Consider the following 288,358-nt stretch of genomic DNA (forward strand, 5'->3'; position numbering starts at 1 on the left):
TGTTTTTCTGAAATGAAAATAATTGTCTAGATTTTTAAGAAATAGACTTAATACAAGAAAAGTTTTTTTTTCCCACCAAGACAGGGGATATTAAACATTTCTAGTTGGCCTCTAACTGGTAGGCCATAGTCCTGGATTGCTCAGCTGCAAGACCGTCCCAGTGCCAGCTGGAGATCTCCACCGGATGAAACAAACAGGACCACAGCTTCTGCAAAGAGCCAAGATGTGTTTCTAGGCCAAACAAACTGGAAACCCTCCAGCTCCGGGTTGTGCCAAGAAATTCTGTATGTAAAGGTTATGAACAGAATTGGTGACAAAGACAGAGACTTCAAACTTGCACCACCCACAGAATACTATAGGGAACACGACTCTAAGCCTTCTCCAACACCACAACACAGATTGGGACAGTTGGGCAAACTCCTGATCAACTTCCAACATTCTTGCAAAGGTAAAGAGCTGGTCCAGCGCTCTTCAACTAATATGGATTTTTTGTTCTTTGTACTGAATTCTGCTTTTGCAGGGTCCTCACCCCTCAATCTAATTTCAACCAATCAATGCGTGGTATCATATCTGGAGCCTAATGGCTGTCAGGTGCTAAAATACTACCCCAAATCCTTTACTCCACGGGAGCATAGACAAAACCATGCAAAACAAGCCTGTCCATTTAAGTAAGAATTAAAACTTGTTTTGTTGTCTCTGCCACTGAGAATGAGACTTTTACTCTGCCACATCTCACTGACTAATTTCTTGACTCTGAAAACTGACAGAAATGTACCCTCCTCTCCTCGCTTCTGTACGATTGCTGGCTTTCTTCACACTGCCTGGGTCTCTGCAGCTCTGTGTCCCAGCTTTCATGTTTTTCTTCTGATTTTTTCAACCCTCTGCCCTTCCTTGGTCTGAAGGAGACAAGACAAAATATTGGTAAAAGAGAACAAAGAGAAGATAGAGAAAGATTAGTTTAAAACACTGGTTTAAAACCCCAAAATATAAACATACATATGTATTTATCACTTCTATTATATAAACCTCAGCAATGTAGGTTTACTCTTAGCCATTCGGATAAAAGTCAAGGGATTTTTCAAAAGTTAAATATTATAAACAAAGAATTAATAAAGCTCAACAATATATATATATATAATTATTAATGGAAAACCCAATTTTGTTTCATAAACCTTAAAAAAAAAAACTGTTCTAAAATTATAGTAATGACAGAATCTGTGAGGTTTACTAAATGGCACAGTTACTGACTAGTCTGCAGAGTCTGTATAAATCAAACAGAGAGAAAAACCACCTCCTTCTGCGTGCAGGGCTGGTACTGCTGCTGGCAGCTGGACTGCCCGAGGGCCACCGGCTGGATTCAGTTGATACGATCTGGCAGTGCACGGTACCCAGCAGCAGCATGAGACACATGGGCACAAACACCTCACTGGCACTTGCCCTCGGGACCTCCAGGTACAGCGCCACTGCTGCCACTGAAGGGAGCAAAACATTTGGCAACAGCAAACAAATCAGTCTCTTAGGGGAGACATTACAACTGAATTTGTGTGTGCTAATGAGGTCTCTTCTGTGCTGTTCAGCTGTGAGGGGAAACAGGTTTACTGTTGCGCATAAACAAATTTAAACTGTGATAAATAGACTCAGTGAATTTAAACTTGAGGACTGCATTAAAATTTAGTCTGACTGAAAAACATTAACAGCATGTCTCCTTCTGTAGATATACAGACTGAGTGTAATTACACCACAGTTTATATATCTAAATGATTAATATTTAAATTAGCATCAGTCTTCTAAGCACCCTTTTGTTTTAGTATGAATAAAGTCAAGTTTAGAAATGAATACTCACCTTGCATGAAATACAGAATAAGGATACATGAGGAAATGGACTTGGAGGTCACCTGGATCCACCACTGGAAGAAAAAAGGAAACAGGAGCACTCTAACCAGACCCTTTCGGGTCAGAGCTGTCCATGGACTTTCTGGTTTGGCTTTACTAAAAGTTGATCCTGCAATGATGAAAGAGTCAAACATTTTACAGTGAAGATAAATGAATCTAAATGGAATTTAATAGAAGAAAACAGTACAAGAAAATGAGACGTCTGCAAGTAATGCACATGGGCACACTGTATGTTTATAGGCTGTATGTATGAATTTATGTAAGACAAGTTTCTTTGTTTCTGAATTATGAATGTAAATAGTTAACAATACAGGTTATATAAACACAAAAATAGGTCAAAACTTTCATCAATCGTCTGTCCTGCTCACCTCTTACTAAATCAACATCAATGAGGTCTGGTTTGATGTAACCCGTCTTCTTTGGTTTGCTTTCCAGACCCTGCACGAATGTCAAAGGTGAACTTCACTTTAGAGGAAATTTGCAACATTAAAACCAAACGTTTATTCCTTGATACATAAAAATTAATAAACAAACAAATAACTAAATCACAAGTATCTTACAGCTATCTCTGCTTTCTCCAGTGATTTCTCCCAGATTTGTTGATCATAGGCTCCAATCTGCAACCCAAATTAGTCCATTACTAAATAAAACTTTCTTTAAAATCCACAAAAATGTTTGGGGTCTCATCTGTGATAAAATGAAATATTACTGTTCCTCTGTCCAGGAAAGCACCATAGATCAATATGTTTATATTTGTCTGTTTCTTTGTCAACGTCTCTGCATAATTAACCAAAAACTACTGAAAAAACTTAGTCATATCTGACAGAAGGGGAAGGAAGAAGCTGTTAAAGTATGTTGTTGATCCTCATCACTTTCATAAAAATTAGCCATGGCAGAGATCTATGTTTATGCCTTTTATTAGTTACTTATTTCAGATCACAATATCTGTTCTGAGCTCATGTGGTGAAATGGAAAATTACAACAGCCTAATCCTAGTTCACATGTTGATTATTTTTGCCTTTCTTTTTTAGTTCTAATTTTTATAGGTTGTTCAAATCTAAAGCAACAAAAAAGGTAACAAAAACTGAAAAAGGTTGGCTAAATGGTCTATAATGATGTGCCTTCGCTGCACTGTAAATACGTTGATTACATGATCATGGTGTAATGTTTTAAGAGTGCATGTTAACATTTTGACAGGGAAAACAGATGCAAGTTTTGTTTTCTAAGGCTTAGAACATGAATAGAAGCATTGCCAAAGAAAGAAAAGGAAAAGCTTGGACAGATTCATGCCAGAATTTCTTATATTAACTGGATTTAAAGGATGTTAAACTTGCCATTTTAAATAATTATTATTAAAAAAAGGCAAATAAAACCGTTACCGTTATTGATTCGTTATTTGTTATAGTTTCTAAATTTCAGTCCCACATACCTTTTTAAAAAAAGATTAATCACCACTACCTAAAATTTTTACACACATCATAAAACCCACACTTGACAGAGGGTAAAAATGGAGAATATTTTTGGTTAAGTAACCTTACCTTCTCTTGATACCAGGCTATTCTGGCCATTGTTGTTATCAGAAACTGGAAATAGTGAACTCGGACCAGGTCATGTCACAGAAGCGAAAGGAAGACTGGGCAAAAATCCAGATCAGTTCCCTGAACAGTCAGAATGAAACTGATGGGAAATTCTAACAACATTTAAAAAGACAGAAATAGAGAAACTAAGAAAACGAAAAATAAGATTAGCCATACATGGGCTGGCAGTTTCGTTGAGCACCGAACACCTGTTAATACCAAACACTAAACAGCTAAACGTTAGCTAAAGGTCGTTGCTCATCACAAAGTAAAGAAAACTGCTTACCTGGAATTAAACATTACGATGGGTTTGGCGCAAACTGGAACAAAACTTTAGTGATCATCACAAAAAATCTTTATACATTTTCTTGTTGTCAGTTTGTGGGGCGTTGTGTTTTTCTTGTTGTGAAACTGAACTCACTAAGAGCTATGTGAACTGCGTTCTTCACCTCTTCGTTCTGACCCGAATAATAATTTTTTGGAAATGTTTTTATTTCAAGAAATGATCGTTTCTTTCGCATTTGGCTTATCCATTTCAGTTGTTTGGCACTTTTTCCTCTAATTCTTCCACTTCCCTTTCCGGGATTTATTTTGCTGGATGTCCAACACAATTTTTCCCCGTACATAGTCTTCCAGGAGTAGCAACTTCCTTTCTCTGGGACACCTAAAGTCTTCCCACACTCCCGTGGCTTTCAGAGAAGGGTGAAATATATATATATTTATATTTTTTGACGAAATTAATTAGTTTTTCGCTGTTATCTGTAAGCATAACACATTTTTCGAACCAGTTTTGCACAGCGGTAGAAGTAAAATACTGCCCGAGTAGTCAAACTGAGGAGTGCTAACAGTTACAACGCCGTCATATAATTTTAACCAATCAGAGCACAGCAAAATACATCGCTAGCCTGGGCCTTTTTGTCACTTTATAAATGGATTCTAAATTGTTAAATTCTGAATTATCTAGAAAGTATTTATGCTTTTCAGGAAACCAAATGAAATTCAGGTTGAATTGAAAAGATGGACCGACATTAAAACCTCAGAAAATATGGTATACTTCACGTTCAATTGCTTTTATTAGGCCAACGGACCGAAATCTTAAGATTTTAAAGCAGAAATTCATCTCAGTTGAGTTGAGAGCCTGAAATGAAAATTACATTTAATCATAATTAACTGACACCTTGACACAAACAACATTGCAGGTACATAAAGTAATGTGTTTACAGTTTTAATTTGGTCAATATTTTGAAGAAAATAATCATTGCAAAACTACCTGTTAAGGTCAGTACATTCTTAAGTGCACTATTTTACAATACTCTAAATTAGTAAGGTGTGAGGGGGAAATAAAACAACTGCTGCATCGACAGGCTGTCAAGATAGAGACAGAGTCATTTGTCATTGGACTCTTGAGTGTCCACTGATGGTTGGTCATGCTCAGCTGCACACACAATCTTCCCCTTGACCTTCTTGTTGGAGGACATAATAAAGTAAGGGCTGAGAGAGGCATAGCAGGATGAGAAGAACACCCTCATATCAGCCACCACTGGTGACACCTTTGGCACCGTCAGCATGTAGATCCAGATTACATTATCAATGCCAAAGAAGACCACATAGAGAATCACCAGGGTCAGCACTGTTTTTGCCGCCCTGGTCTCTGCCTTGCCACCCTGAGAGCGACGGATCCCTCTCACCTGATGGCTGTGGCGGTGGAGAAGCAGGAGGATATAACCGCTAGAGCCTACCATCAGGGCAACAAATACAAAATCCCTCCCAGAGACAGCCACTCCATTAATAACATAGGACAGGCTGTCTCTGAAGTCCACATGACAGAAGCCGAGGTTGAGCGTAAAAGCGGGAACAGTGCCATTACGTGGAGCCATAGAGAAGAAAGGGGCTGCAATGCAAATGGCCATGTTGAGGAACCACAGCCCAGCAAATGTGGGGAGGACCAGGGAGGGAAGTGCAGGCTTCAGCCTGGACAGGCGAGGCCCAGCAGGAGCGATGATTACTGCCTGAAAAACGCTGAGCATACAGGTAATGCAGACAGACAAAGCCCGGCCAATGCGGTAGGCGTAGATCACCACTTTACAGCCGGGATCATTCAGAAGGTCCCTCAGCCCAAACACAGTCATGGTCTGGGGGACGCAGCGAGTCAGGAGCAGCATCAGGTTGGCAAAAGCTAGGTGGCACAAGATCATGTCTACAGGAAGAAGCTTGGGCTCTGTGCAAATGATGTGGGCATAAGCCAAAAGCACCACAACATTCCCCAAGATTCCCATACCTGTTTGCAAGAGGAAGGAAACCCCTTTGATGGTCACACACAGATCCATGACACCACAGCCTGGACAAGTCAGAAATTCAAAGCAGAAAGAGAATTAAGTTTGCTTTAAATACACTACATATAACATAAATCTACCACAGTGGTTCAATCAAGTGACACCATTAGAAAAATGTCTCAACTCTACTGAAAATGATTCCCACCTGTTGCAGCTGAATGCAAAAAGCCTGTTGTGAATTAACTGTTGAATAGCCCTTCTAACTATAATTTATAATCCTAGATACCCTTTGAGTCGATTGGCTAAGATTACTGGGTTCAGCCCACAGTTTACCAATTTAAGTCAACAAACCTTTCATTTGTATAGTCTCAGAGGAGTAGCACCACAATGGAAAATGATAACAATATCTTAAAATAAAAGTGGTCCTCATGGATGTTAAAAAAGTGGCTGGTCGCAGAACCATCCCTCCTGTTCACACAGGCTGCTTTGAGAGCTTTAATTTACATATTTCCAATGAGGGTACGTTGAACAAAATCCCTAGTTTGCGCAATATCAGTGATAGATCTCAGCCTGAGCTCATACAAATAATAGCAGCAGTAATATTAGTACACCTCTGAGTTATGTTTCCTTCCTAATGCTTTATAAGGCAGTGCAGACCATATAGGGCAAAACTATAAAGATTTTGCACAGAACAAACAGAATAGGCTTTGTCACATCATCAGCCTTGAAAGGAAGGATCTTGTAATGTCCAAAATCAACAAAAGGAATCCAAACAAGGAAATACCATAAAAATGTTAAAATTCAAATGCTGGTTTGTTTTTAAGAAAGACTTTCCTAATTTGTTAATATTAGCAGAAACCATACTTTTACTACAGTGAAGCTTTGCTCAGAAAATACTGTTAAGTTGATGTTTATCATCTAACAGGTCACTTATCTACTTTTGGTGACAGAAATAACTTGCAAATAATGGAAAAAATCTTAACTCAAGTGGTATGTTCCTACACTAAATAAATCTAATTTTCCAGTATCTTTAAAGGTTTAATTTCTGAAATATTACCATGCTATTTCCCTGTTGAGTTAGAAAATACAGTTAACTAATCCCCTTGGTGAGAACAGTGTGTAGTTATTGTTGAAGTCAAACATGCCATTGAGGGACTTTTACATGCACAGCTGGCGCTAAAGTGTGTACCCTTTTCCTCCTTCATGTCCAGGGATCATGTTTAAAGACACAGAGAAGCAAGACAATTAGCTCTGTAACAATGCATGCATGCACTAATTGGATTCATGGGGATAACCAGCCAGTATTAATTTATGTTGTAAGTTCAAGCATCAACATATTGTTACCACATATGTTTGAGATGTGCTCCAACATTTTCAGTCATTGCACACTGTAAATAGCAAATTTGCCATGAAGCACATCCTAAAAGGTCGCTTTTGCAATAGTTACTAACTTACCGTCACCATTCATACTTAAGTCAGAGTTTAAGAGGCTTGTTTTGTTCTTGGGAATAAACTTTGGAATAAATCATCATTAGATGTGCTCTTTCCCTGTGTGTTTTTACCATGTTTACAGGTTCAGAGAGCTAATTAAAATGGCAAGTTCAAGCATGTTCTTCTCAGGGGATTGCATTTATTGTTTGCTGCTGTGCAGACTTAATGATACAAAATTTTTCCCCCTGATGCATGATTTGATCTTTAATTTCTTTTTTATTTAATGGCTAATGCATTTTTTAAACCACTGTTTACATTTATGTTTCACAGTCCTGTTCATTGCATAACTCTCAAGGTGTCTGAATTGTAGTTGTTTAATTAATTAGTTGTTTTTAACAACACGCTTTTCTTTTAGAGGAAAGTTGCTTTATAACTTTTTCTTTCTGTTAGACTAATGAGTACAGCAGTCTAGATTAGATCTTCAAAGCTGTCCACAGTAAAGATGTTGTTTTAGGAGCTTTTGGCTCAGCTGTCTCTCATTCTACAGATGGAATTATTGCATAAAAAGGAACAATAAACAAGCGACCTTCCATGATTTTATATTAAGTTGTAGTTTAAAATAAGGTCCCCTAAACCTCTCGGACAGCTTTTGGTGTAACACCAATACATGCAAACAAATTATTTATGCATTTTGATTATTATAAATAAAAGAGAACTTTAATTAATTTTTTTTTCACAAACACAGTTTTATCAGTTTTGTTAATCTCCTGCAGTTTTCTTTACATTTTTTAAATACTCAAAAAGACAAAACAAGTAGCCAAAAAATAAATTTTCTTAATCTGTAGCTAAATGTTTATCCAAGGGTTCCAGAGAAAGCTCAATTCGAGCAGCACAACATGCTTTTTCTTAACTAAATGTCATAATGATGTGGTAAAAATACTGCAGGGACAGACAGAATAACAATGACAGATTAATAACATGAAGCTTTTCATGCATTTGGATGAACAGTTTAAATCAGAGAAGATGATAGGTTCTCATTTATATAATATGAATGTTTTGATTCATTCTAATGTTCACAATTAGGTCTGTGTGTAATTTTGCAAGCCTTCCTTATGGAACAAAATTTAGCTGAATAAGAAAAAGTTAAATTCAATCAAAAATTTCTAAGATGGAAACAATCAAAATGTGGTTGATGAACAGATTTCATTATCAGAGCAATGTTTTACTTTATTTTATCGTCAGGATGTATGTTTAATTATGTAATGGCAAATATGAGTAATTTCATTAACAGTTATGTCATAAGATTTTAAGGGAAATCTTATGAATTTTGTATAGTGGACATGTCTTTTTTTATGATAAATTACCTGAAGAATCATTAGCAATTCCCTGCTGAGAGACCTGTAGTTAATTCATGTTGCCTACTCCCACTCATTTTTAGAACTTTTTAACACATTGGATGAATTGCACAATCATAAACTGAATGCTGTCCTCTCTAAATAAAAATGTCAGCAATGCATCATGTAGACTGAGGGGAACATTATCTGGCTTTAACTTTGTTCCATCTTTCTCCACTGGGGGACACTGTGGTGTTGGTATCTGTAAAGCAAACACAAGAATGGTCTCTGTAATAGTGTCTTTTGACACTGATGGCAGAAATTAAAAATACAAAAGTGGTGCAAAGAATTTAGCATGGAAATCTATATATCAGCACCAGTAATTAGAAAATGAATAAAATAGTTTCAAGTTGACAAAACACCAAATTTCGAGAAATTATTAGAATCTTTTTTCTGATAAAGCATGATAAAAAGCATGGGGTTGATAGGCATTTTCCTGTCATCAACCATGTTCTTTTCTGATTGACTCTACACATCCTGTAAATGAGTACAAGCTCAGCCTCATCTCTGTTAGCTTGTCTGAGCCCACAGAGGAGACAGAAGCAGTCATCTGAATTGATCTCAAGTAATTGGAGGTCGAGGGAAGACAAGTCAATGAAGCATGCAAATCGGATCCAACAGCCGTTACCTGTTTGCAAGTATAAGGAAACAAACAAGCTGACTATTTCAGGAAGGGATCATACCATGTCTGGCACAAGGTCTACTTCAGACGTCTGAGCTTTGACTACTCACAAGTAGGGGTTTAACTTTCTACAAAGATGCATCTAATATCATTTGAAGCATTAGGTACTGCTTGATGTGTCTCATGACTTACTGATCTCCTGTACACTTTCTTTCCTCTCTGCAGGAATGTCATCTGAGGAGTTTGTTCGTGGGATGTTCTACCTGTCGCTCACAGTTGTGGGAGTTCCTAGCAACATTGCTGTAGTTGTGGCATTTCTCCTGTTGATCTACAGAGAGAACCGGCTTCTGGCAGCCGATGCAATCATCCTGCACCTGGCTTGTACCAATCTGCTAGTGGTAGTTGTACGCTGTCTGATGGAGACCCTGGCCTCCTTCTATTTGGCCAATGTCTTTGGAGACACCGGCTGTAGAATTGTGATCTTCATCTACAGAACCTCCCGTGCCCTCTCAATCTGGCTCACCTTCCTCCTGAGTGCTTATCAGTGCTTGAGCATTGCCCCTCCTGGATCACGGTGGGCAACTGCTCGTGCCATTTTAGCCCAATATTTGGTCTTTATATTCGTTTTCCTCTGGGTTCTCAATACTACTATGAGCCAAGCAGCCATATTGTTCACATTCAGTACCAAAAATAACTTTAGCCTTACAAACAATGCTGTTAATGTGCAATATTGCCATGTAAACTTTCCTTCAAAACTATCAAAAGAGATCAATGGGGCACTGCAAGTGGGTAGAGATGTGGTGCCCATGGCTCTCATGACTCTAGCCAGCCTGATAATTGTAGCCCTCCTTTACAAACATAGTCAGCAAGTGAAAGTACTTCGCAGTGGCAGCAGGGGAAGTGGTGGGGCCGAACAGCGAACTGCCAAAGCTGTAGTGGTCCTTGTGACCATGTATGTGATTCTTTATGGGGTAGATAATGGGCTTTGGGTGTACACCCTCACTGTGAAGACAACAATGAGTTCCTCACTGATCTCTGACCTGCGTGTGTTTTTTGCCTCACTGTATTCAGCCCTAAGCCCTCTGGTTATCATTGCATCAAACAGGAAGGTGAATAGCAATCTGAGGTGTGCAGCACAGGAGAAACCTGACCTGGAGAAAAGTACATATCAGTCTAAGTGAGCACTGTGCTGGGATGGTTGACCGCTCATAAGGCTGCAGGGGAAGCTGAAGTTGGACTGATACAGATTTTTTTTTTCTAAATGTCTGGGTCATGCTTGGGTCACTGTCTGTGAAATATACTGGGTAAATAACCTTTTGTGGTAGGAATAGCCCAGGCTCTTCTTTCCTTTGTGGAAGGACTGGTAGGCTGTGAACTGAAAATCACGAGTCTTTTCAGATATGTTCTGTTGTATTGTTGTACCTGATTAAAGTTAATGGACATGTATCACTGCCTAAATAGAAGAAAACAGTCTCTCAGACACAACCTATCTCTGCTGATCTGGCACTACATAGTTTTATTTATTATGCTCCCTCAGTCTTAATTGGTTGGAAAAATTATAGTCTCATAATTAAGTTTGGTGTAGGTGTCAAAGGACTTCTAGTTTCCTATTTAGCTATCATTAAGGCTTTAAACAGAATCTGGGAAATGTCTCATGCTAATGAGGCAGCTTATTGTCCTACAGAGAACTAAAAAAAATCTGACAAGGAAACTAAATTCTTTAGAGATGAAAAAGATGTTCATTACTCAGTATAATGCTGACAATGTCTATGTGACTTCTGTGCGTGCTTGTAAGTTAAGTAGATACAAAAGTACATTTTGGCAGAAGCTCTGAAGAGTTTGCTGTGGATGGGGCAATGTAGGAATTTAAGAGTCATTATGTAATTGCTATGACTTAGAGAATCAAGGGCAGAGAAATGGGGCGAGGACATAACAACCTCTGTGAGTGACAGTCCAAAAGACATAAAGCGAGGCTGCCAGCACTCTGTGATCCTGCAATAACTCTTAAGTGCAACCAGTGCAGTCCTGTTCAGCCACTGTCGTACTGCAGGTGAACAGTAGGAGGAGGAATAAAAGTTCTCTTTCAGTGTTTGTGCAGAACTGTTGCATTTACCACCAACTTGACACCAAAGAACATGAAAGGTCACATTTCACAGAGCATCATTTATCTTTAATATAAAAGCTGAAGCCATTAAAACCATCACCCTTTCTTTAAAATAGAGCTCTCCAGATGAGAAATTCCATGTGTCTTACTCTTCAAACCACTGAAATCTGACTGACACTTTATACAGACTCCGGTGGAATGAAGGATAGGATACATGGATAGTTTTAAAAGCGCAGCAATTGCTCTGTCGCCTCTGGTGAGGAATTGACAGGAACACAGACTCCGACGTCTCCCTTCTACGCTTTCAGCGATGCCGCTTTTTCTTTTTCTGTCAGGAGGGAAGTGGCAGATTTGTTAAAAGAAACAAACACACAAAAGAAAAGTTACCATTGACTGTATGCTCAAGTGTTTCTTTGTGTGAGTGTGTGTGTAAAGGGTGTGCCAGGCAGGCCTCTCCCTGCACAAGACAGGACCTGTTTTCTATCCTTCTGGAGCCTTTTGAGCCAAATGAATGCAGGGTGCTGTTAAAAATGTAGAGACTAAACCCATACAGAATTAAGCATCTATTTCTGCCTCACTCCCTTCAGCTCATATCCTGCCAATCAGGACTTAATTTTTGCTTATAAATGTACAATGTTCATCCACCAGTCTTAAATAATCTGCAAGAAACCTGGAGAAATACAAAAGAAAGCATCCAGAAAATATATATATATATATTTTTTTACCAAAGCAATTAACCTACAAATGCTAACTCATTTGTCTTTGTGTAGCAAGGTAAGACATACAATACAAACCTGTTTGAAAGAAATAATCTGAAAATGTCTTGAGCTGTCCAGAGCGGTTGGTTAAATAAAACTGCTAAATCCTATCGGATGATCCTGTCAGACTTTTGCTGTGCCTGATGTAAGTCTGTTTACCTGTTCCAGGTACAGGCATTTTTGTCCTGCTGTCCACCAATGGAAAAGCAGCAGTAAAGTTAAGCCTCCCCCTTTTCTGCCTTGGAGCAATCCCACACCCATCTGCAATTGAATGCTTAACCAAAACCATCTCCTCCCCCACAGAAATCCAGAGTTTGAATCACTGAAATCACAACATACAACTGACAAGTGTAGACATAACGAGTGGCAACAAGCACTTTAATATGTTATAATGGCAAATTAAACCACTGATCTATTTCTTTTTACATATTTCAGCCTGTGGTTTTGTTTAGAGGACAACACAATCACTTCTCTGATGGTTTTTTTCTCAGTTTTTTTACCAGTTAGGAAAAATTTGAGAAAAAAAAAGAGCTGCTGCAAACTTATTTCTGTGGTTTAATTTATCTGTACAAGCATATCCTAAAGTAATTACAAATTTTATGTATTCTGTATAGGAATTCTGAGATAAAACCTGTTTAGATTTATTGATACTGTCTCTGCTAAACCATCTGAAGGGTGCTTCTTTTTTATGTAAATCAACACAAACGGAATATTTGCAGGTGCAGAGCTGATACTGTAGTTAATTTAGAAAAATAAATCACTGAAGTAAAGAAGATGTAACTATTAAGTTACAGAGTTGGATATGTGTGATCCTTTTTCTTGCATCCACCCAGTTCAACTGCTTTCTTTAGACAGACAAGACACACAGTCGTGTTTCAACTTGTCTGGAATGCTGAACTGCACCTAAGCAAGGAGGTCTGTAGTCAAGATAGCAGGAAAAATATTTACACTATAGAATATGTGCTTCTTGTTTTATACTGATCAACTACCATCATAAACAAAAGAAGTTTAAAATGGAGGGTTTAGGTTTTAGTTGCTGACTTTGTAGCACTGACAGCCAGATTTTAACCCGTTAAGGCCCGACCCATGAAAAAATGGTAAGAAAAGTCAAAGTTTTAAATATGAGGTCATTATTTGGCCCTTTAACAAAATGTAACAAATAAATTAACATTATTTTGGGGGGAATAGCTACCACTTATTACCATGTGATAGTTTAAAAATATTGTAATATAGTTTTCTGCTTCTGGGTATCTATTAGGGGACAGAAGACGAGTATCACATTGTGTTCAACAGGATTTTGAACAAAGTTTATACCATAAGTTGAAGCAAAATGTCTCAGAAACTGTGTGTGACAAATATGTCATGTTGAGCTCTCATGGGTTAAATTCAGACTCAGCATGGGTTTTCCCCCAAAAATATCCAAATTCTAAAGGTTCAAGGTTCAAGGTTCAAGGAATTATTATCCCGTGAGGGTAATTTGTTGTACAGCCAGCAGTAAAAACAATCAGTCACAAACACACAAATAACACAAAATATTTAAAAGGATTACAATAAAAATAAGCTCATCAGAGCTCATCAGCTCTAAATAAAATTGATCAAAATGTTAGACTTTGTGAATCAGAATATAAAATTTAGCTAGCATGAGAAGTGAAGTGAAACTGGCATGATTATTTACAGGGTTCCTGTAAAGCAGATCACATCTGTTTCCAGTGAAGTGGCAGGGACACAGACTAAACAGAAGACTGAGTGGGGGTGGGGAGGTGGTGGCTCACGGATCTATGTGGGAGCAGATTGATGCAACTCAACCATTCTCAGGTAAGATATGCACTGCTGTACTGAGACTTGATAAGCATTAAAGATATACAGCTACCTATTCATTGGTTTATCTCACTGTAAAGACATGAAGATGAGAATAAGAAGGGATGAAAAAATGTCAGATTGCTGAGATAAAAAACAAAACAAAAAACTGTACTGTAAACAAATGCAGAAATGTTGTCACATGAATTTCTCAGGAACAACTGAATGCTAACAGTGTTTCATTAGAGAGATGAGAAAGACGGCTTCGATTGGCAGAAATGAAAGCTGAAACGTGCCCTGACATGAACCGATGCATCAGAGGGTGCAATGTCAGGGTTCTCTCAAAACATGGCTAGTAGTTCATTTCTTGGGGGTAAATTCGTTTGGTTTTATCTTTATACAGGTAGTCTCTCTGAGATCAAGAATTCCTTTTAAAGTGAAAGAGAAATAAGCTCAAATCAGGCCGGAAAAGGCCTTGCCGATGTGTCAGTTGGAAGAGATCAAAACTGATGAACTAATCCAGATTTCCTGGGGGGACACTGAATCATGCTGAACGCTGTGTGAAAGCATAAATTCAGCGCACAGATTTTAATCTGGTTAAATTACTGTAGTTAAAAGGCAACAGACACAGCGGGGGCTCAAACTGAGTTTTAAAGTTGATATAAAGTCTAAGAGTAAAAATTAAACTTTAGCTGCATTTCTTTAAATTAACTGAACCAAAAACAGTCCTACTTCATACACATACACAAGCACACACAGCCTGTGACTTGCGGGGTCTTTCTCAATACTAATAATGAAAGTCCATGTTTCTACAGCTAATACTTGCCCCCAGGTGCACATGGATTAAAAACTAGGTTTTTAATCTTATAGCACTCTGTAAGCAGTCTTAGGGTTGAGTAAAAATGTTTGCAGCCCAAATGTTGTTATGTCTTTCCCTGAATGTTTTGATGAAATAATGAAGAATTATTATGCAAATTAAAGCTAAGACTGGAAATATACTTGCTTTTAATTACATATACATTTGTTGGGAGTGTCAGTTGTTCACATCTTCAGAAATTTATGCGACACTTCTGTAGAGGTGACCAGTACAGGCAGTGTAATACTTAAACATGAAAAGTATTTCTCTCATGCCTCTTGTAGGGGCGGCACCTTAAAGGATGCCACAATGAGTCATATTTAAGGGCAAAAACAAATCACAAGATGAGACTATTTCAGCTGGTGGACTTGTTTCTTAAATAGAAGTACTGGCTTTCTGGAGCCTTTTGAAATGTCATAAAAAAGTCACAGCTGACATGTTAGTCTTTTTCAGATGGTATAAATGAGCTCTAGTGTGATAATTAGTGGTCGTTAGTGGTGATGATATAATATAACCAGCTTTTTAACTCTTTAAAGTTTATCTAAAATAAAGCTACTTACTTCATATTCTCTGAACCAACATGATGAATGTTGCTCGTCTCCTCTCATGCAAATATAGGTAAGAAACTGAAGAAGTATGTTTTTAAACAAATAAAGTGATGTAGTTTAAACTGCAATTTTTATTTTCACAGTTTATTGACTCATAGGTTATAAATTGACATGCAGAACATACAAGACCTTTAATCAAAAAGAAACATAACCTTTTTAATTTTAAATTTATTCTGTAAAAGGAAGGATCTTGCCCTTTATCTCACTCATCTTGCCCCCTAAATGCCAGAAAGGTGGAATTTTCCATGAGCTGCTTCCCTGAGGTGCTGTGGAATTCAGACAAGATTCAGCAAGCCTGCAGAGCACAACATATCAGCAAGTAACAGTATGTTGAGGTGCACTTAGCTTGTGCACATTATGCCCACCATCTTAATTCTATCTTCAGGGGGTTTGTTAAGCTATTACTCAATTGCATCTATGTTTTGTAGAGTGGGTAGTTCCCATTGTATCTGCTGTATTGTTGTGAGGATCCTGCAGTCTGATGTTTTAGAACCAGCCTAAGCTGTCTGCAGAGTTTGCCTTGCGAACCAATTTATAAAGGCAGAATGTTGCTAACATTTAATTAATGAAAGTAGGCCGATGCAGTGAGTAAGCTCAATGGGGCATTCAGTCTGTTTGTCCATCTAAGTAACTCACAAAAACCATTAAAAGCAGCAGGACGTTTCAGTGCAGCTCTAAATTCAAAGCTGTTGAAGACATTTACGACTGCTCTATTAAACTGCCGTAGATTGCAATCTGTGCCTCAGAGTAACAGACCTTGTAAAGTTATACACTATGGGGCATGTGCTAACATAACTGCTGCACATATCTCATCTTGCCACTAACACCCTACACACAAGGAAGTGCAGAATAATATGTAAGGAAAATGGTCTCTTTGAAGCCACAGCTACTTTAAAAGGGACAACAGGGGGAAGTTTAAGTCAAAACACTTTTCACAATTCAGTAATATACTGTGCATGTATTTACAGAGCACTTACATGAATCACACACACCCACAGAATCAATGGGGTGAATATGGGATGACAAATTGCTCGGAGAGGGGAGATGTTGTCATAAGGAGAGTTACTGCAACGCACTATGAAATACTGAATCTCCATGTGCTTTTATTCAGAAGAATCAGTGTCACTCCTTCTACTTAAAGGTGAATAATTGATCTGATGCATCCTCTGTGTATCATACAGCTGGTGTCAAAGTAATTACAAATGGCATGAGTGGAACATTCACATAGCTGTGTCAGAGTTTATACCAGTATCAGTCTAGCTCAGAGGCTAAGTAAAAGTACTCCCATTGGTTGTAGTGTAGCTGCAACAATGAGCTCCAGAAAGTCCAACAAAATAAATCTTCACTTTGAGCTAATGTTAAAAGTATTAGACATCAGCTCAGAAAACTGTTTGGGTGTTTGGAGAGCTGTGTTGGTGCTGTTACAAAATCAGGCAGCAGACTTTGGGACATTTAAAGATGGGGAAGGTGTGCCACCTATTGATTTTTTCAGGCAACTTGAATACTGACGGCACACCAACAGTAATAGTTGGGCAAACAATGGCTTAAATTATTATTACACAAATACATGTTTTACATGTGCTGAAAACAAAAAACAAGCAGCTAAACCATTCTGTAAAACTCAGTCCTCGGGACATTTTATACACAAAAAGTACTGCTACCAAGTTTACACCTTACAGTGTTTATTACCCAGTGCTTTTAAATGCCAGTGGAGGCACTCCTGCCACTCACCTTTTTAAATTGCATTGGTGTTGTTTGAGTATGAATTTCATGAGGGGTTTAAATGACTTTATTTTTAAAATCTAAAACATGTTCAAAGACTTTTTATTGTCAGCAGAATGATAACAGACTTCAGTTTATTAAAACAACAACGTATGGTCAAAAATACACGGGGCAATGAGCCAGATAAGGCAGTCAGCACTAGACTGCTGCATGGATGAACACAACTTGATAAAGGAATATTCTCCATGTGAACAGCTCATAATCCAAAAAGGTTATAGAAACTAACAGTAGTGCAAGACTCTGATGATATTTTTCAGTTGTGCAAATCCCCAAAGAAATTTGCAAGTTTAAGATTATGTGAAGACGAATAACCCACTGAGAACTTAAGATGTTTAACCCTTTGAGCTTCATGCCCATTTTTTGGCCTCTGGTAGAAAATTGTATACACGTAATAAAATGAAAACATTTTGAAATGAACAACATTTGCACTCTGCACTGAGGCGGTGTCGACCCGTCAATCCAGCTCATCAGAGTGACAGGTTGACATCGCCTAAGCTGACGTACGCATCAGCTGATTCAATAAATATCAGCTGATTTGTACACGTCACACACTATCCAGTGACACCTCTGATGAAGATGGAAGACTACTGTCAAAACATGACAAAAACTAAATGTCTGATAACATAAGAAATAAATCAGCTATAGAAAAATTATAGACACTATGGCCTTTATTGAATCCTGTTGTAATGATGCAGCTGTAGCTCTAAACCTTTATTATATCACAATGATTTTTTATAAACATTATCTGTGTAAAATCCAACCTTGATAAAACGAAAGAGAACAAAATTAGAGATGTTGTATTACAGACACTTCAGGTGAGGTCTCCAAAATAGCTATTTTGGCACAGTTTGGCTTTAAAAGATAAAAAGACAATTGACTGTTGTTCACTTTGTCCAGCTTTGCAAAAACAAAACATTTGGTCTAATTTGATATTTAACACCCATATTTTAACACATGTATCAATATAAGTATTTGTATTGTGGCCCAGTCTAAGGAGTTTGATGCTTTAAAAGATATTTGACAATTTTTTGTGTTAGAACAATTTTTGTGTGTCAGAAATCAACAGCTCTAGCCTAGAGAATTGCTCCTAATTGTTCCAGCTCACTAAACAAAGGCTATAGAACTTGCAATCAAGCCAGTCGTGCCACGGTCACATTTCAGTAACAGCTGGGTAATAAGACTGTCAAGAAAAAAAGACCAAAGAACCTCATGTGAAGCTCATCTTATACATCTGCTCCAGTAAAATACTGTGGAATCTGTCAGCTAATGATTTGCACAAGTTTATGTCTTTGTATGATATCAATAAATGAATCCTATCACCTTCTTTTTAACAGAAAGAGCTGCAGTTATGCAACAGAAAACATGCTCATATATCTGTAAATCTGATGTATTCATTAAAAGCAAAACAAATCATATAAAAGACAATTAAGGTGAACATTTACACAATCTATGATAAGATATTTTAGGTCAGCAGGCAGCAAAGGCAAATTTGTTTAGTGTCACAGGTTTTGTCTGCATCTCAGTACATTGGGTTATGTATTGACCCATTTGTCTGGAGGAGCACCACAGTAAGTCAAATGATCAATTTCACAGCAGCAGTGCCAGATTAACTTTTAAAGATTTTCAAGTTTTTTTCCCCCTTCTCTGATTACAATCTTGTTTTTCCTCCCATTAAAAGCAAAACATACTGATGTGAAGTTGGTGGACAGGCAGGTGCTGGTCAGCAATGGTGTCAGATATAAATGGGAAATATATCTGAACTTAACATAGCGTTTTTTTTTCTGCAGAGCTGAATAAAAAAAACTGTTCCATGTAAATCAAATTGAACAGTAATCAGGATTAAAAGGTCCTGCTTCTGGCAAATGTATAATAGCAACAAAATCAAAACTGACTCCTCATCTACTTCATATCCCTTCCTCCACCACAAACCTCTCCTCAACCTTCAACATATGCACAGAAACACATCTGGCCATCTGACATCTGGCCAATTTGGGTGGACCATGTGTGACCCTTTCACCTAAATCTCTCCGCCTTCTCTCGTCCCCCCTGTAGTTCTTAAAGATAACCTCATTAACAGCAGAGGGCATTGGACATAGGACCTCATCACTTCCCTACAGGACTGAGACCCTCCACCTAACCTTGGAAAATGTCCAAGCTGGCAGCACATCAGCCCTCAGGAGGGGAGAGAGGTTCAGGATCCATGAAGAAGGTCAATGTACTGAAGCGCTGTTGCATGCTGAACAGCTATGCAACTTTATCTTTAAAGCTGAGACTTCATGGTTTCTCTGTTTCACTAAAAGAAAAACCCTTTTGCTCAGAGTGTTCAGCTTAAGTTATGATTCACATTCATAACTGATGACTTGTTAAAGAAATACCATCTTATCTGTTTGCGACCTTGTGTTGTTGTGTTTCCCTTTTGATGCTTTCAAATATGAAAACCCTTACAGCTGGCTGCATCTTTGATCCTCCATCTGGCAGCTAAAGTTGACACCTGACCAACATTTAAGACATACAACAAGACCACCGCTAGGAGACACTTTTATCTGAAAAAAACAACTCCGCTTTCTCAAGACAGAGCAGGAGACAGGAACAGAAAAGTCCATTAAAAAGAAGATGGAATCTAATGCAGCATCAACCGGTATGTCTTTTAATGTTTACCTGCCTTTCATTGATCAAGTCCTCTAACACAGAATGCTCAGAGGGGACGAGCTAACCTCTCAACGAAAGATGTTTATTCACTGAAAAAACAAAACAAACCAAAAAAAAAAAAAAAAAAGAAGAACCCAAAAAGATCCAATTCATGATTTTTTGGCTAGTTCTATAAGTTCTTAGATAAAATTAGATACATTTTAATGCACCTACAAATACAATTACAATACTGCAAAATATGAGAAAAAAAGAGAAAAAAAATCCCCAAATGTGTCTTTTTAAATGAATCAAACCAAACTCAAATTGTTCATTAGGACAAAGTGCTGAATAAACACAAGCATGTTTCCCTGGAGATACCATACACCTAATAATTACAACAACAACAACAAAACTACAGTCCCAAAAGCTTTTTTCCCTTTAGATCACCATGTTAAAAGAAAAATGAAATAAAACAGACTTGATTAATCATGCATTGGGGAAATTACAGGTACAGTACAGTTAATTAAATAAGATATGGGAAAAGAAAAAATATAAACATCAAATAAACACTAAGCTCACAAACTATGTACTTTAGGCACGTTTTCACTAAGAGTCTGATTACAAGAAACATTTGAAGTGTGAATATATGTCATTAAGTAAAAAGTGATATATAGATGCAAGAAATGTCCCAATACAGGTCAGGCTGTTGCATGTTATATATGAAATTGTGTACTGCATAGAAAACATACAGATAAAACAATTATACAGAATAATGGGTGATTCAATATGGGATGTTAGAAAAGGAGTCAAAATCTATACATATTGATGTGCATCTTTCAGTGCATATGATTCTGTTTGTTACAGAAAGTGTGATGTGATTTTTATGCACAAAAACACATGAAATTGTTTCAGTGATGCTGACAGCGGGTGAGATGAAGGACCTGCAGCTTCTAGCATTGTGGATGCAACAATCTGCTGAGGTGTTGTCCATTATGCATATTAGCTTTGATAACATCCTTCATTCACTTACATCCTCTGTCAAGTCCAAAGGGAACTGGCCCTCCTGATCAGTCCTGTTGAGTCTCCTTTCCAAAGCCCAAGCAGATGACCTCATTGACAAATGCAGAGGTAGGGCTGGGCGATTAATCGATAAAATCGATAAATCGAATTTTTCATTTCTGGAGATTAATTTTTTTGAAAATCGGGATTTTTTTCCATAGTTAGTTAGCAGCAGACTTAGCCTTCCCTCCACACCAGAACGGTGTTTGTCTGACAGATTTTCAGTAAAGTGACCCTTCACTCACGCCTGGGATTTAGCTGTGCGTATAACTGCAGTGAGAAATGCTGCAAACCCTAGTTAAGAGACAACCTTCATCAGGGGAATTATTCCTGCAGTGGATCCTGTATGATAAGGATCCAGATGGAAAGAGATCACGGATGTATTGTGTCGCATATTTCTATGTGAGAAATGAAGGCGTTTATATGGTGGAAGAGCTATGACATTATATGCTTTATTTTTGCTAGCATTCATCTATATAAACAAATGAATGTTTTAATAAGTTTATTTATGTTTTGTAAAAGAAAAGGAAAAAAAATCGATTAAAATCGGAAATCGGATTTGGTTATAAAAAATCGGAGATTTTATTTTTAGGCCATATCGCCCAGCCCTATGCAGAGGCCACCAGTGTTATAGTAACTAAGTAAGTAACAGGGTCCTGCACACTCAAAAGGACCTTAGTATTTTCATCTGTAAAACATTCTGTTGAATAGTTCCAACTTTACTCTTTCTATTGTGGTTTATTTGTCTTATAATTGTTTCTTATAACTTAAAAAAAGGGTATTTCAGCTAGAATTTAAATCAAGCACCCTACTGCTATTTTTGAGTCTGGTATTTGGTTCCTTTTAATCCATCCAGGATTTAACACCAGCATATTAGTGAGTATATTAGCATGTAGTTATACAGCCATATAGTACAGAGCTAGTTTAGCTGCAGAGAACAGAACAGTCACACTCAAATTATTGGATTTCATAACAAAGAAATGCTCTTTTGTACATATATTTTAAATGAGGACACCACAATTTCATGTACTGAAAGTGTGAATAAAAGTTGAGGTGTGTACTGGTAATTACGTGAACCTGCAACTAAAATAAAACTGTGAACATAGTTGAAAATTTTGGGGTCCAAGAAGAGGAGTGAGCAGTTTTATCCTGCACTTATATCCTGAAGAAAGTACACTGGTGCAACAAAAGCGGTCCACACATGAGTGAGAGCAGAGTGATGCCCTGGGAAGAGTGGAGTAGTTTTGCATAGTTCAAATGCAACATGTGTATATATGTTTCTGCTTGCCACAGTTTGAGATGCTTTCTCAGACTAACTTGGTAGGACAAGATAAATTTAAAGTTATGGCAAGTTGTGCTTCAAACACGTTAACTGTTAAGACGCAGAACCTTGCAGTTCATTGTATTATTCTTAAGAATAATGCTGTAACAAACACCAACTGTAAGTAGGTAATTTCACTTGCTGAATTTCATCCTCCTCAGGCTCTTATTTTTCTCTCATTGTCCTCTTTGTGATTTGTAGAAAATTTGCTTTACAAGAATATACAGAAATAGAGATGCAAATTCAAATCCCCCTTCAAATGGTCACAAACCATCTAAATATTCAATGCTGGCATGCGGGAATAAATTAGCAGCTAGTGGTTTTTCTATGTCTGTGTTTTGTGGTAGAATAAATAGATAAGTCTGATTGGAATAGTGTGATTTCTCCTTTTCTAAACACAACCTGGAATGCCCCTGTTGTGCAAATAGCACAGGACCTTAAGAAAGAAACATTGACTTCAATATTGGCTTTAATCATAGTAGTGTTAGTGATTATTTGAGCTGTGTTCAGTGATGTCTGGAAGACATTTGAAAACCTATTTGAGGCCCTGGCAGCCAAATCTGGTCTGTTTATCACCGTTTATCACAGCTGTAAGTCACACCATGACTCAGGGATCGGAACGGATATACAGGGAGTTTTTTTTTTTTTTTTTTTTTTTTTAAGTGAAAGTAGTCACTAATTCCCACTAGTTTTCAGCAAAAAAAAAAAAAAAAAAAGTATTTATTGATAATGTAGGCACTCCCTGTTTTACAAATAAAACTCTTGCTAGCCCCATTTAGCATGATTTTGTGGTTTAGCATGATTAGCGGTTAGCATGGTGTTAACTTCTGTTGTTATTGGGTTAGCTCTGAAAATGGAAAGAGCTGTTTGTTCTCTAGCTGTTATCATCAGTAAAAAAGAAAAGTCTTATTAGTCAAAAAGTTTGACTTTAAAGCCAAAGGCTCAACTATCCCAGATCTACCCAAATCTCCCAGACTATGTCACGCCTCTCCATGCATCTTGTCTCACAGGTTTGTCCTCTGTTCGTCACAATCTAATAATTGGAATAACTGTTTTTCTTCTATCTTTAAAACGTCTCCACAAACGTAAATATGTGATCCCACATCGCCATATTCGGCCTACCTATACTATAAGAAATTCTCCTGAGATCAGCTAGATGTTATAACTTTCTCTTCTCTGTTATGTCGTTACCGCCTTCTTTTACATTGGAAATCAAACAAACCTCCAGGGAGCTCACAGTGGCTCTCGGACACCATGACCTTATTAAAATTAGAAAAAATTAAATGTAAGAAGTAACTGGAAAATTTCTTACTAAGTGGCAACCATTGCTTACATTTCTAAATTCTCTAAAATCAGTTTCTCAAGACTTTTTTCTTTTTCCATTTTCATCTTTAATTTTTTTTGTATTTATTATAATTATTACTGTTTATTTTTTTTTAGTGCCTTTTCCTTATTTTTGGGGGGGAAATAACTGAAAAAATATTGTACACTGTCTTGTGTTTGACTATTCATGTATATCAGTAAAAACATATATTTAACAAAACAGCTATGACGGGCTGCTCAGTGGTTAGATGTCTCACAGAAAAAAAGTTTCTGGCTAAAGCCTTTATATTTGGACTCCTGCACAAAAGTAGTCCTCCCACTGTTCTCAAAGAATGTATGTTTTACTGATGATACTATGTTAGACTCTAAAATGAATGAGTGACCCCAAATAGGATAAAGCAAATATAGAAAATGGTAAGATGAAGAGACCTGTAAGTTATCTAATAGGAAGTGGAATTCGTTAAGAGGCTGTTGTAGTCAAACAGTTAGCATTTATATCATTGTATCCAGAAGCAGGAGCACGTCCCACATAGTCTTGCGTCTAAAATAACATTACAGTAACTGGAGATCATTACGATAACTGCTCTTCAACGTCGCTTTTAACTCATTGTCGTCATGATTTCAGCTTTGCATTTGCAAGTGTTCTCTATGTTCAGAGATGGCATTCTCCATACCTTGGTTGTTACCAGTGCAAACTAAGGGACCCTCTCTCCTCTTACATGAACAATGCAATTTGGTCCAGACATCAGCAGATATTTCCGCTTTGCCAGAGCATGTAAATCTTAGAGATGGTTGTGTTAAAAATCCCAGTAGATCAGAAGTTTCTGAAATACTCAGACCAGTTCATCTGGTACCAACTAATGCATTTTCTTCCCCATTCTGATACTCAGTTTAACCCTCATCAAGTTGTCTCAACCATGTCTACATGACTAAATGCACTGAGCTGCTGCCATGTGATTGGCTGATTAGCTATTTGTGTTAACAAGCAATTGAACAGGTGAAATAAAGTGACAGGTGTATGTATCTATGGCTATCTATGTGTCATCCATATAAATTGGTTTGTTAACCATTCCATATTAATGTAACAAATCAGACCACTAAGATAATATGAATGTCTAAAAAAACATACTCGCTTGCAAAATAAATCTTTATTGTAATTTATGTGTAGCTGCTTTCAGAGAACTGCGTCACAACTAAATTCAATAAGGATTATTGAAAAAGCCCAGCTTAATCTGCTGTCTTGTTTTTCAGATGGCTGCTGGGAGAAACAGATTTTTTTCACTTAATAGTTATTGCACAGAGTCAAAAATGCAGCATTAAGTCCATACTGACGACAATATGGAAAGGAATTTAAAGATATATTTGTTTCCATGAATACAAAGCTAAGAACTGATGTCATAGTTCTTCCATTTTTTCCTGTTTCCAGATCCCACACAATAAAACAGAAAAAGGTTAAAATCTGCTAAGAAAGCATAATAGATTGCAGAGCTGCACAAAAGTGACACCTGACATTTTTCAGTGTATATTCTCTACAATACTGTCTACAATCTGTCACATTTGCAATACATTACATCGTCCAGCATCGGCCCTCCTTGAGAAAAAAACATGCTGTTCCTTGCTACAGTGCATTATTAAAGGTTGCAAATGGGCTAATTTGCAGCTTTGACAGCACCAGCCTCAGCAAAAGCAGGTAGTAATAGGTTTCGAGGTGCCGCTTCAGCGACTGCTGTGATAGGAACAACATGGCTGAAAGCAGGGATAGGTCAGGCTTCTCTGGAAACTCTGACAAATTAAAAACAGCAAACCTTTGACATTTATCATGCTAGGAGTCTGCAAAGGTCATCGCCTGTTCTTGCTGCTTTCATTTTCCTTCCCCTTTCCCTCTGGACATGTTTTTTGCAGTGATTGCTTATAGTCTGCTGCAGCAGGAAGAATCAGAAGCTGTCATTTTAGTGAAAAACTCTCATGGTGACAACATTTTCTCATACAACAAAAAGCAGAAATATGAGGCAAACAGAAATGAAAAGAAAGCTTTTCATATGCTCCCTTCTTTCCTCTTCCTTATTTATTACAGCTTACCATTTGTTAATGGGCCTATCATAGTGATTAGGGATCACATCAGTTTCATCAGAATGCTATTTAGAACAAAACTGCTGCTGTGTAAAGAACAACCAACAGCATGTAATAACACATTAAATTTCATTTCTGATTTCTTTGCAATACATCATTCCCACCATAAACACTCAAAACTTGTAATCCCACTGGACCATGACTGTCTCATTTAAATGTTAATATGATTCCCATCATTCTTAATTTAATGTGCTCCCTGGCATTTTCCGTTCATCTCCATAATGCTATCTTACCTGACAAGCCAATTTACAGCTGGAGTTTACCAAATTGCTTTAACATTGTAATGCTAACTCCATAATAAATCCTTGACATACTGTTCCTCCTCAGGTGATAAAAGAAAATAATAGAAAGTTGCACTCATTCACCATGAAATCAGATCCATTTCCCCCATGATACTGACACGAGATTTTGCTTTGTAGTTGGATAAAATGCAACTGGAGAAACACTACATCTGAGCAATGTGGAGACTTTGCCCTTTCTGCCCTCCTCTTGTCAGTGGTGGTGTTAGTGGGTTTAAAAACAGTGTGATGACCAAAGCAGTGGTAGAGAGACAAATATGACAGATTATAATTTTGATTAGAGCAGAAAGAGCAGGGTCAGCCTTAATGATGTTAGAGGTTATTCTTTCTGGGAATTCTGTGCATGAGCCAGTCTAGGATTTCTGGCGCCATTTCCACTGCATCCTCTGTCTCTTCTCAGGCAGGCATCATGAATTAACTCAGCCTACGGATACACAACTACCTTGCAACTCAGATGATTGTAGACAATAACTTTGATAAACCCTCAATTTTCTTTAGCTCCCTCAGATGACTTCCACTGAAAATTGAATTGTACTCGCTCCCTATGCGTCTGCGATATAGCATAATAACACGTCTGCATGACTTCACGGAGAAAACCAGGGATTAGGACTTGTGGAAGTTATTGTGGGTGAAAGGCAGAATCGCAAGTGGAGAAATATAAATGTGGATTCTCCCAACAAAAACGCAATTGAAGGGTAAAATCCAGCAATTAACACATCTAGTCCTATGTTGATTATGGAACAGCTGCACATGTTTGAATGCTGATAACACATGACAACATATCTTCTATTTTAAATAGTATTTAGTAAAGCATTGTAGTATATTGTAATATATAGTAACAGTACTGGATATCAAATTTATTTCAAAGGATAAATTATTATTATTGTGGTATGATTAATTTGTTTTGTTCTCATTCTAATAATTCCTGCGAAAAGTTTAAAACCTTAACTGTATCCAAATGTTTTTTTCAACATTTAATTAAAGACTCATTGAAACTATACATAATGGTACCTACTGGGGAATTATCCTAAAACCACGTTCACTGTTGTAGCTAAAACCACTGTCACACTGCAAGAAAACAAACAAAAACAGAGGAACTTAATGAAAAACATAGCAAAATTCCATGTTTAGTTGGATGTTCTTAAACCAACTTCTAAAACAGCTTGGGGTAATAACTGCTTTTCCTGTGTTTTGCAGGAAACGTGGTCTAGTTGCTCTCTGGTCCTCTGTGTCTGCAGCGCAGTGTTTCTCCTCTCCGTCTGCTGTTGTTCTGTGAATCATGATGATCAGTCGCAAGAACCGTCTTTCTTGTTGAGCTTGTTTAATATTCAGCTGAGAAGGAAGAAAGTAGTGGTTCTTGGTTCTGGCATGCATTTAACCCAAAATATTGTTTTTGGCAGGATCCTTCTTAAACACAGTAGATATGGTAGAAAGGATTTATATTTCAGTTATGCAAGGGCGGGTCCAGTAAAGTCATTGGAGGCCAGGCAAAGGCACTGGCAAGGGAAAAGGGGGGCACAAATGAGGCTGGTTTTTTTTAGGTCGATATTTTAAGAAATATTGAACTGAAAAAAAGTAAAAAAAAAAAAAAAAAAGTCAAGAAAAACTTGTAAGACAAACAGCCAAAAATCTACATTTATCAACAATTTTTTACTTTAGGGGAAGCTATGTTGTAGGAATTTTATCGCTGCTGTACAGACTTACACATAACTGGTAAAACTAAAGTTGTGTTTTTAGTCAGATTTTATCAGAGTTTCTTCATCAATATTGGCTGTTATCACGTTATTGTTGGCAGCCTTTGTTTCATGTTCCCATAATAAAACATATCACGCTATAACGTGATATGTTTCATGTATTTACAGTTAAACTATCATGTTCCGCCAGTTATGTAAACACTTCATTATCAATAAATCATCAACAGACCGGCTTTCAGGTGATCCACTGATGTATAAATTTCTGTTGGAAGCCTTGGGTTCAGAATTTTGCTGTTGTCATTTTGGCCTCTATAGAGGGGGGAAAAAATATCATATTTGGACAAGAATATGTAGCTGGTGTGTTATCTATTATTTCTTTGGACAAAAAGTATGTTTCATATAAGATGAATACCTTTGAAATTCAATATTATTTACAGAAAGACCGCCAGGATGCAAATCATCAATCAAGCTAATGTCCTAATGATTCATGGAAAAATGTATTCACTTAGTATTTCATGAGCAAAGTTGATCTTTTTTGAATAGATGCCTGTTAGACTGAGAAAAGGTTTGGATGTAGAGGGAGTTCCAAGTGGATATCAGTAGTGTGCCCTTTAACCCTCCTGTTATGTTCATTTGTCAGGAACAGCAATGATGTTTCCGGGTCAGTTTGACCTGGTGTTTAATTATCCAAAAGATATCCAAAACCAAAAAAATCCTAATAAGCATTGTTAATATTTCGTTACTAACCCCATTACTAACTATTCTATCAATATTTAGTGCAATGGTGTTCCTTACCTCTCACAGGTAATGGTTCAATTAGGATAATTCACTTGTTTTTCATAAAAAAAAAAAACCAAACAAACAAAGAAAAAAACATGTTCAAACCAAATGTGTTTTGTCCAACTCCTTCCACTTCTTCCCAAAAACATGCCTCCCTTCTAGATTAGTCATTTCCAGAATGATTTTCTGTATTGAATTAGACATGACCAGCTCAAAAGCTGACTTGATGTCTGTCACACGAGTCACTGCCATCCTAGCGGGGCCTAGCACTGTCTTTATTATGTTTTCTGCACACTTTTGCCTGACGCATATTTGGGGATGATCCATAGATCCAAATATTTCACCATTTTTGACATGAATGTCTTCTTTGGAGGAATAGGAATAACAATTCCTTCATCTAGTTCAAAATCAGAATCATTAGAATCATAATTTAGCTCAAGATAGTCTTCATTTTCAGACACATCCTCCTCTTTTTTACTGTCATGGTAATAAATGGTCATCTTTTTGCTTCTGTTGCTCATTTTGTAAAGGTCTGTCTGACAAACACCTGCTTTACACTGGGTGCATGTGCATCATGTTACGGCTGCGCCGCGGCCTCCGCTGCTATTCACAGCAGTTTTAGTCAATGGTTTGGTTTCCACTGGGTGCGCTGCAGCACGTATCAGAAGAGTCCCAGAAGTGTAATGTCGTGGAACTCTGCTAAATTTACGCGCCAAGTCTATTTTTGACACTTCACGCACCCAAAATGCGTCAATTCCTCAGTTCAGATAGGTGCAGACAGGAAATCAGACACAGGAGCAGTCACCGTAGACAACAAGATGTTTATCATGGAAGTGGAGAATCATAAGATTCTGATTGTGATTTTGTGATCTTACAGAGTGGTAAAAATTGCTGCACTATGGAGGTCAGAACAAAACCGTGGTGCAGCCGTAACGTGTTGCACGCGCACCCAGTGTAAAGGAGGGTCTAATGTTGGCAGGACTCCCATGCAGAGTCCTTTATGTTTTGCCCCTGCCCTGTTGAGTGTCCACTGAATGTGGGTGGAGTTTTCCCACGAGAACATAAATGGTTCAAAACACCTGCACCTGTGTGTGTGCATGATTGGGGTGAAATATGTCTCACAGTTGCAAAGAAAGAAATAGTCTGACATTTCTGACACCTTTTTACCTCCAGTTTGACTGGGTCAAACTGACCCGAACAGTATCTATGTGATATAAATATGCAGGGGGTGGTTGCAAATATGTGAGATGAACCATTTTCAATTTATATGTTGATTACACTAATTAAGGCAAGCAAAAGAGGTTTCATACTGAAAAAATACTTTTAAAGTTTGACGATCTAGGAAAAATAGTTAAAATGGGTCAATTTGACCCATAACATAACAGGAGGGTTAAGGTCCTCCTCAAGTCTGTCATCTTATGATTATGAGGACTTTAACATGTTGCATCTGGTTTCTTAAATTCCTCCAAAATATGCAAGGTTTGATTGAACTGTACACCCAGCCTTAAGCTAACCAGCTATTCAGAATGCAAACACAGGTTCAGCTGGAGGCCATTGTCACAGGCAGACATAAAATCATTCAGTTTACAAAGAAAAGGGGAGCAATTACTTCAAGGGTGCTGTTGAAATAAGTTCATTGAACATTAAGACAGAGAGAAAGGCACAGAGGGACAGACAGTGAGGAAATAAAGTTTAATAGTTAAACTGCCATTAAATTTTAAATAAAGTCTGGAGGCTTGTCTTATTTAAAAAAATCTTTAAAGGCATGCAACATAAATCCATTTTTCTTTCCTCAATATCCTACTCCTTGAGGAGGATTTTCATGTATTCTTGACAGCACTGTGTCATGCTTTCCCCTCCCTTCATACCCCTTTCTGTGTTTGATGTGTTCCACAATCCAGCCTTTGGATACAATGTGTTTTCAGAGACAGATGAGAGGAAATGATTCATTCATCAGAATAGACTGGGATACAAATCCCAGCTGACCCGATGATCACATGGTTGATATTGCAGATCTTCCTCGAGGCAGGTGCCAGGCTACGCTTATTAGGGCTTTCAGTAGAGCATGGTGCATTGGTCATCATCTCTCTTGTAGTGACTCTGTGTGACAGCAAACACAAGCTGGCCTCAGCACTGACAATGTGCACACTGCATCACCTTATTCAAACGTCAAACCAGATAAGGAGCTGCAGGGATGATAGCGTGATATGAGAGCTGGACAGATCTGTCAAAGAGTAATTATTTTTCACCAAAAGGAAATATGGACTTGGCCTCAGGAGTGTGCTTTCTTATATCTGTGGACACTTGGTTGGTAAATGTGTCATATCAGAACTCTATGGAGGCAGAGATATGCTCATCAAAATGTTTGTTTTGCTGAAGATATACATATCACAAACTCCTTGGTGGGATGATGGTTGAGTGTAGCTGTCCATGGTGCCAAAAATGAGATGTAAAGACTGCTGTATTTGCTCTGCTTACCTATAGGTTTAACTATGAAAACATTACATCACATAAAATGCAAACAATGGATTAGATTTATATAGAAATTTTCAAGGCACCCAAAACGCTTTACATTGAATGCATCATTCATTCACTCCTCATTCATACTTGGTGGTGGTAAGCTACATGTGTAGCCACAGCTGTCTGGGGCAGACTGACAAAAACGTGGCAGCCAATCTGCACCAACCGCCTGTCCGGCCACCACCGAACATTCATCCACATTTATACACCAGTGTTGCTGACACTAGACAAGGAAACCAAGGTGGACAACACACTCTACCACCTTAGCCATATTGCACTTATTGTGGGCTAGTTGTTTTTTTCCCAAGTGAAGTGTATGCATGTCAAAGTGCCCAGTAAATAGATTAACAGATATAAAGCAGGGATCAGAATTCCACAAGTATTTTAGTTCAAAAAACATATTTTTTTTCATTTTAGATTCATTGGCATTTACATGAGATAAATTTGTTTTTCCTCTTCTGTTTTATTTCAGTAATAACCAGGAATGTCATCATTTGTTGGTCATATTACTCAGCTGTACTTGTGCAGATCATGGGAGATATTTTCTCTACTAATTAAAAACTATTTCCGAGTTTGACTGCTTTCTTACGGCAAAGTCTTTTGTTGATACAATGATTAATTGGTAGTGAAGGGATGAAGGGGTTCAAAATCATTGAATGTAAATTAATTTCAAGTCTCTCAAAGCTGTTTTTATATCCATTGATGTACTACAATATTTTCTCAAGCATGTACTTAAATTATCAAAAGGAAACAGTTTTATTATGAATAAAAAAATGTCAACTTTCACTATATAAAATTATTCAGTTTTATTATTAACAGATGATACCATGCTGATATTCTGATCCTGAAGGTTAGAAATATAGGAGGTACTGGGTGGGCTGTTGGGTCTTTTTTTCTCGTTTTTCTCAGCAACCCTATGGTTGGTGGTGGTCTGTTATACAGTGTAGAAAAAAAAAAGAAAGATAATTCTTTTAATATTACTTTATCATTACAGTGGATCATTCAAGAAAGGTAATTTCACTCAGTTTAGAAGCATTCCAAGTCCCCAAAATATCATTTTAATGCATCATTATTTGAGAGTTATTTTTATATTGGTCCTAAATCATTAAAAGTAGAATCAGTTCCCATATGTGCTTTGAAGAAAGGAACATGTGTCAGGGGTCACAATGCAAGAATCAACCACTTTCAGCAGTGGATGATTCCAGCAATGTGACAAGACCTAGCAAGATAGTAACCATAGCAATCACAGGTGCATGTCTCCCATCTGCTCCTCATACACTGGAGCATCACCTACAGCTGGATTAAACTCAGTCCAACTTAATTACTAAGTGTAGTAATCACAATTACATGTTTAATGTCCGATTTTTGTCTGTTGCAGATGTTTCCTGATGTTCTACAGAGTTGAAGTTGCACAAAATGAAACAGTTTGGTTGAGCTCTAGTTGCCTTTCTCTAAGACGAACTTGTGCAGGTTTGTAGCTTACTCAGTGTTCCACCACAGTTCCTCTTTGGCCGGGATGTGGAAGTTTGTTGAGTGGGTAGAGCATGATGAAAACATCTGCAGTGTGCTGAGCGTTTATGTTGTTTTGTGTAAAATTTTATCCATATAGGTCAGAATGTTTCTCACTGTTCAGGTTTTTTGATTAACTGATCTCGACCTCAGATAGTCTGTCATTTAAGTCTAAAGTTCATAAATTCAATTTCCTAATTTATGCTGGATCCAATTTTAAGTGTTGGCAAAAGTTTTTTTTTCTTTCAATAGTAGAGGGGAAAAAATTGTCTTCTGTTGTATTCTATACATAATCTGCTTTGACATGAGTCAAATATTAAATTATTAATATAGGAGGAAACAAAATAGCAGAAAATTAGCTTTTTAAAGTAACCTTTTTAGAAAGATCTCACAACTAATTAGGCTGATTGGCATACATTCCTAAATGTGGCATGAAATTGCCAGGTCATGTTTGTAAATGAGAATAGGTTCTTTAACATTTTACCTGAAAAAAAAAAAAAAAGATAATGGTCAAATAAAAAATAAAATAATAATAATAATAAAAACAAAAATCAAAAGGAAAATCTTTAAAAAAAAGAAAAAATGAAAATAGGCAATTTGTTTTGTTTACAAGTCAGTAACAGCTATTTTATTTATCTTTTACACTGTATCAAAACTTTCTTTAAACAGTGTCTGGTATAAATTAAATCTGGTTAAAGATGGTAGAGACATGTCCCAACCAAAATCCAGTGACTCCTGAGATGTCCCTAACATTTTCCGTCACACAAAACAGCTGCAAGATCCTACTCTCTGTCTGTCTGCTGTAAGTACAGCTTTCTAAACAATGTAAATGGTTCTGTTTTGCTCTGCTCTTTCTTTTCTTGCAAACATGGCTGGCTTTCACCGCTGCCACTCATCATGTATTTAAAGCCAGCATTAGCTAGCTCCAAAGAGCTAACAATGGTTGTGTCTTCAGTTGCAACTTCAAGAGCAAAGAAAAGGAATGTGGGCATCACGAGTTACTTTAGAGTGAGACAATGTAATTTCAAGTCACATGAAAATCACAAAGAATGATTTCCCCACTGCCATTGCGTCATTAATGGTGAACTTAATAATTGTCACTGAGCCAAAATCTTCTTCTTTAGCATGCATCAGTGTGTTATTTTGTCAAGGGACAAAATCAAAGCTGCCAGGCAGTTCAGAGAGAGGAGGAGATGCTAAGGAAGGAGGGAGAGGTACGTGAGCTTTAGTACTGTGGCTTGGGCTACAATTAAAATTTAATCAAAGTCATAATACGGCATACTAAAGTGTTTACCTGACCTTCAAATAAGACTGACAGACTTCATGGATCAAGGATTCTTTTTTGTCATTTTCATTGTGCGTACATAAAAGAACAAAATTCCGTTTCTCATCAGTGACCGCAGGGCAATAGCAAAATACATCACATAGTAAACACAATAATAAAATCATAATAGACTAATAAATATAAATAAAATAAGATAAAATCAGATAAAAACAAATAAAAACTATCTATTATCTCCCATGCAGTCAGTCTCTTAACTTGACAGGTGGCTAGCTGTCAAGGGTGATGTGAGTGGGGATGGGGGGCAGGCCATCAATAAGTCTTACAGCCTGGGGATAAAAGCTATTCAGCTTCCGTCTAGTCTTGCAGCTGATGCTGCTGTATCTCCCTCCTGAAGGCAAAAGAGAGAAGATGTGGTGGGAGGTGTGGAGCGGGTCCTTGATGATGGCAGTGGCTCTACTGATGCAGCGCTGCTGGTATAGCTCCAACAGGCAGGGGAATGAGGCATCATTGACTGTCTTGACCAGTCTGTTAAGCTGCTTTTTGTCCTTGGCACTGCATCACCCGAACCAAACCATGGGTCAGGTTGCTTTTGATGATGTCCCTGTAGAAGGTGGTGAGGTGTGTGGTGGAGAGGCCAGTTTTCATGAGCGTGCAGAGGTAGTGGAGTCTCTACTGAGCTTTTTTGAGGACTGCTGAGGTGTTGGTGGATGAAGTTAGGTCATCATTGTGAACCCCCACATACTTCACACTGCTGACCTTCTTCACAGCAGTCCTGTTCATCAAATTGCATGCTGGTAGTTGAACACTGAGTTCTTACAATTGTAAATCTGAATCCAAAGGAGTAACTGCTTCACCAGCCATGAACCTCACCACACGTCACTGATTGTAACAATAGTTTATTATTGTTTTTGTACTTCTGTTGATAGTTACATATTCTTTCAAGATTTTCTTAAGCTGATGAATTTAAGTTATGGATTTCTTGTGCTGTGTGATTAAAGTACATTTCTGTTGATGATCAGTTTTAGCTAAAAAAAACAAAGAAAAGAAAAGATATTTTGCATTATAAACTTCTGCTTGTTCAGATGTTCTGTCCACTCAGTTATATGATACAGCAAATAAACATATATCATTGGTGCAACAAAACACTTGTCTTCCAGGGACCTCTGTGCGAAACTTTTATGTTGCTACCAGCATTAAATTCAAACCTACGCCGTTGGGGTATGTAATTTAGAATGAGTTAATTTGAATGAAAAGTTCAAGGCCAACACTTAAGGGTACAGCCATCTAAAATGTTGATTTCAAGCTTGAACATCTTGACAACTGAAGTCAACTGAAATATCCAGAACAATTAAAGCTCATTTAAAGGTTTGATCTGAAACTTTGTCCTACTTTGATTTAGAGAGAGGATGGATCCTGATCAAGTACCGACTTGCTTTCTCTTATTTGCTCAGCCACTGTGCAATGATTTCCTTTTCCAAGGTAGGCACAGCAGATTACACTCTATTCTGAGCCCAGGCTTCATACACCCAGTATATTTTGAAAGAATCCAGTAATAAGGCTGAGAGCGAAAGAAACCCTGAAGAGATCTAATCAGTGCTACACATTGCACTGTGCCAGAGACCAATGTATGCTCTAGTCAGGCTCATCAGCAGCCATTTTTTAGAAACCAATTTAAGAATTATTATCACTCAAGGTCTGTGGTGCATTTCTTCTTGTGCAAATTGAACCAAAAATCGACTGTGACATTTGTGCAAAGGTTTCTGTAACCATATGGAGGCAATTCTGAAGTCGTGCTGAGCTGGTAACTAAATGGCAGCCAGACACATTTTTCTCTCTTGTTTTCACCGTTTAGACTACACTAGATCAACACACTGCATTTTAGTTAGAACCCAATTTTACATTTGACCACACATTTCCCTCTGGGATAAATAAAGTATTTTTCATTTCATTTCATTAATTCGCAGCCTCAGGAAAGGTTTCAACCAGTTCCAGCTGAATATTTTGCCACATTTTCTTCTTATAAGAAAATATCAATTTACATGGCACACAAAATTGCTTTCATCCAATAAGCCAGATGCAAATGAATTCCAGTGAACAGGGTAAAAAAAAATATAAAAGGGTTTCTAAATAATTTTATAAAAGGAGTGTTTTGTTGGTCAAAATATGAAACTGCTCTTTAAAGAAGATGCATCCTTAGTGAAGGCTTGTAATACGTTCATAAAACCTTTCACTTGCCTGGTTGATAACAAAATGGGCTTCTTTGTATATTTCTGAAAATCTCACAGAATCACAGGGGCATAAATGTGTGCAGTGGGCAAGAAACCAGTGCAATTTGGCTTTAAAAGTGTATCCTACACTTCAGGATATGAGGGAAATGCTGAATGCGCTGATTACATTCTGTCCACCTGTTCGCAGAGGGAATGACTTCCAGGAACAGGTAGAAATCCCAGCAGGGTAAGTTTGCAGTCAAGCCAAGCATGCAGGGAATATGCCATTGAGTGATGGAGCCATTCGATTGGTATAGAAAATAAGAATGAATTTAATTCCAACATATTAAAATTGAGGTGGATTAAAAAAGACACACCAGATGAATAAAGCAGCAAGTAACTCATAAAGTGTGTTTATTGACACACCCATATTTTACCAAATGATTGCTGTTTCAAGTCCATTCAATCAAGGTTGATTTGGCTAATAATTTCTGTCTGTGAATAAAAATGGAAATAAAAGAAATTATTAAAAAATGAGTTTGATACCTCACCTAAAAGAATGACAGTCTGATTTCAGTTGTCTGCGGGATATTTGTAGGAAATGGATGACATGTATTCTGAAGCAATTCTGTCTCAGGGAGACAGGCTTTCTAATTTCTGTAAACATCATGCATAGACTTATTGCCAAATGGGCAAAATATGCCCTCATCGTTACGGTGTAGAAACTACAGAAAAAGTTTTGCCAACCCAGTGAGTGGGCAGAAGAGTAACAGTTTTCTGAAAGTTAAAGGACAATTGTTCAATTGATAAACACAGGGATTGATCACAGTGTGTATGGAGAACTTTTAGCTGGTATAGTGATAAATGGGTTTAATGAAAGTAATAAAACACAAGTTTCTGACTCTAAAACTCTGTGCCTCTGACATGTTTTGATACCACACTAACATTCAGTATACACATCCCTGGGGCTGGCATTGCCCTGAAGCATCCTGGTACTGAGAAATTGCACTTAACACCTGTTTTTCTCAGGCCAGGGCATTATGTGACAGCTGCAATTTGCTTTACGGACCACGTCACATGCCAGCAGAGTGCTATCAACACACTGGTCATTTTGGACACACTCCATGGCTGATGCAGGAAAGAAACACAAGAGAGGAGGAAGTGAGGAAAAGAAAGAGAGGAAGTTACAGGGCAAGAAATAAGACAAGAATCAACATCAGACTGACTTTTACTGGCTGGAGAGAACTTGGAGAAGAGATAAAAGCCGAATTAGCCTTCATTTTGCTAAAGTTTGAAACTCTGCCAAAGTTCAGAAGTGCTGTTTTAGAAACTGGAAAATTATCAAAGGAAACATGTTAGATTTTAGCTAACAATACTAACCATAACTCACGTACTTCAAGAACTAGCTTTTATCTGGTGTTGTGTGCATTGAATATTAAACTAATCTGATCTCACAGGTTCTATCGAGGATCTCTTACTCAGTACGAGGCTTTTGTGCTTAGATAATGTATCAAAATTGCAAAACCTACATTCTCAACTTTGGAAAATAGTTGGTCAGTCATTACAAGGAATTCTATTATATTCCTACTTTTTTTTAAATAGCCTGAAAGATGGCAGAAACAGACTTTAATTTTAACCATATTCTCTCCATTAACCTTAAAAAACTGTTGTTAGTGGTAGATTTAATGAGTCCCAGATGTTTGACACAGAGCATTGATGACTCTAGGAAAATCATAAATATATATTTTTTCTTTTTCAAATGGTATGTATTTAGCTCTTTTACAGCTGTAAAAAAACACTAATATTACAATAATATATCCTGGGTGTTTTTTTTTAATAGATGTTGAACTTTGGATTTCCAGGTTCACCTGGAGCTTGTTCATCCAGGGAAAAGCATAAATAAGCAAGTGTTCCATATTGTTGAAATTTGGCATCTGATAAAAATGCAGATTTTATCCAAATGTTATTAAAGAAAAAAAATAAAACTCTACGCCTCTAAAATGCGCTTTTTCTTAACTCAGGTCTTGCTTGAATAATGAATACATTTAAGCTGTAATCTTTACATAAAAACAATATAGGAAACTGAAAACACTCCTAAAAACTTAAATTATAATACTAAAAAAAACCATAACTCTAACTGAAAATGTTTAATGACTCAAACCAACCTAACATCATCATAAAGAATATGCTGATCTTTCTCTTTGGCTTAATTTTCCCAAGTATTTGATTTGTTAAATATCATAAGCTCTGGAATAAATTAGAAGCCACAAAATGTCAGCAAATGTCAGCTGATGAAAATGCACAACTGATGGGTAAAACGGCATGTTTTCATATCACATTCACACACGATTGACTCTTGCTGTCTGCCTCTTCCTGCAATAGGATGAGGCGAAAAAAAACCTTCAATGTCAATTATGGCAATAAACCGATGATAAACAGTGTTCCTATAAACAGATCAGAGAACTTCATTTCCACACAGCTGTAACTGAGGAAAGGCTCAATTTCCTTCTAATTTAATCAAGTAAGATAATACAATTCAGTGGGAGAAATATTTTGCTCTATTTTGAATCTGTTAAAGAACTTGTGAATGAGGTCTGTGTCATTATTTTATAATTTGCAGATTTAATTTGATCTGGGAATGTGAACAAACCACACAGCTCTTGGTAGATACTACCTGAGATGTCTCATTACTCAAGCTTGAAGTGTCCTTTCATCTTGCAGTAATTGTGGTTTTGTGTTTCTGATTTTATCAATTTGTTCCAATTTTACTAATGCAGTGATTACAAAAAGGTCCTCATCTGCAATCTACAGGGATGCAAAATTGATGCCTGGCGCCACCAATCACTGTACCAAAAGTTCCTTTCTGCAGGAAACTGCAGTGTTGTTGCTATGAAATAATAGGCGGGTCTTTGATTGGAAATTCACAAAGGAAATGAAATAGTGTAGTCTTTGAATCACCTAATCTTTTAAGAGAATGGCAAATGAAAATGAAGATTTGAGTATGCAGACACAGACATGTTAAAATGTAATTTAGGTATAATTACACAGAACATCATTTACCACAATAAATAGCATTTAAAAGAAAACAATATGAATGCAAATGTGTTAACCTCTAATTCACTGTACTTCTTCCCTTGCTGTATACACCATACTGCATTTAGAGCCCAGAATGCGTTATGGTTTATACTGTAATCTGCTGGGTGATATTTAATCCTAAAAGCACAAAAGTTGCTAAACCGGAAGGAGAGTTTAAACCACCTACCACTTTCCAATGATTGATGGCAGACATGTGAATCAGATATCAACAATCATTTCATTTGTACATACAAAATGTTGTATGCACAAATGAACTGATGCTTGTGTGCTTTCATATCACCAGGGGGTAAAAGTAGACATTTTTTCTTAATGAAAAGACTAACTAATTGCTAATCTAAACACATAAAGTCATTGTTGTTGAACAAGGAAATTAATTGCTGCATTGGGATTGCACTGAAGCATCCATACTGTCCTGAAGGACGTGAGTTATAGTTAGTATTGTTAGCCAAAAAAAAAGCAGGCTAACTCAAAGACTGATACTGAATACTGTTTGATTCGTAAAGCTACAAAATAGATGATCAAACTTAATACTGTAATTCAGAATTAATGGTGTTTTAGTAAATACTTTAATATGAATGCAGTTTCACAAATATTTACTACAATATTTGGAGAATGAGCAAAAAAACAAACAACTCTGTTTTCATGTGATTTCCCTTTTTTCCTTCTAATTTAAATATTTTTGGGGAACAAAAATAAGGAAACTTAACATACAGCTCTGTCTGTCTGTCATTTTTCTTCACATTTTATAAAAGGCTTGCCTGATTCAGAGACTCCACCACATTATTTGCATGCCCATCCACTGTAAGTATTCAAGTATCTATGTATTGATAGTTTTTTTTTTCTTCAAATATAAAACTGGTAAAATAAATAAATAAATAAAAATTCATATAAAAAAATACTATTTACCCTTCCTGTTCTTTTTTAAGCCAGTCGTATTGACATCATACCTTAACCTACTGCTGAGCCTATTTTACTGTAGCTAAGATTGTTGATCATTTTTCTTTTTAAAATACTTTTCTGAAACTCAAAGTAGATTTCTTTATGTTGTTGAAATATCTTCAAGTTTCAACAGATGTTAGACTGTTTTATTTTGAAGTCTGTAGCGGCTATCTCAAGCTTTCTCTAGTGATTCTAACTGTTGTTAACAGTAACACCGTATTTGGCAGCTATGACAACTTCCCTTGTTGCATCACATGACTCAGCAGGTTTTGTAGCTGGTACTTGTAACTCAGGTAACAACTAAATTCATCATCTTTCAGTTAAATGTCTCACAGTGCTTTAAAAAGACTTGGTACAGTCATAGTAAACAAGAGGATCTTAACCATAGAGACAACTGTCTGTTTTACTTCTACAAGAAACACTTGTATTCTGTCTGATCTTTAGTTGTTTAAGTTATCTCGATACTCTAAATGTGAGGTCAGAACTACAAATGTTTTTCAAATGCTTTGCTACTAAACTTAATGATACATTTCACAGATACCTTTTAAATCTTATCTATCCAGGTAATGTTTTAACAGATAAGGTGGGTAAAAGTTTTTTTTCCCCCCCTCAACAATTCCCATGAAAGACCAGTATCTTCACGTCCCTCAATACTTTCTTATTTTCTCAGCCTCTGTGGCTCTCAGCCTTAAGACTTGTTGTTCCTATTGATGACAGTCTGTAAAAACTGGCCACAGATAATTTTTAGAGCAGTAACATCCCACAGCAGCTGGCAGCTGTTGGTTTGGTACTCTAGGTTTGGCAGGTTTTTACTCTCAAACAAAAGGTTTGTTTTCAGATTAATTTGTTTTACATGGCAGTGTGTTGTGCAGACTCTGTGATAAGTGATTAGTGGTCATCAAAAAGTACATAGACACAGTTTTTAATGTGAGATGCTGTGGCTTACTATGCTGATGATTAGGGATAAGTCTTAAAACATATTTGAAATACATAATTCTTTTCTTAAATGTGAGGACCCATGACTTTTCAAGCCCGTGATAAACTACCTTAGCTTTATAAACAATGATGAAAAATACCAAGTGAAGAATGATTTTGGAAGGTGATTTTCTTTTGGTGTTTTTTGCATTTTCTTCTCAATATAAATCACATCTCTGTCTTTGTTCCTCCCCTTGTTCATTGCCAACACACTCTCAAGATTCATGTTTGGGTTTGTTTGTCATCTTACTATTTATTCCACAGAATAATACATTTTGTCTATCTTCCTCTAGCACTGACATGATACTTTGACATGACATTTTCTCCCAAAGAGGCTGCCTTTTTGTTTCTGTCACTGGTTAGTTTTAATTAAACCATCCTTTGTACTGGCTTTAGAAGAAGAGAAATCATAAAGCAGGTGCCCTCAGATTATGTGAGACTGAAAAATTACAGGTGTATAAGTTACTAATGGGATTTATTTTTATTTTTTTCCTTTTTTTTTTTTTTTTTTTTGATCTGGTGGTTTAGAGATACGTTTCTGATTTCACCATAAAATCTACTGTTTTTATGAATAAGCTTAACTTTTTGGGATTTCTTTTCTTTTTTCATTTCCGTTAAAGTTACAGAGAATTACTAAATATTTTTGGGAATATTGGATCTTACTGAACTTAACTGAACGGTTAAGGTAAATTACTCAATCAAGTGTAATAGTAGACGTTTACAGAACTTTTCACTGATTTAGACTAAAACAGACACACATACATGCAACTCAGCTGCATGAACCCACAAACAGACCTGAAAATTGTACCTGACAGGATTTTCTTTCTTTCTTTATTGTGTTTTTTTTTATTTTTTGGGGGGGGCTGGAAATTGTGTTTGAAGCTGTTTATATGGACAATAAGACAGACAGGAAGAACATTTCTATAAGAAACCCAAGAGAGTCAAATACAAGGGAATCGATTGTTTTTTTTTTTTTCTTTTTTTGTTTTTTTTAGCACAAGCTTCCTTTTGAAGAACGTCTCATTAAAATATAGAGATGATGGATGGGAGCTAGATAAAGCCTGGTGTGTAAATGTGAGTGTTTAGGCAAAATGAGCAATATGAGGGCCTCTCAGTCCTATTCTTCACACAGTGAGGTGCAACGTTTTTGAGTGAAAGGCTTTAATGGATTTCAGTTGTTATTATTCTCTGTGTTATGACAGCTTGATTGGGCCTGTGGTCATTTTTCACTGCTGCTCTGTTTCATGCACCTCGCTTTGCCTCCTTCCAGAGATTTGTGTTGTTATGGTAATTTTTAGGAGGTAGATTGCATCTAGCTGGCTGCTCCACTCGGGTCTCGTTTGTGAGAGAAGCCCTGAGCAACTGCATAATAATCATAATAAACACATCAGAACAATACCAGAGCTTAATATCACGTACACCAGACACACTGGAGTTGTTTGAATGACCAACGTGGTTACCAAAGTAACTAATTGCAAATGTTGATGAAGCTGTGGATTTGTTTAGCCTCAGGTGCTGTGTTTTTAATTGGAGTGTCAGGTCATACTCATCTTCATGGGTGGGCAACACATCTGCATTACTTCTGAGAAAAAAGTTTGTTCGGTTTATAATTAAGGTGAGGGTTTATTTCAGAGAAGTGCCACAGTTTTGGATCAAGGTATTTCAAAAAATTAGATGCCCTATGACCAAATTTATTTACTTTATAGTGTGATGTAGAAATCTGGTAACACATTCAGAGGTTTGCATGAAATTATGTGTAAAAATGACAATTGAAAATTTATTTGCATTGCAGAAATAGCCCTTTTTTCAGTTTTATTTGTCTTAGCATTTTTAGAGGTATAAAATCCCAGTTCCCTGACACAGTGTGATAGTATATAAGGCAAAATGATTAATCTACTTTTACCTCTGTGATGTTAGAAATATTCCTACTGTATTATATACAATACCTCAGTCTCTAACTAGCCAACCATCTTGACTATTCTACCTTTATATTAGCAATGCATCTTTTTTCTATGCAAGAATTTGTGAACTTGACTTAAAAAAAAAACTCGAGAGGATGTGGATGGATTGCATGACGAGGTGGCAATCACTCCCAACACCCATAATACTTCTGCAAACTTACCAGAGACAGCTAAGATTAATGGCCTCTGTAACAGCTTGTCATCTACTCTCTACCTATTCCACAAGTTTGTTCAAGTCACGTCAGCAGGACATACCAACCATGAGAGTGTAACTTAGCTCACAGCTGCTAGGTGACTTGAATATCAATATCTGCTAAGTGTGATTGGGATTTTACATTTAAATAGTTTGGTTATGTATAAGCTCCACTCTGTTTGTCCCATTCGTTCATTTATGCCGGTTTCTTATCTTTCAATCAGCATCCTCAGCAAACACACTCTCAGCCTTTCAGAGCAGAAAACACTGCTCATTATTAACTGTTTTATTTATATTTTGCTTGGACTTTGAGGCAAAAATTAAATGAGTGTTCAGATTTACCATTCACAGCACACATGCACTTCTGTTTCCTCTCTCTGTCAGTCTATCACAACCACTCTCTGCTTTGCTTTTCATGTTTCCTTGTTTATCCTGTTACAGGTTATTTAGTTTAATGGCCTTTGATAGAGATTTTTTATTTGAGGCAGTGAAGGAATTGACCTGTTAAAAGTGCATCATTAGAGATTGGAGAAACCTCTGCACAAAACAAGGGTTTAACAAAAATAGATTAATTTACCTCTGGCTACAAATCACAGTGCAACTCTCATTTTTTCCCCCAATATGTGTAATTTTTTTTACAGACTTTTGTTTGTACAGGAGAATCAGAAGAGCTGTCAGTATGATTTTATTAAAGCTTAGTGATTGAAAGTGTCAACCTTAGCATATCTATAAACATACACACACACTTATCATCAACAATTAACACAAATAAAATAAGGCAGCCTGTTCTGTCAGGTTAAGGAGGTGGTGTATTTTACTGACTTGGAATCTGCAAAAAGCTTTAAGAAGAACAATGAGCTTACATTACAAAAATGACAACTGCTCATATAACAATAAGGTATTTATTTTCTTATAAGCAGAAAAGGGGACAAAAAATATTTTTTTAAACATATATTTAAATGTAAACTTTAAACCTACTACAGTAGATGGATGGATGGATGGATGGATGGATGGATGGATGGATGGATGGATGGAAGGATGGATGGGATTTTTTTAAAATCCTATTTCTAATTATCAATCTTGCATTGACAGTCAAGTGCTTCGTGTTGCTGTCTCAGACCAAGAGGGTTCTGCGTCTGAAGCCTCTCTGTGTGTTTACATATTCTAGGTTTCTGCTCACATACCATATGGTTAAGTGATAATAATGATTGGTCAGTGCCAGTCTTTGTGTTACTCCTGCCTCTAACAAAATGTCAGATGATCCAGCTGCCAATGATCCTGATCTGGATACAAAATCAGAATCAGATAATTTATTAAGCCCTGAGAGAAACTGGTGCAGTATGGTTTTCCTTAAAACCGTTAAATACAGTGAAATACATTTATTTATTCATTTTCTATTCTGCTTTGCCCAATTCAGGGTCATGGAGAAGATTCACCCAGCTTATCCCAGAGCTTATCCCAGCAATTAACAGGCGAGGGGCAGCTACACCCCGGACAGGTCGCAGTCCACTGCAGGGCCACAGTAAAATAAGACAAAAGGAAATAGAAAAATAAAAGTAAAAGTATGAACTACAATAAGACACTGAATTAAATAAAATATATATGCATATATATATATATATATTTATAAAACATATATAAATAATACATTAAAGATATTAATAATTAGATTAGCTCAGTATTTACAATATTAGGGGGTTTAAGGGAATTACGGGATTTGATGACCACAGGATGGAAGGATTTTCTGTGGCATTTTGTGCTGCAGTGTGTAGAATGAGTCTGTTCCTGAACATGACCCTGAAGTTGTCCATCATGTTGTGGTGAGGGTGTGAAGGATTGTCCAGTATGGACTTTAACTTGGTGTCCCAGCACTGGCACCACAGACCAATAACATAACCTGAGCATCATCTGGCAAACGTTGAAGGAAGCTTTGGCTACTTCAGAAAATAGAGAATGTTGTTGCACTTCCTGTAGATGACATCTGTGTTTTTTGTTGATTGTCAACAAACACTGCCAGATATTTATAACTCTGCACAGTGTGTACTTTCACTCCACTGATGGAAACAAAGGGCAACTGGCGGTCTTCACCTCCTCATGTCCACAACCTGTTCTTAGGTTTTTGCCACACAGAGCTGCAGATGATTCTGTTTGCACCACATGACAAAGCTGCCCACCACCACAGCTCTGTAAAGATGACGGATTCGTTCATCTTTTCTTGGCCGTTCTTTATTATTTGAACTGTCTCAGATATGGCTGTTGACACAGAAGACTTTTTAAAGAAATCTGATAATAACACATTATCATAGTAAATATTCTTTCTTTTCCATTACCTCTTTTTCTAAAGTTTAGGTAATCAATTATTGAGTTATTATTTTGAAAATCAGAACCAATTTGGTTACTGAAGGTGCTCAACATATTCCTTAACAATAACTATAGTAATAAAATATATCCTGAACACAGTATTGACCTTTTCCAATAAAATTTAGCTACTCAAACTAAAAAAAAAAAAAAAAAAAAAAAGAAAAAAGAATGCAGTGGTATTTTGTGTTTGTGTTGATAAATGTTATAAGGTTTAAACCCTATTTTTTAGAGTGGTAACCTATGACCTTTAAAATCAAAATATTCTCATTAAATCAGATTTGCTCATTGGCATTTATCTTTGAATATAATCTATAAAATGTAACTCATAGGTTGCTTAAGTTCAAAGAATGATTTCAACCAGGATTCAGCCACTATAATAATAATTGTGCGCCTTTTAAATGTGAAACTTTGCCAGAATCCAGATTCCTGTTTCCTATAATGTTATTGGAAATTAAGATTCAACAAGCGTTTTCCAATTACAATAACATAATAAGGTTTTTCGAAGAGATTGCATTCTCTGTGTGTGCACCAGGTATCTTCAAGTGTTTTTCACATGAGCAGCTAACCTGTGGCTTTTACTCTGCGTGAATTTACTCCTGAGTTATAAGCATACAAGTGGCACTCTTGAAGGAATTATTACATGAGTTTGCATAACAGCTTGGAAATTAATTCACAATTGCAATTGGTCTTGAATTAGGCCTCTGGAGAGCAGATAACATTTTCCAGCAACTCATTTACACATTGCAGTCTATAACAAAGCAACAGAACAGTCATGCCATTCATACAAGTGTGAATCATTTTACGTTTACTGTAACACATGTGCACAATGTACAGTTCCTTTACAAATATTAGCTTGTTTTTAAATACATAAGGGGATGCATTTTAATAAAGACTTCCCTTTCTCTAAAAATTTATTCAGTACATGCCTTCAAAAGCTGTTTTCATTTGGAGAACTTCTTTCAAGTGCAGCATCCTACCAGCCCTGTATGCATCTGAATACCTGCTAGCAGCACTGCTCACATGCATACTCTGCCTCAGGTGTAAGTTTTCACATTTGTTTGTTTGTTTGTCTCCCAGCCTGCTTGTTTGTGCAGTACAGTATGTGTTTGTGTGTGCGAAAGAGGGTTCATGAACTCCAGTACCTGACGAGGGGCCAGCATGGAGTAGCTGCCATCTGGTCAACCCTGAGGGAGTCCGAACTGCTCTTCCCTAACAGGTAGCCCGTCTGACATCTCTTACTCATCTCCAACCCACCAAACAGCAAATAATGAGGGAGAGACAGCTGGCTCATGGACCCTGCATACTTGCCCCCCCCCTCCTCGTCATCCTCCAACTAGCATCAGGAGTGCCTTCTGAGTTTTTCAGCAATGTAAGCATTTCTGTGGAAGTGTTTTGTTTTAATGAGTAAATGTTGGATAGAGTGGCATCAAAAGCAGGAACATCAATGCATCATGCATCATCTCTGCTCCCTAGTCACAATCACACCTTCAAGGTTGGAAGGAAACACAACTCATAAATAAAGAAGCCAACTGTAAAACACATGATCTGTATCACAGCTTTTCACTCCCACAGATGTGCGGGTAGACCATGCCTCCTGCAGATGGCAGTATTCCAAAGCAAACTTGTGGAATCTGTAGAGTGCATGTATTTGATCTTCTGAATGAAAATAAAAAGCAGTTGATTTATTGTAGAAAATGTGAATGGTTACATGGCATTACGAAATCTTATACTAGACTGTTTGCCTCCAATTGACCAAGTATGTCTTATCTGCAGGAAAGCTGTTACAACACAATTTATCTCTCTTCAGACATCGTCTACATACACAATAAAAAAACATGAAAACCGAAATACAACCTATTTGTCCATGTTGAAGTATACGAAAAAAGACTCACAAATAAGGCGTGTTTTAGATAAATGCACATCTCAGTCCAGTGGTATTAACATAGACAAGCTTGATCGAAATCATACATATCATAATCACATATTCGTGGAATGTTTCTGAAATTCATTGTTGTGTTTTTTTTTTTTTTTTTTTTTTTTTTTACTATTGATAAATAAATGAACACTGGTTTTAATTTTTTTTCTGTCTGAAAATGTATTTAAAAAATGTGCAGCAACGCGCTTAAGTTGTACCAGAGGATGACGCCACGGAGGTTGGGTCTAAAACGCACATTGTACGTGAGGTGCAAGTGAACTGATGGGTGACTTCATGTCGCACCGGGAGCCTCGCGCACATACTCACACACACAGACGCACACGCAGCGGGTCAGTGGCAGCCTGATGGAGAAAATGATCAATCCTTGAACGAGGCAGGAGGGTCAGTTGATACCGTCTCCTTCCCAGCGGCTGACTGGAAGATGCCCGCTTCTGTCCAGATGACTTTACAAGCTGTGCGTCGCGTCAGCGCAGAATAAATTAACCGGACAGTTTATTTGACTGTGTTTGGTCTCTGCGCTCATTTATTGGCGGACTGGGCAGCGGCGGGACGTTCCTCTTAGAACCTAGCAAAATCACCGGATCTGCGCTTCTTATGAATGAGTGTCTTGCTATTTCAAGGTGAGCAATATTTCCCTCCCCATTAGTGACTGATAAGCAGCTTTGTAGTGCAGTCCGGCAGGGTGCAAAAGGTGAAAGTTGTGATGACTCCACGTACCATGGACAATGTGCAGTTACTTGTTTTTAGATGCTTTATGTGCTAATTGTCACATTTCTGCTGACCACCTGTGACAAGCATGCTCTAAAAATGCATCAGCTTCAATTAACAGACAAGCTGCAGATCAGGACTGGTTTGATGCAAAGAACCTCATTCATCAGGGAATAGATTTCATTGTAATGTTCTTTAGACAAAGACTGTCACAGCTTGCTTGTGAGGATTTATCCAGAGCTTGTGGATTAGTGCATCAGATCACTGACCATCAGGAGAAAAAAAGTGTGAAGTATTTAGCCTGGAGATATAGTCAGCCTTCCACTGCTGCCCTGCCTTCTCCTGCAGCCTTGGCAGCCGGAGCAGAGCGCAAGCCACTGGGATGCTGATAAGGCTAGACAGGAGCTGAGATGGAGCCTGAGTCCGAAAGCGCACAGAGCTGTACGCAGTGCCAGCCTCAACAATGCTTTTGACCAAGTGCATCTTTGTTCAAGCCTCCATCTGTGTTTGTGTGCGTGTGTGTGTTTGTGAGGTGGCAGAGGGGGTGAGGAAGGGTGGCAGTTGGATTTGCAGCTCTTTGACTCTCACCCCTCATGCAAACCAGATGAACCCCCTCTTCTCTCTGTGTGCTCTTTCTGGTTTGGCTTATCTGGCTGGCCAGTTGGACAAGCTTTTATTCTCCTGGCCCTTCCAGAGTGGGTAAAGCCTCTCGTGGAGAGAAAGAGAGAGACTGGCTTCTCTATTGGCGTGCTTATGCCTGTCATGTGCTTCAGCATTTTATCAGTTGCCTGCTAATTTTAGGATTTAAATGAATCTCCACATTCATTCTGACTCTTTCTCTCTACTGCATTGATAACAATAAATGAAACTGAGGTTATGTCTGGGATGATTTCTGTTCATCTAAAGTGAAGCTGAGAAACAGCTGATCAAAAAGGGTCACTTTGTCCAAACAGAAAACCAAATATATATATATATATATATATATATATATATATATATATATATATATATTATGGGAAGACTTTGAGATATGTTTCTGGAAGACTCATCCTGTGGTTAATAACAACTTTCCAGTTATTTAGGATCACACACAAGCCAGTGTTATGATCCGTCTAGATGGAAACTGGGTTAGAAGAGCACTTTCTTAGGATAACAATCATTAAAACAGTAGATTATGTAGTAAAACTGGGACATGCTGTAATTTCTAGAAAGCTCAGTTGCTAGTGAGGCTGTCAAATGTTATTTTTATTTACTGTATTTTGAATATGATTAAAGTTTCCGAGACAGATAAAAATGTGATGTTGTATTAAACAGTAATGATTTAGAGGTAATCATTTTATTTATTTCCATTTTCAATATTGCATATTATTCCACTGTAAAAAAATACTTTAAAAATTTAGGTTCTGCTAAATTGAGCATTGATATTGAGCGTTCAAATTTTTTAATCTTTAACGGTGCCTACCCTGGCAGTTTTGTAGCCTACGTAGGAGAAATGCAGGTGCAACTGCATTGTTGGGGAGTCTTTTAACCCTGGAGGCAACACTGGACCAGTGTAGGTGAAGTAATTTGGAACATCTGTCTATGTCATTTTCACCCACAAGCAAGGAGTTAAGTGTTATCTTAGACTTCTACAGAGATTAATGACCTACCGTAAGTTTAAGAGGATAGAAGGAAGGGAGAATGAGGGAGGAATCCATCACTGCTGTACTGCAAACAGAAGGAAAAAAAAACATTTTTGATTTAAATAACTAGCATTTCAATCTGTGACATTGATTTTGGAGTAATTTGAATATCAGGGGGGTGCAATGTGGGTCAGGGGCAGAGGCGACGCACACTTGCTGCAATAATAATACATCAGGCGAATTAGTGTATGTAACGCAATTACACGGTGTGTGAGTGCACAGCAGTTCACTGTTACTACCCATAGCTGGAGACCCCCTCTACCCCCGCCACCTCTAAGCCTCACCCCTTCCACTCACTGCTACCCCCTTTGCCCATGGAGACACTGATTAAACATGACTGTTCAGATGCTACAGCCTGAGGAAAAAGAAGTCAAGCCCCAAATGTGTGCTATGTGTTAGTGTTTTAATGTGTATGCCCTCACACACACATGTGGCAGTTATACATGTGTTCATGATTTGTCTTTGCATACAAGTGTAAATAAGAAAGAAGAGATAAAAGGAGAAGTGACGGAGAAGGCTATATTAAAAAAAAACTGATGTGGAACTGACACTGATGGAAAACAAAAGGAGAGAAAACAACAAAATACTGCAGATCAGCTGGCACAGCCGACATGTTGTTGTCCTCTCTTTTCTCTCTTTCATCCACCTCTTAGTGTTCACACTTCTGCTTGTGTCAATGTGTGATCCGGGCCTGGAGGGAGGCTGATGTACAGGTGGAGAAAAGGAACCTTACATGAGGAGGAAAGAGAAGAAGAAGTGAAAAATGATAAGTAGAGCGAGTGAGAAAGAGTAATACAGGTTGGAAAAGATAGAAAGGGAATATTTGACATAGATTGAAGGCGAGAAGTAAGAGGTAAAAGTGGAAAGTATGCAGCTCACCTTCCAGATGGCAGCTTTGGCAGCGCTCAGCATGCAGCGATGGCGGCCTTGCAATATGGTGCATTGCCTCCAGATTGTCACTGTTGTTGATACAAACAGTGCAATAACTTTGCTGATGTGTGAGTTTTGTACTATTTTCTTTGGCAGTGGTGTAAGCAGGAAGCATATGGTTGTAAAAAAGCTGACAGATAAGAGCTTTTTTTTCTCTGAAAAGTATTGACCTGTTACTTTTTAAGTTTGTAATCTCTTCTTACTTGATGGGTCATTTCAGAACCTTTTCACACGAATATTGTAATAAGTATAACTCACATCATGAAAACAGCTGTATAATCTCTGTGACTGTGGGGCCACAGAACAAGAAAGTTTCAGTGTTTTATCTAAGTTTGAGAGATGTCTGCATTTGCTTGACATCAAAGTTTCCACGTCAGGATGCCACAGCATTTTCAGCACTGTTTTTGTTTGTTAATTTGTTTTTAATTAGCTTTAAATTTACTCTAACAGACCTGCTGTGTTAAATTGTTGTAGTCACTTCCACTTTTAACTAGTCCTCTATGCTAGGCTTGGATGCTTTTGGAACTCCTTTTCATTTAAACAGTCTCATGAGTCTCATGATGGGAGGACTTTATAAAAATAAGAAGTATTTTAACAAGGAATGACAAAACATCAAATTAAATATAAATCAGTATCAAACATTTAACATAACAGGAGCAGAATGAGAAATCACATCATTTAGCGCCAGACATATTTGCCAATATATTTTTTTATATATTTAGTCAGTTTTATGTTTTAATTTTGCAGCTAATACAAATCAGAGGGAGAAGCACATTTAGATGTGCCCCCCCCCCCCCCCCCCCCCAAAAAAAAAAAAAAAAAATTAATACAGACAGAGAAAAGCAATAGTTCCTGTACATTTTTTTAAAGGATACCGGTATGTGGATAAGTTGGAAACAGATAAAAAAATATCATTATAAATGAGAACCTGATCGTACTGTAGAATGCCACTGTTGTGAAAGAGCTTTAAGCTTTGTGATTAACCTTAGTGCTCCTGTATCCAATGCATACACACATTGCAAAGATAGATACATCATCATGATCCAACACATACATGAAACTGAAGACAAGTCTCATTTTGGTTTTAAAAGACATGATTGATGCTAAAGAAAAAAAAAAGTTTTATCTTACCAATTGCTGAATGTGAGATTTAAACAAGAGAGACAATGAAGTAGGACTGCTGCATATCTTTTATGGGATGTTAAGTCAATGCCCCTTCATAGCCCTTTGATATTACATTTTAGAACATAAGGAGTTTTGTTTGGTTGACATTTATAACAAGTTCTAATTCACACAAAGTTCTACGGAAAGTATGAAAAATTTGGCCTAGCAGACAGATCCTAATTAAGTATAGAAATGCGACATGGCAGATCAATATATCATCAGCATAAAAACTGAATTTGGCATTCATTCATTCGTTCGTTCGTTCATTCGTTCGTTCATTTTCTATATTCATTTCTTATTCAAATTCAGGATTGTGGGGAAGCTGGAGATTATCAATCAAAACTGTCAGTATATAGAAAGGAAAGAACTTGTCCTTAGACCAAGCCTTTAGAAACACGTTGTCTACACTGAGGTTCCTAGATGATACCTTCTGAACATATACACTCTGGCCATAAATTATTTTGAAACCACCCTGCAGTAATTTTAGACAGTCCTATGGTGATAAGTCTTGCTTTAATGGCATGATCCAATGGGTTAAAAGCTTAGATCAATAAAAAAGGGGGTCTGCACAGTGTTGCTTGTTTTCTAAAGATTCATTTAATTCATGTATGACATTTAAGACTGATGTAGTTGTACTGTGCCCCTCAATGTATGGAAACTTAATTAATCTCTGCATATAAGAACTAACCTGATGAACCTGTGATATGTAGCGTGACTACACAGATGATTGTACACCAACCGTTACAGATGCCACAGGACTAAAGGAGTGATTTTATTGTCTCCAGTGCAATTTACTATCATTTCAAGGTACTTGATAAATTGTAGTGCTTGATGGATTTACCTTGTGATGTTTCAAATAAACAAGAGCCGTAACAACTGAATTTAGGGCTGTAATTTATCCTTTTTTTTGTTGAAAAAAGCTGCAAATTTAATCTTTTTACCATTTTTGTCATGATTTAATATTTGGAACCCTAAATTAAAGCTTAAAGTGATTTCTTTGGCCATCTAAATTGTCAAATATTGATTCAACAATATCCAATTTGGAGCATTTAGTTTTTTAAGTTTGCCTCCATGTTTTTTGGGGATTGTGCAAAAGAGGATTGGCTACATGTAAGATGCCTAAATTTAAGGTACCACCAAGGTATTAATGATGATGTGGCGTTTTGGGTATTTGCCCATAACTGCCAGCATTACTAAAGAAGAAGAAGAAAAAAAAGAAATTCTAAAACTCTGCATTTACAAAGGCATCATTAAATTGCCATTTTCTTCCTTTAAATAGGGGGAGATAGAGTATTTGGGGGAATGTTTTGCCTTGGATTTTCTTACAAAAAAAGCAAGCAACCAGTTCCCAGAAAAACTGGAACCAGTCTTTCTGCATTATTACAACTGAGACTGCTGCTTTGTGATCAGCCTTTGGTAGCCACAAACCAAGCGGGATTTAGCTTTATAGACTTCGAGAATTCAATTTTAATTGAAGAATCACGTTTTATTAGGAGGGAGAGGTAAAAATAAAGGTAAAAAGTCTCTGCTGTGTATGTTACTCCTGAAGGATCTTTTATTGAAAAGGCTCCAGCAAGGTTCTATTTGACTTACAGTAAATGTACCTGTCTTGTGGCCCAGGTTAAATGGACCCCTAGGGTGCTATATGTCTTCGTAGTCTATTTCTATTACAGAGGATTAAAAAAATGAAATACAATCAAGTGACTGAGTTAGAAACCAAAGCAGAGTCACTGACTTGGTTAAATTCAGAAACAGACAAGGCAGTAGTGACAACAGACGCAGACTGAGATAATCTGGGCAGATTCTTGTATTTGCACAGCCTTTGGGTGAATGCCCTCCAAAGATCTTATTTGCACTGTGGATTAAATGTTAAATGGGCTTTGGAGCTGCAGATATATAGAGGTTAAAGTTAAAGTTGTGGAGTGGCACAACATGCACCATTTCTCCTCCCTTTTCCTGTTCCCGTCTGCCTCGCATGCAGTCTATCACTGTCTCTTTCTGCTCATAGTGATTTGTCAGCAGTGGAGGTAGCAGCTGTTCCTTTTGCATTGTAATTTCTTTGATCATAATCATTCGTGCCAGCTACTCCCAACCTTGGCATCTTATACCCCATGAAGCCATATGGGCAAAGAAGGAGAAAACGAAGAAAACACACAGACTTCCCTGGCATACTTCTTTGATTTCTGTGTTCAGTGATGTGAGAATTATGGACATATGTGCTTCTCAGCTTCACATGGATGTGCTGTATCTCTGTTTTTGATTACTTTTGTTATTCATACACTTGCTGAAATCTAGTAGCTGCCAAATATAATGTATTTTCCCTATTGGGTCCCTATGATTTATGCATGCAGAAGCAATATAGCCGTACACATCTGTAAGTGAATCAGTCTAAGCAGAAGTATAACTCTGCTCTACAGAAAGTCATCTCAGGCAGGAAAAAGACAAGAGACTCATAAGGGGGTGGGGGAGTGGGAAACTAAAATTACACTATTTTCTAGAGGATGGATACCAGACTGATAGTTATTGAGCCAAATAAAACAGCTCACAGGTATTTGTCAGGGTAAAATATGTTCACATTTTACCACTCTCATTCTCTATTCCTTTCAGTTACCATGTCCACTTCTGACTGCAAACCCTGATTGGACTCGCCTGTTCCTTCCTCTCCTTGCACCTAACCAGTACTAAGAATGAGGGGTACTGGGCAGTCGATACAGCACAGCACTACGCACACATGCTGTCTAGCTCAAAAGCAAACAGCTCACCCGTCTTGTTCTGCAATCACTGAATTATAGAAGACCCTGTATTGCACTCGAACTGCCTGGGTTTTCATCACTGCGCTAGAGGTCACTCTGACTTTCCCCTCTACACTCATCACATATTAAACACATGGGTCTCAGCAGTTGAGATGAGCTAGTTTGAGGTCACCATTAACCAGGATAGACCAACAATGAGATTTATGTTGGAAGAGACAGAGATGAAGAGAGGGAAGGGAGGAGAAAGGCATGCATGGTTAAATCTAACAGTGGCAGCAGTGCCCTTCATCTGGTCCCTGCTCTTAACAGCAATTTCAGATATAGTAGTGTATCTGCATGTATAATGCATATAGCCTGAGATAATGGCGTGGATTGCAGAGCAAGCTGCACACAGTGCTGTGGGGATGTGTTGGAATGGATCCCCTATGTCACATTTGCCTCTGTCCAGGTTCCTTGCAGCATCCTGCAGTTAATACGAGCAGAGCGTGTTGCAACGACATAGTGCCATTTTATTGTTCCCCGCAGACATCCTCCGCTACTACTCTATCATCAAGATTAGTGGCTGGCTAGAGAGTACTAAAGCCTGCAATAACCGAGTTGACCAATAAACTAAAAAACAAGTGTGGAGAAAAGGCAGTCATGTTTGCTGATATATAAAGAAAAAAAAAGCTGAGGCATACAGACAGACCAAGAGAACCACTAGCAAAAGTAAATGAATTTATAGCAACTTGTTCTGGTTTCCAAAGTATCAGTATTGTTAATTTAAAAGAAAAACTTGTTGTAAGATTCCCCCCCCGACTGAGAAAAATGTTTGCTGTTTGGATTTACACAGTAGAACATAATGACGAAAATGAACCACAGGCGAACTGTCATATAATCCCTCTGTGTGGCATCAAGTTGAACATATCCTGTGAGTTTCTGCAGTGTGGGCATCCACATTACACATTATGCCCTCTGAGGCCTGAGTCTGTGTTTCTATGATGAGAACTTTGAAGGCGGAGCCCAACCGCCCTAGGCCTCCCCACCACAATGTAGCCACAGATAAAACACGGTGGGCTGATCACAAAACATTGCTTTTTCTAATAAACCCCACTGCTCCCTTGTGATTCAATATGACATTCATTTAAAAGTCATTGTTAATAAAGACGACATTTTCATGTCCTAATTCCCCAACTCATCATTGTAGGTACCAACGACAGCCCCTGGCTCTGGCTTGCTGGCTCCCTCCTCCCTCCTGTCTACCACGTTTGACCTACTTCTGTCTCCACAACATTGTAAACAGATCTACTAATTGCCTTCATTTATTCATTTGGAAGTCAAGTTCTGTTGCGCCTGGCGCCCTCCCAGCCCATTCATGTGTAATGTCTACAACACTGGAACCCCCCCCCCCCCCCCCCCCACCCCCACACGCTTACATACATTTGTTGGAAACCTCGGCTGAAAGTATCTCATGTGACTTCACAACATATAAGTGCAAACATTGTTCAGAAATACTGCTGCAACTTTTTTTTTTCTCCAAATCTAAACTGATTTCCAAGAGGAAACTTTTTCTAGAGGCACTAAAATCCCAGCGTTCTTCTGCACAGCCAGATTGTAATCATGAGGACAGACGCTGTTATGACTATTGTAGCTCCAACAGATTTCCACCCCTGTGGTCTTATACCGTTATTGCCTTTGTGCAGTCTTATAGATCTGGGCCACAAAAACAACGGCAAAAAAAAAAAAACACAACAACAAAAAACTCTGTTTTTAATCACCTCTGATGTGAGTGACAATGACTCCTATTGTTGACTAAGTGTGAGAACAGAGATTTATGCTCTGACCTTTAGAAAGAACTCCACACAGTCTGTTGTCAGTGTTCCCAATCTCACAGAAATCTATAAGACCAAAACACAAACAAGATAAAATTGTGCTTTTTATGCTAAATCTTTCATTCTTTCAAGAGATAAGGAAATCATGTATGCCATTCTACTTCTGGTGTTCAAAAATATAACATCTCTGAGAATGTTTAAAAGACACAGATAATCTTAATTTAAAAATGAAACTTCTTTGATCAGATAGGATTTAACACATTAGGTTTCTGCTTGCAAAGCTTCACACCTTAAAGTCTGTTATCTCATTTGAATTGGCTGGAATTTGCAAGAAGACAAGAAGACTCCTAACAAACGCAACATTATGCTTTTAAACCTGAGCAGGGAGAGAAACTGAAGCACACAGACAAACAAATAAATATCTGAACATTAAGGTTCATTGCTGAAGGCAGATGGGTCAAATAAAGACAAAAATAACTGACCATCTATTCTGTACAATGAATCATATCTAACAAGGCAATACAGAGGCTATGACAGCATTTCACCGTGATAAAATATAAACCTTGGGGTGGCTTTGGTTCTACTGATTATGATCCAGATCAGAGGGCTATGTTTGTGGAAAACAAGAGGCCAACTTGTCCCTCCTTTGCTTTGTGATTGGCGCCCGCTGAGAGCTTGCATCCCCAGCACCCTCTGCAAACCATGTTCCTGTGTGTGAGTGTGAATGAGTCACGTCTGGACGGGAGCGTGTCTGAGAGTGGTGAGGCGGAGAATTCAGCAGGGAGGGCTGTGCAGGGCGAAGAGCTGTCTCTATAATCCAGGGTAAACACTGAGCAGCATGACTGCACGCCTTAGACGTGACCAAAGCCGGCAGAAAAGAAATGGATGAAATGATGAGGCTGCTGCTTGCCTGCATGCCTGCCCAACTCTGCTCTTGTTTTCTCCCTTCCTCTGGAACACCTCTGAGGATTTGAGAGGGAAATTCTCAACACTGAATTAACCTCTTGGTGGCACTGCTGATGTCTGTTGTTTAAGGTCATGCCAAATCCAAACCTGGCTCTGCAAATATCATTTGAGCTGCTATTTACTGCTTAACCTCAAGAGCACAGTCTTATTTATGATCTAGTTAAGAAAAGGACAGAGCTTGTGGCCTGGATAATTTTGCATTGCAAACTTCCCCAAAGCTCGTCACCTGGAACTTTGTTCTGTGACTCCAATAAAAGAAATTCAAACCACCAGGATCCTGCTAGACAGCACAAAGCTGAGACACTTCAATCAGTAAACACAAAATCACCTTTTTTGCATCTTTTATGATGTAACAAATCCAGTTCCAGACAGATCTTTTGTGCATTGCATTTTATCATCTAAAACCTTACATTGAACATAAAAAAAGCACAAGAAGATTTTAGAAAAAAGGTTTTTAGACATGGAGACAAAAGTTTTTCATTACCACTAATCCAGGCTTTATTAAAAATCAGTGAATAAGGAATGGATTAAATGTTATTTTTACCAGAGGCCATCAAAACTGAGAAATGCCCCTGCTGCCACTAAACACATATCAACAATAGCTGAATAATTATTCACAAAGAAACTGGCCAAGCGATGGTTTGAGGATTTTTAGTAGGAATTTACTTATCAATGTTTGGCCCCAAATAGAGACCATGTAAATATTAGAACCAGCATGTTCTGCCAAATCTCAGTTTTTAGAGAATAAAATAAAAGCACACCAAGTGTTCCTGTCCAGTCAGAAAAACGTTTATTAATAGAAAAGAAAAAGCTTCTCTCATGTTACATTTAAAGTACAGGGTTTGAAGATAGTAAAAAGCAGCATGTGTTTAGATCTGAATTAATGCCATCTGATAAAACAAACACTAAACTTGAAATGCAAATGCTGCGGTACAGTGTGTGACAGATAATACTCTTTGGTGGCCAATTACTGGTAGAGCTGCTCACACTGAGCTTGCCAAATTGAGCAGGGTAGGCCGAGACACTTGAGTGACTTGTCCCTTTGTGTGAGCGTGGTGGGGACAGATGGACAGGAGATGCTGGAGTGGAGCTGGAGTTGGCCCAGCCAGCTCAGTATCAATCCATCCGCTCCTTCCCTGGCTCCAGCTCAACACAGCCGGACGTCCTGTTAGTTAGCCAATGGATAGCACCCACTGCATCATGACCCCCGCTTGACGATCTGACATGGCTGTCTTCATTTAACCTTTACTTATACCAGGAACTCTCACTGAGAAAACACCCTGTTTATGTTAGATCTAGCCAACAAGGACAGGTGGACCTGAGGAAAAGCCTTCAAGCATTTGGCAGGAAATTTTCATGTGTTTAACTGAATTAGAAAAAAAAGAAAAAGAAAAAAAGGATGCAAAGGTGCCTTTTTGTATAACAATGGAGATAACAAAAGGTGGAAAGAAACAATGTTTGAGAGGGCTAGTTTGAAGGAACGTCCGGTGGCACACGGACAGGATTTAAGGTGTTGTAGGTGCTTTAATTTATTGTGGCGCTTTTCCAGGCAGGTTTATTACTCTGTTAATGAACTTCATTAAATAAACAGCGTATGTGAAGACATTATCATGGATGCTTGTATCGACTTCACTGTTGTGTTAAGATAGAAATGAGTTTTTATTAAAAGTAGGTGTACTTTATCAAATTTACACCAGAAACACCTTCATCAGAATAAATAATACTAATGACAAGAGAAAGCAATTGTAAAAACAGTAAATCCATCAAGCATCCATGTGTGAAACTCATTCATCCTTCAGTCAGTCAGTCGTGTGTTTGATGGACATTGCTTGTCCTGTGGAAATTTCCACATAAAATATGCTAATGAAATTAAACAGGGAAGTGTGAGAGTTGATGCTGCTTAGCTCTAAATCTCTAATGACTCCTTGCCATCCCTGGAAAAAGCCAGATTAATTTAGGAATCGGCCGCAGTGGAGAGTTATTAATTCCTCCTGGATTCAACCATTTTAACAAAGAAGGTGGAGGGGAGATGGGAAGACAGGGAGCCCAAAATATGGATGCATAATGAAACATTTGGATCATCTAATTGGCCACCCAAACAGAGGGAACACCGAGTTAAATTGTGCCAGTGCTTTGTTTAAGTGGCAGGTTGTTTACTCTTCTTTTAGCAGACATAGTGAGCCTCACCTGTTAAATAAAAAGCAGTTCTCTCTCTTTTTTTCTTTTTCAGAATGATGTGAAGATTACTTTCAAAGGACAAGACCACAGCTCAGCTCATCTTTTTCAGCATAGTTCTGCTCTGTGCTGGCACACAATCCCATTTGTCTGAACTTGGTATTTTTCGAAGCCCTGTGGGGATGGGGATGTGCTCGGATAAAGGATGGACTTACGGAGGCCTCGCAAAAGGTCACTGTCCTCTAAAGGTCATGTCATGGCCCCGGGCCCTGTGGCTGATGACTTTGATCTGTGTGAATCAAAAGATGACTTATGGACAGACTATGAACACTTTCCAATCAGAGAGGAGGGAATGGTCGTTAAATCATCTGACAGTACATCAGTCCACTGGGGCGCTTTACATCGGAGCTGTCAACCGAATCTACAAGTTGTCTGCTAATCTCACCCTCCTGGTGTCTCATGACACAGGGCCAGAGTATGATAACAAAGCGTGTTATCCCCCTCTGATTGTCCAGCCCTGCTCGGAGCCTTTAGCCTCTACTGACAATGTTAACAAACTTTTGCTTATCGACTACTCTAACAACCGACTGCTGGCCTGTGGCAGTCTCTATCAGGGAGTCTGTAAGCTGATGAGACTAGATGACTTGTTCATCCTTGTGGAGCCCACGCATAAGAAAGAGCACTATCTGTCTAGTGACAACCAGACGGGGACGATGTTCGGGGTAGTTGTGCCCTCCCAGGGTCAGGATGCCACTCTGTACATTGGCACTGCTGTTGGTGGCAAACAGGATTACTTTCCAACTATCTCCAGCCGTAAGCTCCCTCGTGACCCAGAATCCTCTGCCATGCTGGACTATGAGCTTCATACTGACTTTGTTTCATCTCTCATCAAAATCCCTTCCGACACACTGGCTCTTGTTCCGCATTTTGACATCTACTACATCTATGGCTTCTCTAGCGGAAGCTTTGTCTACTTCATGACCGTCCAGCCAGAGACCCCAGAGAACGGGATGCCTGCAGGCGGCTCCCCTGGTGACCTGTTTTACACATCTCGCATCATCCGTCTCTGCAAAGGTGACAAGAAGTTCCACTCCTATGTGTCACTTCCTGTGGGGTGCGTACACAAAGGTGAGGAGTACCGTCTGTTGCAGGCAGCTTACCTGTCTAAGGCTGGCAGGGTGCTGGCTAAGTCGCTCAACATCAGCGCTCAGGAGGACATACTATTTGCAGTGTTCTCCAAGGGACAAAAGCAGTACCATGACCCTTCAGATCATTCTGCTCTCTGCATTTTCACCATCCAAGACATTAACGCACGCATTAAGGAACGACTACAATCCTGCTATCAAGGAGAAGGAAACCTGGAGTTGCACTGGTTGCTAGGAAAAGACGTTCAGTGCACCAAGGCGGTAAGTGGACTGTAGAGAGGTAAAACTATTTCACAGCACACAATACACACACATAGTTTGACCAGCTATAAATTTGCCATAGTGATCATAACATATAATCAGTTATAGATTTGCCCAAAGATGGCTGGTTGTCCTACAACTTTAATTGTATTTTTAACACCTGATAGACAGGCAGCCTGTCCTCTTCTAAAGAAACCAGTCTCAGGATCTTATTAGAGGAGAAGAGCTGGAGGAGCTTAATTTCACAATGCTAATCAGAGGAGTTTTGTATGGAGCTTTGATATCATTCATGGGTCTGGGCACGGACTCCCACCTCCTTCTCCTCCCCCTTTCTCTCCTTCTGTCTTCCCATCTTTTTACTCCCGCTCTTGTCGCTGTCAGCAGTACTTGAATCCTCTGAGACCTGTTCTTGATCTTGAGAAAAGGACTTTCTTGTAAATGTCCAAGTCTGAGCCTTTGTGCAAAATATAATTCGGCATAATGAGCAGCCCTCGTGGAAATAAGCTGAAAGCGAACCATAAAAACAATGATATCCATCAAATAAATTGCTCTAGTGATTCCCGACTTGAACTTTAATTCCACCATGCTATCAAATAAATAAGATGTAATGTTATTAATAAAAGCAAATGATGGAGAAAAGTGATACATAATAATTCAAGAATGAACTTTACTTAACAGTTAACTAAAGAGTTTTGTTTCTAAAATAGACTGCAAGATTAAAACATTTGGTTTATGACAGTAACTTCAGATCTTCTTTTCTTTGACTAACAAGTCAGTGAGAGTTTAATGGACTAGAGAAATGCAACAAGGTGGTTTTAAGGACAATACTGATGTCATAAGACTGCATTAATGCAGATAACTACTTGGAAAAAACAACCCTGAATGATTGTATGTTACTGTTGTACTGTCATATTAAAAGTTACAAATAGTTTGGTCTCACACTGATAAAATCTGGGTCTACACTAACAGATGGATGCCGCAGAAAAAACTAATGTTAGCATGCTCATGCTAACACTAAAAAACTACCTTAAATACAACTATATAACTTAAACATTGTGCATATAAAGCTGAGACTGATGTTGAATGGCATGAAAACCTGGTTAACATCTTTACCTTTGGCCAGATGATGAATATTGATAAACCACTTGTGGCTAACAATATCATAGTCTTGCTCCAGAAAATGCAATATTTATTTTAGTCTACATTGAAAAAAAGTAAAACATTCAATCAGACTACTTCACTGAAATACTTTTTGGACAATGTCTCAAAGTTTGAACAATATCTATATCTTTGTCACTCATTTCCATATTTTCTGTGGGCTAAAATCATTACATGCCAATGTCAGCCTTCTAAAATTGTTAAATTCATATGTTCTATGTAAAGTGAAACTGTCATGAATTTCTCAAAAATGATAAAATTAACAAATTTTAAGGCTCCAAAAAACGTACATGCCAGTGTTTTCCTATTTTGACTGCAGTATTCCCATATTTTGTACTACAGACAAAAGAAAAAAATCTGAAAAAAACGTACAAAGTCATTTATATCTGGATGATCTAGCTAGGTGTGTTAAACTGTGGATTGATATAGAAGAAAATTAAGCTTGTGCCCTATCCAACACTTTGTCCATAAACTAATAATTTTTACCTCTGTTGAACTTGCATCGGAGTCAATATCATGATACAGTTGTTTAAACAGAAAATAGCAAAAATTACCTTTGCCTGGTACAGAATGATTGGCAGTATCATGTATTTGTGGTAGGTCTTTTTCATTTTAAGAAAAACAAATATTATTTAGGACAAAGAGAGAATAAAAAAGAGTATTGCAGCAGAACTTAACACTTTCTAAAATGTATTCTTTCATTTTCAAGATCAGAAAGTTGAGTGAAGTGAGGTTTCAACTTTGTGTTAAGCTAACTTCACTGCTCGCATCCAGTTAAACTCAGGCACAGCATGTGATGTAAACAAACAAACAAACAAACAAAAAAAAAAAGCACCATAGTATGGACAGATGTGTGCATAAGAAGTAGAAGATGTGAAACAAGAAATTAACAGCCCTAAAGAGGTGGTTTTATATATTAAGTGACAGGCAATTAGCAAAGGTTTGAGGTGCATGTTAGTAGATCCTATTGGACTGCATTGTGTGCAACTCTCTTTGATGTTTAATCAAAACCTGACATCTCCTGTGCTGTGTGTTTGTGTGATGTCAGATCAAGCAATCGAAAAATCACAGAAACATGCACAAAATACTCAGTGTTTCTCGTGATGCCATCAGCAATTAAGTCTGCTCTATAAATTTTCCTCCTCTAAGGCTCGTTGGGAAGCCCAGCAGCCTGAACCCTTTTTGATGTAACATTTTTAACCCTGAAAACTGTGCACTTAAAGCTTGTTAGGATTACCAGAAGTCAGTGTGAATCCTCATCTTGTATCTACATGTGTCTACAGTGATCTTGGTCCCCCACTCCCCTTTCTCATTACCTCCAGTTCCCCCTTTTTATTACTCATCTTCATTCCCCACTCTTCCCCCTACTTATTTTCACCTCCACTTTGTTTTCTTCCTCTCATCCACACAAAAACACTCTTAAAAAAAAAAAAGAAAATCTGATGTTTTCTTCATCTTCACATCCTGCCTCCCTCTCTACAGCCTGTTCCCATCGATGATCACTTCTGTGGCCTGGATATAAACCAACCCCTGGGGGGCTCTCAGCTGGTGTCAGGTCAGACAGTGTACACCGAGAGCAGGGACAGGCTGACCTCTGTCACTTCCTACATCTACAACGGACACAGTGTGGTCTTCCTGGGCACCAGGAGTGGATGCCTAAAGAAGGTGAGAAGACCGATACACTTACAGTAGCCGACAAGCATGAGAGCCTTTAAATTTTTTTTTCACACAGGGACTATATATATATATATATATATATATATATATATATATATATATATATATATATATATATATATTCTCAAGAGCTGAAGCAAGATCTTTTTTCATGGTTTATTATTTACTGCCCAAAACACATGATGATTTCTCAAGCCTGCTGTCAGCGATCTGTTGGCATCTCAGCCTCCCAGGTTTAGGCTCAGAATAACAATGAAGAATGTTGCCTGGTCACAAAAATCTTGATGTGATTAAAATGGATCTGATGGTGTGCTAACAGCTTTTTTTCTTTTTTTTCTTTTTTTTTGTGGATGTCTGTGAAACATACTTTAGCAATTAGAACTTACTTTGTAAGATAAAGAACGTGAACATCATTGTCATCATCTTAGAACCAGCAAAAGAGAAACCATTAACTGGAAACAAGTGAGGACAATCCAGGGATGAGTGAAAAGTTCAAGGATAGAAACACTAACTTCTGGACCAAGGTCTTTCTAGTATAACTGTGAATAGCTCTAACCCCACCTAAAAAGGAAACATGTAACTAACTGGTCAGTCATTATGATTATATCATGTAATTAAAAATGTTTGGCATCCCAAAATGTCTAACTCTTCAAGATTATATTTTCCAATGTGAAAACAAAGAAAGAAAGAGGATTAAAAGTCTGGGCAAATGACATGATAACACTCCCAATGTCAAATTTCAGAACCCTTAAACACTGTCTTGCTATCTAACACTATTTCAAGTCTTATTTGTTTTTACCCATTCCTACTTAAATTTTGTCCCTCTCTGGGATTCCTGGGCCATTCTTTGAGCGCCACTCTATTGAAGTCTGCAGGGTTTGGATGCAAAACTAGTGATAATCACAGAACATTGATAGCCATCTTTACATGTCTTTACCAAATCTTCTGTTGACTTTTGGGCGTGCTTTAGATCATATTCTGATGTACAAACAATCCTCTTTTAATCTTTAGCACATTTTAATCCCTCTTTTATTCAGTATTCCACTGTCCTACCAAACAACCTCATACTGGTTGACGTGTAATTTTTATTCACTTTTATTTGACCTTCTTCAGTTATTTTGAAGAATCTTTCTGAAGGTTTTAAAGTCAGACAAGGGATTTGATTTGCCTTTCATACAATTCTACAAATGCTTTACTACAGACTTGCAAATTATATTTAATTTTTAAAGTCCCAGGCTTCCAAGAGATGAGTGTTTGTAAAGTAAGCATCAGCCCAAATAAGCTATTTGGGGTGCTAACAGTTATCTCTGTGGTCACATTAAGCTACTCCAGGGTGCCCATACTTTTTCATAATGCTCTTTTACTTTTTTTTAGTCTACAACTGAAACTCTGACACACTACAGCAATAGACTTAAAAAAAATCCATTTCTCAGTTCTTTTTTTTTCTTTTTTTTGAGGGACTTAAAACAAATATCTCAACACTTAAACATTAAAGGTGTGCTCCAATGTCTTAGCGTAGCTCTTTGGTAAAGTTTGGGGGATTTGCAGGAGACAGGTTATGAAACGAATTGTACAAAAATACTGAATCTTCACCTTCTGTTGTGAAGCTTGATATAATCTTTTCTTTAGACATTCCCAGTCTCATAAAGGCTCATATCTTTAGATCTCCTCAATCAGACTATAGGCTGGGAAAAAAAGGAAAAGCCTGAAGGCTGAGAGCTCAAGCAAAGATGGCATTACTGTGACAGCAGGTTTATTTCTCAAAGCTTGCTGTCACTTACAGTATCTGGGTAATCTGATCTCAAATATCTCACTTTAATCCAGATTCATGCAGGTTGCTACATGACAAATATACTATTTTAGTTATTTATTTATTTTTGTGTAAAATATAGAACATACTTTAAATGCTTTCTTTCAGCTAAATTATTTGTGCTATTACACATTAATCTGCTATCCATGAGATAAAAACCAAGACATATCAGCTGCAGTCATTTTTGTGTCTTATAACAACTGATGTCAAAGTAATTCTTAATCCATTAACACCAATTAACACAATAATCGGCTCAAAAAATGATCTAATTAGCATAACTTGGTATGGCTATATATCATGGTAATTATGTTGGGACATTATGCTGCTGAACAAAGGTACAGTAATTATGCTGCACTACATTTTGTGCTGCTGAAATTGATGCAACTCTCCATCTGTTGCTACTTGAGCTAAAAGTGATGTGCCTGTTCTTCCAATTCCTTTGTATTCCCTCAAAGTAACAGGACATTATGCACCTGCAGCGACTCTTGTTAAAATGTGTTTTGGCAGCTCGTGCTTTGAATGGCTTTTAGCATTACAAATTACTTAAAGGACCACTCCAGTGGTTTATAAGCAGTGTTTATGTGTACCTGACATGATTTTTTTCACACCTTTACAAACATAATGAATATACTGAATGTACTAAAGATGTAGCTTTATCTTACTCCTGAAGTCTCCTGATGAAAGAAAATGCAATTAATTCCAGGTCTAATTCACATTTCCGAGAGGTTTAATGCGTCTTCATTCTTACAAAGCTTAAAATAAGTTTTCAGATTTGATTAATCAAAGATGACCAAGATAAAAATCTGACAATGAACTGAATGGGCTGCAAGGTGCCTCTGGATACCTGATATTTGGACCTGGATTGTTATTGCATTTGTGGTGGGAAAGGTTTTTACCATGTCCCCTCTTTTTCCTCAATTGCTACACTGGAAGACATGTTTTTTTTTTACATCACTTATCACTGGATGAGTAGTTTACTTTGACTCATTCAAGACAGTTCTGTGCTTACTTAGATAACGGGAGTTGAATGTAGTGTGCAGAGAGACATAGATGGCCCTTTTTCACATGATGAGGCATTTTCCTGAGGACTTGATGAAATGTCTGTGACATGCTACATCAACAGAGACATGGCACATTAAGTCCTTAATTCTTTAAATAATTTATACTTCTATTCAAGTGAATTGTTTGATCGGTGTGGGGTGACCCACAACTCCACTCTACCTCTTTCTTCTTTTGGACCTGCTTCTCTTGAGATCAGTAGTATTTAATAAGCATTAAAGAATGTTATTATAGCATGACACAACATATAATAAATAGTCTGAAAGCTAGATAAATACATTTACAGGTATATTTACATTTTCTTCTGCTGCCAATGGAAGCTGAGACTTTTAATAGCATTGTCTCCACATAAACTATCTTTTTTTGTTATCTCACAATAATAAGGATAGTCTTTTCAAGATAACAGGATCATTTATATCATCATCTGGAGATAACAATTTTGTTTTCTACACTTAATCCTTTAATTATTTAAAGAAATATATTAAAACAAGAGAGGTCTTAGTATTGGAGGTTAGAATTCATAAAAGCCATCACCAATCAGAATTTAATCTTAAAGCTTTACTGTAATAGATTCTTCCAAATTACTGCAATGAAAATCAAACCTTGATGCTTAAACAAGAACTGCTTTTTTTTTCGGCTCACCTGAAATCTCTAGAAATCAAAAATTATTTCATGAATAAAAATCACAGCAGGTGTTTATCTTTAGAAAACAAATGTCATCTTTCTTAAAATTAATTATATAAATTAGCTTAATCATTAACTGCATCAAAATAAATAATAGCGGGAGTGCCTGCTCTCAGCTTCTGTATTGTGCTGAGAACTTTTGTCACAATTCCTCCCAAACCTATTAGCTCTATTATCTCTGAACTTGTGTCTTCATTCCAGTGTTTTGTTTTAGTTCTGAGTAGCAAACATTAAAAACAGTTGCTTATGTGACTGATGTTGCAGCAATTTTTGCAGCAACAGTCTTTGGAATTTTTGCAGCAACAGTCTTTGGCGCTGTACTGATTGATGCTGCATCCACGGAAAAAGTCAGGTTTTTTTGTTGAATATAAAACATACAAACTACAAATGAAGCACCCATTGCTTTTTTTGGCTTTGTTAGCTTAAATGCACAACTACTCATGAGATTTTATGTTTATAGCAAGCAAATAGCAAGAGCGTTTCAGCTTCCCACTTCTGAGGTACAGCAACTGAAACATTATTTAACGTTGAAATAATGTGAAGATAATGAAAAAAGAGGCTTGATTACCTTCACAGAATGCCACAATTTTAGATTCAGGGGGCCCAAAACAAAATGACAGGGTTATGGGTTTTTCTGCGCTTTTGAATTTTAGCAACTTCAGAGACCCAAACATTTCTCTCAAACACAGAAAAAGAGGGATTTTTCCACAAATATCTCCTTGAAGCACTTGCTTCTTTGAGATTTACTAAAAACAATACAAATCCAATTTAAAATAATTAAAAAGCCTGTTTAAAAATGGAAGCACTTACTTGTCTTTAAGGATTTTAAGTCAAATGGAACAAAAAGAGGCTGTGACGTAGTCTAAGACCAAATCCCAGTTTCTCCCCAGTGTCCTGGCTGAACGGCTTGATGACCACTACTCTCTGATCTCAAACAAAAACAGGGATTCTTTCTCCTTAAATGAGAAAGGGGCCAAATGGTAAGCCATGGATGAAAATTGAAATTGGGCATAAGAGAATGTTGGTTTCCTAATTTTTACTGGAAATGAGAAAAATGAGTTATAGAAACATCATCACCTGCGAAAGTGTGACTCTCCTTGATGAGATTGTTCCTCTGGTTAAAAAAAGCTGGATGAGTACAGCTAAAAAAACAAACATGTTTTACAAAGCGCTGTCTTGACTGAACTAACAATCACTTTCCAAAAAGTGTTTAATTGTTTGTCTCTGCACATGCCATTTTTAACGTTTATGTAACAATTATGATAAATTTGGTTGCAAATGAACATTTATTCCTATATCTTAGCAGCTAACACCGAGGTCCAGCTAATCACTGACCTACACAATCAGGGCTTGTTAGATATTTTATATATTAACACAACTCATAGGTTGTAGAACTGCAAGAATAACTTAAACATGCATTAGCTGATTTTTAAGTTCTAAACCCACTAGACCGATTTATAATTTAAGCTTTAGATTAAAAAATATATATTTGCAATCATTCAAGTTTCTTAAGAAAAACAAGTAAAACTTACTGAGGTGGTCCTTTACAAGAAGCATGCAAGCTAAGCAAATCAAATTAACACAGTGCTTACTAAACATGCTGCTAAACTGATGCCCAGAACAGAAATTCCTGACTGGTGGAGATCCTTCACCAGGCATGTAGACAAAGCATGACCCACCCTATGAGATTCATGAAGCTGATTCAGCTTATTGTCTATCATGTTTCATTTTGAATGCATACTGTATAGATTTATTATAATCACGTTAAGGCTTGGGGTTTGATCTAACTGAACTGACTTAAGAAGTCCATAGGCTCTAGTTACTGCACAGTCGTGCAGCATGCAGCATGACTGAGGAAATGTGTGAGAGGACTGTTGTGACATTAGCCTGGGGGCCTCAGTCTTATGAGTAGCGATCTGTCTGACACACAAGACACACGCACACACCAAGGTCCAGACCAGGGGCACAGATAGCATCACTGCAGCTCTTTCATTTGATGAGCCATAGGGGAAAAAGACAAGATAGCCTGACAATAAGAAAGGAGGGAAAGGAGAAAACAGGAGGTGTGAAGCAAAGATAGAAGAATGACCAAGAGAAAAAAAACACTGATATGTGGGAAGAAAGATGCAGATATTACATGAGAGAGAAAAAAAATGATTCAGAATGCATAAAAAATGTTTTAAATGTGTTCAGGAAGTGAGCTATAAGTTTGGCTGAACAAAGCGAGGCATCCATCATTACTGCAGTTAAGTGCAGGGTGTCTAATGGCCAGAGTTACAGACATTACACTTATTGAACGAGCAGCCATGATCTCAGACTCCCAGGAGCTTGGAAGAAGCACAGGGTCACCTCTCCAATCCTATTCCATCACACCCAAATGGACAGCCTCAGTGGAAATGGGGCATGAGAATATATGCCATCGGGAATCAGTCCAGCAGTAAAGGTCAAGCCTGTCACATAGAGGGTGTCAACGGGGTGAAAGGTCACAAGCATAACGAATGGTCTTACTATCCAGGCTCCGTGTAGCATATGGATGTACTCATCAACAACTCCTGATTAGGCTACTCCTGTTCCAGGTATAACAGGACATTTCTATCATCATGTGCCACAACTTTGTTGCCTTAGGTTGCTCATTTAAGTCGAGTACTGCGACCCTTTTTGATTGTTCCAGGATGAAAACAAAAGGATCTTTTTCACTTTGCTTGACATACGGTGATGAGGTGAATTTAGATAAAAGTCATTATCTCTCACTGGTCCCTATTTTAATTTATTCCACTTTTAAGGAGGTGTAGAGGGATTTGACTTTCAGTAGCATGGTTTCTACTTGTTAGCAAAATGCAAAAAGGACCCAGAGAAGGCAAAATTAACATTTGAATCAGCTCTGTCACATCAAGGTTTTAACAATTTATTGCAACTCTGATGCACATCTGAGGGTAGTAGTGAGGCTTCTGCTCAAGCGACACTCTGTAATATATCTGAGCAAGCATGACTAAGACTGTTCCTGAGCTCTTGAATCTCAAAAACAACAATTTCTTTGGTTTATTCTGTGTATGCAGCTTGTTTATTTCTGTTAAATCCACACTGCAAGGTGTGTTCAAAACTCACAACTACACCTTTCCATGTATGGGAGAGTTTAAATCAGTATAACAACATATAAAAGAAATACACTGAAATTTCAAGATGAGCCAAATGTACTGAATCACCTGTGGTCAGTAAGTAGTTTTATGTCTCTACATTAAGTTATCTCCATGTTTAATGCTAAATAAAAATTACACGAGGTATTAACATTATTGAGTTTTTATCTAATATGTGCTAAACCTATATTAACTAGAGATAACAGAGTGTATAAAGCGGATGAACACAGCCACCATGAACAAGATATGACTTGTGGTTGCACTTTTTGGATATTTTGAAACTTTGAGTTCAGCTTGTCCTCACTGTTTTTGTCTTTTCAAAGTGGAAGTTACTTGTGAATCACAACTTAGACACGTGTTTCAGCACACTATTTTTTGTCTATAACTTAGTTCACAATTGACAACATGGACATTGTGTCCACACATAAAATTAATGATAAAAATGATAAACTCATTAAGAAAAGTCACCTTTTCAAAGACAGGAAGACTAAGTCCATCAGTTTTATACAGCCAGTGCTAAAAGCAGATATTTCTACTGAAGGGATGCATGCACAGACATGAGTCACAATGATGACCTCACTTAAATAACTAAAACAACATAACTTAAACAGCAACTGCACAAATAAAGATACCCTAATGGGATAATAAGCTGGCCAAAGGAAGAAGCTCAGACCACAGATGTAATAACAGGGAAGCTATTCACCCTGCATGGAGGGTTCCACCCCAAATCCAGCATCCAGAGACTATACACTAAGTGCAACGAGGGAAGCTGAAGGATGGCATGGGATGTACCACCAACAGATAGCTGAAGTTGTTGATATGAACAAGTCCTACCAATGGCTAGAGAGGGATAGACTTAAGGACAGCACAGAGGATCTACTCATGGCAGCACAGGAGCAAGCCTTGAGTACCAGGACAATTGAGGCTCAGATCTACCACCCCAGGCAGGACCCCAGGTGCAGGCTATGCAAAGAGGTCCCTGAAACAACCCAGCATCTCACAGTAGGGGGCAAGATACTGGCTGGCAAAGAAAATGGAACACCATGACCAAGTAGCCGTCAAAGTGTACAGTAATCTGTGCAGAATATGGACTGGAGACCCCTAGGTCACAATGTGAAACGGCTACTAAAGTGGTGGAGAATGAGAGGGCTAAGATCCTGTTGGACTTCCAGATACAGACCAACAAAATGGTGGTGGCCAACCAACTGGACATGGTGATCATGGATAAGCAGCAAAGGAAAACCATAGTGATCGATGTAGCCATCCCCAATGATGGAAATATCAGGAAAAAGGAACATAAGAAACTGGAGAAATACCAAGGACTCAAGGAAGAGCTGGAGAAAGCCTGGAAGGTGAAGGCAACAGTAGTACCCGTGGTCTAACAGATGCCTGGAGAAACATCAGACATCTCCATCCAGTAGAGTGCAGCCCTAGGAACAGCTAAGATACTGTGTAGGGCCCTTAAGCTCCTAGAGGACCCAAGACTGAGATTAACAGCCACCCAGACTAACTAGGGGAGATTGAAGGTTGGGTGAGGGAAGAGTTTTTTTTTTATACCAAGGAACAATTTGCATAACATTGGGTCATACATAAAGTGAGGTATAATGCACAAGGTCAGAGCTTTCTTTTTATAAGATGTTATATTGCCTGAAAACTGAGCTGAGGCTGGATAACATATAATTTAAACATGGCTGCAGTAGGAGAAGTTAAAAATACTCTTTCTCTAAGGTTTTTGAACAAGTGTTGTGATAATGGATCCTTAATTGAGAAGGTTTTATTGCACTTAACTTAATTAATGTAGTTGTTGGCTTGACAAAACATTATCTTTCACTTGGGTACACCATCACCTCTACTGTCTCTGTGCTATATGATGTATGGGGCAGGCAGAGGGAAGAGTGCAAAAGATCTGGTGTTTTGCATGTTTATATGGCTCAGGGGATGTAAAACAGATTATTAAGCATCTTATGATTTTAGGAAACTCCATGGAGCAGAAATAGATTTGACAGTGCTGATATTCATTTAATGATATAACCTATCAGATTCCTCTATAAAACAGATCATACACCAAATTAACCCACTGCTACATGTGGATGCCCATTCATTACTGTAACTGCATGTAGTTAAAACTTGTGTCATGTTGAAAGCAATACATAAATACTAACTCTGACCTTGTAACAGAGCTGTCACAACCTTTCAGAGATGAAGTCATGCTCAGATGCTGTCAGATTAATGGAGAGGAGTGCATGTCTGAAAGCGGCTTAATTCAGCATCTCATATCTGACGACGGTATCACAGGACTACACGGATGTAATGTACCCATTCTATTTTTAACAATTCATTTAATAAGTCAAATTTGAAGAACAACACAGACACCACATATTTCAGACTTTTTTAATTATATCTAACATTTTCAGCAGACGTGTGCCTCAATGTAGCCAGCATGCAAATATGCAGCAAACATTGTGGAATGACATAATACCTTGGCTTACCCTGTGGCAGCTGGAAACACATAACAGTTGTTGAGTGGAATTGATTTTCTGTGAAAATCTTTCTGCAGTGCAGTTATCCTTAGATGAACTAGAGTATTATGCAGAATGGGGAAAAAGTGCTCCTAATGTTTGATATTACTTAGGTTCTCTATTGTGCATCTAAGTTCAGGAAGACATAGCAGCTGCAACACTTTATGATTAATATTTATTGTGTGACATAAGGCTTCACTGTAAGGATGACAAACATAAATTTTATCCAGGCAGCTGCCTCAATTTTGTTATTGTGCAATGATAATACTTTACCATCCAGTCACTATGAGACACCTACCTTCAGCGATGGTAATTTAAAGGATGCTTTATGAAGAGAGGAGCAGTGCTGAATGGAATACATAAATGATCCAGCATGTAACCTTAGTGGGTGCAGCTATTCAGCAACCATATTTCCCTTGAAATGGCTCAAAATGTTAAGCTTACAGCAAATAAAGCCGTAGTCACATACTCTGGTGTGCAAATAGTAGATTCATTACTGCTTATTGAGAGAGTTGAGCGGGTGGGGAAATTCTCCAGTGCATGGCTAAATGACGTGAACTTTTTAAAGGCACAATTTATGAGGGGGACTAGGACAGAGAGATTTGATTTTCTGAATGAAATCCCTAAAATGTTTCAGAGACACAAGCAGAATAGGTGAGGTCGTAGCTAAAGTGAAAGGATTTTAATAAATACTAGAGCTGGACCTGAGGGCAAAAAATCTGCAGAATAGATTGTCATTTGATGTCTTAGTACAGTTGAAATGGTTAAGGGTATTAAGAGAAGCAATTTTGCTATAACACAGGAAAGTGTCCATTTCTGCTTCTCCTCACTGATGTTTATCCCATAGCTATGTTTTTCTCCCCAAGTCTTTGTTCATTTTTCTCTTCTTTCTACTGTTTGGTCACACAAATATAAGCACACAAGAAGTCTGTGACTGCACTGCGGTCAGGAAAATGAAGACCATACGGGGCCATGAATTGTTCCACTGACCCCCTCCTACTGCTTTTGTTGGTGGGCCATGGGAACCTGACAAACAATGGAAATGATTGGAGAGATGGGGGTCACGCAGAGGAAGACAGGAAACAGAGAGCAGGATACCATGTCCTTAAGGAGAGAGAAAAGAAGTGAACATTCACAGACGCTGAGGAGACTGTGGTCAAGTTGTACAAACTGTGGGATGAAGACCTGGAGAGTTGCCATGCAGCTGCAGGTTTAGGGGAACTGAGGATTTGGCTGTTTTATCTGTAAGACTGTAAAGTATAACACAGAATTACAGTAACATATATACACAAACCCACACACCCGCAAGTCTTGACCTCACTCCAACTCAGTTGATAATCATATTTTGCCAACACACATCATATCTTGGGGCTGTGATCAATAAGTCTCCCTTTGTGGAGTCACACGTCCATCTCAGTGATGTTATTTGTTTCATTAGCTGCTCCTTCCCAGCTCTACCCATGAGGTTAGCATTCACAGAGCTGTGATGAATATATGGGCTAATCAATGCATACTCTCCTCAGCTGTCATCCACAGTTCCACCATATGCACAGTTACTCAACCTTAAAGGTGCACAGTTGTCTGACCCTTATGTCACTGCTTCTCATTGTATCATAATAGAGATTAAAGCCTGAAGCACCCTCTGTGAAATTTGTAGTGTCAGTCTTGCCTGCAATCTGTATACATCAACTTTAGAACTACCCTTGCAAATATTTTATTTTTGCTTCCTTTTTTCAGAGAACTGAAACATTTGTTTGTGGTACACTGTCAAACTTTGGTTCCTGATGAAAAATATTGCATCACTTTAAATCAAATGCATATATCAGCAAAGTCTAATAATTGGTTACCATCATAATGTCCCAGAAAGACTGAATAATACAAGTTTAGAGTTGAACTTTTATACCAACCTTATACCAACCTCACCACGTCTGACTTAGATCACTGCAGACAGACAGGTCCTCAGGGACAGACGAAACCTTGTCATCGTGGCAGATTGGGAATGATTGGGTGAACAGATTGCTCCTTGCCTTCTGGGTCATCGTCCATATGTTAAGCTTAACTGGGCAGAGGCTGGCTATATATGGACACACTCACTCAAATTTGAATTGTCATTAAAACATAAACATAGCAATCTACAGTCTTCCTGCAATCTGAAGTTAAAAAAGAGACATTTGTAGGTGTGCCTTTCCTGCTTCAAAATCATCAACCTTAATCAGTCCCATATGTAAACTCAGGGAAAAGGGGAAGTAACTTCCTCATACAAGGTCTGGCAACTTTACATTGAAGCCAACGCAGTTAAAGTCAAGTGACATCTTAAAAGTTATTTCTTGTTTTGTTTGGCTCTCACAGGACCAGAGTGCAGCCTAATGGTTAAGATGCAAACCCATCCGTGGGAGAGAGAGTAAGAGAGAGAGAGGCTGTTTTCATTAAGCACACAGAGTCTCAGGTTGCATATCTGTTTGTGGAAGCCAAACTAAGCTGGGTTGTTTATAACCACCACAGGTTCTGCAAGGGAATTTAAGCAGCAGGACGGATATTGCTGTTATTGGCTTACATATTAATGGGTTAAATATATACCCTTGTCAGCTGTGAAATGCTGGGAAGGAGGAATGAAATGAGAGAAAAGCTGAGGTCACATGAACATGTGGTACTAATGTCAAATCTGTACAGTTCTTCTCTTACATTACAAAGACCACACAAGAAAAAGAGGCTTTAACAAAACCCCATTTACACATTATTGTGCGTGACAGAAACGGTGGAACAGATCTACAACTGCAGGACAAAAGAAGCAGAGAAAAACCAAAACTCTAATGGTCACATCAAAACTAGATGTTTTAGTGTAACTAAATTAACATACTGAATCTAGTTTTTCTCCCCCTCCCCCTCCCATTTAAATAAAATAAGAATCAATTGGTTTATATACTGATCTATATAACTTACCATAAGCTTTTATAGCACCTATCTGATCCCTAATTAATGAAATTCTCTAACTGGCTGTCTGAGTGACAGATTGTAATAGTGATAACATTAATGTCTCTTTTAATTACACCTCAAATGTAAATTTTTTATGTTTCCTAGAAATATTCCTCTTTGTGATAAGTGAAGAGAAATTACAATGCATTTTCATTTATCTGCCTTTTTTCTGTAAATTTCAAGTATTACTACAATATATTGTGGTTGCGTTAGTGGGTATGTGAATTACTAATGCATCACAATCACTACGATCACTACAGTGATCAAATTTTATGATAGCAACCAACAGGAGTGTAAATGCCCAGAGTATAATTTGCTTTTGTTTGCAAGCCTGTGTGCATAGGTATTTCGCGTGTGTGTTTGCAACTTTGCGTGTCACCTTCAACAAGCAGGCTCATTATAAAACCAATTAAACCCGCCTTACTCTCATTAAGAAGCTGCAGGGCTTAAGGAGAGATTGCGGGCCTGTTGTACTCCCAGAGGGCTTCTGCCTGGTCAGCTATGCTTTAGATGATAAAGCCACTTTTAAATCCACTGAAATCCAACACCTCGGATTGGTCATGATGGGTCAGAATTTGTCTGAGCTTATCCCTGCATCTCTGGCCTCTGGCAACCCTCATACCCAACCAAAATCACACAATCTGAAGTCTTTTTTTTTTTTTTTTTTTTTGTTTGGTTGTTTGTTTTTTAAAGAGTTATTTCAGCATAGAAAATCTCTGGTTTCTATTTGTGCTATTTCTGAACATAGGAGTGTGGGAAAAATGAATGTAAACTGCTTCTATGACTGTGTGGGATTGTAGGACGAGAGGAATGGAATAAGGAGGAGCAATTGGAGCAAGAGAATGAAGAGATGCGATTATTGAGAGTGAAAGAAGCTTAGTTTTGAGATAAATCTTTATTTCAAATGACTATTTAAAGGATAAAATTGTGCTGGGTTTCCATGCAATAACAATCTGACAGATGAGAGACACACCATGTCCTGGTGATGACCTAGAGGTGAGAGATTGTGTCATGTCATTATTGTGCTTTCATGTTGCTGTATGTGAAAAATAGACTTGCCTCACCCCTATAAATACTGTACTTCCCACATAAACTAAAAAACAGTCCCTTTTTAGCAAATATGTCCTACCTCTGTTCTTCATTCCTGACTGTTGGAGAGACACAGCTGCCCAGAAGATAGAGCCGTGATTGATTGATGAAGTTTTGGTGCCCAGGGGATCCAATCATATAATCAGTTTGTATTGATTGACTGTCCCTGCTGAGAGAATGCTGAAGCTCTGCCACCATGTATGAGCTAGATCTGGCACACTTTCAAAATCAACTGCAGTCAAATTTGATTTGGGTGGTGAGGCCACATGTTAGGGTTCATGCTGGGAAGATGTGGCATAATCGTACTGCAGACATTTAAAAACACTTCCACAATTCTCTGCTCCAATTCACCATGATCTTGCATTTATTATTACATTTGAGAAATTAATTTGGCTTTACTACAATTGCATCACATGGCTAATGAGCCACTTTCCATGGAATTTAAATTGAGCTACAACTTGGGTTGCATAGTTAATGAGGATTTCTTCTTTTTTTTTTTAGGGAGTAGAGAGTGGTGGATGGAGAGAGCTATGATTTGCTTTGTTCTGCCGTAGATTTTGGTTCCTTGTTTCAAGTTTCTGCCTAAGATTTCTACTGTCAAGTTATCAGAACTAAATTGTGATCTCCACTAACGTTGTGAGTGCAAAACTGACTTTTTGAGAGCAACTACAACTATTTTTGAGGAACAGGGAGAAGTACACTGATGACAGACACAGAAATAGATTTGTGTCAAAAAGATAAAAAGTTGTAGTGAGTACTTCTAATGTGTAGTTTATATATGCATGAGGAGGTCAAAATCTTTACATTAACAATAGCATTTTCAAAACCTTGCCTATTAATATCTTCCACATGAGTATCACACTTTGTTTGAGGGCAGACCAATTTATTTATCTGCTTAACTGAAACAACAGACGTAGTATGTCAGCAGGAGTGGGAGAATCCAAATCCCGTCACCGGTGTGTATCTTCTATGTTTATGTTTAATGAGTCCCAAAGGATTTTTTTTTTTCTCTGAAAGTCACTCCAAAGTCAAATAAAGGTAGAGCTTGCTGAACACATCTTAAAACCTAACCGCTTTAACCTCTTGGGTGAGTTAGGGTCAGAGTTGCAAAGGACTGTTTGACTATTAAATTAAAGGTAGATCAACCTTTTGTTTCTCTTCCCTCTATCTCTGAATCCTCATCATTGACCATGATAATGTGTGCTCATTTTCTGATTAAACAAAATTGACACATCCACACTTAAGCATCCACTGCATTTTCTTGCACCCCAGTTTTTTGTGTAAGTGTTCATTCACATGCCAGGAATTCACAGGGAATGTGAGTGTAATCCAAACGGTAGCTAAGCTGAGAGCCAGACATTTGGGAAATTTGCTTATTTGCTATCTGAAAGGTAGATAAGAAGATAAACATCATTTTCATCTCTGCAAAATCCAGCTCTGTGATGTTTTAGCCAAACACTAGCTTAGCATTAAGACTGGAAGGAGAGAGACATAGCCACATGAAAGAAGCTTCCAACAGCTAAAGCCTCATTGACATATTTTGTGGTTGTACACCAAGTCAAAAGAGAAAATCTGAAGCAATGCAGCAGCTTGCAAACTTCACTCATTCCAGTATCTCTAAGACTTTGCACTCATACTTAACTTACCATGTGTTGTATTATATGCTGTAGCTATCTTTACTTAGATTACCTATTGGTTTAAAGGCAACCAATTTGAAGCATTGAGTTTCTCATTTGTTCTGTCCATCGTGTGTTTTTGCAACAAAATTAACATGTGAGGAATGGATTTTACCCAAGCACATTATAACTTAAGGTTATATTATGATTGGTGAGTTATAAGTAAATACAGTATAGTTGTGATGAAAGAGGAAAATAGCTACAGAGGACACAAGTCTTTGTATAAGGCTGTAAATGTAGTTCCTGCTAAAAACTTGGACATTGTAATAAGGGGTTCCAGAGCATTCATATGCATTTGTCATTGTACAAGCAAGCTGTGATGGCGTCCAGGGCCATGAAATTCTCTGCCTTATGTAGAAATCTTGGTGGGCCCCTATGCTGACTTGATCAAGAGTTCTCATGCATATATTTTCCATGGTATAAGATAGAGTGACCAAACATCCTTTTACCGAGACATGTCCTCCTTTTTTATTGCCAAAAAAATTTGTCCGTTTGGAATTTCAAATTCATCAGGCATTTTGTTCTATCTCGGATTTGCGTTGCATTTCACTCCTCACGCTCACTTATTATTGATAGCCACTCTCTCAGACACATCTCAGACATCAACAGGAGAGGGAGGGGGAGGAGGCAGCTGCAGCACAGAGAGGCCAGAGTTACCTTATAATCACGTCACCTACTCTCGACAGCTCGGAATTATGAAACAACTGGAACACAGCACAACTTTGTGTTTTTGTAAAACCTGTCCTCACATACTCTTAGATAGGCTTTGAAAAGTCAGTCAACTTTTATTTAATTAATTTAAAAATTTTGGTAGAAGTTGCCATACAAAGCGCTAACCATGACCCATCAGGAGCAATTTGGGGTTCTGTATCTTGCTCAGGGACACCGCGACATGAGCTTGACAGGCCGAGGATTGAACCGGCAACCCTAAGGCTACAAGATGACCACTCTACCCACTGAGCCATGCCTACTGAATAATAGGCGTGTGGGATAATAATAAATGAATAAGAAGCTTTTGACCCTCAATTCATTTTCATATCCTTTTCTTTCTTTCTTTTCTGGTATTCAGACTTAACTTTAATGGGGAAATACATGACTTTCTCCTCTGGCTGTCTTGCTGCACTCTGTGTGTATTGGTGCGTTTGTTTTGATTTAGAGATCGGAAGTCAGATCTGGGAATTAGCAGGCCCCCCACTATGCAGTGGGCCATGGGTAAACCGTTTACCCGTCTAGTCCAACCCACTGGTGTGTCTGCCATGCCAGGCATTATATTTGTTTGGTATGTGCCATCTTACAGAAGGTAGAGGATGATGTTGTTATTTTGTACCAAGTACACACAACTGTGGCAACTTTATCATTTACTGAACCTCTTTACCTGTTGTGTCTTATCCAGCTTCTTTAAAATACTTCTGTATAACACAGTGTAAGAGCCAACAGCATCTTAATGCCTGATGAGTAACTAGTAAGTTGTAATGGAGTTACTTTTTTTTTTTTTTTCAAATGAAAAATAAAAAACATTTACTGAAACAAGGGGACCCAGGCAGTCCATTGCTTTTTGTCTTAGCTATAGAACCGTTTGCTATAGCCCTCAGATGTAATAGTAGTATACAAGGTATCTCACGTGGTGGCCTAACTCACACTGTCTTACTTTATGCCGATGATTTGTTATTATATGTCACCAAACCTGTCACAACTATCCCCGAAATCCTTAAAGTCTTGCAGAAATTTGGAAACATATCTGGATGCATATTTTATTTTAATAAAAGCAAATATTTCCTCATTAGTAGTAGCACAAAGGAATATTCCAATCTGCCATTTAAAATGTCCGCCCAGTTCTTTTCGTATCTTGGTATAAAAGTCACCAGATCCTATTACAGCCTGTTTAAAAGTAACTTCTCCCCTCTGCTGGAACAGTGCAAATAAGATACTAAGAGATGGTAGATTTTGCCACTATCTCTTATTGGGAGAACAAATTCTGTAAAGATGAATATTGTACCAAAAGGTCTATAATTGTTTCAGGCTTTTTTCCAAGGTATTTAATCAAACCATCTCTTCATTTATATGGACTAATAAATCAGCTCACATAAGAAAAGAATTTATGGAAAGGCCAAAATGTGAAGGTAGGCTCTCACTTCCAAATTTGCGCACATATTACTGGGCTACAAATTTTAATGCAGTCTCTTTGTTACAAGCAGCCCATACTCACTCCCTGCGCACCTTTACCACCACTAGTTAACAATATCAAGGATAATATAATTTTAACTCAATCGTCAAACTCATCATTAATCAGTTTAAAAGAAGTCTGGGTATTCACAATATCTCTATACACGCACCAATTATACCTAATCATCTTTTTCAACCCTCCCTAATGGACAATGGCTTCCCTCCTCTTTCCTGTTTGGATTCTCTATTAAGGGTCAATATGTGGGTTAAGAGCAGAATATAATTTATTTATTCCTACATCATGGATAGCTGCAACCTTTCTATATCACACATTCAAGAACAGTGGGAAAATTACTTGGGGGCCCAATTGATGAATGGAATATGAATCTTATTAGAGTCCACTCTTCTTTCATACGTTTCAGGCATGCTTTAATACAGTTCAAAGTGTTACACAGGTTACACTTCTCTAAAGTCAAGCTAGCGAGAATATTTCCAAATGTAGACCCATTGTATGGTAGATGTAAACAATTGGTCACTTCCTCCTATCACATGTTCTGGTCATTTCCAAAACTTCTTGGTCTTTTTGGTCTTCCTTTTTTCAAGTAATCTCTAAGGCATATATGTATCACCTTCTCCCTTGGTTGCTATCTTTGGTTGTTTTTCTGTTCCAATGGGATCTGCTCTTCCGGCTCCTACACAGAGAGTCATTGCCTTTTCCTCCATACTAGCGAGGCGGCTTATTGTGCTTAAATGGAAGGCTGCTACTCCTCCATCACACCACTGGATTTGGGACATTATGCAGAATGTTGGAAAGGACCAGGTGTACCCTCAACGGCGCCATCAATGCATACCACAAAACCTGGGATCCCCTATTGACTTATGTGAACATTTTGCCTGGTCTGGAAATGGAATATCTGAATGTCGCCAACCCCTCCTCCCTCCCTTTTTTTTTCTTGTATGTCCATATAATGTTGACTGCTATATGGGTTTGGTTCATCATGTTGATCATAAAGGGATTATATCTGAATATATTCCTAAGTTAATTTAGCATATTTCTGGGCAATGCAGCAGAGTAATGTTCACAGCATGCACTCAACTTTTGATCAATGTTTTAAAATGGTTCTTTCTTTGAATTTGGTCCTCTGGTAAAAAAATTAATAAATAAATAAAAAAAGATGCACACAGTTCATGGAGGTCACCTGAATGCACCATGCCAGCAACCAGCTGACTAAGCAACATGAGTGACTATATTGTCAGACAAGAATGTCTCTCAGACCTGGAATTTAAGCAATATTTTCTTTCTGAAATAACAAAAGGCTCTAATTTCTTTTCAGTCTAAGGTCATCAAACAGGAGGGGAAATACAAAACCAAAAGATAAAAATACTTGATGCCAAACCTAAAGAAAAATGCATTTTGTCCTCTCATAAGTGTTATGTTAAAATATTTTAGGTTACAAAATGTCAAAAAAAAAAAAAAAAAGGTAAAACTTGGTGGTAATAAAAGTGAGAGCATGATGAAGTTAATTAAAGGTGGTGCACATGTAAAGTGATGTCCAATGGAGGACAGATGCCACTTTGAAAATGTACAGTACACACTCAATCTAATTACTGCTGCATGACATTTAGTGTCTCTCCATTTCTTGTTTGTCTCTGCAGATCAAGCTGGATGGCGCTCTGGAGGGAGGAGTGCTGTATGAGACAGTGACTGTGATGAAGGACAGCAACCCCGTCCTCCGGGACATGGCCTTCTCTCTGGACAGGAACTCTCTCTATGTCATGTCTGACAATCAGGTGAGGAAATGCCCTCTTTTTGGTGCAGCTGTCAGGAGACTCTTTGAGCTGGGTGGTGATGTAGTGATTGGTGAGAGCATTTATCTGCTGGAAGCCTGCGGGGGTTCAAGCCCCTTTGACAGCGAGGGTTCAGCATGCAGATGTGTCCTTGAGCAAGATGCTGAATAAGGTTTAAAAATTTTACTTGACATGAAATGTACAGTATGGATTTTTTTTCCTTTCTTTGTTTCTCCTTCTTTTGTTTGCCTTTGACTCTGTAGAATCTATATTTGACAAATAAATAACTGCATTTGTACAGAAGGGAAAAAAAGAAGTAATTCTTCTTTTATAGGACTTGTTTAGATTCTACTTATCAGGACATTGCACATAGCATTGTTTGGGTTATTCTGCACAGAAACCAGAATTACTGTTAGGGCTACTGTGTTTTAAAATCAACAACATTAATGTATGATAAATTGGAAATTAATTCTATTTACTTGGAATCTAACCAGATGATTATGACTTATCATTAAAACCCATGTGGAAATTCCCCTACAGTCATTAAGTATATGTATACAGAAGGGCTTATTAAATATGTAGGCTGTGTGTAAGGGGATGGACCAGTGCTCTAATTACTTATCCATGCGAATAGACTTACAGTACATCTTTTGTATGTGCTGTAGACAGACATCGTGTAGAAAACCACTGGAGGCTTTTTATTCTGTGTGGCTGTACCTCCTTCCCTGTCTGCTCCTTACTTGGCCCAGCATCACAGATTTGTGCAGTTGTTGTTGTTGCTGGACGATACTCTCTGCACTCATTGGAGATAAGAGTGAACAGTGGTAATCACTTTCAACTCCCATCAAGTGATTATTTTGGCACAGCAGCGTGCAACTGTGAAATGGGATTAGGTTTCAGTGTGGCCAAAATAAAAAAGCCCCTATCAAGTTCCTCAGTTGTTTTTTGACTGCTGTAATGTATTGAACTAGAGTCACAGGACATAGCAGCAAAGGGCACTGGGGTAGTTGCAACCGTGTCAGTTATTTCAGTTTTATTTAACTCTTTTATGGAATGAAACACAATTATAAAAGCCAACTATTTATAAAAACATGAGGTTTCAGACAAGTTATGCCATCAAGGAAGCAGTGGAGAATAGAGAGTGTTGTGGTGAAAACTGTTATCTAAAAGAAGCCAAGGCAGTGCCTCCTTTTGTGATAGACTGAAAGAGACAAGGCATCACTTATTGATGAGCTCTGGTTGTTCAAGGAGAGACACATGCTTCCTTCAAGGAGATTGCCAGCTACTCTCCTAACTTCACCTTCAGTGGTGCATGATAACCGAGCAAAATCCAAACCCAGCCTGACCAGGCATTTTCTTTCAATATTAGAATACCTTTGGCTTTGTAGCAATCATGAGCTCTGAACAGATTAAAGCCTTCCGCTTGCTGTTTCCATCTCCATCTTTGCTCAGCTTTCCCTTCAGATTTTCAGAAACGCAGGTAAGGAATCCCTCAAGGAAAAGGACTTCACATCTCATATTTCCCACATTTCTAGTGGATCCCAGAGATGAGAGATTTTCAGATTCCTGGGAGCCAGACAATACAGGAATGATGAGGAATGAGGAGCGAGGCACAGACAGATTTAGCTGAGATCAACCGACCCTTGTGGAATAACAATGAGCCCCTCTGTCTCCCACCGGGTGAAACACGCAGGGTTAGCATGAAGATGAAGAGTGAGGAGAAAAAAGAGAGTACTGGTGTGTGTGTGTGTGTATGTGGTTATGGGTGTTTTTCCTGTGTGACTATGTTCTCAACAAAACGCCATTTGGGAGCTATTATTGATATGAAAAAAGTCCTCACAGCAGTAAATCATTTTTTCCTTTTTTATCCTCACTGTATGCCTTTAGTTTGATCATTTCTAGGAACAGAAATGCTCAGAATCCAAACACACAAATCAGTGAGTGTAGTGATGGCTAAGGCTTCAAACCTGGGAGAAAGGAGGAAGCTGCTGCAGGGTTTTTCCAGGGCAATCTCTCAAAGTGTCTCTGTAAAATGCTAAATCATTGCTTGAAATCCCACTCATGCACATCTTTGTCTCAGTCTGCCTCCATCTGCTTATTCTGTCTTCTCATTTTTTTTACCCTTACCTGTATGTGACCTTTTTTTTGTTATCTGACATGTTCCCACAGTTCAGATGAGCTACATATAGTGCCAAAACAATGTTTCCAAATTTGCACAGTAGTCACTACATAAAACGTGAACTCTGTTGCAATATTTTTCTCTGACCAGACAGTTAATGATGGAAATGTCTATATTTAAACTTGGTATTATTTTCTTTTTTGTTGGGTTAATAAAAGAGACATTCACAGCACAACAAAACAATTTGGAGTAGCAGAAGCTGTATGTTACAACTGTACAGATCATTATGTTCCTGCTATAGTTAGGGCTTGCTAAACCTTCAGCTTTTTTTGGAAATGACTGATTTGCACTTATGGTTATCTAATTCATAAAAAAAAAAAAAAAAAATAGAATAGTGCGTCTTGAAATTGTTGATGCAACTTCAAGTTTCAAGGTAAAACAACACAAAAGGCGCTAAAGATTATAATGTGTTCAACCTTTTAGATTCATTGCTGATTCTTATTCACATGCAACAGGATGCATGTAGCTTTATATATATATATATATATATATATATATATTTACATACATACATATATAGGAAATTAGTTGTGATACCCATCCTTTAGTAGATGGTTGCTTATTTATTTCAGTGTTTAGTTTGGGGCCAGTTTTATAGCCTCTTACTGTCTTGTCTTTGTTTCGTTTGTTATTACCTTTACAGTGTAACTTGTTTTTTTCTCCTTGGTTTACTTGCTTTGCTCCCTCTTCTCACTGCCAGCCTGTGCACCTCTGCTGATTTCTGTAGTGAACAATGCATTTTTGGAATTTGAATTCCTCCTCAGTATTGTGCATTTGGTCTTCTCTCTGCCAGCTCATCACTCTTGACAGTTTACACATTAATTCCTGTTTGGGAATCAATGTTGCATGGCATATGTGTTGAAGAAGCCATGAGAAATAAATAAGAAAAAGGTCAAATGACATTACTGTGAAAATATTTGATTATAAGTGTTTGTTTTGATTAATTTGAAATGTTTTGCTGTATTGGAGCAATTACCATGTATGCAGTATTTTAGAGGCTACACCGTTAAATTAAAGCATGATCTGATTTATAAAAATAATGTAAATTATGTTCTTTACTCCACTTTTATGTCCACTGGAATTACACTATTTGTTGCAAGTTTATTTTGTGTATATATATATATATATATGTATATATATATATATATATATATATATATATTGTTTTGAAGTGCAGAGAATTTAACAGATATGAATTTAGGGCAGAATCCAAAGAAAAATCCTACTTTGCTGAGTTCTGAGAACACTCAAACAGACACAGATATAAAATACTCAGTCATTACATGACACTTTTTTGTGGTGTTGTAGGATTTTTCAAAGCAGACCGAAGATATAGGATGACGCCATCATGCAAGGCTAAATGCCTGTATATCCATCTGACAGCGTTCGTAACGTTCCAGTAAATCCGGATGAAAGCGTTAAAGTGGTAGCAAACTGATAACATCGTAAGGTCAGGCATTAGTGTAAGGGCATTCTAGATGTGAATAGATGAAGATTTTGTCATCAAAAACACTGAAAGGCTTAGATTTCACCTCACTGGAGCAGTTTTCCTTTGTTTTCTGTGTGTGCTTGAAATGATGAGTTCCTCCTGAAAAATTCAGCTCAGAGAGACAGAAGACAAAGAAAAGCATGCTAAATATTTTGTGTACTCATGAATGATTTACAAGGCATCTACATTAATAGATACAGTACATAAAAAATGAATGAAGGCTTAATTCAGTGAATTGTAAAATGACAAGCATGCAGATGTGCATTGTGGTGTGAGGCAAAAATAGAAGCAAAACCTGCACTATGATGTAAGTCAGTGCAAAGCAGATAATCTTAGTATTTTGTCATCCCCAAAAAAGGTTAAAAAAAAGCAACATTACAGTAATATTATAAAATCAACAGGCATCTACTTAATCATGAACCTCATCACTTTAAAATGAATAGTTGAACCCTTTGTGATCTGATCAAACTCAAACAAACATAATTTACATTCAGTGAAAATGCAGGCACCGCTACTACTGGTTTAATATTCATGTCACCAATGGCATCCACCAATACTCTATTCTAAATGTAATTTAATTCTTGCTTTGTATCCATAATCCCTGTCTTAGTATGTGGGTATTTGTACACAGTGTGTTTTTCTGACAGAAAGGCACTGGTAGGACAGATGGTAATGCTTTATCCTGTTAGTGTTGATGGCACAGCTCAATGCAGGCTTGTAACTTCTAGTGTTATAAAAACAGAACATTCACCAGCAACATATAGTGTCAAGATGGTCTGCTGCTAGAGATTGGTTTTTGTGTGCTTGTTTAGCTAATTTTGACTTTGTTTGACCTGTATGTGTTCAGTGTGGAAAAGAAAGATGCTACCAGAAACACAAAATAAGAAGAAAGATGTTGGATTTGCGATAAGTACATTCCTTACATTTTGGAAAAAAAAAAGAAAAGAAAAATACGTTGAGGAAAAAAAGCCTTCCCCATAGAATGAACTCTGAGCTACACTGACTATTTATGGACTTGCCCGTGGACTCATTTCATTCTAACTGAATGATCGTGTAGTGTTATCTAAATGCTATTGTACCTTTGTGGGCTAATTTATTTAATTTACACGTGGTGATATGGAGAAACGGTGCAATATGTGCAAGGTGATGTCTCCAGGACTTGATTTTCATTAATTTATATTCATTTATGTTCTTATGTGAAAGGGATTTAAAAAAGTCATTTAGTTGATTTTGACTGCCATTTATCAGGTTTTGTGAGTAATTATGTACAAAACATTAAGTACACTGACATGACATATTTGTGCATAAGATGCATATAGCTTAACTGCAACGAGCAGTTTGAGTCATTGTTAAGTGTTAGACCCTCTCTATGTCCTATATCCCAACTGCTGTTAGCCTATAATGAGAATTTTTTTTTTAAAAAAAGTAGACTAAATATATTTTAAGACAAAACATTTCATCAGACAAAATTGGCAAGGGAGACTGGCACTAATTTACACAAAAATGGCTACAATTTCATCTCCCCGTGACCACACTTAAGGACTTTTCTTCAGGTCTTTTCATTAATCTGCTCAGGTCAGCTCCAATAAACAAATCAAGTCCGATGTATGGTGCAAGCTTCCAATTGATTCTTTGCAAGCCAGCAGAAATAAAAGCCAAAGCGCTCCCCTTTCAAAGGTCATGTTGCCTAATGGCCACAGACCAACTAACTTAGTTTAGATTATGATCCGAATCGCAACAGTTCACGGATTAGAGTCCTCACCCCCTCCCTTGCTACAAAATCATTTTGCTAATGGAATGCACCAAATGGGTTCTGAACTGATAAAAAAAAGAAAGTTATTTGTAGGGAGCAGCAGATAATCCATTTTGCCAACACAGACCTGAGAGAGCGCCCACTTATGCTATCAAGAGCACCGGAGACACTCTAATCCATAATCCACTCTTCATTTGTGATTGCTTACATCAGGAAATTGCTTGCATCATATGTCCATACCAAGAATAAAAACCAAGTAGAAAATAGCCAGGCTCAGGCTGCTGCTCCGACCAGTTTTATATGCAGGTCTGGTGCAACAGCACTGACTTTCACAGCGGCTAATGGAGAGCTTACCCTTTGCAAGACATTCATGCTGTAATAAAGTGCAGTTCTGTGTCTGTCAGGATGTCTTCTTACCTTTGTGTGCTGAAAATACCGTATACCTGTTCAGAGTCTTCAACTAATCGTTACACTTCAGTAAAGTGAGAAAATCAATTATTAGTAAGCATTACCAAGAAAAGTTAAGCAAGAAATTTGCACCAAATATGCCCCTCGATTGCTCAAATTGTCATTTCATGTGTTCTCGAATGAAATCTAAGCATCTGCATAGAAGCACAACTTTGTGTCAAAACTAAAAGCAGAGAGAGAGTGGTTCTTTTCCCTTTGGTATGCTTTCCATACATTGCCAAATAGCAACAAAACACCTTTGCTCTTTTCTCATTAAAATGACTTTTTTCATCAGAAAGCTTTAGATGCACCTCTTTACTGACAATCATTTAAAGCTTTTAAACCGAATATTCGAGTATCAAAGTGGCTTAGTGGTTAAGAAATTTTTGTACACAACTGGTGCACATGGTTCAGCATAGAGCCAAGGTTGGATGCAACTCTCTTTCTTTCTCTTCCTGTGGTTTCTTTCAGCATCTCCACAGGAGGATAAACAGTGAAGGAAAAAATGCCCCAGAATTAGCCTTAAAATAATAAGTATAATCGGTGTAAAAAACAAACTGCTGTGCGTCATTTTTCTTAAATGTGTTGTAAACTTCTTATAACCAAAATACATTGAGATTAGAAAAACCAGAACAGTGCAGTATTTAAATGTTCTTGACAACCTTTTCCTTGTGTTTTACTGTTACGCTTCTCACTTTTAACTCATTCTGTCATTTCTCTGGTTCAGGTGGTCCAGGTCCCCGTGGAGGCCTGCGAGCAATATGGTACATGTGCTGAGTGTCTAAGCTCTAGTGATCCCCACTGTGGCTGGTGTGTCCTGTATAACATGTGAGTGTGTTCCCTTTATTTTCTCTCATGCCCACATATGCACATCAAAGCTGAGGGATTAAAACCACAACTTCACTGTTTACCAAACTGCTTGCAGTGATGAGTGTGGTTAAGTTCGTATGTGCTTATTGTGCTCCCTGGAATTCACCATTATCAACAGCTGGCAGGACTAACGGAAAACCAGGAAGTGGTCGCTGGATAGTGTGATCCCTCCTTAATAGAACCATTCTGGACAAGAGAAGTTGCATAGCCACCAGATTTTATTGTCAACCGAGCGAGAGGACAACTGGTGTTAATGGAAGAGGGAGGGATTAGCCTTGCAGTCACAGCGGGTGTACCAACTGCACCTTTACATACCCAGGGAACATTTTGGACCTAACGGAGCAAGCTTATCTCCTCCATCTTAATTATCTGACCCCAGGTTAGCTTACATAACACCTCGATATGGAGCAAAGGGGATTCAGAAGATTAAAAGGCTGTGTTTCTGAACCAGCCGCTGTGTTTGAAGCTGACCTCAGCCAGGGATTTACCCCCGTCTCATCATTTCACATCTGCATATAAGCTAGCAATATCTTGATGGTGATCAGCATTATTTAAATTGCAGCTCTCCATTTTATCAAACCGTCAGTGAAGTGAGGAGAAAAAAAATATTCTTTCTAAAATCTAAATTACCTCATTAAACAGTTTTTTTTTTTTTTGCTGTTTTTTTCTTGTATGCGCACTTTGTCTGCAAGTCTCATTATACTCTTTATTTAAAATAATGTCTTACAGTTATCAGTGAGTAGATGGTTGCTGTTCCCTCCAGTAACTCAGAAAGAATCATGATCCTTCACACTGTAGAGTGAAGCTGCTTTGTTTTTCTGTCTTATTAAATCCAGATTGGGGTCCCTTTTTAAACTCTGAATGACTCTCACAGTGTCATGTTGACAGCTTTCAGGATTTCTCTTTCCCACCGTTTGTGAACATGCAAAAAGCTTGAAGGAAAAGGGGAACAAATGATTAGATCAGACAAAACACAGTGAATGGAAAAGGCAATGAAAGACAGTCAGAGATAAAAGATGCCTTTTTTTCTAAGGCACTTCAGCTGATGTGCAGTCAGAAGGTGACCGTCTATACTCCCGTAGCGATGGGCCGTCTCAAGAAGCCAAGCTAGCAACAGCTGCCACTGCCTTTCCAATCCGCCTTTGTATTGAGCTGTAATTACAGCAGAGGTCTCAGGGTTCTTTGAGCTCTCTCAGGAGGTGCCACCCCCTCAGCAGCATCTCAGCCTATATTAAGCACCGTCTCCCCTCACTGTGCCCATTAGATAGTCAAAGAGAAAAGACAATGGTATATAGTTTCCTACTACATTTACACCTCACAGCACAGACTTGAGTTTTGTTTTTGATTTTTTAACAGCCTTTTACTATTTGAAAATGACAGATGAAATTTCTAAAATGCTTTTTTTTTAAAAAAGAAACAAAAAAACATCATCATCAGTACAGCTGCAATGAAAATAATCGCTTTCGCTTTTCTAAAATTAATCAAAAATCCCATGATTTGAAAGTACTTTCCATTCTCAGTCAGGACTTCAAATATACTTCTGCACTGCTCTTATCTTTTCTAAGATCACCCAAAAGTTATCATGTGCAGCCACCCTTCTCACTTCTTACTTTTAATTACGCTGTGAAATCCAGAGGTTGAAGCCTATTCTGCTTTTGTGCACTTATTTACTCTGCAGAATTAAAAGAAAGTGAAAAAGTCTCATTATTACGAATTATCCTAGAACGTGGTTATTTTAAAAAGGTATTTAAAAGCTTAAGAAATAATTTTAAGCAAGATAATATATCTTAAATTAAACATATATATATATATATATATATTAATACTTTTTAAGATGAAGCAGTATGTGGGTTTCGTGTAAACTTTGATTTTGACATTGCTAGCCTCATTTGCATGCTGATCAGCGTCCACAGCCCTGCTAGCAGCTCTGTGAAGTTTTGATTAAGCAGCATACATGCTTATGTCAGCATGCTGTTATGCAATTACTGATCCAACACTTATTTCATAGATATCCATCCTCTTGACACATAGCAATGCATCTTATAGCTGTGGGGATGTCTTACTAGAAACGTGGTATACAGATAAAGCATTGTAAACAAATAAAAAAAAACAAAAGAAAAATACCCCTTTAAGACCAAACTAGCTGCACTGTTTAACACATTTTTTTAATCAAGCACCATTCTTCCACAGGTGTTCGAGGAGAGATCGGTGTCTGCGGGCGGAGGAGAGCTTCCGTTTTGCGACGGACATTGACCGCTGTGTGAAGGTTATTGCTCACCCAGACAGCATCGCTGTATCAGCACATAGTGTCCCTGTGAGTCTGCTTATCATTTCACCAATCACTGCACTGTCACTCCACTCACAATGCCAGTGTTTATGAGCAATCACTGTAAGTAGCCCTGTACAACCACATGTACAGTAAGTGTAGGCTTGGGAGAGATTAGTTTTCTGTGGGGTGAAGTCAGACAGAAGGGTGACTCTCCCTGTGGGACACCACAGTATTTATTTATTTCTGTTTAAATAAACTCATGGGGGATGGAAGAATGAATGTGATGCTTGGCAAATACTAATCTAGTGCCAGGTGTTTGTTTGTAAAACTTAGCACAACTATTGTAAAACACCCACATTTCCCCCCCTTTTTCTGGGCTGTGTTAAGCTGAGCTATTCAGGCACTGCTTGTATATTCACTAGACAAATAGTCTAATATACTGACTTTATATTTTCTCATCAAGAAAGTTAAGTTATGAAATTACTGTATAATATGTTATAATAATTTTTTACATTTATTGCTAATAGCATAATGTTCACTTTTCCCTTTTTGCTTTATTAGCTCCTGTTGGAGGTGCACAATGTTCCAGATCTTTCTGCTGGAATTACCTGTTCATTCGGGCAGCAGGCTCAAGCAGAGGGTCACGTCAATGGGAACAGAGTTATGTGTCTTTCCCCAGCCGGGAAGGAGGTCCCTCAGATACCACAGGATCAAGGTGAGTACAGATATACTGTAAGGTCTGAAGCTGAAAGGTAGAAAACTTGACAAAATAAGGTTGATGCGAATATTAGGAGAAAAGAGCTGAATACCAATTTAGATTCTAAAAAAGCTGTCTTAGATTTGTTTATTTGTTAAGTACGAAAAGCAGTAAAATGTCCTTGGAGTATATACTTTACACACTTATTTGAAGTTTCTGAGAGAAGGTTTTCTTATGGCAACAGCAGTATGCCCTTCGAACACAGACGACAGGTGGCTCTTCACAAGAATATGATAAAAGTATTAACATTTTTTTTCATTTTGACCTCTTTTTGGCACTCATTGTTTTGATTCTTTCCTCCATCCTTCTTTGTCTCTCCTTCAGTCTTTATCTTTTTTTTTTTTTTTTTTTTTTTTTGTTTGACTCATAAATTCTGACAAATTTTCCATTCTCTCTTGCCACCCTTTTGCTAACCATGCTTTCTCTTTGCCCACTCTTTTTCAGACTGGGCTGGCGTAGAGCTGCGTCTCAATTCAAAGGAGACAGGTCAAATGATTGCCAGCACAGAGGTGAAGTTCTACAACTGCAGCACACATCAAATGTGAGTGCAGCTGCCCCCCCTCTCATCCTTTGATTTGTTCAATAGATGGATGAGCACAACTTAATTTAGGGCAATGATGTACTGATGCTTGCAACCCCTCTTAAGATTGCACTGTTGGATAACCTCTGAGTTCAATTTATCTGTCAGGTTTCATTTAAATCAACATGATGCATTTGTCATGGCCTGTTTATTTCAACTTTGCTTTAAGTGGCAGTTTGTGGGCTTACTTCTTATAGATTTGAATACAACTAACAGCTTTTTCAAGTACAAAAACAGTACTAGAATTAATCCTGAATTCTTTGTTACATGTGCTTCTTTTGTAAAGGATTTATGTCTAAGATTGTTTTAACCCTGGAACTTAAATAGAAAACCTTTTGTGCTCTGTTCTGTTGCTCTTCCCTTAAATGCAGCCTCTGGGTTAACCATTTTATTTACATTTTGATCTGTAAGAGAAATTCTTTTTCTTCTTATAGTCACCAACATTTAGAGAAAATTGACTTAACTGTTTATTCTGGTCAAATTCCTCATATACTGCTTCACAGTTTCAGAACTTGCTGCTTTTGACTGTTTTATCTCATCTTAAGCTAAATCTTGCTGAATTTGTGGACCCTTAAACATTTTTTGCACATATAAAATGTAGCATTGCTGATTTGTTGTTTTGTTCTACCAAAAATGGCATTTTAGTAGAATTCCCTAGAAAATTATTTAATAAATCTTGATGAGTCATTTTGCATTCAGAACATGTGCTAATTTTGCATTCAGTGGAACACTGAAATTTCACGTCTATTCTCAATCACTATAACCTCAACAAGCTCAACTAAATCTTAGCCTCTCTTTTTTTTTTTTTTTTTTTACAGGAAACAGCATTCAAGCTCTGTTAGCCTCTTCTTGGGGACTTTTAAGTAATACCATTCAGTAAATCAGACATGAGTTAATATGTGCATCACTGACATATGTTACTTTTTCCTCTAACTCCATTCTTACTAATAACAGAAATAGAAGTACCCATCCAATACTCACAATACACATTTGCAGTACATTTATTGATGCATTATGGCAATAATCCTTAGAGTCAGGACTTTTCTTATGACATACTGCCAGAACACTTTATATGAGCTTAAAAAGTGACCTCTAGCTGTGTAAAACATATCTGCAGTAAGTGGAAGTAGTTTCAGTTCTGGCTTCTCTAAATGGTTTAAACTTTTTCAGCAGTTGGTGTGTTAAAGTTCTCTCTTGCGAGGGGTTTTATTGCACTTAAAGTAATAAGAGCAGTTGCTGTCGAGTCTAGACAAACACTGCTCCTGCCTTTTAGTACATCTCAGCTCAGAATTTCCACCACTACCTCTCTGCTGCGTAGAACGCGTTGGGCACTATACTTACAAAAAGTAATTAATTACATTACATTGTACTTTTTGCAAAAAGTAACAGCGTTTTAGCATTATAAAACTAGGTAATTACTCAGAAAAGTAATTCTTTTGTTGCTTGTTTTTAATGTTAAAAAAATTCCCTTTAAAAGATATTCAAATTCATCTGTATGTTCATTCATTCAAAATGAAACATTAGATCCGACTAAACATATTATGCTGCTTTATTCTTAGCTTGCACCCGGTCAACAGAACATGGCAACTCTTCTTCTCCAGTTACAACCGTATCACTCCGCCTCCTCTCCACTATAGCAGTAGCACAATTTAGTCTGAACAGATGTGAAACTTATATTTACTCGAAACAAAAATGAATCTCATCTTACAAAAGTAAAACGCTGACAGTAACGTCTTATTGTCAGTAATGGTAACGGTGTTGTAATAATGGAAAAAGTAATTGGTTAGATTACCCGTTACAGAAAAAAGTAAGGCCGCTAGTAATGCCCTTTCTCCCACTGGGCTGGGCTTATCTAGTACATACCGTTTGTGGTATAAAACTTCACAGCTCTGCAACAGCATATACTTATTACTTTATTAGGCTAACAGGCATGCAAAAATACCAATTCTCATGACTATTTGTAAACACAAAACTCCCAACGTGGCCCATCCTCTCTGAATCTCCTAGTAGATGTGTTCAAGTGTTAAGTCTTCAGGCATCGTGAGCTGTGTGACTCAAGTCACAAAACAATGATGAAAATCAGATAGAAAAATACTTTTTTTTCTAATTGCTTTGCTGTAGTTATGCTCCAAAGGACTTAAGAACACATTCACACAATCCCTTTTTATTTTTACTGGCTAGATCACCAACTTCAGTACCTTGTCACTCAGTCAAGCATGAGACAGGCAGCCTGTCAGGTGAAACAAAAGGTCAGGAGGAAACAGATTACGGTTTGCTGATATGTGTCTTAAACAATGTTTAGACTTCACACAACTTTGCTTTTTCCTTAAAGTTTCCTTCCTCACATTTTAATTTGAGCTAACGTCTGTATTTGGCAAAGACACCAGCTGTAGTTGACAAAGATACCCAAGAGTGTGCACTAATAAAAAGATTTTATTACCATTTGCTCACTGCCAAATACATTTAAAATGACTGGTATAGACACGAGGAATTTGTAGGGGAAAGCACTAGTAGACTCATTCAGACAGAATAATTGCTGAATTAACTAAATTATTGTTTCATTATAATACAATAACCTATTTTCATTCGTTGCAACCCTCATTCATATTCACACCTGGATGCAGCTTCCTGTCGGCTGGCATTCTCCAAAGGCCACTAAATAGATGAGCATTACACTCAAATATCCCCTTTTGACCTAACTTTGTCTCAAGGGACCCTGCCAAAGAAACATGCATGTGAGACAAAAGATGCTCGCTATTTTTGTCCTTTCCCTGGTGGCTTACGGGTGGGTAAAATTGTGTAAATTAATGAGCACTTTATTTAAATGCCAACCAATATAAGCTCTCTAACTGGACAGGGAAGCTGTTTTGACTTTAAGCCATTTTGCAAATGTCAACTGTATTAATCATAACAGTAAACTAACACGAGAGTCTCTCTTTGTGAATAACAATTACAAACAGCTACAGCGGAGGATCTTATTAGCGTGAATGTCAATTAGTGCTATTTGTTGGCTTTAAAAGACATCCTTCAAACAAGGTATTTTTCTAAATTTTACAGAAACATGAGACAGTTAAAATTCTCCAAACAATTCAAATCACACAATGTTAAAAAAGGTATTTCAAAGACCTTTATTACAATTCTTTTTATTCTACTTGAAGTGAGTCGGGCAACAAAAGCTGGCAGGAAGTGATTTCCTGTCTTTCTTGAGTTGTTACTAAGATTAAACTGATTTCCTTATCATAATTTACAAAAGTTTAACTGTGGCATGAATTCCAGTGAAGCCAGGACTGGATTCAGAAATATACAATAAGTTCACTGAAGGACAGGATATTTTGGATAGAGCATTCATAACCAGACCCAGGAAATTAGCTCACTGTGGATACAAAAGCCATTTATTCACAATAGACTTTGACTGAAACACAAATTCCACAATATAACCACATTAAGTTATTAGAGAGAAACAGTTGGAAGCTCATCACATCTGCTCCACACCAATATGGCCTCCATTAGCTGCGGGGTGACCCTTTGTACTCTTGTGATTAATATTTCAGACCAAACATGCTCCTAACCTAGCATCTCTTTCCCTGCATCCCCCACCACCACCATCACCTCAGCATCACATCACCCTCTGTAATTAATTATCCAGTGTTTGCAGCACACTGCCAGTCTAGTACTATTAATACTCAATCCCCCAAATTCTTTCTATACACACAATATCACACATTTTTATGTCCATACTGGCCTAGGGCAGCCAATTAATATCAGAATTTAATTATGCTTCACTTATTGGCATTTGTTGCTCGTTTTGAGCTGCAGTATCTGAGGTTTTATGGCTTCTTTTTGCAGTTATAGCTAATTAAATATTTTATTTTTGAATTCAGAATACAGACAGTGAATAGTGCACAGTAGTGTCCCCACCTTCCAAAAGAATAGAGGACATTTTCGGTTTTATTATCTCCACATCCCATGTTGGTATATCAACAGATGTGCATCAGTCACTGCTGTTGTATCACCACTGCCTTCATATTCATTGACTAAAAGTAATTAAATTGAGTCAAATGAGGTTTATTAAGAACAATTTTAATCAATAATGGACCGCTGGTGGTAGACAACTAAATCAGACCCAAAGATGTTACACAACTCTACCCTTCTAGTACTTAGTTGTACTTTTAACCCAGATTTTTTTTTTCATTTATTTATTTTTAGACTTAATCCAGATTTAGAAAGGAAGTTTCACAACAGAAAAAATAGAAAAAATAGAACCCCACAATGTTATACAAGGCATATTAAAAACTAAGTAATGTTACTGTATAATGACAGCGCTAATGTTTGATAATACATATTTTTATGTTATACTGTTACCAGTTTTAAATTGCTTTAGCATGTTTTAGTTGTATATATATATATATATATATATATATATATATATATATATATATATATATATGTATATATATATATATATATATATGTATATATATATATAATGTGAAGATAAATTAAAGAAGTTACAATCCTCTACCAGTCTATATGCTTCTGGGGATGTTTAGGAGTTGAACACGCCGTGTGAATGCAGAAAATGTGAAGATACTGGTGGTAAAATGTTGCAATTCTATGTAGTAATGCAGCTCTTTCCTCCTGCAGGTGTCTGTCCTGTGTAAACAGCACTTTTCGCTGCCATTGGTGTAAATACCGAAACCTGTGCACTCACGACCCAAGCAGCTGCTCTTTTCAGGAGGGTAGAGTCAACGCATCAGAGGTACAGTAGCATTAACCTTCTTTAGCTATTAAGAGCACCATTTATCAAATGTTATGTGACACAGTTGCCTTAAAGGCACAGAAAACATAGCTTTAATATAAAAAATCAACATAATTAAAAGTGCATATAGGGACAGAAATGATTCGATCTGCAAGCTAATGTCAGCACACCAATATCATAATAATACCTATGCTAACATGTTGATGGCAAACATACAATTATCACCATTTTAGTTTTTAGGAAAGCCCTACCAATACAGATGTTTAAGGAAATCAAAAAGTAATAACAGTATTTCTATATTAAATGATTAACAGATCATTTGGGTTTGACTTTCTAGTGTGATAAAATGTAAACATATGATCATGCATACTAAAAAAAGAAAAGGCTGCAGAGAATGTGATTAATTATCTAAGTGCTTAGTAATAAACCAAAGTACTGGTCATAAATGCTGTTGAAAGATTAAAGCTGAGCATCATGAAAGTTATATAACATCAGGAAAAATATTCCAAGTTTTAAGGAGGTTCATCCATAGTTAATAGAAAATGTTAACCTAGAACCAACACTATGAACATCATGGGGTTATAGGTGAGTGGGTCAATGTCACGAGAAAAAACCATCAGTGAAATTCCATCTAAATATGCTCACAAAATATTTTTCTAATCCATCCTAGAGATATTAAGAAATTTTACTGGATTAAATAAAAACTCTGAAGTTTTTAAAGTTTTGAAAATTCACTTTGTAGGCAACACTTTCATTATCTAATTATTTTTTCATGGTTTGTTTTATGCATTTGTAAAAATATTCTTCCTAATTTGTTTTCTTATTCTTTTCCAGATTAATATTTTTGTGACACTCCTACAATATATATAGTACTGTATATACAGTCATCCTCAAATGTATTCACACCCTTCCATTAAAGAACTTTCTTAAAGAAAAGGCTAAATTCACAATAGTCACTCAAATAACTGCAGAATGAAGAATGACGTAATAATAAATAAAAATTTGCTAAATTATGATTTAGTAAAACGAGACATTGTTTTAAATTTGATTGAGTTGAAAAGAATAATAAAATGGTAAATGGTACAAAACAAACAAAAGTGTCGCGGACAAATTAGAGCACATTGCTGATGAGTAGTGAGCCAAATACTTGTAAACAAGTGCAGAAGTCTGATTAAGAGTAAGAAAAAACTTGATTGCAGTGATTGCCTCGAAGGATTGTTCAACAAAATATTAGTTTACAAGTGACATAAACTATATTAGTTTATCATGTTTATTTGCTTTTTTATATATATATATATATATATATGTATATGTTTTTTTTTCTATTGAACCACAAATCAAAAGCATTATCGTGATTTTCATTATTTTTTTTAAATTATTATAACGTGTCAATTTCAACTTATTTCAGTGATAGCTGTGTTTTTTCCTTTTTTAATGGGAGGGTATGAATAAAATGTACACACAATAGTGAAATAACTGCAATGAGACATGGTCTTTTACTCTTTCATGTAGTTCTTTTGTAATACAACGCGGAGTATGTGTCGGCAAATAATATTTGGACTGTGGATCCATTTGCCCCCTTTGCAGTATTAATCCCTGTGCTACATTAGTCTTCCATGTTTATGTAATAGAGTACAGGCAGACACATGCACATAATAACAAAGACAAATACAGAGAGCATGTTATGTAAATCCCAGGCATTATGTATGGGTATTAATAGGGTTAATGCATTAAAGAGTCATTATAATATGTGGGTATGTTTCTTTTATTTATTTATTTTTTTGTTGTTGTTTTTTTGTGTTTTTTTTACTTTACAGGATTGCCCTCAGCTCCTTAACTCTGGAGAAGTTCTCATTCCTGCTGGCGAGGTCCGACCCATCACCCTGAGGGCCCGAAACCTTCCCCAGCCACAGTCAGGCCAGCGGGGCTACGAGTGTGTGGTTAACGTACAGGGTGTCAGCCACCGTGTCACGGCGCTGCGCTTCAACAGCACCAGTGTGCAATGCCAGAACAGCTCGGTATGACCTCAAACACTCTCAGCGGGAATCTCACAGCTGTCAAATGAGGCAGATAGCCTGGAAGCTGTGTAGGCCAGTTGCGTAGGGTGCATCAGCATCATGAATACAGCCTGAGGTGCGCAGCATGAGGAGAAAGCAAAGACAGGGAAATGAAGAAGTGTTAAGGAAAAATGCTAAGCATTTGTGTTAGGTTTGAGGATGGGAAGACAAGAAGGGAAAGGAAAATTGATGCGTGGTTTCAGTAAAAATGATGGAAACCATGACCTTATCTCATAAACTGGATTTTGTCAAATAAATTTTAGGAACACATAAGATTCCTTGGGATTTTTTTTCTTTTAACATAATGCAAATCACAGGTTAAATTTCAGTGCACTCCATATCTTGCTACACTGTGGCAGTATATGAAAAGGCCATTTTCCTCAGATGTGGGTGATTGGTCACCCCAGCCGGGGTTTGCGTCCCTACATGTCAAAGAGGAGAGGAGCAGACAACCGTGGCAGAAAATGACAGATGGTTAAAAGCCTCGTCTCTCTGCCGCCCTTTCATCCTCTCATTTTCCTCAATCCGTCTCTCTCTGTATCTTTTTATATACTCCGTCCTCTGTCTCTCTTTGACTTCTCCGTCCCTGTTTCCACTTTCTGAACACTCTCTCAATCTCTGTTGCTGCTTTTCTAGTACATGTATGAGGGTGTGAAGATCAGTGACCTGGCAGTGGACCTCTCCATCGTATGGAACGGCAACTTCATCATCGACAATCCTGAGAAGATTAAAGGTGCCTCTGCCATCCATCACTGCCAAACCAGAGGAGTGTAAAGCACTCAATCCACAGGGGATAGATAGTTTATAGAGGGCACTTTATGGCTCCCAAAGGCCCTTGAGAGAAAGTTCACAATAGCAGGGAATTTCATCAAAGAGCACCCAATCACTTGTGCACCAAGAAGAGTAAATGGTGAACTTTAGCATTTTCCCAGTTTAGCTCTACAACAAGCTGTGATATTTTTTTCAGTGATCATGCAAGAGATGGTGTTTGTCTGTTGTCACTGTAGGGTTTACATTAAAAACAATTACATACAGTCTTCAAGAATACTTCATACACTTTATGGCCATTGATTGGAACACATACAGGATACCCATAGAAAGTAACTTTCTAAAGTACTAACAAGCTTACATGGAGAAAAAGGTAAAGAAGAATACTCTCACAGAGAAGTTCACTGAATTACTTCAACATCATTCCATATACAAAAATATCCATGCTATCATTTTATTAAACACACAAGATAAAAGTCTTTTTTTAAATTTTTTTTTATTGGAAATCATTTTGAATTCAAGCTGCTTAGGTATGTTTTATGATTAATGACTTTTAAATTTGTTCAATTTAGAATGAATTATAGTTATAGGTTTCTGTAAAATAGTCCTCATATGTTGTGACCAAAATAAGTTAATCTTGTCATGTCTTAACCTGCAGTGCACCTGTACAAATGCAGTGCCCAGCGGGACAGCTGTGGCATGTGTCTGAGGGCAGACAGGAAGTTCCAGTGTGGATGGTGTAGCGCTGAGGGTCGATGCACCATGAAGCAACACTGTCCTCCCATTTCCCCGTATGCTAGCCGCTGGCTGGATCTTTCTACTAGGAATGTCAAGTGTACCAACCCACGCATTACTGAGGTCTGTTGTTGCAGTTTCAGACCATTGTCTCCAAAACATTCAGTTGAGCCACAAAATTGAGTGTTTATATGCATGCAAAGACAAGATGTCACATTCTTCACCCATGTAGTGAAACATATTGCGAAACATTTCATCATACTATCAATTTTCTTACATCAATGCTTTTAACCGATCTGCTCTAGAAAAGCATAATTCTAGTTTATTTCTCTGATAGTGTTTCCTAAGATGAGGGGAAAAATTATTGCAGCAATTTTTGTTCCAAAAGTCAGAAAGATGATGGTGGTCTGTTGCCGTTAAACAGCCAAATTCACTAAGGTGAACCAGGTTGTTATAGTGGCTAATTTACTGACTACTTGCTATTTTCAAGAGAGGAGGTGGAGGCAAAGAAACATGGAAATAGACAGTTCAGGAGAAAAAACCCTAAAATAGGACTGCCAGATGATGTTTTAATGTGTATATACAAGATTTTTTGAAAATATAAAATAAAGAAAAATCTTAACACTAAAGACTTCAATAATTTTGTCAAATAAAGCTTAAAATCAAATGGTGCAAGATCACAAAGCTATTCCTTTGTCTGTTCTCCCCTATCAGAAAAGCATGCAATGTCAGATATACACATTACCCCAGGTTGTAAATATCAACGACGAACACTTATTTTATCTTTGGCCAACTTCCAATTTCCCAGCCAAGTGTCTGTTTACCTGAGACTGTCTGCCATTTTGTTCCATGCCAGCTGAATAGCTTAAGTGCTTGACAGCTAAACGAATTCAGTCTGTTTAGAAGAAGGTGATGGATCTTTTATGTCCCAAACTCCTGTTCATTCTCTTGAATGAGGCACAGTGGGTCAGGCACAGAGATGCAAGGCTCTTCCACTTCAAAGAGCCAGGAGCCTTTGATGTCCCTGTCACATTATTAGTGTTTCTGAAGGAGCTGCAGTAGAATGAATCAACTCGGGAGTGAAGGCAGAGTTGCCCCAGCATTGCGCCTGTTCTGCTCTGTAGGTTAGAATGTACCCTACTGGGATGGTTAGCTTTGCCCTGGAAAGTACCGCAATTGGACTTCTTAAGGCTTTGCTATTCACTGAATAATTCATTAAAGTTTATTTTCAATTAGCAGCAGATGTTAAGGCCTTTTTTTATAGAAAATAAAACATTCTATTTGAAAGTCATTTAGCAATATTTCCTTCCTATAATAAATTATTTTTCCAATAAAATGTGTTATAAGGTTTTAGATCTAATTTGATCATTTTTCATTCTGAGAGACAGTTTCTAGACTAAAGTATCCATCTGTTAGTGTTTTGAAAGAAAATTGAGGTTGTCTATACCAGTGTTTCTCAGTCCAGTTCCTCAGGGCCCACTGCCCTGCGTGTTTCAGATGTGTTCCAACTCCAACACACCTCATTCAGATTAATAAACTTCCTCATTAAGTTCTTTGCAAGCCTGTTAATGAGCCATTTGTTTAATGCACCCTACTTTTGTTAAAGTGAGGTTACCTCTAAAACATGCAGGGTAGTGGGTCCCGAGGACCAGGACCGAGAAACACTGATCGACACCATTTATTATCATGTTGAATAAAATTACTTATCAAAACACATAAATACACAGAAGGTTTTATCATTATATTATGGTAAATAGTCAATGGTTTTATCAGATATCGTACCACATAGCAAATCTTATTTTACCTTACTGTAATTTCCTTCTCTTTTCTATATAGGTAAGCCCAGTGGCAGGGCCTCTGGAGGGGGGAACACTTGTCACTATCCAGGGCCTGAACCTGGGTCTGTCTTTCTCTGAGCTGGAGGATAATGTGGAAGTGGCAGGAGTGCAATGCACCCCACAGGAGGAGGGCTACATCACTGCAGAGCAGTAAGAGAAACTCCTCCCATCCACTGCCCCAATCCCCATGAACCCATACTGTAACTTACACAGACATTCTGTACACAAGCAAACACACACACATACACAAGAAAAAGAAATGCATGCAATTTTGTTTTCTCCCACCACGACACTAAAACAGTTGAGTGGTCCAAGTATAAGCAGGATAGCAGGTTGTAGGACTGAATGGGGCTTTGCATTACTCTGTTGTAGTCAGAGCCGAAGCAAGAGACAGACGGTCTCTGTGCCGTTGTCGTTATGAGGCTGTCGGAACAGCTGTAATTGAAATGCGCTGCATGTCGCTGACTGGGGGGACAATCTGTTAGCCATGTGTTTCTCTCACAGCCATGTAATGCGATTGGGCTCAGGCTACAGGGACTTTATTTTTATCCTTGTGAAAAAACAAAAAGAAAGAAAAAAAAGGAAGGAACAATTCACGTGATCTATAAACAGGAGGATTGAACAGGGACGATTCATTGGGATCTCTCATTGTACTGGGGTGTGAATTTCTTGCGCATAGCCATGAATTCAGCAGGACCATTCATTTGACTCACACGGTGCTTTAAAACATGGCATTACTGCTGTTACAACCATTAATTTCAGCATGGGGTCAGTTGCTATAATGACTTATTCATGGTGTACTTTATCTTATTGACCTGACAGACAATAGTGATTTATTGAAGAAACCTCTATGCTGTCATGGCAACCGGAGGTAATGGTGGGTGGCAACCGTGCAGGAGATGGGGAGTGGTGTAGTTTATCATTTGAGTTATATTGCTGTTATAGGTTTCCCATTAGGAAGAAAGATGACCCTCTGTATTGACCCACAACTTCTATGAAAGTCTGCTTCAATCACAGCGGCCTGAAGAGGCCATTTTCCACCAGTGAAGCTCGTAACATATGTGCTACAGCGCAGTGATGTTTTTGCATGCGTATACTTGGACATTGTTTTTATTAATATACCCAATTCTCATGTTTTTGAGAACCCTCATTCATGTGGAGTGTATTTTGCTGTAAATAGGATTGTCTGTGAGATGGCTGCTGCTCCAGAAGAAAGTACACCAGGTCCAGTTAAGCTGTGTGTTGGCGAATGCAGACCAGAGCTACGTGCACAGTCCTCCCAGCTCTACTCCTTTGTGGTAATTGTGACACTGAATTGTGATGCATTTGTCAGTTTGCTCTGACAGAAACATTGTAATGATTAAGGCTAATCACATGACTGAAAGCTAACCTGTTTGGTGTAGATCAAAAGTATAATGCCAGATGGGTTAACTTTTTAGTTATATGATAGCATATTGAACTGAAGTTGAAAAACAGAATCAGAACACATGCTTTAATTTGTGTTTAAATGTTTAACGAATGAATTTTTGCTCTCTAAAGATCCCTACTACGTTGGCCCTGACCCCGGGCAGAGGACCTGAGTCTGGGGGCACCAAGGTCACCATTGTCGGAGAGAATCTAGGCGCTGGCAGCACTGTTAATGTTTACTTTGGAAATCAGACCTGTGAGCTGTATAGGTGAGTCTGATGGTAGTATGGTCTCCAGATGTTCTTCAAAATCTGAAATTATTTAACTTATTCTTACATTCTTTAACATTACAATATACAGAGTATTTTTAAAGAATTAATCATTTCTAACTTCAAGCACAGTGTGGGACCACTTAATGTAAAAAAAAAAGAAAAAAGTGTATGTTTAATTAAAAGGATTAATTAATGATTGGTGGAGAGGTGATGAAGCTCACAGCAGCAGATTTCCTTCTTTGTGTATTTATAGACATCTATTTAAAGTCCAACATGGCTACCATGGTAGCAGTCAGGCAGGTGAGGCAACGAAGCCATTAGCTGGAGCACCTTCTAATTACAGCTTTTATCCCTAATGTGTCTGTAACAAGGAGGAGATGGGACAGACTATAATGAATCCTCTACCCTCATGTATGGTTCATAACTACATGATGTCAGGAACTTGCCACTGAGGCAGCGAGTAGGTAGTCACAATTTAAAGCAGGAATAAATCCCTCTTTTGGTACTGCCACCAGGAGGACCATGTCAGAGATTGTGTGCTTCTCTGCTCCATCGGTAACGGGAGCAGGACCAGTGCAAGTAAGCTTGACAGTCGACCGGGCCAAAGTTCCTGGAAGTCTAGCCTTTGAGTATATCGAAGACCCCACAGTCCAACGCATTGAGCCCCTCTGGAGCATTACCAGGTAACATTTAGCAAAAGAATTAAGATGATGTCTGGCTAACTGGAGTTGATTTGCTGTATATATACAGTATATGCTGTATTGCCATTGGCTGCAATACAGTAGAAGTTAAAAAAAACTGCAGAGGACATCCACATTAACAAAAGGTAAACACAGAGAGTTCTTTTTATTTCAGTCTATGGGGGTATCTGGAATTATAATCCACATCTGGAAATATGCTGGCCAGTCACGTGAAGCTTTTTTGTTTGTTTGTTTGTTTTTGCCAGTTCAGAGTAGAAACAGCTGGTGAGTCATGTCATTTTAATTAATGCCAGGTCAGAAGTGGCTTGCAATCAAGTCTTCCTCAAAACAGGCAAAATCCAATTCAAGTGGGCATCTAAACTTTTTGGGGCATTAGTGGGAGTTTATACCATCACTTTTTTTTTTTTTTTTTTTTTTTTTTTAGCATTCACCTTTACTTATTCACATCTTCCTAATGCTTATCAAAAAATGTTAATAGAAACCTAGTTACTTTCGCTTCTTATGGTGTCAGTGATGGCTTTCAAAATGTCTACAGACATGTATAATTCAGAGACTGTTTCTTGGAATTGGCCTGCAAAGAAAAAGGTTCTTCTTTCCAAGCAGCAGATAAATCTTGAGCTCTGCTCTCTTGGTCATCGGCATTACAGGGATGGCACTTTGAAACTTATGATAACTAACAGGAGAGTACGTGATCTCAGATTGCAGCTTGTATGTAGCAGATTTTGCAAACCAGGTCCTTAGATGATTGGATATCAGGCAGATGTGAAGGCGTACATCCTCATTTCTGCATGTACAAGTTTTACTGATTATTCTATAAATAAAATAGAAACTATGCAAACTGCAAATCTATGTGCTGTATAACATAATGAGGTCTGGCACATCAAGCCCTTTATTTATGACCTTAAAACTGATAATTTCCTCTTATATTGTCAACAAAACTACAACAATATGAATACATGTCTGTGGCATCCAACGTAGACATTAAACTGCTCTAACCCTAATTAAGAGAACAAGACAAGAGTCACAAAAAAAGACTCCCCCAAACCTGACACTGCACAATCTCCAGTCTCCAGCAGCACACCTTCCAAGTCTAAACTAGATTAGAAAAACTGTTGCAGAGGTAGGCCAAGGATGGACATACAGAGAGAGATAAACAGTATCTTAATTTCCTGGAGAGGTTACTGAATGTTTCTGAAAATTCCTCCAGTCCATATATGGTTTCCAGCTTAACAGAGGCTATCCTTTGCCAGGAAATTTGTGCGTTAACTAGTAACACCATGGTTTCTGTGAAAAAGGCATGATGTCATTGAGGTGTGTTGTGATTTAACAAGTTCTCTGAAACATGTAGAATACAGCAAATTAAAATCTTTAAAATAGCACAGTTGTTAATCATACCTTTCTCTTGAATACTCTTGAATTAGTTTGATGTTGCTAATTTTATATGCCAACAAATTAATCTGCTGCATAAACATTTGAATCACAGTTGAGGAGTGCATTACCTGCACTCCTCTAAATAAAAGATGGCACTTAATTTGGCTTCGGGTGGGATTACCCAACACTACGTCCCTGCAGATTAGACTTCAGAGAGAAGCCCTGGCCCTCAGCCTAGTGACAGGAGGAGCTTTGTTGAGCTGCAATCAAGGGCCCTCATCATAAATGTGCATTTCTATCATGAGGCTCTACAAGCTTAGGTAGCCTTTGAAGTGTTAGAAAAGGGATTGGCACTTTGTTACTTGGCTAGACTGGTCAGTTGTTTTTTTTTTTTGTTTGTTTGTTTTGTTTTGTTTTTGTTTTTAGTTTTTTTGTTGTTGTTTTTTTTAAAATAGAAATGTTCTCTTCTTCCTTTCCTTTTTTGTACATTTTTCTAAGTTAGCCCTGCAGCACAGGTTATGTAAAGATTAGAATGTGTTGTTTATTTTAATCACATCTAGCACAGATATGTAAACAAGCAGCACCTGTATTCATGCTATGCCAATCTCACAGTCATGGATGAATATAAAATAGCAGCCAGCTGGTTCCTCGTTTGATCTGCTTCTTCTGCCCAATAACAAAAAGCAAGCTACCAGCTATACCTCTTCAAACATGTATTAATGCAGATTCTCCAGAAAAAGATTGGTCTCTCTGTGGTCGCCGCTCTAATTAAATCATGGTGGAAAGGCAGTTTGCATTCATGCACAGGCTACCTGGAGTGCAGTGTGTTTGTGTGTGCATATCTGCACAATAATTTTTGTGAATTAAATGTATTTCTTTTCTTCAAACAGTGGACACACCACCCTAACAGTGACTGGGACAAACCTGGATGTAGTTCAGGAACCTCGGGTTCGAGTCAAATATGCCGGCCATGAATCTGTCAATGTGAGTAAGATGAATCCTGATTTACTACACACAAGCTCGACTGACAAACTGATAAAAAGACAAAAATAAATCTTCTCTGTACTGGTGTTTTTTCTGTTCAAGATAAACTTGCTTCCTTTTTATTTTTACATATACATCTTCAAGGCATGCATTTTCAAAGCCGTGCTTATAAAATCGAAGCTGAACATAAAAGTAGAGGTTAGAAAGAGGCTGCATTCACTGCAGTTCATTCCAAAGTGACATTTTAAAATACTGACATGAAAGAATTCAGTTTTAGGGGGGTGATTTATGGTGTTGATTCTGCTTGACTGAACTGCTCAGGCAGGTTGCTTCAAAGTGATTGATTGTATTAAAGTGTTGGGGCCCTGATGGCAGAAGTCCAGACACCTTCAGCCCCAAGTTTTTGACCAGTCAAGGATTTGCCTGAGGTCTGCACTGACTGAAACCCCCAGAAATCAATACTAAACGGGTAACTGATGAGATGTCAGAAAGAGAAATGACTGAACCATATGCCTTTACCAGAGGAAATGCCATGTGACTGACTGACTGACTGACTGACTGACTGTTTAAAGTGGACAATGTTGTGTGTGTGTGTTAGAGGTGCAGTCCTAAGCCAGTTAAAGGGTGTGTCACTGATGCTAGCCTAAACTCTGAGCAGGTCCATTAAAAATACATATTCCACAGTGTCACTGGCAGTGCTGAAGTATAAAAGGATTAAAGCCGAACGTTTTACTGAAGGAACTGTGGGAAACAAGGCCACTGGTGTATTTAATGAAGGCAGTCTCTTTATCTTGCATATCTTGAAAACATAACTTGGATTGCCTAAAAGTATTTAGAATCACATAAGCACTTAATTGACTTGAAACAGCTCCCTTTGGAACCTGAGATTTGTCTGAAGCTGGCTAAAACCAGGCCTGGAGCATGTGAAGTATAAAGGGACAGCTCAGTATTAAAAGGAGCTTTGAACAACTACAGAAAACACAGAAGTGATCAAGTGATTGTCTTGATATGAAAGTTTATTGTGAATGTATTTACAATTATACATGTTGAAAAGGATTAATCAACAGCACTTGTATGTCGCATGGAACATGAAACGAGATGAGTGTTTGAATCTGTCAAGTTTTCAAAAATGCAGTTGCTTGATTTAGGAAAGTAAAGAGTAGCTGTTAATTAATCACCTAATTCAACAATGATTGTATCATGAAGGAAACTAAGAAATTACAAGAACATTCAGACTCACAAATTTCTGACGGAGATTTAAATCAATATTTTCTCATATACTCTATAAATATATTTGGAGCAATGGTGCAAGCCCTTACATGAAAACAATAATGTATAATAGCATGCTCAGTCACTGTAAGTAACTTGGACATCTAATTCAATTCCTCTCCAGGTGTGCAAAGTTCTGAACACAAGCACAATCAGCTGCTTCGCCCCCTCCTTAAAGGCGGAGTACACAACTGACGCGGAGACGATAAAACATGTGGATGAGTTTGGCTTTGTCTTCAACAACGTCCAAGCACTGCTCACTTATAACAACACAGGCTTTGTCTACTACCCCAACCCCTACCTGGAGCCCCTGAGCCTCACAGGTGTTCTGGAGCAAAAACCTGGAGCTCCCATCATTCTCAAAGTAAGCTGACCAATTCAGTTTTCCAGAAACTCTTGAGCGTAATCCCAGTTGTAACCTGTTTACATCACTGTAATCACCCAAAGTTGCTACACTGATCAAAAACTCTTGACTCCATCTGTACTGCCACATACACTATTTCCATATTATACATTAAACAAATGAGATCATTATAGACAAAACATTTGGCTCCTTCTGTGTCCAGTGCTGTTCTCCAGAGGTGATCAAATGCTTCCCATCACAAAAAACAGTTCTGTTCGTACTCTTTTCCATCTGATTTGCTCTCTATACACCATGTGCCACTTCAAGGAACTTCAACCTTTAGCTCTGATTGTCATGAGGGAGCAGCATGAAATATAAGTTGGAGGTTTGAAGCAAGCTTGAAAATGATTCAGCAGCTTTTCTCCACAATTCTGACTGTGACCATTTACATTGCAACACAGACACAGATTGCTATTTTTTTCTTTATGGGCTGGTTGATTACAGGAATGTAGCTTTCAGCTTGACTATTAATTGAAGTTGAATTGTTCACATTCGAATCAACAAACTGAGAATTTAAGTGGTGTCAAAAGACTCCCATTAGGCCCAAGTCCTAAATAGTTAATAAATAGAATTCCTAATCTATTGTCTTATACCACTTATTGTCTTTTTTTTTTTGGTTGGAATTCTCACCAAAAGCTGTTTAAAATCTGAAAATTTCCTTCTTTAACTGTGTTGCAGGGCCGTAACCTGGTGCCATCTGCATCTGGGGGAGCCAGGCTTAATTACACTGTGTTGATAGGAGAAACACCTTGTTCTCTTACAGTGTCTGACACTCAGTTACTCTGTGAGCCACCAAACCTCACTGGGCAGCATAAAGTCATGGTCAGTCTAAACGCCACGATTATCTGCCCATTTTCTGTCTTTTTGTGAGTCTGTCTATGTGAATGTGGGTCGTTCTCTGTAGGTCACTGTTTGTCTTTACGTCACTGTGTTTGTGGGTCACTCACGGGCTTTTGGTTAGTCACTGGCTTTCTGTCAATGTCTGTCACTCATGCTCTGGTAGGTTTCCTATTATGCACATTGTCCTCTAGAATTATTGACAAGCGCATAATGACAAGAGAGCTGGAAAAAGAAACATAAGCTTGTGCGCCCGGAGGTTGGTTTATTCAAAGGCAATTGTAATCTGTAACATTTTATGTCCTTGCTATGCAGACTTTTTTTCAATGACATTTTTTAAATTAATTTTAACCCATTTGTCCAAATTGTTTTTCTTTATTCATATTTGAGCATTTTCAAAAATATTTTAAATAATTTGCCTGCGCAGGTTCAAGTAGGAGGACTCCACATCTCTCCAGGAGAAGTTCACATCCGATCAGACAGCCTGCTCACCCTCCCTGCTATCGTCAGTATAACAGCTGGAGGAGGGCTGCTCCTCATCATCGTCATCATCGTTCTACTGGCTTACAGACGGAAGTCACATGAGAACGACCTCACTCTGAAGCGCCTGCAGATGCAGATGGACAATCTGGAGTCCAGAGTGGCTCTTGAGTGTAAAGAGGGTGAGTACAGTCTGAGACATAAAAACCATACAAACCCTGCTCATTAAATCTCACGTTCCCAAGATGACATTTAACTTGTGATTGCATTATAGCACCAGCTGTCGAGCACTAACCTGAAAGTGATAAGTTCATTAACAAGATTTTTTTTTTTCAATGGCAATTTACTAAATATTTGGTTGACTGAAAGACAAGTAAAAATTTAGTCTTTGGTCATTTATGTCATTTTATAACCGTAAATTAATTTCTTTTTGTAATCAAATAAAAAAAATCCTCAAGATTACAAAGATGTTAAGTTTTCACAAGACTAAAGTTTCTGTTTGTGTCATTTGGGGGGTTGACAGACAAGCAATATAATATACATATGTTGCACTGTCATTTTACTACTTTTTTTTTACATTTTTTACATTTTACAACTGCACTTCTTTAGGAAATACTGACGGTAATTTAAAGACAAAACTAGTGCATGCAAAAATATTTACGACGCTTCTGCCATATGCAGCTTTTGCAGAGTTACAGACGGACATCAACGAGTTAACCAGTGATCTGGACAGAGCTGGCATTCCCTTCCTGGACTATCGCACTTATGCCATGAGGGTTCTCTTTCCTGGCATCGATGACCATCCTGTACTCAGAGAGCTGGAGGTGAGGAGCCTTAGAAGCAGAGCTGCAGCAGTTTAATGCAGTTTCAATATCTTGACCTCAAGCATCAAATAGTCAGAACTTAACTAATATTGGCTTTTTCACAGGAGCTTTCAAACTTCTGTCAAACAGAGCGGTGTGAATAAATTGTACTTTATAGACTGTAGTTTGAGGCCAGTTTGTTTGAAGGTCACTACATGAGCTATGTAATGCATAAATAGGTTGTACTATAAGTTTACTGCCATCCTATGTTAATGAGTCATGGGCATTTTCTGAAAAATGCTTATACTCTTCCGGGTAGTGGTGTCTTCTTTTTAATTGTCACTATTTAATCAAATCTGATGGCAAATCCACGTGCAATTCAAATTTTAGTGGAAAGACTTTTTCAAGGTCAAAAATGGTTGGTGTTACAATTTATGGTTGGTCTAATCAACACACAATCACATGTATTAGCAAAGATCTCTAAATTAAAACCTCTGATTGCACTTCCTTTTCATCAGAGTAAAACTCTTCATTAGTAGGAATGTTAAAGATGATTTATAGATTTTCGTAGGAAAAAAAAGAAAAAAGAGACATATTTTCATGGTGAGGACAGACAAGTTATAACTTGTGCAGGCTTAGTTCCCTATTAACAAACCTGTAGCTACATCATTTTTTCTGTTTTTGCATTTTGCTTTTAAAGGTGGTGTGTAAGAATTTTTGTGTATATCCAATTCAGTTTTCATCTGCTATGAATCATCCTTGAACAAATATTAATAAGCATGTGCATCTTTGTCTGTGTGCAAAAATGCATGATGCGTGTAGGTGCCAGGGAGCGGACAGACGAATGTGGAGAAAGCCTTGAAGCAGTTTGCTCAGCTGGTGAATAACAAGGTTTTCCTGCTGACATTCATCCGTACACTGGAGATGCAGCGCTCGTTCTCCATGCGTGACCGTGGCTACGTTGCTTCACTCATCATGACTGCTCTGCAAGGGAGGCTAGAGTACGCCACAGACATCCTCAAACACCTGCTGTCAGACCTTATAGGGCGCAATCTGGAGAGCAAAAACCACCCCAAACTACTCCTCCGCAGGTAAATCAATGTCACTAAAAGATGCATTGCATAAAGCTGCTCATGCATTTTTAAACAATAGTGTCAGTCGATTACTTAAGTAATATCTTTTTATACTGTGATTATGTTTGCTATTGTCGAATAGGGTGTTAGCTTGCTTTTATTTAAAAACAATCAACATGACATAGAATGACATGCTTAGCAATGCAATATCAAATGTATTTGTAGAAAAGAGGAAGAAAAACTTAAATAATTTTACAATTTAGGTAAGGTTTATAGAATTACTATAAAACTACCTTGTTTCATTGTAAAACTGCATATATTGTCCTCTGTGGTGAAAAAATTTAAACTAGAGAACATTTCTCCAACAAAATCTACCAGCTCTGATCAACACTGCATATCTTTTGGCATAGATAATTCCTCCGTGCTTTGTTCTTTCCAGCCCAGTTACCACACTGATGGCTGAGTAACTAGGCCAGTGAAAGAAAGGCCACCTCTCTTCAGCTGGGTTTTGTGCAACCACATGAAACATTGGTTACTAGTCTGAAGAATGCAGTGACTGAGCAGACAGGTGAAAGACAGGAGTGTTAAAAGTGATAGAGAGTGGGAGGGACTGACAGCGGAAGAGAACCTAATGGGGAAGAGTGAGTGCAGAGTTGTTGTCAGTCTGACTTATCTTCACTTCGCCCTTCATGAAACATTCAGCTGTAGCTCACGTTTCTACCCTCGTCACCTCTCCTCCTTTCTCTTGCTTCTTTCCCCCTTTCCTCCACCTCTGGTTATCTGCCGATTGTTTTCCCAGAGCTGAGACCAGCCTGATGAATGTTTCATGAGTTTTTTTTTTTTTTTTTTTTTTTGAGGAAAAAGGAGGGCCCTCTCAATCTGAAGCCAACTCATTAAATATAAGGATGAGTTCACTTGGGAGCTGGTACAACAAGAACTTGTTAACACAAACATGCTGCTCTTGCAGAACCATTCACAAGTTTAATAGTTTCCCATCAACAGAAGAGTCAGTACAGGTTCAGGATAAAACACAGGTAAGGACGAAAAAAAGAGTGAAGAGACAGAGGGTTATGGAGAAAGAGAGCATGTCTATAATGCTGTAAGCTTTAGATAAAATTTAAATTTAATCCAATTTTATAGTGTATTCAGACATGATACACACAGCTAATCATTCAATCCTCCCATTTGAATCATGTAAAGTGGCTTAGCATAGACACTACAAAAAACAGAGTGAGAGATCTGAAGAGGCCAAGTTTTGTCTGCACAATTATGCCATGCCCCAAATATATTGTGCACTAGCAGCACTTACTTTACAGTTTAGTTAAGTGCATATCCTTTGAGACCAAGGGGCTGAGTGAGAATATTATGTCTCGTAACCTGCAGTGTCACATCTTTTGGTTTCAGTACTGCCAGAGTACTGAAACCAAAAGGTCTTAGAGGTCCAAAACCAGGATGAATAATCAGAACACTGGTTCTTTGTGGGATATCTCTTGAAAACAATTAAGTGTGTTTTTTTTCTTTGTTTGTTTGGTTTTTTTTTTGGTTTTTTTTTTGTCTTGCAGAACAGAGTCTGTAGCAGAAAAGATGCTAACAAATTGGTTTGCCTTTTTACTCCACAAATTTCTCAAGGTAAGAAGAAACCTTTCTCCCACCTCATTTCTACAGGTGTCAGTGTGATGTAGCATGGCGCTGCCCCTTAAAATGATTTGCATTGATTTTTAAATAGACTGCTGTGTATGCTTGTGTTGTAGCTATGATTTTAACAGCCTAATATTGATGTGTTTAATGCACACCACAGAGGTATAATGGTTACCTGTGAAGTAAAACATATCTCCCATTTGGGATATAAAAGCTCCATTTTACTTAACGTGTCATGCACCAGTTACCAAGTCTCATCGTGTCTGCTAACAAATGATGATCTCTTTCCTTCACTTCAATTCTTTTCTGCATCTTGCACCCCCATCTTTCAATCCAATCCCCGGGTTCTCTTCCAAAAAAATAGGAGTGTGCTGGTGAACCTCTCTTCATGCTGTTCTGTGCCATCAAACAGCAAATGGAGAAGGGGCCCATAGATTCTATTACAGGAGAGGCACGCTATTCCCTCAGTGAAGATAAACTCATCCGCCAGCAGATTGAATACAAGACGTTGGTGAGTCACAAAGAAATTTATAAGAAAAAAAATTATACGTTTTGTTTGTATTAATTTTTGCCATCTTGTGTCAGATTCACATAGTTGTGGTATAGTCTCAGGCTGGGTATGATGCTTTGAATGCTTTTTCTCTGCAGACAAATACTCTTACATTGCATAACATTTCCATTATAATCAAGATCTAAACAAAGTTTCCTCAAAACAAATGCAGATTATATAACATAGAATGTTGCTGCAGTACATCATTAAGTATTGCTGGTTTCATTTTTTTTGCATAAACATCAGAATGTTTGTTTGATCTATTTAAAAGACCGAATTCATTGTTTTATTTCTTTGTGTTTTCTAATTTCCACTGCTGCTTCGCTGAGTCAGTAAACTGCCATGTTTCCTCTCTTACCTCAGTTTATGCATTTACTTTCAGACCATATTCACATGTACACACATTGCCATGACTGAGGTTTCATTCCCAGAAAAGATACAGATACTAAAGACTGACAAATTCAAGGGAAACCCCACACAAATGTCTTACAATTTCTTAGTAAGGTATGGGCATCCAGCCAGAACAGCTTCAATACACTTTTCTATCTGCCCACTGATTCTTCAACTTATGTAAAATTAACACAACAATTTCCCAAAAAGATATTTCCACAACTCAAGTATCAAAAGTACATAAGCTGTTCTTTTAAAATCTGAATAAACCAAAAATAATACAGGCCTACTGTATTGAGTTGTGAGTTTATCACATCACAAACAAATGTTATTGACTACCCAGCCAAATATGAATGATTAAAATAATCAAGTAATTAAAATTAGGCATTGTAATCAGTGAATAATGAGCAGTGATCTTTGTCAGAGAAGCTGGAGGCAGGTCCAAAGAAGACTTCTTCTCAAGATATCTTAGAACAGCTCAAATGAATAGAGCTACAGGGCAAACAGCGATTCCCATTTTAGTAGCAATAAACTGCTTAGATGCTAAATGCAGAATGCAAGATATTTCACTTTTCAGCTGTGGCCTAAATTATCCACATTGTTGTGCAACTTGCTCACATTCCCATGGTGGGTATTGTCCTAGCTGCAGTCCCAACTGTCTCCAGTAAAAGTTTCTACAAGTACAAAGTGAAACACAAGATGCAACTAGCGGGTGATCCTGAATTCTCCTTCAATACACTTTTGTAGAAACTTAATTCACTATGCTTCCACATGAAACTTAGGTTCTCTGAGAAGTTGCACAGCCCTGAAACCTCTGCAGTGCAGTGTTTGCTCTTCACAAAATGAAAACAGTAAGCTGCTCCAGTAGGTGCACAGACAGTTCAGAGTTCATAATGGTTGATATGACCCTTCACTGTACCAACAATGAATCTGATTCTTTGAGCTGAACAATGCTGGCACTTGCTTCCAAGCTGTTGTGTTCCCAAGATGGATGGTGGTACATCTAGGCTTTACTCTTAAATTTATAGTTTCCTTGTTTTCGGTTTTCCTCTGCAACTGAAGTAGACCCATCTCTATGTGATAAGGTCTAAAAATCCAAAAACTGAAATAAAACTTTAGCAGGTAGCTTTATATGATCAACCTGTTACATACCATACCAAAAACTGTGTCTTCCAAATTCTGTTTGGTGCATGCTAATCAGAACAGTCGTGTAGAGTCAACAGATACACACAGCATGCTTCCGTCTTTTACATTTCTATTAAAATTGAGCTGGTTGGGTTCCATCAGAAAAAGTACCCCCTCCAGCTTTAGCTGCAGAGCAGAGTCAGCCAGTGACAGGATGACACGTCTCTGATTGCCATGTCGGAGAGTGAGAGAGGCTGTGTCTCATTACTTGTTTAATGCTTCTGGTAGAGCTGCACAGCCACATCCTGGAGGTGTGAAATTACATTTCAAGCCAAGATGCTCTCCACCAGGACAGTTTGGTAGGGAGCAGGTAATGACAGAACCTCCGCATGAGCACCTTTCTCTGCTTCTCTCTCTCTTTCTTCCACCACCATCTTCTTCATCTCCAGACGTTGAGCTGTGTGAACCCCGACAATGAAAACAGCCCAGAAATCCCTGTCAAGGTGCTCAACTGTGACACCATTAACCAGGTAAAGGAGAAGATCCTGGATGCAGTATACAAGAACATGCCTTATTCACAGCGACCACGAGCTACAGACATGGATCTAGGTGAGACTGTGAAAGGCTCATTTTATTATAGTGTATAATATAATACGGTCTTATAAATCCTAATATAAAATAACTTGATGAAAATGGCTCATATCCTGCTGGAATAATGACAGATGGTAGATATTTAGCTGGGAGCAGCCATGTCAGGGAAGTTCTCTCAGACAACTGGAGATGTTTGACATCAACAAAGAGCTCCACATTCATTTCTATCCCCTCCCTTTACCTGTTTCCAGCCCCAATCAGAGCAACACTCTAACACGGACATTAAACCTTTCTGACAGCACACCTACACTTAGGCTTACACCCACCACATGTCATCCAACACTGAATGACGTGGCACAAATCCAGGTGACAAGCACCTTCAAAGGGAGTAAATAAGACACCTTGTTGGTAGTGGCTGATACTGCCTTGGGCTTGTAGTTTTACACCTTAAGGGGCTTTTACAGGTTAGGGATTTGGACAGGATGCATTTCATTGCTTTGGGCAACTTAAGTGAAGATGCTGGCATTTGTGTTTTGCTCATAGAGTAACAATCTATAATTGTCAAGGGTAGGAAGCAGTCTTTTTGACATCTTGGCTGCTACACTTGACAACGAGCATCATTTTAAAGAGTAAACATATTAGAAAAGGATAACATGACCTTAAGGGTAGTGTAAACATAAAGATTCACATTAGACATAACAAAATACTGTATGCAAGGCAATTAGGATATTAAATGGCACAAAATGTCACTTGTTCCATTGATTTTATTTTTCCTACAGAGTGGCGGCAGGGAAGAACAGCTCGAGTGGTCCTGCAAGATGAGGACATCACAACAAAGATAGAAGGCGACTGGAAGAGACTCAACACACTCATGCACTACCAGGTGGGTAAATACTAACATAGCACAAAATATAAGGAAATCTGTGTTTGGTCAATTATTTCTCCCTTTTAAATATGCCAGTTGGCACTGTATAATTTATTGTTTGAAAGCCTGATTAGTCACTTTTACAATGAGGTGTAACTTGTAAGGATTTTGTATTTGTGGAATGAACAACACAGCTAAGTGTGTGGGTTGTACCTAAATAAATGTGCCAAAATCCCATGCAATATTCTCCTGTTGTATTCACGCTTGTTTTGAGATTGAAGTGCCGCCAGATGTATGTCAGCCACAGATGTATAACCAGCACCTGAATGGCACATCACTGATAGACATATTGGAATGAAATTCTGGAGTGCTGATTTAATTTCCCATCCTAGAATCTGCAACCTAACTCCGTCTTCCATGTTGACAATGCTTTCCCCCACAGAGCCAGGGTCATCACAGAGTACCTCCAGAATTTGGGAGTGGAGAGGATAGAGTGGAGTGCACTACTCACTTGTTTAGCTGTGCTGCTCATTCCACAGAAGCACAATCCCTATCCTCACTGTAAAGTGCTTTCCAACAATATACAACACATATTGGTATTATGTAAGTTAGAAATGAATACACAGGTCATTGATTTCTGATGAGTCATCCTGTTCCTTTGTCAGCTGAATGTTTCCCCGACCATTAGCTTTGAGCTTCTTCACACAGACGACTAATCAGCAAATGTTTTACAAAATGCAGACAAGAAGAGTCAAAAAACAATCGAGGATCCATAGCAGGAGTATGTCTTGACAAACGGGGGAGGCGCTCTTCTTTTTCTTTTTTCTTTAATTTTTTAAGCTATTTGCCAGGTGTTGAAGTGTGTATTTATTCTCTTGTTAAGCTAGATTTAGTATTAGCTAAATCTGCAGCTTATGCAGAATATAAACAGTATAAAAACATAGCCTTAAAATAAATCTGTGCATGACCCTTCTAAACTTATACAGAATTTTTAGTTTGATGTTTAATTTTAGTTAATTTCAATAGATATTACACCTTTAGTTTCTTAAGCAAAAGGTGGTTGGTAAAATATATTCAAAGGCCTTGAATCATAACCACATATTTCTGGTCCTTTATTTTTCTGTCTCAAACAAGATTTTAAATGGCTGCCATGATAACTTTTGATCAATAGCTGCAAGACTAAAACTCACGAGACTGTACCTTTATTTTTCAGGTGTCTGATCGCTGTGTGGTGGCCTTGGTGCCCAAACAGATGTCCTCTTTCATCATTCCTTCCTCAGCCAGCTTCCCACGCAGTATCAGCAGATATGGTCAGTACTGTTTAAGAAATGCAAAGACTAAAAATCCAGCTCATGGGAGCGTGTTACTGCCACATCCTGGTGCATAAAGCACAAAAATACGCAATTTTACATGGTGCATTAAACAAAGACAGTAAGATATAGACAGAAAATATACAATAGGTTTATTATGTTTATATATTTGTTTTTTATTGTTATTATATAGCAAGACAAATAATTTAGTCAGGTAACCTTTGTTTTAAATTAAGAACATTTTAGAAAAATGCAATCTGTGGTGTTGTTTTGTATTACATTTTAAATATAGTCCTAAAAAAAGACAACACGCTTATGTCAGGCGTCAACAGTGGCAGGAAGTGAGGACCACAGCTTGGCTAAACAAACATGCCTTAGATGTATATTATTACTATGACAACCAGTGGAATGATGGCAGTAGTTTATTATGCAGTCTAAACACACATATCTTACCTGCTGAGCTGCAGATGAAATTGAAGGATGTCAACCTTATATTATAAACTGTGAAACAAGTTTTTTTTCTTTTGCTTTTATACACATACAAACTGCATTTGCATTTTAAAATATGTTTTTTTAAGCTCTATCATGTTTGACAACCTAGGCATGGATGTACCCTTCCGCTCCAACCCCACCAGCCCTGACAGCCCCCACTCTCGTGTACCTATGTTGACCCCTGACCTGGAAAGTGGTGTCAAAGTTTGGCATTTAGTCAAGAATCACGACCACGGAGACCAGAAAGAGGGTGAACGTGGGAGCAAGATGGTGTCTGAGATCTATCTCACGAGGCTGCTTGCAACAAAGGTGCCACATTATACATAACAATATATCGCATTAAATGCAGTGGACTGAATGGCACAAGATTATAGAGGTCCAAGTTATATTTACAGTATTAATCTATTCTACAGGGTACGCTGCAGAAGTTTGTGGACGACCTGTTTGAGACTCTATTCAGCACTGTGTGTCGGGGCACTGCCCTGCCTCTCGCAATTAAATACATGTTCGACTTCCTCGATGAGCAGGCTGATAGACACGGTATCAATGATATGGATGTTCGCCACACATGGAAGAGCAACTGGTGAGAAAACTAGTCATTTCTGACTGTTTTACCCCAAAATTTTATGTGAAGAAACTAAACTTCAACCTCCAATTTTAACACGCTTACAATTTTATAGCAGAAGGTGATCCCAGTGAGACCCGTTTAAAGTGCGTGAGACTGTTTACAGATTAATTTAAAATATCTTAACCAGTATTTTAGGGAGAACAGCATTAAGATGTATGGTATGCTATGAGTGTCCCCTCACAAATCTTTAGACTAGAACTTTATTGGTTTTAAGTTGTGGTGTTAAAAAACAAAAGTTCAACATTTGTTCTAGGCAGGATGTTGAGATCAGCATGAAGTTAATCTAGTGCCAGCTGGGTTAGGTCAGACAATAGCTTTTGTGAAAGTTCTTAAAATGCAACATATTAAAGCAAAACCTGGCAGGTCACAGTTAACACTATTTGCTTTTAGAAGCACTTAAAAGCTCTCAATCTGCACATACTTGATCTGCTTGTTTCCTTTTACTATCATCATTTTACACATGCGACATTTACCAGGTTAACTGTATTATCTCATGCTTTGACATTTCTACCAGTTTCAACAGTCTTACAGTGCTCTTTGAAGATATTATTTTTATAGATGATAGTTTAACACAGTTTTAACCATTTTGTTCTCATAGCCAAAATCGAACAAGGGACTAATCAAAAACCAACTCCAAAGAAACGTTTTGAACTTGTGAAGCAAATATTTCTTGCAGATTCATTCTTTGTTTCTCTCTCCATATTTTCAGCCTTCCTCTACGCTTCTGGGTAAATGTAATCAAGAATCCCCAGTTTGTATTCGACATCCATAAAAGCAGTATCACGGATGCCTGTCTGTCTGTGGTGGCACAAACCTTTATGGACTCTTGTTCAACGTCAGAACACCGTTTAGGCAAAGACTCGCCCTCCACCAAGCTACTATATGCCAAGGACATACCGCATTACAAAAGCTGGGTAGAAAGGTGAGTACTCAAGGTTGAGAGTGTGTTTGGAAGACAGATGCAGGTTGGCCAAGTGTTGCAATGAGCATTGACTATAAGAGCAAGGTGAAAGTTACAATTAAGTATGGATCAGTGATTGGCTATACAGTTAGAAACAGTATTCACCTTATTTCCATAAGTGTGTAAAATAATCTTTTGTATAAACAAAACCTGGCGGCAGTTCAGTTACACTACTATGCAAGACGATTGGTTGGTTTAGCGACCGTCATTTCAGTTTCTTCATGGATTGCGATTATTCAGCTTAACGCTTTAATGTTCAAACTAAGAATAAAGCAAGAGAAAAAAATCTTTGTAATTTTTCATTTCCTATGGACAAAAATAAAAAGATTTTTTTAAAGAAATGCATATGGCAATAAATAATAATGTTAAAAACAGTAAGAGTAGTTAAATAAACAAAACTTAAAACAGGAATTGGATAACAAACACCTACTTAGCAAGTGGTTAAGACAGACATTTACACATTTTTTTATTCTTAAATAAAATTCATTTGAGTCTCCGAAAAATATGGTCTCCCAAATGGTAGAGCAGGCAGTTAAAGGGTTAAGACTAATGTATTCAATACCATTTAATCAGTCTGCATTATTCAAGGACTATAAGGCTGGGTATCTTTTTACATTTTTCATACAGTGTTCGTGTCCTGGAATGGTTTAAACATTAAATTATTTTTCTACCAAAATGCCTCAGATGTTAGTGGCACCTTTGTCAGTGAATATTATTTGACTTCTCATAACAACAGACTAAATCCAACCGAGGAGAAAAGCTCTATATGCATGATTGTGTCCTTGACGATGACAGCGTATGTGTGTTTGTGTCTCCTCTCAGATACTACGCTGACATCAACCGCCTACCTGCCATCAGTGATCAGGATATGAATGCGTATCTGGCTGAACAGGCTCGCCTTCACTCCAATGAGTTCAACGTGCTCAGTGCCCTCCATGAGATCTATGCTTACGTCAGCAAGTACAGCCAGGAGGTGAGGATCGGTCCATTCAGTGCAACACGATAATGTGCTTAGATCCTTTACTAGCCCGGTTTGCAAACTAAGGTTACCATTTACTAGAATTAAATGCAACGTACACACCCACCCACACACCAGAGTGGAGTACCCACTTTACATTTATTTATTTATTTATTTATTTTGCTTACTTTCATTGATTTGGGTTTATAACCCACAGCTTTAGTATTTTGGTTAACTCAGCTCTCATACTGCACTAACACTGTCATTTCCAGCCACAGGAGGCAACAGATTTAGTGAAAAGCTGCAGCAGCTGAAGGTGAATCATTTAGCAGCTCAAGATATTTCCCTCAGGAGTTGATGGAGGCTGATTGCTGGACTTCAATTAGTCATACACCAGCTCTTACGGCATGCTATTGTTGTGCTGCATATACATGGTCTGTTGAAAGGCAACTTTGTAAAAACAACTTTGTCATAACAATTTTTTAAGTCTTTCCAAAGTTTATACAGCTTGTTTTTTTGGTTTTTTTAGCTGATAAAGACTAAAGGCTTCCTTTAAAAAGCATTTCGAAGTCTAAGTACTGTTTGAAAATATCTTAAATCCTGAAGGTTTTCCTAAAAATTGACAGAATTTTCACTTTTTATTAAAATCACAATTTATCTGCCTCTCTGGCAGATAGTGACATTAAATTTATATCACCTGCAAGCTTAAACCCTCAACTTTTATTTAAGATTATTTCTTTTGTTTTCATGTCTCATGTTCATCAAAAAAAAAAAAAAAAAAAAAAAGATGTGTGTCTCTATAAAATAGAGACAGTGCATCAACCTTGAAAGCAAGATGCACGTAAATGCTGCTTTGGGTTTAAAGGGGATATACACACGTTACATCTGCTCTTAATGGAAATGCAATAAATAGACTGCATTTGTAGAGAGATTTTCTCGGTTTGTCATCCACTCAAAGCGCTTAAGAGTAAAAACTACATTTGCTCTAACAGTCATACTGGGCTTTTTTATTATGTACAATTGAAAGCTTATCTGTATTATACACACACTCACATGGCAATGAACACAATGCTGAGCAATTGTGAAGTTCATGACCTTACCCATGGACATGTGGGGAAATCAGTGGTTGACCTACTGACTCTACCCTTTAAGCCACAGCAACTCCAAGGCTTATAGGCTAGCCTGATGCATTAGTAAATTCATTATATGGTCTGAAATATCAGACTAGTCAGATATACTTCAAAATACCAATTAAAATTTCTGTGATTCCAAAGTTGCTGACTTAAAATAGCTTGTTTTTAGCCAGAATTCAAATTTAACTATTTTAAATTACGTTTATGCACTTCCATTTAATCCTATTCAATCAAAGCAGCGATGGATCATTGAAAGTAAATCAGTAAAATTAAGTAAACTTAACTGTGACAGAATGCTGTAAAATGCACAACAGATTTTATTTTTATTAGCAATGTCAATTACAAAATGGATTGTGTTGGTATTTATTTAAAAATGTATCTTCAAATCTGTGTGATTCCTACCACTGGCCAGCGGTTTTAAAGTTTGGTCCATATTTATGACAAATGTTTTTGTGTTTCAGATCATTGATGCACTGGAGCAAGATGAACAAGCTCAGAAGCAGAAGTTGGCATATAAAATGGAACAAATCATCTTAGCTATGTCTGCAGAGAGCTGAGATGTGCAGCTCACACACACATAAACACTAAACACTTTCAGTAATGCAAACATAGACACACACATTGCAAATCTACATGTAATGGAGGTGTTAAACACATGAACATCATCACACACCTAAGTGCATGTGTGGAAATACACAATTGCACATAATCATATTCTAATATAATACATGCAGATGAACTGCAGATTTTAATGGACCTACTGTATAAATTTACTCACATTATATACACACTCATGCATAACTACACAAATACAGATGTACATACACAAACCGCAGTATACATCAAACAGCAGAACGTCCCAAAGCAAGACTTTTGAATTCAATGTCACCATTTATTTATTTACTTTTTTTTTTGGTTGATTTTTTTGTTTTTTTGTTTGTTTTTTTTAAGAAACTTCAACAGGCAAACATCCAACTTCTAAAACACTCCAACGGAAGGAGAAGGAGAAAGGGATTTGCCGAATTTACCGGCAATTCCCATTCCCTGGGTAACGGTTTGTCTTTGTAGCTGGTGCTTATCCTAAGCATGTGTGTGGCGTGGCTGGAGCTCTGAAGAGAACAGCACTTAACAAAGAATGACTCAATGTGAAAAGTCTCCAGAGGAGCTCAACAAAGACAGGAGCCAATTTAATGGGACGGCACATCTGGAGCAACAAGACTCAAAGTACTTTATATATGTCAGAAATGAAGGACATTTATTCGCACTACATATCACCGGCTTGGAGTGTTGTCACCATTTGGAGCTATTTGGAGCAAAGATGTCTAACTCTGTGTTGGCAAGCCTTTCCTGGGGGCTTTTAAAAACTTGCAATGTTATGCTTTGTTCAGAGATGACTGTGTGAACTACTAGGTTTTGAAAGTAGTAAAATCTATCATTGACAAGGTGAGGGTCTCACTATTTAATAATCTAACACAGAAAGATCTCAACCATCCAATTTTAAATATATGGAGAGATATTTTGGGCCCACTGCCTGGCTTTTAGTGCCAAATATAATGGATCTCGTGTTTTATCCATGCTAAATGCTCATGTAGAGGCTATTAATAAAACATGCCTTTGTACGGAAGAGATTTCATATGAGATAGGAAATTTTTACAGTGATGATCTATAGACCACTAATTCAGCCATTCAAAGATAAGTGGAGACCAAATCGAACTGTAGCAGAAAGCATGATTAATGATGTTATAAGCGTGATCGTGGATCAGATTAGTCTATCCCTGGCCCACAGCACCGTTCCCCCCCCCTAATGTCTCATCAGTTATTGTTTACATTGAGCGTAATACTTGAAATGCACCCACTGTACGAGATATTAAGAACACCTGCAGCTCCTGTGAAGTAATCTGAGCAGATTAAGTTAGATGAAGGCCTTGATGCCTTATTGATTTTCCCAGTATATCTACTGTAAACATGGCCTGGAAATTAAATATGGGTAAGAAGCAGAAAAATTATTTCTACTTCCCTGGAGACGTGGAGATGTGAGAGGAACTGTAGCTTAGCTTTGTAAATCAGGTGTTTCTTATATTTTGTAGACAGAGTGGAATTTGATTAATCATGTACGTGTTTGGATCAGCTGTTGGTCCTTGTAAAGTCTGTTTGTTGCTTCATGGCGCTATCGTTGCTTTAAATCCTTGCTTTTAGTCTTGCTTTTCAACATATAATTCACAAGTTGTTTTTTTATTTTGCATTCCAGTGTACATTTTACTTGGCTGCTTGTTGTCTCCTCGCTGATGTAGTATAAGTGTCATGTCTAAATTTTCAAATAATTAGCATCATTAAAAGTAAAATAAAAGTAAGAAAGAAAGAAAGAAAAAATCAGTCTGGGCATCATGCCAATGCAGATTTTTGTTTTGACTATTTCACCCTTAGCAGTGATTAAAGATGGAAGCCTTTGTGTGGTTCAGGCCATTTCATTGCTTCTCGACTCATCTCACCGTGACTATTGAAATCTTCGGTGGGGCTGGGAATTTACCATTGCAGTATCAGCAGAGCTGTTATACTCCTCACAGGACTTCCATTCATGTTAATTTAAAACAGCAAGATAAAATAAATAATAAATACATTTCCTGTTAAATGTTGAAATATGACAGAATTAATCTGTTTCTTGTGTGGTTTGACTACAATAATTTATATAAGTGTTGTGCAATAAACTGTCAGACTGTAATGTTTTTTTTAAACAATATATTACTGTATAAATGCTGTACATAAAAAACATTCCTATTTTGCAAGCAAAGATTCACTTTTTACTGTTGTTATACATTAAATGCGCAGCTGATGAAAATCATTTGGGCTCGGGTTGAGTTTATTTTTTAAGTAATCATGGTGGATTTAAATTAGATTGCAGGGAAGCCCAGACTTCCCTTTTCCCAGTTCATCTGAGGCAATCCCAGGCACAAGCGAGAAACATAGTCCCTACAACGCGTCCTGGGTTTGCTCTAGGGCCTCCTTTGGGTGGGACATGCCCAGAACACCCTCTCTGCTGTTGGCCCTTGTCAGAGGATCTGCTACCTCATATTCCAAAAGCACTCCCCACAGGACTCCCGGTCAAATGCTTTCTTCAAGTCCACAAAGCACATGTAGATGCGACAGTGTATCCTAAACTAAAACATAGTCACATATTACCCATATTTCCTCAGGATTTTGTGTTAACATGTTTCCCAAACTAAACTAAACTGTCTAACACAACATAAAATTCATCACTTTGTGTTCATTTCTGCTGACTTGAGTTTGAATTTTGTCAACAAAAATAATGAGGCTGCTATTAGAGGTGAGGTCGTTTTAGAGCCAATGTGAACCCTACCACACATAACTAGATAATCTATTGTTACTGTGTTAGTGAGCCATTAGCATGCTAATTTAATAGTTAAACTGATTGAGTTTTCATGGGAAAGCCTTTAAATGCAAGACAGTGATGTCAGAGATGACCTGAGATCACAGGAACATCTTTCATTCAGCCTTTATAGTTTGAGATTAACATAATTGCTTACCCCACACACAAATTGTATTAGCACACCGGAGACGCCTCCAATTACAGAAAATAAAATAAGGGTAAGAACAGCCTGGTCCCAGCTCTGTTAGAAAGACGAATCTACCATCAAAACAAAGGTACTATTACCACAGAGCTACCGTATATATCAAAACCCCAGGACCATATCTATGAGATGGAACTATTATCAGGGTTTTTTCTTCCTATTTAAATTATGGATCAACTGAAATAATATAGTTGCTGTCAAGAATTGTTTTAAAAATAGAGAAGATAATTTCATCACATTTGGCAGAGATTTAGTTGTGTGTTTGGTTGGATTTAAATGCTCATGTGGTGGATTCCTGTAAAGCTCTCCACAGGAAGAGGGCATTGTATTTCCAGACTAAACACAAGTAAAGCCTTTATGGAACAATCACTTCCAACAAGGCTGGAAAATAAATGTTGGTACATGGTAATTGCACAATGAGCAAGGGCCACCTTCTGCTTTGCATGTTTTTGATAAATACCATCACTGCGGTGAGTTCTAACATTTATTGCAATTATACTACAAAAGCACAAGATTTTTAAATGCAGCTATAAACTTGCAAAACAAAATATATAGAAATCATGTTTGAGAAAATGTCTAAAAACATTTTAAAATTGCGTTTAGAAAAAGGATCATGGGACAAACAGCCTATTGGAATCAGGAAGAGGAGCGTTCAGTCATAATGGGACAATATTTGGTACGGCATGTGAGCAGCATATAGGGCTTCCCATGCAGTTGCCATAAGGGGCAAAAATTCATTATTCATGTATAACCCACAGGGTTGTGGCAAGCTGAGCAGGGGGGTAGAGCAAGGGTTGTATGAACAGTCAGGCCTCCCTACTCATACCTGTCATCAAGGTGGGGTGTTGAAGAGTCTTCTATACATCTACCAGACTTTAACCACTTCTCTTGCATCTCTTCACTCTTTCCTTGTCAGAATATCAATTCTCAGCAGCCAACAATTCCCACTTGCCTACTTCTCTTGCACACATGCGCAGTAAGGGGGGATCATTATAACTCAAACCTCTCCGACTGACAGCTGAGAAAGCTGCAGGATGTCTTTGTGATAGATTGATAGGACGGGATCAGACAGGGCTTTTTGGAGCCAACACAGCAATTGGAAATTATTCGTCTATCAGACCCTGGGAGTTGTCATAATATGTCATCCTGCTTTGACCCATGATTGCCATGATTACATTTTATATGTGTATTTGAGTAAAATAAACTGCGCATTGCCTCATTTCTGGGAAATCAGTGTTTCATTTTTTTTATTTTTTTACTCAGAATAACAGATCATTGACTTCTTCTGTTGATCAGAATATCTGATTTAAGGGAACACAGACTTATGCTCAGACTCCAGATCTTGAAGAATAATTCAAACTGAAATTTTCTGTTGAATTCTGATGAAAAGTCCTTGGATTTTTTTATTCACATAAACAACATATAAACACGTAGTGGACAAGGCAGTTCCTCACACTGTGGTATGTTTTCTGGGTTATATCATTACATGCACTGAATACAAAATGTTTTTCTTTGACAACTGTGAATACAGATGTGGACACAACAGAAAATGCATTGTTAGGCTTTTGTAAAGTATACGCCAGACATGAAGATAAGCTGGTCTTCAATGGGAATCCTTGACTTTTCTATTTTTCACTGAATGTTGCATTATTATTCAATACAAGCAACACATTCCTTATACTGCAAAGTCAAGCATAACATTTCCTGAAGCATTGCTGGAGTGCATCCTTCAGGCTGTTGAGGTCCACAAACATCATACTCCTGCTGCTTCGGTTAACTACAACATCATTGCAAGGTACCCATCCAAGCACATCCAGAGTTCTTTCTTAGGGCAAAAGACAGCTATCTACATCTGGGAAAAAAATCCCTGGCTGCTGTGTTGAATAAATCACTAATGACCACAGCTCAGCCAGCATCAGTAAAAACTCAGGATTTATTAGATGAGCTAATCCAATGACGACATTTTCATTTCCTCAACTGGCCATAATATTTTTTCTTTTGTCCACTAGTAAGACCATAGTTCTTGATTTTTATGGTCATGGTTAGCTTTATTAATCACTATCTGAGACTAACAATTGGATCCCTTAATAAATGTGAAAAGTAAAAAACAGCATTGAGCAACGTTCCTGTATGTACAAGTAAGGGGATTAATGATGTACTGATTGTTTCCAGATCTTGATTTCACAGCAGCCTACTGATGCCATCTTCTGGCCAAAATTATTATCACAAGCCAGTTTTGGAAACAGAAAGAAGAAATAAGGATAATTTGTCCATTTGCTGGTCATCTTAGAAGAATGAAGAGTTAGGGTCCCTGGAAAATGCAATAATGGAAAAGGGCAAAGGCTGTATGTGGTATCACGTGGGACAACAGAGCATTCTTACACGTCATGCAACACACACACTAAAAAAAACAACAACAAAAAAAACAAAACAAATGGAAACATAAGACGATAAAGAGAACCCACAGGAACTCCACTGATTCATATTCTGTTTTGGAACAGAGGGTCTTCATTGGTCCACCACCTCTCTTGTTTCTTTTTCTTTTCCTTTTTCCTGTACTCTTAAAGGCTGAGACCTTGTAGGCTTCTCAGCCCAGAGAGTTAACGGTCAACATTTCCTGCAGTTTCAAATTAAATCCCCTCCCACTACTCCTCCTCCTTCCAAACTTTCCCTCAATTTTCCCTCCTCCTAAGCTTCCTTCTCTTGCACTCATGCAATCACTTCAAGACAGACTCCCTCCTACACAGCCAATCAGTGAGCTTTGTGGGATTTATGGCTCTCATTTTCAAAGCTCTCTAAATTCTGAATTACGAAGTCTATGTTATGTGTTTGTGACTGTTTTTGCCTGAATGTTTTGTTCAAATAAATTAACCACAATTAAATTAATACCATTCTTTTGTGGTTGTAAAGGCAGGTTAATTAAACTGTGTTGACAGTTTTTTGTCTCTTCTTTTGACTTAGAACATAATTTAACCATGGCTCGCTAAAGCTGAATTATTCATTATGAACTTGAAATGCTCTTCTTAGAAATAACCGTCACACCAAGTGAGTTATTGTTACAACTTCTTGTTCAGAGCTCTGCCTGAGCTTTTGTAAATAATGCAATGCCAGTGAGCTCTGACAGCTGGGGCTCTCTGACAGAATAAAAAAGCTAATTTTGGTGCTACAGTAAAACTATCTGGAAATTTATATTTTCAACAAAAACAAATAGAAAATATGCCATCTTTCATAATATGATGAATTTAAGTTTACTTAGAGTATCATTTCATCCCTCCAGATGCAAAAAAAAAAAAAAAAAAAAAATTGCACAAAGTACAAAAACAATATTGTGCAGCAAGTTGTTATATGACAACACAACTGGATGAAACCATACTGTGACTGCTGATTGTGAAGATCTATTTTTACCTTTTTTGTTGCACAAAGTTAACCCTTACAGAGGAAGAAATACTATAGACATTCCTTGCAGCTATAAAACCTTCCCACATCTTCATTTTGGTCAGTCAGAGCACATTTACCTGCTTCTCCAACCAACTTTTTTACAACAAAAGTAGCATAATTACATAATTCCATTCCCATACCAGAAATAGTGTGTTTACTCTCTCTGATCTGAGAGCTTCAACGTACACATGATACATACAGGAACTGCTGCTTCGACTGGACCGCAGACATAAGCCCACACAGCAGGGCTGAATGTGAATTGCTAGCTCTTATGGACAGGTTAAACTGATTAACCTCATTCTTTCTGTCCAAGTATTGTTCAGCGCATGTTAGTAATTCACATGGAGGCTTTGTAAAGGAAAAATTGGGCTGTGCCCTTTCTTGGAACCCTGAGCACTCCAACCTGATTGAAAATTAGCACAAGCATGCAGATTTGGTGTTACCATTGATGTCAAATAGCGCTGAAGCTGGCTTCTTTTGTTCACTGTCACATCAGGCTTAGACTCTTGAATAATCCATGACATTTGTTTCTAAAGCCCTTTTCAGATAAAAGATACACAGTATTAATGGCTTCATCAACCTGCAAAAGCCTTGAGCCATTTCGACATGCATACCTTTCCATTAATCTGCTGGCTACTAAATGTCATATCTGAATAAATATCAATGTGTTTATTGATATAATTTAACAAGTAATCTAATTATGCAGACCAAACAATGTTTTAATGTCAGTTTCATTCATCTATACCTCCATTTTCTTCTGCATCACTTTGAGTATACACAACAAATCTGAGCTGCCACAGTTGCATGAACAAGTACTCAGACACATTTTTCATATGATCTACTTTTTAAAATAAATTTAGACTGATATTATTATTACATAAATACTGAGCTGAACAAATAGTCCTACTTCACAGTTTTTCATGCTAATGTTTCGTGCAGTACCAAGGAGTAACTCAGTTACTGTTACCATACGGTGCGTTGCTCTGTTACAAGCTAAATGAATAAATTTTGGTCAGCACCCGTGAGCTTCTTCCTGTTGACAGAGGTGATGCAGCACATGGGCAGTGTTGCAAAGTCTGCTCCATGCGATTGTTTTTCTGTGAAGTCACTTGTGTAGATCATCACTATCTCTGCTCCCTTTGTGAAGCCTTCCTGTTTGTTCACAGCTGTTCATAGAGCAATAATGCCTGGTTGCGCAACGGAAACTTAAACCCAACAATCTTTTTTGTCAGGAACTAGTTTCCATTGCCCCTTTACCTGGTTACTCTTAGCGTCCGAATACCAGCACGCCCCTAACCACACACACAACTTCACTTGACAATGATGCTGTCCCTGCATAACTATGTCAATAAAAAATATATAATAAAGAGTAGGAGAAAGATTGCATTGGAGCATAGATTAGATTTAGATTTCATTTTTGAGCCGTTGTTATATTGCTTTTTGTTTGTTTGTTTTTTCTTTCTTAAATCTGCTGGCCTGACTTAAATTAGTGTTGAAAATTTACTTAATGTTTGAGTTTGTATTATTTTTCTCACAAAACTGTAATTAAGTCATAAGAATATTAATGGGTGAATTTTTAACAATGTTTTTTTTTTTTTTTACAAAAGTAACTAAAAAGTTACTTTTAACAGTAATGCATTATTTTTTTATGTAAATAATCAACAAAGTAACTAAGTTACTCTTTAAATTAGGTAACTAGTAACTGTAACTAGTTTCTTTTTTCAGTAACTAGCACAACACTGCTCATGGCAGTATGACTGAAGGAACATTTAAGTAAGACTGAATCCCATTGCTTAAATAGTCAATTATTAATATTGTTTCTGAAAATGTCTCAAGGTCATATTTATGCAACAAATTTATGTGAGGGGAGACATGGTTTAAGCTTTCTTTCAATATGTTGTCATGCCTTAAGGCCCATTTATGCTCCCTTGCGAATGTAAATAGCAACGTCCACTTCTTTCTTTCTTTCTTTCTTTCTTTCTTTCTTTCTTTCTTTCTTTCTTTCTTTCTTTCTTTCTTTCTTTCAAACGTTGTCATATGTCACAGTCCTCATACGTCCATGCGCCTTTTGCGTTGCCATTGTTGTTAAGTCAGTTCCTCCAATAGTGGGCAGAACTATATTCAAGGTTCACTACTGGGAGCTGACGTCAGTTTCAGGCACCATTTGGCAGCAGTAATGCACCACTAGAAAGTTACTTTCAACAGCCAAACACGCCCTAAACATTTACATATAGTCTTTCTTCAAAAGCTTGCACAATTCCTGCAGTTGTTGTTCTCGTCTTCATTCTTCTTCTGCTTTTGTGCCCTTCCTGGTCTTCTTCTCGGGTTTGCTTCTTTTGCTGGTCGCATGTCAGCTATTCTGCTGAGCACTGCCCCCGCGATGTCCAGTGGTATCTTCAGGGTCAAGCGATGGATAAAAGCTCCCTGTAAACAGACCAAATTACGTGCATAACCGAAGCAGAAGACGGACGAAATTGTCCGCCCGTCTGCGTATCTGTCTTCTGCATCCAGCATAAATGGGCCTTTAATCGTTCAAATTACCATGTCAAGCACTGGTTAGCAGCAACTGGCAAGTTGTTACAAAACAAGACTACAATGATCATTCAGATATTGTCACACCTGCACCAGATCCTGCCACTGAAGCCGTTCCCCTGAGTATTAACTACCCACACCTGTTGCCAATCACCATCCTGCCTTCTTATACAACAGCTACTGGATCACTCACCGGTGGACCTTGTTTGGATACGGATGGACGCTCTGTCTTTCCCTTCCTGGTCTAGAAACCCTTGGCTGCTTGCTTTGAATAATTTTTGGTGCATGTAAATTGGCCACCCCTTGTGCTGGCATCAACCTCCTGATTAGACACCCTAATGCAATCAGCACACCTGCTCTGGATAAGAGGCACACAGGTATATTAAGGCAAGGAAGCAGAGCAGAAGTGGAGGATGAAGGCACCCGCACCGGGGACCACGGCAGCTGGGACTGCAGCGTTACGAGGCGGCCAACACGCAGAGGCAGGGAAAGGACCCTGCCTGCCCTGTGACTACCTGAGCACCAAAGAAGTAATGCTGGTTGAAGCAGACTAAACAGAGGGTAAGTGCAATTGGGAGTGTGTAATGCCACCTCATGTTTTTCTGTGTAGGTGTCCCAGCGGGCCTGAAGACAAAGACTAGAGCTGGCTGGGAGGGATCGAGAGGAGTAAAGGAGTGTGACACTGAATACACACAGGGGCAGAGGGGAACTCTGCCTGCTGTCCACCTGGTGCGTAGGACCTGCCTCCTACTTTAGTTACCCTTGCCCCTGATGGTGCTACTTTTTAAAAAAAAATTTATGGTTATTATCTTAGCCCGTCTAGTTTTTATGGGACTTTTTAGAATGAATGTCTTTTTTTAAATTCATTCTTGGAGGCATTTGGCTTTATTGGAGTTTTAGGTTGAGTAGTTTAACTTTTGTGGACATTTTATTTGTAATAAATTTTTCATTGGAAAATTGTCCTGCTTTTGTCCTCCTTGGCAATACGAAGTGTGCTCTCACTTGGTCATTCCATTGCAAAATCCCATCTTTTTTTTTTTTTTTTTTTTTAACATAACCTTGACATATGTCCATAACCCCCTCCATTACAATCAAAGAGACAGTTGTCTTCAGGGCGCGAACCCAGAAATTACCACCTCATCCGTCGATGTTCCGGAGCCAATGCAAGTGGATACCTTACGTCTCAATCCTGCAGAGCGTCGGCGTCGACTGACTTTCCAGTTTCGGCCTTTACTGTGGCCAAGCTGGCCACCGTAGAGACACTTCCCCCATGCCTCCTCCACGTCTTCGGGCGAGTGTGGCTTCATTCTTTTCCTTATCCACCAAACTTCTTATGAATTTCGTAACCTTCGTGTGTCCTGCAGGTTCTCTGACAATAACAGCTCTCACTGATTCAGGCTCCGCCGGGAACTTCCTCTCCGGCTCACTGACACGTCTCCAGCTCCGATGCCAACGTTGTACTAAACCGCTCCATATTCAGACAGACAGGGAAAAACATCACCAAGCGATCCATCCACCTACAAACCCCGCCCTACAGTTCGGCTGTCTACGTAAAGAAGAAATATCCTTCCTGGTGTTAGAACACTCCGCGTATGCTGTCATTCTGGGCCGACCCTAGTTAGTGAAACACGACAATGTCATCTCCTGGGGCAGTGGTGAAATATTGCAGTGGGGTTCTACACGCTTTCCTTCCTGCTTCCCTCAGAGACCTCAACCCATTTCTGTACATCAGCTTTTCACGACGGGGGAAAGTCCAGACAGTAAATCAGACCAACACATCCCATCTGAGTACAACCAGTTCAGTGATGTTTTCTGTCCTCGCCAGGCTGCCCGGCTTCCCCCACCTCGCTCTTGGGATTGCTCCATTGATCTCATCCCTGTAGGAAAATTACCTGCTGGCCGGATTTATCCGCTCTCCATCCCGGAGACTAAAGCAATGGAGAGCTATTTCTCTGAAGCCCTGGCACAACGGTACATTCGCCCTTCCACTTTTCCTGCCGCCTCCAGTTTCTTTTTCGTGGGGGGAAAAAAGATGGAGGAGACCATGCGTCAACTACAGAACCCTGAACGACATCACTGTTAAGTTTAAATACCCTCTTCTGCTAGTCCCCGCAGCCTTGAAACACCTCAGAGGAGCCAAGATCTTTTCCAAGCTGGATTTATGCAGTGCCTATAATCTCATCCGAATCTGTGAGGGCGATGAATGGAAGACCACCTTCATTACTCCCACCAGTCATTACGGGTATCTGGTCATGCCGTATGGTCTAACGAACGCTCCTGCCATCTTCCAGGGATTCATGCATGAGATCTTCCGGGACATGCTTAATCGTTTCCTCATGGTTTACATCAATGACATTCTCATTTACTCCCCTGACCTCCCATCACATATCCACCACATGAAGCTAGTACTCGAACGCCTCAGAGCACATCACCTCTTCCTAAAGGGTGAAAAGTGTTCATTCCATCAGTCGACCATCGACTTCCTGGGGTATGTCATAGGACCTAAGGGTGTGAGGCTGTATCAAAAGAAGTTGCAAGCAATCTTAGACTGGCCCAAACCTGATAACATCAAGGCTCTCCAGCGTTTTTTGGGCTTTGCTAACTTTTACGGGCGTTTTATCAGTGGCTACAGCACCTTAACTACTCCCCATACTGCCCTGCTAAAGAAAAGACCCCGTCACCTTTCCTGGACTCCAGAGACAGAGGGAGCATTCATGTCTCTGAAAAGCACCTTCTCTTCTCCACCTTTTCTGCAACACCCAGATCCTAATCGCCCTTTCTGCATGGAAGTGGATGCGTCAACCACAGGCGTAGGCGCCGTTCTTTCCAAAAGAAATGACAACCTGCCCCGCTTCCAACCATGCGCCTTCTTCTCCAAGAAACTTAGTCCAGCTGAAAAGAACTATGATGTTTGCAATCAAGAACTGTTAGCCATCAAACTAGCCTTGGAAGAATGGAGGCATTGGATAGAAGGTGCCCAACATCCCTTCATGGTTCTGAAAGACCATAAGAACCTTGCATACTTACGAGAGGCTCGTCAACTGAATCCACGCCAAGCCAGGTGGGCTCTATTCTTTACCCGTTTTTTACTTCTCCATCACTTATATCCCAGAATCAAAGAACTGCTGAGCTGATGCCATTTTCAGAATCCACAAACGATCGAAGGATGCAAAGAATCCAGAGCTCGATTTACCATCACAGGTCGCGGTGGGGGCTTTACACTGGGCCTTGGACGACCAAATCCTTGAGGGTTTGAGAGACCATCCTGCTCCTCCTGACACTCCCCCTGGTCGCCTCTTCGTTCCCCCGAATCTACAGGTGTCCCTCATAGAAGCGGCACACGCTAATCTGGGCACCGGTCATCCTGGCGCGCAAGCTACGGTTGCACTGTTGCAGACTCGCTACTGGTGGCTCAGGATGTCAGCTCAGGTCAGACAGTTCGTCGTGGGCTGTACTACTTGTGCTCAAGCAAAGAGCCCGGGGTGCCTACCAGAGGGAAAACTGCAACCACTACCTCAGTGTCCCTGGTCCCACCTGGGGGTAGATTACCTCACGGATCTTCCTGCCTATCGAGGTAAAACCTGTATATTGGTTGTTGTGGATAGATTCTCCAAAGCCTGCAAGCTAATCCCCTTTTACAGTGTTGCCACAGCAGCCGACACTGTTCGAGCCATCTTTAAGTACGAGTTCCGACACTTCGGCATCCCAGAGAACATTGTGTCAGATTGTGGCCTACAGTTTATTTCCTGGTTCTGGCACTCCTTCCTCCAGTTATTGGGGGTTACAGTGAGCTTGTCATCTGGCTATCATCCACAGACCAATGGACAAGCAGAGCTTAAAATCCAAGAGGTGAGCCGCTTCCTTAGAACTTTCTGTAATGACCATCCTTCTTCATGGAGTGAGTTTCTCCCCTGGGCAGAGTAGAATTCTCTTTGTCAGGCCTCTATGGGCTTAACTCCTTTCGAATGTGTCCTAGGATATCAACCTCCACTGTTTCCGTGGAACGGAGACAAGTCGAATATGCCAGCGGGGGATGACTGATTTTGCCGCAGTGAAGAGGTGTGGAGGCTGGCACACCTACAGCGGGCCGTCCAGCACTACACCAGGCAAGCAGATCGACAACGATCCAAGGAACACACTTATGCTGTGGGGGACCTTGTGTGGCTGTCCACTTGGCACATCCGTTCCCGTGTCACCTGCCGAAAGCTGAAAGTCATCGGTATATAGGACCCTTCAAAATACTCACCCAAATCAACCTGCTCTCATACCGGCTGGAGTTGCCAGCTTCGTATAGGGTACATCCTGTGTTTCATGTTGCATTGTTGAAGCCTTACCAGCCTCCTCTTGCTCCTATTTCCACAGGGTCTGGTGTTGCGGATGGTCCTCCTTCTCCCCTCAACACGGAGGATGGGTCAGTGTATGCCATCCGGGCCATCTTGGACTCGAGGCGACGCCGGGGGCACCTTGAATACCTGGTCGACTGGGAGGGTTACAGTCTGGAGGAATGATCACGGGTTCCTCGGGCGGACTTCTTGGGCCCCTTTATGCTGAGGGACTTTTACAGGCAGCATCCCAGTCGGCCTCGGCCCCGTCCCCGTGGTCGGCCTCGGTGATGGCTTCTTCGTCGCCCCGGTGTGGCTCCTGGAGAGGGGATACTGTCACACCTGCACCAGATCCTGCCACACTCCACCAAAGCCGTTCTCCTGGGTATTAACTACTCACACCTGTTGCCAATCACCATCCTTCCTTCTTAAGAGTAAGACTTATTACTGAAAATATGTTGTCAATAAATCTGCATTAACCAAGATCTGACTCTGTGAGGTCCATTCCAAAACAGATACGACACAAGCTGGACTCATTAGATTAAGTAAAGGAGTACATGTCTGAAATTAACTTAATAAGCTCTCTGGTTAGTAAGAAAATATTGTCACATGTTCCTCAAGAAACATTAATGCTTAATTTTTCTTTACATTTTTCATCTCAGATAATGATAACCTTTGTTATCATCTCATATAATAGAGACAGATCTGCCCTAAAGTATGTGCCTTTTGTTTGCTATTGTTAAAATAGGTTCAACTTTATATTTTTCATGTAGAATTTAAAAAAAAAAAAAAAAAAAAGGATGCAATTAAAAAAAAAAAGAAGCATGTTCAGAAGGCACTTTGAAACAGCTTAAGATTCTTGTGGTCTTTAAAGTATAGGGTAAATCTACAGGGGACTCCTTGTGAGAAAGTGCAAGCACTGTGCTTCTGTTCTGATACTGAACTCTCTTAATGGTATTCTCCTGAGATGCTCCATCATACATTTCTTTCAGACTCCAGAAACTGCAACAGATGTGCAGGACAGTCCACATACTATAAACAAATAAAACCATTCAATTCAGTGTGTTGTCATTGTACTGGTAAAATGAAATTAAAAAATGCCAGTCCTTGAAGGTGCTGAATGTGCATTAAAAAAAATAAAAAGAGATAATTAAATAAAAACAGACAAAAACATCACACACACAATATTAACATCCTACTGATATGTACATTAATCAGCACCTGTTAAGTACATTTATTGCTCTGCCATAAAAACTGTTCTTCAGTCTGTTAGTCCGTGCTTTTAAGGACCTGAACCGTCTGCCTGAAGGCAGCAGTTCTAAAATCGAATGTCCTGGATGCGATGGGTCCAAGAGGATATTTTGAGCTTTCCTGAGACAACGAGAGCTATACAGATCTTCCAGGGATGGTAGAGGGCAGCCAATGATCTTCTGGGCTGTCGTGACGACCCTCTGGAGCGCTTTCCTGTTTGCAGCTGTGCAGCTAGAGAACCACGCACAGATGCAGTAAGTCAAGATGCTCTCTATGGAACAACGCTAAAAGGACACCAGCAGATCTTGATTAAGGTGATTTTTCCTGAGTAATCTGAGGAAATACAATCTCTGGTGTGTCTTCTTGATGATGGCAGTGGTGTTGATGCTCCAGGTCAGGTCATCCTCTAAACTTATACCAAGAAATCGGAAGTCTGAAACCCTCTCAACACAGTCCCCGTCAATGACCAATGGCTGGATGCCCCTTTTTTTCCTTCTGAAGTCTATGATCAGACAAAATGAGACACACAGGCTTTAAATCATTGGTTGCCAGTAATAGATATGTTTTCCAGATTGGCCTTGTGTAAGATTTTCACAAGAATACTATCTGTGTTGGTTTCCTGCCTAGTAACCAGTAACATTACTATTGTATTTCAAAATAACTGTGGAATCAAAAGAAGAAATGAAGGCTGTTGTCTCATTGGGAGTAAAGCCATTTTCACTGTATTTGCACATAAAAATGAATCCTTTTCTGTTTTTTTTTTGTTTTTTGTTTATTGTTTTTTTTTTAAAAGAATGAAAATTGCACATTTTCTGTACTTTACCCACAACAGGTAAAGAATTAACAAACTAGTCCAGGCAATATAAAAAACACAATTTTTTTTTTTTAAATAAAACGAGATAAGTGTTTATAAAATACTGATGTCCTTTGAAAAAATAAAAGGTCAATTGTGTGATTTACTTCTATTTGCCAAAAAGCAGTGATTCAATGGGAGTCAAACAACATAAATACTTAACTAGCTGTCTAATTAATGTTTTACAAAGATGACATGGCTGCAGCTATACATCTGTGGTTGTAATGGGCACACCTCCACTTCATCTCTTGAAGTTCTCAGCTAAACTTATCTTGAGTCGCAGGAGCCAACTGGCCACCCCAACACCCCACTGTTTGAGCTGTATGTTTGACTGAGATTTGGCGTGAAAGAAAGGGGGGTAACAGGGAGGAAATGTGATTGCGGGGGGGGGGGGGTACTGGGGGAAGGACGGGGCCAAAACAGGGACAAGGGGGTTATCGGCAGCAGGACTGGTATCAAATTACATGACTGCTTCTTAAGAATGTAAGATTTAGCTTTGGTCCTCTCTGTTGGCTGTTGTTGTTGCTGTCTTGTTCCAAGAGGGTGGGTCTTTTTTAATAACTCATTTAGCATACCTTCACCAGTGGTTCCAGATGTGTGATTTATAAATAGTAAGAGAAATACATGCACAAGAGTTAACAAAAGCTAAAGCAAAGCTCCTTCAGTTTCAGAGGGTACTTTCAGAAGTCTGTGGAAGTGTGAAAGGCTTAAGCGGATCCTGTGGTGTCTCAACAAATGCTGCTGTTGATTGATGGCCTTGCCAAGTGGTGGGGGCTTAAAACCACTGAAATGGATTAATACTATTAGCATAACAGTGGGTTGCACCTTTGTTTCGATTATGATATTCTCCTCCACGGTCTATCTCCATAAGCCTATTAATGACCTGAATGTCACAGACTATTGTCAGCTATCACATTTTATTGTGAGGTGGATTACTGCTCCAGTCCAGACAGAGTTCTCAGTTAAAGCAAACATTGCAGCCCAGTTTGTGCAAAGGGACAAAATAATACAATCTTATCAACAAAACATTTTCCTGTCTATTATACTAGAAAATTTTAGTACATAAGCTTCATAAATACAGCATGTACTTGCATATAAATTTAGATAATGAGTGGCATTTGAAGAATTTATGTTTTTTTTTTTTTTTTTTTTTTCACAGAGAACTTCCCAAAAAAGACCCCATTATCCTCTTTCCCTCCATCTGCATTGCTTCTTCTTCAAGAGAGGTGGGGGCTCTGAGGAAGGGTTAAAGTAACCAGTGGAATACGGGGTGAAGGGCTGGGCCTTAGTAAGGAAAGAAGGGGGGTGGTGGCCATATAAAAACTGACAGAACACAAGTGGTGCTTTATCCACCCTGTCCTGCTCTGGATAAGAGGAAATCCTAAACTGTTCTCGCTCGACCAGCATTTCCCTTTTCTCTTTTTTCTTTTTCCCTCTCTTTTCTCTCACACACGTTGCCCGTGTGCACGCTCTCAGGACAAGAATGGCAGCATCTTCCCAGAGAACAGACAGGCCCTGCAAAATGTTGGCTTTTGCTTTGCTTCTCTCTGCCACGCTTTTTAACGGTAGGTAAAAACACTCGATGCCAAGAGGGTCAATTCACAGGGATCAAATGACCATTTACAGGGGCAGGGAGAGCCAACTGGGGTAGGGTTGGGGTGGAGCAGTGTTTGTTTGAATAATCTTTGAGATGAGTCCAGCTTTTAACTCTACAACCATTTTAGTATCTGGAATGCAAACATACTATTTTACTGCAGAAAACAACTAAAAAAAGAAAAGATTTTGTATGTTTTGAAAAAGCTTGGTAAAGATGTGGTTTTTTTCAAAGTGTTGAAAAGAAAATTACTTTGGAGTACACCTTGGAAAACAAAGGGATCATTTTAAAAAAAGAAAGTTTTTTGTTTGTTTTTTTTTAACTTGGCGGCATATTGGAGTCTTTATGATGATATTAAGTTACACTCTATTCTAAACATTAGAATTTAAAGTATGCCATAAAAAATGTTTTAATTTGATGTTGACAATTATCTTGCAGCTTACTTCTTAGTCTTTTCCTCTGAATCTTAGTTGGGTGTTTACTGTTTTATTGACCTGTTTCCTGTGATCTTCAAGGACTTTGAGAAATGTGTGTGTTTATATTTAGCTGGACTGTAATGTGAGGCCACTTAAAGTGTGCATGAGAGAAGGGTGTGGAGTTCGGTTGTTAACATGCATCTTATATGTGGCTGTGCAGTGGCAGTAAGGCATCATGGATATCAGACAATGTAAAAGTATGCATAAAATGAACGTGAGGCTTGCATGGATCGGACAGCAGATTTTGTACAATAACACTTAAAAAAAAATCTGATGGCATATTCAAACAAACTATGAAGCCAATTTTAAACTACACAGGCCAAATGAGACCTAAACTAAATTGAGTCCAACTTCAAATCAAGACTAAAGAAAGCAACATACTTTGCATGTTTTTTCCACAAGTAATAACAATCCTTAACTCCTTACATCTAAAAATATAGAAAAATCATGACATATGATTCTATAAAACACATTTATTTAAAAGAGGTACTAAACAACTCTCTATATAATTCATTTTCAATAACATTATTAAGATCCAACAATGGCTGAGTGAAGTCATAGTTACATAAAGAAAAAAAGGCCCTGAGAATAAACAAACAGTGCTCTCTTGTAACTGGAAATGAATCACACGCTGGATTTCCTAATTCAATCCTCCTGTCTCGTTTAATGGGATGTAGTTTATGTGAATGAGATCATCGGCCAAGAGAGGCAGCTGTACCTGATTTAGGGACTAAAACTCTTGTCAATATAATTTCAACCTATGGATTCTGAATATGAAGCAAAAAGAACTTTTATTCTCGTCTTGGGGAAAGAGGAAAAATGTCTTAATGAGCATAACTAAGTCAAGGGAACTCAAAGCTTATGACACATCCATCTAGACCAAATGTGTGTGTCAAAATTATGAATAGCTACGGAGGGGGAATCATATATTAGGGTAAAGTACCTCTCTATCTGTCTCTGAAATGTATTATCTATCCATAAGATCCTAATAGGAAGGATATATTTATGTCCATTAAAGATGGGCTTGCTTTACCTCACTCTGATGAAAGCAAAGGCAGCACACAGAAAATACAGAGAGTGGTGGTTACCAAGACAACCTGGAGGGGTGCTGTGGAAGCAGAGAATGAGGTGGTGATCAGAAACACCAGGAGCTGCATTACAGGGACTTCCTTTCTTAGGTTTAGAGTTTAAGGTAGGATTTTCCCTCCCAGGTTCGCATTAAAGAAGCAAATCCAAGCAAACTTGAGGAATTCTACCTAATCATAGTTCATCCAATCTTTCCTAAGTTTAAAAATCCTTAAAACTCAATCCAACATTTTGGTCTGTTACCTAGCAACCAACACCACTTATCCCATTTCTTTGAGCTATATAGTTTTGTAACCATTGCTTTATTTATTTGAAAAAAAAAAATTGAAGACATGAATTCAAATTAGCAAAAAGAATGAAAAAGAAATTTCTTCAGAGATGGCTGTGTTTGCTTATGTTGGAATGATGGCCTAGGGTGTCTGGACTAATGTCTGATTTTGCAATGCTGAATTGATGTGTGTAAGCATACAGTAATGTGTGACTGGGCTGCATCTTTTTTGCATATGTGAGTAACTGTTTTGTTTTTGCTATTATTTTAAGAACTACTGAATAGGTTCTGTCACTTAACTTTCAGTTTGTTGAGTAATAATTAAAAAAAGAAGCCATGTCATAGAAATAACTTGGCTAACAATATCTGGTGTAAAAGTGAAACTCTTGCTCTAAAAGTGGGTACTTATTTGTGCCCTTGGAGTTTGTACCTTCGAAAGACCAGTATTACACCTTTGGGGGTTCTCTTATACACTGAATTAAAAGAAGAACATGTCTGTCTCCCACCATAGCACAGTCACATGCAGATATCTTATCCAAGGACTTTGACATGTGGTCTAGGGAAACCTAGGCTCAGACCACCAACCCTCTGATTGGATGACAACCAATCTTTTTTTTTTGGAAGAGACAGCACATTATGAAACATTTTCTACACCCGAACATAAATGTACCTTTCAAGCCCTCAAATAGGTGCACATAGTTACCTTCCAGTTATGAGCTCTAGTGGGTATAAAAGGCCAGATTGTACCCTATGGGACAGAAATGTATTTATACAGTCCCCCTTTTTCTGACAGTGCACGAGCATCACTGGGGCATCCTCCTCTGGAGAAGCAATGTCACAGTGGGAAATGCAAAAGTCATGGCCTCTGGCCAGAACACAGAAGTGTTTTGTATGCTGCATGTTCAGAATGGTGGTTGAGGCTCCCTCGTGACTGTTTTTATACAAACACCACATATATTTGGAAATATTAATCTAAATTTTGACAAGTAAATGGAAAGCAACATACTTACATGTAAGCTGGCTGGGTAACCTAAAGAAGTCAGCAGCAAATACTGCAAACATTTGCATTTTCAGTGGGAAATTTCAGGGTATATAGTATGTGGTATCTTTGAAAAAGGCTGTATTTTTGCTTTTGTCTTTATTTTAATGCACATTCTTATGTTCTGCATCAGAGATCATTTGCGAACAGGTTCTGACATAGTAAACATTTAACACATAATTAGTGAACATCTATTTAGCTATTTTTTATCTAGCAACATTAACATATTGTTCTCTACTATTGACTTAGGAATTTCACATCTGTAAGTCTTTATTTAAAATCAGATATAACCCTAAATACCATGGATACCACAGAGTTATAGAAGGACAACAAGTTAAGTTAATGAGCAGTCCTGGGGGGGAAACTATTGAGTTTAGACTGTTTTCCAAACACGTTCTGCAGAACAGTTTAGGCTCTGCTTGCACTGTAAAATGGTTTGAGAAGGCTCTCTAGTTAAGCAATGAACCCAGCCCAACCTCACTGCCAACCCATGTAATTATGTAAATCACTGTTTTCACAGCAGTCAATGAAATAACAGATGTACCAAAGAATAAAAAAAAAACAATGTCAACTACAGAGTGTTCATTCCTCGCATAAAGAAAGTAGCTGCGCTAGTGTCAAGTGCTACAGCAGTGACAAGACATCTGGGTGTACACAAACAAACAAACAAACAAACAAACACACACACACACACATTTTAAGTCTTCTTTCACTTGGGGAGGTGTTTTTACCTTCTTCTAATAAAAGGTCTGCTTTCCCCCCAGAACTGACAGAAGCTTTGTCTTTGCTCTTTTTATTAAGCCTCTTTACTTGCATACTCTTTTTTTCCTCTCTGAGTGTATTCAAATATAACAAGCATTCACATGGCCCAGTGAAACAAGCTGCTTTATCAACTAGAAGGTGCTGGCACACACTGCGACCTGCAAATTAGATAAAAGGAAGGGAAGGAAAAAGGAGTGTCTCTGTATCAGATTGCAAGGCTTAAAGCAAAAAACTCTGTACGTGAGCAATCAGTGTTTCAGAAGAATAACTAGATCAGTTATTTTCCCCTGTTTATACCACTTACAGAAGTGAGTGCAAGTAATTAATAAGACAATTTGGGAATATAGTGATTTTTGACAGATATAGTCTGACTGATTTTTTTCTGGACAAAATCTGTGTAAAGCCTTTGAGCTATTGATGCTCACATCTGCCTTCCTCTGCAACAGGATCTTCTTACAGTTTATCCTGCACACACTCAAACACAGACTGGAAGGCAGTGAAACTTAAGTAAGCAATTGTGAGCATGGGTTATGGGTGTGCTTGAGCTATGGAGGGGGTGGAGGAGTGATCTAATGCCCACAATTGAAAGCAGATGTCATGTTTTCTGATTGTGGTCCCTAGAAACAGACATCACGCTCTCTATAAGGACCTGCAGTGGCTTTGGGGTTGGGTCGGGTGAATTCTGCAGCTGGGCAGCTCTGGGTGAAGTTAACATTGCCTTTCTGGCCTGATTGAAACCATAAGATCCTGTTATTTTTCTGCCATGAGAGAAGAATGGCCCGGTTAGTGCTATTAATCGCTGTGACAGGAATGACAAGAGAGAGACCATGTGAGGGGGGGCAATGAGCAGGTCAAGATGGTGGGGTCAGCGGTCTGTTGTTTCAAAGAGGGTAGGGTTGCAGAGCATGTTTAACCTTACAAGTCTATGCTCCAATGTCACATTCCTCAGCTTGCTCTTAGCAAATGTAGATTTTTGAAGAACTGTGGAATATTAAATACTGAAAACACTTTTTTTTAAATTAAAGAAAATAACATTCTAAATCAAATAACTTTCAGATATTGTGATATCTGTCAGGACCATGTTCAGTTCCATTTATATTTATGTAAATGATAAATAGGTTTGGAACATATTAGGTTAATTCGGTGCATGTACAGATACAGCATAAATTTGATCATTCCACTTGGTGGCAGTAAAACAGGCTTTCTGTCATATCGTACTGCATCACACAAATGGAGCATAGTTATGTTTACTTTAAAAGAACATCTACAAATAAATTACTTTAGAAAATCTTGATGGGATAAATGAATACTGAAAACATCATAGTTCTGTAATTCACTTATATTAGTAGCTGTTGACCCAATGATGCTCAACCAGCGTAAGTCCAACAGAGGAGGGGGGTGTCTTAAGGGACCAAACTTGCGGTTATTTTTCACAGCCCCCACTGTGAAAACATTGTGAGAGGCACTCACATCCTGTAGACAAATACAAAAATAACATTTCAATTAGCACATTCACAACACTAGAAAAATAAGAATTATCGTGTTAGTCTAACCAAAATTTGAATTTTAAAGTATATGTGAATGTGTTAGTCAAACCAAAATGAAAGCTCCCAACTTTGTACTATCACACCTATAACTTACCACCAGAGGAGGAATAACTCATGGTACATGATACCAACAGCTTACGTAACCCTAACAGAAAAGAGGAGACAGTTTGTCTGGAGAGTCTCAACTAAACAGATTTTTAGGCACTTAGTGACAAGAATTAGGACATGAAAACCCACCTTCAAAGCCAGAGGTTAATTGGTTTAAGCTGCGGTTTAATTTAAAAACATTTAAGATAAAATGGATGTTTTGTTTTTCCGTCAAAAAAGGCTGTCAGGTGGCAACTACTTCATGCTACATGTGGCCAGAATAGTGCTAGTGGAGCCCTACTCTCTGGGACTTTGACACGGTGGTCCACTAATGTGTGCAGACCATTATCACCTCAACATGCTTTCCCTGTTGACAGAATGAGAGTGCACTTTAACAGTTCATCCCTCCTGAGCAGAAGTGCCAACTCTATTTAAAATGAAGCCCCACAAGCCCATTACCAAAATGGCTGTAGAAGGCTGTTGTTTTAGTATATTAACTTTCACAAAAACAATTAGGAAATTATTTTTCTGTGTTTGCATTAGTTTTTAAGTTTGAATGGTGCACACAAACCTCTCTTTTTAGTAGTACACAGGGTTGAGATAACCCAAGCGGGACAGTTTCAAGCATCTTTCCGTCTACAAGAGATGTTATGTAAAAAAATTTTTGCAACTTTAATTTTATACCATCTCAAAATGCTGACAATTTCTATCTCTTAATTTTGAAATACCAACTTAGAATTTATACAAGCTCTGATATATATATATATATACTGGAGAAATGAAATATTTCCAAACCCATATATAATTTTCTTTCAGCCTCTCTAACTAATACCCAAACATTTACTATCAGAATTCACTTTCAAAACTCCAACATAATCCAAACACTTCATTTTCACATGTAAAAAAGTTTCTATAAAACTGTTGAACAAACATTTAGACCACACAGCAGTAGATCAGGCGAGAAAACACTTTTCCCATAATTTACTTATGCTGGCATTGTGATGGTGCAAGCCGGACCATAAATCTAACTACCGTGATCCAACGTGCATAGTTGCAGGTGTGCGGCTTTCCGCAGGTCTTGGTCATCTCAAATGACACTAAAGTCTATAGTGGTGTACTAAAATAAGTCCAGAACAGTTTGGCCACAAAAAAAAAAAAAAAAAAAAAAAAATTAATTAAGTTTCAAACCTTACTAACTAAAATTCAAAATGGGTATTTGATGTTGACAATGAGCTTTATTCATTTCACCTCAACGAATCAGTGATAGCTAACAAACATGTCAAGAATAAAGTCTTCTAAGTAAAATAAAAACAATAAAGTGACTGCAAGACATAAAAGGCTCTAAGATCAATAAATTAAAGTTAAACATACTCAGTGGTTGCAGATGAATGGCTGCACCTACTGTGTTTGTGCACAAATGTTATGTAAAGTACACAGGTGTGTTTATGTGGAACTTAAGGCAATTTTAATACTACGGAAAGGCAAAGTTTCCTGGGGTTATGAAAGAAAAAAATAGGATGTTACTTTATGTTACACCATTGTGTGCAAGGTGTGAAGGCTGAAGCCTAAATCTAACCTCGATAAATGTTTTGGATTAGCTGTGCGTGACTGGGAGAGTGTAAAGAGAGACGAAAGTCTGGAAGGGAGAAGGGCGTGGAGCAGAAGGCTTGTCTTCTTCCAAAGCCTGCCACATTCCTCCATCCACAGTCCCAGGAGATGGGGGTGCAGGGTGGAGTATATCCAGACCACAGCCGTCATTCAGAGGAATTTGGTGGGAAAATAGTCAACAGAGCAATGAAGTCAGGGCCATCGCCAAATAACATATGGGGTATTGTCTGATTTGGACAGTTAGCTTTGTTACGTTTGTACAATGACTGGATGATGCAGATGGCAGATGACTGATATCTTGGCTGCTTTAAACATTAAACTCAGAAGAGGGAATGAAAGCAAAATCTCTGGGGATATCAATGTTGATGTAAGCTTCAGGGGTTGTGAACATCAGCACATACCACGCGTATTTCTATAGTGATTGAACAATGCTGTAAATTTCCAGTTTTTATCTGTGACCCTTTGTGAGATGGTAAGTGACGAGTGGAGAAAAATTAAGTGATGATGGGTTCAGAGGTCAGAATATTAGGAAGTTTACAGACCTCGCATAGAAAGCAAGGCTGCAGGAAACACTGTAAACACTACTTTATCAATAACAACATAAAGGTCAAGGCTACATACTAGCCTCAAAATAACAGAAAAGTTATTTCCTGCATGTGGGAGAACTTTTTGCTTTGAAATGCTCAAAATTAAGACTGTCAGAGCTGACAGAATTCATGGTTGAGCTGCAACAACCTTAAAAAACAATCAGGTGTTTGGCTAAAATTAACAACAAGCAGACTCAAGAGTCCTTTGGTAAGGATATAGTCATAACAATACATTAAAGTTGGTCTCTCAGATCCAGTTCTTTCAATTATATCCAAAAGGTTTCACTCCATCTGGTTTCTGGTCTGTTGGGGAAGCTTGTTTGTATGTAATGAGTGATGGTTGGTCGGAGCTGGACAAAGTTTACTGGCTGTGCTGGCAGTGTTTCACAAAGTAAGCCTTGTGTTTTTATTGTGCCTGAGGCAAACAAGCATGTTTGCTTTATGAAAATGGAGCAGCTTGGTTTTACAAGTATGCTGGAGTGCTATGTCATCATTAGCACAAAACTAGCAAAACAACAGATTTTTACAGTAAAGTTTCAAATTCTCCCTCATGCAGGAAAGTCTTAACATTTTCTTAAAGCACTGCAGGTGTCGATGTGGCTATAAAAGAGATGCAAAACTCATTTCCAATCTCTTACCAGAATATCACGCAAAATATTCCATGAGAAATAACCCTAAACTTCAAATACACCTATCAGACACAGTGTAGAAATCTAAACTTTTTTTATTTTACAAAACAAACCATTGACCAAGTTTTACCTTCCAGTCAATTCAAGCTTTCCAGTTGAAAGATTACAGGGCTAAAAAAAACTGACAAAAAAAAAAAAAAAAAACATTTTAGCCATAGCACTGGCACTCCTGAATGTCAAATCTGTATGAGAAAAGCTCATTTGTGTGACCATCTCACCCACTTTGTACCTCATCCTTTCTTGTAAAATAAACATATCGACCACCCAGAGATGGAGGATGGATTGCAGCTGTAGATTACAGGCTGGGAAAGCAATCTAAAAGACTGACTTAAAGAAAGTTAGTCCCTGACCTGCTGCTAGTCTACATTTACATGGTCCTTGTGGCAAAGTAGTAACAGCAAATAAAAACCTACTAACACCTACTGACATTAGCCAACTGCCTGATGTCAATAAAGCTTGCACTCTATGAAGATATTGTGTAGTGGCATCCCTTCCTGTTATAGAGGCATACAGGGTTGTCTTACAGGAGGAATGAAATAATCACTGGGCTTAACTCCAGTACGTGCATAGCTCCCACAGCAGTGAGGATTCTCACACTGCTACTAGCAAGTACAAAGGATCCCTCATCTCACGATAGCAGGGATGCATTTAAAAACACAATGTCTAAATTTTGGTGTAAAAAAAATAGAAGAGAGCATTTAACTGCACCTTTAATATAAAACCTATAAATCTGCTATAAGCCCAGTGAATTATATGTTTTTTGTTTTTTTTTTCATTCAGTGTAGACAGTAGCACAATGCAGAACAGCTACTGTGTGACAGACAGCTGTACTGGACAGTTGCTAACACTGAACATACCAGAGGACCTCCCTGGAGATTACTGCCCCACCTGCTAGCATGGTAGACAGACAGTTTGTGCTGTACTTTTCATCCATCTGTCATAATGATTTTGTCCAACAAAATGTGTCACAGTTCTGCTTCTGTTCGACTGTATTTGCACACAATAGTCAGCAAAGCATCCTTTTGTATTTTGTAAATTTAATTTTAATTGAATTTCCCTGAGTACAAAATTGAACAGTTGTTTTAAAGAGCCAACATTGTCTGCACTCAAACTGTAAAATACTACTATAGTCTTCCCAAGCCAACTGACCTTTCCTACTCTCATGCACTCCCTGTAACAAGACACTTATAATATTCTGAGCCTTTGTGCTGCATGTAATTGTTTAGCTGCATTGTATTGAATCCATTTAAAGATTACAAGTCTATTAAATATGAACTTAATAGAGTCCAGGTTTAAAAAAGGAAGTTTCCTTCAATTTGATAGTAAGTAAAACATTACACAGTAAAAATGTAGATGTAATTTAGATTTAGAAATGCAAGGTCTTATGGGAATGTTTTTACCCTGAGATATTGGTGTTATTATTTTGCAAAGAGGAAGGGCTACATAAAATTGATTGAATTATCTGGTTTGACTTTAAAATCCAACCCTTGCAACATGAGCTAATCAGCCCATAGCAATAGGGACCTTAGGCCCATCAGTTCAGTGACTGCAGGGTGTGGCATATTGCAGCATGTTGATTAATTAACCAAGAAAACCAGATGTCTTCTTTAACCCATCAAGTTTGTTAAAGTTTTGCTCTGAAACAGTTCACAGCTAAAGGAATTTTTAAAAACTGCAATACAAAGAGTTTGATTCATGGTATGTTTCCCTGTTATAGAGTATACAGTAATTCTAAAACAGTAAGGGACTAAGATTTGATCCACAAATTGGAGAGCTTCAATTATTTAATGCAATGTTGTCGGTTACCTAACCTTCAATCACTGCAGAGCCTCTAGGGACACAAAGAAATCACGTTGTTTGCACACTAAGGAGCTTACATGCAAAAGATTATGCATTAAGATAACAGATTATAAAACTTTTGTCCTTAAGCGAAAATATATCTGTTTAGTAACTGAAATAATTTACTCTGATAAATTAAAAAGACTGTGTATCTGATTTGGGATAATTTGGCCATACTTTGTCCAGTCTGGTAAATGTGACCTTGTATTACCTCTACCCATTATTTAAAGTGCTTTTATTTTGAACTTCACAACAGGAATCAAAGCACAGGAAGAGCCAGTGACCGTGAAGACAGTTTTGTCTATTCCACGAGGAGGTAAGATTACACATATAAAAGATAGCCCTGGTCAGATGGATGATAACTTCTGAAGAAATAATCAAATTCTTACTCGGTATAAACAGCAACACATCTCTATTTAAACTTTCACTCTCCTACCACCAGAAAACATGTTTTTCTGACTAAATAAAAAATTAAAGCCTGATGAAGATGACCATATTAATATGCAAATAAAAAAATATCAACACTTAAAAAGTATGAGCCTGTAGGCTGCATGTGTTATTGCTGAGGAAAAATAATGTTTCAGAAGGAAAGATTGATTTCAGGTCGTTTTTTTTTATTTGCATTAAACTCTTATGTGCAACCCTAAAATAAATAATAATAATCAAACAGATCAGTAAGATATAAAGTTTAATGCCCTTTCCTGCTCATAAGTAATCAATTAACCATTCAGCTCTGCTTTTTTGGCACCAGATAATGGACATGGTCAAGTAATGGTCTTGCCTACTATGAAACCTCAAGAGCCTGCTGCACAAACAACGACAGCAACAGTTACAGAGGAAGCAAGAGAAAATGATGGCAGTAGCCCTGCAGCTCCACAGGATCCAGCAGATGAGGGAACTAAATTGACAGATGAGGTGCAGACTGACATACCTGCTGCAAACGCAGAGACCCCTGCACCTATTCCACCCAGAGGTGATGGTCATATCAACATACCAAAGGTAAGATAAACAAGAAGATTACTAAATGCACAGTCTAGCATATCTTATAGTGCCACAGTGGGAGTCGTAAATTGTTTGAATGTAACAAATAAATGCCACAAATAAGACAAAGGATCCTCCTTAAAGGTAATTTAATCACATAGATCAGTACATGATGCACATCACTCATTTCAAAGGAGTGAAAGACAGGTAGTTGTAAATTTTCCAGGACAAAATAAGCCCTAAGAATGCTTATTTATTTTCTTAAGAGTTGGACATCTACCATGTAAATGTTTCAAGTTACTGTACCTGCAGAAAAAACTGGAAGCAATTTTGTAATGTAACAACAACTGAGATGGAAGCAGTGATGAAAGGAAGATAACGAATAACTTAACATGTTACAAAATCTCCTCTCATTTGTCATCTTCACTTCTCCAGAACAAACCACACTTATCACAACAACTTGAACATGAGGATAGAAAAAACTGAGGATCAAATAACATGAGGGTGGCACAACAGAGACCAACTCTGGATGATAACAGAGAAAAACACAAAGAACCTGCAGCTATGGTTTTGTTTTATATATGCACCAATATATTCATGTGTGTGATCTTCCAGTTTCCTTTTTTGTGTTATGAATGTATTACCGCCCCCTTCTGCACTGGCAATGTCTTCTTGCACCTCTTGGCCCAGATGATAGCAGTGTGAGGAGGCACAGCAGGGGGGCCTCTCATCTGCATGTGTTGCTTATGTCAGCTTGGTGTATAAGAGCTTTTAACATTTACATATTTACATGCACAAGCTCAAACTGTTTAAAGTAACTAATATATTGTTAAAAGTATGGAGGGGACACAGATTCATACAATATCATGACAAAATGACTATGGTCCAAGACAGGTGCAGGCAATCATGAGTCTAATGGTAAGGAAGGGAGTTATTGCGGCACTTAACAAGCTTTGGTTTCTCTCTGCAGCCAGCAGCAGGGGATGATGTTGTCTGCGTGAGCAAAGATGCCGTGGCAGGAAGAAATGCTGTCAATCTGAAACTCAAGGCATCTTCCAGCTGTGTAAGCAATGAAAATATTTAATCGAATATGAGCCTTTTTGCCTGATATCATGTAGATCAACACCTTTAGGGCAGAGCAGACAAAAACATGTACAAAGATTAAAACGCTATTAAACATATAGTAAACAGGAAGAGAAATAAGCTAAAGCAGGAAGTGTAATCCTGCTGGAGTTCAAAATACTTATGGAAAATTGTCCGTTCCTTGAAAACTGAAAACATAATGCTTTTCATACCCAGTTGTTTATCATCTCTCTAAATGTAACACCAGCAGGAAATTCTTTCTCATTTTAGAGGTGGTAACTGGTACATCTCACATGCCAGTGAATCACTAAAGGACTGTGAATCCTTTCTTTTCAGTGACTAATTGGAAAGTCCAAGAAGTTTCTGTTGCATGTAACCCAGGGCACACATTTCACTGTGAGGGCAGTGGGAGGGAAGCACAATGGGTGGGCCCACTGCTGCTGTGGAATATGTAATGTATAACAGCCCAAGGCAGCAGTGTGTGTGTGCGAGTATGTGTGTGTGTGTGAGAATATGTTTGTGTTTAGGAAGATAAATTCTTCAGTATCTCAGGATAACAGCTTTGAGGTCTGGAGTTTGTGTATGTAGGTATGTGTGTGTATGTGTGTGTGTGTGTTTGTTTTGTGGAGGTCTATACCTACTACACATGCTTTCATTTAGCTACAGCTCTCATATAGCCTCAGAAGTAAATGTATTATTTAACATTTCAAAAATGCATAAACGGCCATGACCAAAGCAGCATTTTCAGCGTTCAAAGACACGGTCTTCTAAAGAAATATTATTTTGCCCAAACCAAAATGCGCAAGGAGAATGGAATAACTACAGGGCAATGCGCTGATGTTTATATAGGTTTAGCAACGGCTAAAGTAAGATGAAAAATGAACCCTGAGCCAAATCAGGGAATCAATGTTGTTCATGGCAGAGGACTAAAATACAGAGGACAGTCTGCAGACTTTGACTTTTCTGTTATGTAAAGAGTAAATTCTTTCATTAAATGAGGGATGATATATATATATATATATATATATATCACCAGCTATGCTGGACGGGACTGGACAGACTAATCTAGTATATTAATTTATGCACTTCTGGAGCATTGTTGAGCCATTGCAGAGAAAATCCAAATCTCAGATTAGCTGATGTCCAAAATCATCTTAGAAATTTCAGACAAAAAAAACTAAAATCAGGTTGGTTTTGCACTTCCGATTCGAAGGTAAGATAAAAAAAAAAAAAAAACAATAATAATAAAAAATAGAAAAATAGGGACAGAAATGTATTTTAATGTTTAATTCATGAGTTGCTGTGATTTTGAAAGGAGTTTGTGATTTAGAATTAAGCAAGAATTTTACATTTAGGTTTTGATAATTGAGTAAAAATGCTTCAAAACGGTATAATTTTGAAATATTTCATTTTAAAATATTATTTCAAAATGAAAACTTCAATATTATGTTATATTATTCTCTTTGCAGAAAGAAACACAAATGAAGATAGCAAGTGTTCTACAGGAGTTGTGTGGTGAAAACTGTAAACTGGAACTCTACCAGGAAGACAACACAGACGAAATCCTGGTGTCTGGGAAATACGTTGAAGGTTAGTAATATTCTGTGGTTATCTTTAATAATAAAAGCAAAGATAACAGTTACACTTCATAAACTTCATGTGCTATTCACTGCTGTAGCCTCTGATGAGCAAACAATAAAAATGTAAATGTTCTTAGTTAGACTTTTAGATCATATTTTAATATCACCTAATCAAGTAGCACCTCTAACTTTAACAATATAAAACAAAAAATGACATTTTTTAATTAAATATATATTTTGCATTTGCAGCTGATGTTACAGGCATGACAAACAAGTTCAACAATGACAACATAAAGGATAAGGTCAGTGCCATCAAGATTTTGGTCATGCATTACACATATGTAGATATATATTCAGTTTTTCTAAAGACATTGGAGTCATATTTATGTCACTACCATTCACCATAATGGGCCTGTAAAATAGACCTTTTAAAGCAGTAATTTACATTGACTCAGCTAGCTAAACTTCCATAATTAAAACTTGAAATACATTTGGGAGGAGAAAACCAGCCCCTAAGTTTGTAGACTTTCCTAAAGATCTTAAGCTGCCAGACTGACAGTTGTTGTCACAGAAATCCCACAAACAATCCACTTCTCAGCTGAAAAACTTTACTTTCCTAATACCCAGGTGCTAATTTTGGCAGACTGGTGTGCTTGTCATAGGCATCTGTCTATCTGCTTTCAACATATTCACACACTGATTGACCTTATAAGCAATTTAACAGGTTTCAGACACAGTCACTTTATTATCCTGGTACCACTTAACTTCCCGACATCTTTTTTTGTTTTGACTGCTGAGGAATCTATGAGTACACTGTAGGAAAAACTCTACAGGCTTTTTCTTTTGTGTGTGTCCGTCCAAACTTACATATTTGACAGATATACCAAAGTGTGTGGATAATGAAGTTATTCCTTTGCTGGTATAAATCAACTTTTTCTTTCACTCTTTTGTTTTTCTTCTGTGGCACAGACTGATGTTGAAGAGGCTGTTACTCACTGGGGGAAGAACTCAAAGTTGGTGCTGGTTTCCATGTTGCTGGCTGGCTTGCTGCTAGCTGCACTGCTGACCGCTGGTTATTACCTCAAGACACACCGCAAGAACGCCAAAGGAGTCAGACTCGTGAGTCATTTAGAGATATTACACTGTTTACTCAAAACTAACCAACACTATGTTTACATTCACAGCACTATTTGAACATTAAACAAATTAAGGTTAACAGTTGCTGAGTTTACACTTTTTTAGATGAATGAACAAATTAGACGTTTTTCCCATTTTTGCATCCACCAACAGGCTGCAAAGTTTGCAAAATGAATTAATCTTTTCTTTATTTTTACTAAATCCAAATTACTTGTTACTGACATAGCGTAGCCTTGTTTGTCAACTATTTTGACAGCTTGGTAAGATAATGTGAGTTCAGTTTCAGTCTCACCCCCAGCTAAAAACCAGCTTTGAGGTACCTTAGTGGACTGGAGTGTGCTGAGGGATGCACAGCTCTAATGTGAAGTATCCTGATCTTAGTCACCTTTGGACTACATGTATACATTTTAATCACACTATGATACCTGAGTTTTCATGGTATGTTAGGATTTACAAAGCATGCCTGAGACCCCTTTGGTCAGTAAAAAAAGGATGATGCAGGAAAAACAGAATTCATGCTCATGAGATGAGGGAGAAACCAGAATTAAGCTCCATTTTTGAGACATATGGATGTACTTGGGGGGAAAAAAGAAGAAAAAAAAACTTTATTTATCCCACAAGAAAACTGCAAAGACTTTGGACAGGCAAAAGCTTTTTAGTAACGTTAAAGGACATAATGAGTGCATGAGCCATTATCCAGGTGATGCTCTGTAACATGCATGAACAGAATAGCCTTGATAAAATCTGTGCAAACACCATAATCAAAATATTTAATATCGGATCAGTAGTTACAATATTGTTGTAAATGAACCAATCTAGGAAACTGGTGACCTCTTAACCACCACTGTTACCATGTCATTCAGAGTAAATTGAAGATGGTCACATGGGTAAGACATTAGACAAAAAATGGCCAAACATATTTTTTAAAGGCTTATCTTACGAGCTTAACCTAAGATAATGTTGCTCCCTAAGTTTCTGTTCACTCAGGAAATTGTGCACAGTGTTTTTATTTAAAAAAGAAAAAGTACAAATCAATTTAAGGACAAATACATGGTTATCTACTCAGTTTATGACTTGATAGAGGGGATGCTTCACTCCTATATAAAACTTAAAGCAGCATTAGGTCTTTCAAGCTCTTAATTCTTCATCCTCTTGCTACCGGGCAGACGGTTTAGTTTGTTGTTTAAGCTTCCAACATCATCTTTTAAATCCATATGGTGACACACCCAAGTGTTTTTTTTTCTTTTAGAATAAGCTTGCATAATTTGTGCCTATAGGTTCGGTCAAAAGCATTAAATATTATATTAAATGCAGAGACATTTACAATAATTTACAAACACGATTAATAGCATCTTTACCTAATAACATGCTTGCAAATGTTACAATCTCAAGAGTACAAACATTTTCAAGTTCCTACTAGTTCCTGATGTCCACAGCTGCAGCCTATAAACTACAAAGAATGCATTTGTTTACATGTTTTCATTTACACATTTTGCTGCAAACAATCTTAGATAAGCTCTGATCTAAAGCTGTTGCTATGTTCTCCCTTTAGGCTGAGTCTTTCCAGGTGGATGAAGAGAACCAGGCCAACACCCTGGTGTCTGTGGCCCCACTGCCCCAGGAGCCCCTTGACAAGCCCATTGTCAATGGAGAGTCTCCTCCAGAAAATGGGACCAACTCCACCCCCACCACTAACGGACACTCTGCCACACAGACCCCAGTGGCCGACACCGAGATGTGAATCACAACACCCTCAACCACTGTGCTCTACCAATCAGCTTCTAACCCTTCTATTGCCTCTTAGTCAAATTCAGCAAGAATCCATTCAAAAAAAGCCACATCCTTTCCTGCTCCTCTCCTCAGTTTTCTTCTGTCTGGAGGATGATAACAACGACACTGATGAGGCCAACAACAGCAATATGATATCAATGATTACAGTGCCTGTAATGTGAAAAATCTGGGAACACTAACCTTTGCTGGTGTCAAGAAAAGTCTGCTTACAATAACTGACTGACTGACTGACTGACTGACTGACTGACTGACCGACCGACTGATGGGGTTTAAACAGCTGTTCTGACTTCATTCTTATTGTGACGACATCTTTTGAATAATCAAATAATGCTAAATGTGCATTGTTGAAACCTGACATTTGTGCTGCAACAAAGCCAATGAAGCCGGCAGTGAGAAGGACCGACAGTCACTAACTTGCACACTTGCCTTAAAAAGTTAATAAAAAAAGGCGCATGAAGATAAGTTTAATGAAATTTAAATTCCCATAGTTGACTGTCAAAATGTAATAGAAAACTATGTTTGTACCCTATTATTTTCTTCATCATTGTTGACACTGTTCATAAAAAAAAAAGAAAAAAAAAAAAAAAGGAAAAGACATGTTAAATGTGAATGCTGGTAGATTAAAAAAAAAAAAAAAAAAGAAAAGAAGCGCAGCCATTGATTTTTATGAAGAATGAAATTATGCTGCCATGCTATGAAAAGTGTGGAAATGTCTTTGGAAAACTATATAGTCACCCAAGTGCTTTCAACTTCAGCCTACTGGCCTACTGAGCAACTAAACTTCTGCAGCTGACCTTCGGTCAAAGTTTAAATGGACCACCTCCAAAGTGGATTTCTATTGTGTGGCTATGTGGTTTTCATTATTGTACAGTTTGGTTTTTTTCTGTTTTTTCACTGTAAAAGGGAATGGTGAAGCACAGGAGAATGATCTAATTCAGACAAATAAAGTAAACTTGGAGTTTTCGATTTACCAGGAGGAAAAAGAACAAGAAATCACTCTGGGTTGTTTTTGTTTTTCATGACATACAGATGGTTCAGCACAACATACTTTCTTCATCTCCTTATTGATATGGAACATATTTTTACTTCAGAGGTACCTTTTTTCTCATCCGTGATGTACTGCATATGTAAATACACTTCTCTGTTTCATAAACTGTGATTGTTGACAATATGTTGTTGCAGGTTGTCCTCAGCTTATTTGTGTTGTGCTAACTGAGACACATTTCATACAATAAAAACCCACAGGTTTTAATAAAAAGCTATTTTTTCACATTATGAAATGTTTTACATTACTTCCAATCAATGAACCAGAAGCAAGTTCACATACACACAGAGCTGCATCTTTGTAACTTCAGAGGATATCATGTTCAACATAGTTATAAGTTTATGGGAGTTTTAGTTTAGAAATTTAACTGGATCAATGTCCTTGTCCCAATATTAATGCATCAAAGGGGGGATTAAGTTCTTACCAAATGTCCAGCTCGGCAAGACTGTGCACTGTGTGAAAACAAATTTAAGCATATTCAAATTCACTGCACAGATACAGTCTCTAATTCATTCGAATCTTGAATTTGTCTGATGATGATGATGCCATTATAAAATCGGAATCTTAATGGAGCAAAGTGACAATCTGGAAAGGTTTTACATGTTCATGAGCTGACATGCAGCTTTAATGGGCTTTTGTCCAGTCACATTTCTAACCACCTGACAAAAGAAACTAAAACAAACATGCCAGAAGAAAAGAAGAAGAAAAAAAAAACTATGTAAATAAGAACAGTTTTTCGGTCTGCTTGGTAGCCACCCATTGATATGCATTTTAAACGCTGTGGTTGGTCTAACACACATAATTTTTTCCAGTGTCATGTAAACACAAGAAAAAAAAAACCACATCAAAATGCAGCATTGCATGCTTCATAGGTTTAATGGTCTCCTTAACATAATCCTTCATAGATTACGACTGTCTGTAATCCATACAGGTAATCCATAAAGTAACCAAGCTACTTAACTGGAATTTTGATAAGCTATGTGCTAAAATGACTATCTATCCTATGTATTTCAGCTTGTTTCTACAAATAATTCCTTCCACGTAAAAATGCCAAGTACTTATCCTTTAGCTGGGCATGCATGGAGGACATACTGGATGGCAAAAGCTAAAGAAAAAGTAAGGCAAGGCAAGTTTATTTGTATGGCACATTTCATGTACAAGGCAATTCAACATGCTTTACATAAAACGTTAAAAGCATTACAGCAGGGTGCAGGAAGCAATAACAAGTGAATTAAAAACAAACTTTAAAAGAAATAAAAATTAAGAAAAAAAAGGCTAAAATAAAATAGATAAAATGCAAGAAATACAGTTTCAGTTTGGGGAATTTAACAGTTGTTTTGATAATAGGCAGCAAATAGAAAAGTTTTTAACCCTGGTTTAAAACAGCTGAGACCTGCAGTTTTCTGGGAGTTTGTTCCACATGTGAGGAGCAAAAAAGCTGAACGCTGCCTCTCCATGTTTAGTTCTGCCCCTGGGAACAGAAAGTAGATTTGGCCCTGATGACCTGAAGGATCTGGGTGGTTCATAACAAACCAGAAGATCTTGAATATATTTCAGTTGTGAACCATTCAGTGCTTTGCAAACTGACAGCAGGATTTTGAAGTCAATTCTTTGACAGACAGGAAGTCAGTGTGAAGATCTGAGTACTGGAGTTATACGATCTACTTTCTTGGTCTTAGTGAGGACTCAAGCGGCAGCGTTCTGGACTATCTGCAGCTGTCTGATGGACTTTTTAGGGAAACCTGTGAGAACAGCATTACAGTAGTCCAGTTTATTAAAGATAAATGCATAGACAAGTTTTTCTACATCCTGCTGACTCATCAGTCTTTTAATCTTCAATGTTATTTAAGTGATACTACACTGACTTCACAACTGTCTTAATATAACTGATAAAATTCAGGTCTGAGTCCATGACAACTCCCAGATTTCTGGCTTGGTTGTTAGTTTTGAACTTAGATGTTTGAAGCTGAGTACTGGCATTTAATCTTTCTTCCTTGGCTCCAAAAAACTATTATTTCAGTTTTGTCTTCATTTAACTGAAGAAAGTTCTGGCCCATTCAATCTTTAATTTGATCAATGCATCCTGGTGAGATGGTTATGTAGATTTGTGTGTCATCAGCATGACTGTGGTAAGATTTTTTGTTGTTTTTATAAGTTGAGTTAGTGGCATGTAGACGTTGAACAGCAGTGGCCCCAGGATGGAGCCTTGGGGAACTTCACAGGCTATTTGGTTTGCTCAGATTTATGATTTTAAGTAAAAACATAACCATTACAGAATCTGTTGTTCACCATCTACACATTAAGCTGTAAAGTTTTTTAAGCACATCATCCAAAGCAAACAAGTAAAATAAACTGTCTTCTTTTTCTTAAAAAAAATAAATAAATGAAATAATAGAAGTTACTTAATCTTTAAATGTATTTGATAGTATTGTTGTTATTTATTATTGTTAATTTAAATTAAAATGAAACATATTCAAAATGTAAAATATATTTAATTGTATTTATTTACAAATCACAGTAATCTATATGTGATGAATTCATCGCCTGATTTAATCTGGACAGATTACATAACAGATTAAACATGCCTGTTTTAAAGCAGACACATGAACTCGTATGTGCAAAGCAAATGTCAAAGAATATTTTAAAGAGTAACTGAGTACATAAAAATATTTTGCACATCACTGTAGAACAAATAAACTAATAAGAAACTATCTAATACGTAATGCCTTACAGAGTAACAAGTAACAAGCCAGTGTCTAACCAGTATAATGGTTCAATTTACTTTTAAGTATAAACAAACAGTATTAATGATGAAATATTGAGGAACTACCAGCCAAGTCTCACCAAAATCTGAAGTGTCTTATTTATGTTCCTTTTCTGAGGGACAGTGTTCATGTGACATACCAACAATTAAAGGTGACCCATGCATACTAAAATTTATAAACTGTAGCTATGTAGACTTAACCATTTAAATCAGTTAATCTATTATAATAACCCTAGAATTTCCAGTAATGGTATTTTAAAAAGGAAAAGACGCAGAATAGTACAAGGGCTGTGTGGAAGACGTCATCTACTAAGAACCTGAATTAAGTAATGTCTTCTGCAGTCCCCTCCTTTCCACTTACAAGTGTGTGTGGCCAAAACAACACTAGTGAGATGCAGGAAGTGGACAGCATGATGCAGGAACAAGTATAACGGCATAGAACTTTGAAATCATATCAAAACTTTAGATGCTAAGTGGAAAACAGAGTAAAGAAAACATTGTAATTGAACTTTTTTTTTAATTATTTCAGAGCAGAAGGTTTTTCACCGTGGATCAATGTAGACATTTCACATTCTGTCATGAGATCAGGTTGAAACTAAAGAGTACTTTATGTATTGAATGCTACATGTTACATTTCTTCAGATATTGTCCCCCATCTTGGGGAACCAAAATAAAAATTGCAGATGTATGATAATAGACAAAAATGACTTGTGTGCAGCTAACTGTGAGGACAAATTGTCATTCTATTGCCATCAGAGCAGCCTGTTTTGGGAAAAGAAAGCAAGACCTGGGAGGAGGCAGTGGAGGATTGTCTCAGCATGGACATGGAACTTGGGAGGTTGCCCTGTGAATCTGGTCTGGTTGAAGTCCTGCAGACTAGCAGGACAGCCAAGACAGCCGAGACAGCCCATGTGTGGACATGCCTACGCTATTTTGCAGAGAGCTGGCTGTGGGCGGACGGGACTATTGTGAAGTACCAGCTCTGGAGTCAAGGAGACAACTGGGATTGTGCCCACCAACTTCATTTTATTTGCTATCAATAAAAGTAGGACTTATAAAACACAGGACACTTTCCAAGTTCTTCTAAGAAATCTTCTGTGCTCTCATGATTTGCTAGTATTTGCCAAAATATAACATCATAGTTTTCTATAAAGAGATAAAATGTAATTTGCACAAAAAACAAATAGACAAATAGAGCATTCCCTCTCATAAACCAATTCTTGCTAATACAGGCTTCAGTGTTAAATAAATGGGAATATACCTGTGATCACTGAAGCAAAATCCAGAACATGTGATTTTCAACAAGGCTTAGTGCACAAACATAGTTATGACATAATTTCTCAACACCAGAACCTTCTCTAGGCTTGTGTTTATCTGTAACTCTGCATCATGGCTCTAAATAAAGCACAGTGGAAGGAGAAATTGTGAATCTGACTGTGACACATCTTAAAGATTGAGGAAAATAAACTAATTATGATCAAGCAACTAAGAAACTGTCAACATGCAGTTACAGTTTTAATCCGGAGGTGTATAATCAGAAATGGCACCAGTAACCATGAGCTGCAATGGCTACATTTCACAAATAATGCCACATAAAGTGAAGTATTAGCACAGTATCACAGAGCATGTAAAACAAGTTGATTACCAATAGATATCAGAGTTTCTGGAACAGCTAAAATACAAAACGCAACACAAACCTCTATGTAGACACCCAGAGGAATTATAAAAAATATGATAATGAGCTTGATAAATATTGGGAACACATCTTGGGCCCGATGAGCCCAAGACAAATTTGCTCCACCCTGATGAGACCCAGCAGATTTGCTGTAAACACAGCCAGAACATTCCCAGCAGTGTACCACAGAGATGCAAAGTGATAATACAAGGCTGCATGAGGTGTTGGGGACAAAATTAATGGGTATGGCCATGAATAGCTACTGGTTGACAAGATGGCACCTATTCTTCTGAAACTTGGCAGAGAAAAAATATTCTCTTGCAACAATTATCCAAAACACACTAAAATCACACAAGGAATTCTCCAGGAGACCAAAGTGAAAACAGTGCTCTAGCCAAGCTTGTCACCAGAGAAAAGCAGAGCAACACAACACCCCCAAAAAGTCTCCAATGGCAATGAAAAATGGCAAAGAAATCTCTCCAGCAATTCATGAAAAACTTGTACGTAATGCAATCAAAAAAACATAAAATGTGTAATAATGTGAGTCTCAACAGTAAAGATCTCACATATTGTATGTATCCCAAGATTTATTTTTAAATATAAATATAAGATTTGTATCATATGCACTTTAAAAATAAAGACATAATAACAGAATTACAACTGCTCTCAGTAACGGTCCACTGATGACAGAGTCTTTTGGATCTAAAAAAACAATGACCTATTAGCTCTTGATGGCCATGAGGACTCAGTCACACAACACATGGTTACAAGGTCATCTGTCACTCTGGATGCGGATACACCAGAGAGGGAGCCTCGCATGTGTGCAAAGCCTGACTCTGTGCAGCCACAGCAAATTAACTACTCCAGTGTTTCTAGCTGAAATGACCTTTACCAGCTCTTGTTGTTACACTCTGACAGTCTATACATGCCAGCCGTAATGGTTCACTTACCAAGCCTGCTGGGATAGACACTACCACTGTCTGTACAGCTACTGTAAAGCTGAGTGGGTGCAAAGGTCAGCGCTGTGCTCACTGGTAGCAGATCAGCAATGGCAAGGTGGTAAGAGTCCATCACTGCAAATATACAAACATGACAAATGTCACCATTTTAAACATAAATTGTTTCATTTCTTTCAGTCAGCCATGTAGTTCAGCTTTCATATTTTCATATAAATATTAAGGCTCCTATGGTGTAGTCTTAATATATTTGCATTTAAAGGCCACAAAATGAAACTGTTTATGGAATTTAGAAAACATAATTAATCTATTTTGCTTCCAAAAACCCTAAACAATTAATAATATGGCCTTTAGGTTTCCAGTGAAACATTGTTTGTACTTTGTCTCCATCTAATGGGGAGCTCTCCTCATTCCAGCTGACAGGTTGCAGATAAACAACTGGAACTCAGGTTTTGGAGAGGGTTTTCCAGCGTCCCAAAGAGCCTGTACCAAAGATTGTAAAATCGTATAACATAAATCTGGTTGGTAATACACTGCTGCTGAATAAGTTTAAATGAGTTTTTCATTTGGCCCCTAAACTTCACATGGTCCGCATGTAAGGCTGTAGGGGTGAGTGCTAAAATGGGACAATTTCAGTCACGGTATCCCGCTAAAAGATGAATGACGTACGGTGACATGACAAATACCGTAAATGGTAGTAATGTGACGCAGTGACTCATTTCAGTTACCGTAAATCAAACAAGTGACCATGACGACTGGTCCATTTAGGCATTTTGATAATTGACAACGAACAAAGGGTGATAGTTTTTTTTTTTTTTTTTAAAGATGCTTCGTTTTGGAGCCTTTTCGTTTATCAGCTAGAAGTAAACAAACTGCTTTTTGTTTGTTTATTTTTTCAGAACAACAATCAACAATTAGATAGCTTTGCTGTAATTAGGTTATAAATAATGGCTGCCCTCTAACTTATACAAAATATTTATGCCGCCAGAGAAGTCATAGAAATACTTTTATGACTGCAATGATAAACTTACCTTCCACGAAGGTCCAATTTTCCAGTACTGCACTGCCATCTGCTGGACAAAAATTGCATTGCAATATATTTTCTGTATCACCATGCATTATTAAACACTTTTATAGAGAATATTTCGAAATTAACTCATCCATTATAGATAACAGACTATTAGGGCCCCAAAAGGAATAACTTCAAGACAATAGCCTATAAAGGCTATCGTTTTGAAATTATTTCAATATTCAGAAATTCAATTTTGTAGCTAGTTTTGAAAAACTTAATATAAAAGTTAATTTTTAAACCATATCTGCAAAATCTGACTAAATTGCAATAGTAAACATGTTAAAGATTAATGAATGGCTGAGATTTTATTGTGGCATCAATTTCCCGATTTTGTGCACTCACAAGAATCAACGTGCACTTTACAAATAGGGGCGCAGGCCTTTATAAGTTGAGGCTAAATAGATAGATATTTGCTTACCTATAACAAATCTAGGCCTGATCTACTGGGCCGTTGGAGGAAAGGAATTTGCGTTATCTTTATTTGTAGATGATGATGGATATAGGCAGATAAGGTTATCCGTCCGTCTTAAATACAATTTCTACACAGTCATTGATAAACCAATAGCAGACTCGGAGCACGACATCTGGTAGTTACGTCAAAGGGAAAGAGTTTACGGTAAAACAGCCCCATAACCATGTGATCTCACCGATGTTTGTAAACATGCGTCAGCCACATGTGATTCTGGCGATGAGGAAAGACTCTCAGGCCGCTTGTCCAATCAGTGACCGGGGGAGTGTCAGGGGCGGGGTCCTCGTGTTGCGCTATGGAAAATTGTTAGGGGATACACTGTGACAAACGTGCGCCCTGAGATTGTTAATAACGACAATAAGGCAGAAACAGGAATCCGGTGGACTGACCATTCAGCGAGGGTCGGGTCTGAGGGAAATGGCTGACATGAGAAAAGCAAGCTTGGTATAAACACGTAAGTTATTTATGTTATTACATGAGCAAAGAGATATCACGCTGCGTATGTTGCGTAAAGAATACCACTATGTAATTCATAACCACTGGAGTCCAGGGTAGAAAGGTAAGAATAACGCTTAGGTACTTATTAAAGTATGGACCAAAGAATAATTAAACAAAACAGTAATAAGTAATGTGTTCACAGTCATGCAGGCATTAGGCGGCTTGTTGATAGGAATAAGTTGTAAACACTTTTTTAAAAATCCCAGTGTTTCATCATCGATATGACAACAGGTAAATTTAAACTGCGTCAGCGCGAAGTCCGACAAGCCATATAAAATCCAACAGGAATTTCCGCTGCGATGGTTGTACACGCTGCGACGGTATGACAGAGTGTGTGTGCTACGTCTGAAACTTGACTTGAGACCGATTTTCAAGATTAAACGAAGATGTAAACAAAACGTGGAATTGGTAGCGATGGCGTGTCAAGGAAGAGCTCGGAATAGGATGCTGCGCAAGAGATGGATAGTGCGTAATCCTGTTGTGGGAGAGGACGATGTTACGCAGTACATATTGGCACGATAGTTTACCTCCCGATGGCCTCATGGGCTCCTAGGAAAGTGTTGTCAAAAATTACCGGTTGGTTTTATTAATAAAAATACTTCTTTAGTTGACGGACGTGATCACAAATCGATCTGCGAGGGTAAAGTTGTTGTTTGATGATTTAAGAAGAAATGAAAACTCGAGCATCGCAGCGATGACACAGCTTTATTTATGTTTTACGTGTCAAACATCATTTGCTGCGTCACAGAGATCCAGGGAGATCCTTAATGGTAATTTAGATTTATAGTGCGCACTTGATATGTTGAAAACAAGCTGTGCCTCCAGAATATAGGGGGTGCTACTGAGTGGCACCCTCTTTGGAATGTATCATCTGCTGTACAAGGATGTTGGCATGTTTCTTCTCTCTGTCATCACTTATTGTTTGTACTTTTTATGATTGGGATTAAATGATATTGCCCAAAGTACTGTAATTAACCCATCACACAAAGTTTTTACCTTTGTACTTCTGCTATCATCAAGTATGAGACATTTAGCAGATGTGTCCCTTCACGATCTTGTAATGCACCCCTTCTGTAACACACTGTTGAGACGCTTGTTGTGATGACACTATTGTGGTTGAAACAGAAGCTGCTGGTACTGTATCTTTCTAATGACAACGTCATAGAAAGGTGTGGTACTTCCTGCTGCTGATATGCCAAAGAGACATGAGATGAATATGCTTCTTCACCTCCCAGAGCGTCTGAGGTGGAAATGAAACACAGGACGAGCAAACGCCATCCTGTCAAATGTCAACTTGTTCATTCTATTGGTGAATCAGCAGTAGACCTCATGAGTTGCTAAACCACTGGCAAGCAAAGGTAAGAAGAGAGAGAGAGAGAGAGAGAGAGAGAGAATGAGAGGGGATGGTACCTTTAGAACCTGAATTATTTGTACTGAAAAGAAACTCTGCTCCAGAGGGAATGTTTTTATGGTGGTTTTGAAACATGTTAAGGTCCTGGGAAGATGCATAAACTGAGCACAGAGTGAGTATCAGGGGCTGGCTTGTAATCAAAATACCTCCAGTGTTTTTATTGTAGATAACTTACTATTGTGTGGACCAGGCTGCCAAAACTAATCAGAACATGCTTTAAAGATTGTGAGGATCATGCCCTCAGCAGTCATAATGTTTACCATGTCTTCTAAAGCTGTCCAGTGGAACAAGTGACCCACTTTCACAAACAAGGAAATGTGACCTCAATAGTTATTTTGCCTTTCTATTTTTTTTTTTTTTTTTTTTTTTTTTGTGGTGGTGGTGGTGGAGAGGGGTGGGGGTAGAGTTGCTGCCTCTCAAGTGAAACAAAAAAAAGCATTCAAGTGAGCTTAATTCAGAGGTCTCAAACAGTTAACACAGGAGTTAACCTTCCAGCAGTGAAGGGATAAGATGATAGAACTTATCTTAGACTAATATGTGAAATCAAATTATGCGGTTTCATGGAAATACAAGCTCCAGTTTGCTTTGAATTCTCCATTTAGAATAATAATGTATGGTCTCTGAAGCCCCCCCTCACCCCATAAAATACACTGCACAATGTGTTGGTCCACACCTGCACCGGCTGTTTCAACTGAGTTAAGTGATTAATTAAATGGGCCTTTATTCATCCTGCTGGTAGTCTATGATGGGCAGCCACAGGAGGCAAGGAAAAGTCATATCTTTCCCCAAGAAAGAAAAATCAGGTTACCAGAAAGTGAAAAAAAAAGGAGAGCGAGAGAAAGTGAAGTGAGAAGCAGCTGCTTCCTGGTTTCCTTTAGAAGAGAGGTGAGCAGCACACCTGGACCAGCACAGTTTGAGCTGATAGCAGCAGCAGCAGCAGGTGTCTCGGAGCGAAGGCAGAACATTAGGATTCATTTAGGGACTACACAGATTAATTACTATCCGAAATGCATCGGTTATCACCTCTAATCATTTGACTCTAAGATCTTACAGTAAAAACAGCTGGACTTTGTATCAATATTTTATTCCTTTCCCTGTGATCAGCCATGACATATTAGATGGATTCCTTATAATCCCAGGATTGTGAACATGCCACTGTCATTGCTGAATACAACAGACCTAAAATAATAATAATAATAATAATAATGTTAATTCATGTGATCTTGGGTTAAAGTTGATCAACTTCAAATGTCTTCAAATGTTTTCAAAGTAAACTTCCAAATCCAGTAGGAGAGATCAAAATGAAATTATCTGACTGCATTTATAACAACAGTCTGATATTCAGTTGGAAGTATTTTCCAATTTGAATGTTTTTCTTTTTTTTTATAAAGCCTATTACAACCATATTATTATTATTATTATTATTATTATTATTATTATTATTATTATTATTATTTGATGTTTCATCATCAGTTTTTTGGAAGCAGCAGTCACAATCGGTTTAGTAAAGGGAAGCAGATGGAGCATAACGTTGCTCATTTTATAAACATTGCAAATTCTTATAATAAAAACTGTGATCTGAGTACTGGGGGCCCTGTGCCCCATTAGAGCCCTATGTCTAGCAACACCCCAGATCTAAAACAAAAACTGCTTAGACGAACTTAAAAACCATCCCTGCTTTTCCAGCTGGAGCTGATAAATTTCAGCTGACACTGGTGGTTCAATAATGGATAGAGACGTAATTTTAGAAGACAAGACAGAGATTGAGAATCTACTGATGAATGTGTTTACAGCGAGGGGCCAGCATCACCTGTAGCCTACATAAACCATCAGGGAACATGGAAAGCGACCCACTGCCTTTTAAAACAGATCCCTCCTACGCTGAGATTATAGAATAGGAAATGGTACAGAGCTGAGAGATGACAGTGCTAAAATTAAACTCGGAGCACTGCTGGCCCAGCTAGATGATGATGTATTAATAGACAAGTGTGAGGCAGCATTTATTCGTAGGTAGAGACACCTTATGTGCTGCAACATGAGGGAAAAGGTGATGTAAGCAACTGTGATGAAACCAATAAGGAGACTTCTCCAGTCTTCCATCATGAATAGCCCTATTTTAGTTTGTATAGTTATACTGTACATCAAAGCATATATGAATATCAAAGGTAGACAGCAGGTAAGAAAATAAAATGCTGAGATTGTTTTGGTTGCCTCAGTGTTTTTGTCCATGATTAACCAGGTGTTCCTTGTCTCAGAAACTGGAAACCTAATTTGTTTTCTGAAGATGCCCTACAGCAGCTAGTTTAACTCATTACTCCATTCTTGTTGTCAGCAAGACATCTGATATTTCCCAACAGGCCAAGCAAAAGCCAGAAAAGAGTGACAAAGTGTAAATCAACTCCTTCGTCCATGGAATATATTTTCACCCATTGTGTGGCAGACCGGACAAAGTGTCAAGCTCATCTTAATGTGTTATGGCTCTTTCTACTCCAAACATTTCACAATACGTGTCTCCAAGGAGAATGTGATGCAATGTAGAAAGAGATATCCAAGCTATTACATGAGCCAAACTTTTGGTACTTTCAGGGCACTGCCTGTGCAGACTGAGTACTCAGGAAATGAGGTCTGATTGGTCCAGTTAGGTATCATGTGATTTTTTTGTAATTCTACAATCGACTCCACAAAAGCAAAAGCAGTGGATTTCAACTTCAAAAGCATTTAATCAAATTAGTACCTTACACAGATGTATTTGTATACGGCACAATATGTTTTACTTAAGGTATTTTGATCCAAATTATACTCCACATTTCTTTGACTGCAGGTGGCTCAAAAACACATTACCTTGATAAGGTTGCCTCTCTCACTCCTGATAAATTAGGACCTCTAATCTGTAAGAGGATTAACCACCTACCCTGTTTACACGTGCAAACATGCACACAGCTCTGCCCCACACTGTTATAGGGTCATGCCGGCATTCAGTGTTCGTTTTACGTCACCTGCTCTGTTGAGAACAATTCAAGTGACTTTCTACTGTTGACTCAAATTGCGCACTAACTGCCTGCATTGAGAATATTTAACCACAGGGATATATTAAATTACCATTTCCTTTAAAAAGAAAGATTGGTTCAGTATGTTATTGACTAAAACATTTTTTTGTGTGTCATCTGTGATTAATCTTTTCTTTTTCATCTCTGCTGGTAAATATTTTTTGTTGTTGTTTTTTTTTTGTTAAAAGTGGACATTGCATGCAGTTTGATGTGGCTTCAAATAAACCAATGTTGCGTAACTCACTTTTGTTTTGGTCTTAAAAGAGCCCGATGCGCCTTTAACAAGCACTAGATGATCAGGTGACTTGGTAGGGGAAAAAAGCAGCTCTGTGCTCACAAAAGAACTTGTAGTAAAATGAACAAGGGAGCATGAAAGAGGGAGAGAGTGGTGGATAGAGAGAGGTTTACAAGTAATATTATATGGAACGGATGTAAAGGGTGCTGCAGCCTTTAGAGCACAATGCTCGTCTGATTTACTCTTAACGTTGATCGAGGATGCTTTAATCATTTTGTTTGGCTTAAGTTACACATTCTTAAATCAATGATACCTATCACAAATTCCTTAATTATATTACCAGTTCCTAAAATAAAACCAGCCAATACAACTGCTTTTGTTTTAGAAGCCAAGACACTAAACTACCAGTGAAGAGGATTATGCATTGGCTGACAGGGAAATTGTCCCTGAAAGACACATGCAGGTTTTGGATTAGTTGCTACGTCACCTTTTCCCCAACAACAGGATAACAGTGTCTGAGACACTGTCAGAGCAGGATAATGCCTGGTTTTTAATGCCAGACCTACAAACAGGATCCAGGGAGTTTTCATATTAATCATCATAGTTTTGTTCTGTTCATTTAAAAAGAGAATTGTAACAGAGAAAGTCCCAAATGAGTTTCATATAGACATTCTGTTCTCTGCATGCTTCATTGCGTTGGACAACAGGGGCACACACTAATGAATCTTTACCTATTTCAGGCCCTGTTTTTTCCATCTCGCACCACAGTCAACGCTCACTATCAGCAGCAAACTGGATGCCTGAGGCAGACCCAGGAGAGGACACAATATCCTTCTGTGCACTACAAAGAAATCTGCAGGGAGCTTCAAGTATCTATTTTTCTACAATATGATTCATAGCCAGTTTTTGTTAAACTTGATATCTGGTGCCAGTCCACTGCCATGCCATCTTGGCCACGCTCTTCTAATTCGAGGTGCTGAGCTTCTGTGTCTTTCCTTGATGTGCTGTCCGTAACTCAGTGGTTCTTCTTCATGGTCTAATTGCCAGCAGATAGTCTGCTTCTTCCTAAATTAGTTGTTATTTTTCAGTTTGGAAGATCTCAAAAATTTCAGACACAGCCCTGGAGGACATCAGTCTTTAGACAAGTATATTATGTCTTTGCCAAACTTATTTTCTGTTGTCAGCAAAGTTTGTACAAAGATTCATCTTCTTAGTGCAGATAAAGATACAGGGGGGCATTTCGCTTCACGTTCAATAATCAAAGTTACAACTATGGTAATTAAACATTCTGTAATGCAATTTCAGCACCTGCTTAATCTTGTGGAATGTGTTTTAAATAACCTGCAGAAGTTTTTATTTTGTTATAATTTTAAAAATTTAATGTCTTCTTGACAAAAAACCTTATTAGTAGAACAAACACTTATGAGAAAAACAGATTAGTGAAGAGATAAAAATTGTTTATGTCTGCTGTGGAGCAAGAACAAAAATCAAAAGGTTGTATAATTGATGTTATTCTGTGTTTTTTCTGTCATCTTTACTCAAGCATATAGGAGGTTTTGTTTAATTACCGTATCCTCTTAAAACACCTAAGTCATTACAAAGCAGATCAGTCATTACATTAGCTAGTTTTGTAGAAGAGCTTCTGACTCTTAGCAAATTGAATTAGTACTAATATAACTGAAATTAAACTGTATGGAGCTTTTTATTGATAGTGTTAAAATAATTTATCAGTTACATTCTCAGGTCTGATTGTTAATTTTCCTCATCATCATGAAGAGCACTCATAAAACATGTCCAAAATTTATGGTGGATTCACATTTTATTTTTCTTTTATTTGGATTGATTAATCTATTATTATTATTTTTTCAGATGTTGACATGGTTTTGAACTTTGGGTTTTTTAAAAGTCATCCTCCCCAGGGAACTGGTTTCAGATGGTGTGTTAGAGTATAAAATCCCATCTAGCACCATTTGAAATCGGTGTTCTTGAGCAGGAACAGACTTCTGGTGTGCCTCCATTTTTGGATTTTAGTTTGGTGCCATTGTTTAGATTCATATTTCTACCTACTACTATAGACTCATGATAAATTTAGTCAAACTAATTTGGAAGTTTCAAAGATGTGATGATGTTTATGGAGGTTCTCAAACCATCAGAAAGAAGACAACGTTGGATTCAGTCTCCTGACCCCTTGATCCCCCTCCCACCAGGGCTGACCGTTTTCCTCTGGTGTTTAGAGTTTCCATCATGTCTAGCACCATTTGAAATCGGTTACAATGTGGAGGGACAGTCGACAAGCATTTTGCTTCAGCTTCATGATGGAATACCTAATAGTACCAGAAGATGGCAGCCTTGTACTATTGTCCCTGTGGTTAATTCAGTCACTGGATGAAGTTTGCTGAAAGACCCTCTTCAAGTGCAAGCCCAGGAAAGGTTTAGGAAAAAAAAGTCAAGAACTGACTTTGTTAAGGGTGACAGTTTCCTCTCTTTTCCATGCAGCGATCAGTCATCCATGCCGTCTGTAATTTATAGCAACAGTTGTGATTTGTTTCCAGGAACAGTGAACTAAAGGAATTATCTGCTTAAACACTTCAGTAATCCAGAAGTTGGCTATCTGGTCTGTGCAGCATTTTAAAATGTATGTCCAAAAGAGTATTTTTCACAGTCTGGACTTTGAGTTACCATCAGGTCTAAGAAGACAACACACAAAATAAAATGCATTTAACTTTAAGAACTGCGAACAGTTCTTTGAGTTTATGAGTAGTCAGTTAATTTAAAGCATGTAATATCTTAAAACATGCATGCCTGCCATGCTAATGCTCCATTATGTAGAAAAGAAGGCAAATAAATGACCATCATTAGCCTAAAACAAGAAGCTCTGAATTGTCAACTATTTTACCTCCCAAAAACACTCTTAGCTGATCTTTGCATGAATACATATGTTCTTTTTCATAAATTATTGAAAACTCTTAATTAAAATTCATGAATCATTAACCTACACTGCCAGTATTATTAACCATGATCATGTGAATTTCAAGTGTATGGTTTCCAGGGGGTTGCAAGGAAAATACTCATGAATGTACATAGTTTTAATGAGTAAGGACTCATTGAGACTGAGCTGTTATTAATACCAGCCATATTAAAGTTCTGTTACTTACATAATGTGAGACATCACTGAAGTACTATAGACAGCTGTAAGGACACAAGTGTTAGCCTATTTACATGCCTTTGTTTTAACAGTTGTACTTGACTTTATGTTCCAATGTGTATCTGCACCTGGTCATTTAAATAAAGTTAAAGTCCTTTTTTAAACCCTCTTATTCCACTTTAGGGCTGCCAGGTGAGAGGCAGGTTACATCTTGGATGGGTTGCTATTCCTTCAATCTCAGTGCCCACACAGATACGAACATGACAACCACTCACTCGCACTTACTCCTAAGGTCAACCTAGAATCACAAACTAACCCAATGTGCATGTTTTTGAAATGTGGGAGGAAGGCAGAGAAATCTATGCAGATATGAGGAGAACATGCAGACTCTACACAGAAAGGCCCCATTTAAGATTCAAGCAAGAGGACGTCTTTCTTCTAGCGACGGTGCTAACCCCCAAGCCACTGTGCAGTCAGAAAAATAACTAAATAAACATTAAATTATAAATAGACAAGTTGACAAACTGTTAAAGAGCTGAAATAAAGTAAAGAGAAATATGTGGCTGTAATCTCCAGTTTTCCGGGAATGCATTGGGGTGTTGTTTTAGTAGCTTGGCAACACCTGAGCTGTTGACATCTCATGCAGCGAAGCCAGATAACATAGGTAAACTCTCTCTGAAGGCAACATTAACAGAAACACACAGCCAATATTTCAACATCCTCCACAGGAACATGTCCTAGATTACACAGTCTGCAATCCCACCTTCTGTACTCTTTCTACTCTGTCTGTGTGGCTAAAAAGTCTAAAAGACCTGAACAGAGATGTTGAGGTCCAATAAATCCTCCTCTAGAAATTAAACACATTATACTGCATTCCTGATATCCCTGCTCATAGCATGTCCACTTATTTGCCAGGAATCTCAAAACCCCCATGCTGATCAAGGTAAGAAATGGTTCCAAGTTTCTCCTTCCTCTCCATTTTACTCCTGCACTATATCTCCTCTCCAATGTCAGCTGCTCCCACATATAAACAATTTATGTTGCCATTTTTAGAAGAATGTGTGCAAAAAGCCATCAAGGAGAATTGGATATGGAACTGTGTTTCTATATCAACAGCAAACAAAAATAATGTCAACTCAATTCAATATGCTTACGCTATGGAAAAACAGTGAGTCACGGGGAGTGCCTTAACTAAACATGACATCACTGTTACTGGTCTAGATGGCTGGTGTCATCTGTTGTATGATGGTACATTCAGACTTTCCTTGGCCTCAGCAAGGTTATTTAACCTCAAGGTTAAAAATAAAAGTTGGTTAAAGCATACATGAGGATTAGAACCACTGTAAAAATAGAAATAAAATCAAGCTACAGTGTGTTTAATTACAGGGAAACAGTTGGAGTTTTGAGAGAACACATGTGGAGAAGTTGAATATAAAACCATTAAAAGAAATGGCACTACAGTCTTAAGCCGTGTGGTATGACCAGGGGCTGTTGGCTAACTTTTACCAGATGTTACTGTGTCAGTTTAATGACTTTTAATTCTACTCTATTGATGGACTTTATCTTTAAATAAGTTGTTTTGTGGCACTTTATCTGACCACATTCATAAAAAAAAAAACTAAACAAAAAGGTAATGCTTAAATCACTAAGATCAGCATTCATATAGCAACACACTTAAAGTATGTGCCAAAAGTGACATAAATAGAAGATAAATTTAGGCACAACCTGTTTTAAAAACAGAGAAGTGGAGCTGGAGGAGTTTGTTGACACCATTCAACCATCCACAAAGCATGGTAATTAGTATGTTGACAGTATACTTTAACAGTAATATGTGGTGTTGCTCAGATAAGGTTAGGCTAGCTTGAAATGAAAATTTCCTTGTATCAGAATCAGCCATCCACAGACATTTTAGGCTACATCTGTTTTCATTCTACAAAGTGCTATGGTCTCTACTGAAAACTGAATGTTTTCTATCATAACAAAAATGAGAATAGGCTGCCAACATTAAACTAAAAATCCATATAAATGAAGGTGCTTCAGAGTTTAAGGTGCATGTAAACATCTAAGATCAAAGATGGGTCATCTGGTTCTGATCTCATGCTGAGTCTGCAGTGGAAACCATTTATGTCTTGTTTGTCTAAACCCTGAAGATCTTCATCCTCTCTTTCTCTCCTCTCATGAAACTAGCTTTGAAGAGGAGTCATAAAGAGGACTCATCTAACCAACAAGGGGTTTCCTTTATTCTTATTTTTTTGCTCAACCACCCCAGCACTGTGCCAAAACCATTCTGCCTCACATTTTGTGCAACCATGTAAATGATTCAACCAAGTTGCATGAGTCACCACAAATTCCTTTGTTCCAGATGGGCTGACAGGGTTTACTCTGCAATACCACACGATTAGTCTGAGAATGTGAGGTGTAATTTCTTCTTGTTGATCTAGTGTACAACTGCATCACTTCCTCTAACTGAGGGGAAGGGGTTAACTAGAGGGTGTCCTGCACACGAGGAGGAAATGATCACTCTTCATGTTGTGTTGTTGCACAAAACGACATGAAGAGTGATCATGATCTTGTACAGTTAATGTCATGGGAGCCAACTAAAAGTGCTCTTCTTAGTTTGAAACTTCCTGATCATAAGTGTCTGTTGTTTTCTAACAGTGAATTTAGTTGTATACACATGAATAGATTATGTTCACAGCAGAAGCACATTTCATTTAGACCGTTTCAGGCTTGCTTTAAAAAAGTTAATATGAATTTAACATTAAATATACATTATCTCTACATAGGCCGACTCTGATAAAGTGAAGAAGAGGCAAATCAAAGAAGTTTTAGGATGAATATTTAAGGGGAGGTCTCCAAAATGGCCATTTTGGCACAGTTTGGCCATCTGTTTAACCATGGGAAAGTGTGTCCAAACTTTTGAAAAAAATTAACCCTGAATCAACTGTGTAGGGAACCTGAAACATCAAACTATTTCATGAGAAAATATGTTCATTGCTTATATAATTTACAGTAGAACACACAATTAACTGTTAAGAAAGTTTTATTTATGTTTTAAAGGCTAGAAATCTGTTTAAAAACCCACAATAACAGGATTTGTACAAAGGGATGGACAGAGAAATCACTGTCATTTTCCTGTCTTTGCCAAACAGGATAGAGACTTAGAGCGTCAGTGGAGACTGGGCAGATGGTGACTGATGAATTACAGTTGTGACTGTGAACTCTGTCAGCCTCTGCTTGTGTAATTTCCCATCTCTGAACTAAAGGGGAACATCAAAATAAATTTAGATTTATTTCCCGAAATTGTTTTGGATTTTTTTGTCTTGATGCCTGACAGGGATGATGAGCCACAATGGGAGTGGTGTCCTGCGTTGGAAAAACAGGGTTTTGAAAGAGGAGGAAACCTCACCACTTCGTTTCTTGTGCTGAAATCACATTTATAAAATACTTAAATCCACAGCAAACGGCCAGTGAAATCTGTAATATGAAAACATTGCTCTAAATTAACTGTGGTTTTAGGAGTTGCTCGGAAAACACCATCTGATGGATTATGATAAATGCAACAGACTTTTATGAGCTTTTGGGTTTTTTCATATTACCAGAAAGAGGTTTTGATGGGCATTGTTATGAAACTTTCCACACTTGTTTATGTCCCACCCAGGATAACTTTAGTTCTATTAATCTTTCCTCTAATTCCACTGTTCATAGTTTGATTTCAGTATTGCAAATCCCCATAAACAAATATGGGCATCAGCTGTTTTGTATCACTGTAAAACAACAACAAATAAAAATATTTTGTGGTAGTCTGACCAAAACCATTAAAAATTTAGAGACTAGCACATGCAAAATAATTAAGGTCAGATCTGTCAAAACACCTTCTGAAAAAAAAAAAACAACATTCTTAAAGTCTAAAGCATCCTAGATGGACTGAATACCATTTTTCCCCAAAAGATCTTCCAGCATTCAGTATTTTGATAAAACTAATGGAAAGCTGAGTCATAGCAGTATATAAAGCCATAGCCAACTTGTGTTTCACATTATATTTATCAGACCTTTCATTCAGTGATCCCCGAGGGCAGTAATTGTAGAGAGCGCCACTCCCATCATGGGAGAATAATTTCATCACAGGAAGAAGCGATAATTCAGAACATCTTTGTTTAGACTTGAATCTTTGCACAAAAGCAGGGTTGAACAAATCTGGTCTTTGACAGCCCTGCCCTACATGCTTTAGGTGTGTCCCTGTGCATGCATGCCTCAAATGACTGGGTAATTAACAGGTTTGAGGAGAAGCTGAGGACAATCTGTTAATCCATTTAATCTGAATGTGGTGTGTAAGAGGAGGTTTAAGGAGACAAGTGGACCCACACACAGTACCAGGAAAATTCGAAAGTATGGCCTTTTATTATCATTTTTGACAACTGCTTTAGTAATGTAACAGAAAATACTTGTCATATAGCTCTCAGGTCTCGTCATGCGTGTTGACGATAATAAAAATACTTTTTGCTTTGTCTGGGTTTTCTTTTGAATCTAAATGATCCCTAATAGAACTATAAGGATTTCTTTCCAATGTCTCCTGTGAACAACACTATATCCTTTTTTTAATTACTTTCTGGGGTAAGCTGTTGCAATGGCGTCTGAGAAAAACAGCTAACCCACCCTCTCAGGTTTTTAATTTAAACGAATGGCTGTGATAATGACTCCATATCCTGTCTGTGACCATGCTTTCTCTTCTGCACAATTAATCAAAGAATCTTTTCAGTCAATGTCAAGTTCAAGTTTTGCACTGAGGGAAGCTACAGGAAGAAACCTGTTTTCCTGACCTTATAAAGCCTCTCTGGATGTTCCAAAAAATGTGCAAAGGAACCTCTGTCACGACACAGTCTAGGGTACAATGAAGCAGTGTCATTCCATTTTTCTATGGGGGCTTTCCTCTGTTCTGGTCCACACCCTTGCCAGGATAATAACTTGGTCTTATTCTCTCTTGACAATGAATGCATTCATTTAGTTTCTCCTGTAAAACAAAGGTCTCTACTTTTTATTATGTGAAAAATACTTTGACCAATGCTTTTATGTCTTTCTAAACTGACTCATTTTACCTCTTCACTTTTAGAGAAGTGGCTTGCCAAACATTTGCAAATCATGAATGAACTTCGATTCATTCATGATCAGAAAATTTTTTGTATCTTTGATCTTACATTGTATATGGTAGCTTGTGTAATGCATTCTTTATCAAAGGCCAACATTCTTCAGAATTCTTTTGTCATGAAGAAAGGTTTCCCTTTTTTTCCCCTCTTTTTATGGACGGTAACTTAAAGGAGCCCAGAACAGCAGACAATTATGAAAAGAAAGTCAGGGGGCGAAGAATGTGGCTGATTGTATCAGCCACATTCAGTCTGCAAAGTGAATTAAACACTTTGTGAACTTCTTGAATAACTTCTGTTATGCCTCTGTTATGATGAGGAAAAAAAAAACAGCACATAACATGAAAACCTGCAGGCTTGAGATTTATAAAGGCTGTAATATATACATATATATACAACACAAGAAGATAATGTTAAACTGTTTACTTAAAACATAAATAATGCTCAAAAGTTAAATAAAATATTTACAAACTTGTGTTCATGTGCCAATTAAAAAAAACATTTGAAAATTTATATATATATAAAAAAGTGCATGTGAACAACAATCTGTGGAATGTCCTCTTGAAGTGTGATAACACACAGCATGTCTGAAGACCTGATATAGTGCAAACGTATGAAAAGTGGGTTTCTTGTTTCCCCCGTTGATTCAGAAAGGCTCTCGGTTTGTTGGTATGTCCTTAGTTGGTGGCAGATGGTCTAACTGATTGGTGCAATTCCATTTGCAGAGCTAGTTTTGACAAGAAATGCAGTAAAAACTGTTTAGTTCACACAGTGGTACAAGTAAAAAGGCACATTCATCCTTTAAAGGCTTCCCTGTAGGAATAATAATAATAATAATAATACTTCATACTTCCATTTAAACATGGTAAGAATAAAAACAAAAAAAAGAAAAAAAAGGGCTTAAATATGTTTCTGGGGTATTTAAATGTTTTTTATGGTAATAAATACACAGGAAGTTACCTGAGTGAGGAAGGCAATCTAAAGATTTTGGAACTGTAATAACTCCGGCTTCAGGTCCTCTCCAGTGTCATATGAGCTATAGTGTCATCAAATAAGGAATGTGTGTCAGAACTGTTGAGTTAAAAGTTTATTAGTCCACCAAATGGTGTAGTCTTAATTTGCATTCCAGGGTATTAAGTGTTAGTCATTGGAATTAAGACAGAAGACTTTTTTTTCCAAAAAACTTTTGCCTGATATGATATTTGAAGCTTGCATACCATAAAAAAGTAACAACATATTCATTTCTCCTGTTGAAGCGGAACTATTTAGCTTAAGATGAATGCTTGGGTGTATTCTTCATCCAGCTGATCTCATGTCACAAGCTAAAATCTATATCAAAGATTTTGTCAGGCTGTTTATTGTCTTTTTTTTTTTCTTTCCTTTCACCCTGGAAGATCGTTTTATCAGAGGATTTCCTGTAGACTTAGGTCAATCCTCAGAAGTCCGGAAACACCAATATCTAAATTTCCTTATACAGTTCTATAACCAAAAAGCAGTGGAAAAACTAAAAGCTCTACTGAGTTTAAATCGTGTGGCTTTACTGTTTGGTATGTTGTTAGAAACAGATTCTAACATCTGATGACACAGTGATTGTTGCACATTCATGTACTGAGGTTGCATATTATATGTCGACTGGAAGAATTGTAAAGAGCAGAACATGCAAAGATAAATAACAGCATTAAAGTATAGATATACTTAGATAAGTTAAAAGATGTTAAAATATATATATACATATGACATCTCACCCTTTTCTCCTCAGAAGCTTGTTTAAAAAGAATGCACCTATGCATGCAACTGTAAGGAAAACAACAGAAAGCTTTACTTACATTGTGTATTTCAATTTATTGACAGCAGTGTGAAAAAGAAAACTTGTACATTACCTAAAGCAGTGACTGTTGCAGAGATTGCAACTGCTTTATATCCTGGAAAAAGGATATTAAAATCAAGTTAAATGCACAATCAAGTAAAATGCATGTTAAAATATTTTTCAGGCTAGAATACAATCACTCACCAAAATCTTTGTTAGTATCTATGACCGCCTTCCCCTTGTCTGCAAGAATAAAACAGTTTTACTATGCAAACAGTTTTTTAAAAAAGCCACTGTGCTTCTAAATGATTCTTCTGGCATGTATGCTCTTTTTTTTTTTTTTTTTTGAAAAATGTCACTACAGATTTCAATATGAGTTAAGCTGGATCAAGTAAATAGAACTTAATTAATAACACTGCAGATATTAGCAATTTATGAGTTATGGTGTTAAAAGGAAGTACTTAGCACTTTATGAAATACTTGTATTTTCTCTTTGTTAAAAAGACTCAAATGAGAACATTTATACCCCCCATTAAATATAAAACTGCACCAAGCAGTTGAGGAAAAATGGCGGCGCACAGTAGAGCAGCGGCTTCTCGAGCTCCCGGGACTAAGGCTGTTTTTCACAACTTAGAGACCACTTTTAGCACTACTTCTGTGCAAAATCTGCGTGTGAAGTACAGCACAACCGAACTCGCACTCATCAGAGATAGTTTGGTTACCACGACCATAACCCCAGGGCACTATCACTACCTCATGCACTACTATCACTACCTCATGCACATACATACTTGCACATATTTATCTAGGCTGCACATGCAAACTGGGCTCTTTAGTGTTTACTGTTATTTTTATTTAAAAAATTTTGCTGTTTATATTCTATTGTATTTAGCTTATATTCTATTTATATTTAGCCTATATTTCTATTTTTCTTCATGTCTTATTTTATTTCACTTATTGCCCTCCTTCTTATGGCTCAAACCGGGACCTCAGTTCTAATTTCGTACCATAAACATGTAAATGTGAGCTGGTATGACAATAAAGTTCCTTGAATCCTTGAATCCTTGAATCCTTGAATAAACTAAACGTAAAAATTGAAAAAGATAAGGATCATTTTATAGGCAGCATGTGTTATTTTACTTATCATTTTGCCAGGGTTCAGATCCTATTTAACTGATGGAGAACAGAAAAGTTTCACATTTTAGTTAATCTACTGGCTGACAGTGTGTGAGCTCATTACCAAACATGGGCTCATGTTTAAAAATGAGCTCATTTTCTTTGTTTTAAAGCATATCAGAGTTTATTTTAAAACGATTGGAGGTTATATCTATTAGTTGTTAAGTCTTTTAATAAAGCAATAACAAGATTAAAAATCTTCACATCCATCCTCACATGTAAGCTCTTTGTGACCTGTCTGATGGTTTATGGTCAGCTTTCCACGCTGCATTTAAGTCATGTGTAAGATCCACGCCTTCGATCTACCACTATCAAACATATCAAAATGACTGACAAAGAATCAATCTGTGGAGGAAGCTTTATTTTTTACACAATATGATGCTTTTCCTCCACAGATACAACAAAGTAAAACAAGACACGCAACATATAAAATAAAAAAGACCATTTGAAGCCATAGTTTTTTTTTTTTGGTTTTTTTTTTGTTTTGTTTTTTAAAGAAACATCATCAGATACCTTCAAATGAAGACAATGTAGATGTTGTTGCACTAGTTGTAGCAGCTTTACCCTGGGGTGTCAAAATGATTTTGCCACCTTGTGAACAAAAATAGTTATAAGAGATAAGATATAAGATATCATTTATATTATATAAGATAAAGCCAATATGACTTCTACATCATGGTTCTTGAAGACGTTTCACTTCTCATCTGAAAGGCTCCTTTAGTTTGGGTGGACTTTGGATGAGAGGTGAAACGTCCTCAAGAACCAAAAAGTTAAAGTCCAGTTGCTTTTATTCAAGCTCTGATGAATACTATGACGTAGATGAATGTGAATCTACAACAGCAAATGTAAAATTTACTTTTATTTTAAAGCCATTGCTGACCCAATGACAGTTGGCTACAATCATTGTAATTACTTCTTGCATTGTTAAGGACAAAAATGTTTCTTCTAAATCTTAAAAGTGATTTCTGACATGCACACTGCATGCACAATACAAATGCATGCAGGTATTTAAAAGTGAACATATTTCTGTACCTTGTTCTGAAGGTGAGACAGTTGCAGATGCAGTGACTGTGATAGTGTTATCTCTGTGAGGGGCTGTGGGTGTGGTGGATATAACTGCTGAAGTGGACGCCTCTGTAATATGAAACAAAATTATAGTTGCCAACAACTTTGAGGGAGCATTTGTAGTCAGTAACAATATATTACTTATATATATATATATTACAAAATAAGTTAATCTCTATTTACAAATTATTTCAATAAATACCATAGTTACTTATCACTGTATACCTTTTGCTGCTGTGGTAAAGAATGTTGTCATTTCTGTTGTAATTCTATGTTCTGTTGCCACACCTACAAACAAAGAAGACTGCTAAATTTAACCAATGCAAAATAAAAAGCCATTCATCAGCCTTTTATGAAGCTGAAGGTGGGGCATGCATATAGACATAATCTGGCATGCAGAACGTGCTGCGCCTTGAAATGAAAGTCATGCATCAGGCATTTGATTCTACATTTACTTCATATTACATAGAGAAAAAAATTAAAAGAATCCTCCATTTATTTCTCCGTCTTATGTGGAAAGCTGTGATTCAGATCTTAATGGTGCATTAGTGAAGGAAGACTGACAAATGAGCAACTTTTCAAGGAAAATCACTACTTTGTTAATTTGTTTAAGAGGTAACGAGTGTGGTAATTAGTATATAAACCATATGAGGTGAGCACACATATAAATAGTCAATAAGTGAATATGTAAAGTTATAAAGGGATGAGCTGATAATGTTTAAAAATGGAGGCTGTGTTTTCAGTGCTGAGTTTATCTGATGATGCCAACAGTATGCCCAGTGTTGAACTAAAAGCTTGTTCCAGATAACCATTTTACAACCTTGATACTGGACTGCAAACTCTCTACAGAGCTGGTCTTCTGTGACTTTTTATGCACTTTTTAAGGTTCGGAGAGCTATGAGACCACACTTGTGACTTTTGTATAATTTGGGCCATTATTTGTAAATTGAGTGCAAACTTTAAAGTATAACAAAGCTTTCTTTGATTATGAATTACATTCCAGTAAAGCCACTGTTTTGACTACATTTCACGACTGTATAAAAATCAAACCGCAAAGGCTTTTCAGTGTCCTACAGACTGGTACAGAGAGTGAAACACTATTGTTTTGGTTAAAGGAAAACGTCCAACATTTTAAACCAAATCCTTATTTTCTCATCTTTTAGGGTCTAAGGTACTTGGAATAAGTTGATTGTTGAAACAGATGCTATAAACAGAAATGTCAAAATATTGCCTGTATTTCTCACAAAGGGTGATTGTTTTTGCCATTATCCTGCAGTACATTTTTAGCACTGATTCCAGATAAAAATAAAAAGATATTTAACCATATTAATTACCTCTACTCTGTCAGCAACAAGTCTCAATTGCCCAGGAGCAGCCTTTCCATTAAAGGAAAGCTGGAGCAGTGTAGGATTTCTTTTACTGTTTTTACTGGTTGTGTTGATTTAAACAGATGCTGTGTACAGACAAGAGTGTTTTTTATCCATTTGTAGGCCTATGACTTCTGCTTGCTTCAGCTTTTCATAGTCATAGTGTGTAAAACACAGGGGAAATTTGCAAAGGGCATTTAATGCATATTCATCCATAAAGCATTGTTTTTAACATTACACAGTTATGTTCTGGACTTTAAATAATAAATTGACACAATGCAGTGGTCTTTTGGTTGCATTAACAGTATTTTTGCTTAATCTTAGTCACCAAGGCACATTTGTTCCAATGAATTATTTCTATCAGAAATCTTTAAAAAAGCAGTGGAATTTAAATAACCATGTAGGATTTTGTATGGTATGTTCGGTTAATCTGAATCATGATGCACCAGATAAAATATATATATATATATATATATATATATATATATATATATAAATAAAAGTTACTATGAATGGAGTAAGTTACCCTCTCATGTTAGAGCAAAGGTATTCATGGAACAATTAAATGAAAGCTTGGACAATGTAATGCTTTTAAAGGATCCAATGAATTTGCAAAGAATATTTTAAAAATTATATTAATTTAAAAACAACAACTGTAAGACTTCGTCACCCTCAGCCTGCTTCTCTACCCACTCTTCTTTAGAATAACAAGTATAACATAAAAACTTACCTTTGCATTCAGGAGGTTGTGAACTGTATTGACCATTTTCATTGCATTTAATGCTAGGATCACCAATGAGTGTGTATCCTACATCACAGCTGTACTTCACAGTGTCACCATATTTTGGATTATCTGGAAGATCCCAAAGGCTTCTGCCATTGGTCACTTCTGGAGGTTTTCCACATTTGACAACTGAAGAGATTAAATAAATGAATGAATGAATGAATGAATGAACAAATGTGTATTTTTTTTCAATAAAGAATAAGTTCGGATTGATATTTTTTAACATAAATTTTAAATGGTCTAAAGTATTTTATAAAAAGGTGGTAACAGTACTTCTTTTCATTTAACAAAAAGCCTTTGCTTTCAGAATGTAGAGAAAACACTAAGTCATACACAATGTACAAGAAGTACAACCTGAGACACTTACTGTTACAAGTTCCTCTTCCAAACCATCCTCCATCAAAGCACTGTCGATAGCTCATTCCCCTAATCTTGTAACTGAACAACAAGGGAAAGTAAACACAAGAGATTCATTTAAGGAGGGATAGTTTTGCAGAATCACAGACTGAACTACTGTGGTAGGGTCATTTCAGCTCAAAAGCTAAATTCCTTCAAAGGTTAATCCTAAAAGAATGTATCAACAACTTCTTCAGTGCTGGCAGGATGGACAAGGTTCTGGTTACTGGTACAAACTGATTTGATTTTCAGAGGTAATAAATCAATTTCAGACAGCAATGGAATCTAAAGATTTCATAACTCAAGGATTTAAGCTTACCCCTTATCACAAGTTACTTGTATTATATCACCAAACAGAGTACCTGCACTGGTATCAAACTGCATATTTGGCTCTGGCTTAGGAGGACCACAGTCCTTCTCTGTAAGATAAAAAATAATAATAATAATAATAAAAATAACAGACATCACAATTACTTTGCAGTACATTAAAATTATTTTGAAGTCTATAGTAGATGAGTGACAGGAAAGACTGAGGTAAAAAAAGAAAAAAAAAGAAAAAAAAAAAGGTAGGACTCACTTTTGCATATAAGATCTGGTTTAGTCCATTCCTGATCAATGCATGTTATAATTCCAGATCCGCTTTCTTTGAAGTATCCAGCGGTACACAATAAAGTGACCTCACAACCATCTGGGAAATCATTACGCAAAAGTGCTTCATTGGACAAAATCATTGGGCCATGTCCCGCAGGTTTAGGACAGTCACCTAGAAGTAAAAGAAACGGAGAGGACACATCAAGATTGTTTAAGTGTTATATATATATATATATATATATATATATATATATATATATATATATATATATATATATATAACCTTTTTAATCTATGTTTATACCAATATGATAGCAGGGAAAATATAAATGTTGTAGTTCTGTTTTATTGTTTATATAAAAGTTAATCACGCGTGTTGAGTTTCTTTAATATTATTTTATTTTTAGTTGGCATCAGAGTAAACGGCAGTTCTTCCACAGCGGAGGCGACAGAAAATGTGTCCTGGGTCTCATGTGATAAATATCATCTTATTTAACCGGCTTTTGAGGCTGCCCTTACACTGACCTGCTGTGTTCACGACAAAGAGGTAAATTATCAGCAGGGACTTCAGTTTTCGTAGTCCTCGAGTATCCAGTAAAAATTCCATATCAGGATATAAAAAGCGATAAATGATCCTGATCCAGATCCTGCAGACCGTGTCCTTTTGTCCAACTTCTTCAGGGAGGAAAAGTGTAGACTGCTCGCTCCTCACACTGTCTACTCCCGTGCTGCTGGAGCACAATTATTTAGTCGCGCAGACAGGCAGGAAGTGACGTAAGACTTACCTTCCATAATAAAAGCTGGAATTATGTTTAAACATTTTTTTGACGCGCTCCTTCTAAATTTTGTTTTTCCGACTCATGATATCAATCAACTCTTTTAATATACAGTAAATACAGTATATTAGGTAAATACACTAGATTAATATAACTAATCAAACAAGATTATAAGATTTATTGCCGAGAAGCTTCACAATAAGAATGAAACATAAATATCACAAATGCCAATACTTTTTAAAAATAAGTTTATCTATCTATCTATTTATCTATTTATCTATCTATCTATCTATCTATCTATCTATCTATCTATCTATCTATCTATCTATCTATCTATCTATCCATAATGCATTTTAATAGAATGGCCTGACCTGTGGATTTTTACCCTTATAGTTTTACTCACATGCCAAGGAAATTGCACTCAAACACACGAAACACAAAATACTGATTTATCTTAATTTGAAAGATTAAAAAAAGGAAGTGTGGCATCTGTTAATAAGTCCAGCGTTGGTCCAGCCTTTCAGAGGCAGAGGATTTTTGTGCTGGCAAAAATGGGGAAGTTATGGGTGTAACCTTTATCAGATTTAATAAAGGCTGTGCGTATATCATTATATCATCCAATACACAATATATTAATGTGGTAGAAAAGAGATTAATTATTTTCATTACTGATTCATTTAAGAAGGACATTATGCACATGCTTCTCCTTTTAAAACACCCCACAAAAAAAGTCTGGGTCAAAATACTGTCTGTGGTTTCGGGTATTGTCATGGATACAAGAGGCTGCACATTCCCCTGCAAAAGGAGTTCCTCAATACTTTACACACTCACTCACACACACACACACACACACACACACACACACACACACACACACACACACACACACACACACACACACTAGGCTAAATTCCAAGGAATCCACCACCCATTTTTAACCACAACTCTGTTGACAGGGACCATGTCTTTCCACCACCCCAGTGTGTTGCTGGAGTAACCTTCAGAGTATTACCTAGAAACAGGGCAACAAAAAGCTAACAAACTTTTGTGACCTGTGAATTAACTTTTTAGTGTTTTTTTTTATACCATGGAAAGAAAACACCAGAGGAATAGTTGGGGTGAAACACACACATTACATCACTCAAAAGTAACACTCAAAGAAGCTTCGGGCCTCTCAAGTTTGGGAGGGAATCACATAAAAATATGATAGAAAGTCAATAAAATGTGATTTGTAAAAAACTGTGAACACAAAAAAGGCTAAAATTAGAGGTTGTTGATTGAGCTGGTACAGCCTGCTTTTCTTATCTCTCTGAACACCCTGTCCAAGTGAATGATTAGGAAACCTCCCTTCTCAACAGCTGTAAGAATGCATCTGCTTCTCTTCATGTCTGATAATGTGGAAAATATGTTTCCAAAGCTCCTTATACAAACCTAAGAGTGCATAATTTACCTGTTTTTTAGACATACTAACAATGTGATGTAAATCACAAAATCACAGCTTTTTATTTCTCACATTTCTTTAATTTTCTTTTCTTGTGTGCGTGCGTGTGCAAAAAATATTTCTTTCCATAAGGCTACACATTAGGGCAAGAAGAGGTTAATTGTAGAGACACTTCTCTGCATTTCCCCTTTGGGTAGAGTTTTTGAGATTCAGTAATTTCACACTTTTTTCTAGGAAAAAAAAACAAAACAAACAAAAACATTTGTTGTACTGCAGGCTTTCTCGTGATGAAGTACATAGTACAAAAACAGCTAAAAACCTGCCCAACACCAAACCTAACTCAGAAAACCAACCTAAGATGCACCAAGCATTAAAACAGGGGTAGCCAACGTTGGTCATCGAGGGCACTAATCCGGCAGGTTTTCCAGATTTCCCTGCTCCAGCACACCTGACTCAAATTAAATAGATCCAACAGCCTATAAGGATCTTCACAATGACTCGTTAGTTTAAGTCAGGTGTGTTGGAGCACGGAAATCTGGAAAACCTGCCGGATTGGTGCCTTCGAGGACCAACGTTGGCTACCCCTGCTTTAAAACATCTGAACACCTGCAACCTCACCATACTATAATCATTTAACTGAAAGTTAGTGACATCTAGTGCTAAAAAGAGGAACTGCATAGTCAAAAACTACAAAACAAGAACAAGCTGGTGTTCCCTTGCTATTCAGTGCAGCAGTAAATATGCAATGACTGGAAAATATACCAGAGAATCTATCCTATGAATGAAAACTGGTGACATAAAAATGCTTTATTTTTTCACTATTTTCATTAACTTTTTATTCTTTTTCAATCATTGACTGTACCAAAATTAGAAATAAAAATCCACCCATGCCGTATACCATCCCTTGGTTTCACACATATTGTAATTAAAAGAAAAATAAGTGGTTCTTTTTAGCTCTGCTGACTACCATGACAACTAGAAATCTACCATGGCGACAGCAACTTATGCTGCTTTGTTTTCGATGTGCAACAAACAAATCCACAAACAAGACATAAATGATTAATCTGTCAACAGCTATGCCTTTGTTTTTGGCATGCTGGTACACTAATGATGCTTTAGAATAGGTTTGATGTGGAAGATGTATTCCCTCACATCTGTTCTTATAACCTGGCGTGTCAGATTTTCACAAGCTGCTCTTCATTATTTCCAGTTTTCCACACTGCCAAACCTTACTTATCCTTAATTCTGATATCGTTACTCAGGTTTTCTTGTCAAACACTTTGTGGGTCTCTCAGCATGATCCTTGTCCTTTTAAATCTCGCCTCTGTTTCATCATTCACCAGTCCAACCTGACTTTCATGCAACGCGTTTCCTCCCCATCTTCCTGATGCCCCCAAGAAGCCTCATCAGAAGTCTTCCTCCTTCTGACCTGCTCAGAATCTAGACACCAGTGTTCCACCATGATGCTTCATCTTTCTTTGTAGATCAGTAGGGTTAATTGATCTGTCATTAAAAATCGGAATAACAAGGTTCTAATAATAACATTGCTTTTTATGAGTGAAAAAGATCAAAGAAAAAGATGTTTTCAGCAAAACTTTATTTTCAGTGCATGAACATAATACCATGTTAAGGTCATAACCTACCCTTTTCAATCCATTTTAAATATTTTCTCTCTTTTTTTTTACATAAAAAAATAATAGAGCAATTTCATATACCTCTATTTTTTTTTCTCCGCAAAAGAGCACTCAGCAAGTATTTATAAAGGTGCTGTACAATGTACAAACATTTACATCTACGGTTCCTAAAGAATGTAGAAGATACCACAAGGATAGTTTTTTTTCTTTCTAATGAAGCAATGCAAGGCCACAGTATGATGCAGAGATGAAATACAAAATGGTCAAAATAAAAACATACAAGGAGAACAACAGTGCAGGGGAGATACAATAAAAAGAGCATTATTTAATGCGGGGCCAGAGTGAACTGCCTTTATCCGACACTCAAGAGTTTACTCATTCGTACCAACCAAACTATTGCACAAAAACTTACTAGATTTGTAAACTGAAAACTCCTTTTGACAATCACAAACTTTTACCTCAATTCAGCTGTAATTAATAACTCACATATTTGCTACTATACTGCGTTCCCTGAGCTCTTCCGAATACTTCGTTATTTCGTAAGCTGTATGAGCAAGTGTGAAATTTCCTTTTCCTTTATTTGACTATTTTTTCTCTCACATGTACATTTTTTTTACATCTATCTGCTCAATTACCCTGTAATATGTTCAATGACTTCGCTTACATCAGCAGCATGGTTAAAAATCAATAAAATATTACTCTCTGGCCTCGAACCTTAAAGCTACCCTAGCACAGAATTACACAGCAGAATAGACGGATATATACACTTAAAACCCTATTTTTTCTTTTCACAATATCCAAATAAAAAAAAGGGACATGACTCAGAACTCGGAAAGCATACATAAACAGACTTTTTTGCCTTTAACAGTAAACCTCAACAAAAAGTAATATCTCCATTAAATAATAATAATACCAATACATTATAAAATACCAGCAATGTATTGGTAGCAAGTGAACATCAACTCATTCGGTTATGCTACAAGGGCAGATGCAGTGCAATGGAAATCTGTATATAGCGTCTGTAAAACATGACACATTCATATATATGTATATATATCTATATATCATATTTCACAATGAGACACAATTTGAGCGACTGCAAACATTTGGTACAGCAGTTTGAATGTATGCTCTATACATGTCATGAACTACAAAGATCCATAGTAACTCCAACCACTGAAGTACAATGGAAATAAGGTGAAAAGCTCAAATAACATGGGACAATTTTTAAATTCTATATCAAAATGTGGAATGGTTTGGTACAGCTACATGTACATACAGTATTTTCATCTAATATCTTAATAATTACACACAGGTTTGTTATTATACACATGGTAAACAAGATCTCAATCCACAAGTTTCTGGTCTTTTAAATGATGCTGTTTGTGTGAAGATGTTTCATGGTGATACCATTTGAACAGTCTACAGTAAGAAGTGGTAAACGCTTGCTCAGTTGTATTTCAAAACTGTGTAAAGAATGAGAATTATAAACAAGAAACTGGTTCATCCTCAGCGATGTGCAGAACACGTGCAGTAAAACAAATAGTACGAACGACTGCATGCAGTTGAGCAAACCTTTAAGAAAAAGAGAGTCCAAATATCCCACAATGAGGCTGAGAGCAAAATGAAACCCTATGACAGTCATACTAGGTGTACACTACTGACCTAAGACAGGGCCTTTTTCATTTCTTTGCATATGGGTCATTGCGTTTTAATGAGTAAAGCAGTGTTGGTAGTTGTTGTTCCGGAGGAGACTTCCAGGATTGGCACATTTCACATTTCAAAATGTCTTCTCTGACAAGGCCCCGAGCGTGCCGCATGTGGTGAAGTCCCGCATTAAAAGATGATGAAGCAACTGACAAGGCAGAGGGGAGTACTCCATGCCACATGTAATACCACAGGACTCCCAAAATACAAATCCAGCCATGGTCCATAGATAAAGAAAGTGGAACACTGATGCACTTCCCTTTTATGTTTTCTTAAATGGAAGAACTCTGACAAACAATCCATTGATATTGTTAAATAATCCACGGCGCAGCTCATTAGTCTTTCCTCACAAAGGATCTTGGAGGACTTCTTCTTCAGAGAGGATTTTGGCAAAGCTTGGTACTTTCCAAGGGCCTGGGCTAACAGATCCTTGAGGGCTGCAGAGGGCCCCTGAAAAACTGTTTGCAGAGGCTACAAAGTCTTCTTTATTACTATGTTCTTTGGAGTTTGATGATCTACTTTCTCTCCCTTTTGTCTCTTTTGGCAAAGCTACAGAATCCTTTCTACTCCTCATACCTTCAAAAAACAGTGATTCCACTTTGTTAATAATGTCTTTACTCCCATTCCTGTTTTCTGTAGGTTTGCCCTTGCCATTAACATCTTGGTACCCTGAGTCTTTGCCTTTGCCTTTCTCACTTTCTCTTATTGCATTAGGCAATGTCCTATGTTGATGCAACTCTCCTGCTACTCTCCTTTTAAAACTGTCTTGCTCACGGCCAGGCCTGGCCCTATCTCTTCTTACTTGAGAGAATCTTCTTATCTTAGGATTCTCATCTTCAAGGTTTTTCTTTTCATTACCTAAGCTCTCTCTGCTGGATGAGTCCTTTAATCTTCCATGAAGGCCTTGTTGATGCTCTGTGCGCTGAAGGGTTGAAGCCACCTGCTGCACATCTTGAGACTTCTTGGGGTTTGCAGTATTTATTTTTGAATGTGTCTGAAGCATTCTGCTGCTGCTAGGCAATGCTTCTTGTGCCTGACTCTCAGTCTTTTTGGGACTATGTTGTTGCTCTTTGGCTTTGGGAAATGTCTTCCCTGTTTTCTTTGGGCTGCTTAGCTCTCCGGAGTCTTTTGTGGACCTGGGCCTCTGGTAGAACTTCATTTGATCATGGGAGACAGGACAAAGCCTTTCTACCTCCATGTCGGCCCGCTTTCCAATCTCCTCCACTGAGCTTAAACCCCTGCTGCGGTGGGGCTCGCAGCCTGGTAGGGATTTGATGCTACAACTGTGAGTATGTTTCAATTTGCCAGACAAGGGAGGGGAAACAAAAACGGAAGCCCCGGCAGGATATGGAGAGTGTTGGGGTGATGTGTCAGAAAGAAACACCTCTTCGGAATAGCTTTTGGATGAAATGAGCTTTTGATCACGTTGATCTGTAAGAGAGGCACACAATTTTACATGGAGGTACCATATGGGTACGTGAATATTAAATGTAGCATTAAATGTAATTTCAGGATGTGAAAGAGAGAAATGAGGTTACATTTTCATAGGGGTTAATAATAGAGGGAAAATGTGGGATAGCAAAGAATTACCAAGGTTAAAGAGAAGAGACCAGACAAAGTAGTGATGATGTTAGTGTTGGTGCTCAGTGTACTGGCACGCAGAAGAGGAAGTGGTATTACCTGCATCAGGGGCAAGAGAAGAGTCAAAGGAAGCAGATTGTTAGAAATTTAATAAATTGCTAAAAAAAACAAAACAACAACAACAACAACAAAAAAAAAAAAAAAAAAAACTCAGTAAAAGAAAGTGCATTGAAAGTAATGAGGGCAGATCTTTAAAATAAGCTCCCAGGAAATCAAATCACAGTCATTAACAAGTATTGAGAGTGTTTATGATTTTGGCACTTACACAAGGTTTAATGTTACAGACACTATATATTTCAATTCTCACTTTTTTAACCAACAAGAGGGTGTCTTAGAGTTTTGAGACAAGAAAATGAACCTATGGAGCATTTACCAAAATATGCAAACTATCAGTGTGCACAGTTTAGAGCACAGTCACTTTGCATCACTTCACTGGGTTTCACTCTGACCTCCCCAGCAGTGCGATGCCCTGGGTGAGTTCCTCTACAGAGGATAAGTTTATCTATGTCAAATTGGTGTGTCAGCTTCACGTTCAACAGCATTAACTGTCTGAAGGCAGCTCCAGGAAACTGACTTACATGGCAGAATTTACAGAAAATAATCACAATTATGACCCCAATATATGAAGTGAATGAAGCAGGCTGGGGACCATTTACATTACTTTTTACAGTTTGATGACTGAAACAGAGAAGTCTAGATTCTTTTGTGCAAACTGTTGTGTTTATGTTTGTCATTGGATGGATAAAAAATAGTTTCAGTAGTTTGCTGCAGGTAAAGCCTGAAGAAATTGGGCCATTTTGCACTGACATACTATACCAAGTCCTAACTTTATTCTGCAGCAAGACAGTGACTCACGGCACAACTCTAGGCTGTGCAAAAACTGCTAGAAGAATAAAGAGGGGGGTGGTGTGCTTTCAGTCATGTCATGGCCACCTCAGCCATACCAGAGTTTTGTACCAAGGAACTTGCTTGGAATTAAACTGGCCAAAAGCCTTGAATTTGCAGAGCTGTGAATAAAGCTGAAGAAGCTGCTTTAAAAAGCAAACAAAAGATCTAATTTTTGCATCATTGAACTTCGTACTGACAAATTTACTAATTTAATATCAATAAAATAGGATTAAACCATAGTTTAAATTCTTAATCATAATTGTACCTTTAAGGCTACATTATTAATTTATACTGATAATATAAAAATTATATATTGTTATAATACTTAAATGGATAACTATACAGCATTGAATTCATAAAGCCAAACTATCATAAAACTGCACAAGAGCATCATGTCTGAATATAGCACTCACTGCCATCTTGAGACAGACCCGCTCCAGGTCTAAGCAGCAATACCACTTTGTTTCCTCCAGCTTGGATCAGTTCAATAGCCCGGGTATGGGAAATGCCACGAGCCGGCTCTCCGTTAATCTCCACTATTTCATCTCCAACCTAAAAGAATCCAGAAACACACCAGCGAACAGCTACTACACTCTGCATTCTATGCATGCACACTCAAACATGAAGCAGCTCATCGTCAAATAATGTCAACTTTATGCCACACATGATTACAGCTTTGTAATACCCTACAGGAACCCTCTATTAGCGGAGATGACAAAAAGCTCAAGATAAAGCATGTCAGTCTGTCGTGATCTAATCAGTTTTGACATACTTGGATAGGCAAAGTCATGCCCAGAGATCACAGTCTGGCAGGTCAAACCAGTGATTTCCATAAAAAGCTTCTGATCTGTTTGATTACATCAGAATCTCCAATTTCATCCTCATAATGAAAACATGATAATGCCATCCAAATGGGAACATTCAAACCACAGAGAGAAAATACAAGATCAGTTACAGAGCCATCTTCTGGTAAATTATTTTACTACTAAATAAGTATGGATAAAATTGTGATTTTAGACAACATGCTCATTTTCTTTGTTACTGTAAACCTGAAATTATAATTCTCATTTAGGCTAAATCAGCTGTTTGTACAACTGAGTGTTGCAAGAATAAATTACTGTTGCACCCTCTAGTGGTTACTAGCCCCATCCTTTCATACAGAAATATAGTAATATTTTAAAAGTTACACAAGTGCACCTTAAAGTGGTTACAAAGAAATATACAGTACCAGTCAAAAGTTTGGACACACTTTGCCATTAGATCCAGAGGTAAGTGTGTCTAAACTTTCGATTGGAGGTGTATATTTCTAGATATTAAATGTTATTAATAATGTTTTAATAAAAGGAGCACGGACATGGATTCTTCCATCCAGCAGAGCAGGTCCATCTTCTGCAAGTCTCAGGATGTACAAGCCCATGTTGTACTCTGTGCCCCCTCGCAAACTAAAGCCAAAGCCCCTGGGACTTCTTTCCAGCTCCACTGTCAGGCAACCCTACAAACAGGAGAAAATCGGATACACTGTCACAAATACAGGTGTTGTTCATAGTTTACGTTCATCACTGACATGATGCTGCTGGAATGAGGATCTTAGATTTATTTAAGTCAGGGATGTGTTTTGGAGCTATTTCTGACTAGCAGCTGATTCCAACATCATCAGTTCTTTTATGTGATATTATGAGGAAATACAGTCACTTTTCCAGGGTCTTGTGGAAGAGCTAATATGAGATCCTCAGCTGAGAGTTATTTAGTTTGGATGGCATTATCAAGGCACAAGTCTGCCGTGAAATGAAAGTAAATGAAAAACTGATGGCAAGAGCCGGTCCTTTCTATACAGAGTGGGTTGCACATGGGGTGTTATGGGAAAAAAAAAGAAGATAAGATCAGATATGCCAACAATTGAGTTGTTTGTTTATGGTGACCTCAACTGTCAAGCATGATGGTGATTGTATCATGCTTTGGGGCTGTTTTGCTGCAAGGAAAATAGCGGTGGAACAAAACAAACCCAAACAGTATCTTTGTGTTAGCTTTGCAATGGACTGACAAGTTGTCCAGGTTGTACCCTGCATTTCACCTGCTAATTGCTAGGATTGGCTCCAGCTTTGCCGTGACCCTGATTTGGACTAAGCGGTATAGAAATTGAATGAGTGTATGAGTGCTTGTGTGAATGGGTGAAGGAGAAACACATTGTAAAGCACTATGTATAGCCTAGTGACAGTTAAGAGGCACAATACATGAATGGATCATGGACCATTTATCATGTAAAAAATGTTTCTGTGAATGGTTGAATGACCGAATGAAAAGTGAACAGCAAAACCTTTGCAAGGTTAAAAAGGTATTAGATAAGTGTAAACCATTTACCAGTTGAAGTCTAACTATTTCACAGAGAAGAGTGTTCAGCCAGTATTTTGCCAGAAGCTTGTTTATGACTACATAAAGGGTCAGGTCAAGGTGTAGCATGTTGAGAGATATTCAGTAAAAAATGAAGTATACTATGTTTTCCTTTTTTTAACTCCTTTATACTTTGTATATATAAAATCATGAGTATCTGATGGAACAAAGTTGCCTTAAAATTGGTAATGCCAGAGTCAGCTTTTCTTGTGATTACAAATTTTCTGAATCATCCTTTCAGGAATGACCTGAAAGTTACACAAAGGTATGATGAATTATACTATTGTGAACAGCTTGCTAAGCAGTACATGAGATATAAACTGCATTATTGCTCAATATAGCTGTTTATATCCATATGTTGCATCTAGCAGTTATGAGTTTAAATAGCAGGTGAAACAACATGAAGACCATAATTTTTACCTGGTTGGGTCCTGTCACACACAGCGTTCCCTGCTGGTCAGACCAGTTGACTCCTTCTCTTTTCTCCTCTAGATCCAGGTTATAACTGCAACAAGCAACAGACCTGTTTGTTCTACGATAATTGCTGGAAACAGAAGGTTGCAAGCCAGCAACTAAAAAAAAAGGCCATTTTATAAATGATAAAACAGAATTTTAATGGTGGAAGGTGGATATTCACGGATATATTAATTGTGTACTGTATCCATTCTGTGCTATATACTTTGTTATTTACTTGTTAGTTCATTGCACTGGTGAAATTTGCAGTTTTTGCTTTTTATTTGAACAGCCCCTCTTCCTTTCCTGCAGCTATTATATGTTAATTACCACTTTGTGGTATCACAAGCATATGGCTAAGGTTGGTAGGTCAAAGTGTTTGATTATTAGATACATTGCTGCAATATCACCATAATCTGCAGTGTTTTCATGTTAAAGAGGTTTGTTTGTTCTTTCCTGCTTATGCCATCTATGCCTGTACATAGTTCTTTAGTTTAGATCAGTTGATATACTCTGACACTGATATCATTTTGTCGGCTTTGCCCTTTTCTGTCTTTCAGATCCTTACCGTTCATCCTGAAGCACTGATCTTTGCCCCACGGCTCTGTGTTGAAGAGCTGGACTCTGCCTGGCTGAACTTGCTCCAGATGGAGGGCCCTTGTATTCTAAAAGACATTTTGATATTACACTGTAATCAGTGAACAGTAAAATCTCCCTTTTAATTAAAGCTGCTCCCATTTTCAGCAGCAAGAGAAAAAACAGTGGAGCAGGAATAATGAGAAAATATTCTTTCAAGACTTCAATTGTTCTCTTTCGTTCGCAAACAAATTATTGTTAAAAGAAGTAATGATACAACAGAGTGGCAGCTGCCCTAACTTTTGCTTTTTAACAAGTTGCTGCTATCAAATTTGAAATAAGCTAATGAAAACCAATAAAAATAATCAGTTTATTGACATATTTAAAATGTAGCTCCATGTTTTGATATGTGTGAGCATCATCCATGTTTTTAGAGTCTTCATTATAGTCATCTCAATTCAGGCTTTTTTTAAATTTGTTTTCTTAACTTTTATGTATATATTTTAATCATTTGAAGAATTGATTGCTTTGATTAGCTGCTAAGGCTTCTAAACTAATTTCCAACCCAAAGGTAATCACAGGACCCACTTATCATAATTACAATCAGTTGTGGGTAAGATATTTACCATCCTCAGGAACCACAGTGAGGGTGACAACATTGCCTGCATCCTTTATAAGCTGAACAATGTCGTTGTGAGACAGCTCAATGATGGAGCGTCCGTTGACTGCTGAGATACGATCTCCAACATGCAGCAGGCCACAGCGGTCAGTAGGACTGCCTTCAATGATGCGGCCAATTTTGTGAGGGATAACTGAAATGGTAGAGAAATAAGAAATTTATCTTACATCAACACAAAAGGCATCAACTTACATCAACCAAGGAACCAAAACTTCAATATAATAGTCTAGACCTGACAAACTAAAAGATTTACCTCCATGTGGTGGTTTGCTTTTGGATGTAAGGATGACAAATCCAAACCCCTCTGTGTCCTTGCGGTGGAGCGTGATGTCAAAAGACTCGTGATCCAGTGCACTGGGCATGGGTAGGCGAGGTAGCTTAGGAGAACCATTCACTAACACGGGTGCCATCTCCAGTGCTTCTTCATCTGTTGCATCTAATTTGAAATAACGCAGATGTGTATTTGTGCAATCCTGTTTGTATTTTTGTGTTTAAGTTTGCTTTCCCAAGAATTTTTACAGAACAGTGTTGACTTCATTAGTGTACATGCGGGCAAAATCAAAGTGGAGCAGAAGGATCTAAAACCTGTATGATGAAAGAAGAAGCTTGGTAGAGAGGGAACTGGGCAAACATTTCATTATTATAAATATAAATTATTATAAAACCTCTCTTGTTTCTATCAAAATATAAAACTTTTTATGTCAGAAAAGTCCTATGTGCCATAGCAAAGTTAGATCCTTCAAAGGCTTTAACTGAAAAGCTTTGATCCAGGAGTTTGACCCACCTCTGTAAATGACCTTTCGACGAACAGTCAACATAACTTGGCCATTACGGGCAGCATTGGTCATCAGGTCCAAGACTTGCTTGTGTGAACGACCTTTGACTATCACACCGTCAATGCCAATGAGCTCGTCTCCAGCTCTGAGACGACCATCCTTCTCTGCAGCTCCATTGGGCACAATCGCCCCGATGTACACCTGGGGAAATACATTCTGATATGGGGTTAAAAACAGGGAGGTGACCATTGAAAATACAGAAATAATAGTTGCATAACAGATATGAGACCTACCAATAAAGTGGTCTGTACTTATCCCCAGCTTTATGGCCTAATTCCATATAAACACACTTATCTAATTCTTAAATTCACTTAAAAGTTCAGGTTTCCTACAGTTTGCATGTTAAATTCCAACATTTCTACACAGTCAAATTCCCAGGCTTTTTTTTGTTGTCGATGTTAGAATACAAATCCTCACAGTAGATGTTTCTTATGTACAGTATCCACCTGTTTACTAGCATGATATTATGTGATGTGTCAGTGGAGAACCAATCAGAGAGAGTGAACCAACTGGTACCAGCTAACTAAGCTCAGTTTCGTCTCTAAGAGTTTAAAATAAATAACAAACTATGGCCTATAACTTAATGCTCTTTTTATGAATAAAAGCAGGAAATGATTGCATGGAAGAGTTTATATTACTTCTGTGAAGTCTTGTTAATTTATTATGTCCAAGGAAACAACAAAGCCTGCTGACAGAAAGTCAAGGTTCCTTAAACAAAGTGTTTAGTTGGCTTATTTTCTAAAGATAACTTTATTACTGCTTATTCATAAATTCAGTGTAGCTTAATATTCAGCGATTTGTGAGTACATGTGAGAGAAAAAAGGACAGGGAAGGCTTTGTTTTCAAACCAATCCAGATTGATTGGTTTGAAAGCAAAGGTTGTGACCTGCAGGAGTGTGTACTCAGTCATATCAGCTGAGCATATATATATATATATATATATATATATATATATATATATATATATATATATATATATATATATATATATATGCTTTTTTCTTAACGAAAAAAAAGAAAGTTACAAACCAGTTATATATACTTACTGGCTGTTGTGGACCTTCTCCTCCCAAAACACGAAATCCAAAGCCTGTTTCAATATCTCTCTTCAGAAAAACATCTATGTCTTTGGTGTGAGGCTCTGTGAATGAATAATACCATCCATCACCTTTGTGCCATAGTGCAATATCAAGGTTTCAATTGGTACAGGACCAAATGTTACAAAACAGCTTGTATGAATGAATGATGTTGGTAAGCACTTACGTCTGCTCTCAAGCAGGGCTTTTGACTTTAAGTACATCTCTGTGGGCTCTCGCTTGGGGGAATCAGAGGAGCGAAGGGTGCTCGTGTTGGAATGGTAAGGCAAGGCCTGGGGTGCTGCATCAGTTATACAATCCAAAGTTTCTGTGCTGGCTGTCATTTCCTGTCTCTGACAACAAATACAGGACCAGTCACAACAGCATGCTACTTAAAGCTTCATTATTTTTTTGTAACTTCATAATCTTTACAGTTTTTTTTTCCTTCCTCTTTTTATATCACAAATCTACAGAGAACATCTCACATTTGTCAGCATTTCATTATCTTAGACATGCGGAAGCGCATCTAATGGTAAAAGATTAGAAAGGTAGAAAAGGTCACTTCACTAGCCTTTTTTAATAACATAGACCTTTTTCACTTGATATTCCTCCTATTGTTTTGAAGGCTAAGCACTGGGATTTGGATGTAATATAAAATCCAAGGGAGAAAGTAAAGATTTCCCAAAGGCTGTGGCAGACCTCTTCAGGAAGAAAGGACAACTTCTTTATCTAAAACCGCTGTATTAATAATACCCTCATATCTAAAGAGGCTCAGCCATGCCTCATTACCACTGCAATCCCCAGACAATAGCCCAAAGAATATGAATAGCAAAGAAAGTAATTAGAGACTGTTTTGGAGACCAAACAAAAGAAGGCACCCAGAAACATAATCAATATTCAAATTTATTGCTATCATTTAATTTGACGCAACAGAGGCTTACTAGTTAAGCTGAAGGACAAAACACTTTGAAATTAAATTGAAGGATAAGTCTCCAGTGGGAAACAATAGTGAAGAATGTGGGAAAAGACATGTTTTTACTCACAGGCTTTAGAGTCTTAACAGGGGATGTCTGACCTGCAGAGAGACAAAGACAAGGAATAGGAATTTAGTTAAAAATGTGGTATGTTTTGGAACAACCGTCACCTGAATCACCATCCACCAGATGGCACTGCCTCTCTGACTATGAAACAGCAGCAGTGAGCTGAAAAATTTATCAGGGAGTTACTCACAACTCAACAGGGGTGCTCACTAAAAAATGCTCCATTAGAAAATATTCATCCATCCATGAGACTTAAGATACATATGCAATAATAAAAGTAGCACATGTCCTGAAGAGCTGGGTACATACTGTAAAGTGAATGTAAAGCTAAGAAAGCGGGTGAGGTCATGAGAGATTCATGCATGTAATTCCATGGCTGATAACTCCCTTCGTGTCTCTGCTAACCGTACAGTACATCAGCGTTTCATCTCGAGCACTCAGATAGTTCCCTATAGATCATCTTGCACAGCCCCCTCCCGTCCTCCCTTCTTTTCAACTACTTGTGTTAATCGAATTAACATACTCCTTTGGAGCCTGCAATCCTCTGGGCTTGGACTAACACTTGGTCTGATGAGAGGTTAATGGAGCTTGATGTACTGTAAAAGGAGAGGCACAGCCACATTTTTATGCTTCACTGTGAAATTTCTAATCCAGCACAACAGTCACCAAAGACATGAAATGAATAGTATGCTACACACCTGAAACACACCCAACCACACCTGTCTTTACCAAGAATTAAACTCAGTTCTTTCTCCTCCAAGTCAAAGGACATTGTCTAATGAGGTTTCAAGCTGGCATTAGTGCGTCGGTTGTGCAGGCTAGGTTAAGCTGAGGCCATTTATAACTGTAGAGAAATGCAGTGCATCACTGGAGCAGGACGTGGCAATGGTGGCACACCAGTGAGTGTGAGTAGCAGGGATGCTTGGCAGATGAAGGAAAAGGGTTCAGGCATGGCTATGGGGAGGAGGCCCCAGAGTACTCTCCCGCTATAGCTGTTTAGCCATGGATCTTTAAGAGGCCATGGATATAGGGGCAAGAAGAAATCCCTTGCGCTCTGCTGATGATCAAAGCTAATCTGGGGTTCATCAACTTGCGGAGTGATTCCCTCGGGCGGCCAAAGATGGAAGCAGGAGACATTTGAAGGGTGCCTACCCTCCTCCCTCTGCTGCTTGGAATCAAGCACATCCCCATATTTATGTAATTCCTGCTCTCAGGCTTGTAACAGAAAACGATATGCTTCACTGGGAGTCGTCATAAACAGAGGCGGTTCCAGTGAAGGCTCAGAGGAGGAATGCTTGGGTTGTGCAGTTTGCATAAGTAAAAAAAGCTGCATGTGATGACATGAAATAAAGCTCTGACAGACTAAATCTGATCCTCATCTGCACCAGGTGTAGAGACATGCAGTTGGATCAATCCAGTTAATAAAACAAACTACGGTGTCATTACCCAGAATTTTACTGAACAATAACGTGTCATTAGTCAGTGTCCCCAAGTAAGCAACTGCACCTCCTCACCTCACCACAGTTTGTAGTTGCATTGGAAGTGATAGCAAATTATGTAACACACGATACTACATAAAAGAGTAAAAGCAAAATGTAGGTAGAATGAAATGGAAAACATTATAGTAGCAAGAAAAAAACAACAGCATGGAAAATCAGCCAAGTACAAACAAATTATATATACTGTATGTTGGCTTCTCACCTCCTCGTAGCACCAGCACGTTCACCTCACTGCCCACTGGTAAGTCTTTAAGGATGTCCACCACTTGCGCATGGCTAAGCGTTTGGACATTTTGCCTGTCGATCTCCTTAATGACGTCTCCTTTTTGTAGACCGCGGCACCACTGTGCATCCAGGATCATCTTCACTTTCTGGCCAAGAGGGCAGTCTGCGATGGCAAAACCAAATCCTCCTGGTCCCTTGACCAGTGGCACACTTACCAGCTCTGGCTGAAGCATTGCTATGGCCCCTTCCCCCCGCTCTGGCTGCCTCCCATTGGGCAGGGCAGCCACAACAGGTCGACCGCTGGCATCAGTAGTAACATAGTGGAGCTCCTGTGAGGAACCATGGAGGACATCACCTTTCACCAGCAGTGGTTGACCGTTGATCAAGGGGACGGCTGTCACCACCTCTCCTCCATGCAGAACCTGCTGGGGCTGACTGCCTGGTGGTGGAGGCGGAGGAGGAAGAGGATCATCGCTGTCTAGATCAACGTCAGGAGGAAGAGGGTAGCCATGACAAAGAACCATGTCCACATATTGGTTGATGGGAATAGACTGGAACATCTGCACCACCTCAGGATGTGTCTTTCCCAGAACACACATGCCATTAATTTCAACAATTACATCACCTGAAAAATGGGAGAAAAAAAGGAGAAACATGACAAAAAGAAATTTCTTCTCTGATACTTAATCGAGACATCACTTCTCCACATTCTTCTAAAACACTTTCTGCTTCCTTTGTCAGGTGTATCTTTCCTCTGAAACGTCCCTTTCCTCCTTACTGCTCTCTCATATTTTCATTTTGGCAGCTCCCTGTGCTAGTTCCATTTCCCTTTATCTCATTCACGCCTACTTCATTTTTGTCCCTTCTCTACTTATTGAGCAGCCCTGAACAGTACTCCCTGCTATAATAACAGAGAGCTCAGATCAGGATGTTGATTTCTGTCACATCATACTACTGTAACCTTTACACACATACACACATTCACAAGCTCAAGCACATGGGAAAAAGTAAATACACCTTTCGAATCTAGAGTCTCATGTGTCAGGATAGTCATAGATAATGTAAAAATGCTAAAAAAAAAAAAGAAACAGACTCTACAGGCCTTAGTTAGCATGTGAAATGTTAATGTTCATAATAATCAAATTAGAAAATCACTGAGTTAGAATGGTTTATTTGTATGGCTTGAAATGTTACCAGGAAAAACTTTCTTCTGTCTATGAAGAACTTGGGAGCATGGCCTAGGTTTGCAGACTTATAAAAAAACCAAGACGTTTGGAACAATGGGCCTCATTCACAAATATCTTCTGAAATTTGTTCTTAAGTTGTGCTCAAGACTTTTGTTTAAACCCCTTACACTCATGAAAGTGTTTGTTGAGCGCAAAGTTGTTTGTATCTTTCCCCTTATATTTGTGAATGTTGATCTCTCCATGAATTGAAAAGACGTGTCATCTGGCCCTATTTTGCATTAGTAAACGCTCGAGACTGAACATAAAAGGTCAAACTATGTGCAAACAGACAGAGACAACAGTGAAACAGACTCGGAAAAGTAACAAACACAATGCCCAAAGAATGAATAAAAAAAATACACATGGTTATGAATAATCACACAGTGAGCTTCCAATCATATAAAAGCAACTTTACGTGCAAATGGAAAAGGAATTACTCCCAAACTTGGACAGCAGTTGTTGGTCAAGCTGCACATCCTTTTGGTGCCGCGGCTAAAGAGTTATTAAAACCCACATTCTGGTTCTGGGAGTCTTAACTGACTTGGACATTTATGGAGTAATATTCTTGTGGCTGTTTGAGCGGATCTGGCAAGGGTGCTTTAAAGTGCACATGTATGCAGTCTATTGCACCGATGGATTTAAGAAGACCAGCAATTGTATTAAATCCCACCTTGGCTGTGACTTGTACTTGAATGCATGAAATGAATGAAAAATCTTTCTTTGAGGGAATTTATAATGTTAGGACATGATATGCAATATCTTACAATTTATTTAAAAATAACAAATGGTAAATGGACTTGTACTTATATAGCGCTTTTCCAGCCAGTTTGACCACTCAAAGCTCTTTACACTACTTATCACATTCACCCATTCACACACACATTCACACCCCGATAGGCACATCGGGAGGCAATGTGGGGTTAAGTGTCTTGCCCAAGGACACTTCAGCATGTAGTCAGTGGAAGCCTGGAATTGATCCGCCTACCTTCCAGTCGAAAGACGACTGCTCTTCCTCCTGAGCTACAGCCGCCCAAAATGCTTAATATATGCCCAAAAGGTAATTTAAAAACATTGCTGTAATATTAATATTGTATTTTAATTAGCTGAACAGCAGAAGACAACACAAATACTGACTTTGTTCAAACATACCAGCACTCAAATGTTAGTATGAGTACTCCTGAGTGCTCATCAGATTTGATCTTAAGAACAAATCCAAGTTATGAAGATTTTCACGAGTGCCACAATATTTGTGAAAAGTTTGCAAGTAGGATTAAAGAACAAATTTATTTTTAAGAATGGCTAGTGAGAGAGGCCCAATGTCCTTTGACCAGATATGACCAAAGTGGAGATTTCTGGCAATGATCCATAGTGGCACCTTTGGTGGAAACCAAACACAGATTTCAGCACAAACATCTTTTACAAGCTGTCAAGCATGGCGGAAGGGTCATGACTTTGGCTTGTTATGCAGCCACATATTCCAGATATTTGGAACTTCTCTGTATACCAAAGCTTGAGGGCCATCTGTCTTTGACAGCTAAAGCTTGGCTGAAATAGGGTCATGCTTCATTTGGGACAATGATTCCAAGCACAGCAGCAAACTACAACAAAATGTCGAAAAATTGAAAGAATGAAGGTGTTGCAATGGCTAAATCAAATCCAGACCCAAACCAAATTAAAATGCTGTGGCAAAACCTAAAGAGAGGTGTGCATTTATGAATACACATAATCTTCAATGAACTAAAGCATCATGTTGAGGATAGTGGACCAAAATTTTTCCAAACGAATTTAGAAAATGAGGAACATCACAAAGAAAACAACAATCGCTTAAGTTAGTGCCATAAAAAGGTGGTTCTACAACCTGTTGAATCTTAGTGTTTCAGACGGTTCACATTACACTTTGACTTGGGTTTAGTTAAATAAATGATGACTCATTATTATAAGTTATGTGTTGTCGTATTTACCTCATTTTAAGACCTCGCAGGGAACAGATGGATTTTCTTTTAGATACATTCTATAAAGCCTTAGAATTAAAAGATTGTGTGCTTTCTTTTTCACAAGACTATATAAACATGCTTACAGAGCTCAAAGCATCACACCTACCAATCTCAGATTGGTTGCTATTAAAGTATGCTATTAATAGTGTTTTTATTGCCTTCATAGGACAGGGTCATGTTAAATCAATACGGCACAGGTAAAATTAACACCGCTACGTGCAGCATGTACCCACTGGGTACAACTAAACTGCAAAAGAATTTTCTGTAATACTGCAGAAATTAGCAGTTATAAACTCATGGATCTTCCTGCCAGCTAAATGAAATTTTAATGTGCTGCCCTGCTCACTCTTGTCCTTTTAGTTACCAAGTTTTGGCACAAAAAAAGTATGAATACATAGGTTTGCTCACCAGATGCCATCTTGTTGTCCTGGGCAGCAGGGCCGTCGCTTAGCACATTTTTCACCTGTAGAAACTCATCTGTCCGGTCACCTCCTATAATAGTAAACCCGAAACCCTGGGAGCTTTTCTTTAGAGCAGTGTGGTACATCTCCCCTTTCAGCTGGCTGGGGTCTGCAGTGAAGCCAAGTGTCCCTCCCTTACCTGTGTACAAAGTAGTCAGGTAGGCACATGTCTATTATGTGTTACTGTGTGGACATCCCTCTGGAAATGCAAAAGCGTGAGGGAATTACTGGCTTCATCACGCACAAATGCAATCTCTAAACCATGAACAACATCAAATACAACTCAGATTAACACACTTGTATTCTTCTTGATAGACAGCCAGTGTCGATAATGTCTTTACTAAAGCTTAATTATAAAGATTATGAGGTAAGAATCAACATATTAGTGATGTATAATTAACAGTCATGATGTATATTTACACTTAAAAAAAAACCCACCAAAAGAGACCTTTCTTTGCAACCCTGCTGAGGCAAGTACAGAAACAGACAAATAAAATTATCAAATTATAGCTCTAGAGGCCAATTTACTTGCTTTCCAGCATTACAACTTTATAGAGCTGAACAGAATTATAGCACTCTTGACAGTCTTTAATTTAGCCCATTGTCCTTTCCATCCCTTCCCTATTCAATCAATGACTCAAAAAAAAAAAAAAGCTTTGTGATTGTAGACTTGATTGTAGACTAAAACTTGAGTAAAGAACAAGTAAAAGTCACTGGTAACATCAATATGGACTAGCAGCTTGGCTGTGGCATAAGCAATACACACAATAACCAACTTTAAGGGTCACACTGCATTAAACTGAGCAGCTTCCTTATCTGGCAGTTTTTCAGTATCAGCTCTCAAGATCATCGTCACACAATGTTTTTTTTCTTGCTGCCCGATGATCTGTGGCCTGGACTGCATCACTGCTGCAACTCAGACATTGTAAAACTGAAAGAGGTCAGTTGCAAATTGTCTACAATCCTGCAGCTGTGTACTATTGGAGTGTGGTTATGGTTGCTGGATTCTCAAAATTTGTCACTTTATACTGAAATGTCTCCAGGAATGGTAATTAAGATCAACTGACAGAAAAAAATTGCTTTAATTCCAAATGTTTAGTTATGGAACAAAAAGAAAATCTAAGACATGAATTCTACCTTTAAAAGTATTTCACCATCATCATTTCTATTTAAGATGTGCCAGTCTTGTTTAGTTTGTAAATGCACTGACAATAGACTAGTTAAAGGATGTGACATAACTCCTCTGATTGTTAATAAATCCAGCTTTAACATGTCTTTAGCCCAGTCCTTTATGCTAAAGTTGTAAGCTTTTATAAACAGTTCATTATGTAGCTGAGTCCCATTTTTTATCACCAGTGTCATTCAAACTAAAAACTATTTATTCCACAACTAGTGCAACAGCAAATATTTATATAATAATCATCAAGCATGCATGATGGATGGAAATGAAACAGCAAAGACTGTGTTCCTAATAGATATAACTAATGTTTTTAACACCTAACATAAATTCTACTCAAAAATGTGCAAATTTATGACTTTGATGTGTGTTTTTTTTTTAAATATGCAGCTTAAGCTGAATTTCAGATGACTGCCTTACTTGGAAACAACCGCTGTGTTATGGAAATTTAAAGCTGCATATCTTCCCACATTATTTCTGCTTTATCTTATCCTGTGACCTGCATGAAGCAGGTGATTAAACATTCACTTCAAATTGCAAAGAGCATTCTCATATCTCGTTTCCAAGATTTAGCTATGTTTTTTCCTGTCACTTCACTAAACATGCTATAACTTTCAGTGAAAGACAGGATTTTAAATTCAGGCACATTTAAACTATCAAATGGTTCACCAGCTATAAACATCCACCAGAGAACGACTGTAAATTACTGCAGTCTGTGTGGACTCCAGATGTCCAAACTGTCACATGGATCAAGCACAACTTATTTACATACATTACATTCAAATTGCTTGATAAACATAATTTGGATGTTTTTTCCCAGTGAGTTCAAAAGTAACCACTTACAGCAACATTTGTGGTTGAGGAAACAAGCTGTTTAAAGGAAGGTGAATGAGGAAAAGATAAAGGGATAAAATGAGTGTGGCAGAGGAAGGCATGAACTTGTGGGTGAATCACTTTTTAAAAATGTGTAACTCAAGTGCACTGCAGACCACCAAAAGGAAAAAAATGTATTCCTTACTGCATCAATAAAGGGATAACAATGTCTGTTTCTAAGGGTGCACCACGAACAGCAGAATTTATAATGACTAAAGCTGTAAATCCAGCATTTTACTAACATGAAAAGTACAAAACAGTGGGCATTCAAAACATACAAAAACACCCTGTTCAGCTGTCATAACACTGTACTGGAAATCAGACTGAACAATTCAATAAATAAATAAAAATAAATAAATAAAAATAAAAACTGAAGTTTGCCATTACTGAAAAAAATTCTGAAAAAAAATATTCATGGCAATGTTAACTACAACTATAGAAATTGTTGGTACCCTTCGGTTAATGAAAGAAAAACTCACAATGGTCACAGAAATAGCTCGAATCTGACAAAAGTAATAATAAATAAAAATTCTATGATATTTAACCAGTGAAAGTCAGACATTGCTTTTCATCCATGCAACAGAATTATTAAAAAAAAAAAAAAACTCATGAAACAGGTCTGGACAAAAATGATGGTAACTTTAACTTAATATTTTGTTACAAAACCTTTGAGGCAATCACTGCAATCCAACGATACCTGTAACTGTCAATGAGACTTCTGCACCTCTCAGCAGGTATTTTGGCCGACTCCTCATAAGCAAACTGCTCCAGTTGTCTCAGGTTTGAAGGGAGCCTTTTCCAGACGGCATGTTTCAGCTCCTTCCAATAGGATTTAGGTCAGGGCTCATAGAAGGCCCCTTTAGAATAGTCCAATGTTTTCCTCTTAGCCATTCTTAGGTGTTTTTAGCTGTGTTGTGGGTCATTGTCCTTTTGCAAGACCCATAACCTGCGACTAAGACCAAGCTTTCTGACACTGGCCAGCACAATTCTCTCTAGAATACCTTGATAGTCTTGAGATTTCAGTGTATCTGCACAGATTCAAGACACCCTGTGCCAGATGCAGCAAAGCAGCTCTAGAACAAAACAGAGCCTCCTCCTTGTTTCACAGTAGGGACAGTGTTCTTTTCTTGATATGCTTCATTTTTCCATCTGTAAACTTAGATTCCAAGATTTTTTAATAGAAATTCTTTGATTTGAGTTAATCTACTCAGTGATTAAAATAGTTTGGTGGCAATCATTGTTTTCCTGTGTTAATTGATGTTTTATAGTTTAACCTATGCTAGGTCCATTGAATGATAGTAAAATATTACACATCAAAGTCTGTAGTAAATATAATTTACTTGAATGATAAGTTTTAATAGGTCTTTTAATAAAATAACACAGGTATCAGATCGGTACTCAGTATCGGCAGATATCTAAACCCAGGTGTTGGGATCTGTATTGGACTGGAAAAACAAAACAAAACAAAACAAAAAAACAAAACAAAACAAAAAAAACATCCCTACATTTTTCACATTAATTTTCAATGGTGATTTTTTTTCTGCAATAAATATACTTCCTGAACACTACAGCACATGTCTAAGAACAGTCATTATTAAAGATGCATCAGTGAGCCTGTTCTTTTGTTACTGGAACTGTCATTTCCAAGACTAGCAGTGTGTAGACGTTTGTCAAAATGTATTTATTTATTATTTTTAATTAGAAGGAAAAATAAGGGATTGCTCTTTACAGAAAACCCACCAATTAGACTAAGAAACTCACCACTAAGATATGAAATATTTACCAAAAAGACATTTTGAGATACAAATGTCCATATCTGTGGTTAGTAATTGATATGAATACCGCTGGTCTTATTTCTGTGTAATAATGATTTATATTATACAAAACTGCCTAGGAAAGTAATTTAATAGAAAACAGAAAAAGTCCTCTAGCAGCCTGAGGAGTCGCCACTGACTATGATACTTTGGTCTCATCACAGCAACCATCTGACAGCTCAGTAGGTTGTGTAATCAGTAATCAGTGGTGAAATGACAGTTTTCTCAGTCCCCACACACCTGAGTAGAGAGATGTTTGATTATGCATGGCCTCTCTAACGTGCTGTTCCACCAGCTGTTGACACTCGCTCCGTTAAAAGCCAGCCTCCTCCCCTTTATTCCTTCTTTCACTCCCCTAAATCCCTGCCAGTGCTGGGAGCTTGTCTATCTCCACCGCTGCAACACTACATCTATAATACATCCATTGTAATGAAAACATACTTTATTCATGATGTTTATTGCAGAAGAAAAATGGCTTGTCAACTTAAAGAACAGACCGTAACTGGAAAGCTGACAAAAATTTGTATTTCATGAACAAACTAGGGAAGACAAGACTCACTGTGACGATCCATTATTGTTTGAGGCCTCCTTAAGGCTGACACATTCAGCTGACCTAGCATGAAATGATGACGTTCCCTGCTTTCTATTCCCACAAGAGATATTTATCAAAGCAGTATGGCAGAGGTGAAAGGTTTGCCCTCTGCACAGACCATAAGCCAAAGTAATTAAATCACTATCACATTGTAGGAAATTAGCTGATGCTTATGTCTAGAATGATTAACACAATTACAATATGCTCAATGAAAATGGCCACACTGAAGACGGAAATATGTTTCTCTTCAATGCTGAATAGAATAATAAAGTAAAACAAGTACGTTGTTAATTAATGAAAGCACACCATAAAGAGACATAGTTCAAAGAGAGTGGGAGAACAAGAAGCATCATTTTAGATGACTTGAGTCTAACAGGAATTTCTTCTTATTTTAACCAACCAAACAATGACAGAGTCCGTCAGTAAGCTTGCTGAAATAATTAAAGTTATACATGTATTTGCAAGTTTCTTAAACCTCAGGGGGTTGTCAAAACCCATGAGAAAGGGTGATATGTTTTTAAAGGTCACTATCATTCATGGTAATAATGCAACATTCAATTTATCACAAGTGCATTATCTATTTATTTATGTCCTTTATCACAATCTTATGCAGTTATGACAAACTGGAAGTTCCACCCGTGGTTGTTATTTAGATCTTATTCTGTAGCGTAGTTCATCTGGTGTTGCATTAAGTATATTTCCCTTGGGTGTGTTTTAGATTAATGTTTGCATGCTATTTCAGCAATGGTAAAGAATAAACTACAGGAAATTAAATATAATAGTCAGTGAAAGACTTTCCAGATGAGCTCAGGTTGCAGTATAGTGACATTCCAATGCAATGAAAATAATGGAAGTAAATGCCTAAACTATGTCTTTCTTGCATACAGTCTTTCTTCACAGACTGCTGAGGCAGTGCATAGCAAAAAGCAGTTGTTCAAACCAAGTGTAATAACGTTATGTCTTGTTTAAATGGAAGAATCTGACACTTTGAATTATGGGTTTCTATAGGCTTGTTTTTTTTATGATCTACACTTAACTATTATTGCTTGAAATTAATTATTTAGTTAAATCTCATTTAAAAACTTCATTTGCTATAGTTACAGTTTACAACCCCACTTTTTTTTTTTTTTTTTTTATTAAATAAGATTCACTTACTGCACGGGGTGCCACATTTTTTAGTTTTTAAGCTCATTTATGCTTATGTCTGGAAGATGAGACCTTTACTACAAGGCATTTTTGCAGTTACACTCCAAGCTATTCTACAGTATACAGTATATATATGACTGGCTGAACGTTACTCTGCCTTGAGTTAGGTCTCCCTTCTTTTCAAAAAGTATGCAATTATTGAAACGAATAAAACAGGTTGTTTTAAATTTCTGTGTTAAATAATTAGCTGCTTCTTGTCATATTATAGGGCAGCAGCTTATTTCAGGCAGTGTGTTTCTGTCAGTCCAGTGATAGAACCTGTGCATTCTGGCATATGTGAGATTAAGATGGTTGGACTGATGTGTTGTCGCAGCTGTTGATGTGATATGAACCTAGATTTAGAAAATTTACTGTTCAAAAAATGTCACATGCATAGCTCAACACACAATACTAAAAACAAACTCAGACAAATTAAATGAGAGGGTCAGTATTGCCTTTCTTGCTGACACTGATGGGAGTTTTAAGTCAATTGTGATTTGTGGACCTTGTGCATCTTTTGCTGTTTCCTGCACTGTTCTTTGACAGATCCACCCACTATAATAACTGAAATCACATATGTGCGGGACTATTTTAAACATCTTTCTTCATTTGAGTCTTTATGTCTTTGCTAATTTTCATCACAAAGTAAAGCTCTTGCATCCAGTAATGCATTTGGTCAGTTGAAGAGAGAAGCATGTCCAGTGCTGTTGTGATACCTTGAGAAGGAGCTGCTACAGCTTGCTGGATCGCAGCAGCCTGCTGGTTCAGCTTCTTCTTAGCCTCCAGGACGGGGTTCTCAAACTGAGTTTTCTGGTTGATGTGGCTGAAACAAACAGGTTAAGATTTAAGAGCAGAGACTTGGAACCCAAACACGCACACATCAGCTCTTACTTATTAATCTCTTTGCGTCATTTTCTCTTCTGTAAATTATGCATGTTGCAACCCTTTTAAGGAACCATGATTTTCTTATAGAAGGGTGATATAGCAGTGCCAGCATAAACAAACTCAAATGCAGCACACATTAAAGACTGGTTTGACTTTTCTTTATTTTGGGAAGCAGTTGTGGCTTAAAGCCACTTAATATAGTTGGAAATGAAGACTTGTCTGCCAGAGACATCCTGTTCCTCTGCAACAAGGTAAACAGCTTGTTGTCCCCCTGGCATAAAGCTAGGGCCATTGTTTCACAGTAAGCTCATTTCAAACTAAACACTGGCAGCTACAAGCTCCATCTATGTGCTATTGACTCTCCTTGTCCAAACAGTCCACGTTTCCCTCTCATGTCACCTCTGTCTAGGGGGTTTTCAGCTGCAGCCTGAGCAATAACACAACACCTTCCATTTTCGTTTCATCACAACAGATTGCCAGCTCTCCTTTCAGCCCCCACCCTGCTGTGTCTATGTCATCGTCCTACTTCTCTGGTGCTGGTCCAATGGCTGCTGAAGCTAATGGCTGTTTTCATTTAATTCTTACTAAGGTGGTAAGCACAAAATCATATTGCATATATACAAATATACAAACAAAATTAAATGACATACACAAAAGTGTGTGCTCAAGCCTATTGACAAAGAACACTGTTAGAGCACAATCAATGTTGTGTTCATAAGCAAGTCGCAGCACAGAGTTTCATTTTGCCACCCACTGATAAACAATAGGAGAATCCTAAATGCTTCTTCTCTGCATGTTGCATAACTTGAAGCCTCCCCACATGAACTAAACGAAATGAGCTTACTAAATCCATTGATACAAGTTTTGGACGGAACTGATTTATGCCAGTTCAGTGTGAATATAACAGCGTGATATTCACATGTTTTCTAACATTCAGTGCATATCTGGGATAAACAAGGAAGATAAAACAATTAGAAATGTTTAAGATAGAGACCAAAAAGTTAGAAATTTGATATACATAATCATTAAACTTACTCAACGTAGTATGTGCCATACTGTGGGTCTTCAATTTTCTCCCAGCCGTAGGGCAGCTCTGTCAAAAGAAAATAATGTACCATTTTGTTGTGAAGAGATGCAAATAACAGAATGGGAATACAAAGCAGATAAACAGGCATAATATTTTGGAGACATCTGCAAATTGCAAACTGTTAAACACAGTGATGAGACACAACAGTACTTAACAGTCTGTTTTTATTCTCTTGACTTGGTTGTTTAGCATATGAAAGTAGGCATGAAAATAATTAGAATAACTGAGAGCACATTCCTGTGCTTCTCAATAAGCAGGCCGTCTGGAATGGCTGATGTACATCATGCCCTGATGAGCATATCAAGAGAAAAAAGAGAGAAAAAAGAGCTCTTAACACAAGAGAGAGCTTTGGAGTTGCTTTTCAAATGCGACACACCAACTAGCTTTCTGTTGTAAAATTCCATTAAAACCAGGCTGGAAGGGTCCCGCTCTTTCAGCCATGGCCACTCTATCCTTCTGTCAGCACTTAAGTCCACATTATCATCCTGGGGATACAAAGGCACTTCTGGAGTTCCTTTAAGTAGACCCTAGATCCAGGTTTCTACAAAAATTAGGCCATGACACTGAGATGCTTAGGGTTACTTTTAGGTGATGTGTCATTTTAATGACAAATTGGTTACATAATAATTATGTGAATAAGTGCAAAATGATGGACTGTGTAACGTAGGGCATATAGAAGTATACCTATGTGTAAATGCATGTGCAGTGGTTAATGGAATTAGTTCATGCCTGAGTTGACAAGAGCAGCAGAGAAATCAACTGCACGTACCACCATCCTCGCACTTCTCTGGGGGCTTTGCCTTCTTCGCCAAGCGGGGGTCCAACCACGTGGTTGTCTTGGTATTGTGACTGCAGAGCACATAGCAGCAGCCAGTAAGTATCAACAATAAAGACCAGTGCCAGCAAGGAAACAGCGTGAAGCACAAGTAGCAAACAAAAGGATGTAGCGCAGCAGATAAACAGCAACTGCATTCCCATGAATATTATGCTATGCTGCACAAGGGTTATTGAATTTATCAACAAAGGTATGATCCATTGCTTTCTGTTCTCCTGTCACTGTGTTTATGGTTAGGTGGCCTTTTCAGAGGGGAAAACAAAACCTGATGAATGTGCAACATGACTCGTTTATCCTCAAATGTGTTGAATAACTGGAGTGTGTAATCAGCAAGAAAATCCCAATGGTCTTCTGATATCTTGTGAGATAAGCAGCTTAGAGGCAAATGTGAATGAAACAAACAGGCTTGTGCAAAGAAACATGTCCATGCATATATATATATATATATATATATATATATATATATATATATCACTTGATAAACTGAACGTAGTTATTGAAGCTTGAGAGCCTCATAATTTATAATCAGTGAGAGGCACAAAAACAAATGTGATTTTCACTGAAGTCTATTTTCATTTTTCCTTTTTTAATTGAACATATTAAACTTTTCTGTTTGTGATGATCTCTGAAGTGACTTAAAGACCATAAACCCATTATTTGACACCAATGATCATATCTAACAACTCTGATATGGTGATGTGAAAACTTAATTAACACGTTACTGATTCAAGTTGTCAACTGACTTTTCCTTTCACATCATTATCAAGTAGAGCCTGTATTTACCTGTTTTACTGCCTTTTTCTCCCCAAACAGTTACTGGTTTTTTGTTATTCCAGACTTTAAGATCACTAATACATTGTTTCATTAAGACAAGAAAAGAGTGATCTAAGGATTCTCTTCAGGTGTAAATTGATACATATTTGCTGTGTTATTATACTACTGGCAGCTGACCATTAACTTCATCTTTCTAACAAATACATTTCCAAGCCTTCAAGACTTTTGGTCTTAAATCCAGAATCCCCTAAAAGGCCATCCATGTATCTCAAAACTGTACATTTAGAAATGTTTGCTATATAAACAAATTGCCTTAAAATGAGTTGGGAATGACTCTACACCCTTTTCCTCATTCTACTAATGAAGAAGTATAATAATGCAAACTGGCTCCGCCCACATCTTCATTGACGAGCAGCAGCTATAGCACCCAGTCAGTCGGTCAGCATTGAAAACAAGCTGATGAAAGTAGCTGGACAGCCTCACCCGGTTTTTGGATGATTGGTTCCTCTAGTGTTCTGTGTGGCTGTATGACCCTGACTTTATAAGACACAAGCAGTGCTCTGTAGATTCAAACTACAAATCCCCAGCCACAACCTATTGCCTTTTATGGCTGTTTTACATGATCTGCCTTGTAAAACACACACACACGCACACATGTGTGCACACACACTCACACGCACACACAGCATCAACGTGAAAGAACAAAATGTGTTAAGTAATTCTGATTTAAAATGCAAAATATTATTGATTTTGTAGAAAAGTTAATTAATACTATCTTTGTTACATATTTATCAGCTAATATTTTCATTTAATTGCTTGGTCGAGTCAAATATGTCATTTTTGCTTGTTTGAAAAAAGTTTAAGCACAATTACAAACTAATTTTACAGCAGCACAAGCAAAAGAGCAGCTCTTCATATTGGACAAGACACTAACCCACAATGTTAACATATTTATTTTGTAATGACTCTTCTTACACTCATCAGTTGGTTGACTCAACTGTTAGAACAGGAAATGGCCACAGGAGTCTTGTCTCACTTACTCTATGAAGTAGACCATGCCAGTTTCAGTATAAGCCATCTCCCAGTTGAGAGGCAATGGCTCCAGGCTGTCATCGCGGGGAAGAGAGCTCCATGTACGGAAGTCCATGGTGCTGCTGGACTGAGTGTAACTGGGAACTGCTTTCCTCCAGTCTTTGTGCTCTAAAGAGAGTTAGTGGATGGACAGGTTACAAGGGAAATTAAAGAAAAAAAAAATAGAGTACAGACAGTTAAAGGTTAGCCCACAGAAACACCTAAGCCCTCCGCTTATCCTGGCTGCTGCAGGAGAGAAGAGGAAGTGGAGTGTGGCTCATAGGATTTGCATGGAAGTGATGATGTGTGTGCGCAAGTTTGCTAAAGGGTTGTTTTGCATTTCTCTGAGCATGCTGTGCTCTTGCTTTTGCCTTATGTATATAGTATGTGTATATTCCCTATTGGTTTGCAACTGTAGAGGTTGGGATTTACACCAAAAGGGTCATTTGAGCCTGGAGGCCATTTCTGGATAATATTTTACTGTTGAATTTATAGTAGACTACATTTGAGGATGCTTTGCTTTAATGAGAAACTGCTCTATAATGAACATGAATCATACAACAAAGGCTCTCCTAATTCACTTAGCACTCCATGCTTTCCCTCAGAAGATGGTTATAAAAGGATGAAAACAAGTGCTTTTCATCCCTTTCTTTTTATGTGGAGCTAGCATCCTAACAATGGATAATGGATAATGTCAAAAGATTTTACGCACAACACAAAATACACACAGAAAATGTTTATAAACAAATAATAATAATAAAAAAATATCCAACCACATTTCCCTTTAACACCAACAGCAAGTTGGTTATCTGCATTTTCTAAAACTCTTTCTTTTGTCTCCTTAACGTGTCCTTGACGAGAGACCATTGAACAGGTGGCAGCATGAGATACGTGCACTAGGAAAATATTTGCACACTAGGAAACACCTATCATGCAGCATACAAAAATCATGGAAAGAAACTCAGTTAAAAGACTGCCATGCATTGGCATCCAAACAAAACACAGTTAACCCCAAGCAATTATATAGGCGTGTAACAAAAAGAAACTTGGAAAAGAACCTGGAGAAGAGTTTATCAGCATGCAAGGTAAGGTCCCCACTAGATAATAGGACCACTGTTGATAAGGGGAGTCTAAGAAAAAATGGGGTAAGCTGCAATATGAGTTCAGATACTTATAGCTCACATTTTCCGTTAACCTTTTTTTCTGTTTGACAATAACTCTCTCCATCTATGGCTGGTCTGAGACTGCTCTGCCACAGCTGTGGGCTGGAGCAGAGCAGTCATTTGTGACTGGTTTCGTTCCATAAAAAGAACTCCTGGATCATTTTGTGTTTGACTTCAATATGACAGAGTGGTTGGGTAAACAGACATTGGATTTCTGTGAATCCTTTGTGCAGCTGAGCAAGCAGTGTTAGAGCCGTGACTGTCAAAACAATGTTTCATTCGTTAAAATTTATTTTCAACTTGGACTTGCCTCAATGTTAACCCATGGTCTTCTTTGGAAAAAAAAAATCCAGGTATGATCACCAGCTTATAACCCTATTTTATGTTTGAGGGGGCTGTTCTCCCTGCGAGTATTAAGGGCAGCTTTGCTCCTTAGAGCAATGAGGAGTTGTCCTGATTGATCTAATACATGAGACTGTCAAGGTGACCTATGATACAGTATACTGGATGGTAACAGTAACAGCATTTTCATGTGAGGCCATTACATTTTAAATAGCTTAAAGGTTAAAGTCAGTCATTTTAATCGTATACACTTGTCAAATTCAGCAAATACCTTCTCATAATCTATTAACTCCCTTTACTGTGTGATAGGTGTAAAATAAATCTATTCTATGTACACAGCCCCTACTTTGTCAAAGGTAAAACTGAAAAAGCATCATGATTCATTCAGCATACCTAGTCCTGCCAGCCAGGAAAGGGTGCTTGTGCAGACATTGATTGTGTGGCAAGAAACTAACTCAATTCTTCTGTATTTTCTGTGAGGATCAATTTATAGAGTTTACTCTATAAAGGTAATACTCGTTTGATTGATGAATAGTTTGACATACAATACAAAATACTATCTTCTTTAGCTTAGCCAAGTTTTGGCTAACTTTTCCTAGGCTTTGGCTAATCTTCCTTAATGTACAGGGTTTGAAGTTTTACTGGGTGTTGCTACTGTTGATTTAAATATGCATCACCATGAGTTTAGGGGATGTTAGTTCTGGAGATGTCATGGGAGTTTGGCCGTTTTATTGGGAAAGATTAAGTCTGTCTCTACAATAAGTAACTCAAATTTAAAATTCTTTAACCCAGATCTTTAAGTCCCAGATCTTATTAAATGAAGATAAACAAATCCTCAGATTCAAGAATCTAAAACCATGAAATGACTGCTGAATAATTAGTCACATTCTTTCAAGCTCTAATCCAAACCAAAATGGTGCAGAAATGCTGCATTTGTGCTGAACGATTAAAGCTTCTCAGTCACTAAAACTTAAGAGCTACTTCAGGACCTGACTCAGGCCAGGGTCAAATTACATTCTCTGTAGTCTTTGTGCAAGTATATTTATTGATTTTTTTATTTGTTTATTTTATGCAGGAAAGAATTAAAAGCAATCGGTCTGACTGAGCAAAAACTGATTTTCAGCAGGCTCCTGAGAATTACAGACACAAAGGACATCTTCAAAGACAGTCCTATCACACAATCTAACAGAGGAAAAAAAGCAGTGGTTGGAGGAGGCTTTGGGGGCCACATCACATGGTCACTGACCGCCCCATGGCAGTTGTGAGTGGTTTTAAACAGTCCTGGTGATGAGTCCTGATGTGATATGGAATGTTATTCCAGGCTTTGGTCAGCACATAAAAGAAAGATCATTGTCCATAACAGTTCCAAATGAGTGGTAGTTGCAGAAGTCCATTTGTTACTGATCTGGTTAAACAATCAGATCTGGGGCTAAGTTTAGGCACTAAGGCAGCTAACACTGCAGATGGGCATCTATTGATCAGGTGGATTTACAATTTAGTCCCATGACACATACAATGTTCTGAAAGGTTAGTGCATTTGACAGAGAAAAAGCAAAACAGTGATGAGTCCAGCCAGGTAGCCTTTGGTGGATCTTATAGGCTCTGTTATAGCCACTGGCACTGTCTCAAGGATTTCATTGGTTGTGAGTGTCCAAACAGGTATGATGCAGTAATCATTGCATGAAAATATGTCTTAGAGTCCGACAGGGAAAATTTGATCTGATTTTACTACAGACAATTTTTGATTCAGTTTTTTAATAAGGTTTTGCACATGCTCACTGTATGAGGTGAAAACCCAGTGTGATCCCCAGATACTTGTATGTATCTACAGTGGCGCGTTTTTGGTTTGCAATGGAAACAAGATTTGCTATGATTAACTGTCTCCTTGGAGAGTGGAAATACATGCAAACTTTGTTATTCAATAATTATTTTGCATCCAACCATATAACAACTGCAGATCTTCATTGAGTTTATGGTTAATTACGTCAGTATTTGGCCCAGATACAAAATAACAGTGTCCTCTGTGTACAACAATGAGTTAGAATGACTGAGGGCATGGGAAAGGTCATTAATATAAATTAAGAAAAGTAGGGGGCCCAAGATACTGCCCTTAGGAACTCCCATTGAACACTCAAGTGGCTCTGATGTTACTGAACCAGTTGTAACAACCTGGGTTTGGCCACTTAAGTAGGAGGTAAACATACCTATTGTAGACGGTGTAAAATCAAATTTTATAAGTTAATATGTGAGAATTATTAGCAAAGCCATATGCAATATCTAATTAGACCAGTTCCAATGTATAATGTCCCAAACCTTCATACAGTATTTTTCATATAAATTCATAGTCAAATCCAGATGTTTTTACGAGATTGCACAGACTTAGTCTATCAGCATAGCTTGCATTGCTTGCTCCTATTTTTTTTTTTTTTTTTTTTTTTAACAACAGGAATCATCTGGGGAAAAAAATCTTAGTCTAGGCTGGTTTAACAGATATGGGCAGTGGCCAAGCCAGATAACTTTCACAGAGGTGACCAAGTTTAGACCATACCATTCAATGGAGAAACAAAACTAAATGTTTTGGTATAGTTTTGCTACGTGATTTTAGTATTTTTTTAATAATTTTTGTGACATTTATTTTTAATTAGCCTACAAAGGCTGCCATTTCTGCCATGCTCAAGTTTTTTGATTGATAGGAGCAATTTTTAATGTTATGCTTTTAGAATCGCGGGGAAAACTCAAGAATATTATTTTTACGGTTCATATAATAACTACAAATTTCTAAGCTCATTTAAGTTATGTTTACATTTAATTAAAAAAATTTGGTTTGCTTTCTAAATTAATTCAGTTTATCTACTTATTTTATTTAATAATTTTACAGTCTATGCATCTGTTTACTTCTAGCTCTAAGGTAACTTGTAAGTGGAAATTTTCTTTTACTTATTTATATGTTGTTTAATAAAATTTTAAGATTTCAGAATTAAAAATTTTATTTACATGTTTCCTTCCCCAAATCTATGAGCTTTGAGAAACGTATACATGAAAACATTTCCTCAGTTCTTTAGTGCTTTGTATTGTTTTTATTGTTAGTTTTTTCTTCATTTTAGAGCACAAACCTTTCTTGCTTTGGGATAGAATTGGGTTGGAGCTGGGATGGGGTAGTGTGTGTGTTTTTCACGCTTCCTTTTGATTATTAGTAGTGTGTATTGCTTTTACACTCTGTACAACTTTTGGTACTACATTGCATTTGCATGGAAAGTCCTGTAAGATAAATTTTTATTTATTTATTTATTAATAAATTAAATATTAGTTTTTTTAATACATCTCCAAATTTATAAGTAGATAAATAGTTTTCTAAAGGACTTCATAATTGGTTTTCTCAGGTGACTACAGAGATGGCCAGGCTTTAGTGGCCATGGCCCCCCTTGGACACCCCTTGGCTTTGCCCCAGGATATGGAGTATGAGCTATGTCAGGGCTTATCAACTTCAGTCCTCAAGGGCCACTGTCTTATCTGACTGACCATGTGTTAAAGCAGAGAAACATCTAAAAATTTTGGGACAGTGCATTGAGATGTTTTGGGTTAGTTTGTTTGCAGCTCTGGAACAACACCCAGGGGTTTTCTCAGCTTGCACAACATACTTTTAAAATTTAGTAAAGTTTGCAACTATTTTTATTTGTAAGAAATCATCCGTTTCAGGCACATAATAAAACAACTCAGATAACTCATAAATGCATATTGAAAAAATTGAAGCAAGAGAAATGAAGGCTTATGAAGGTGATCAGTCTGATGCAGATAATGATTTCTGACTATCTTTTCACGCTACTCTATGTGACAGACTAAGATGTCCTCAAATGCTTTATAAAATCTGAGAAAGGAAAATCTTTATCTTACAGGAAAAGCAGACAGTGATATTGGCTGTACCTGGAATTTCCACAACCAGAGAACAAGCAAAGTATGGAAGAATCTCTGTTATTCAATATTACATCCTGTGTTTTGAAATTAACTGACCAGGCAATCCATTGACCAGAGGGGGCCTTTCATCATCATCCTCTTCCTCGGGTAGAGCGCTATCCTTCCTATCCATCTTACTGACTGAAGTAGTGCGTTTCCTTGGGACCTCACCACTGAAGTCTTCATCAAACAGCACCTGATCCACCAGGTCAGGCTGCACCAGATTGGGTTCTGCTGGGGGCTTTGGGGTCCCATAGTAGTTACCTTACAGAGGAAAAGGATAGAGGAGCAGAGGGAGGAAGAACAGAATAAAAACAAGTTGGATTTACCTCTAAAATAATGCAGTTAAATTTGTTTTGTTACATTATGAATCATCCATCTCATCATGTCTTCCATCATCTTAATAAATTGATTTACTGTGTTACAAATCAGCAAGGTTGACATGTTACAGGTTTCCCAACTGCACCAAAGGGTTGTCATGACTCATGCAACATTAAAACATTAACATTAAAATCTCTTCAACTAATTACACCGAGCACTCAATACAGCAATTATCCATCTCTCATCTTGTTTTCCTCCTGATTAAGAAAGGCCTAGTGTCATGGATAGTAAATATTTGGTAGGATCTGAGTGCTCTGAAAGAAAGCAGAGAAGAGTGCAAAACTTTGTTAAATTATTTTCTCATTTATTCATGGGGTGATCCATCTACATACAGCTGGTAAGCAATATGTGGAACTCAATTTAGGGGCAGAAAATTGCATCATTTGAGGAGTAAAAAGAATGTGCGTACTAATTCATATGCCAACTATTTATTATGTTTATTTGTTTGCTAAATGCCGCTTGATCAGATGTGTTTATGCAAAATCATCAGATTATTTTTTACGGCAATTCATTTGCAAGGTCAAACATTTACTTGGTTCTTACAATAAGCAATCTCAGCTAAACCATGATATATGACTGGATTAATTAAAGTATACGGAGAAATACAACTGGGGAAAAAAAGAAATCTTCAGCAATTTAATTAGCCACCATAAACTTGATCTGATTTCCATTTGGTCCCAGCTGTGAAGGAGACTATGGTATTATGAATCTTTGATGTACTTAAGCATGAACATGCAGACATAACAAATACCGTTTTGTAAGAGCAACATTTATCAACTCTAGATCTTTTTATAGCTTGGTATAAAGAAGGAAAGCTGACAACTGCATAAACTGCAGAGAGAACACAGCGCTCTGAAGAAAACATCACAGTCATTGCAGCAGCTTTACAGCAGTAACACCAACACCACAACAGCTTTTCTGATAAGTGAGCCCATCTCAGACCCAGCCTCATTTCTGCAGGCATTCCAGCAACAATACCCAGAAAAGTGGGTTAATGCAACTATTGCTGATCTCTCTCAAAGCGTCAAGGTTGAGGAGGAAAGGGACACTGGATGAAAGCCTACCCCTCCCCTGTTGATGTGCGATTCTGTGTTTACAAAGTGACACTCATCCGCATTTGTCAAAGATGGCTTCATTAACAGGGGTTGCATAATGATAGCAGGGAGATATTGGATGTGTTGGCTAATCCCTTCCTGTCTCTTGTCACACGCTGACATTCATCAGCCAGAAGGTACCTCTGTGATTAATCACTTACAAACATGTCTCTTGGCCCCTGATAAATGCATGCCGCAGATACAGAGGTATGTGAAAGCAGTGTGTCAGGGAAGATTTGTGACACCATTTTCCATTTTAAATGGTGGGAAGCCTCATAAGCTGATGAGGTAGGAAGCTTGTCCAATGTTACTGGTGATCCTAGTGTCACAGGGTTGATGAGCCGGGAAGAGTCAGCCTCCTCTTTCAAAGTGTGTGCAGGCAATTTCATGGTGGTGAGAATCAGCGACTAGTAATGAATGATTTCCGTTGTCAAAGACACTATGTATAAGCTACACAAGGTCATGAGCTCTTTCATCTTAGCAGGATGATAAGCAGACAGTTGCACAATGTCACTGGCGTCCAACTATGACCTAATGCTGCAATTAGATTTAAATCCAATTTAATCTTATGTTGTTTTCCTTCCCTAAAAAATATCTGACTAATTAACACCACAGACACTCCAAAACAACTGGTGTGAAGTGGATATTGATTTGGCAGAATTTAGCATTTACTTGGCAGCCGATGAAAGATGAGGGGGAAAGAAAAACCCTAAGAATTTCATATTCCTGGCAGCTATTCCTCCAGTTTTACACTGGGCTATTCGGTTTTTGTCTGGCGGCTCTGTTCTGCTCGAACAGAGCAGCTCAACTTAGACCTCAGAGAGACTGAGACTGAGGAAGGACCAAAAACCCAGAAAGACATGCTGTGAATTACTGGCACGGATGGCTTATGCTTCTGCTTGCCAGGCAACCTGAGACCCTCTGGCCCAACATGTAGCATTAAGCATGCATCCAACCAACCATAGAGTGCCCTGGACCCACTGAAACATTCTCATTCTGAATAGGTACATAAAGTCCCATTTTTGATTAACCTTTTTTTTTTTTTTAAGAAAATGAAGGATTAACAGGATCACTTATAACAGAGTCATTGATAAAGGAGTCCAAGAGAGTGGAAAATTATGAGTAAAATGACACCACTAAAATATTTTCAAAGTGAAGTAAAACCATTATGCAGGATCCATTAACATAATAAGCATTCAGGCAAGTCATTTGGGGCTATTAGCGAGACCATTATGATTAGCTAAGAATCCCATTAGCTCAGCACCTTGAGCAAAGCTCACTTACAGTACACTAATAAACTGATGTTATTCATGAGCACTTCAATGAAGAATTAAAAACCATGTGACCTATACACAAGGACCAATGACCTTGTTTATTTCTGTCTTTCCAAAGGAAAAAAAAGGGCTCCACTTCAAGCACAACTAAATGGAGGAAATCCCTTTCCTCGATCCGATTATTTCCAGCTCCTCTTTAACTTTGCCATGCCACTGAGAGATCAACGCTCCCTGCCACAGCGGTCATTCAGTGATTCTGCTGACTGGGTTTAAGAGGAAGTAAAGAGGAGGGGGGCCAGCCACTATCGGAGTGTTTCCTCTCAGGGATAGTACACCAAAACCTTCCAACTTTTCAGACGCTAATCTACACATCTGCACACAGTCAAGCCAGTCCTGCTTGCATCGCAACAGGGGTTTCCACAGGGAGCCGAGGAGCTCAGCATGCTTATATATCAAGTCTTTCTATTATATGCTCTTACTTGGTTTGCTCTCCATTTCTCCCTCTTTGCCCACAGTTACCTTTCTATAAATGTTTAAATCTCACCTGGCTTCAGCTCACAGACGAAGGAAAGCTCGTAGGCGACACAGCCTGATATTTTCCTCCTTAGATGATCTATTGCAACACATCTATAGGATTTATTCTGTGGCTGTGCAGCCCTGTGCTCTTTCTGGTAAGGAGGGGTATTACCATCTTATTAAGTACTGTGAGAAGAAGCCACCCTAGTAGGCCCTGATCACAGTTAATTTCAGAATTTACACCCCATTATCCTTAAATGCTAATAAACTTTACAAATACACAAAAGCAGAAATCCACCATAAGGTTTCTTCTCACGCCAAAAAGGATTTAACTTTATCTTCTAATTTTACATGTTCTAGGCAGCACTACCCAGATAGCAAAAATCATCTGACCTTGTTCCGGCCCTGAGTTCTCACAAGTTCTGGCCCACATCCACATAACAGATCTGAGCCAGTGTCTTTTGGCACAACGGGCCTATGGATTTGTTCTTCCAAATCTGGCCTGGAACTGAACTGGGCAAGATGTGGATTCTTAAGTAATGCCATATCCAGCCTGGATCAGCTTAGAGCCTTCTGACCATACGTGTTGCCCACTGAAGCCTGCACTCAACACGGGCACCTTGACAGTTGCATCCGTTTTACAACTGCAACGCAGACTTGTGCCTGTCTGGAGACGGATCCTGCTTGAAGTCAGCTGCTATCTCGGTAGATGCAACATAAGCAATGGAACAAGAGAATGGTCCAGAGTCAGTCCATTTTACATAACCAGAGGTTTCCCCTCAAACATTTAGGAAAATCCTCTCCCATTTCACAGCAGCTTGGATTTGCAGTAAAAAAAAAAAAAAAAAGTAAAAAGAAAAAAAGAATGAGCTTAAAGAGAGGGGGGAGATTATCATGTTATTGCCATAATCATTGTGCAATGTGAGAGAAATCCTCCATTCCAATCCCTTCATGACACAAATACACTGCAACCGTCTGACTTTCCAAGACCTCTGAATGCAGGGCAACTTCTTATGCTGTATTGAAGTACAAGATGTAAGAAAAGGTTAATGCTTAGCTGTTTGTCCAAGACAAGATAGCCCTGGTTGTGTAAACGCCTTACTGGATTTAGCACAACTATTCTTGTCTATTTATTAAATATCAGTTGCTGCCGACAACTTCACATCATAAAGGTGCTTTTATACCAACATTTATATGCAGTTTAGGAGAGAAAAGAGAGTAATGTTCCTAGAGTTTATGTAGTGGACATTTTGCAATGTGCAATATTGTACTGGCTGTGTCTGTGAAAGCAGAGAAGGAGGAAAAAGAGCCAGTTCATTTATCCCATTAATAAACCATGACTTGAAAGTAAGAGTACAAGTGGGTCCTCCTGATGTGTGAAGGTAGGACCAGGAGGTTTACTGATTTACATAAGGTCACCAGCAGGTGCTACAGCTGCTTACATATCCACAGAACACTGTGTGAATGTTAACTGACGTTCCTGGACATGCTGTACAAACATGAGGAAGCATGTGTGTTAAATTTACACTTCTGTGTGTGTGTGATTTATTTAAATGGAAATATAGGAGAAAAAGTTTGATAAAATTCTGGTATCATGTAAGTCAGAGGAGTTTGTCTCATAGCTGGTCACAACCAGACAGATTTCACAGAATCAATATAAAATCAGTAGGCAGAGCTTGTTTCATCCATTTCTTTGCATCTCTGTTGATGCCGGCAGTAAAAGTTTGGCATCCCTCATCACATTACAGAAATCTTTTACTACATTTAAAACTACTAGTACAGTCTTTTTTTAAAATTACATTTTGCCTTTAGGAGACAGTTTAGCTAAGAAACAAATTATATATTTCACATAAATCAAATGTTTTTCTTAAACAGTTACAATTCCACCAGCACAAGATTTCCATCATTTTAACCATTTAACTGGGGCTATAGCCAGGATCTCAGAAGCTGAGCAGTGATGCTGTTGATGTTGAAAACAATTGTGTATATTTGTGTGTGTGTCATGAGTGGGAGGAAAAAAAAGACTGAAAATAACAGAGGAAGAATTGTTTATTCTTGCACCGTGTCATCATCTGTGAATGTTTGGCTGTCACAAAAATAAACACAGGCATAGAGAATAGGAAATATTCAGGAACACAAAAGATGCTCAATATAATATGCTCATTTCTACAAGAATGTGAAGTAAAATTGTATGTAAGGATGTGTAAACACTGGGCAAAATTTTTAAAATCTTGTTCTGCTTTTTACTTTTTTAAATTATGGGCGCAGCACTGTAGGTGATCTGTCCAAGCTAGCTACCCTTCTCATTTAAGGTTTACATTTGTCCACCTTTGGTTTCAGATGTATGCTCTTTTGTAACTCTTTGTAGAAAGCAGACCCCAGAAAAAGGAGCTACCACCTTAATGGCAGCTAATGGGTATCTGAATAATGAACAAGAATAAAGCACACATCTGAGATTTAGCTTTTTGCTGCCACTCGGGGGCAGTGTCAAAAATATGTGAAACATTATGAAATACAGGCAACTCTCATTTGCATTTGTGCTGTTGCCGGACTTTTAGTTTTTCCTTTAACTTCTGCGGCAGACACCAAATCCTATTTGGAAAAAAATGCTTTGTGGTAGAGCGACTAAGTGACTAAAAATAATTAAGATTTATTAAGCAAAGCCATTGAATGTGCTTTTAATCCATGCTTCATCATTCTTTTATTGCTTTTCATGCTTCCTGCTCATTGTGTTCTGCTGTGGTCATCACATTTTGGGTTGGGCTACCTTTAGAAAAATCAGCACTTGAAAGTGATTGGGGCTACAGGCTGCCGATGTAAGGAAACCACTGAAGTTACATAGGCAAAAGAGTTGGAGTGTACTGAGCGACTGACTCCTACATGAACAGATGGTTGGCTCCATTTTTAATTGTTGTAGCTGAAGTTCAAATTACGCTGTACAAAAAAGCAATTTATTATTATAAATACAGTTTATCATTAGTCTTCTTCACATTTTTTATTTGTTCAGACATGTTGATTGTCTTTTTAAAAGGTTTAACTAACTCCATGAACACACTTTCTCTTTACATCCAATAGGAAAATGTATCCTAGCACACAGGTGACACACATTTCACTATTCTGAGGTACTTACCATCATATGTTCCACTCTCCAGTAGAAGTCCACTCTCCTCCAAAATCCTAAAGTCACCAACACTGATGAAGTTGTAGTCCACACCAGGCACCTCCCCCTCTCGAGGAAGCCGTGTGGTACCTGGAAAACCAAGAAGAATGTAAACATCGAGTTCACAGCATGCTTCAAATAAGAACTAAAGGTGCAAACAAGTGATGGGACAATAAAGTAAAAATGTTGCCTCTTTCTTTCTTTCTTTCCCTAGTTTGCAGGTTCTGAATGTAATTAATCAGCCAAAAATCAACACTTTAAAGGCTTAAACACCTAGCAAAAGAAAGTCACCACTTTTCAGTTACAGTCCTGTCTTCCAGCCCGACAAGTGTGCACAGTCATTATGAGGGTGGCTGATCGACATGTAAAAGCAGTTGTAGTTTCTGTTTTCAAGTTTGACAGACATAACTTTGCTGTTGATTCCTAAGATAAAAGAGATCCAGGATATGAGTGCTTTTCTGATCTATATCTGTTTATAACTGCCATACATTTTTCAGAAGGGTGAATCCCATTTTGTAATGAATCCTAAAGGACCTTGGTGCCATCTTACTACAAAAACCTGATAGGTGCTTGTAGAGCACCAGAGGAATCAAACAATTTTAGTTCCATATATATACAGACGTGGACAAAATTGTTGGTACCCTTCGGTTAATGAAAGAAAAACTCACAATGGTCACAGCAATAACTTGAATAAGACAAAAGTAAAAAATTCTATGAAATTTAACCAATGAAAGTCAGACATTGCTTTTCAACCATGCTTCAACAGAATTATTTAATTTATTTAACTGATTACAAGCTTGTAGACACCTGTGATACTAAATAGTGGACACACCTTGGATTAACGTGTCCCTTTGGTCACATTATTTTCAGTCTTTCTAGGGCTACCATCATTTTTGTCCAGGCCTGTTTAATGAGTTTGTTTTTTTTAAATAATTCTGTTGAAGCATGGTTGAAAAGCAATGTCTGAATTTCATTGGTTAAATTTCATAGAATTTTTATTGATTATTTCTTTTGTCAGATTCAAGTTATTTCTGTGACCATTGTGACTTTTTCTTTCAACAACCGAAGGGTACCAACAATTTTGTCCGTGTGTGTGTGTGTGTGTGTGTGTGTGTGTGTGTGTGTGTGTGTGTGTATATATATATATATATATATATATATATATATATATATATATATATATATATATATATATATACACATATATACATACTAATTAATTTAACCAAATAAAATTTTTCTACTTAAACACTATTTTGACTCTATGGACTTTTTACTGGCTGATTAATCTTTTTTAAACCCATCCTTACTCTTGAAAGTAATTAGTGATTTTTGGTACGCTCTTTTTTTTTTATCCTCTGCCACCTTTAACAACGACATTTCCAGATAATAACATTTACAATAGGTCTTCCAAAAGCTAACTAAATATTCTTGAACCTAACAATCTCTTCAGTAACAGCCATAGATAGCCTAAATAGCTTCTACCTTTAAGTTGGGATAATCACCATAATTAACCAGGCCTGGAGAGGAATCAATTTTCCGCCCGGGAGTTTTATATTTAAGACCAGCCCACTTTTTTTATGTGGAGTAAACTGGATATATAATACATCATTTCACTATTTACAGTTCTTTGGGTTTTATTGTGAAAAGAAAGACATTAAAAAGGCTATTTCCCTGTATTAATGCACCAGATTACAAAAATATTGATTAAAGAAATGAAGTTTCCATGCTTTCATACTGCCCTTTATGAAAGGGTCATGACATGCAGGAGGTGCAAAAGCTAAACACACAGAGCAATAGACAGACACATCTCAAGAGACCAAAATAAAGACCTAAATTTATCTTAAAATGGGAACAACCTGTGTTTCATGCAAACCTCTCCCTCTCTCTCGTCCTCCATCTCAATTTGTCCTCTTCTCTTTGCTCTCTTCTACTTCTTGTCTCCTAACCTGCCCCTTTTGCCACAGGGCATCAAAGATATTTATAGTAAAGTTCTTTACACCTTCCTTATTTTCTCTTTATGTTCATTTTAGGTTTTACCAACTGAAAGGTTTTTCCAAGCACACGAATAAAAAAGAAAACGTGATTTATTCAGAAATACACATCTACTGTTGTGGACTGTAATTCTGGTGATTTCTTTGATGTTAAAGGACTCTATAGATGCCTTTGGAATACCTAAACATTTCTCTGTGGTCAGCAGCTACACTGGGTGGAACTGGACCAATCAGTTTAGTTTGTGTTAAATAACACAGTGACGTGCACCTCAGCATCTATTTATCCATTTATTTACAATTAATCAGTTAACCATTAGTCAAAATAAATTAGACCTATTGATGTTATTTTCGCATATTTCTCTAAAAGCTGACAGTGTCTGTTTTATTCCCAGTACTAATTAGTTTAATGATACCTGATCTACTCTGCAGGTAATCTTACCTGACTGCATATAAGCCTGTTGAAGTGTGCTGATTTGAGGGATGTACTACTTCAAGCTGAATGCATGCAGCTATTTATTGTAACACTTACTACTTATTTCATGTGTTATTTAATAACCACATATTACAGCACAAAAACATAACAGGAAGCCTTATATGCAAGATTGCAGGGAACCTTTGCTGTTTAAACATCAGCACAAAAACATAAACCAGCAGGAGACAGACATAAATCACTTTCCCAAAAACCAGTGTGTTACACATTTTCTCGTTCTGATAGTACCTGATAGTACCTGCCTGAAGCGCCAAAGGACCCAGAGTAATGTCTGTCTCCTCCCTAGCAGCACCTGTCCTCCTCCTTTCCTCTTTAGTTCGCTTCATCAAAACCTCATCACCTCTGCTTCTGTGTTATGATTGATTCTCAGATGTTTAAGGAGGTTTGTATTCTTCACACACACATCAACCTGTGCATTGTTGCCGTTTATGGAGCTGAAACATCTCCACTCATCATTGCGTGTTGCAATGCATATATATATATATATATATATATATATATATATATATATATATATATATATATATATATGTATTTCAAAAGGTCTTGTAACATTGCAGCTCTCAATGAGTTTTAGTTAGCTGGGCTGAGAAAAAAATGGCTGTAAAGCTTGGAGACCCCTGCATTCAACAAAACAGATTTAGCAGCTGTTTTCTCTTTAAACAGCATCAGTTAAAATATTTTTCAGGTGGTTATAAAAGGATGAGGTCTTGCCTCAAAACTTATATCCACCAGGATAAAACTGCATTTAGTTAAATAAATAAAAGAATATAAACCTACGTTTCTTATTGTCTTTTGGGAGCAGTTTTCCATCCAAAAATCTAATTTTTCTACCCATTTGCATGGATTTTGATTGACAAAGAGAAATGTCAGTTCTTTTTCTTCTCTCTTAAGTGCCAGACAGAAAATGTCCTCTTCATTTTAATAAACCGGCTCTCTCCTGATTACATCACACGCATCGCTACAGCAGGATAAGACATGGAGGAGGAGATATTGGACTGCAAGCCTCTGCATGTGGCCATTGAGCAAGAAGTTTTAACAACAACCCTGCGTTAATGCGCAATAAAAAATTTTTTTATTGTGTTAAACAATTAATGCGTTAAAATGATATTAACACATTAACATGCCCAGCTCTGACATATAGCAGATATAGTAGACACCCCACCCCCACAGCTCACAGGATATAAGAAATCCATAGTGAACATTTCATAGCCAGACACCACAAGACTCTTCTAATGGTTCTGCATCCATGCCTTGAAAGGTCTGGAATGCTTAAGTCCCAAAGTGGCAACCTCCACAATATTAAGCAGGGTGCATTGACCTTTCTTTCTCTCCTGAAAAGGACACTAGAAGAGGCTTACTACTAACATAACTGAAATGGATGTAATGTTTGATGTATTCCATTTCTGTTAGAACAAATGGTGAGTTAACAGTGACACCAGTATTATTTACACAATGTTAGGAAGCTGTTATTTTTTCTTTGATATACATTTTTATTTGGCAGAGGCAAAAATGTCCTAGTGTCGTGATGCTAATCAGCCACCTTGTTGAATACCCAATATCTGATAAATGTTTCTTACCCATAAAACCCAAGAATGCTTAGATTTTATATTTAGCAGTTTTCAAGTTGAATTAAGAACTCCTTCACTGCTGTAGTCTCAAAGCTCCTCCAAGGAGTCTCCCATGTACCTATAAGCTAGTAACCATGGCAACTGTAGAAGCAGAAGTAGATTAGCACCAGTTAGAAACTCATCCAAGAATAACATTTTGTTTTTACTCACACATGGTGGATTCTTGCAAAAAAAGCACAAGAATGTTACTGTCTGGACAGAGCAAAGGTTTTAGGAAATATGACAAAAAATACTTTTATTTAAGTTAATAAGTCATGCTTTAGGGGTTAATGTTGTGACTGATCATTGCAAACAGCATGCCTGAAGAAAACAAAGCTCATCGAGGGAGCCCTGCAGCAGCACAGAAGATTCTCACAGCGAGAGAATGAACAAAGCGCATACAGAAAAGATTCCTGTTAAGACTAAATATTCTCCCACAAATCTATATGATTTTAAGATTTCCCAGGATTCAATTGCAACACATAGTGGGAGCAAAGAACAGTATGAGTGTTTTTATCATAATTCTATCTTTAAAATTAAAATAGTATTTTTCATATTCAATAACAGAATACATGTGTTACATTAAAAGAAACTCTAAATGGCATCCACATCTTCTAATACACCTGTTGTTGATTCCCATTAGAAAAGCCTGTTGCATTTACAAAGTTGATTTTTTTTTCACTTGTAGAATCTATGCTAATCAAGAATAAAAAAAACTGTAGATTCTACCAGCTCAATGGCCTGTTTTGTTGCTATTGCCTTTTGTTTTTCCAGTCTTACATTTTCTCTCTAATTAGACTTTGACAGCTTCTCTGCACCCTTAGCAGATGACTAAAAGCAAACACACACACAAAATTGTCAGAGAAACCCCTTTTCACAGGTCGCCTTGATACCACAGTTTGTGTTCCAAAAATCAGTTGACATTGCGTCGTGTGTGTGAGAATGCCAGTTTCTGCTGCTTCTCATTACTAACTTGTCTGTCTATAGGCGCTGGCTTTGGTTGCTGAAAAATGTCCCAAGTAGCCCAATTAGTTGAGCCACAGTTTTGTACCTGCCAACAATCTCCCCAAGAAATGATCCTAGATGTCACAGTGATATTTACTATATGCCTCCAAATGTGGATCAGTCAGTGGTTCTATTATGTGGAGTTGCTAAACTTCCATAGCGTAAATGCAGCAAAATTACTAAAGCAGCTACTAAAGCACTTCTTCTAATTCTTATTGTAGGCATTGCCATTTAGCCTCACACTGGGTTGGGTCAAATTATGCCTCACTCGTGTATAAATGATGCATTCAAGGAAAAGTATTTAAAAAGATGCAGTAGAGACAAACAATTTCCAAAGAAAACAGCATGGATGTGGGGACAATTCATTACAAAAACCCCCAAAAACATCTTTTCGGTATTCACGTTATAAATTGTAATAAGACTGGAACGTGCGTTGCAAAGAAAGAAAAGGAAAGACAAGGGGATGCATTACAGGATTACTTTGCTGAGTGTTAGTCTCATGCTCGGACACATACTTCCATAAATATCAAACTATTCCTTTAACTCTTTTCTCCATATACAGTACTTAAAATGACATGTTTACATACGTCTATCTAAAATAAACTGTTACTTTAGTCCTGTGAGGTTTCACTGTGAAAAAGAAGTCTATTTTTTTTTTTCTTTTGTTGCTGTCGACAGAGAAGATGTCATGATGTGAACATCAGAGGTAGTCAGTCAGAAGAGGCAGGTCATAAATTTAATATGACAATTTTGAGCATATTTTTATGATGGTGCTGTGAGAAAAAAAAAAGGCTTAGGGCTTTGATGATGAAACTGAGGAAAAGAAAGAAGATCACTACAATACCAAACTGTTTGGGTACATTTGTTAATCATTTACTTTTATAATATACTATGAGGACAGCTATCTCAGGTAGTTTACTGTAAAGATGTCATATTGTGTCATATATTATATTCATATTAAACAAGAAATTAAGCATGTTTATCTATATTGTGTTTTATTCATAACAAGCTCCATTATGAAATAGAAAGATATATTATACAACAATATATAAGGAACATCTCTCACTAAGTGTGCAGAGGTTACTTTGTAAAGCCGTATCAATGTGTGATGTGGAGAGTTGTCTCAGCCTTTCTATGAATCACTACAGAGCACTCACAATGTGGAGAGTTTGCTAGAACAATGGTCAGCCGATGGAGAACCCCCTAAAGGAGCCCCACCTACACCTCATAGTCTTGCTGCAAGTAGCAATGCCTGTTAAGTAAACAAACATGTGAGATTGGGTTTATAAAATGGAGAGGTTTTCTCCCTGTCAATGAGAAAAAGAAAAAAAAAAAACAGAAAGAGCAAAAGAGACCAAGACAGTGGTGAGTAGTGCAGAAAATACAGGAGCTGATTTAGCTCAGAGCAGCTCAGTCTGTCCTCCTGTTGAGTAAATGGGTGCCATGAGGTTGGAAATAAAAACAGATAACTTGGACAATATCAAATTAAAACTAAATTGTCAAGCTACGCCTGCTGAGTTATAGAATTTATAGGAATAAATCTGATAAAGCACTACAATGGTGTATGAATGGCAGTAACTAGAAGAGCGGTTTGTCAGTGGTGTTTATATTTTATTTTCCATGTGTCCAATAGCCTTTATACTTCTGAAAACTGCATTTTTTATGTGCTATATTATGCTATGGATGTATTCCTTAAGAGTCATAACATGTAATGAAATTGTAACTAATGAGGTAGAAATAAGTAGAACAACAGCGAAAGCTGCCAAAGAACATTCAAATGTCTAGTGTCTTGAATTTTGTTGCTGCCAGCTGAGCTTCACAATAATGTGGTGTAAATACATACAATATAATTTAGGCTGTGTGCGTCTATGTGGCCCTGGCTGCACTTGTGTGAGAGGACAGCAGCTTGGTGGTCGTTAACTAAAGTGGACCATTGGCACTGTGACACAAACCCAGTCTGCTAATCCTCTTGCTGTCTGTATGGTTGGCACACACATTTTGGGTTTAAAGCTACCTTCAGATAGACTTCTCTAGTATCAGCTGTGATGTTCAACACATTTAGTGATTTGTTTTGTTCTAACTTTGACTTCTTCAACATATACTTGCAAGACAGGTTGAAGACATATTGATTTGCTACAGTGTGAAAATGGCTTGTCAAACTTCAGTGCCAAAACGAAGTGGAGCTAAACCTTTCCAGCACTGTTAAAGGTAAAGCTACAAGAAAGAGTGAAATAACTGCAGGAGATCAGGTAAGTTGTGGGAGTTAAAAAGATTACACCATTCTCCAGAAAGTGATTTGTCTTGTGGCTGCATTGTACTGTGGTCTGCTTTGCTGCTATCAACTTGTCATGCACAGATGTTTGAACATGACCTTATGTTATTAAAAAAAAAAAAAAAAAACACTGGGTAGCTTTCAGCCTCAATTTTCAATGAGCAGGGTACTCTGACAGGAGCACTCCCCAGTGGTTAACATTGTCAAACTTTGTATTTTACACCAAATAATAAGATTTTTCTTTTACAGCCATGACATGTTGCCATTCTTTCTCAAAACACTCTGGCACTGAGGATACTAAATGAAGAGTTTAAAGTGTTGTTTTGACCCACTTTTTGCTTCAAAATCTTCATGCAGTCTGTCGAGGATTGCATGAAGTCAGGACTGCAAGCAGGTCAGTACCCTAAACCCTCTTCTTCAGCAGCCATGACTTTGTAATGTACTGTATTGAGAAATTGTGATTTTTCTATTTGTTCCTCAATATTGTATGTGGTGCTTTTACACTGTCATCAGGTATATCTGTACTGTGACCATACAGTGGAAATCTATTCTCACATTAAGTTGGGTCAAATGATGTAATTTGCCTCATCCATGTGTATAAATGATGCACTGAAGAAGACCACCGGGTCTTTCCCTGTACAGACAGCAGGCTCTCTGCAGAGGAAATGAGCTTCCATGCCAGGAATAAAACATAAAATGCAACTATCCAAACCTTTGTATTTCCTAATTCTCACTATTGCGTAAAATTTGTGTTGTCTTGTTGAAAAATGCATGGATGTTACTTAAGAAGATTCTTGTAGGCAACATATGTTGCTCTAAAATCTAACTGTATTTTCTGCATTAACATCACCATCACAAAAGCATGAATGTGCTTTTCCAAAGGCATTGATACAACCCCGAAAATCACAGAGCCTTCCTTTTGGACTTGTTACCCATAACAGTCATGTTCAAATGTTAATATCCCAACTTTTACACATATAGGCAGCTCTTGAAATGTTCAAGACAACAGATGTCTCCATAAGACAAATGAGATTTTGTGGTGAGTTTATTCTGCTCACTCAAATGTACAATCTCAACAATATTCAGCAAGCGTTTGAGTGAATAAAACTGCAGTAATTTTGGTGATTTATAGCAGGTAAGTGTGTCCACTGATGACACTTGTCACTTCATACTTTTTATCTGTTGAGCTGTATATTACTCTGAATACTGAGATAGCAGATATGTCCATACAAATGTTGTTCTGATTTCACTGAAGAAGTGTCTTTGATGTGCTATAAACAAAAACACTATGTCTCCAACAGTGCCATATACAGCCTCCTATGCTCTCTACTCAGGCAACACCCCAGGGAACACAACTGTAGAGAAAACAACTGATTCTCCAGATCTTGTTTGAAGTTCATGAGTACAAACACCAAACACTTTATTACATGCAGTATATTTAGGAGAATCTAAAATCTATATGTTAGGATGCAATCTTGGGCCCAGATTGGTTCTTTGTGACATGAAAGGCTCCTCGTGATCTCAACATTGGAAACGTAAATATTTCAGCTTGTACAAAATATCTCTAACTGGAACATGCTTGTAAACTGCAGATTTCTGCTATAATTTTCTCTGTTTTAGATGTTTAATCTATATAGTAAAGTATAGCCATTTTCTGTGTTTGGTTAATCTTTTAAATAAAGAAATCTGAACGAAAGAGAAATAAAACAACAAAAAAACGGAGGTATGGGTGACTCTGAGAGAGATCAAAAGTGAAACAGTCAGGGTGAAGGATGGGAGACTGAATGTGAGCAAGTGAATGATGGAGGCGCCATCAGTGTGCGAGTTCTGGTCTCTTGCCATTAAGACAGTAAATCAAGCTGGGAGATTACAGAGTCCGACTCATGCAGCTAGAGCACTGGCTGCTGCTGATGAATAGTGGTTAAGGCTGCTGCTGCTGTACATGGAATATGAAGTATCCATCCCACCATGTTTGAAGTTGGAGGTATATGCACAGATATGGCAGTGCAAGCATACTGTATGCTTGTTTAAATGGAAGAGCAGCATTGGAATAGAAATCCTACCGCATTCAAACTCCATCAAACCACGAGAACTGACCCAAAAGTACTCCCTGTGCAACTGAACTTTGACGATAACTATTCAAGTTGAAGTCAACCAACCAGGACACAACACAGCTCAGAACATGACTCAAGTGGTACATAAAAGGAACAAACAAGGACATGACAGAAAGAGCTGGAAAGAAGGGAATGAAAAGAGGTAGGGAGGGTTTTGACAGAAAGATCCCTCCTGTTGAACATTGGAAAAAAAGAGAAGAAATTAAATATACATGAAAGGTAAGCAGCTTACTTCTCGAAAAATGTCACACTTGTGCATCCAAGTTCCCTGTGAACAAGGCAAAGCAACTTCCAGCCTTGGGGGGCACGAGTGCAAAGATGTTGCTTATTTGTGACAGTGCTGCGCCTAAAAGTCTGTCATCGCCTCAGGAGCAGCTGCTCTGCGTGCAACTAAAACCTTGACTAAGCTCAGCTATATTCCTCTGTGCAGCATCTACAGCAGGACATAAGAGATATTTGGGCCAAAATATCTGTTTGAAAATCATCACAGTTTCTTAATTACTATAACAAGGTTAAAATCTATTGTTGATGCAATTTTACATTGAGTAACACCAATTTTTTTTTAAATTAATTTCCATGTTCCACTTGTGTAGAAATGAGCTTTTTTAATTTTATTTTTTTTCAATGATAACCCTTTCCCTCTTTTTTTTTCTTTTTTTTTATATGGAAATTAAGAACAAATTTTTACCAGAGGAAAGATATAGTTTTCTTTAAAAATCCTTAATAGAATAAAATCATATTTCTAAATTTAGCAGCACGGCAAATGGACTGTATTTCTGCAACCCACATAAACCTTCATCCGGACATTAATTTGTACTTTTGCTGCACTTACAAATCGCCTCTAATGTTTGTCATTTCCATGATTTCATTTAAAAGATTTCAACGATGAATCTCTCAAAACCTTTTGATTGGTTAGAAAATGCAGGGGCGTCAGACTAAAAAAGCTTTTCTCTCCCCAGCTCTGACATTTTACCAATGCAAGGTTTCTCTCTGTGTGAAACAGTTATTTCAACGTTTCTCTCTCAAAACACACCAATGTCAAACATTCCCACTCTTAGCAAATAATGAGGACCACTTTAATGCAAGATTTCTCCTGACTAATGCATCAACAGTTTTGCAATACTTGAGTAGAAAAATAGTATATTTGATTTAGAAATATACTGCAGTGAATAGACATTTCCTTTTAGCATAATTTTATTATTATTATTATTATTATTATTATTATTATTATTTTCCCACTCAGGAGCTGTTCATTGGTGTGGTTCTTGGCAGTCCACAATACCAACCTTATTTACCACTCTATTACTGATTTCTGCAAAAAATAATCGGTGTTGACAGCCCTGCTGAGTGGAGTGTCAGAAAGGGAAAGTGGAGCAGCAAATAAAAAAAAAAAGCTAAGTTATTTATGGACAGAATATTATTTTGATCATTGTGATGATACGGTACAAAAGTAAATAAGTTACATGGGGTTTAAGAGATGTCTTTGGCTGCGTTGCTATGGTGATGCTTAAGTGTTCGTGTTGTGGAATGTGTGATAGAGAGCTATGAATGACAATGGGGGAGTGAAGTATGTATGTATGCTTTAGTGATTGTGGTGTGTGTATAGAGGGTTTATGAAATGGAAAGGGAACACATAACTCCAGTATCTTCTGTGATGGATTTCCAGCTGTGTGATGCACTCAGAGCATCTTAATTATTCCCATAAGGTGTTTTAGGTAAAAGCATGTGTGCACTATAAGTGGTCCCTGGTTTGTGTTGCAGGTAATTTCGAGTGCTGGGAATAGAAGGTATACATTTGCCTAATGCACTTACAGGGGATGGTGCGTAGGTAGAGGTTGTCCCGTATAATCTGCTGGAGTTTGTGGTCCAGTGAGCCCTTCTGAAACTGCAGACTGAGGTAGTGGCGCAGGTCTGTGTTCAACACTTTACCTGTAATATAGAGGTGAAAGAAGGAAAGGTCAGTAAAAACATGTAGCTACTTTCTAAGAGGGATTCAATTTAACATCATGGTTTGTATTCTTCTTCTTTGTCTAAATAAGGTAACTTTGTGGGAAAAAGTTAAAATTTTCACAGATTGTCCATAATTAGAGGCCAAATACTGGGTACAAACTTAGACACAACAGTCACATCAACAAATTGTTGATTGGTTATTTGACATTTTGATCTTTGCAAGAACGGCAAACACATTTGTAAAGCTCAACAGTCTAATCCAAAATGTTTTACTTTGGCCTTTTCAGGGTTTACAAAGCACCTTCTGAGCTAAATGAGGTCAAATAAAAGAAACAATCTCAGTGTTCTCTGGCTGAATGATGAAAAAAAGCAAAAATAATGTGGCAATTTAAAATTCAGAACAGTGTTATTTCCCTATGTAGAATGACCACCTGTCCTTTTGAGCTAATTGTTTAATTCCTTTTTGATGCACCTTTTAATTCCAGCTTGATCACTGGGGGGAACTATAGGTGAAGGGAAGATAATAGGTTAGACTGATTTTTTTAATCCACTTCAATCATTAGGATAAATTGATTAAGGCATGAAAGAGGTTAGGGAGCAAAATCTAACCAAGAAACACTTAGAAATTTCCCGTGCAGTTGACGGCTAAACTGTCCTTGAATGCATTTCTGATAGATTAGCACTCTTGAGTGAAGCTTGCTTTAGAAAAAACAAAAGCAAACTGTCTGAGCCAATTTTACTCTCATCACGGCTTTCTTTCAACCGATGCACCAAACAGTAAACTGCTAAGTTAAAGATGATGGTTGCCGCCTTCATTTTCCGTTGTCTTTACAGTTCCAATAACCTCGTAGAAGTCTCAAAAACTTTTACCAAAGATGTGCAATGCCATGATCTCAAAAGTGAGGCGCCAGAGAATTTCATAAAAAAGAAAGAAAGAAAAACAAAATATGAAAAAGATTTTGCATTTGCTCTCAACTCCCAAAAGCCTTTGTAAAAACAAAGGAAGTTCATGAAAAGTTTGAGGCAGAGGGAGAATTTCAGAGTTGTCACACATAAGCAGGGAAAAGTTCATCTGTGAGAAAACATGATGAGGAGTAAGGCAGACAGGACAAGACTTGCAGTGTCTGCCTCACATCAGCTTCCTCGTGTCTTGACAGAGGAGAGAGAGCAGGGTTTGTAACAGAGTGACTACTGACAAATCACCAGTTTCTTCAGTTTCACCCACTTCTTTAATCTTTCTTCATCTCTTTCCCTCACATTCGGGCACACAATCCAACTATGCTCAACAAGACTCTTCTATGATGAGATTTTTCTACTGTAGAGATACTGTAAGAGAAAAGGAGAGAGGGGTTGCACTTCATTATGAAGGCATCACATGTGCAGTACTGTCCCAATGGTTTCCAATGGTACTACTTGCTACTACTTTGCTCCATTTTGGTTACACAATCTATGAAAATTGACTGAAATACACATAAAATTAATTAACAGATACAGATTGCTCTGTCTATATACTTATTTAACACTGAGCATAAAAGAGCCCATACCATGTTAAACTCTTCCAGATATCATAAAGGGGACTTGAAAGTTAATTAAACAGCAATATTTCCCTCTTAAATCATTTTTGTCCAAACTAAATTTAAACAAGAGGACATTCTCGTACAGATTTGAGAGATGTTTCTAGATTGAGCTTTGGTGCCTTCCTCTGTGTGCCTTCATGTTAGAACAGTTATAATACAGGTGAGGTTGCAGGTTGCAGAGAACATGCAACCTTGATCCTGAATAGCGTTTCCTACTGGGATGTCTGCTCCTAAAACCGCACCGGATGGCAGCGGGGTCTTTGGACATGAAATGCATTTTGATGTGCCTCTAGGACTTGCAGTAAGTTAAGAACACAGAATAATAGTATTGCAGTGCTGTCACAATAACAGACTGTGCTGCTTTTTGTCATGAGTGAAAGAAGAAAAGACGATTTACAGATTTAGAAATATCATAGAAATATTTCCTGACCTCACCATTATACTTTCACCGTTTCATAATGAAGTGCAACCCCTCTCTCCTTTTCCCTATTATATAGTATTTGATTTGCTTGCCTTGTTCACATGGAGACTTTAAGATCTATATACAGATATATATATATTATTATATTATATATTTTTATTTACATATTTCCTTAGTTATATAGGGGCACTGTCATTGTTCTTTGTCAAGGGAAGTTGTGCATGTGTGTGTGTGTGCGCATGGGTAGGGGAGTGCCAGTTGGGACACCTGCAGTAACTAAGGAAACGAGGATGTGGACACCAGTTTCTGTTCCTATTGCTTTTTTGACAGCTGTGAGAAAAACAGGAGGGCTTCACACAAGGAGCAGAGGAACCCTCAACCTGTGAGTGACAATATTTACAAGCGACTTCACAGAAAAATAAGCCCAAAAAGTGGATTTTGCTACACTGCCCATGTCGTGCTGCATCACCGCTTTGATGTCATCGCTCCTGCCAAGGTGAAAGTCATAGTTGCCAAAAAGAGAACTCTATGGAAAAGTGCCACGCTGGTAACTGAAAAACGAGAATATCAAAAAGCTGAATGCAGGTGGCGGAAAACAAAGTTGCAGATTCACTATGAGATCTGTAAAGAGAGACTGATGATTTATAATCTGGAGCTGAGAAATGCAAGATGATCTTTCTTTTCTGACATCATTGCTGAGAGCAGCAATAATGCTTGTACCTTGTTCGTTATGGTTGATAGGCTAACTAATCCTCCTGTGTCAGTAACCCAGGAACTTCTATCCATCCGGGCCTGTAATGAGTTTGCTTCTTTCTTTACTGACAAAATTCAGAAAATATGGCAGTCAGTCAGTGCTTCAATGCCAGGGTCAGGACATATGTCCCTATGTTCACTCAGAGACATGAACACCATGACACACTTTTCTTCAATCAGTCCTAAAAACCTGGATGAGATCATTGGTCACCTGAAAACCACCACTTGCTGTCTTGAGACCCTGCCAAGAGGGGTTTTTAAGAATGTTTCAGGATGCATGGCCTTAGAGTTCAAAGATTGCAAACAAGTCTTTGCTTTAAGGTGTCTTCCCTCAAACCCTAAAAACAGATGTCATCAAGCCACTACTGAAAAAGAAAAACCTAGACTCGTCACTCATGAGCAGCTACATGCCAAAATCAAACCCCCCCTTTCTTAGTAAGATTATAGAAAAAGCTGTATTTCAACAGCTACACAACATCCTGACACTATATAATTGTTTTGATGTCTACCAGTCAGGTTTTCGGCCACACCACAGCACTGACACTGGTCTAGTTAAGGTCTTTAATGACATCCGCCTGAGCACAGATAGCGGAAACATTTCAGTCCTGGTACTGCTAGATCTCAATGCTGCATTTTACATGGTCGACCATAACATCTTACTAGACCAGCTGAAAAACTGGGTAGGACTTTCTGGCACTGCAATTAATCGGTATGAGTCCTATTTAAAAGACAGGGACTACTTTGTGTCTATAGGTAGGTAACTATACATCTGAGTGAACCAAAATAACCGGTGGAATTCCCCAAGGCTCTATCCTGGGGCCACTGCTGTTCAACATCTACATGCTGCTACTTGCTCAAATTATGAAAAACAGTGTCCAGAACGCTGCTGTTCAAGTCCTCACTATGACCAAGAAAGTAAATTATATAACTCTAGCCCTCAGATCTTTACACTGGCTTTCTGTCTGTCAAAGAATTGACTTCAAAATCCTGTTGTTAGGTTACAAAGTACTGAATGGTTAAGGACCAAAATACATTCAGGATCTTCTGCTTTGTTATGAATAAACCAGATCCCTCAGGTTATCAGGGTCAAATCTACTTGCTGTTTCCAGAGTCAGGACTAAACATGGAGACGCAGCGTTCAGCTTTTATGTTCCTCACATGTAGAACAAACTCCCAGAAAACTGCAAGTCTGCTGAAACTCTCAGCAATTTAAAGTCAGGGTTAAAGACATTTCTATTCGCTGCCTTTTATTAAACCAACTGTTCTCACCCCGCGCCGGTCTACTGGATGCTTGTTGCAACAGCTCTGACCTGTTTCCTTTCTTTTCTAGTGTTTTAACTATTTGATAGCTTACTGCTTCTGTAACTATGTGTATACAAACCAGATATACTTATTTGTACGCAAATCTGCTGTTTTTTTCCTTGGATTTGCCATGTTTCTTTCAACTAAAACCAATTTATTGATGTGTGTGGGGTCCCCTGCATGCATTGATTACAGCAGGGAAGAGCCGGTTGTGCTGCGCAGCGCTGTAGTGTTCCCCAGGGACAGACACAAGATGCCATGAGAAATGATCATTAGCCTTGTTTCTCTTCACCCTCTACACTAAAGACTTCAGACAAAACACAGACAGCTGTGTTCTGCAAAAGTTCTAAGATGACTCTGTGATTGTCGGACTGATCACTGAGGATGACGATGTGGAGTGCAGAGGACTGACGCAGAACTTTGTGGACTGGTGTCAGCAAAACCCTCTCCTAATCAATGTAGGAAAAACCAAGGAGATGGTGTTGGATTTTTGCAAACGCCGGTCTGCTGTCCCATCACAGATGACCATCCAGGGACTGGACATTGAGAGAGTGGACTCTTATAACTACCTGTGTGTTCACCTAAACAATAAACTGAACTGGACTCACAACATGGACGCATTGTACAGGAAGGGTCAGAGCAGGCTCTATCTTTTGAGGAGACTACAGTCTTTTGGAGTAAAGAGGGCACTCCTGAGGACCTTCTATGACTCTGTGGTGGCATCAGCCATCCTGTACAGTGTGGTCTATTGGAGCAGCAGCATCACAGAGAGAAAGAGGAAGAAGCCAATACTGCTCACAACAATCAATGGCCAGTAGTCCTTAACGGTTTCTTTGTAGTCATAAAGGTACCAGGTGTGAATATGTCTAACTGTAAGGCAACAGAGTATGCATGCTCTGTCACACTTCACTGGATAGAGAAAGGAAAAAAATAGAGGCATCCACTCAAAGATACTCATACACACTGGTCTGATCCATGCAAGTACAGTAAGGTCTTGGTGGCTTCCTGGATCCTGTCAGAGACTGTTAGTGAAACTGTCATATCAGAGAGATTCCTCATTCCTCCTCCCCACAGATAACACTACTATTCTAAGAGGGCTCATTTTTCTGTGACAGGGTTTCAATGGGCTCTATTGTACCCCATCAGACATCCACTCAGTTGTGGATGCTGTTTATTTCCCTTGAACCAGCCCAGAAAATGAGCATACTGCACAGTTTTCATTTAACAAAATAAAACTATAAGGGGGATAGTCAAATTCACTTCCTTTAAATACATTTTCTCTTATTTCTCCACTTCTGTGATTCCATATTTTTTTCCCACTTTTCATTTTACTATACAGCAGTCAGTGTGAAGGCAGGGAATGAAATAATGACAAGAGATGTGTCAGGACAGAACAAGATCTCCCACAGGTATTCTTTAGTGACTTGTTGCCATTTTTCCAAGCATCAGCAGTACTCTTTCTCAAAAACTTGAGGCTCAGAGAAAATAGCTCCACTCGATCCATAGTGATGGAGGCTTTGAGATTTCAGTAAAGTGCAAATAAAATGTCTGCATATTATACAAAAAATGTTGACTGGTTTACTGTGAAAATGATTGCATAACACTGACAAGAGAAAGGAATATATCAGTTGCATTGAGGTCTGAGTAAAGCAGAAATAAGTCTATTTACTGTCACATCACACAATATGTTGTTAAATGTGTGGTTTCTCTGATCTGAGATAGTGGGGTGTGTCTACACAACATCCTGATTCACAGGTCTCAGGTCAGATAAAAAAAATTAAACACAAGGGCAAATATATTGTTCATATTAACCAACCATATATACAGACAGACAGACAGACACACAGACAGACAGACAGACAGACAGATAGACAGATAGACAGATAGACAGATAGACAGATAGATAGATATACATACATATACATATATATATATATATATATATATATATATATATATATATATATGTATATTAACCGGTTTATTAGCCGGTTTATTAAAATGAAGAGGACATTTTCTGTCTGGCACTTAAGAGAGAAGAAAAAGAACTGACATTTCTCTTTCTCAATCAAAATCCATGCTAATGGGCAGAAAAATTAGATTTTTGGACTGAAAACTGCTCCCAAAAGACAATAAGAAACGTAGGCTTTTATTATTTTATTTATTTAACTAAATGCAGTTTTATCCTGGTGGATATAAGTTATGAGGCAAGACCTCATCCTTTTATAACCACCTGAAAAATATTTTAACTGATGCTGTTTAAAGAGAAAACAGCTGCTAAATCTGTTTTGTTGAATGCAGGGGTCTCCAAGCTTTACAGCCATTTTTTTCCTCAGCCCAGCTAAATAAAACTCATTGAGAGCTGCAATGTTACAAGAACTTTTGAAATATATATATATATATATATATATACACATATATATATATACATACATATATATGTATGGGATAATGCCCAACGAGGTGGCCATTATAAATTAATGGACAACGCGGAGGCGTGAACCCTCCGTGAAGTAGCGTGCTCTACGCTATACTGTGTGTGAGGAAAGGTTGCTGTTTTGGCTCCGCTTGGATATCCGCCAGCTCATCCAGTTCATTGGCCCTCCATACGATCTAAACCCTGGCATATAGGGTTGTTTTGGGAAATTGTCAGTTTTATGTTTTGTTAATTGTTTTAAAAGAAAATGTTTAAATAAAATGCAATTTTTATGGGAATCCACCTGCCAACTCCCCAGTTGGGTTGTCACCCTCTTCTTTTTTGTATAGAAATTATGGCCATGTTCGTTTCTCCTGGACTGACAAAGCCCAATAAGCCTGCACCTGCTTTCACAGGAATGCGCGTCACAGACATGATCTGGCATGTCTGCAGCCCAGGATCGGAGTTTCTGTTGCCATGGTTACAACTACCATTTAGTCAGCACAATAATTTACAGCAATAAGTCCATTTGACCGGAACTTCTTTCATAAGTGTCCATTATCACTTTTTAATGGACACCCTCCAGCCAATCAGAATCGAGTATTCACCCAGACCATGGAATAAATATATAACTCTCCTTTTTTTATAGAATTTGTGCTTAATCTGCACAAATCCAATGATTTAACAGGTCTTGCGATTTCTCCATTGTAAACTAAATTAAGAGGAGCATGATATTAAATAATTCATTGAACTCCCAGAAAGAAATTTAGTGAACCTATGTACTTACATCTCGGGCATTCTTACATCTCGGGACATTAGTTTAAAGAGCATGGTTGTGTGGATTAATTCTGTTTTTTCCCTCTCTATGTGCCTTTTTCGATATACTTAAAACTGAGCAAATGCCTGGTGTTCACTGTGACATTTCATTCTGAAGCACTCTCCCTCAGGCATGTGAACATCCACTGGGAGGTCATTATGTCTGTCGTCTGACAGTCACTTAATTAACGGCCCTCTGAAAAGGAAATATGGCAAGTTTGGAGATATTTCCTGACAATTTTCTGAGTGGACAGAGCCATCTCATGTGAAATGAAAAGCCTGGGATTCCACAGATTTTGCCCAAATACATGTGATGTCACAAAGTACACAAGTACAACTGCATATGCAAAGGACTGCAGTCTTTGGTTCACATATTGGACTGAAATCCCTCCTCTCTTTCTATTCTATAACATATACCCATGAGACTTCCAGGCAGTTGCGACAATGCAACAAACATTGTGTTTCATAAAAAGATATTTAATATGTAATAATTGGAGCATTTTCAGGCATAGAAGGTGGAACAGATGTGCCAAAATTTATTTTGTTCAATGGATTATCAATAAATTCAGGTGGTGATGAAAAAGCTTCAAATGCTGACATATCTTTTGTCAGCACAACATAGCCAGACATTTAAAAAAAAAAGATTTTGTTAGTTTCAGTATTTTACTTTGGTTAGAGGGGAGCTGTGTGAACTAACACTATGGCATGCAAAGGTTTCATGCAAAGGTTTGGGCAAGTCGTTATTACTGTAAAGCTCTGTGAGTAAAATATTGCCTAATTTCAGACATAAGCAAAATAATAATATATGTTTCTTTAATATTATAGGAAGGAGCTTATCATCTTTTACACGTTCAAAATAAGAAAAAGTAAATAGGAAAGAAAAGTTGTTATTCTAACTACAGAATGTCTTTTTTTAATTGCCCACGCCGTTTCCTTCAGGACTGTCGAGTTTTAATGGTGTTCACAGCAAGTCAGAAGACTGTGAAGAACTTGGCAAAAACAGTGACCTGTGTTTTATCAACCCAGTCTCACAGTGAAATCATCATGTCACTTTAGTCTATTGATTTGTGTTCTCAGACAGAATTTTAGCTGTTTTTTTCATAACACTAGATGCAAAAACAGGTCCATAAAGTAACACTGTGTCACAGCAATTTGTTACATTCAGATGGTTGTTGCATTTGAAGCTTGGAGGGGTTTGATGGTGATGCTACATAAACAACAACCAAGTTCAAGAGCAAAGACTGAGTCCAGAGCTGACCACTAACTTACACATGGCAAATCATAATGTTAAATATTAAATATGAGGTAGTTAAAGTTAGGAAAACATTGTGGAATGCATTAAAAAAGACCCTGTGATAACACATATTATCCTTTTACTCCTTTGCTGGAAACATGCTGGAAAAACAAACAAGATGTCCCTTTTAAATATATTACTTTTAAAGTCTCCTTCCCTGAGCTGCCACCTTACCATGGTGGAGGGGTTTGTGCACCCTGAAGATTCTAGAGGCTATAATGTCAGGTACTTTATTTCACTGGTAGAGTCGCCCACTGCAAACAGGTCTCTAGGGAGGGACCACACCAGCAATCTCTATGATGCAGTACAACATTGGTTCAAGGTTTCCTGGATGCAGGTCACTGAGGCCTCCTCCTGTAGCCAGGCCTGGGGGTGGGGCAAGGAAGTCAGCGCCAGGTGGCACCTACCCAAATGCCCCAGTCAGGCACCCCGGGGACCAGGTCTGTTTGGTTGCCTTCGTAGCATAGCTAGTGTGTCGGCCCTACAGCCTCACTTCTGCTTCTTCAATCTTCACCACCTCCATCTCCTCACGACTACGTGGATTACCACTGGGATGGTAATCCACATAGAGCCGCAACTTCTTGCCATGTCCCCTGGGATCTGGTGGCCTCAAGATTGGGTCTCTGTTTTTTGCATTTGATGTGGTTCTGTTGGCTTAATCAGCCCATTATCTCCAACTCTTGCTGGAGTGATTTGCAGCAGAGTGTGAAGCGGTTCGGATAAGAATCAGTACCTCCAAATCCGAGACCATGGTCCTTAGCCGGAAAAGGTTGGAGTGTCCCCTCCTACCCCAAGTGGAGGAATTCAAGTATCTTAGTATCTTGTTAACGAGTTAGGGAGGAATGGAGCGGGAGATCCACAGGTGGATCGGTGCAGAGTCTGCAATGATGCATATTCTGCATCAGTCTGTTGTGGTGAAAAAGGAGCTGAGCCAAAAAGGCTAAGTCCCACTGGGGGGAGACCCAGGACACGCTGTAGGGACTACATCTTTTGGCTGGTATTGAAATGCCTCTTGATCCCCCGGGCGAGCTGGCAAATGTGGCTAGGAAGAGGCTTAGGCAGCTGTCCCCGTGACCTGACCCCAGATTAGCAGCAAGAAAATGTATGCATGTATGGATTGACTTTTAAAGTGATGGCAGACACAAAAGAAAACACAGATTTTGTCTTTATCTGCATCATGGCAAAATTTTCTGTTACATGACAAAAAATATTTCATGTTTTCCCATGAGACTGGTCTGGTTTTAACGTAACAGTCGTTCATTCTATACATCACAATTCTGTACAATTCCTCACTTCTCTTCTCTGCTGTTGCTTGCAAAAAAATAGGAATAGGCTTAGAATGAATTCAAAGGGTTAAAGGGTAAATGTTACAAATGCAGGGTTACAGTTAGAAATTTGCATGGTCAGTGCTTATATACTTTAATAAAAATATTTCCATATTGAATCACTGTTTTGGAAATGTCACCTCAATGTTCCCCGATACAAAATCTGCCTACAGCCTAGACAAATGTATTTTACAAGTCCTTTTATTGATCAGATTAACCTGATGATTACAACCAGCTGTCTCCAGGTAGCACTGATGCTGGCTGATAAATTGTCTGGTACATGTCCTCATCAGCAATGAGTTTTTAATCCTTTTATCTTTTTAAATAAGGAATTAATGGACACCTGTGCTTTTTTTATGGTTCAGCCACTATTAAATGAATTTGCGCTAAATCAAAACAATTTGCAAAGACTGAAAACAAATGCATTATATAAGGAGTCAACACAGACTTTTTGCTTTTACCCAAAAAACCCAGAACTGTTAGATTTTTAGTGTTTCTTTTCCTGTCTCTCTGTATCTTTTCACTGTCCTGCATTCTCTGCATTCTGAGATTTTTACCCCGAGGTATTTCTTACACTCTGTGCTTTTAAAATCTCTCTCTCTCTTTCAAATGCTCTGCTTCACCCATATTCAAGGAAGGTAGGTAGATGATATTGGCCCCACAATTCTGGCCTCCCTCTCCATTCATCATGGCTTGTATGACAGGTCACCAACATCCTCTTAATCAGGTACTCTCTTCCCCTGTGGCCCATAGTCAAACAGGGCACCAACACCTGTAAGACCTCTGGATTGACTTCTCTCATCACTCTTCAAGACTGACAGCACAGCATCTTCCTCCATCCTTCCTGCTCTAACCTTGCAGCTTTCTGTGACCATTTTAAGGGACAAACTGCATCTGGTTAGCTACTTTTGGGTGGGTAGTGAGCAGCTGAACATGAGACTGGTATTAAGGGACACACCACTGACTGCGTTGAGAAAAGCAAAGAGTATGCTACAAGCCTGGTATATAATCTATCACCTCACACAGCACCGTCAGATGAATTCTCTTCACTTATGTAACTGGCATGTGGAGTGTTACTATGGGTGAAGGCTTCTGCAACCGAGGGGCATGATGGACCACTGTGTGTAGCCATGTTTCCGGTCTGTCTGTTTGGCTGGCTGGCTACAGAGCTATGCAAAGTTAAACAAGCAGCAGTCTCACATGCCCAAACCACTCTCTGCACACATCATTTCACCTCGTTTTAGCAGTGTTCTCACAACGGGACAATGGCCTGGCAAAAGCAGCTAAAGGAAATGAGGTAAAAGAATCGAAGAAGAACAAGTAGAAAAACTGATAATCCAGCAAAGGGATAGATTTTTTTTTTTTATGTTGACATGGCTTCGACAAATTAAAATAGTCCAAGGCTGTCCTCAATTATTCATGACTGTGTCTTTGTGGGGGAAAAAGACACACACATACAAAGCTAGTAAGTGCAGGCTTTGTATGCTGATCACAGTATTGCTGCATGATTAGTAGCTAATATAATATTAACCTTTTGGAGTGAAAATACATTAAAATCGTATTGAATAAGGGTCATGTGTAATTACTACTATTTTTTTTATTTGTAGGAAACAACTAGGCCCTGTGATGGACTGGAGACCTGTCCAGGGTGCACTCTGCCTCTCACCTGCTAAATGCTGGGTTAGGCTCCAGCTTCCCCGTGACCCTTCACTGGACGAAGCGGTATAGATAATGGAAGGATAACTAAACTAAAAGCTTAGATGACATTCCAACATTATGTCAAGCCATATGTGCAAAGGTGAGAGCTCTAGCCTCTTGACAAGACAGACTACAAATATTCCCTTGTATAATTGTAGGATGACATGTTTCCAGCCCACTGATCTCCAAACTACAGAGACATCTGCCTCCACATTAAAGATAACTAACCATATGCTCTCCTCTCCTCAGCCGGCCAACCCCTCCCCTCTGTCCGTCACTGCACAGGAGCTGCAGAATTGACCTTCCTCCCGTAAAGTATAGGGATGATCAGCCTACCTCAGCAGAACTGGAGATGTGATGCAGGGTGTGCTGTGGTGTGAGAATTTACAGCAGCAACAACAGCAGTGGAGCCAATGCTGCTCTGAAAATATAAGGAGAGAGATGTTCCAGTTTGTTGTGTTCTAATATGCAGTTAAGTGCCAAGAGAGGGCGCTAGTGGACGGTTTTATGCGAGAGAAGAAGAAGAATAAAGTTGGAAGTGAAGCACAGTAATGGTCTCTCTCTACTTCTCGAACACGTACTACTAAACACCACAAATTGGCGACGAGGATGGCTGTTTCCGTACCTTTACCTGCACTTTTCAGAACGTCACAAATTCCGACAGAGGACACAGCGACCGGGTGAGTCTGTCAATGACTTTATTGCTACGCTACGTGAGCTGGCTGCCACGTGTGAGTTTGGGGACATGGAAGATCAGATGCTTCGTGATCAGTTAATAGAGTATGTTGCCAATACACGTATACGAGGCAGACTGTTGCTGTAATCGGACTTGACCCTGACTAAAGCTACCACACTTGCCTTACAAACTGAAGCTGGACTACGTAATGCCGACGTCCTTTCTGACAATGCTAGCGCTACTGCTTCATCAGTGAGAGCCATACACTCCCAACCACGAGTAAAGAAGAAAATGGCGTCCGCCACTCCAACCGCTGGTAAACGTCGTTCCTGCTACCGGTGCGGATCTACCAATCACCTTGCTAATAAACCGTCATGCCCTGCTGCTAAAACAAAATGCAATTCCTGCGGAAAAGTCGGACATTTTGCCAAAGTTTGCAAATCTACTCAAAGAGAGGTACGTGAGGTGCTGATAAAAGAACTGACTGTGCTTTACATGAATGACACTGCTCAGGATAAAATACTCTGTACTGTACACATTGAAACTGATGAACATTCTCATGATGTTGAGCTCATTGTGGATACAGGCTCATCTGTTTCTATTCTCCCTGCGAGTATTTACCAGGAACTCTTCCCAACATGCAAACTCGCTGAGCCTACGGTTACCCTGTGCACATACTCAAAAGAAAAGATACCAGTTATTGGTCGTCTATGTGCAAAAGTTTCTCATGAGGATCATTCAGCTACATCTTCATTTATGGTAATTGAGTCAGGTGCTGCCTTGCTTGGCCTGAATCTCTTCACAGCCCTACATATGCGTGTTGAGGGTAACAGAGTTATCCCTACAAAAAGCTCCAGTACTGCCCATAACTCTCAGCCTGCAACCTTCGCAACACAAACTGCAACAGGGGTACCAACTACACCGCTAGCTGCTCCACTGGCACAAGTACAAGAAGTTGGATGTGCAAAAGGCTTTGTGCACAAGATCAAAATGAAACCAAATGCTATTCCAGTACAACAAAAGCTGAGGAGACTTCCATTTTCAGTGAGACAAGCTGTTACGGAAGAACTTAAAGACCTGCAAAACAAAGGTATCATCGAACGTATTGATGCATCCCCATGGGTTTCCCCCATCGTCGTCACCCAGAGGAGAGGTGGAGGAACTGTCACCCCTTGCCACATATGGATGAACTGCTTACAAATCTGCGAGGTGCTACTGTCTTTTCTACCATCAATTTGGCTTCTGCATATCACCAGATGCTTCTACATCCGGATAGCCGTGACATCACTGCGTTCATCACTCATGAAGGCCTTTTTCGTTTCTGCCGAGTTCCATTTGGCCTCGCTTCAGCTCCATCAGCGTTCCAAAAGATGATGTCTACCATATTTGCTAACCTTTCAGGTGTACAGGTCTACCTTGATGATCTTATCTGCTATGGCACCACCCAACAGGATCATGACACCAACCTACGGAGAGTACTACACACATTGAATGAAGCGGGACTCACACTGAACATGAACAAATGTAAGTTCAGTCAGGCATCTTTGTCTTTTCTAGGACATACCATCACCAGAGATGGACTGCACCCTGACAAAGACCGAGTCAGTGCAGTGGCTCATGCACCCGCCCCGCATGACACAAACTCCCTGAGATCATTCATTGGACTTGCTTCATGGTACAGCAAGTTTATCCCTAACTTTGCTACGGTTGTTGAACCACTACGTGCCGCTCTTAGAGACTCTACTGACCTGGTATTTAGCTGGACCGATGAGGCCGAGTCCAGTTTTGCTGACATTAAAAGACTGATACTAGACAGCTCTGCTCTGGCACTATACAACCCTACTTTACCTACCCAAGTGACTACTGACGCTTCTGATTATGGCTTGGGGGCCGTACTTACTCAGACCCATCCAGATAACACAGAGAGAACAGTTGCCTTTGCATCCAGAACTCTTTCTCCTGCTGAACGTAAATATTCTACCATAGAACGTGAAGCGCTTGCTTGCGTTTGGGCAGTAGAGAAGTGGAGAACCTATGTGTGGGGACATCACTTCACTCTGCGTACTGACCATCAGGCACTGACATTCCTCCTTACATCCAAAGGGACTGATCGAGCTGGCATGAGAATTGCCAGATGGTCAGCTAGACTACTCTGCTTTACGTACAATGTGACTTACCGTTCAGGTAAACTGAATGTGACAGCTGACTGCCTTTCCAGACTCCCACTCTCCTTTATAGAGGAAACCTCTGAGGTTCCAGACATGGTTGCTGCTGTGTTTCAGCAATCTGTACATGCTGTGTCATTGGCAGATTTCACTGCTGCCTGCGACACCTGCCCTGAACTGGCACAACTACGACATCAGATCCAAACAGGATGGCCAAAATGCCGGAAGGCTCTGCCGCCTGAACTCATTCCATACTTCAACGTCAGAGATGAACTAGCGGTGGATGGATCACTCCTTTTAAGAGGCATGGATCGCCTAATCGTCCCTGTTTCACTCAGATTCAGAGTAGTGGACTTGGCACATGAGGGACACCAAGGACTAGTACGTACTAAACAGAGACTTTGTGAACTTTACTGGTGGCCTAAAATGGACATTTCAGTACACAACACGATAGCTTCTTGCATGCCATGCCAGTACACTGATAAAACTGCTAAAACTGCACCTGCACCCCTTACACCGGTGGATTTTCCCAATGGTCCATGGGAAAAATTAGGTATTGACATAATAGGTCCTTTTGAACATGCTACATGGAACTGCCGTTATGCTATAACCCTTACAGACTACTATAGTAAATGGCCTGAAGTTGCGTTTGCTCCTGCTGTTACTACAGGTGCTGTTATTCAGTTTCTGACTACTGTATTCAGCTGCGAAGGAAATCCTTCTTACTTAGTTTCAGATAATGGCTGTCAGTTCACCTCCCATGCATTTGCCACTTTTCTAAGGGAGAGAGAGGTTAAGCATCTGCGCTCAAGCGTTTATTATCCAAAAGCTAACGGAGCTATTGAAAGATTCAATAGAGTGCTTAAGGACTGTTTACAAACTGCGGACAAAATGCACAAACCGTGGAAACAGACGGTAACAGAGTTCCTGCAAAACTATCGGGCTACACCACATGCTACCACAGGAGCTACACCATTTGAGTTACTAAGGAACAGAAAGATGCGCACTAAACTAGATGTACTCCCTGTTTCACACAACGTAAAGACACACACACAAGTGAAGGAAACGGTCAAACAAAAACAACAGAAGAGTAAAGAGTACACAGACAGAAAGGTTGGTGCAAGACTGCCCAAGTTTCAAGTGAATGACACTGTGCGTGTCCGGAGACCTGACCACGTTCCAAAGGGATTATCCAGTTTCACAGAACCACTGACTGTGATCAAGAAGGTGGGATCACACACTTACCTGTTAATTGATGGTAAGAAATGGAATGCATCCAAGTTAACATTCTTTCCAAAAAAGACTTTGACCTACACTGTTGAGGACCTGGACACTGTTTATGATGGGTTCATGATGCCAGAAACCGTACAATCTAATGCACCTGAACCAGGTCCTAGGCGAAGCCAGAGAACAAGAAACTTGCCTCAATGGCTAACAGGTTTTGTAAGATAAAGTACAGGACATATATGTCAAAATATTGATACCATTACAAAAGAAATGGTCTGATTTTGTGTCTTGATTACAGTACGTCCAGATTACAATGACAAATGTAAATACAAGTTCTAAAAGGTTATAACACGTTCCTACTGTTGATACCACCAGGTTATTTCAGCTAACTGTCATTTGAAATGCATGGAAAGAAATTGCTGTGGGATTTCAGTTGTCATACATTTTGATTTGCTGTTTACAATTGCTTTTCTGGCGGAAATAATTCCTTTAAGGAAAGGGGAAATGTTGTGTTCTAATATGCAGTTAAGTGCCAAGAGAGGGCGCTAGTGGACGGTTTTATGCGAGAGAAGAAGAAGAATAAAGTTGGAAGTGAAGCACAGTAATGGTCTTTCTCTACTTCTCGAACACGTACTACTAAACACCACACAGTTCCAGATAGACCAACAATGAGGGAAAGAAGCGAAACAAAGGGGGAGATGAAGAACAAGATGGGGTTATGTGAGGAAGGAAGACGTTTGCCCTACAGGTGTTGAGTCATGTTTGCTCCATCTGCACTGTTTTTGCGTCTTTTCATTTCTTAAATCTTCAGCTCTGTCTTTTTGTCATCTCATATTGTCCTTCGATTTCACATTTCTTCCTAAGCTCCCATTTTAATGAGCGGTTTATGGATCATGCCACACTTTTATCATAAATGTTGCCTGAGCAAAATGTTCCTGTTGGGAGACAAGTGGAAAATGAACTCAGACACTGAGGGATCTAGGCATAGCATTTGTATGGTACACACTCAAGTTTTTACCATATAAGGTTCTCTGTCCTACACACTGGATTTACACAAGAACATGTATTCTATGCAAATGAGCATCCTATAGGCAAACTATGATTGGAGGACACAGGACTGAGGAATTTTCTTTGTTTAAACCCTATACAAGACAGAACGACACATCAGGTCTTTAGGTCTTCGTTCTGGTTTTGGGACCTCCAGATTTTGCTGCAGAAATCTGTTTTGATGTCTGAACTTTTGTAATAAACTTCTTTTTATTATTCAAGTCAGCGTCCAGAGACGTTTTTGCCTGAAAGCCAATTTTTCCACATTTCCTAATCAAGATACATCAACACAAACACACATGCATTACATTGCATGTGGATCCTCACGTAACATCTGGCTCAGAGGACAATGTTCACCCAATGCATGCCACACTGACAGAGAAAACCTGAGCCGTGTAAGCTAAATGCATCTGTCTGCTAAAGATGATGTTTACCAAGCATGTTTACTGCTTTAACCACGTGTGCTAGCATGCAAACATTTACTAATTAGCAGCTCACACAAAACACAGCTGAATGCTGATGGTGTTTTTTGGAAAGCATTTTACATGAACCTAGAAAAATTAAAACATGCCTTTGCATGTATAAGTATATGCAAATGACAACCTGACAGCCATAGACAAATTATTGAAAACACTCAGCTCATTCTCATCCAGATGGTGTCACACTTTGGCATAAAAAATCAATGCAAAGATACATTTTTAGTGTTGGTTTAAAAAAATGCTATGAACGTGATGTACTTCCTTAACATGATTACTGCACTGGATTAACCTTATATAAGGGTGTTAATTAAAGCCAAACGTAATCTCTTCTACACTCAAATAGTTTGTCTCCTCTTTTCAATCTAACCAATTGGAATTCAACTTTTTGTTTCCTTGTCAAAAATCCATCTTGTACTTTATATCTTTAATTTATAAAAACTAATGTAACCAAATTTCAACCTTTGCAATATTCCATTTGTTTATCATTTCCTGGTGCTTTGAGAAGCTTGAGACTTATCCATATTTTTTCCATGCATCCTCTCAGGTCAGCACTGCATAGCCGGTGAATCACAGTGTAACTACTGAACATTTTTTATTCACTACCACTCTTGACTTTTACCTGTTTTACATTCAAAACTACATCTGGCACAAATGCATGCAAACACTGTATCTGCTAGAAAGAAACAAGTTTTTTGGTTATATCTAAAAAAACAAAAAAAACAAAAAAAAAAAACAAGTGTGACTCAAATGGAGGGTGTGTCGGTTTAATCCCAAGCTTGTTGTCAAATCATGTCCCCTTAAAAGTGAAGTCATGTTTTTCTGTAGAGCTAGAATCCACCTGGGCATATTAAATTATTGAAAGCAGGAGAAAACTGTAAAAACAGGAACGTATTAGCAACTGAAATTAGGTGGAAGCCAACCAAAATGCTCAAGCAGTCAGGGACACACGACAAAAGCCTGGTTTCTCATCTCCCAGCACCACTTATGTCTGTCTTAGACCTAATGGCACAGTCTGTTTTGCAACACGCCAAAGCACCATAAGTACGTGTTGCTCTCACACTGTGCTGGAATACACAGCAGTCACTAAGCACTAAGACCTGAAATTCTTTCAGCATTTCATAACAAATTCTTTGCATTATTGCATCTACCGAGCTCATCTCATTAAGCAATCCTTTTGATGTTTAATGAGTCTGCAACTCGCAAAAAGAACTGAGTCATCCTGAACCCAGGATGGCTGTTGAGTGCCACAGTCTGCAGCTTTACCATTAATCATCCAAGCCGTCTGAGAGTGATGAGAGAAAAATGGGCTATCGCAGTCATCTGCCTCAGTTGCAATAGACAGGAGTCAACCTACAAAAAGCTTGTTAATGTGTACCATCAGAGCAAAGCATGGGAATCAGGGAAATCTCTGGCTCCGTGTCTGTCTGCAAGGCACTGAAGAGACTGATAGATTGACATGGGAGGATAATATAATTAATTCAACCACATGCTAATGTGGGCAAAGATGAACTTGAAATAGAACCATAATTGTTGCTGTGGTGACGGCTTGTGCTATCCTTGCTGTTTTCTGACAGCAGCTGCTTGGCCAGATTTTGCAAAGAAAAGAAGGGAGCAAAAACACGACTGCTTTTGCCAGAACACACACATATATGGGATAGGGAGGGTGAGATTTTGTGTGTCACTCAGCACTCTCAACTCCTCTATTCTGCAGAACATTGCAGTGTGCTGTCATTAAAGTTATTTGCCAAGGTCTGTCGTCATATAAAGACTGAATAAAAGGTGCGGCTCACTGCCTAATTCTACTCTCCAGGCAAAGACTGATTCCATTCTTCTCTTTTATCATCTCGGCTTCTTGTGAAAGGGGAAAGCTGTCATTTCCTTGCAGTCTGGTAGCGATGTCAAGACATTGCCTCAAATATCATGCATTATATTGTTGAGTGAGCAAAGAGCATCCTGAGGGCAAAAGGGCATCTTATGAAAGTGCACTGTGCTGATAGAGCAAAAAGCACACATACGCTTTGCCTCCTACACATATGTGCACATGCTCTGACTGCAGGGCTCAGCCATGATCACAGGAAACCTGTGAGACATATTTAGCCAACAAACACGTTCATTTAATCTGTCGGTTGAGATGAGGAGACAAAGAATCTGCTGCCTGGCTTTGTCTGTCATAGATTGCCGATTGACAGAAGGGTTGTATGTTGTTGAAAAGTGGTAAGTGGCCAAACAAAAGCTTCAGGAGGATTCTTGGTTTCATGCTCAATCCTAACCCCATGGCTTTGAAAGTTGTTTAAATTCATTTCTTTAGGTAGCAATAAAGTGGATTTTGGGAAAAAAAAAGGAAAATGGAAGACATAAAACATGCAAATGTGGGCTGAAAACCTTAATATAATAACTAAATCAAGTTGGAAGGTGGCAAATGCAAATGTGTTAAAATAAGAGACATTTTTCAAGAGGATGGACGAGCACAGAACTGGCTTTAGATGAGGAAAGAGATGACGATAATTGCTATGTAATGTCACATTGTCAGCATGTTGCCAAGCCAAATGTCAAATCACAAGTCACAGAATTTTCTTCAAATGTCATTTAAAGGGGGGGGGGGGGGGGTGGGGGGGGGGGGGGGGGGGGGGGGGGGGGGGGGTGGGGGGGGGACATATGTAAGAACTGCATGCGTGGTAAAATAACCCCTTCATGAAATGCTTTACTACCCTCTGAGCGGTAAATGACCCAGTCTCTGACTAAGAATGATGATGACCTCAAAATTAGTCATAATCTGTCTGCTGAGAAGACAGGTGGTATAGGTTTTTCATAAAAACAATACATGTGGCAATAAATAATTGAAACTTAGTAGAAAACACATAGGTGAACCAATGGATTCCACATAAAAACTACCAAGTTTCTTATATTCATGTGAAAGGATAACAGCGGTCTCTCAAAGTAATCACTATAAGATAGTGTAGTTTTAAAATGTCACACATAAATTCAATAAGCTACATTGCAGTTTGTAATATAATGCAGTGATTCCCAACCATGGTCCTCAAGGACCTCTATCCTGCAGGTCTTAGATGTCTCCCTGCTTTCACACACCTGATTCAAATTCATGACTCATTAGCAGACACATGGAGAGCTAGTCAGAGAACCATTTAATTTGAATCAGGTGTGTTTCAGCAGGGAAACATCTAAGACCTGCAGGATAGTGGTCCTTGAGGACCAGGGTTGGGAATCACTGATATAATGAATAATACTGTAAAGTAAAGTTGTTAAATCAATAGTTCAATAAGTGCCTGTGAGAGACAACTAAAGGCTAAAAAGTCACAGGCTCAATAACTCTCATGTTAATGTGTTTTCAAAGGGAAATCCTCGTGTCCATTGTGAATGAGCCAAAAATACATTAAAATGAATAATTGCTGTTTCAACTGAAATAAAATAAAATAAACGCTGGGATAAAAGCTGGTCCAACTGCGGCCCTGTTGTTATTCTCATCATCATCATTATTATTATTATTATTATTATTATTATTATTACTCTTAGTTCCTTTAGGACAATTTTTTTTGTTTGTTTTTTCTGGTTTTTTTGATAAAGATGCATGAATACAGTTTCAGTGCAGGAACATTGGAAAATGACCAAGGGCTTTGTTTTACATCCATTTATGACACACCCATGAGCCTGATCAGTTCCCCAACCCTTAAAGATTTTGTGAACAAATGTCATATACATTTTACAGTGTACCCGGGAACTCAGGATAAAAGACAATCTCCCACAGTGCAAAAAATTTCACTAAAAGCCCACGATACATACATTATCTTGATATGGTTATGGATACTTTTTTTTTAATTCCAACTCATACAGCATACCTTAATTATTCTTTGTCCTGTGTGTGTCCAATAAGTGCAGTGTATAGTGCTGCTGAGGGAGCACTGAGGTGATAAGTTCATGATGAGATATCAAGAGGATAATGATAGCAGTTTCAACAACCCTGCTCGCTTACTGCACACCCACTTGTGCACCGAACAGAATCTTAATCCCGGACTCTAATCCTGCTGACTGAGAGGTCCTAGACAGCCATCTATAACAATGCAAGGAATAAAAAAAGACAGCAGAGAATATATCCCTACATTGTTTATGACAAGACATTACGATTACATCAGCTCTGACAATAAAAGTATCCAAAGAGCAAAACAGCTATCACCAATCTTGCCGCTTCATGTTTTAAACTGAAAAAGCTTCTTATAAATTACTGAAAAAATATAGAATTTCATCATGAATCCAGTAAAGTTTTCAGATATTAACATTTTACTGTATTTAAAGATCTTATGTTTCCTTTTTTCTCATAAATCTCTACACAATACTCAGTAATGACAAAAGTTAGTGGTATCCTTGATTAAAGTACTTTTAGCAGCAATGAATGATGCAATTGTCTTTAAAATAATCCTACGCATTTGGCAGTGCTTTCCTTTGGAAGTATCTCCAATACTCTTTTTGCATCCAAGCTCAACCAAGTTGGATGGAGAGCCTTACTGCAAAGTAATTATCAGATCTCTCCAGAGATACTTCTCTGGGTCCAGATCCAAATTCCGGTAGTCAGACCAGAGTTTTCAGGGTTTTCTCAGGGCTACTTCTTTTCTTTTAAAAATGCTTCAGGTTGATGTCTTGTTAACATAAAAATCTATAGAACAGTCTGAGACCATGAGCTCTTTGGAAATGGTTTTGACTCAAAATTGCTCCATATTTTTCTGCATCCATCTCTTTCTGGTCTCTCAGCTCTGTCAAAAAACAAAAAAAATCCTACAGAATGATGCTGAAATGCATAATTGTCAGGATATTGCTTTTTTCATATACATACTTGCAATTCAGCAATTCACGTCTTGGTTCATCAAATCAGAGGATTTTGCTTCATATGATATGAGAGTCATTCAGACTCCCAGCAGGGTTTCAAGTGTGGCATATAGAGCTAACTCTAACGCTAACGCTAATGATCTTTCATCTCCACAAAGGACATCCAAATGATCCCCTAAAACATTTTTGAGCTTATCTTGTTGGATAATTGTGTGCATATTGATTAGGGAATAAACTGAACAGTCTACTTTAAGATGAGTTGGAAACCAAACTTTCCAAAAAATTTAATTGTTTCATTCAAACACTGCTTGTCATGATAAATGTGACCTACTGCACCATGAACAGCTGAACAGTATGTTGGAATTATGCTAGGATACCACAGACAGTAAAGAAGTGACAGAGAAGTGTAATCTAAACTGAAAAAAAAAAATCTTGTGCTAATTGGACTGTGGAGGTGTGCTTATGGATCTGCAGTCTGGGATTAGCTGTTCACCCCAATCATGAGGCTATATGGGCTATAATCACAGTTCAAAGCTAGGGAGTCTGCAGAGAAACAGTGGGAAGCACAATGTGATGCATTCCTAATTGGTAAAAGGCTGAAGGAGTTTGAGGGATTGCAGGAGCTGAGAGATATGGGGCTCTGTTGGTGGTTCCATGAAAAACTGCTTCTATAGACCAATCTGGGCAAACACCAGAAGTAGATCCTCTGTCACTGCAGATGTGGCATTTCTGTGCATGTCAAAGCACAACAGATGGGTGTCTGCCTAGTTAATTAACAATGCCAAGGAACTCTGGAAGGACTGGTGCATTTCTTGGATGTTCGAAGAGCAGTGGAAAACGTTAATTGTGGAATTAAAAGAAAAAAAGTAAATGTGAAGAACACAGAGCTTTACTTCATAAAAGGGCAAGTGGTTGAGACGGATTGTTCAGACATACATAGAGCAGAGGAAAAATCACATGTTGTCATGGCAGAGGAAAGACTACATTTTATTCCCAACAACAAATACAAGATAAATTTGTTGCCGGTAAACAGTTGTCAATCTGGAACTAAATTGTACATATCCATGTTGCCATCCAGCTTAACATGATGCAACAGGTAATGTTTGTTATGCTAGCTAATGCTAATGGACTAAGGACTATATGTGTGCTCTGCAGTGTTGCTGAGAGTAAATGACTAATTTTGCAGATATTGTTAAATGTAACGTTATTTGCTCTTTTCAGGGCAACATTGTGATCAGAAAATAAAAACTGTTATGTCAGTAACACAAACAGATCATGTAGACAGTGTCCTGCAGCTTAGTTTTAACAACACTATGCCAAATGTCACACAAAATAGAAAATTAACTGCCTTTGCAAAAGTTTGAAGCTACTTCTTTACCAACTTTTGAACATTTATTATAACGAGATTTGCATTTTATATATGGCTTTTCAGTTATAAAAACCAGTTTCTGTCAGATGAATCATATAAATGCATTTTGAAAAGATCAAACTTTGTAAATAAATCATATGAATGTCTAAATTATAAGAAAAACAGAATAACTGAGATCTTCGGATAAGATGACCTTATCAATAAATGTAGATCCCTCTCCAACATCGTCAGTCCAGATATCCATACTGCTGTCCATGTCAGCAGGTCTTGCCACCAGAGTAATGGCAGAGCCGCATAATGGTGCAACTCACAAAACAACTGCTGGATTATTCTATAAACCAAAGAAGCAGGGTCCAACAAACCCAGCACTACTGTTTAAGCTTAAACTGACTTTCTGTTACAATATGCATTTTAATCTGGGCCTTAAACCCCATCTCTGAAACCAGTCCTTTGTTTCTTAAATTGAGAATTTTATAGTCCATATGAACCAAAACAAGTACACTTTTATTTACTACTATGTGCACTAATTGGGCAGCAGTGGCTCAGGTGGTAGAGCAGGTTCCCAAATCCCCAGTCATCTGTTGTTGTGTCCTTGGACAAGACACTTAACCCTCCTTGCCTCCAGTTAGTGGTGTATGAATGTTTTGGTTGGAGAGGCCGCTGGCGCACAATAGCTGCCACGTTTCCATCAGTCTGCTCCAGGGCAGCTGTGGCTACACATGTAGCTCACCATCACCAAGTGTGAATGACGAGTGAATGAATAATGGATACAATGTACATGCTTTGTCAGCATTAGAGCACAATATTAATCTAATCCATTATTATTGGTATTATTATTTTGGTATCATTTAACTGGTTTTCAATTTTCCAATTTCCTCAATCTGAAAGTGAAGAGAAGAGAAGAGAAGAGAAGAGAAGAGAAGAGAAGAGAAGAGAAGAGAAGAGAAGAGAAGAGAAGAGAAGAGAAGAGAAGAGAAGAGAACTCTGGGGGTGACTCTTCACTCTTGTGACAAGGGGAAGACTTCTGTCCAAGAGAAGCCAAGAGGAAAGAAAGACAGAAGAGTTAAAATGGACACGAGAAGGCAAGTCTGCGGCAGAGGCCAAGAAATATCCTTCAGTTGTGTTTTGACACTTGGTAGGCAAGAAGTCAAAGTAGACAAACATGGAAGCTGACTTTGACATGTCTGTGGCTTCCAGAATGGTTAGCTTTCATACTTTATCAGGACTGAGGGAAGAGTGAGACAGCACAGCCTGGAGTTGAATGGGAGAAGAAATAACACATGAGGAGGGCAGGAGAGATGATATTAATGGTTGCTGGGGATGTTGACTGTCCCCATGACAGTTCAATGAATGGCTCAGGTGTGTCCTGTGACCTGTTATTAATCTCACATAGGTAGTTTGCAACTAAAGGGAGAAGCTCTACACCGACAGCTTGGAGGCAAATAACCATGTTATTAAGCTTAAATGACCTAACAAGCTCAGAAATCTGGCAAAGAAGAGCATTGGTGGTTTTTGTTTGGTTTTATTACCCAATTTATAATCACAATTTTTAACTGAATCATTTCAATCAGCATATTAATGACTGGCAGTGATATTAAATTATACACATATATAAGTTTAAATATATATTCAAGCATCTGGCAAAATGTTGCATAGAATAACTATGCAAACCATAAATAAAGCAGGTAACTGCAGTCATCTGTGAAGTAGAAACAATGTGTTCTCATAACCTCCAAACCAGTGGCTCTGCACTGGAATCTATTTTTTCCTCCACCATTTGTACATTTCCCACTTCAAAAAGCATGCAAGTTACTGCAGTTTGAATCCCTTCTCTGTAGTTCACAGTAAAATCTGCAACGGGTATGTTGATTCTGGAAGACAGGCAACCTCAGGTATGTGAGTAGGGTTGAAAGAGGAAAGAGAGAAAAAATGAGGGCATATCTCTCCTGCAGACAAATTATGTAGCCATCAAATCACTGTATCCAGACCTGAGGAGTCAAACCTGAAAGGCATTTCAGGCAGGATGTCTGCTGAGCAAGTGGATCATGATGTAATGTGATGAATCTCCAGAGACACAGAGTACAGATGTTATAGAAGTTGCCATTTTTCAGACAGCAACTTGCGCTTAAGCAGGGATGCATGGCAAACGAGGGACACACGCATGTCTGCGAATGCTTGTATATATTAAAATCTACATTACAAATGCAGCAATATATTTTATAAATATAACCATGAGCATCCTACATTAAAAAAAATTTAAATCATATTAATAGCAGTTATTAACACACAGGCACACACTTCTACCAGTTATTCCCTTCAGGGGTCACAACAGCAAATCATCTACCCCAACTAGCTTCATGTCCTCTTTCACGACATCCATAAATCTCCTCTTTGGTCTTCCTCTAAGTTTCCTGCCTGGTAGTTCCAACCTCAGCATCGTTCTACCCCATTCCTCAGTACAAGCCCAAACCATCATAGTCTGGCCCCTCTGACTTTGTTTCCAAAACATGTAACATGTTCTGTCCTTCTGTACTACTCATTCCTGATCCTATCCATCCTTGTCACTCCCAAAGTGAATCTCAACATTTAATCTCTGCCACCTTCAGCTCGGCCTCCTGTCTTGTCCTCAGGATCACTGTTCTAAACAGCACAACATCACTGATCTCACCACTGTCATGCACACCCTTCTAATCAGTCTTGCTGATACTCTTTGACCAGACCTAATGCTTTTGGAGCCAGTTGCTCATTTAATAAGACCCTTGCATTTTTTATTTATTTATTCTTTTTTTTCTTTTTTTTTTTGTATTTGACACCTTTCTTCTTTACTTTCTCATGATGCCTGCCTTGTGGCTACTTTGGCATTTCTCAAACAAAGACTGTGTAGCTGCCCAGCACTGCACTTTTTGATCAATGAGAGCTGAATGGGCTTTTCAGGAGCAAAGCCTCAAGGAGAATAGAGCCAAACTAAAGCATTTTTGACAGGAGGTGCGGCAGCGGTGTACAACATGTGAAAAGTAATGGTATTATTGAACATTAAAGCATGCAAACCTTCTCTATTAGCTTGCAAAATACAGATCTGAACAAGCAAATGAACATATGCATTATTTAGGTGACAAATTCTTGGTCTTATGCCTGCTTATTTGTAATTAGATATCTTTAGTTAAGTGTTTCTCATACAACGCAAACATATACAGTATACCTTTCTTGTAATGCAGTGGCAGACAACAACAACCTCACACGGATTCCCTTAAACCTTTCCAATAATCAGACCCAGAGAAGAGCTTAACATCCAAGATGATCACAGCTTTAATTCCTATACTTGTGTAGGGTAAAGGTACCAGTTGTTGCTATAGAGTAATTGCTTTTCATAGTAATTATCCTCCATAAACACTGCTGCTGCACAGAAGAAGTAACTGTAATTATTTCCTTTGAAAGGGAATTTTTTTCTTTGCCTTCAATGAAACCCACTCTGTGAGATGACAACTTTTACAATTCAGCTATTGCATAATGAGGGAATATTCTTGTTAGATAGAGCCTTAGCAGGCTTTGTTTTAAAAGGGTGGCACTGGTTTGAAAGAAATAGAGATGGACGGATGGCTGCAGGCGAGAAAGTGGAAAGTTTATTGTCGTCTCAAGGTTATGCTGTATCCTATTCACCTGTGAAGCTTCATTGACCACATTGCTCTTCATGGGCCATAAACAACAAAGTAGCAATTGCCTGTTGGCTTCACATGTACCCACAAGCACACCTGCATTTACACACTAATTCTTCACCCTAATGTGTTCTGCAGCAAATCTCCACAGTGGAAGCATGACACGTTCTGACACCTCGATATGAATTATGAAAGCAAGGACCAAACCAGGCATTAGTCTTTGTCTAGCTCTAACCAAAACACACGCGGCCACCTTCAAGCGATTATAAACTGAGGCTAAATCAAACTGTCAAGATTTTGCATCAAACTGAAAAGTAACAGATTAAACTAGAAACACTCAAAGCGTAGACATCCGCCAACCCACTGTAATTTTTTTTTTTTTTTTTTTGGCCAATAATTATAGGCATTTTAGGCTAATTATCTCTATCTCTATCTAGTAAAAAAATCTTGAATCCAGACTGTGATCCAGATCACCTTCAAAATCAAATCACTTTTTTTTGAGTTATGTTGCTAATAGACAGACAGACAGACAGACAGACAAACCAACACGTTGGCAGAGGTAAATATTCTCAGAGCCTACAAAAGCTTTGCCCATACTCTCTGGACAGCTCCATTCTTTGTGGTTCACTAGCTGTGAAACAACTTTCCAATCCACCCCTCCATCTAAAAAGAGAGCACACCCTCCCAAATCAATTAGAACTAAATTATGCTGTTTGAGGGTAGTTATTTATCTCCACCAGTATCCACAAGGAAAGACCAGAAGGGATTTTGGAGGACAATGATTAATTTAATCAAGTGTGAGTGAACTTTCTCCAAAAATCATGCCGCTCTGACAGATAATCCGCTTTCCCTGAAATGTTTCCAACAGGATTAGCCCCCAAGGGAAGCCTGAATGCAGAGGAAAAAAAAGAGAAAGCAAGAGAGATGTAGAAATACAGTAGATGCAGAGAAGAAAATAGAGATAGTAGGGTATAAAAGAAAAGTCTGAAAGACAGATGGAGAGGGATGGAAAGAGGCACAACAAATAGGAAAAAAAACTGGCGATACAGATAAGGAAAAGTAAAAAAAAATATCAAAAGTTAGAAGGTAGTTTTATGTAAGACTCATAAATGAAGAAAAAGAGATAGAAAAAGAAAAGGCGGATAGAGATCTAACGAAATCTCCTCAAGCATAAATTGTGGTGGTATGGTGACTGCACTGGATCACCTCAGGATTTGATTATTAAATACAAGTTTATTCAACTTGAAGTCACCCTAGAATAACTGTTCTCGCTTTACCACAGCAGAAAGACTGCATCATGAAATAAAGTACAAAGAGGACACTGAGTCATCTCCAGTGTCAGGACTATGCATTTTGACAAGAACCTGCAGACTCATACCATGAAATAGTGTGATCATCCCCCATGATGTCACACGTTATAAACATGCTACCTAATGTTGAGGTTTTCTACTATTTAATGTTGTGTACATTGATATGATGACACCCTGCTCTAAAACACTAAAGAACTAAAGATTCTTTAGTCCAAACATTAACAATTTAGCATTTTAATAGTGTAAAAATGCACCAGAAACTACAAATGCATATAAACAGCACTTTGCACAACTTTGAAAGTAATGTTTTTAAGCTGGAAGTGTTGTTTGGGCTTCCTGCACTCTTCTATTTTAAGCAGAGAGTGTAACTCAAAACCCAACAAGGAAAAATGAGGACATCTATTGGAGTGTGCTGAATGTGTGTGACAGATCTCTGTCAAATCATTAAACCTTCCCATTTCCAAAAGTCCAGATATTTCTTTTATTTGTAATCACATCACTCATTTTCTGTCAGTTTCATAACATGCCATGACAACATATTTCTCTATGCAGCTGACCTAAAGCGTGCGCGCACGCACACAAAGGAAAGAAAACAAGAAATTTATGTTGCAGGACACAAATAAATTGTTAATGTTATGTGAAAGTTTCATTAATAATTGTGTGAGTTGGTGTTGCATTATTATTGCATGTGATCAGTGCATGGTATTTGAGTAAATATATGAAGCAGTTAGGAGGGTCAGAGCAGATAATACAAATGTCAGACATTAAGGTGGAAACTGTTTGTGAAAAATGTGAGGCATATTTTGATTTGGCCTAAAAGTTTTCCATTGAGATCAATGAATTTTCAAACCATCCATCCATCCATCCATTTTCTGCAGCTTATCTGGAGTCGGGTCGCGGGGGCAGCTGCCTAAGCAGGGAAACCCAGACTTCCCTCTCCCCGGCCACATTCACCAGCTCATCCAGAGGGATACCGAGGCGTTCCCAGGCCAGCCGAGAGATGTAGTTCGTCCAGCGCGTCCTAGGTCTTCCCCGGGGCCTCTTTCCGGTGGGACATGCCCGGAACACCTCACCAGGGAGGCGTCCAGGAGGCATCCTAACCAGATGCCCGAGCCACCTCATCTGGCTCCTCTCGATGTGGAGGAGCAGCTTGAAAAACTAACTAAATAAATACATAAATTATTTTTTAACTTGGAACAAAAGAACAGAGTTGCCCATAAAGTTGAAACAGTTTTTTCCAAATCCATTCTCTGTTTTTATTCCTATTCATACACATCAGTTATCACCTTTAACCAGGTGCGATGAGATGAATTTGAGAATATTTACACTTTTTTATTCTTGATATTTTATAAGTTGATATAGTATGCAATTAATCCATATACTGTAGTTAAATAATGGTCCAAAATCCACAATAAGCTAACATTCCACTACATTATTGTAAGTTTATTTTCTTCCAGAGCAGACGACTTCCTGTCCTTCTGCACTGCTGCAGGTTCTTAAAGGAGAGTAGATAGATTTTAAAGATGGATGAGGGTGTGACTACCTGTGTGTCAAAGTAAATGAGATAAATCGATATTACTCAGTCCAAGTCTCGAGTAGCAGGTCAACAACGGCACTGTTGCCTTCACTCGGCCATTGTTGGCAGTCACCTGGCTCGTTCTCCTACGGCTGGCCTCTGTGCGCCGCAATTACCTCTTCAACGGCAGCATCAAAGGACTCCGTCTGTCTAACCATTGCAGCACCTTCCCTCTCCTCTCCTCCTCTTTCTTATAATGATTTCATTATATTCTGTGTTATGATTGACTCTCAGATGTTTAAGGACATTTGTGGTGTTGATATTAAAACTTTAATCTTCCCACACACTTCATACAGCACCACTGCTGTTTAGCTCCACAAGTGATCGCTACGGACTAAGCGAGTGCTCGGTATGCTGCTGTGCTGCTAAACTGTACCTTATTTCACATGGCAGACTCAAGAAAAAAAATAGTCCCTACTAACAAGGTATAATTTAGACAAGATCCTGATATTATAGTTACTTCCCACTGTATTCTAGCTCATGGTAAACTATATATTTACCCCAAATTACTAAAATATCCTAACATTAAATTGGATTCTAGAACATAAAAACTGGTATTGGAGGTATCGATATTTCAGTATTGATCCAAACATCACTAATTTGCATCTGTGAACAGATGTTTGCAGAAGAACTTCTATTTTTCTTTACAAAAACAAATAACCATGCAAATCTTTTTCTGCCTGCTCACAACAAAACTACCATTTTTTACATGTAAGATCTCTCTATTGCACTGCAATCTCAAGAGTCTCTTAAAGCTTACACAGCTCTCCCAAGGCTGCCTGTGGTCTGATAATTCAACTTCCTATTTAAAATCTACGTTGTGCCAAGCTTGAGGTTACAAATGCCAATGGGGCGGCGCTGAGTCGCACTGAAAGCTGTAGCCTTTGATTAAGCTCCTCTCTTCCAAGCCTAATGCCCTGGCCTTGAATTATTCACCAAGTTGGTGGAGAAGGATTGTGCATGCTACAAGCCCGCTAAGTGTGTTAGGCTAAAAAAACATAATGCAATAAAGCTTATCCATGCATAATGGTTTGGGGACTGGAGCAGGGCACCCTCTGTCATACGAAGACAGAATTAGAGAGGGGATCAGGGAGACAACTGATGTTGCCAAATAACCATCCTCCAAAGCCAGGGCAGTCTCTGGCCACAACCCCTCCTCTGCTTTTTGCTGCTTTCTGCTTCTTTCCATCCATCAGAGCCTTAGCACTGCTTCTTTCAGTTATACAGGAAATGACAAGTGTAGGACAGCCCCACACAAAGAATTAGAACATCCACACAGGTCACAGTGAAGTGAGTCCAGCTAAAAAAAGGATTACATTAAGGATTTTTTGGGTTTAGTTATTTGGCAACCTATGGTAGGATCATAATACATTTTACTAGTTATAATTAATTCTAATGCACTGGATAATAATCTCTGTGTCACATGATTTCATGTGGCACATTGTGTAATTAACACCACTCTGGTTTTAGCATGCCAGAACAGCTCTCCTTCTCCACAATTACAGAACCGATTGTCTCAGGGGTGTTTTATGTCATGCATGCTCATTTTTGGCATCCCATTGTAGCATTATTTTAAAAGTCCAATTCACAGTTTCAGAATCTATCATACTCACAGAAAAATCCTTACACACCTAAACTATTTAAGGCTAAGCAGTCGTGAGGAAGAGATCTGTTGTATTACTACAATTTAACCTCTACGTTGTTGTTATTGCTGTATGGGATTAGGAAGCACATCATCTTCTCCGATGGTATTAAGAAGCACACTAGACTTTAATCCAGCTGTTAATTACAGCTTGCTAATTTCATTTCACAATGTTCAGCATGTGAACAAGAATAATAAACTATATTGGCAGACACTTCAGTGAGGAACTCAGACTTAGTGAGGCAAAACACCAAGCAGAAAAGACCGTCTCCAAAACTAAAGAAACCTTATGGAATTTGCTGTTACCCACTGGTGAAAACTGAAAAACAAGATGAAGAGTAATGCATAGTTTTCATCTCTTTAGCTTAGTGAGCACTTTTCTGTGATCAGTCAAACAAGGTTGGAAGAGTTTGTGATTTGCATCTTGTTGAGCTACAGTGGAGTGAAGGCAGCATACTGTGTTAATAAGAAAAAAAGCAAAACACCACTCAAAAACTCTACTTACACCAATAATGCAGTCATTGCTCCTGCTCAACAAGGAGCAGCTTGTAAAGAGAGAAGCCTCTTTCTTTTCCACTGCAGACTATTTCTTTTATTCTTGAAAGGGAAACAATTTTACAGACTGACTCAAAATCTTTAAATATAAAATATGATTTACCTTTCTTTCTGTTTTATTCCTATAAAAATATTCTGGAAGTAACATGGAATGATTACTGGAGAACTATCGGATACAAGTTATAAAGAGTTCTCATTTGTGGCCTGACGGATGTTAGGTAAACTACTGAAATTAAACAAAATGCTTTTAAGCATGAATAATCCCTTTGAATTAGCATTCCTGATCTGCCCTGGATGACAGTCATCCATGCAGGAACAATGCAATATGGGAGCATATCACCAGAATTCTCATTCCTCTCTTATGTCAGTGTTTTCCTGGTTGGTTTTTTTTGTTTGTTTTGTTTTTGTTTTTGTTGTTGTTGTTGTTTTCTTTTTTTTTTTCCATACCCATCTTTAGCATTATTTACTCATTACTCCACCCTAACAACAAAAATTTAAACTGGCCAGTTGAATGGTTTAAGACATAGTAGCAATGAGTTGCTGTTATCAAGCCATGTTGTCCCTCCAGGGATTGTCTTCAGTGCTGTAACAGTAAATTTCCTTTGAGACACTTGAGAGCTCTTTTTTTATCTGCTCAGTTCACCACCCAACAATGTGCGAATCGTTTCTGGATTCATTAGACATTGCATCTCATAAACCAGGCCTCTGTCTTTTTACAGCTGACTTGCTGTTGATTGTGCAGCATTAAAAACATCCTGTAAATTCCCTTATAAAAATAAAACAAAAAACCGAAACTTATCTCAGAAATTGACCATAACCAAAGTGCTAAAATCGAATATCCAGCTACTCTTCTTGTATATTTGCCTGGCTTATAAATAAATCACCTCACTGGCACTTAAACTTTAGTTACCTGTTGCTGTGATTAAAGTAACAAAAACAGAGTGGCTTACAAAAAAAACCTGACAAGTCTGTGCTCTTAAATGGAGACAGTGGGGACAAGAGTGGGGGCATAAGAAAAAAAACAGACCAAGCCAGTCCAGAGCAAAAGACCACCCACATTTCTTGTGGTGCTGATGTTGGCAGACAGATACAGTTGCCATGGGTGCCCAATGTTTGTCACAGACACTGGCGAGTGTGTGGTAGAGAAAGCTGGTGTGTGACACTGTACAATAGCTTGGGGAGCATAAGGGTCACACTCAAGGATTTGAATAGTCATCTGTGATGGATTGTGTTTATGCTAATGTTGCATGTAGTGCATGTGCATATTTTTCATGTGCCCCTGGCAAGTTTATGCCCTTAACAGGACCATGACATACCATGTCATTATGTCACAGCAAGAGCCTGACTGTTCTGAGAAAATAGCTGCAAGAAAGGAAACAAGATGTCATGGTTTGTCAAATGTTTGAATCCCTGTGCCAGAAGCCAGATGCAGAGTTTAAGAGGAATGGGAAGAAAAGGAACATCATTTATACTTTCTACTTATCTTGCACTTTAACCACAAAAAAAAAAACAAAAAAAAAAAAACACTGACTGACATTCTGTGAGTTGTCAGGTATAATTAAAGTGTATAGAGAGTGCTGATCCATTAAAATGATAGCAAACAATCTTGCAGTCACCACAGGTGCAGTAGTCAAAGTAATTGACCTAAGATTACTGAGGCGCGATACAGCAAGGGCTGACAGCCTGCAGTAGAAAGCAAAGGTCCTGATCTCAGAAAGGTTGTCATCCAGTTGGTGTTTATAATAGTACACATACATGCATACATGTGCACACACACACAACACACATTTTATATATATATATTATATTATATATATATATATAGAGAGAGAGAGCGAGAGAGACAGATGTGCAATATATATATATATATATATATATATATATATATATATATATATATATTATTGTTTATTGTTTTATTCACAGTATTGGTGAAATAGCAACATGATGACAAGATGAAAGTGTGTCTGGGAAAATGTCTGATAAGAAATAGAGTGAAAACAGCTGAGAGAAAAGACTTGTTTATTCTCACACTTTGTCATCATCTGTGAATGTGTTTGCAAGACAGACGCTGACATGAAAACAGAGAAGTTTTGAACCCAACAAAACAGGGTGATTTTAGTTGCGGGTATCATTGCATTATACTTGTTTGTTTAGAAATAACATCTGAAAAACAAAACAATGATTTATGTAATCAAAATAGCACAACAGCAACCTTTAAATGGAGCCCAAAATACATAGTGTCGTGCAAGCCTCTTGTTAGGACTGAAAATCTATTTAAAACTGATGGTGTATCATAAAAGATTAGGCGTTTCTTTAATCAACAGGACTATATAAGCAAGATAATCATTGTGTATCATGCACAAGTATATATGTCATCATTATGCACAAGTAATAACATGACAACAAGGACTCCAAATTGACACTATAATGTACTAACTTAACTTCACAGCCTGGTCTCGTGGTAAAATGTGAAACAGTCATGCATCAGAATGAGAACACATTCCAAGTAATATCATTCAGTAGGCTGTCCAGCATGTTTTATGTATTTTGGGGAAATGATGGGAATTGACAGACAGTAATCCAAGAAAAAGTATTTTTTGATGTAATACTTTGTTAGTTTGTAATAATTAGGCATGTGTAATGTGAAAATGTGGTGAGGATGGACTTGATTTTGACATGGTGATCATGTGTGAAGTTTTAATGCCCTCTAAATGTGGTCATTGTAATGACTCTTCACTCTCACTGCAACCACAAAAAAGCCATTCTTTCCCTCTTTTTAAAGGCTTCTGCTGCTTCGCTCCTCTGTGATCTTCTCTCTGTTGACCACCTTCTCCACAGAGACTCAGATGTTCGGTTTCATAGTAGCTGTAGAGGCATCTTTACAGTATGTGATTGTGCAGCGTCTGGATATTGAACCACTCAGCTTTCCCATAGTAACCAAGGCACTTTAATGGAATTTACTGCTGGCTGGGTGGCCACAGAATGGATGGCAGTAAATCACATTCATTAGCTACATGCTTCTACAATAAATGATGGAAAAGTCATGAAGAAGGAATGGACAGCCTTGTCACAGTCAAGGTGAAATCAATTTGGTTCAAATCAGACTATTTCTTAAAACAGAAATGGACTAAAGTAACAGTTAAGAGCAAGATATGCCATTTCAGGAAATCTATTAGTATATCCTTATGTTTATTCATTCCGTATGCCTTCACGGATCTTAACACTTCCAATGAATCACTGATGTCACTATGGCTGTACTATGCCTCTCTGCTGTCATGCATTTTGTTTACTGCTCTGTTCATAAATTGATGTACTCTCAAGTATGCTGCTCTCACAAATACCAGCTGGCAGTTAAGCCAAGCCCACAGAGCCAGCATTTGTCATATTTTTCAACACATATGTGGCCAAATCCACTAGAAAATTGCAACTGATTTCACATTCTACAGTCACTCTCATTCCCTGAAACATACAATAAATCATGGCAGTTGTGGCATGCATTACAACAAGGACTGCAGCGCTGCACTTTAACCCAGGCCCATCACAAAGCAGCTCGCATTGCTGCAGCTGACCTCCTCCTTTATGCTCTTGCGTTGATTGCAGGCAGAGAGTCTTATGTGCTTGTGCTTGTTCATCATCTGCAATGGCCAAACATTCCTCCTCCTTCCTCTTCTTCTTCTCCTCTTTTGCTCTTTCCTTCATCCTTTCCACCTTTAAAGCCCTTTACTCCCCTCCATTACACTAATAAGGCTAATCACCCCTCCGGCTGGTGCAGCCATGGGCCTGGGAGAACATGTCAATAAAGGGAGATCAATGGACCACATCAAAGGGCTACAGCAACACACAAACCACCCCAACACAGCACCCGAGAGAAAAGACTGCTGCTCCCCTACATTTTTCATGAGATTATCCACTATTGCTCTGTTCTTGACTGTGGTATGAGTGCAGGGTGCTTTTAATGAGCAAGGTTGTAGCAAGATACTGCAACTGATGGTGATATGCAACAGCTTGGAACCACATGCATGCAGACATGACACATTTATAACGTGCAAGCACATGTAGATATTAGTGCATGCATGGGTAATACGGCCTGATTGAGTTAGTATCTGCACACAAACCGACGAACACCCACACATGTAGTCATTTCCACAGACCCATTAGAAGTTCATCCATAATACATTACTTGCTAATTAGGGGATAGTTTGTTGGTGCTAAAGTAATGTTGAGGACAGAAAGAGGACTAAGAGTACATACCTTTGCCAACTAGCTCAGCAGCCCACTTTCAGCTCCACTTTACGCTTCCTGAAGACCAAACAAGCATTTTAAGATCCTCTGAGGGTGCTAACTCAGCTTACTTGGAGGAGCTGGCTGGCTGAGGGGCTGAGAAGAGAGGAGGATGTGAACTAGAGGCTGGTTTCCTCCAGTTAAGGTGAAAAAATGAGGGGATAACAGGAATGCTTAAGCCATTGCTCAGGAAAGTCTTAAAGAAAACCTGCCATGAATATTCATAAGGGGATTTGTTCAAGAGGTGACCTTTAAGACTGACTAAGGTGTTAACAGGCTGATACCGGTTGAAAAGCCCTACAACCTGCACATTCCACATGACATTTTCTTTCCCAGCAGACAAAATAACAGCTATCCAGAAGATACAAAGAGCTGCCCTTGACTTTAGTTGTAAATCAAACGTTTTATACCATTTTTTTTATGACAGCGATACAATGCTCACAATAAAAACAATGCTGTCTAGACAATTTTAAACAGTCTCGCTTTAGTGTGCAGTGACAAACTTTTCCTACTGGTTTTTAAGAAAACTGTGCATGTGGTTTCTGTCTGGCATGCTCTGCTCTTGATCTATTACACCTGTCTACCAAAAAACACAGAGGACAGTGCAGATAATGGCTGAGGGAGAATCCTGCACTCACCCAAAACATCTGTTCCAGCACAACCTGATCTAGCTCAAAGCAGAAGTTTTGACTCACTCAAAACAACAACTTTCATTACTCAAGAGAGTGTATCTTGAACACTGTGTGATTTTCTTTTGAATTAAATGTATTCATGAAGACATGAATGCAATGTGCCCGCTAGACAGGTTCTAGCATCTTTTCCCTATTACCAAACAGACAGAAAACCATTTAGACAACCAGTGCAGTGTTTCCTACTCCAGGTCCTCGGGAACCCCTGCCCTGCATGTCTTAGACGTGTTCCTACTCCAACACACCTGATTCAAATTACTGAACTTCCTCGTCCAGTTCTTTGCAGCCTGTTAACGAGCCATTCATTTAATTCAGGTGTTAAAGTAGGGTTACATCTAAAACATGCAGGGCAGGGGGTCCCGAGGACCGGGACTGGGAAACACTGTCTTAGTGAAAATTAGTATTTAAAAAAAAAAAAAAAAAAAAAACACTATATGCCAGGGATCACAAACTCTGGTCCTCGAGGGCCAATGTCCTGCAAGTATTGGATGTGTCCCTGCAGCAACTCACTTGATTCAAATAACTGGGTCATTGATAGACTTGTACAGAACTTGACAACAGGCTGTTGGAGATCCATTTTATTTGAATCAGGTGTGTTACAGTAGGGAAACGTTCAATACCTGCAGGACACTGGCCCTCAAGGACTGGAGTTGGTGATCCCTGCTATATGCAGTCCAAGCCTGTTTAAAAACAGACTGCAAGAAGGGTAGTTTAGCACTTACTCTTTACTTGTGGTGCCATGTTGTTTAATACATGCTTAATGCAGTTTGGCACAGTCTTGCTGTAATAACCATAATATTTACATCTCATCTGGGTGATAACATACGTTGCTCCTAAAGTATGTATAAATCTTTTTGCATTAGTCGTGCCTTCATAGGCATTATGCATGCTGTGCACATTAATACATCCCATTACAGGTGCTGGCTTTTGAATTTTGCTGCATATAATAAGTTGGATGTTCCCTCTGATCTGTTGCCTGAAGGACACCGTTTCCATGATTTCCAAATCTAATTTTAAATTTGGATTTATCAAAATAGCTGGGCAGTTTTCCAGTGTCCCTCATTTTATCATAAGTAAGCTTACACACAGAAAGTAGCAGGATTTCTGGATTTGTTTTTTTTTTTTTTTTAAATTTGAGATATTTAACTTGTGTTTGTGAATGTGGTAACAAAGTACGGAAGCATGAAGCTGTCACCCAAATAAAAGAAAATTGGGACCTTATCACATTATAACATGATAATGTATGATGTAAAAATGTGAAACGTAGCACGTTATAACGTGATAAATTTTATGAACATGAATCAAAACAGCCTGTACTGTAAGCGACCTATACTGGAGCAAAACACATTTTATGGAAAATATTCTCGTCAAGCAGAAACATTTTAGTTAAAACAATTAATCATTGACAACACTATCAGTCTATGAAGCAGTTACCATGGCAATCATAAGATGCAAAGATCATGACCATTCAATATAATTTTCCTTAATTTCCTCAGAATCTCCACAGCTTTTCATGGTATGAGATATAATAGATGATGGCATGTAAAAAAATCTCTTTTTTTTCCTCTTTTCATACTTAATCATGTTGCTGCCCTTGGAGAAATGTTATGAGCCATTTTAGGTCCTCACAGGGTGATTAAACAGATACTGGCATGTAAGCTAAAAGATAAAAAGCTTAAGTACCTGAAAACAGAAAAAGCTACCAAAAGATAAATCTAAAATATTATGAAGAAAAAAAAATGCATTTAAAACAGCAGTAGATTGAATGGATATTTTTAAATGTATTTCTTAGATGAGATGAACAGACATTCCTGAAACAAAATCTGTGACATCAAAGATTGGGACGATTCAGGTGTTACAAACATGTTACAAAATTATTATCTATAGGTGAGACATATTAATTTGTCATTTCCTTTTTCCCGCAGTTTTCATGATAAAGAACTTCATCATGAAATTAAATAAAATTTAAAAAAAAAATTTATTCCAGAAGGAAATTACAATGTTGTGGTAGTTTTTTTTAAATTATTATTAAAAACAATATTAATTAATCATAATCATCTTCTACTTCATCACTTACATGGACAAAACTCTCCTTGGTAACCATTAAAGTAAACAGAGGACTTTAACTAAGTCATGCTTCTTTCTTAAATTTATGCCTTAATTACAAATTTTGTTTTAAACAGATGGATTTTTTCTCAGTGAGACTCAAAGTTAGCAAGATCAGGGTATACATCCCAAATGCACAGCTCTAAGACGGCAACTCAGCAACAGATAAATAGTGAAGAAACCCTGCTGTAAGGCTCAGTGGGATTTCGTACAGTCAGGTGTGGTCTGTTGTACAGCTGGTTGCACCAAGCTGCTGAAAATCCTGTTGTGGCTTACCTGCAGTGTCATTATCTTCTTGCCTTGTGGGAGTGTACTCCAGGGTGTTACAGTGCATTGTGACATCACTGTTGAGTGTGATTATACGTGCAACAGAAGGCAAAGCAAGGCAAGGCAGTTTATTTGTATAGCACATTTCATGTACAGGACAATTCAAAGTGCTTTACATAAAACAAAGGCATTACAGATATTTAGAAATAGTAAAAGGCATCAACAGAAAATACCAACAGTGATGAGGTGCACGAGATTTACTGGTCAGCATTATGGATTTTATGTAAATGTTGGATGAACACTGAAAAGCCGTTATTTGTCTTGGTGAAATGAAATGCATTGCAATGAAAAATACTTTCTTTTTGAGTCAGTTTAGAAGGAAAATCAATGTTGAATCTTTACAGAAATCTATTTACTGCTTTGGAAACAGAAATTTAAAAATAATGATACATACTTATTCTTTTCATACACTGTGGATAACTTTGCAGATTTATAGATTTAGAGCTAATTCAGATGAAGCGAAGTGTCTTGGACCTTTTGTATGCATGGTAAAATGTAAGTTATTCTTCAAATGTCAAAGTAGTTATATAATGACAATAAATTTCAGGTGAAAGAGTTTAACAGAAACTTTTCATCACACACACTTTGACTTGTCACAGCAAGAAAAACACAAGTGTATGATGATGGCTGCATTCCACCTGAGGGAGGTCCTGCTTTTGAGCTTTCTGATTTACGGGCTTTCTGGGACTGAAACCTGTGCTATCCCTACTTAAGTTTAAATTTAGATGTTTTTGTTTAACGTGAAACATGTTCCATTACAAATTGTTTGTCTGACCCTTAACTTGTAGAAAATATAAACATACTTGTGGTATTTTTGTGTGTATAACAGTTACAGTCAGTTTTCTTTGCACTTGTTTTGTGTTTGACATGTTTTAAAACTGACAAGTGTAAAGCTGATATTTCAAAGAAATAGTTAAAACATTTATGATTAAGTTAAATTATCATCAGACATTTAGTAAACAAGACATATGCACAGATAATATGACGTTAACTTCATACCATACTGAATTTTGGGTTAGGGTCTTTTGTATCCACAGAGCCAGCATATAAAATTGACTTCATGTATACTATACATGTGCTTATTTTTGACTGGTTTGTCACCTGACCTCTATATTACTTCACCATTCAAATCTGTAATATTTTAACAACCAAGGCCAGTTTAGTCCCTGACTTATGATAAGATTGTGTCTAAAAACACAAGTGGTACCACCTGTCTGTACTGTAGGCAGGGGGAAGGTACATGAGAATAGAACTACCCAGAAAATAGTCAGTGTGTGCTCATGTGAACTCTTAGGCAAGGTGCTGTACTCCTTCTCACACAGTAATAGACTGTTACAGAGGTTAATTAGTGTTATTTCAGTCCGTTTTATATTTGCATAGTTACAAAGCTGCAACATTTTCTTTTTCCTCTTTTTCTCATTTAATTTTAAGTGAGGCTGCCCTTATGTCAAGTTCACATCATCTTTCAGCAGAGTTTATCATTTTATTATCTTACCATCTCTTTTTTTATATTTATTCTATTATTTGTTTATTGATTGATCTTTTTAGTTAATATTTTTGTTTCTTCTGCTGTCACATTTTTCATTTCACTTCTTTCATTGCCTTAAATGGAAAACACTTTGGGTCAACATCTGTGGTTTAAAAAATGTGTAACACAAATACAGGTCACTTCATTTCTGCTATTAATCTTCCATTTCTCTAAAACACAATTTAAGATTAAAAATGCCACAAATAACAAATAAATCATAGTTAATTGATTTAGTACCTATTTGTTTTTGTGCCTTTTTTTTTAATCAGAAGTATATTTCAATCACTAAAAATGCATCAAATCACGAGTTTAGAGACAATTTAATTGTTTACAGGCTTCTAGCAGCATCAACTTTTTTCACTTGATTCTTTGTGGTATTTAAATGAAGCTATGTTACTATTAATAAACCCAGCTCACTACATTCACAGATAAACAGAGAGGCTCCAGGTGGATTTAAATGCCATGCGGCTCTGGTTTAACTTCCTTTTATAAAATTTTTCTCCATCTCCCAGTCAAACACACATAGAAATTGCAATAGGCTGAGGTCCTCATCATCACTGCAGTGCCTTAAAAGGTAATGTCTCCACTATGAAATATCCTCTTCTAAGCCTAGTACATCTCTGGTTTACAGTAACTCATTTTATATGAAAATGGAGCTACATTTTCACTCCTCCTTCATCTGGAACTGTGGCTGACAACCAAAAGAAAGCTTTGTTGGCCCATACAGCAAACTCATTTAGTGGAACATAAAAGACAACAAGATAACCTGACTAATATACACAGGCACACACACAAGAAAATGCATGCATCTGCACACAAACAACAGCACAACTTCTAAGCTCTGCGCATAGCAGCCCACCCTTTGTGGTAATTGGAAAACATTTCTTGTTGTGCAGATAGAACCCCAACTCATTTTCTGTGACTTAAGTTGAATGTGAATTTATTATTTTCTCGCTATGGATGCATGACCTACTTACTCTCATTGACACATGCATGCACACACACGCACATGTATGCACGCCTATATACACTTCTAACTGCCCCTACAGCAAGGCGCGGCATTTATGTGTGTGTGTCACCTGTAGACAGAGCTTTTCCCATCTGTAAAAAGAAAGAACAAGTACATGCATGCCGCCCCCGTTTTTCTGTGCTCCCTGAGAAGTAGCTATGTAGCTGCTGCAAGGCGTCTCCTGAGACTCATGCACACATACACACCCATGCAACACACACACACACACACCAAGTGCAAAAGGAGCGCTGAATATTGCCATCAAAGCTTTCCTGCTTGTCTGTCATCTACATTTTATTTCAGTTGCTAACAATCACTATGATGAATTCACAGCTTTCATAGGAGTGAAAAAGCACAGAGGAAAAAGTAGGAAATAGAAAAATGAAAAAAAAAAAAATGAAATATGTATTTTAAAGTCATAACTAAACACAAATATCTGGACACAATCAAGGACCATAATCAACACAAAATGGAATTAAATAGACAAAGCTCGCATTTAAAGAAAGATGATTAATTAAATAAAGTATATTTCAGCCTGCCGGTTAAAGTCCGTTTGTCACTGATTCACCAGAAAATAATTTTAAAAGGGCAATTAATGCACAATGAGGTTAATAAGAACAATCTGTGGATGTGGCAGCATGTGACAGGCACTTTACTTCAATCTATTACCTCCCACTTGAGCTCTTTGGAGCAGAGGAGGAAGATACTGAGGGTGAATGTACTGCAGTGATGCTCCACATTCATTTTTAGCGATTACTAGACGCAGTCCCACTCGCCTGCGTCGTCTCATTTCCCACTATCACCATTTCTTTTCACTCCCTCCAAACTCCAGCTCCTCATATACCCCAGCCCCCCTCTCTTTAAGCAATGGTCCGTGACATTATCCATCCTGTGCACTCCTTCCCCACCCGGTTCCCCCAAGGAGAACCATATCGGCTGCCTGTCTCCACAGCGACTCCATTTTTTTTTTTTGTGAGTGTCTTCAACAAATGGAAAATGACAAGAACAAAATGGGTGGTGTGTATTTCCAACTGGTGAGAGACAGGGAAAAAAAGAAGAAAAAAAGACTGTCATGGTTGGGTAAACTGAAAAAGGAGCTCACCCTCACCTCACAACTAACAAGCAATGACCCTTGCAAATTCACAAATTTGCCAGCTAACACTAGCTATTCTCGGTGCACTTGTATTTTTCTTCGGCAGCACCACTGGAAATAATGAAAAAAAATGTGCATGAAGAGGTCAAGGTCAGTTGACATCTGCCCAAAGGAAATTCCCACTGAATCGACCCAAAATTACCTATAAGCTAAAACATTCATGAAGCTTGTTGCTTGTTGTGGTAGAACTATACATACACTCCTTTCACATCCTTTCACTGTAATAATTACAGGCATTGTTGTTCTGCCTTCAAGCTGGTAGCACAGTCAAGTCCACAAACATAAGATGGTGCATCTCCATTGGAATATTCTAAATAATGGGGATCACACCACATCCCATCATTGATGTTTTATTTTTTTTACCAATCAATATCATTGCAGATGCTTGAAAGTGATCTCCTTCTCTTAAATAGGAACTGTGTATCATTCATTCAGTCCAAAAAGCCATGCACATGGAAACCAGGTGTCTTGGGCGGGATAGTAGCCTCCAGAACAATTTTTAACAAAATTTAAAAATAAATTTCATTCACATGTGGGCCTCCTTGTGCAGCAAAAGACTATAATAAGCACACTCAATCCCTTCTAAGCTCTTCCTGTTTCCCAGCACAGCCTTGGTGTCAGGCTGTCAGGCTAACTCATGACACTGCAGGTGGGAACAGTATGTGATGCCTTTTGATTATTTTTAAGCATCATTAAAGCACTGTCAATAGTAGCGCTCTAATTCTTCTTTAGATTGATATACAAACAATGCAGTAGTATTATGAACAGGGAGTGGAATGGTTGTAGGTGGTGGAAAAAATGTCTTTTAAAAAGAGCCACAATGAGTATCACAGACATTACTTTTGATACAACTACTAAAACTAGTCCTGGTAGTCCTGTTATCTGGCCAGTTACTACTAAAGTCATTTTCACACAATGATCATGCTGTTTTAATTGTATTGACTTTGCTGTAAATACAAAAGTCAACTTCACTGGGAAGGTGTTGTTCCCTCGTGGTACATCACACAAGTTGAACAGAGGCAACTTTGCAGCTTACAAACAGATAATTCTACAAAGCTGGCTTGCTAAGTGCTGCACTTAGTGTTGTAAAAAAAAATTTTTTTAATTAGCACAGGTATCGATACTTAAATGCCACTTTGGGCTCCTCGAGCTGCAGGAAGAGCAGAAGAAGTTTTTTCCTTCTCCATAACCAGTCTGAAAATTCACAGCGTGAAGCTGCAGCTGCCTGATCATGCCCTGGCTTAAAGTCAGATATTAAGGCCTTTTAATGTAGACTATAGATAAACATTTAAAAAGCTTTTTCTTATTAATTTAGTTTTAAAAATGAGTAATCTTAACTAGCGTGTTCTAGTGGTTGAAGTATTTATTTAGTTGTGTAATTTTTATACCACAGTGAGCAAGCAGTCTGACAACACTGCTTGAGACTGCTTATGTGAAGACTGTATCTCTTCACAAACTAATACAGCTTTAAAATAATGCATAATGCATTTATTTTAAACTGTTAATGTATTTTCTTATATTTACTAATATATTTTTGTTGTATTGTTTGGATTGTGTTGTTACTTTTATGGTGTTCTGACTTTAATTTAAAAAATAATTATTTTTTTCCCACCTAATAATATAAAATAGTAACGGGTATCGAGCACCAGCCTTAGTATCTGTATCGAGTTTGAAATTCTAGTATCGTGACAACCCTAGCTGCACCGTATCACTTTCTTCTTAAAGAGGCACAACTGAAATTTAGCAGAATTTAACAGTGAGTTGCCCCCTATTGACGTCTAATTCGGCATCCATCATACATCTACTTTGGGCTCTCTCTAGTCAGTAAAAGTTAATCTGATGTTGAGTCTTATCACTTGCTCTGTCCCCCCCCCCCCTCTCTCTCTCTTTTCCTTTTTTTCCCCTTGCAATAATGCCCTCTTGCAGTTCTTTGATGAATCAGCCATGGTGCGCATTCAAAATGGCTGGTGTGTGTGATGCAGTGTGTAAAGCAAAACTGAGCTGTCATGTGACACATCATCACATCACTCCAGGAATGAACATAGAAAATGTCACTGTATGATCAAAACAAGTCAGAAAGGTATACATTTTAAGGTCAGAATGTTATAAAATGCTACTTTAACACATCCATGCCAAGTCAGCTCAGAGTTCCCCTCCATTGCAACGCAGGGCTGTGTCAACGGCGCATAAACTTCAACTCCCCCTTCTACAACTGATGAGCCATGGGGTCCCATCAGTTCTGCCTTAAACAGCCAGCGTGAAAAGGGCTAATACCTTTTAAACTTACTGCTGCTAAGTGCTGTAACAACCTTTAGCCAAAATACCATTACAACTGATACCAGTGTTACTAAAACTACATGATGGTCAACAATCATCACATTAGCTATGACTGCATGGGTTATGGAGGTGATATTACTTCCATTACTCCTTACAGTAGAGAGAAACATTTCTATATTAAAACATGGAACAAGGAATGATCCAGTCAGCAGAGAAAATATTCTGTCCCTACCTTTAAAGTGTCAGATGTTGACTTGACAAGTAAGTGTGTTGACCAGCTTAGAGAGTCAAGAGCATGGTCATCATAACACTTCACTCTCAGGACAACGCTGGTGCAAGAGAGATGACAAGCTTCTTTGCAAACATGCATTTCTGTTGCAATGTCTAAGCTTCTACACCATGAATGAGCTTTCCTCAGATTGTGTTTTTAGATAGATAGCAAAGGGATGCATGAAACTACAGCTCAACTCTGGGAAAATATGTTAGCATTTTAGGTTTCTGGAAAACAAATTAGAGTTGGTAATAAAGGTTTTTTTTTTTAATACACAACGTGTACAAAATTCCTGTAGGTATATTATGTTTGTTTTTCTTTTATAGTAAAACATGAAATAATGCATGTGTGACAGTTTGCATGCCTTCAGAAAATATCTTAAAAACATCGGCACAAAAATGGCAAATAAAAAAAATTTTTGTTTCCTGGCGTTTGTACTGGGAAATGATTAAACATGTGGATTCCTTGAATAAGAGAGCTGGCAATGCATTATCTTTGCTGCTATTTTTACAAATTTTATGCAATTCAGACATGCTATTTGGAAAGCACAGACAGCACTATGCCACCTCTGTTTGGTCAGTGTAAACAAACTATGTGAGCCATGTCAGCATATTGAGGAGGTAAGCTCAACTTTTTTTTTGTTGTGTGATCTTTTTGTCTTTTGTTTTTCTTCAAAAATTTGTAAGTCATGGTGGACCGAATTGGATCAAAAGACCAGGATTAACTTTGAATGTGGGTTTCCTGTAGAGACATCTTGAGTATGTAGTGTGTGGGTAGACTGCAGACCACCTATTTTTTATGAAATATTTTTAAGTCCAGATTTTAAGTTACTGCTGTCTATATGGAAATTGAAAGGAAAAAAGCAGATTTGTGTAAAAGCCAGGATGATGTGGCAAACCTGAGGTGGGTGATGCTGAAGAAAAACAATCGTAACTGACTGTAATCGGTTGTGAGATCTGTCAGCAAAGATTCTCCAAATCTTCCTTCTGCTTTTCCCTCAAGAACCAACTGGTGGGCTTATAATTAAAAATGCAGCTAAGATTTTCTCATAGCTACAGAAAAACCTTACAACCTGACCTCAAATCAATATCATGATTAACAACAAGTTACCTTGATTACAATTAATTATCAATTATTTTAGTATAATTTCTTTTTAGCCCTCATAGCTAAATGAAAGTTTTTGTTCTAAATATTTTCATAATAAAAGAGCAGATATTGATTTCAAATTAAGTTCAAGGAAGCAGACACAGTTTAACTATATATCAGAGGTCACTAACAAGCAGACCGTGGTCTGGATCCAGAACCTGTCCCATATGGACCTGGACCTTGAATAATCTGATGGGGTGCTGGTGCAACTTTTGTAGTCTTCACGGGAGCAGTCAGCAAACATGCAGACCATGTGAGTTAAGCCATCCCATGTGACTGTTTTTCTATTGAGTCTCTTGCAAATATCATTAGTCAGTTTTTTTGGGCTTGTTTTCCAGAATATAGTTGCTTATTTGAGCTTGCCCTGCTCCTGGTATGAAGCCCTCCTGATTCACTCACAGCTGTCCACAATGAAGCAATAACTCATGGATTCAGAAAGAGAAATATGAGCGCATTAGTCCCTTTTTTAAGCATCTACAACAATTTACAGTAATTTTAACTTTTTATATGATTTTGTCCATATTCTTTATTAATAGACATTGATATCTGATGGTAAGCCAGGGTGGGATCAGCCAGTGTCAGCTTTGTGCATTTCATTTTCAGCCTGGTCACGGGGCAGAGGTGAACGTCTCCAGATCCGAGAAAAAAACAAACAAAAAAAAAATCTCTTGATCTGACTGCAACTGTGTACTAGGACTGCGCCTGTTATCAGTGATTTTGGACGGGAGCAGGGCCCACAGCGGCATTGCTGGTCACTGAGCAGAGTAACGACATGTGCTTTCGTGTCAGTTTCCAAAAGCCTCCAATAACACCAGAAAAGTCACTAGATTTGTCACTAGTCATTTATTTATTTTTTTAAATTCGCTTTAAAAGTCAGCAGGATGGATTTAAAGCTGTGAAGCTGCTTCCTTCTAAACACAGAAGGAACAATATGTGATGAATATCAGTCGTCAGGTGAACAGACAGAAAGCAGGATTAGAATCTCACAGCTTCTAGATGGTGAGGAGAGAGAAATATTCACAATATGCACAATAACTTCCATCCATGCACTTTTAGTGGTTCAATATTAAGGCTGGGCAATATATTGAGATTTTCAAATATAACAAGACTTTATCAGACGTGA

General features: G+C 38.1%; 7 protein-coding genes and 2 long non-coding RNA genes across 17 annotated transcripts in view; 4 read left to right on the forward strand and 5 right to left on the reverse strand.

Annotated features, from left to right (window-relative positions):
* The window catches only part of phtf1 (putative homeodomain transcription factor 1), a 9,049-nt gene extending 4,985 nt beyond the window's left edge, over positions 1 to 4,064 (reverse strand). Inside the window, exons 1-7 of one of the 2 annotated variants that reach the window (XM_041980736.1) lie at positions 3,757 to 4,064; positions 3,432 to 3,551; positions 2,454 to 2,510; positions 2,262 to 2,331; positions 1,844 to 2,002; positions 1,292 to 1,472; positions 776 to 896 (exon numbers count right to left, since the gene is read on the reverse strand). In XM_041980736.1, coding sequence (XP_041836670.1) covers positions 776 to 896; positions 1,292 to 1,472; positions 1,844 to 2,002; positions 2,262 to 2,331; positions 2,454 to 2,510; positions 3,432 to 3,461 — 618 coding nt within the window. In that variant the 5' untranslated portion in view covers positions 3,462 to 3,551; positions 3,757 to 4,064. Of the gene's footprint in view, positions 1 to 775; positions 897 to 1,291; positions 1,473 to 1,843; positions 2,003 to 2,261; positions 2,332 to 2,453; positions 2,511 to 3,431; positions 3,584 to 3,756 lie in introns of both variants that reach the window. The other variant, XM_041980735.1, reaches the window with a different exon arrangement.
* A 791-nt stretch (positions 4,065 to 4,855) lies between these two features.
* LOC121637180 (olfactory receptor class A-like protein 1) lies at positions 4,856 to 5,815 on the reverse strand. Its single transcript, XM_041981174.1, has one exon. It carries the CDS (start codon positions 5,795 to 5,797, stop codon positions 4,856 to 4,858), a length of 942 nt encoding a protein of 313 aa, XP_041837108.1. The 5' UTR covers positions 5,798 to 5,815.
* Positions 5,816 to 9,349: 3,534 nt separating this feature from the next.
* On the forward strand, positions 9,350 to 10,371 carry LOC121636955 (olfactory receptor class A-like protein 1). The gene has a single exon (XM_041980822.1). The coding sequence runs from the start codon at positions 9,418 to 9,420 to the stop codon at positions 10,369 to 10,371; it is 954 nt and encodes a 317-aa protein (XP_041836756.1). The 5' UTR covers positions 9,350 to 9,417.
* A 37,483-nt stretch (positions 10,372 to 47,854) lies between these two features.
* Positions 47,855 to 126,217, forward strand: LOC121636217 (plexin-A2-like). The gene is made up of 32 exons (XM_041979515.1): positions 47,855 to 47,931; positions 59,556 to 60,906; positions 63,547 to 63,729; positions 82,505 to 82,639; positions 89,232 to 89,332; positions 91,565 to 91,688; positions 92,205 to 92,358; positions 92,845 to 92,941; positions 97,625 to 97,739; positions 99,557 to 99,757; positions 100,433 to 100,529; positions 101,223 to 101,422; positions 103,136 to 103,287; positions 104,318 to 104,435; positions 104,677 to 104,813; positions 105,332 to 105,499; positions 107,779 to 107,872; positions 109,266 to 109,505; positions 110,223 to 110,366; positions 110,809 to 111,043; positions 111,543 to 111,685; positions 112,487 to 112,755; positions 114,300 to 114,366; positions 114,740 to 114,886; positions 116,890 to 117,049; positions 117,811 to 117,914; positions 119,110 to 119,206; positions 119,808 to 120,007; positions 120,112 to 120,281; positions 121,036 to 121,248; positions 122,110 to 122,260; positions 123,840 to 126,217. Exons 2-32 carry the CDS (start codon positions 59,683 to 59,685, stop codon positions 123,933 to 123,935), a joined length of 5,736 nt encoding a protein of 1,911 aa, XP_041835449.1. The 5' UTR covers positions 47,855 to 47,931; positions 59,556 to 59,682; the 3' UTR covers positions 123,936 to 126,217.
* A 14,483-nt stretch (positions 126,218 to 140,700) lies between these two features.
* On the forward strand, positions 140,701 to 158,790 carry si:ch211-286o17.1 (hematopoietic progenitor cell antigen CD34). Its single transcript, XM_041979545.1, has 8 exons — positions 140,701 to 140,926; positions 151,200 to 151,259; positions 151,695 to 151,942; positions 152,895 to 152,987; positions 154,477 to 154,597; positions 154,837 to 154,889; positions 155,557 to 155,706; positions 157,277 to 158,790. The coding sequence occupies exons 1-8, from the start codon at positions 140,845 to 140,847 to the stop codon at positions 157,463 to 157,465; spliced, it is 996 nt and encodes a 331-aa protein (XP_041835479.1). The 5' UTR covers positions 140,701 to 140,844; the 3' UTR covers positions 157,466 to 158,790.
* Positions 152,899 to 165,781, reverse strand: LOC121636235. 2 transcript variants are annotated; one of them, XR_006009694.1, is made up of 3 exons: positions 165,675 to 165,781; positions 163,950 to 164,072; positions 152,899 to 152,983 (listed from the first exon to the last, which is right to left on the reverse strand). It is a non-coding gene; the product is annotated as an uncharacterized LOC121636235 (long non-coding RNA). The 2 variants fall into 2 exon arrangements; XR_006009695.1 differs by lacking the exon at positions 165,675 to 165,781 and adding an exon at positions 165,446 to 165,567.
* A 19-nt stretch (positions 165,782 to 165,800) lies between these two features.
* On the forward strand, positions 165,801 to 173,505 carry LOC121636234. The gene is made up of 2 exons (XR_006009693.1): positions 165,801 to 165,950; positions 171,428 to 173,505. It is a non-coding gene; the product is annotated as an uncharacterized LOC121636234 (long non-coding RNA).
* Positions 173,506 to 179,381: 5,876 nt separating this feature from the next.
* im:7151449 (complement decay-accelerating factor) lies at positions 179,382 to 186,884 on the reverse strand. 5 transcript variants are annotated; one of them, XM_041979541.1, is made up of 13 exons: positions 186,685 to 186,884; positions 186,146 to 186,331; positions 185,888 to 185,987; positions 185,540 to 185,610; positions 185,119 to 185,301; positions 183,247 to 183,297; positions 182,989 to 183,090; positions 182,470 to 182,547; positions 180,985 to 181,023; positions 180,854 to 180,895; positions 180,719 to 180,767; positions 179,934 to 180,009; positions 179,382 to 179,700 (listed from the first exon to the last, which is right to left on the reverse strand). In XM_041979541.1, exons 1-12 carry the CDS (start codon positions 186,764 to 186,766, stop codon positions 179,952 to 179,954), a joined length of 1,041 nt encoding a protein of 346 aa, XP_041835475.1. In that variant the 5' UTR covers positions 186,767 to 186,884; the 3' UTR covers positions 179,382 to 179,700; positions 179,934 to 179,951. The 5 variants fall into 5 exon arrangements, with proteins under 5 accessions (XP_041835475.1, XP_041835474.1, XP_041835477.1 ...); XM_041979540.1 differs by having other exon boundaries at positions 183,247 to 183,309; XM_041979543.1 differs by lacking the exon at positions 183,247 to 183,297.
* Positions 186,885 to 189,956: 3,072 nt separating this feature from the next.
* LOC121636218 (membrane-associated guanylate kinase, WW and PDZ domain-containing protein 3) overlaps positions 189,957 to 288,358 on the reverse strand; it is a 148,124-nt gene continuing 49,722 nt past the window's right edge. Inside the window, exons 2-22 of one of the 3 annotated variants that reach the window (XM_041979518.1) lie at positions 240,171 to 240,287; positions 228,844 to 228,963; positions 222,506 to 222,712; positions 216,962 to 217,121; positions 215,082 to 215,161; positions 214,261 to 214,318; positions 213,057 to 213,163; positions 206,647 to 206,838; positions 202,996 to 203,643; positions 201,298 to 201,329; positions 200,442 to 200,607; positions 200,225 to 200,319; positions 199,127 to 199,334; positions 198,596 to 198,778; positions 198,290 to 198,475; positions 197,656 to 197,752; positions 197,055 to 197,139; positions 195,601 to 195,738; positions 194,660 to 194,798; positions 193,308 to 193,397; positions 193,030 to 193,148 (exon numbers count right to left, since the gene is read on the reverse strand). In XM_041979518.1, the coding sequence (XP_041835452.1) occupies positions 193,348 to 193,397; positions 194,660 to 194,798; positions 195,601 to 195,738; positions 197,055 to 197,139; positions 197,656 to 197,752; positions 198,290 to 198,475; positions 198,596 to 198,778; positions 199,127 to 199,334; positions 200,225 to 200,319; positions 200,442 to 200,607; positions 201,298 to 201,329; positions 202,996 to 203,643; positions 206,647 to 206,838; positions 213,057 to 213,163; positions 214,261 to 214,318; positions 215,082 to 215,161; positions 216,962 to 217,121; positions 222,506 to 222,712; positions 228,844 to 228,963; positions 240,171 to 240,287 (3,068 nt within the window). In that variant the 3' untranslated portion in view covers positions 193,030 to 193,148; positions 193,308 to 193,347. Of the gene's footprint in view, positions 193,149 to 193,307; positions 193,398 to 194,659; positions 194,799 to 195,600; positions 195,739 to 197,054; positions 197,140 to 197,655; positions 197,753 to 198,289; positions 198,476 to 198,595; positions 198,779 to 199,126; positions 199,335 to 200,224; positions 200,320 to 200,441; positions 200,608 to 201,297; positions 201,330 to 202,995; positions 203,644 to 206,646; positions 206,839 to 213,056; positions 213,164 to 214,260; positions 214,319 to 215,081; positions 215,162 to 216,961; positions 217,122 to 222,505; positions 222,713 to 228,843; positions 228,964 to 240,170; positions 240,288 to 288,358 lie in introns of all 3 variants that reach the window. The other 2 variants (XM_041979516.1, XM_041979517.1) reach the window with 2 other exon arrangements.

This window comes from Melanotaenia boesemani, chromosome 3 (genome assembly GCF_017639745.1).
Source record: "Melanotaenia boesemani isolate fMelBoe1 chromosome 3, fMelBoe1.pri, whole genome shotgun sequence".
NCBI classification, from domain to species: Eukaryota; Metazoa; Chordata; class Actinopteri; order Atheriniformes; family Melanotaeniidae; genus Melanotaenia; species Melanotaenia boesemani.

Coding starts and splice junctions, on each gene's coding strand:
- LOC121637180 (XM_041981174.1), bottom strand. CDS start 5,797: ATGGATCTGTGTGTGACCATCAAAGGGGTTTCCTTCCTCTTGCAAACA.
- LOC121636955 (XM_041980822.1), top strand. CDS start 9,418: ATGTCATCTGAGGAGTTTGTTCGTGGGATGTTCTACCTGTCGCTCACA.
- LOC121636217 (XM_041979515.1), top strand. CDS start 59,683: ATGGGGATGTGCTCGGATAAAGGATGGACTTACGGAGGCCTCGCAAAA. Junction 100,530..101,222: donor CAATCCTGAGAAGATTAAAG/GTGCCTCTGCCA, acceptor CTTAACCTGCAG/TGCACCTGTACAAATGCAGT. Junction 110,367..110,808: donor CTGGGCAGCATAAAGTCATG/GTCAGTCTAAAC, acceptor TTGCCTGCGCAG/GTTCAAGTAGGAGGACTCCA.
- si:ch211-286o17.1 (XM_041979545.1), top strand. CDS start 140,845: ATGGCAGCATCTTCCCAGAGAACAGACAGGCCCTGCAAAATGTTGGCT. Junction 152,988..154,476: donor TCAAGGCATCTTCCAGCTGT/GTAAGCAATGAA, acceptor TTCTCTTTGCAG/AAAGAAACACAAATGAAGAT. Junction 154,890..155,556: donor ATGACAACATAAAGGATAAG/GTCAGTGCCATC, acceptor TCTGTGGCACAG/ACTGATGTTGAAGAGGCTGT.
- im:7151449 (XM_041979540.1), bottom strand. CDS start 186,766: ATGGAATTTTTACTGGATACTCGAGGACTACGAAAACTGAAGTCCCTG. Junction 185,611..185,887: donor CAAGTAACTTGTGATAAGGG/GTAAGCTTAAAT, acceptor CTTGTTGTTCAG/TTACAAGATTAGGGGAATGA. Junction 181,024..182,469: donor TACATTGTCTTCATTTGAAG/GTATCTGATGAT, acceptor TTATTCTTGCAG/ACAAGGGGAAGGCGGTCATA.